Source organism: Paramormyrops kingsleyae, chromosome 3 (assembly GCF_048594095.1).
Source record: "Paramormyrops kingsleyae isolate MSU_618 chromosome 3, PKINGS_0.4, whole genome shotgun sequence".
NCBI lineage: Eukaryota > Metazoa > Chordata > Actinopteri > Osteoglossiformes > Mormyridae > Paramormyrops > Paramormyrops kingsleyae.
Window position 1 is genome coordinate 1,523,546 of NC_132799.1, and position 288,358 is coordinate 1,811,903.

Sequence of the window (288,358 nt, forward strand, 5' to 3'; positions counted from 1 at the left end):
TCTGCCTTGTACTGGGATACAGAGAGCAGGCCAGGGGCCATTGCAGTTTGATGAAATACAGTAAATTTGTCGGGAACGTTTCCTATCTCTTTACACCTACTCATTCCTGCCCCAGTGACGGCTGAACTTTGGCACAGTCAGCGGCGTATTCCTGGTAAGGGCTGACGTGGAATACAGATTTTCTTTACCATGTTTTGGTCGATGACCTGATATCAGTTTCTGCATGTTCAGTTCGCTGATGTTCAGTTGGAGAGAAATGGTTTCACTTTGGAGGTGAATTACCCTCAGCCCTGATGTAGGATATCAAAGCATTCCTTCTTGAATGTGCTCAATAGTGAAAGTGTCTTTGAAGAAAAGAATGAGAAGCATTCATGAATTTGCCCTGGAACTATCTTAGAGAACGCCTTGTCACTCTTCCCAGAACATGTGGATCGAAAGAGAATGTGTCACAGATCTGTTAATTTCTGCGGAGAGATAGGGTTCTATTTTTTTTCTCTACCCTTTAGTTCCTGCAGTGGTGCAGCATGAACTCTGACCCAAATATTAGGAACATTCTTCTCTTTTGACCCACATGACTTCAGCGTATATTCCGCTCCGGTTTTTAGAAAGCAGAACCTCCTCGTGGGCGTTTTGCTGGACGTACATCTAGATGCCATCCCAGGCGAGGAAAACACCGAGGGGCAGGATGTTTACCAGACATTAGTGAGCTGCTTTTGGTCTCTCTCAGACTTTTTGGCTTGTGGAAACAGTCACATAATAGCTGGCGATGACGGTTGCAGGGATGTTAGCATAGCTGGTCTGGGGCAGTTGGTCTGAAGCACCCTTTCAGGAGGAGAGAGCTAAGCCTACATGCTTCCGGGCACCACGCATCTCCTCCTCCTCCTCCCCCTGTGCCTCTGGCGCCTCCTACCATATGCCTGTTTGTTTATTTGCCGATGAGGAGTGGTTATGCTCCTCATGCTGCCCCCCTCCCCAGCCTGTGCAGCTTCCTGACCCCCACACGGTGACACATCAGGTCGTGAGTGTTGGTAAACAGCTGAGTGAGAGTGGATTTCTGTGGATGGGAGGGGTTGATGGACACTTCAATGTATGGCATACAACTATTTGTCATACACTAACCAGGGCTCTAAGATATTTTAAATACGTTTAAAGTGGTGTGTAATTGCATTGTGTTACATTTTTGTTTCTTAGACTCTTAGAGTTATAAGTCATAAATAGTAGTAAAAAAGTAGTAAATGCATGTTTCTCTGGAGGAACCACATCACAGTCAATTCCAGTTGTTTTTGTGGTTCGGTTGTGTTATGTGAAGTGTCATTCAACTCGTGTCAATATGGCACTTTCCATAGAAACATAAGTGGCACATAGTCTTTGTTACCTTATTAAATGTCAGTAAACAGTGATAGCATTCACTGGAGTTCACATAGCCCAAAATCACTAAAATAGAGCAAAAACCTGCAATAAATATACAAAAATTATATATCTTTGTAACTTAAAACTTTAAATGTATCAAATATTTTTCATCAAAATTACATTTTAATTACTACTGAATATTGTAATTTGTTGAAATTGACATGTTATACATAAATATTTGGATTTTTTATTGGTATCACTGCTGCCTCTGGGAACCAGAATCCCATCCTTGCTCTGGTTGTGTACAGTTTGTGTGGTGTGGTCTTCCAGTGCCGTGTGCAGCTTCTCTGGCTTCATCCTGCAGCTACACCCACAAACTGTGCTCGGGTGTTTGTTTCTGTGTGTCCTCTGATGGACTAGCATCCTGTCCTGGGTGAACCCTGCAATGTATCCTGTGTTTCCATCTTCATTTAGCCTTCAGAGTCAGTCATTTGGCAGCACTGTCACTCATCTGAGTAACTGAAGCTGAACCGTACTGTCTGCGATATTTCAGGTCTCGGATGCCCACATATTTCGATGTCACCACTTGTTATAGCTGTTCCTGCCAGGTGTCATTACAATAGCACCATAATTACGCATTAAAGCTAGTGTCATTTAAACCACATCAAACTAATCAGTTTGTCACCTAACTGTAAAATAGTGTTTAAGTTTCGGAGAGGCTTAACGTTCGCACTTATGATGATGCTTACGCAAACTATTAATGACTGTATATCAAAAACAAAGAAAAGTAATCTCCACGACAGCAGTTTCGCTGCAGGTGATCCAACTACCCACAGTAGCACTTTTTCAACGGCAAGTACGGGCTGATTTGTGAACGCGCACACCATAGCGTCCTTTCTACTGTTCAAATCTGATCCAGGATCGGCTACTACTCCCCGACAGTAATCTTCCTGCTGCCTGAGCAGATCTACGGCCGGTGGGTTTGGAGCCTGACGCATGCGCAACACGATAGCCGCACCGGGACCTGCCCCCAGCTCCGTTCGTTTTGACAGCAGATCTGGGATCATATCTTGGAGCTCTCGATCGCAGATTCCGGCACGAAGGCTGATCCGCGGCCGGTGGCTGGCTCGCGTCGGGCGGAGCGTGACGCGCGGCTCGCGGGCGGATTTCAGCCGTTGGCTAGCGCTGGAGCCCCAGCAGACTGGAAGTCGGCGGCCGGGAGACGGTGTCTGTATGGTACAGAACCAGTACCTTCCCAGTTCGGATTGAAATTCTCTTCTTGGGGACCGGCTTTATGATTAAGCTACAATCTTCAATGAGTAAGCATATCCCTGTAAGTGCCTTTATTATATATTTAAAACGTTTCTCTCCACTTATCCGTTTTCGGTTTGTTCGGTGTTCAGCATTTAGATTGTATGGCTGGTGACCGGCAGCTCTTTGAGACATACCGATGCTGTTATTAATATCACTCGTTTTTATTATATTATTTTAAATTTAATTTCAATGTGTATTGTCCTGCCGGAGCCCGTCGCCGATGCCGAACATCACGCGACACGGTGAAGCGGCCGTTTTACCGCTAAAAACATTGATCAAGTACTCGATAAACGGTGGAATATCTTAATTTTTATTAAGATAACATTTATTTTAATCTCAAAAGAAACATCAGCCGAGGGTTCGGCTGTCTTTGCATGGGTGACTCGGGAACGGCTCTCCGTCCAGCTGCCTAGTATTTCAGCAATAAAACCTCCTATTTTTTTGTACATTTTTTGAAATGTGTTGTTTAATTTTAGCTTAAAAATAAGTGTGATATTTGTGTGTGTGCGCGCTCGCGGTGAAGGCACCACAGAGGCCCGCTCTCTCTCCGGGGCCTGGCGCCGGGGCGATAAGGCGGCTATCGGAACCATTAGCAAGCTAAGCTAACTGCTACTGGGCGGAGAATGTTTCGGCTTTCGGGCTCTTTTTTTCCGGGGTTACATGGACAGAACACTATTTTAGGAAGAAAAATCAGAAGTATTAATATGTATATCATTAGTTTTAGGGGACGTGTGGCCAACCGGACGTCGTTAATTGAGGGTAGCCGGCTAACGATGCCCGCTCACTGTTAGCATGCTGCTAGTGTTAGCCTACCTGCCTGTCATCCCATATACGAAGGGGGAGTAAAAACCTTTTATTAAAATAATCGGAGTAAACGTCTTTTTACTTAAAAATTGTTGAAATATGTTTTTTTTAGTTAAAAGCTGGGTAGACGGGCGCGTTCAGCACGAGTCCCGCTGGATCCAGGCGTTTTTGAGCCCCGCATTTGGGACACAGACCGGCCCCCCTTTCCCCCATGAGTCACAGCCATTCCTGGCTATCAGACGCTTATAACACGTTTATACCGTGCCATCGTCGTACATTTACAGTGACAGCGTTAATATGGCGATAAATCAGTAGGAGCAATTATGATGATCATGTATGATGAAGTCTGGTTCCCCATAAGCTCGTACAGTGTATGATAATATATATTTTAGTGTGTGTTATATAAAATATGGGCTTAGACGGAAAGCGGTCTTACAATGTCGTAGCCTTGGCCCCCCGTGTGTAAGTACAAGCTGGGAGTGCTGCTGTTGCTTTATTCACTAATCCCGTAAGTAGCTTAGAGGAGAAAAGAATATTCTTTATTTTCCGTGGGCAAGATGCTTGAGGGAGGTTGGGGGGGGGGGGGGGGTTGGTGGTGGTGTGATGCATTTCTAATGTCCCCCACAGATGGCTTCCTGGTGGCGGTGACATGCTCTTGCGTCTAAAAGCCATTCATGGCTTTTCCTTCCACTGCGCACTGTCATTTGTGTTATTGACTGCTTTGGTCCTAATGTCATCATTCCGACGCGTTGTCCATGAGTCTGTGGTCTGTAGCAGTGAAAACAAAAGGGGAGAATCGGGTGAGATGGCATATAGCACCCTGCTGAGCTCTTCAGTGGTTTCAAAGGCAGATGTGAGTCATGTGAGTAACTGCGTGTCCTGAACTGTATGGCAGTGGTCTCAAGATCTTCTATGTGCCTATGAAGAGTGCTGGCCACAGAGTTGGTATTGGTCAGAATTCCTCCTGTGCTACGGTGGAACAGCAGAATGTTCATATGCCATGAGATCCCAGGGCTTTACTGCTCCCTTGGGTGTTGTATGTACGCATCCATTTTTGGGGATAAAATGTTCATATGTGTATGGTTGGAATTTTTATGTTGCTCATAGTTTCTGTGCCTCTGGATCTCTGTGCAGGTGTTGCCAGGTTACAGTTACTTGTCTATAAATAGTTTTCTGTGGTAGTCTAGCCAGTAAAATGGCCATATGACAGTTTTCCAGTGGGACTTATGGGCTGTTTGAGCAGTTGCCCTTTTGCAGTTTGGCAGTGGCTCAGAGTGTGGCCATGCCTCTGACTTTTCAGCCTGTATCCCTGGCTGGGATGATCCGGAAAAACACTCTCTCATGTTAGCCTTGTGTCCGGAATGCTGTACAGGAGTGCTTATTTTTTAATCACTTGCCGTAAATTAAGAAGCCTTCACTTGGCGTGTCTTACTGCAGTCGACCACCTGAGAATAAACTTCCGAAATGGAATTCCCCTCTTGCCCTAGACATCTTTGGTCCAGCCTGTTGTGCCAGATGGGAACATGAGGGAGGCTGCTTGCATACTTTGTTCAGCATTCATACATGTTGAGTCATGTACCTGTAAAAGCAGGGTCTCCCCCCGTAGATGAGGCCCAGCCTAATGGTGGTGCCACACTTTCAAAGTATTCATTAGTGTTTCATTACAGTAACAAACTGAGATGAAGAGCCCTACTTCAAATATTCTTTTTTCCTTGTACCAAGCACCACCACCCATTTTAGAGTCATAGGTTAGGGAATTCACAACCGGCACAAAGGCTTGGTTATGACGCAGAGGGTTAGTGAGTTTAGCAGAGACATTCATCTATTTACAGCTTACTCCCTTTTGTGCTTTGTTTCCTACTTTGTGTGGGTAGTAAAACACACAACATGATTGAAATGTTTTCTTTTATCATCTTCTTGCTTTGTACTACATTTTAATGATTTTCAGGCAGCTACTACTATTCAGTGCGTTCACAATTTTCTGTCTCCCAATGAGCAATCCTGCTGCATTGAGGACATGTTTGAAATGAGCTTTTCACTTAATGTTATGATACAGATTATAAAGTAAAAGTGAGATGGGCGGTTGCACTGCTGTTAGTAGGTGTTGTGTTCTCCATGCCCTCCTCCTTGTATCAGTATTGGTCAGATTCTGTGGTATTTGGAAGTCGTATGTCTTGGCCCTCAGCTCAGCAATTTTGATAGTTCTGCAACAGTGAATTACATTTTGCTTAAAAATTCAGCTATATGATTTAAAGGCTTGGAGTTTGTCGTATTTATCGTAATAAAACTTGGTATTTGTTTTCCCTGAAACAGTTTTTCTTAAGCCACCTGTAAATTCTGTCATTTTGAGTTTTGTAAAAGGGTTTGAAATTTCCTGGAGATTTTACACGCACAAACTCACTCTCTTTGCAATGTGCACTATGCATAAAGTTCTGAGATAACTAACCCCTAAGTGGAACTGGCCTAGAATATCATTTGAAAATACTCTTTAATAAGTGACTATTAAAATGCTAGAATTTTTCTTCAGTCAGTGTATGTACTGTGTAGGGTTGATAACTTGTGCTTTCCATTTCTGTCTCATGCAGCAGTTCTGTGGTGTTTTCGGTCACACATTTATGGAGTTTCTGAAGGGCAGTGGGGATTACTGCCAGGCCCAGCACGACATCTATGCAGACAAGTGAACTATTGAGATTCGTTCTGCCACGAAGAAACGACCTGTAAGGACCTGAGGACCAGGCTGGGACTTGAGTGTTGAACTTGCGGCAGAGTGAGGGAGCACAACTCACCTGAGGAGAACACACCTGGATGGGGTAATCTGTGTGTGACCTGCCCTTGTTGGCCCCCCCCTCACCGGAGTCAAGAAACCCTGCTTGTTCTTTTTTTTTTTTTATTTCTAGTTTTAGGACAGGTTTATTTCATACCTTACCCTGCTCCCACACAATCTTAAGTACCTCACTTTTTAGATTCCAAAAAAAAAACTATTCCTGACGTGGAGTATATACATTTTTTAAAAATCCCTAGCATTTACTCCACCCTTTTGTTGGATTGGTAAACAAAAATATCCTTTTGTATTCGTCACTTTTTCGTTCTTGCGCAACTTTGTGTGACCATGGCACGTATGAACCGACCTGCCCCTGTGGAGATCACTTACAAAAGCATGAGGTTCCTCATAACTCATAACCCGACCAACGCCACCCTAAACAAGTTCATAGAGGTGAGTTTTCAGCAGCGCATGGTGCATCTGAATAGGCAGCACTCCATTTGACTGACCTGTCTGCCATTTGGGTGACAGAAAGTAAGCCTGATTACCATATGGCGGTGTTCCAGGCATTTGCAAAATGCTCTCTGTGCTCAGCACTACTTGGAAGTCTAAGTATTCCTGTAATCCTATTGTAAAGCAATTTAAAGCATGGTATCCCATAGTTGTTCAATCATCTTCAGCCATCTTGTGTCCTAAAGGGAATTTCAGATTGTGTTTGTCAGGGTACCAGGTGGCTGATGGTGAAATGGTCGGTAATCAGAAGTAGTGTGCAGAGCTTTTTCCAATCATCTTCAGGAGCTGAAGAAGTATGGTGTGAGCACCGTGGTGAGAGTGTGCGAGGCCACCTATGATGCTGCTCTGGTAGAGAAGGAAGCTATTCAGGTTTTGGTAAGTTGTTTTTTTTTGTAATGAATTGTATGTGTGTGAGAGAGTGAGAGAACTCCATTCCCTTCGAGAAATATGTTGCTTCATTAGCCTAAGAGAATGGGTTTCTGATTAGGGTAGTTTTCCTTTCCATGAGATCTAATGGTAGTGAAAGACTTGCAAGGCTAACCCTTCCTCTCTGTAATTTATCTATTCTGAGTGTTGAGCCCATTTGCTGTTAACTTGTTGTTGTGTGACCTCACCGCACTTCACTTCCAGGATTGGCCATTTGATGACGGAGCTCCTCCTTCTAGCCAGATTGTTGACGATTGGCTGAATCTTCTGAGGGCCAAGTTTCGTGAGGAACCTGGCTGCTGTATTGCTGTTCACTGTGTGGCTGGATTGGGAAGGTGTGGCTCCATTTCATATGAGTGTTAGTCATTACTGTTTACTACTTGGGAAGGACTTTTTCTGTGGCTGTAAACATAATAATGGGATGAGAACAGCATTAGCAAACTTGGTCATGGGAGGAAATGTTTTTCCTTCTGTAACCTTAAGCATGTTCTCCAAAGAGCCCCTGTCCTGGTTGCCCTCGCCTTGATCGAGTGTGGAATGAAGTATGAGGATGCTGTCCAGTTTATCCGGCTGTGAGTATTTAGAATCTCTGTAAGATATACATGCCATTAGTAGTGACCCAGTGGGTAGCATTGTTTCCTTGTACCTCCTGGGTTGGGGGTTTAGTGCCTTCTTTGTAATGTTTCTGTGTGGAGTATGCATGTTCTTCATTCTCCTCATGCAGTTTAAAGATGTGTAGTTATGCTCATTGGTGCCCCTGAATTTCCCAGCTGTGTGTGTGTGTGTGTATGTGTGTGTGCTCGTAATGGACTGGCATTCTTCCCTGCGCCTGGTGACCCTGACCAGGTTATGTAGTTGGGAGCTGGATGGATGGATTTAAGGTTTAAATGATGTTTGGGGGTTTAAATTTCATTCCTTCGGACTGATTATTGCCTTAGTTCTGCTTATCCACTGTATTCAGTTCCCTGAAGTAACTTGCTGTTGTTTTTTCGATATTTTAGGAAGCGTAGAGGAGCTTTTAACAGCAAGCAGCTCCTATACCTAGAGAAATATCGTCCAAAGATGCGCCTTCGATTCAAGGAGTCTAATGGGCATCGTAACAACTGCTGCATCCAGTGAAGCAACGCATGCTGCGCTCACCCCTCCCGCACCGAAGGAAGACACCTGGCTACATGCAGTGCAGTTACCGTTGTTCCTCTGTTCCCTTTCTGCTGCTTGAATGACACCTGATGTTAACCCTCAGCTGGTGTCTGGTATTCATTAGCTCTTAAAATGATCCTACACTGAAGGCGTAGTTAGTCTTAAATACTGAAAAAATGACAGCTGATTGTGTGGGATTTGTCCATTTTTGGTAACTTTGGCTGTCTGTTCCCAGACCTGTGAGCGTGCCTAGGTCCTCCCCATCACGTTCCCGTCTCCATCAGATTATTGGGTCATGTGGCTTGAGGCTCACTGTCAGTGACTCGCCTTATGTTTTCTTGTTGGTTGTTGTCATGATACAGTGTCTTCCCTGTCTGTTTAGCCTTTGCTTTTGATTGGTTGTGAAATGAAATGGGTCCCTGGTATCATCCATGCAAAGCTGGAGCTTGTGACAGACCCAGCAGGGGTGCGATTTCTAGGGTTGAACTGGCTTCATGTTCTGTGACCATCATCAAAGTAAACATTCCCTTCAGGTTTTTTTTCTTGCATTTTTTAAAAATTTGTTTTGCCATTCCAGTCAGATGTTTTTCCAGCATTTTAATACTTGTGTAGCCATACCAGGTGTTCTATTTTCTTAACTTTAGCACAGTACCAATGCAGTTAATGACAGTGTAATGGACCTGGAGGACAGTTGGCTAAATGTAAAAGACTGCAGATTACCTTGACTACTAGGATCAAAATATACCTGTTAAACCTAAGCCCATGTATGATCATGTTTACGTGTTTACGGCAAGCTCCAAGCAGCTCTGCAGCCAGTAACCCAATGTGTGCTCGTCTGGTGCAATAACTCTGAATACTGCCATTTTAAGACCTAGGGAACCAAGAACCTGAAACGTACTGCCCCTGACACCATTAGAAGCAGAACCTTTGGTCCAGCATCTGATTTCTGCTAAGCCTGAGGTCTGTAGGGCGACAGTCTCCCTAAGGGTTACTATTTAGGCTCTGAATGCTGATCATGTGGCTTTGCCTTGATTTTGGATTTTAGTTAAATAACCTCATATTCTGTGGCTTTCCTGACTGCATATGATGATGATGATGATGATGATGATGACCGAAGGCAGCCATTCAAAGTTTCTTGCAGTAATATTACTGCCCCTCCCATAAATTAGATCGTGAATGAAAGTTTTATGGAAGAGCATTACAGTGAACAGTTTACAAGATGTTTAACTGAAGAAAAAAAAATGAAATGTGTTTGAAGGTCGTCACTCTATTTTGAGTTTCCATCTTTAATCTGTGTAGGACCCTTTTAAAGGAGACTTTTTTTTTAAGGTTTTACATGTGTAAAAAATGTAGTGACTTAGGTGCCAAACATTATTTTTTATATATATGTTGTTGTAAGAACCATTGAGCGAAGACAGGATTGGTAGTTTCTTTTTATGTTGGTCTTGTGAGGAAATTTGTTGAAGGTGGTGTAACTTCACTGTGTATAACGGTATTTGCTTATAACTTTAACTAATCTTTGTTTTTATGAGGGCTATCCCCCCCACCCCCCCACGAGAAATGGTGTTGCCCAAAAATCTATCCATTTATGGTTCTCTTCCATAAATCTACCACTTTATACGAAACCGTAGAAGCACATATTTTGTTAGATCATCCATATTTAAAAAGCCTCGGACTTTACAGAATTGCCGAAAGGTACGCAGCACGTTGTGGTTGAGTGCTGGGCCAGGTGAATTTCATTGGGTGGGGGTAGTGTATTTCTATTTGGGTCAAGATAAATATGTTGCCTTTGTCTTGCTGAAAATATGCCCTTCAGTAATTTTTTAATATGCAGATGCTTTTCTATTGTAGCTAGAACTCATTGTGTAATAAGCATCTGAAATGTCATTTCTTTTGTTACATAAAATCTTTAACTACTGCTCTGTCTAGAATGTGATCATTATTTTGCCCTTATTGCCTCTTGGCTTCAAACTGTACATCAGTGTCAGTGATATTTTGTATCCCTTTTTATTTCATCTGCATAACTTGGATACTTGATAACTTATGTATTTGAAATGGTGACGTATTAATGTTTGATCAGCTATTTATACTGTAATTGGGAATGTGTGGTGTAGTACTGTGGGAGAAGTTAATTGCCAGTGTTCACCAGTTTGTGAGCGCGCTTGTACATCAAAATAAATACAAAAACCCATTTATTCTGTGCGATGTCTCTTTCATGGCAACATCCATTACAAATACAAATCTCAGAATTCCTGTTACTTAATTTTGCCTTGCTCTTAAAGTGTAAACAAAATATGTCTATAAACACAAGTAATGTCATTTTGGATTCCTGGGATCTCACGAAAGGGGTATATAAAATGTACTCACCATAACAATACTTCTCGCTAAGCATAAAGAATGGCTGAGCTGGTCCAGTTCGACCTTATCTTTCAGGCCAGTCCTGCCTGCCCAGTCTCTTGGGATTAGAAATAGACTTTAACAGTTCGATGAATTCATGTGTAATGGCTTCCCCTGAAAGCTCAATTTCCCAGAGTCAACTGGGATGTGACTACAACGCGCAGATCAGCCCTACAGTCAGGGAGCCTTCAAAATGCTAATTTTTAAAACGTTTTGGAGCGACTAATAGCTGAGATCCTATCCATTGCTAATTTGTGTAGTGACCTGTTTGTCAGCACAATAATTGCTGACATTCATAAACATACAAACCAGTGGCCGTTTCCAGACTTTCATGTTTTCGCTAACCACTAACAACATCTCTGATTACTACGAGTCACCCATGGCATAATAAACCACCGCCTTGAATTTTCAGAGGGGTACACAAACAAAACAAAAGAAGTTCAGCAGCCCGAGAGGATACGGTCACACAAGTTCGGGTAACAAGGGGCTTCACGTAAAACTGGACCGACATGCAACACCACTCCTATAAACTGGCCCGAGGTATCTCTCAAGGGCCTGAACCTGTGCTCAGAAAGAATCGGTAACGTTATGCATATTTATGCGTATATTTTTACTTTAAGTTGCCCACCTTCAGAAGTAATCTTATTCCATATTCAAATACATCGACTACTATTTAATATATTTAATCTATTATAGACATCTGCTATATGTGTATGAAAAATTAAGTAAGTTTTAAATAAATGTATTTTAATACTGCGTGGTTTAACTAAGAACATCATAGCATTTACTTCGCTTCCACATACCTATGTTCAACTACGGTCTCAGTTCGTTACGGAGGAAGGAGGAACATCGCATTTCACGGCGATTGGGCAGCAAATCAATCACGCCTTTTAATGATTGGTTTACACTGCCATCTCCTCTTACTCGATTGGTTGATGTTAAAAACCCAGGCGGGAGGGGGGCGTTCCAGTATGGAGCCCGCTGGGCCGGCCGAGTTTTGGAGTGAGGGGGACGCAAATCCGAGTGCAGCCGCTGGAATGGCCACAGTTGGGCCGAAAGACGGCGTACGATAGAGCGGGACCCCCACGTAAGGACACTGCGTCGTACACCGGCTCGCCCTAACGATCTGCAATGCGCGGCATCGGGTCAAAAAGGTAAAACGTTTTTTTTTTTTTTTTTACAACCAAGCCGTTCCCTGGCAGAGCTAGCGGAAGGGGGGGGGGCGTGATCATGGCCGGTACTGCAAACAAACTCCGGGCCTCCCCGAGGCGCCTGGTCTAGAGGCCATGCGCCGTGTGCTCCTTCCTTGGCAGGCGCGAGCTTTATGTCGTTATCGCTGCCGTTACTTCTTCTTTCGCTTGTCCAACTAGTGGCCGTGTGATCGTGTGGTAAGTTCACGGCGAAACCGTTGAAATCGAGTGGCAAAGCTAAAGTATGATGAGGCCAAGCTAGGCTAGGCTAACGCAAGATCAGGCTAGGCTAAGCTATTCGAGCTGAGAGGCCTGCCCAGGTTCGACGTTGAGCTTGCTGGCTAGGTGAGGCCGTGACCCCCTGAAGTGTTTAGCCGGCTCTCGGTCCAACCATTAGCGGGGATGGCGTCTGGTGGCTGTTTTTATTGCCGTGCTTGATGTTGGCCGTCCTCTGGTTCCTGAGAGGCCCGGACAGATAAGCAGTATCAGCAGCACCACCCAGGGGAAGTGTGGGCAGAGCGTGCGGGGACACAGCTGCCCGATGGGGAATTAACAGGGCACTTTTGCGTGTGACTTTAAACACCCGCCCTTGTGTTGGAGCGAGTTATACGGGTAAATAGCTGGGCGTTCATGGCAGCGTACCCCTCCCTGCTAACCGGCCGGTTAGTCCATCACCCAGCTGGTTCATAAATACGCCCAGCGTGTTTTTATGATAAAGGGAAGGGGCGGGATATGAGTGGCGTGCTGTTTTAATCAGTATGGTACTGAGGCAGTAGTGTACTGGAGTTGAGTGGAGATTTAGATGGTTTATCTGTAATTTGTTTGGGGGTTCGTCAAGCATCAGGCCCGATAACATGGATAGTTACCCGTGACATCGTCTCTTAGCAACGCGTGGTAAACGAGCACGTGTGGACGCGCAAGGTGGGGCTGCATCCACTTCACTCACGCGCATAATTCTCCAGTTGGTATAAAGTTTCACCCCACGCTTTTTAGCAGGCCGTGCTTAATGCCTGTGTGTCTTTCTCACATATCTTCGTTATAACACTTAAGGGCTTGAATGTAAACTTTCTAGGCCTAGGAGTGTGTTTGATACTTTAGGTCTGAAAAACAAGAGGAAAATCTGTCTGGTCCTGTAACAGCATTCGAACTGACTTAATTTCGAGTTTGTGCTCTGGTTCAGTGTAGTAGATGCCTAATATTATTCAATTAGAATCTGCATTGTTATGCATAGTTTAGTGTTATCAGTGAAGTTACTCTGAGACATAAGCAAAAGATGTTTTGCAGAAGCGACCTTGACAGAGTTTCAGCTGTTGTGAAGTAGGATAAGTGTGGCAGAATTACGTATTTTACTTGCTGTTAAACTATTACCGGCCATGTTTTTAAATATTTAAAGATGTTTAAGTTCATGCACACACTGATAAGGATTACAAATAAACAGTTTTAGCCCCTTCTTTAAAAATCGAAATGATTCTGAACTTTGCCCTTGTTTGAGCAAAAGCCGGCCATTTTAGTAGACAATAGGGAATGACTGGTTGTGTGTGGTGCTTAAACTGGGTCCAGTTATGAGGCCCCAGAGATTCTTGCTGTTGAACCATTGGTTGGGTCTCTGGTACCATTAATCAGAGATGAGCAGCTCACAGCTTGATCTGCATCCAAAACATTTAGTCATTACTTAATTCTGTCTGTGGTCTTTTAAAAATGGCTTTAACCTCGCATGTTTACCAATTTTCATGTTATTCTCCAGTATATTCACGCACAGTTGTCTCCGTTTAAAGTGTCAGTATTTTGCAACATGTCTTTTTATTGTGAAAAAGCTTCCCCTTTTAGTGGTCTTTGGTCTTTTTTTTTTTGTTTTTGCATAGCCTTGAATGTTTACCCATAGCTGTTGCATTTTTCTGTGGTCTTTCTGTGCCTGTTGGTTCACACTACTCTAGCTTCACCTGTAAGATTTAGTAATCAGATTGTCTGTCTTTTGTTTTATTTAGGTCTTAGGAATTGCTTGTGCTCCAGGATGTGACATGAAGAAGTGGCAAGACAGGAGTGGTCCCCACGGTATGTTTGATGCATCCTTTCTCAGGAATTCATCACCATGTAACATCTTAAGTCTTTGCTTCAATATTGTGCCAGATGTCTTACCCAGTGGCCTTTGGACCAGTGTTCAGTAGCCTTTGGTTTCCTGTTGTCATCCCTGAAAAATCTTTTTATTCTGCCTTGTCTTTGTGTAGTTTTGATTGTCACATTCAGTTGTAGTGGAGAGCCTGGGTTTATGACTGGCAGCAGGGGTGGGCGATATTCACAAAAACACATCATGATCTTTGTGACACACAGCTGCTATCCACAATCTGAATTGCAGTCTTGCTTCCCAGTTTTGAAATGAACAGTCAAGAATATCCAGACTTGAACGAGCCTAAGGACTAATCAGTTAGCACCATTTATAACCCGATATTGACGTGTAATATATTTAAATGACAGTTTTCAAAATTGAAATTAAATCCTGAGTTACACTTTATTGTAGATATTAAACAAACATGTCGGATGCTTCAGTTTTCAAAGTGATTTGAATAGATTTGTGCTATTACCACTGGAAGTGCCGACCACGGGCTAAGTTTAGAGATAACTGTGAAATATCTGACTTTGCATGCCCGATTTGCACCTTGCACATCTGTGCAATTACACTTATGGCAAATGTTATGATGGTAGCTGATTTGTATCAGTTTGTTTCATGACATTTTCACGATCCAACTTGATTCCACCAATATTTCTTTTCACTTCGTCAGATTCATTTCACGGACTGCTTGTGAGTGATCTCCATCACCCAGATATTCTGATTTTGCATTCTTTGTGTTCTCTGTCTGTTCTGCTTATGGCCTGCGCTTGTCAGAGTGCCTGTTTATGGGTCTCATTCATTATGTACCCCAATCACACAGTGGTGACTGTATAAGTTCCTTCATCTCAGAGTGAACCAAACCTATAAGTATACCAAAATACCATGTGGCTGAATGGCAGTGATTTCACCTGATGGACATAGAAATGAATATTTCAGATGTGGGATACTTAGGGAATAATAATGTTGGTCCAAAACCTGGAAATAGATGACTGGAGTGAACACTTAAAATTACAAGCAAAGAATTTTTTTTTTCTGTCAGCAGAATCTTTAACATCAGTTCTCTCTAAATATCTCTCTAAATAAAGCGACCCCTGTAGTGTGCTGTAAATGTAGACAGTATGGTTTTCCGTAAAATTGCAGACGGTACAGCAATGGTTGGGACAGTGCCAGAAATTATAATGTGGTGCAGATGTGCAAGGTACAAACTGGGCAGGTGCTGGGGTTCGGGTAGCTACACCATGGATCGGACTTCGGTCACAAACAATTACTTCCTACTAGATGGCCGGCTCATTGGCCAAGTTATATCATGTGTCTCTGTCACAGGGTCACTTTCATGTGTGACGTATTTGTAAAACGATTCAATGCGAGCGATCGACGTGGCGGGTCAGGAAGTGTGGTAGGGATCGGGTAGTAACACACATGATTGGTCATCACCGTTTTATGTTGAGTTTGGAGATGGTAGGACACAAATGGTCACGATCCCTACGATTTGCAAGAAAAGTAGATAGATCATGATATAAAAACTCGTCAGATCGCCCACCCCTAATTGGCAGATTGTCTCACAGAATGTCCTTATTACGTGGATTTGTAGACTGGGAAGTTTCTCTTCTCTAGGCCTTTTCTGGCCATTTTATTCTTCATGCACGTCCTTCTGTTCCCGCAGAGCTTTTGGAGCAGCCACAGCATTCATGGATGGGGTTGGAACCTTTAACCATTTAATCCCCAGTGACCAGTTGGAAGAGTCGTTGTTAATAGGACAGAACTTGGAAAGCGAAGCGAGTGATGAGTTTGGAACTGGTCACCACGTGCTGCAAGACTCGTTGAAGAATATGCTCAGTGACAAGGATCCCATGCTTGGATCTGCAAGTGCTCAGTTTCACCTTTTGGATAATGAGGACGCCGGCTATGAGATTGCTGATTCAGCAGGTGCCTGTTGAAGACTATAAGGTTTAACTTCTGAGACTCTGAGTCAGATAGCGGTAGATGCTTTACTGAGATTCTTGGTGCAGCAACGGCTATGAGGAAGAGGCTTGTTCTGTTATGGTAATGCAAAGTCCCAGCAACCTTTATCTCATACTGCTAGAGTTGTGAAGTATTGTTTTTAGGGGTTTAATGTGGTGTTAAGCTGGTTTCCGTAGTGATGGACTGGTGAACTGATGTAAGTCTAGTTGTCCTGACACCATATTTATGTGATTTGATTGGATAGAAGAAATCATTGTTTATTGGATAATACCACGTAAGGTTTGGACATTGTTCCTTTTTTGTCTATAACTGCAGGTCTGGCCGGGATGAGTAAGTCAAAAGGTACGTGTGGTGTTTCCAGGTCCCCTGCGACTCGACCCAAGGGCCAAAGGGGCCGGCCGAGGAAGAGCCCTGCCCCTCTGACGAGGAAGAGCCCTCCCACTCTGCCGAGGAAGCCTTCCCATGAAGTGGACCAGGGTGAGCTTTGGGAAATGTCCGCTTTGGCTGGTATTCAGCTGCTTGTAGCTCTTAGGACAGAGAAATGCATCTTTAACCTTCTTTCTGTCTGGATCTCTCTCTGGCTAGAATTAGGAATAATCACAGTGAGAGATTGTGGCCGTGAAGCAGCCAGCAGTTCTGCTTTAATGGTTTCTAATGGGGGGGGGGGGGGGCTGTTTTATCTCAAACTGCCGTCTTCTGTGTTTTTGCTATTTTTAGCTACTGCCACAAAACTGAACATTTGTTGTGTTTTTTTTTTTTTTCCCGACAAGTGAGCCCTATGGTTCTGCAGAAGGTAACACTTTGCTTTGCATCACCCCAGTGATATTTTGCTGTTTCTCTCAGAGCCTGTGAAATCTGGCTTAAATCCAGCCAGTAGTACAGAGGCTGTCAGCAAACCGGCCAGCAGCAGAGCCACCAGAAGATGTGACAGGAGAGGAGGAGTCAAACAGCAGCAACAGGAAGCAGCGGAAGCACAGGAAGACCCAGCGGACAGCTCCCAGGATAAGGAGGAAGGAGCTGGGAAAAGCGCAGCTTGCAGCAAAGTCAGACCGTCGATGAACCCTGTCGTGGTGTTAAGGCGTCTGACTGTGACTGTAGGAGGGTACAAAATTGAGCTTCTTCCAGGACCTTCCAAATCCCCATCCACCTCAGCCCCGGGTGCAATACCTTCTCAGGTCGTCTCCGATGCTTCGGGGAGTGTTGAGGGTGTGAACTTGTCAGCTGCACAAGATGGGGCCGTAACAATGGCAGATGGCAAAGTGGTTGAACATTTGACCTCCGTTCAGGACGTAGGGAAGTGTGGCACAGCTGAAGCCCCTGCTGAGCTGGGACCTTGCGTGAATCCCAATGAAGTGCAGGAAGGCTCTAATGTGCTGTTAAGCACTAGCCATCAAGCCATGGATGTGTGCACGGCAGAGACTGAAGCGAATAACCCGTCAGATTTACAACAGCCAGATTCAGGGAGCGTCAAGGAGCCTAAGGGTATAAACTCAGGTGAAAGTGAATCCCGGACATGTTCAGATGCTAACAAATCGGTGCTGCTTGATACAGCAGCTGGCAAAGACGGTCAGGACCAAAAGCCTCCTGCCCACAAGCAGCTAAAATTGAAGCAGTCACCAGCATCTCCCAAGAAGAAGACCCTGGAGCCCAGCACCTCAAAGAGAGCTGGAGGAGAGCCCAAGACCCCTCAACCAAAAAATATGGCCAGGGGTGACATCCAGGACATGCAAGCCATCAAAGGCAAGTCTGTTGTCATGGGCGCTAAAAGGCGCACAGAGCATCTCCAAACCTACCCGCCTTCCAAAATGCCGAGGGTGCCAGGTAAGAGGTTGGCCAAACCAGATGTTGGCCCCAAGCTGTCCAGTCCATTTCACCCTGTGGTTAAAAGGCTTCTGCCTGGAACGGTCAGTGCAGATGGAAGTCAGAAACGGCATCCTGGTACGCAGGCTGGGAATTCCAAATCCCCCCATCTTCCATTTGGGCCCAAGCCAGCCCACCCCCAGGTGGCCGTAGCCAAACCTGCCCACCTCCTGAGGGAGCCGTCGGAGGACGACGATCAGGAGAAGTTCAGAGCAAAGAAGCAGCCGGAAAAGGCCTCACAAAGACCGAGGAGCAAAAGTGGCCGGAGCTTGTCTGTGGACGAGCCCCCGCTCTTTATCCCAGATAATGCTCCCCTGCTCAAAAAGGAGGCTGCTGAGGAAGAACTTGCAGAAGGAGAGACCATCTGGGATCCGAGCAAGCATTGTGGTTTCTGCAGAAAGCCTCACTCTAACCGGTACGCATGTGTGTGTGTGTGTTTGGCCTTCCTCAGAAAGTCACCCAGCAAAACCTGTTTGCAGCAACACCTTAATCTGTCATAGACTCTCTGCATGGTGTCCTCTTCCAGATTTTTTTGGATTCAGTTTGAAAATTGTCTGATTTTAGTTTGAATGTTCTTGGCTTCAGCTTATCTGCATCTGGTTTGCAATCCCTTCTCTTAGGTTTGCATCAAGTACAAGGAGCCCTTAGTTGAGAATTAAGTATTTGATGAATCATTACTCATTTGTATGATTTAATGGAAGTCCCTTATACTTCTTGGCCTCGACATTTCGATGTCACATGTTTAGGTTCATGGTGGGCTGTGGTCGCTGTGATGACTGGTTCCATGGTGAGTGTGTGGGGCTGGACTTGGCAAAGGCCCAGCAGATGGAGAAGGAGGACCAAGAGTATGTCTGCCTTAAGTGCTGCGCTGAGGAGGATAAAAAGGTTGAGTCTGAGGACCACGGGGCAGCCTCTGTTGAAAGGCAGGTCAAAGCGGAGCAAGCCCAAGAGAACAAGCCTGCTGTCAGATATGAGAAGATCAGCCACCAGCCATCAGCCACGGCCGTCAGGAAGGCAAGTGAACGCGTCGGCCATGCCGTCTTTCAGACTTTAGCTGCCAGGTTAACAGGTCCGTTTTGCTTCAGTGTATGGATCATGGATCAAGATGATAATGAAAGTGATGGTATTTTTCATGTCTCACATCGGCTACATTTCAGTTCTTTATGTAGTTATCTGGAGAGAAGCTTAATGCCTCTGTTTTGTTAATGTTTTTTTAGACATAGTCCACATGGGTCATTGATCCTCCTTGCCCTTAAGGTGGCGCTGTACAGTGTAGCGCTGTGCTGTCTGCATTCCCCAGTCCCCGCAATTGTTTGTGAAACTGTCAAATTTGATTCACTGATTAAAGTAAAGCACAGGACTATTGCCATGGTAAATAGCAGCAGGATGTGAGCCGCTTATGCACTCTCACTCCAGTTTAAGCACTATGAATCGAATGCTAGAGACCTGGATGATAATGCAGAAACATTTTGTCCTCTAGCGAATTATGGTGACTGACATGTAATATTCCTGTAACCTGCCCAGTAATGAGGGGTCTGTAAGTTCCTTCCTCCTTTTTTGAGTCACTAATAATTTGGTGTTGGGTATCCGAGGTGCTCCTTCTAAGCCCCACCCAGGTACAGGCCTAAGCCTGGTTCATACTTTACACTTCCGGTCTGGGGACGGTCGTCCGCGCGCCAGCTTGTGTTCATAAAGTGGTTGCAGATGGTTGCGGTCGGTGCATGCATACTGCAATGATATACCTCCAGACCAGCAGAGGGCAGATGTCATCTCCTAGCTCTGAATGAAGCTTACACAAAAGCAGAATGAGATGCAGTTTACAACTGCAAGTTTTAAATCTTCACCGGTTTTGAAAACAATAAAAACATAACTTTCTTTTGTAAAACTACTTAACCATCACGTTTCTCATTGAAAGTGCTGTTTGATTCTTGTGGAAAAAATATGACTTTTTGGTAGAAATCAATTAGCCATAGGTGGGATATACGGAGCCCCTAAGAGGTCAGGCTGCGAAAATATTTTTTGAAATAGTTTTGTTTTCCCTCGCAATAGCTTTGTGGTCCCACTACACTTGACCTCTTGGGAAGGATAAATCTAAATAATGCTTGTGTGTGCACTTTGCGTTCAATAGGCCATTTGTCTTGTTTAGTTAGTGGTGGTGAATTGACACAGCATCATTATCAATAAATGTGTAGAAAAACACACATAGTAAAGTTACATGGTATGGATCGGTCCCCCATAGTTTAATGCTTAAAGTAGACTTAACTAGCCAGGTCTGTATCGTTTAGTTTTATACTTTAGTTGATTAATGCTTTGTTTTGTACTTTAAATGGACACAGTACAGTTATTAGTAAATATTAATAATAATTTTACGATCCCTTGCAATAGTATTAAAAATATTTCCTGACTGACCTCTTGGGGGCGTTGTAGTAATAGATCATTAATCTGCAACAAAGGTAGTTTAGGGGTTTCCAGAGCTATTGATGTTTATTGTTTTAACCTGAGCAAATTGAAAGGACAAATGTTGCATACATGCCACCCACTGGATGTGCATAGTCAGTATCTTGCACATGCACAGTCGACCGCAACTGAAAGTGAAGTATGAATTGGCCTTAAGGTGGGATGTCAGGTTGTTGAGATGCACGTCACCCATGCGGTTCGGCTGTTATAACACCCCCCAAAGGCGTTTGCCCTCTCACAACGTCTTAAGCGTTGGAGTGTGATGAAATGTATGAATGTGTTTGTATGTAAGAGATCTACTGAATCTTCTGCTCTGCCCCAGGACTCTCTGGAAAGGAAGTCTCAAGAAGACAGAGATGGAGAGAGCAGAGCAGCATCTGCTTCGGACCAAAAAGCACATGTGCCCAGGCGCCCTCACGCTTCAGGGGACGCGACGCACAAGATCGGTATGGAGGCTTCCCTCCTTTTTGTGTCTTCTCCAGCTGCTATCAGGTGGAGGGTCACGGGCCTTTTATTGCACATCCGCAGGAGCGCATGATCGGCAGGAGGCAAAGAAGGCAAAGACATCTCCCGCGGCCTCCAAGAAGCCTTCAGTTGAGCAGATCAGGAGGAATGTGCGGGACTCCCTCAAAGACATCCTCCTGAAGCGGTAACGGCATCTATGCCCTTTCCTCCCATGCATATCATGCAGCGCCTGTGATGTCACAGGAAGTGACCTTAGCACGTTCCCTTTCAGACTGAATGAGTCTGACCTGAAGGTGTCCACAGAGAGGGCAGCGAACGTGGCCAGCAAAACGGAGAAGGAACTTTTTGCCTTCTTCCGGGACACGGACAGCAAATACAAGAGCAAGTACCGGAGCTTGATGTTCAACCTCAAAGATGCTAAGAACAATGTAAGTGTGCTGATATCTGGCATGTTCAGGAATCATGCCTGAACTTTGGGTTCTGTTGGGAACCCAAAAGCCTAGGAAGACCACTATGACAGGTCATCTCTAGAGCTTTCTGAGATGTTTGGTAGAGGATTGTAAAGGGCAGTTTAAGCTACAGAAAACAGAGGATGTGTTTGGCTACTTCGGGGTCTGTGATCCTCTTAAGTATTGGTGCCAAACATTGTCCCATGTAACTTGCTTTGCTGTTTGGTAGTGACATCCAATAATATGAAGGCAGACTCCATTTATATGAGTGACCCCAAGAGGCATTGATCTCTGACTTGCATTTCATGCCCCCCCCCCAGGTATTATTTAAACGGGTTCTCAAAGGTGAGATCTCCCCTCACCATTTAATCCGAATGAGTCCGGAAGAGCTGGCCTCCAAAGAGCTGGCTGCCTGGAGACAGCGGGAGAACCGGCACGTAAGTCACATGCCGACGCTTTCAGCTAACATCCAGTCACATGCCGACGCTTTCAGCTAACATCCAGTCACATTTCAGAGAATTTACTTTTGGTGGCAAGCAATTTTACTGCAAACACAGCCAGTGGCAGATTAAATTATGACATCAGCATGGACATTCACGTGTTTCTGGTTTAACTAAACATTGCATTTTTCCTGAGGCATGTTTACTGGGGCCCTGGGCTATTGCCTAGGATAGCTTGTGCATGAATCTGCCTGTGATCACAGCACACTGTAATGCAAATATTCTGCCATAATGTGCTTACTGTTTTATCCCAGAGTAAATACTTTGTTGGTAATTAAACCACGTGTGGAAAACATTTTAGGAGTGTGTTTGTTTTATTTATTATGGATTATGTAGAGTCACTCGGTATACAGTTATGTAACTTATCAGGATGGCATGGTTTCCCGTGTTTATTTTATTTTGATATTTTGTAATAGACGATTGAAATGATAGAAAAAGAGCAGAGGGAGGTGGACAGGCGGCCCATCATAAAGATTACACACAAGGGTGAAATTGAGATTGAGAACCAAGAGCCAGAGAAAGAACCGGAACCTGCCAATATTGAGGTAAGATGGATGGGGGCCCTCCGCTTCTGCTGCACCGTGTGCGATGCTGAAGAATGGTCTTTGCTGTCTTCAGCCTGAGCCGGTGTCGAAACCACCAGAAGAACCCGAAATGGCCCCCCCAGAACCTGAACCAGAGAATACTAAAGATACAACCGCCCAACACAAGGCTCACCTCTTTGACTTGAATTGCAAGATCTGCACAGGTACCTGCCAAGGCTCTCTGCTACAGGTGTAGCCAAGCATGTTGATGTCAGTGCAGATTCCCCATTTAGAGCTTCACCATCACCAGATGAATGTAAGCGTGAGGTTACAGCCTAGCTCTTGTGCTCCTGCAGGTCGGATGGCTCCTCCCGTGGAAGACGCCACCACCAAGGTGGTGAAGGTGGCCACTACAGTGGTGCGGAGGCAGACGAGCACGGAGGGGGAGGGCCAGATCAGTGCCTCATCTCCGTCTGAGGATCTGCCCTTCGGTGCCATGGAAGACAGCTTGGTCAGCCCCAGGGTCTTGTCTTCCATCGATGAAAGGTCTGATTTGTGATTTATCATGAATGCGAATGCGCACACGAGTGCTACAGCTTGATGTTGGTGCTCGTCGGACCTTTCTGTGCACCTGTGATATATGGTGTGGTCTTGCTTTCCTGTAGCTGTGGTCCTGACTGATGTGGGATATTCCAGGTTAAGTGGCAGGGAAGATGAAACCACCTTTTTGGACCGCTTGGAGTTGCTGTGGAAGGGGTTTGTCAACATGCCCTCCGTGGCCAAGTTTGTCACCAAGGCCCATCCTGTTTCGGGTGTCCTGGACCACCTAACAGAGGTAAGTACCAGATCTCACCTCCACATAGTTGGTTACAGTGCATTTTAAACCTGCAGAATACTGACTTAACCTAGTTGAACAAGTGACACCAGTTTGGTTTCTTTGGTCAGGATCTGCCTGATAGCATCCAGGTTGGTGGAAGAATCTCGCCACAGACAGTGTGGGACTATGTGGAAAAAATCCGGGCTTCTGGAACCAAAGTGAGAGCATGACTCATTTTTGGATGTGTTGTTTTGACTGCGAGTCACCACTTTCCTCCTCCGGAGCTGTGACTAATGTGGCACCCATTCTGGTTCTCCTCTGCAGGAGGTCTGTTTGATACGATTCAGTCCTGTCACAGAGGAAGATGAGATCTCCTATACACTGCTCTATGCCTACTTCAGCAGCCGTAGACGTTACGGCGTGGTGGCTAACAACATGAAGCACGTCAAAGACATGTACCTTATCCCTCTGGGAGCCTCAGAGAAGATCCCACACCAGCTGGTCCCATTTGATGGGCCAGGTGAGAGAGTCCTACCATGAACATATGTGTCACAGGTTCAAATGTGACATTCTGGGTGAAGCTGTTCTAGTCCTAGTACATAGAATCACAATGCTGATATTTTTGTGTGACATTTTTGGTCGCGTGAACCTGGTAACTTTTCCCATGTCTGTACATTATTTCAAAGAGACACCCCTGAAATGAAAAGGAGGGTGACATTACTTTTGTGTTGTCTTGCAGGGTTGGAAGTGAACCGTCCAAACATTCTCCTGGGATTAATAATTAGACAGAGGGTCAAAAGGGACTTTGGAGTCCTCTTGTCTGTGGACATTCCGGAAGCCTCGTCTGCAAGGTTTCTGCCTGAGAGCCGGACCAAGCTGGATTCCAGTAGTGAGAGTGGAAGTGCCCTCACTGGTGAGGACTACCTGAACTCCTTGAAGGCAGCACGGTCTACCGAGGCCACAAACCCACAACAGTCAGCTGTGAGTGACACCAAAACTGGGAAACTGCAGCCGGAAGAGGCCCCATTAACCACAGAGGGGAACCTCCATGAAACTGCCAAACCGCTTCGCTTCCTCCCGGGGGTGCTGGTCGGTCGGGAGGGGCAGCCCTGTGCCGACACTGCGTCCAGGCCTCTGGGAGCAGTCGACGCTCCTCAGGGTCTATCGGGCAGCACGGAGGAGGCGCCGAACAGGCAGGCTCTGCCGGGGGATGGTACAGGGAGGGGTAACGGCTTCAGCAGAAGCCCAGCTTCCAATGGCCTTCGGCTTGACCGCTTCATTATAAAGAAGAAAGAGCCAAAGGGCAGTAACCCTGAGCCACAACAGAAAACAGCCAGTCTGGAAGACTCTTTGGCTAAGGGACTAATCAGTGACCCTAACACTGCCACTGCTGAGAGACCTTTGAAGGCTGAACCTCCAGCTGATTCAGAAGGTGTCGTTCCAAACCTGCCGAATCGGGTAGGCCAAGGGCTCGATAAAGCAAGTAAGGTCGATTATATGGGTCAAGAAGCCAAACACGAAGGGCTGACTTCAATTTCCACAACCACATCAAACTCTGCCCTCCCCGAGACACCCAGCATGACGTCGAAAGCCAGCCCTTCGGGTTCAGCTGCTGGCCCGATGCAGTCTCCGAGTGGAATCCTGAAGGCCAGCTCTGAAACGCTGGGTACCAAACCATCGTCAGCAGAAGGAGATACCAAGCAGGAGGCCGCCAAAGCAGACAGCCAGCTCGTTTCACAAGAGCATCCGCTGGCAAGTGGGCCAGATGTAGGTACGCAGCCAGTGCCTCACCAGCCAGCAAAAGACACCCAAACCATTGGCACCATCTTGTCATTTGGTAAAGCTGAAGACTGTACTCCCCGTCTGGTTCTTCCCCCCAACCCGCCAACACCCGTTTTTAGTCATGTTGGTCAAGGGCTACCAGTAGCTACGTTCCCTCCAGGCCCAGATGCAGAGGTTCAGTACCAGCAAGCCCCTACACCTCTCTTCCAAGCCCCAGACCAACAGGCACAGTCAGGGTTCACCTACACTGGGGCACCTCCGCCGTTTCCGCAGTCGAATCCCTCACATCAGTATCCCAGCGCAACGTGGCCCAGCACACCAGCTGTGGGTTTCGAGCTCTCCCAACATGTCCCATCTGGGCCCCCACTATCTTTTGATGCATCGAGGACCACAGAGTCCTCAAAGTCACTGCCTACACCCAAGGAGGACAAGGCACCAGAGCAATACCAGGGTGACCCTTGGGATCGGCAGCCACGGCAAGCCGATGACGGCTACAAGCGGGAGAGCAGTGACCAACACGGCCAGCTAAGGCACCACGGCGAGACTCACCACGAGAAGAAGGGCAGGCATCACGACCGAGAGCATGGGAAGTCCTGGGAGCACCAGTCAGAGAAAGGCGGACACTGGGAAAGGAGTAGGAGCCGGAGCCGGAGCCGAGAGCGTCACCGTGGACATGATGACAAGCACAGGGACAGCCGGGCTCGCCACCGAAGCCGGAGCGGCAGCGAGCACTCCAGGAGTGAGCGACACCACCGGCAGCATGGCGAGTGGGACAAGCACCGCGAACGGGACCGTGACAAGCACAGGAGAGAGACTTACGACAAAGGGAGGCGGAGTTCAAGAGATGGGGCCAAGGATGGACGGTCATGAGGTGTACCCCCCTCCCCCCACTGTCCGTGCCATCTTCCCGGGAAATTCCTTTCTATTGTCACACTTCCCGACCGTTTAGGGCAGTCATTTCAGTAAGAATAATTACATGTTCATTACGCAGTGAAAGCTTTTTTAAAAACTAATAGTATGAGTTGCTGTTTTGTTTTTTTGAAAACTGCTGTACATTTTGTAGTTCATATTTTTAAGCGCTTCACATAATGAGCTACTGACTTTAGAGCTGGAGGTTTTGACTGACTGGTTTTAACGATTCTGCGCCATATGTAGTGAGCTTCTTCAGTGCATGAACCTGAACCTGACCCGGGCTGGGGGGGGGGGGGGGGGTGGGTGGCGAAACGTATGTAATTAGAAATAAGGACTCCAGAATGCAGCTGTGCTGAATATGCCTACTCCTTTGTAAGTGCACCACTAAAATAAATGTTTTTCTATTTGTTCCTAATGGTGCTTTTGTGTGTGTGCACATGCATCTTGTTTGTGCTGTAAATAAGGTTAATCATCAGAGGTGTGAGTAACAGGTAATGCCTGCTCTTATTGGAGGTAAGGACCAAGGTCGCTGTGTAAAAGCATTCACGGAGTGCTTTTTTTTTTTTTTTTTTTTTTTTAATGCTTTGATTTATCGCTGTTCCCGGCCCCAGAACACCTGTATAGGTTGAGTTCCAGCCATCTCTCTTCAGTCTCCTTCATAAACATTAACACCTTCTGAGTTTTGGAGAAACTCTAGTGCCCTTAAGTCATCATACAAAAAGACATCTTTAAGCTTTCCCACAAATCCCTGAGAGAACAGGCCGTGTGTTACTTCTGACGTGTTCCTGTACAGTTCGAATCCCCCGAAGTAAAAGATGCCACCATAGTCCAACGCCACATACTGCTCTGAAGGGTCGATGTCCTCAAAGACCACCAGCTTGCCATCGATGAATGCTTCGACTGCTGTCCTGTTCTGAACCACTTCCAGATGATGCCATTTCTCACAGCACAGCCTGGCACCTCTGTGAACGAGGGGGATGGACAGACTCTCCCCTAGGGTCACGGCCATTTTCAGGTGTCCGTCGTGAAGGCCGATTGCAAGGTAGTCTTCATCTTCATATTCCACTTTGCCCATCCACAGCACCAGGCCGTCGCTTGAACTGCTGGTGAAGTTAAAGGCAATCTTTGTGTATGTAAGGGTCCTGCTTGGGTATTTGGGGTCCCTGTACTTCAGGAATGAATTTCCCAGGAAGCCAGCGGATCTCAGGGACGTGTCTCTCTCACAGCGCATGCCTTCCCATCCCAGCGGGCAGGAGCAGTGGTATGAGGCCGAGGTCAGGTCTGGCACGCAGGTGGAACCATGCCGGCAGAGATTGTTCAAGCAGAAGACCGACAGGCTACATGTGGGGCCGGTCCAGAGAGGGGGGCAGGTGCAGACGGCTGCCTCAGAGCTCACAGCGGTACAGTGGCCTCCGTTTCTGCACACGTGGAAGCCGCAGGCCGTCCCATCGCAGTCGCCGACATTGGCGCCGTCTAACGCTCCCATCTCTGAGAGGTCCAGCTGGTGCCCGTTCACCACAAGTTCACGGATACAGCCAGTAAATCCAATCGGCTCGCCTTCCACTGCGTCGGCGGGCAGGTTGTCAGAGGTGGGTACGCCACCCACGAACATTTCCGAGGCCACGTCGAGGATAGCCATACCCGGGGGCGGATCCAACCTCTCCTCCACGCCGTCCAGTATCAGGTAGCCTCGGGTGCCTTGCCGTCCTGCCCGCACTGTGTGCCAGCTCCCGCCGCCCGCATCCACCCCATTGGCTGACTGCAGCTGCACGGTTCTGTCGCCGAGGTTATAGCGAAGCTGCATGAAGCCGGAGGTGAGCGAGAGGCTGAAGAAATCTCCTAGGTACAGAAAGCAAAGGTGAGTAGTGTGTGCTAGTGAGGCTAACTGCCCTCCGTGTTACTGTACGAGTGCCAGAAATGTCACCCCGTACATTGCTTCAGAGCCATGGCTCAGCTGCCGCCGTGCAAACCACCACACATCCACATTGCACTGCTCCCACCTGCTCCCTGACTCGGATGCTGAGCTGTGTAGAACATGACGCCCTCTGGTGACAAAGTCTGGAACTGCAGCTCCACCTCAGTCCTGTGCTTGACACCAAGGAGTGGGAATGACATCCAGGATGACTGGGTTCCATTGAAGAATGGGTCACTTATGGCCAGGGCTATGGGCACAAAACACCAATGTTTGGTTTGTTTTTATTATATTAAATGAATATATATAAAACATGAGACCTTACAGTTTTATATTAATTCGTGTTAATTTCCCCTGTCAGGTCAGTGCCCTGTTCTGAGAGTATAGATCAAACACAGGTAATGGAGATATTTATTCTATCCCTAAAGCACCAAGGGGCAGCCCCAAGCCCCTGCCCCCCCTTAAACACACACAGTATTCCCACGATATTGTCAGTGACGCGTCCCTTCCTGGGGTGGCACGGTGGTGTGGGGCTTAGCACTGTTGCCTCACATCTCTGGGACCAGGGTTTGAGTCTCCACCATGACTGTGTGTTGCATGTTCTCCCTGTGGGGTTTCCTCTGGGTCCTCCAGTCCCCCCCTTTCCAAAAATATGCTGATGCTAATAGGTGTTGGCAAGCTATTCCTTGTGTGAGTGACTGGTGGGTGAGCGTGCCCTGTGGTGGGCTGGTGCCCCGTCCTGGGCTGTTCCCTGTCTTGCACCCATAGGTTTGCACAGAGGACAGTCAGCCATGGGGCAGAGGCTCCCATAGTCCAGCAGGACACTGACATTCAGCACTTTTCTTTGCTGAAGTACCAGGCCTCAGAAAGCAGCGCAGCATGAGAAGCATGTGGGTGACAGGAAGGCTCCGGTCGCTCTCAAACCTTGCTGACAGCGCTGCCCCGTGGTACCCAGCGGGCACTGGCAAGTGTAGCCATCAAGGAGAGGAATGCAGGTGGAGCCGTGGGCACAGGAGGGAGGGGGTACGTGCTCAGTGTCGCAGGCGGACATGGTCTCAGAGCAGAGCGCCCCCTTCCATCCAGATGGGCATTGGCAGCTATAGAAGACGACAGAATCAGCACTGAAATTGTCTACTGCCCACTAGTGGTTAGTGTTACTAAATGGTTAACACAAATTAAGATTTATTCACTGTGGTGACATTAGGTTATGTGTATATTAAAATGATAATCTGTAATTTTTAAACTTTAAAATGACGACAAAAAATAACATTTCATTACCCAGTGAACAAAGTATTAATTTTTATAATGCTATATTTAAAATGCAAAAAGCACAAATATATGTTGTGTTTTACCTTCTAGATTTAGTTCACGGGCTGTAATGCTGGAATGTTGCAGCACCAGATATTAAAACAGACCATACTGTGACTCAGGGAACAGTAAAAGGACAATTCACTCGCACCTTGTTTTTCAGATGGACACGTCATCTGGTCATTGTGGTAGTGCTTTCCAGACTTCATTAACCACTACACCACCTGCTGGGCTGTTCCATGAACTGCGCTAAACTGCACATAAAGTATGGTGGCGGTACATACTACACAGATGAGGTGGAGTTCAAACACGTTCCACCGTTCTGACACCGGACCAGAGCACATGGGTTGACCCCACACTGCCCCACACTGCGGCCCAGGATGGGCTGGCCCTCCAGGGGCTGCAACCTGGCCCCTCTCCGCGTCCGCAACAGCAAGTCGAAGATGCAACCTGTGAGGTAGGATGGCTACTGGTTAATATAATCCCTGGTTAACTGAGGGCTGGTTAATATAATCCCCGATGTAGAAGACAAAGGCACCAGTGCAAAGATGAATGATTCATGTGTGGAAAACCGGTTCTGTCTCATTATCAGGCAAAGACCACCGAGCTCTGTGCACCAGACAGCACTGACTTCCTGTGAAATGGAGAGATTTCTGTCTGCTATAATCTCCTGTTTCTCCTTGTTCCGTCTTAGGAAGGTGGGGCAGCAGTACCATGGGAAGCCCACGCCTCGCTCGTGATCTCTGTTGGGATGGTGCTGCCGCTAACGCGAGTCGCTTCCACCGGATCAGATTGTGGACACGATCCGGTCCGTCAGCCGCCTGAACACACTGCTTGCCCGTCACGCGCCCGTGAAGGTTCATGAGGCACCACCTGCTTTCTGAGTGTCGCTAAACGCTCGACACTGTGAGGCAGAGACCTTTCTGAGGATGACAGTGCTGATATTTATGCTGGGGAGGGGGGGCTGCATGAAGATGGCTTGAGACTCGTGAAAGAGACACTGGTTCTGGTCCAGTGCGTGACCCATTTATAACTGATCTCCTTAAAATCAAGGCGCTGAATCAACATTGAAGCTTTTGTTTGTCTCCACTGTGCATTTGCTAAAAACATTGGTGTAGCTGATGCGGATTAAACATCACCAAGGTAACGATACATTACAAGCACAAGTACAGATATAAACTGCATCGCCACCCGCAATCCAGCCTGTTTGTGTTTCATTTAAATGATGCCTTATATTTATGAGCAGTGTGATGTTTTAATGGTACATGTTCACTTGTATGGTCTGTCCTGTGGACTGCTGATTACCATGACAACCTGTGACACCCCCCCCCCCCCCCCATGACGTCGACACACACACACACACACACACACACACACAGGCTTGTTTCTCCAGCATGGCCTGAACTGCCTCACCCACCGAGTCCGCAAACCGCAGCAGTTCTCAGGTAAGTTGGATGTGGTGTCCTTTATGAATCCCTCCCCCCCCCCGGATGCCCCAGTGGTGGGTGTGTCAATAGTGGACTGTCACAGCAATCAGATCAGGGGATGGCAACCCATGACCACGTCTCCAGCAGAGCGCGCCCCTCCCTCCTCGGCCTCCCGCCGGCCGACCCAGAGCCGACCCGCACGCGGCAGGTCAGCGTGAGCCTGTCATCCTCCTCATTTTTCCCAAACACGCGTCTTGGGCCGAGGAAGTAGAATCGCTCCTACACAGACTCGTTCAACTCCAATTACAGTGCAGTAATACCTCATTGCACTTATCATAATCGTAACAGAAGTATTACCGCTACTCTGCGTAATAATATTCATAGCCATTATCGTCGCTGAGGCAGCGTAGAGAGGCGTGAGACGACTCCTGTAAAATCAAGGCCCCATAAGGCGTTCCGGGGGGGGGGGGGGGAGGTAGGCGCGCGACGATGCATCCTGCAGGCAAATAGATGAAGACGCTGACAGTAATAATGATTTGTTCAACAGTCCTGTCAAAGTCATTTACACCAAAAAACTGCACACGGGACGAAAACCAGTGACTCTAGCCCCCCCCAAAATAGGAACCAATTACTGCTTAACTGCCAAATGGTGATTCAACCAAAACAGGACGCCTGACCTCGAACCCAGAGTCCTGGGACGGCCTCTGCTGCCTTACCCATTAGAGAGGCACTGCATTTCTCTGGTTAAACTCCATGGGGGTGTGAGCTAAGCAATACAAATCTGCCAGCATGGGACTATCAGCGTTCAAACGGTGAAAATGCTGACTATGAGCATGCGAGACTTTAGGGTTAGGCCTAGAATTAGGGTTGGAGCTATTATTTTTCTGGGATTAGGGTTAGGATGTTAGGATTTGGATTTGGTTTGGGATTAATGTTAAAGTCTGGGATTAGTATTTGGCCTGTGGTTTGGTTTGGGGTTAGAGTTGGGGCAAGGATTATGGAAACTGGAACAAATCTGACCTCTAATCCTAATTGTAACCCCATATCAAACCCCAGCCTTAATCTTAGCCATGACCCTAATTCCAGGCCTACCTGTATGTATAAATTCAGGCCTAATCCTGATCATAGCCATAAACTTAATGCCATCCTAACCCTCACCTCAATCATGGTTGGGGTTAGGGTTATGGTTAGGGTTTCAGGGTTAGTGTTGACATGGTGAATGTGGATAGCATCGATGAAGAGAAGCTCCCTCACCCTGGAAGCCGCTGCGGAAACGAACGCCATGTGGCAAAAGTTCAGGTGTATGTTCGCTGAATCCACCCACGTAGAGCCAACTGAAAGTGTTCAGGCCAACCAGAGGTCCTGGAGACGACCCGGTCCGGTTCCTCTGGTTATCAACCTTAAAACAGAGCGGCCTTATTCAGTATTATCCAGTCGGGGACTTACAGCACCCTGGGCAGCTGGAGTGACAGTCATTGTATCTCACAGGAATTAGAACCATGGGAAATATTCAAATCAGCCAGTAGCTGGACTGGATGGAAGCAACTTGACTGATAGCCAATGTTTCATTCTGACACCTTCACTGCAAGCTGCAGTGAACTGAGGACAGTGTAGAAAGTGTTACAGGGCAGACCTTTAGCCAGCCGGTTCTGAGGGACCGGCCGAAATGGACCGTATGGATGTCGGGCTTCTGGCTGAGGGGGGCGCTGACGATGGTTCCGACTCCAGAGCCCAGGTTGAACCTGTGAATGATCCTGCCTCTCCATACGCCTAACGCCAGGAAGTCATCTCCATTCACACCTGCAGAGATATGGAGAAGCAACCCACCGCCTGAGGAGGACATTCCACCTAAGCCAAGCTGCCTGCACCATCCTACATCCTGCTGCTGAATAATCCCATCCTCAGGGAATCCGCGAAAGGCAGCCTCCCCTGAATCTATCAGTCTTCCGCCGTTATTCTCTTGCTCACCTGTAAAATATTATGTGCAGTGGTGGATCCAGGCCATCGTGTAAAATTAAACACGGCCAGTAAGACACAGAATTACAAATTATGTGGCTGCTGCTTTCTGATTCGATTGAGTCCACCCTCCACCGGGGGTTCACTGGCAATTGCATCATTACTCATAGGGACATCTTCCTTTGGAGGGCCTCGATAAATCACCTTAACCCATGGTCCTGCGAGGAGACCACAGGAGTCCGCATTCATCCCCTTTGCATCGTTACCCACCTGCGATTCTTCCGAGAAGCGAGCTGCTATTGCAGCCAGGCAGTTTAGCAGTGTGCCACGCCACCTGGCCAGCTGGTAACTGGTGACCCTGCCGTTTAATCGACGCGGGCAGATAATAGATTCCGTCATCTGTTTGTGTCCGTGGACGGTGCTTAAAATAACACAGAGGACGGGAAATGGCCTGGCGTGGAAAGGACATAAGTATCCTGGCTCTGCCGGGATGCTGACTTTACGAGACGCGCCGGCAGGGGAGACCGCAGGGAAGAATCTTTAGTAAGGGTAGGACGGGAAAGCGCAGTGACGGAGATGGTGACTCATGTGCCACAGCACCGTAAGCCGCAGAGTGTGTGTAACCGCTCCTGGACCCCCCCCCACGGAGCCGTTGCCCCCTAGAGACCGAAGCTATTATCTTGCCATCTGATACCGCACTGGGCCGGAGTCTCCATCCTGCCGGAAGTGTCACGGGCGGAACTCACCGAGTCCCTTCTGCCCGGCAAACAGGATGAGGCCATCTCTGAAGGAGGACGCAGTGCCGGCGAACGTGAGCTTCAGCGAGAACTCGTAGGAGGAGCTGGAGTCTGGGAGGGAGGCGTACGCCACAAACGAGGAGTACCCGAAGCGGTCAGTGCCTCCAAAGCTGGGGCGGCTGATGTTGACGGCTGCGAGAGAAGAGGGACGCCGGGGGGGGGGGGTCACCAGGCTGTTGCTCAGATTCAGGAGATATGGCACAGCCATATGGATTCACCAGAACATTCTACAGGGTGTACATGCACAGGGAGTACAGACACACGACAAATGGAGAATTAAAGGAACCATCTTCTTAATACTCACTAATATTAACCCCCACCCCCCCGGATTGTGATGCCGACTGCGGTGCTGCCGGACATTCCTGAGGACACTGCTTTCTGTTTCGGAATAATGGGAATAATGAATCTCTGCATATCCCTGTACTGACGGAAACATAAGTCTTCACACAGCGTTTAATTACTAACTGCTTTTTCTTTTACAGCATATTCTCTGATTGGCACATATAATAACTACTGTCCGGGTGCAAATGTAACCATAACAACTCGCTGCCGCCCCCCCGGCCGCATTATTCACTGTCTAATCTGCATTTTGTTGTCCTGCTGCAGCAGCTGGATCCGTTGCCAGCGCCGTGTCTGAGGTGTGACCTGGAATCAGAATAGATGCCGCTGTTCACCTCGGGGTTGCGGAGTTCTACCTCGGACTCACGCTGCTATTTAATCCAATTTTTCTTCTTGACATAGCTATTCTTTTTTCCACCTGGATTTCACTTAAATTTCATTTTCCATGCCTTGCAATATGTCACTGTATGAGCAGTGGTGTGCCACACGATGGCGCTGTTGATCCACCATAATCACGAGGACGCTGACTTCCGCTGTTTCTTGCTTTGGTGAAGGGGAAGGAATAGGATGCCTTTCTGAGCAAATGCTGTTGCCTTATTTTCTTCCCAATTTCATTTCAGAATAATTAGCTGCTTAACCAGGTTTCTATTCAGAGAGAACCCCCCCCCCCCAGATTCATACATAATGTTTACCATGAGGGAGCAGTCGGGGGGGCAGGGGAGGCCTTATCAATGTCCGCCCAAGGCTTAAAAATCAGAGCACCTTTTAAACAGACGATATCATGTCTCTGGTCCTGTTATTCGCTACACTAACCCCTTCAGTACATCGTACGTAGGCCTCCCTTGTCCCTCCAGCAGACATCAGAGACCTTCATGAACACTCCGACATCCTCGCAGGCTGCCCACCACGTCCTGCCGCGTCCTGCCGCGTCGCGCTTTCTGTCCCGAGGCTGCGAGCTGTAAATCGCTCCCCTTTCATTTGCAGGGGATATGCATCTTCCAATCGGCGGCCTCGTCTCCCCCGCTTCAAGACAAAGCCGTTTGTGGAGGTTTCATCCCGTCGTGTGTCATTATCGGCAGTGACACTGAGAGACGGGCAGCTTGAGGCTTTCGGTGTCTGTAGTCAGGCAGCTCCTGAAAGCCTCTCGTAGAAATGCCGTGAGTATGTGACTGAATAAACGTTTACTTCCATACGGCATGGATGTGTTTTGGGGTGGCTTTTTGGGTCATTTTATTCCTACTCCTTCGCTGGCACTTTCATCTCTTTCGTGATGTGAGATGGCGATACACCCGTTAAACGACAAAGCAACAGATGGTGACAGAACGGGAAATGTGTTACGTTTGTGGCAGTCAACTGCACATCTGAGGGGATTACAAGAGGGAGGCGGAGTTTTATTAAGGGCTCCACTGGCCCCTATGAGAGGATACGCCCCCCCATCGGACACCACAAAAGGACAGGGCCCCCATCAGTCCTTTGGAGAACATGTCGAGTGTCCCATGAAATGCACGGGGAGTGCTCTGTGGTTCAGTGGGTTAGGATGCAGTTCTCGTGATGAGAAGGTTGCTGGTTCAAATCCTAAAGTCAGCAGAGTGATTTCACCATTGGGCCCTTGAGTGTGGCACTTAGCCCCAGTTACCCCTAGGATTGTCCGTCCCTGCTTTCTTTAAAAAAAATATTGCTTTAGAAAAAACAGGCTGCTAATTAAATGTGAATGACCTCTGAGTATCTGATGATGCGTTGGCACTCAGAAAGATGCAAAAATAATCATAGTGTTCAGGACTTATTAAAATAATTACACATTATTATGGAATGGGTTTCTAATTGTGGAGCAACAGCTTGGAAAAAAAGGCATAAGAAAAAATAATAAATGCAGACGCAGGCATACCGACATGCGCAGACCCCCGACCTTTTCCTCCTTTGAATATTTAAAAAAGCAGGATTAATAGTCGAGCCATTTTGGGTCCTGAGACGATGGCCGTGCTTTGGCACAGAGAGTACAAACGTCAGCTGGAGATCATTCCAGAACCATCTTACCATTTCAGCCCCATCTGCTTAAGAAACAAGGGAACCAGAAGTCATCTCATGTTCCATCTGACACGCGGCACTATGGCGCCGAGGCGTCCGTGCGTTTGCCTTCAGGTGGTCAGCATGTGTGGGTATGGAGCTGGGCTCAGAGCGGAGACGGCAACAATTCACACTTTCCCAGCCTGTACTGGATCTAAAGACGATCTCCCAGCCTTCCCTGCACTGGAATGGAGCATCTGACAGTCAACCTGAAAAATCAGAAAAAAAACGAAGACTACAAAGAGCAGCCATCTTGTCAGGGTCTCGCCGTTGTACCTTGAAGCGTTCTGCTTTCGCCGCATGAGCCTGTCGTGAGCAAACGGGCACCATTTCAGCCAGTCAGGTTCCCACAGATGCAGACAAGCCCCTTCCAGTGAGTCTGTGATCGGTGACTTGCACAGACTGACAGCTGTTCCCAAACACAGCCAGGTCTCGTCACTCGGCGAGAGGGGAGGAGGTGACGCGTCCCTCCCCAGGCACATTTGTGGGGGCGAGCATTTGCGATCTGTTCCGGCCACACCCGGGGAGGTGCGAGGGTGACTGGGCCCAAGCCAGTTCTGTGAGCATCACGCATGCAAATGGTTTGTGTTGTGGGGACGTGCATTAAAGTGAAACGGACCCCCACAGTGTGGGAGGTTGTCACGGTGAGATTTCAGTGCACATTCAGGGTACTGGGGGGGGTGAATGACAGCGGCTTCTGCATTCAGACAGCTGACCTCCGGGTAGTAGGGCGTCCTTGGCAGAGCCCCGGCGCTAACAGCTGCTGTTTCAGGCCTTCAGACATGAATGCGACACGCTGCTGCCCCCAACAGCCCGCATGACCTGCGACTGTGAAACAATTCCAGCAAAAGTGACTGCATGCCGCTCCTGAGGCTTTTTGGATATTATTCTGTATACTGTGTCTCCCCAACACTGCTCTGCGATGCTTTAACTTAGCTCTACAATCACAACACCAATCAGAGGAGGTGGGAGCCAGATTCCCTCAGAAAAGGGACTCCACCCCCCAAGCTCCGGGGCTTTAAATATAAATGAGGCTAACCCATTTAATTGTCATTCACGTTACCAATAAACCTCTAAACATTCGGCCCACAAAATGAAAATCCTCAGGGTCAGGAAGTGAATGCAGGCAGCCTGCCCTTTGAGGCTCTGTTAGGAAGAGGCTCTTTGAGGGACGAGCTGGCGGGGGGGCGGGGGAGGCACCAGGGGAAACGGGGCTTCAGTGCCAATCGATACGGACTCTGATGTTATCTCCTGTTATCTGGCATCACATTTGAATGTCAGCCACAGCCAGTGTGACGCTGGTAGATTTGAGAACAGTGGGGGGGTGGTTGGCCCTGGGCCATGGAAGGACACCCCGCACGTTAGGTCACATCCCCGGTGACACGCTGCAAGCATACAGTCTTCTGGGTTCACTCATACAGATGGGTAGATTTAAAATACATAAACCTAAGCATCACAGTCAGTTCCTATCAGATTTATAATGACGATGATCATTATTATTAAGTGTTTCACATTTATAAACCAGCTTAGTCACCATTTGCTCACCCACTCAGAGAACCAGGAAATATATCAGGAATGTAAAGGAACGCAACAGAATAAGGGTCCTGTGTACACGGGGGTGAATGTGTCCCCATGGCGGGGGCTGTGTCCACATGGGGGTGAATGTGTCCCCATGGGGGGGGCTGTGTCCACACGGGGGTGAACGTGTCCCCATGGCGGGGGCTGTGTCCACATGGGGGTGAATGTGTTCCCATGGGGGGGGGGGCATAGTAGGGGCTTTGTCCTCAGGATTTGGGCCATAACCCAAGGACGGGGGTCATGACCTCAGGGCGGGGGCCATGTCCCCTTCTGGACGACACCAAGATGGCAGCACCTTCCATAAGATTAGATAATTACTTAAAGCTATGTGCAGGATGTACATTTAGAATTTATTAAAGGAATTTCACCCTAAATGATATTCAATTTCATATGCTTCTAAAAGAGACCTGTATGACTGATCTTGTTAATTGCTCAGATATTTGAGACTTCCATGAACTCAAGTGAAATTTCAGTTTGTCTGGCGGTGTTTGCTTTGACAAAGCCAATAGCTTTATTAATACTGCCTGCCCAATTGTTAAAATTGGGGGAGGATTAACTTATCCGGGGGCCCTAGGCTGACATCAGCATGGATACTCAGGCACTGACAGTTTAACTAGCTGCTCCGTTTAGCCTGAGGCAGAACCCTGAAGTTTGCCGCAGCCTTAGGCTATAGCCTAGGATAGCCTGTGTATTAATCTGCCCCTGGTTAAATACCAGGTATCCACCGGCAACCCTCTGAAAGGTCCTGCAGAAGAATTCCGCAGCTCTGGCCTCAAGTACAATGTCCTAACTATACTAATGACGCTAACCATACTAATGATGCTAACCATACTAATGACACTAACCATACTAATGACGCTAACCGTGCTAATGACGCTAACCGTACTAATGATGCTAACCATACTAATGACGCTAACCGTGCTAATGATGCTAACCATACTAATGATGCTAACCATACTAATGACGCTAACCGTGCTAATGACGCTAACCGTACTAATGATGCTAACCATACTAATGACGCTAACCGTGCTAATGACGCTAACCATACTAATGATGCTAACCATACTAATGACACTAACCATACTAATGACGCTAACCGTGCTAATGACGCTAACCATACTAATGACGCTAACCATACTAATGACGCTAACCGTGCTAATGATGCTAACCATACTAATGACGCTAACCGTGCTAATGATGCTAACCACACAGCAGCCTGCCTGGGGAGCACATTACTTACCTGAAAACATTAGACACCGCCCCCCCCCCCCCCCCCTACTATTTTATGTGATGGTGGTGGGGGGTGGTTTACGTTAGTTGAGGCCCCTTTTTATTGCAGGCCCCTACATTGAAACACTCATGCAAATACCTCGGGGCCCCTTGGAATGCTGGCTGACTGTATTAAGAGGCAGAAAATCACAGATGCACTGGATCCAAAGTGCATCCAGTGCCCTGGAACTCTGTAATGGCACCAAAAATCCTCACTTGCCGCAGGCCAGTCGACTGACCGGCCCCAAGATGCTCCTGGGCGCTCGTTTCCCAGCATGCCGAGCAGCAAGGCGGCTGTGTTATGTTGGCTAATGACATCACTTCCTACCGTCCTGGCAGAGGAGGCCGGCTCTCCCGTAGGGACAGAGGCACACAGTGTCGCTGGGGGGCCGAGGCACGCAGGCACCCCCATGGAGGCATGGGTTACGCATGCAGGCACTGAGCTGGCACAGCCTGCCGGCAAAGAGGGGGGGGCACCGACAGGACCAGCCGGCGACGTCGCTGGGTGTGTGGAAGGAGAAAAGGAGAGAGGGGGACAGGGAGAGAGAGAGGGCCAGAGGAGAATTGGGGGGGGGGGGGGCAGTGAACAGAAACACCATGTCAACAGAATTAAATCAATAGCAGAGTTTCTGCTCACGCTGAAGATGAAGCAGCCAACGCGGGATAGTGCTGCGGAAGGAGAATAATGGAAGGCAGCGGCTTTGTCCCGCACAGCTGGGGCCGCGCCTAAGGGAGCCGCGCAAACGCCGCATGCCATACTTTCCATTTATGTAATTGACCCTCGCAGAAAGGAGGTGATACTTCAGGCCGTTAGCACAGGCGCCCAGGGATGCCATGATTCTCTCAGCACAGCTCCGACACGGGAGCAGTCAGGGTTTTGAAGGAATTTCATAAAAAGCCCCTGTGGGGAGAAAAACGTGACCCCCCCCCCCCCCACCCCCTGCTTTGCTGATTCACATTCCTCAGGCTTATCAGTGGTTGGGGGTGGGGGCAGGGGGGGTCCGGCACGGGCCTGGGATCCTTGTGCTACGGGGGGCGCAGTATCAGGAACGCCAGGCGCTGGGGACATTTCACGTCCAGGAAAGAATAATGTTCCGGACCCATCCAGCACGTGGGCCGCTTCTCCAGAGCCACATCCAGCCAATGAAATATTCTCATTCTGTTACAGATATTCAGGACAGGGGGATCAAACTGACAGAAGTAATGTAGACAAAACGGAAAGGTGGAAAGGGGAGGGCATTCTGGGGTGTCGAGTTGGAGATGACAGCGGCTGAGGGATGAGGTGAAAATGGAGGGATGAGGTGAGGAAGAAAGGGTGATGTGAGGATGAAAAGGTGATGTGAAAATGAATGGGTGAGGTGAGGATGAAAAGGTGATGTGAAAATGAAAGGGTGATGTGAACATGAAGGGGTGAGGCGAGGATAAAGGGTTGAAAAGATGAAAGGTCTGTTACTGACAGTTACCTTCATGGCTGGTTCCTCATGATGAAGGAGTCACATGCCTCTACCGCTTTACACTATAATGGGACTACATGTTTCCGGATGTTCCGGAAGAGTCTGTACCCTCCTGATGTGACGCAGGCATTCCGACCCTGTCCCCCTGACCACCCATGGTAACCATGCTGACGGCAGTAACATTACAGCACGAAACACATCCGTTAGCGTGAAGGATCACCCTTCACACTCAAATTTCCCGAGGGTCTGCTCAGTCTCTGCGGACCACCACTGAGGCTCCGGATGGAGAAGATGCCTGTTCCCAGCGCCGCTTCACCCCGTCGATGGACGGCAGATGTTTTGCCAACAAGGCAAAAAAAGCATCTTACTGCAAAGACCCTCTGATTTCAACTCCAAAGCGGCATCACAGTGCAGGAACACAGATGGTTCCCTTTCCATACAAAAATCTCGGTCCTCTGCTGTTTCATACAGCCTACACTGACACAATTATACATCATTAAAAGTTAATTATATACAGAACATAATGGAAACCCTGAAGTTTTTAGTGCTGCGTTCTAGCAGTACAGGGATCCCCCGCTATATCGCGGATTTTCACCCGACGCGTCACAGTTCTCTGCGTATCGCGTACATTGCTTGTGGTCCGATTGTTTTCGTTTTGTTTTAAGCCCTACGATGGCTCCCAGGCGTCCTGCATCTTCTAAGCCTTCTGGGAGTGGTGAGCCTAAGCGCCAGCGCCATTCAGAAGAAGGTAAAACTCCTGGATATGCTTCAGGAAGGAAAGCGTTACGCGGACGTCGCACGCCATTATGGCTTGAATGAATCGACGGTACGCCGAAGGATATATATACAGTACACACATACATACATTACATATTATTATTTTTTTATTATTGTTATTATTATGTTGCTCATATCATCCACATATATGTGTTGTTTTAATAAGTTTGCATGTGTTTAAATTTAAGGCTTAAATTATAAAAATAAAATCTTTATTTATATGGTCTTTCTATATCGCGGAATTTCACCTATCGCTGATGGGTCTGAAATGCATCGTCCGCGATAGGCGGGGGATCACTGTATTAATGTATCCCCTTTCTACAGACTGTGTGTAAACCTACAGACCGAGTGATTACGGGCATGAAGCCAAGGGACTTGGAACAATTGAAATGGCGAGTTTCAAACTTCGTGCATGGTGAACCATGCGAATGAATTAAAGAAACATGCTTTTCACTTAGGAAAATATGCAATGAAATGAAGTGATTTTTTTTAAACAGGGACCAACATTTTAGCAATCATTTGACATATGTGGATGTCTGTGGATCTGTGGTTTCTATTTGACAGCTAATTAGTAAAATTGTGTCAATTCTGTTCTCTAACAAGATCATGGGGGAATTGCCATTCGCCTGGCATTTGCTGTACATAAGACAGATTTGTGACTGTCTTGCTATGAAGGCGACGCTGTTCTTCAGCATTAACGGAGAGTAATTTTGCCCCTGGAAACGTGTCAGAATCAGAGCATTCGCGAGTTCCCGATAATGGAGATGCCGTTGCCAAGCGCTTGTCTTACGGTTATAAATCGTGAAAAGCCTTCTTAACATTGTATCTCACAGTGGGACATCATCTGGGACTTAATTCAGCATGCAATCGCTGCATGACACGCGCAGGGCACACAAAGACAGGCGATTTTTATGGAATAAATAAACACCACAATAGACAATAAACACTCACAGCCGATTAGTTCATAAACCACATCTGCTGGACATCTGCGCCGTCTCCGTGGAAACAGAGTCAGTGCGTTATGTCTTATACCTACATCCTGTATGTTTGCGGATGATAGCGGCACCCTTGCTCTGAAGGTGGCGCTATGGTGCTACGGTGCCTTTAACTTTAATTATAAATTGACCCAGAATCTGAGAAGCAGTCTGGTGAAGAGGGGGGCTTGATGTAAACCTATCAATTATGCATTCTTATATCTGTTATGTGACACACTCAAAACACACATTTTAAATGATTAAGCCCGAAATGCATTTCTTAAATACAGACCCCAAATTAATGTCACTGCAAAGACCGTGAGGCCCCGCCCTATGTACAGAGGAGGGTGAGGCCCCGCCCTATGTACGGAGGAGTGTGAGGCCCCGCCCTATGTACGGAGGAGTGTGAGGCCCCGCCCTATGTACGGAGGAGTGTGAGGCCCCGCCCTATGTACGGAGGAGGGTGAGGCCCCGCCCTATGTACGGAGGAGGGTGAGGCCCCGCCCTATGTACGGAGAGACACTTCCCCTGTCGTAGCCCTGGGTGCTGATCGTCCTTCATCCGCTGCTCCCCTAAAACCCCTCGGTTGTTTCTTTGACTATTACTTTTCTGAGGTGGCTAGCAACATATTTTGTGCTTGTTAAATATATTTCTCTTGAAAGTAATAATGCTGCAAAACTGCTTGCTGAGCTTAACGCCGCATTCCAAGCACAAATGAAGTAAAATACACTCTCCAGTGTTACAAACACTCCAGTGTGCGCATGTCCTTTGATTTCCTGTTATTCATCTACTTTGCAAAATGAAAAGATCAATTTAAAAAAATTTTTTTCCTGCATTTCCAGAGCTTTGCGGAAGATACAGTGTGTGTGTCTGTGTGTTTGTGTGTCTGTGTGTGTCTGCGTGTTTGTGTACTTTGGCTCAGAGGAACTCGTTTGCTGTTGGTTGTAGCTGTTAAAGGGCAATTTGTATTAGTGTTTAGTAGCCCAGCTCTTCTGGGGGTAGGCATCGTGATGACAATGGCATCATAATTATGACATCATACTGGTTGTTACATCACAATGTTCATCACATCAGAACAGCAGAATGACAGCAGAAAGGCCTGGGCTTGGAGCCGGTCTTCGAAAACGATTCAGTGGCAAGAGGCCCGCTCTGGTACTGGCGCAGAGTGATGCTGAAATCACATGTTAGTGACCGTTGTCAGGGGATGCGGTTGCTGGGCACCAGCTCAATGGAGAAAGATTTGGGGAATGAGCGCTGGGGCAATGCGGGCTATGCCCCACGGTGTACCCGCCAGCATGCTGGCACGCGGCCTCACGCCGTTCCGCACGTTCACTGGCCCCCATCCACTCCCTCCTGCTCTGAAAGCCCCCCGGCCGTCACGGCTAAAGCTGCACTCAGACTCAGTCGTGGTGGGAAATCTCTCGCCACCACCGGCTTTCTCCAATTACCTGCCTTTCTGGTGATTTACAGGGTCACCCTGCCCTACTGGACTACCCATTAACTTTAAGTAACCCCTGCTTGTTAGGTTCTTTTTTGAGGAAGACAACAAAATAAACCCAATCAAACCACTACAAGCTGCTGTGAATGAAGCAGCACCTTAACAAAGCCTTTCTCCAGAAAAACTTTGGGCAGCGTCCCTCTCTGTCCAGGTTCATGACAGATTCAGCTCTGACAGCTTTCGCCAGTACCTTTGCATAATGTTAATTACATATTCTTACAATCAGCAATTCCACGGCTTGGAAATTGCCGTAAGCTTAAGGAAATAGCATGAAATATGCCATAAAAAAGTGCACAGCCAGCAGCACATCCAAAAGATCAGAAGGATGCAGGACAACATGATGAACACACATCCGTGTGCATCCAGCAAAGGTCTGCAAGACCAGCTCTCTGTCATTTTCAGGCAGAACAGGAAGATCGGGCCGCCGATCGCAGGCCACCGAATGCAGGCCACCGAATGCAGGCCACCAAATCCGCTTCCGGGAGCTGAAAGTGCATTAGAAGCTAAAGCACAAGCTTTTTAAAGTACCTTGGTACCTATCTGCTGTTTACAACATGACATCAAAACCAAAGAGCCACAGATCTAGCTAGACTTCCAATTACCTGCCACAAAGTTGTTTGCTCCTCTCATATGAGTCATTACACAGTGGGCGGCTCAGAGCCATGATTTATGTACAGATTTGATAAAAGCAAAGTGTTTTTAAATACTTTCTGTCCTTTTGTGAAATTCCACTGCAGACACCTGGACACAGTCTTGACTTACCACTAACTAGGAAGCCTCAAGCTCACAGATGTGCTATCAGACGGCACATTTTTTGTTATGACGGACTATAAAAAGCGTTCCTGTCGGCACAGACGCTGTCATAGCTCAGAGTTTTGGGAAGGAGGAAAACGCTGAAACACACACTTTGCCAAATGAGAATAACTACAACCGGAATTTCTACTGGAAGGTTCCGAGGGCCAAGCAAAGCAGCTAATAAGCTGTGGTGCTTCATCTCGAATAAGCATGTTAATGTTAATGAAGCTATTCTCTAAAGCACAAAGACGATGGGGCGGGTCACTGCACAAAGGCCAGGTCACTGCACGGAGGACAGGTCACTGCACAGAGGACAGGTCACTGCACGGCCGATCAAAAGTGCTGTCAGACCAGCCCATTTGAGATGAACGAGATCTCTGTGTCACTGCTCCTGTCCATGGTAGTATGACGGCCGAATCCGGCGTTTGTTCTCCTTTGTGCTAATTTGCAGAACTTCTGTGGGATTATAGGGAAGAATGCCACTGCCGGGACACTGCGGACCGGTTGTCACTGGTGGCTTCCCTCAAGGAGACTGAGGACTACGAGAACTCTGCCTGATCCACAGAAAGCCTACGAAATCTAGGTCCGTCTAACACACAAGTGACTCGTGATGCCCCCTACTGGCTGATGAGTGAATGCACAGGTTAGCCCCTCACCTGACACAGGTGCCTCCATTGCGACACGGGTGCTGCTGGCAGGGGGAGGAGAGACAGTTTCTGATGTTCCTCCCCTTCACGGCCTCCTTCACAAGTTGCACCTCCCTGTCGTTCACCTGCAGCACTCCGATGCAACCAACAAATCCAGTGGCCCCCCTGTGGTCACGCAGCCAGGACTGAGCTGGGACCCCTCCCAGGAAGATGGGTCCCAACTCCACCTATGGGACCAGGCAAACATGCAGGTGGACTCCAATTATTAAGAACAACTGCAGAACATTATTTTGCCAAGGCAGAAGCTGTGGGGAGGAGGGGAGGCGTACCTGCAGCCCAGGGTGCGAGGGGGGGCTCTCGTTCCATTGCTCCGTGCCACTGGCCATCTCTATTTCAGCCGTGCACTGCGGAAGGCCCCCACTGGCGGACAGGGTGTACCTGCCAAGGAGGGGCAGCAGAGACGGGATGAGCCCCCTGAAGCGGGTTTGCTGGGTATCAGAGGCGGGTGGCGAGTCGCCACGGCACCAGTGCACTAATGCCACGTCATCTGGTGGGCGAACAGAGGAGCTCTCTCTGATTCCCGAAATCCGCTGCCGGTGATGGTGATTATTGTTATTATTATTATCATTATCATTATTATTATGAGATTGCACATACAGCCACATGCTGTTCTTTTTAAGTTTAACTGTTGTTCTTATTTTTTATTATTCCCAATTTTATTTTAATAAAAAAAAAAGAAATTTTGTTATTCATTATTCAGTTTTTCACCTAGAAACTCCCCCCTCAGATGATCCCCCCCATTAAGGAGAAGTGTGCTTGTATTTTTGATATTCCACCCGCATCACTCTTTTTGTCAATTTTTCAAACTGCTCCCATTCAGTCTTCAACATAAAACCTCGAAACTTGCTGAAGACATCCAGTGTGCAGCTGAAAAGTATTCAACCAACTTTCATCCATTTCTCCCTTCTTCATTCCTTCTTTCTCCTCCCTCCCATTGACTTCAGTTCTGTTTTTGCCACCTACCTCCTCCTAATTTTTCACCCAGGAACTCTGTTCCACCTCTCAAATTTTCCACCCATTAAGAAGTGTGCTTTTATTTTTTTCTTTGATATCCCACCCACATCCCTCTTTTTCATCCCTTTTTCCAGATAGTCAATCCTTTCTTTCCTTGGCCGAGCGCTAGTAGCCACTTAATTGCACTGGTTATGGTATGCAATGAATGACTGATGCTGCAGGCGCTGTCACATTTGCATTTTCTTGCGGAAATGCATCTCTAGTTACTTCTGCTGTTTTGCTGGTACACTTATAGAGGCGACGCATGAGGCAGACAGGAGTCGATTCAATCAACAGAGGAGGAGATTGCTGACTCTCCGTGACAGAGAGATACGCAGTTTAATCCTGTCTTCAGGCACTAATGGTGGCGTTTCACAGACCCACTAAATGCGGGAAACGAACATTTACTGTCAGTCGTTGTCCCACGCTCGCGATTGGCAATAGGTAGATAAATGAAAATAAACACAGAGTGAGTATCAGCCTATGGGGAAAACACGTTCCGCGTCTGCAGAATGACTCATTTACAGACACACGGAGCGCATTCTCCTGCTTTTCCAGACCAGTCTTCAGAGGGAAGCTGAAGAGGAGGGAGCAGCTGCGGCGACTGCAGGCACCTCCTTAGACACCCACAGAACAGACCCACTGACACTGAGGCTGCTGCACTGAGCATCACTGTCAGCACTGAGGCGCAAAACACTGTAAACAAAACCAGCAGATGTGATATCCATCGATACAAATGCATAAACCCCACTGATCAACGTAACTCATTAATGCCCCACTGATATCTGTATGTTTTCTTGTCGAACGAAAAGACAACGTGTTCCTGAAAGCCAAAGAAAAATCTGGAACTGAGAAGGAGAAAAGAAGACAAGGCTGGTGGCCGCAGGGGAGGTCTGACCCAAACAGGCAGCTCATGGAGCTCGATTACGCTGAATCCAGGATGAGTAAAGATGCCTATCTGCTAAACGTCTGAATGTCCTTCAGGATTCGGACTGCTCTCTTTTTACAGGGCTGAACATGTGTTTAAACCCAAACCACACAGAACATTCTAGGGAAACAAGCAGGCTGCAGATGTCATCCTCACCCTTGTATATAAGCCATGACCGAAGCTTCCAACAAAACCCTTTCCCTGGGTTTTAATGTCCCAGCATGTGCTTTGGGTGAACGCGATGCCTGGCGCGGTGAGACACAGGCAGAGATCAGAAGGCGGATTCACGCGGAACGCGCGTAAAGTTTTTTTACGTCTTTTTTTTGATACTTTCTGTTTATGAAGAACTAAGTCATTATGCCATTACAAGACAATAATAAAAATAATCAGAAAAATTCTGAGAATGTAAGTAGGTGTGAAAATTAATGGAAAATAATTTTTTCAATCAGTATTAAATATGAAGAATTGTGTGAATTTGCCATATCAATTTTATGAGTCAGTGTTAAACAGAGAATCATGTCAAACATTCGTATTGTGTTATATTTTCAGATCCTTTTCAAGAAATATTTAATAATGTTTGACAGTATAAATGTGATTAGCTTGAAAACAGACATACAGTAGAACTTCAAAATAGCTTCTGTTGTTGAGTTAATTAAAAGTGGTCGAATGGACTGCAGCGGCCACAATACGTGCAGAATAAAATATTCCTCTTTTGCACAATCACGGAATCATAGTTTTTCATTTGCTCATGAAGTTTTATAGTATCCAGAGGTGGAGGGACACAAATCAGAACGGGCTGCCAGCGCGGAGTAGCGCCTTCGGAGCTCACGGAAAAACATTAACGCGGCTGCTGTATAACGCTACATTAAACTGCAATCCGGACCCATAAAGCAGCTTGAGAGCAGAGATGGAGAGATCGGCAGCTTTTATGATATCCGTGCATTTGGAGTGACATCGCCCCCCACCACAACGCTGCTTAATTCATATTAAATTTACAGTTTTATAACAAATCCGCTGTTCGCTTTGTAAAGATTTTTCCTTGTTAGACACTAATACAAATATCCATTTTTATTAACCTAAGAAACCTTTTAGACCGATTGCAGGTGACAGTTATAAAATCGTACAGGAATTCATGATGTTCCATCACCATCACTTTCACTAAATACATTTCAAAGCAGACGCATAACCTGGGGGAAGATCTGCATGAGAAGCTTCCGGAATATTGCAGGGTTGCCAGTTTTGGTCAGCTGGCTGGAGTGAGATTTTCATTTCAAAACAAGTCTGCACACACGTACGGACATTTACGTGTATGTGAGAGTTTTATTACATTGTAAATAGTATGTATGGTTTGCAAACTGCCTCAACGCTGACTTTAGGTTTATAATGGAATAATATAGATTTGCCGTGAGATTTCTTGGTGAGTATGACAGTCAGAAAGCGTGAGTGTCACGCCGGATGCGTGAGAGCTGGTAACCCTCAGCCATTGTTTTACACACCACTAAACAGGCTCCACAGGGATGGTCTTTATCTTCCGGTGTTATGATTTAAAGATTACATACGCTGGACATTTTTAGATTGCTTCGTCACCTTACTGTTAATGTCAATGATGTGTAATTAAGAGGCGGTACTATTCACCGCCAAACTCCATAATCAGCCTGTAGTGCTGAACGGACGTTTTGGCGGTACGTTGGGGCTTTGGTTTCAGAAATATTAAATATTTTAAAAATAAATCACTAAATTTGATTACAGCTGACATTTCAATTACCCTGCAGGATGTCGATTACAGGTAACGCAGCGTCATTTATGCCCATCATAAAGGGAAAGCTCAAACTAACATTCATTAATGAAAATCAATATAACCGCTGAAGACTGAACAGAATCGAGGAGAAGGTGGCAGATCAGTCCATCTGACTGTGTGGCTGATCTACGCATATACCCACTGCGCTGTACTACACACAAAAACGATGTAGCCAGTGGTTTTATCCAAAGCTACATACCTTTCTCCCCCCCCCCAATCACCTTCCAATCACAAGCACAGCAGAAGGTTTAGCAAAGCAAAATAATACTTAAGTCCTAAGAAAACATCTAATGGTCCGCCTCCCTGTACAAACGCGGCTGTGTGTTTACTCACCACGCCCTGCCACACGCTCCAAGCCCGACTGAGTTTCAGGGCCTTCAGCCTCCTGTGTAAGTGACCCATATAACTCACAGAATGAGAACAATCATTGGGTCCAGCTCTTCCTTAACTTTCAGGGGACCAAAAAAACACCACATAAACCCAATTTCCCCCAAATACAAGGTTGAAAATGAAGATTATCAACAACCCCTTCAAGGCAGGTCATCCAAGCAAGTGGAAAACAGCGGCACAGAACATGGGAAGCAGAAATACGATTACAGGGAATGTGGAAGCCCCCCCCCCCCCCCCGCCCCGATGGTGGTAGGTATGAATGTCCGCTTTGAGCGGGGCTCACGACTCAGGCCTGAGGAGGAAACAGAATCATTATCCCTGAGCTACGACATGAATGCAAGCTGGAGAAACTGTGGGGTCTTTATAAACAGGAGCCAGCAGGTGCCCAGTGTCACTGGACGTCTTCATGCTGGCACCGGTGTCATTGGACGCCTTTATGAAGGTGCCGGTGTCATTGGACGCCTTTATGAAGGTGCCGGTGTCATTGGACGCCTTCATGAAGGTGCCGGTGTCATTGGACGCCTTCATGAAGGTGCCGGTGTCATTGGACGCCTTTATGAAGGTGCCGGTGTCATTGGACGCCTTTATGAAGGTGCCGGTGTCATTGGACGCCTTCGTGAAGGTGCCGGTGTCATTGGATGCCTTTATGAAGGTGCCGGTGTCATTGGATGCCTTCGTGAAGGTGCCGGTGTCATTGGATGCCTTTATGAAGGTGCCGGTGTCATTGGACACCTTTATGAAGGTGCCGGTGTCATTGGATGCCTTCGTGAAGGTGCCGGTGTCATTGGATGCCTTTATGAAGGTGCTGTTGTCATTGGACGCCTTTATGAAGGTGCCGGTGTCATTGGACGCCTTTATGAAGATTCTGTTGTCATTGGACGCCTTCGTGAAGATGCTGATGTCATTGGAAGTCTTTGTGCAGGCGCCAGGTGATACTGCATATCTTCCAGTCTACAGACTGCATTTGCCATAATAACGCAAATGACAATGACCCTTTTTGCTTCCTGTTCCTTCCCTACGTCTTGGTTACACTCATTGGTCAGTTACGCAGCAGAGCCTGGCAGGGGCCGCCTCCCATTTGCACTTACGACAAACTCTAATATTTGCACAGTGGTGTTTGCATACAACGCAACGCCAAACAGGCTTCATAAATATTCCAGGAGCCCCGTTTTGAAAGCTAAACTATAAAATGAGGAAATCTCATAGCTGAGCATGACCCAAACACATGACTTAACTGCTAAGTCATATTCCCCAAAAGCAGGTGAGCTCTCGTGGGATCCTTCCGGAAACCATCCCCTCTAGCAGACTCCCCCATCCCTGTGCTATTTTAACCCCACTAATGCTGTCCTGACTCTGCTGTCACTCATGTACAGGGATCTCTGCTGGAATCACCAGCACGGAACCTTCCACTGAGCCCCCATAAGCCCCTGCTCCCCAGGCTCATTTGCATAGGCCCGACCCCTACGAGGAATGCCGGCAAACAGGAGAACCTTATCTCCTAGAGCCCATTTGTACGATTCACATAGACACGTATGAGAGGCAGAGCAGTGCAACACAAGCTCAGCTGCGATTACCTGGCGGATCTGTAGATGTCTGGACCAGAAGTGCGACGCTCTAGTGTCTGGTCTTCTTGGAATGTTCTGGAATCGAGACGCGCCTAATCTAAACGGCACAGGAAAGCACTTTAAAGGCCTTGTGCACGTTTTTGTGTTGCCACACTTTCATCTGGTGGCTATTTTGAAGGAGTGCAATTAAATTATTTAGTAGCAATCATGGCACTACCATCCTGTGGGCAGTCCTGAATGACTGACATTTACATAATAAAATGCGAGAAAGCAGTGATTTTCCTGTGTGATGCAGCAGCGTTAATGGGCCACGCAGTGCGCGTCCGCCGTGGGGGGGGCCTGTGACAGGCCCGCAGAGCCCCACCCCCACCATGGCGGCTCGCCCACCAAGTCGGCAGCAGATGGCAGTGATGGCGTGCGCGGAGATTGCTCCTGGTGACACCAGTAGGTGTGCCGCTGGCCCCAAACCCGGAAGCGTCCATCCCGTCCCAATCCTGTCTGCTCAGCCTCTAGCATTCAGCCAAGAACACAAGGAAAGGAGAAAAAACAGCCAAACGCCGAACATGCAATCAGAAATATGTCTACAGGCAGATGTTTCTGGAACTCAGTGCATGGTGGGGGGGGGGATTGGGTCCAGCCAAAAGGAAGGAAAATGGGTCAGATATTTCAAGCAGGTGGGAATGAATTAATCCCCCCCCAGCCGTCCCCCAACCTTTCTGTTTCTAACAGGCGACAGAGGCACACTGACTGCAGCTCACATATCTGTGACACGCACTCTGTGTGTGTTTATATCTGTGTGACTGTATGTGTGTGTGTCTGTATTTGTGTGTCTGTGAGTGTTTTTGTGTCTGTATGTGTGTGTCTGTGTGTGTGTCTGTGTGTGTATTTCTGTGTGTGTGTGTCTGTGTGTGTGTCTGTGTGCGTCACACTTGCGGACAGCTTACTAGGGGCTTCCTTGTGCGGCGTCACACATCAGCCCCCCCCAGTGGCTCCCCAGCTACCCCCTTCGAGTTGCCCAGACAACAGAACTGCGGTAGATTAACTCTCGCGCCCGCTTGCCTTTCCGAGACGGCTGCCTCGCCCCCAGCTGCACCCGACACATAATTGGCATCGTGACTGTGAGTGGCAGCCCCCCCTCCCCCCATGCGGGGGAGTTGCATACCTCCCCTCCCACCGCCCACCCCACCCAGCTCTACCATCGATCAGCAAAATGAGCTTTTTAAAAGTGCCGGGCAGATGGATTCCACTAGGCTTCCATGCGCGCGGCACACGCCTGCTGTCGAGCGAGTGAGCGCCCCCCAGGGACAGGAACACAGCAGCGCAGCAGTAAAGCAGGAGCCTCATTACCTGTGGAGGCTCTGTATGGGAAAATCGTTTGATTTATGGATTACGTAAGCTGCCTTTTTACATTTTTTTCCACTGAGCCAAAACGTGTCGCTACTAATTAGGGGGACAAGCGTGATGTACAGTAAACCCCGGTCGTTTATTCTCCTCTTCTCCAGTCATAAATTGTATATGAAGACATCGTCATGGAAACACAGCAAAAGCCAGGCTCAACTGGAGAGTTCGGATACGGGAAGCTCACAGTGAGATGCACAGCAAACATGATCCCGCGATGCACACGGCCCTGATAGTGGCCCCTGGGAGATATCCACACAGAAAATGACAGCGCTTTAGCCAACACGCCCTACAGACCGCCGCCCCCCCAGACTGCCTTTGAAAGACCACCAGCATCCACCACAGCACTTCACACACTTGAAAGAACGGCAACACGTTACACAGCTGGTAGTACATCAGGGCAACATCTTTTGACAGTTTCGACTCGATCTCAAAACATACAATTAGCATTGGTGCATCACATTACACTCAGGGTATGGAAATGTGTTATCCAGGGTATGGTGAGCACCTGCCTAGGAAGCAGAGCTCCCCCCGAAATGGATTCTCCTTTAAACACCCCTGAAAACAGCTCCTGGGAGGGTGTGGGGGAAATGGGGGGTGATCCAGTGCAGCAGGGCGACCCCCTGATGCGGATGAGCGCGCCGGCCCGCAGGAGTCACGCAGCTCGACCCGGAGCTCCGCGGAACATTCCGGAAGGCACACAAGGGGCAGGGAACATTACTGTGAACAACAGCAAGGTGCCACTGTAGGCCTCCATACTAATTAATCTCATCTATACAACCTTTTAAGTGGTTTAAACACATGTCAGCCATCAGTAAAGCTGGCTGCCGTGATATTACCCCCTTCGCAGGATTGCTGTGGATTTCCCCAGACCGTGATCATTTCTAACGACCAGCTCAATCATGTTTCCTGCAGCAAATGTCAGTGCCATGCAGAAATACCAGCAGTAAATAAATACTGACTTAAGGAGAGGAAACAGGGAGCAGAATGGGCACTATGTTCCCTTTAGAGCTTCCCCACACTGACCGATCAATCAGCATCATAAGAGGCATTGCCATTGTCATGGGTGAGGCTTGTCACAAAGTGCTTTTCCAAAAGCTTTTTTGGGGGGGATCAAAATAGAGAAAATACAACATGGCAGCATTAGGAAAATGAAAAAAATGAATTCCTGACCCCTTCAAAGTGGCAGGCAAATAAAGCCTGACAGATAAATACGCAGGTCCAGGAAGTGTGCAAATCACAGGTCGGAAATATGGCTGCCAGAGGAGACGAAGATCCTGAAAGCCGCACACAGGCAGCTGATAATTCTACTTTTTAATTCCTTAGCAGGCAGCCTTACAAATAAGGAGAACAGCAGGTCTTTGGCTTAACAAACAGCAGAACCTGAGAAAAGGCTGTGGGTCTCTTTGAGGCATCTTAAGTAAGTCTATCCTCAAACGCGATAAAAAAAAAATCACCAGCTTTTGAAAATGAAAGGAAAATAATTTGAACCTGGGCCCCGGTTGCAAGACCAGGGAGCAGTATCTGGGGGTGGGAGGCGTCACTGAGACTGGGAAATAGTCACATTCATCTGATTGTGTGTATGACCGAAGCCAGTCTGTGCTTCTGTCAGGGAATTCAGACCATTAACTACAGCTACAGGGATGTTTATCACTACAGAGATGCGACTGTACTCAGGAGGAGAGAGCACAGGATTTAGATGGGATTTTATTCATCATTTCTGATTTTTAAATGTACTTTTTTATTTTCATAATGCAATTAAGCATCATTTAGGTTTTGTTACTTGGACATGCTGACAGATTTACAACTGTTTCTAATTGTGTTTTAATTGTTACTAATTGTGTTTGCAGTTTTAATAATAAAAAGTTAAAAATAAATGTTTTCCCTGCTGTACTGAAACTGCACCGAACCGTGAAGCCGAAACCAAGGTCTGCACCAAAATGTGAATTTTGTGCACCTTCACACCCACCCCCGCACGCCTGCTCTAAGCCAAAGATTAACCCTAAGCCTAACCCTAAGCCTAACCCTGACACCCCTCCATCCGATTTTTGTTTCCAAATTCTGGAACTCTGCAGTTATTGAGTCATCAGAGCGTTGGCGACTTTTACACACTTTGCACCTCAGCACTCAGTGACCCTGCTCTCTCTGTGGTCTGCCACTTCATGCCTGAGTTTCTGTTGTTCATAAACGCTTCCACTTTGCAATAACACCACTTACAGTTGACCCTGGAATCTCTATCAGGAGAGAAATTTCACAAACTGACTTTTAGCAATGGTGGCATCCTATGACAGCACCATGCTAGAATTCACTGAGCTCTTCAGAATGACTCATTCTTTCACAAATGTTTGTAAACATGACTGCATGGAAAGGCACTTCATTTTATACACCTTTGGCAATGGGTCTGTCTTCAGTGATATGTGTCCCAATACTTTTGTCCATATATTCTATATCAGAAGTAACAAATGAGACCAACAGAATCACAGTAACCTAGCATGTTTAAATTGGCAGGTATCGCCCGCCCTATCGGGTTTGGCCTGATTCCCTATGGATGGACTCCGGCTGCCGGGCAGGACGTGACAGGACCTGCTGGTAAACTCAGCTTGTCATACAGCTGAGTGGACGTTCCCAGCATTCCCACATTTAAAGTCTCATTGGCATGTCACCTTCACCCAGTGCGGGGGGCTGATAAGCAGGAGCCAGGAGAGGGGGCATCAGTGCTGGGGGGGGGGGCTGGGCAAACAGGAGCCAGGAGATGCTGCATCAGCGGGGGGGGGAGGCAATGAGGAGCCAGGAGACGGTGCATCAGTGTGGGGGGGAGGCAACCGAGGAGCCAGGAGACGGTGCATCAGTGCGGGGGGGGGGGAGGCAATGAGGAGCCAGGAGACGGTGCATCAGTGCGGGGGGGGGGGGGGGAGGCAGATCCCTGTGACATCAAGGGAGACACTTGATTTAAACGGCAACTCAAGGTGTAAAAGGACCTGAGAGGGCAGTCATGTGACCTGCAGCAGGCAGCTACATTAGATTATCTGCAAGTTCATCAGCTATCAGAGTCGTCGGTGAAAGCTCCCTAAATAACATCTGGGAGCTGAAAGCACCATTGCAGCCGCCCCCCCCTCCCCCCCCGCGCCAGGGGAGAGTCTCCTCTCAGACCTGGAGCTCAGCCACTGCTGTGTCTGTGCCCATCGAGTCTCAGCAGCCGGGGGAGGCCAGGACCCCCAGCAAAATCAACCTCTGGAATTACTGATATTTGCTCAGCAATGTCAGCTTTTATGGCCCCCGCCTGACAGGAGGGGGATTATAGCCACAGCAGCATGTCACCCTTATGGGGGTCGAGGACATGGTATATTCTGGAAGACCTGCTCATTTCCTGAGCCGAACCCAGTAAAACTGCAGGGTGGGACGCAGCGGTGTCCAGCGGGGAGAGCATGACGTAAGTATCTCATCTGAAAAGCTGCATCTGCGCTAATTAAATATTTAGAATCTGCCTTGCCCCCCCCCCCCGCCCAAACCGTGTGATTAGCGGAGGCTGCAGGGCAGCATGGAGACAGACGCACCGTCTCTCCTCCTGACAGTTGAGGCACCTGTGAGCTTCTCCAAACAAACACTGAGGAATCTTCTGGCCAGAAGAATCACACGATCAGACAGCTTCATCCATCAAACCGTGGCACGCAGCTCCTGCTCAACTGCAGAAGCTTAATCTCTCCTACCTGTGGTTCTCATAACCTACATAACGATGGGATTTGACGGGAATGATAGTCCATCGGTTTATCCATGAAAACAAAGGGCTGTTTTTTCACAGAATGCGAAAGATGTTTGCCACCCTGCTCGTTTGCATCAATCAGTCGCAGGATCAGTCCACCCGTCACCCATCTTCTGAAGCTCAGTCAGCACATTCCCTGTGTATTCCGGACGAGACTGTCAGGGGAAAGCCCGTCCACTGGGCCTGACGGGTAAGGCAACAGAACCAAATGAGGAATGACTAATTCCCGGTGACAGGTGCCACCGGCTCCGGCATTTCTGGGCATGACTGGACAACAAGCCCTTTCCAGACTGAGCAGAGCTTGCAGGAAGTCCCACGTCAACACGGGGAAGGGAAGGCGCAGGGTGCGCATGTGGCGCACTGATCCAGGGGTTCCTGCGGTTCCTTAGGGCCAAACTAACAACCTGCTGGTTCACCAAATCTCCTTCTCACCGATACCCCTCCCTCTCCGTCCGGGGGGGATTCAACCCCAGTCTGGAGGGGTCTTTCCTTCAAAAGCCCCATAGCAGGTCCACACATTCAAAAACATGCGCTACCATTTCACTGTGAAGGATGGCTGTTACGACAGGATGATGGGGTGGTCCTCAAGACTGGGGCGGCTGCCAATTCAAACCAATTTCCATCTGACACCTCTCCTCTGCTGCACTTCTTGTTATGTAATTACGGAGTGGCTCTCTGCCTGGCCTACAGGGCGGCGAAATGAGCAAGTTTACAATCCCATTTTCTAAATGAAAGTAATAAATCACATGGCCGAAGCTCTATGGTCCCGCTCTTTCTTTTTTATTTCTCTTTATAAATTCTTTCACAGCCGGGGAGGGAAGCCGACCCCCCCGATACTGTATCACCCTGCACATTTCCTCTGGATCACTAAGTAAAGACCCAGCAGGCAAAGCGACAGTTTGAAGCAGGTCACCGTGGCGACAATGAGGGCGGCCATTCTCGAAGCAGGAGATGGAGCGCGGCGTTTATTTCAGGCACCGACCACGTCGAGCTTGGCGAAAACACTCAGCAGGTAACAAAAGGGCGCTTGTGAGCAGCTTGATGATATCTATCTGGGGAAAGTTTGTTACTGTTATTCTGGAGGAGGTGGAGACTGAGGGCCATACTGGCCTGATATGAGTCCTGAGGTCTTGTCACAGGACGCTCCAATAGGAGGCGCCCTACCCTTGCGACAGTGACAGCTCTGCACTGATCCACCGTGTGTTTGCGGGTTTTACATCCATTTTGCAGCAGAACACTCGCGCTACGGCAGTCGGAGCTGAAAGGCAGGGCCTGCTAATTACCTCATTAGACGAGCGGAGGTAGCGGGGAAGAGGCAGACTGGGAATTTGGCAGTGAAAGAGAGATAACATCTTAATGTTTCCCCTGCCGCCAAGGGATCTTAACTGAGCAGCGTCTGTGACTCAGACCCTGGCTTTTGTGGCTCTCATTCAACGGATGGGAGTCATTTTTGGGAATCATTTCTAACGAGTCCCAGACCGACAAAGAGGGCACCGTAGATTCAGAGGAACAAACCACCAAAGTAGGTGGCAGGGCTAATTGTGTGCCCTCAAAGTCCTATAACTTTTAGTAATATCACAAATTAATGTACATCTTTAATTTCAATCCCTTATCTGCAGCCTACAGTATGCCCCTGCTTTCAGATTACAGAATATTGTGGTTTTTTTAATATATCAGGCAGAAAGGTATAATTTCCCTAGATGTTTGGTGCAGAAACCCCAAAGGCCCCAACCCACCCCCATGAAATGGCAAAATAAACCATTTAAAGCCATTTCTCAGGTGCCTCCTGTCATGTAATGCACACAGGTTTTCTGCAGGGCTTGTGATCCAGGGCCTTTACAGATACTGCACACCAGAGGAGCCGGCAGTGAGTGGCTGTTAACGTCTGCACTGCTAAGGCTGAGTGGCCAGTGCCGTGGGGGCGCCACCCAACCCACTCTACTCATTTAAATACTCTGCCTGCAGTGTCACCCTCCATGTGCCCAGTCACCAGGCGGAGAACACGGGGGGGCAGTCGTCACCATGTCATAGGCAGCCTGGCTTGCGAGAGGGGCGTCACAGTGAAAACACCGACCCCGGGTCGACCCCACACACTCTGATTACTTAGTTAATCTGCCCCTGGTTGCTCTTCATTTTGTCCCACACCAGGGAATTCAGTCCCGGGAATTCTGAGTGGCGGCCCTGCCCTCCCAGCCCCCCCCCCACCCCCCGCATGGCCACTCTGCTCCTACACATCCATGCTCATCTGTTAATTATGATAAGTAAGAGGTCCTTGGAGCCTCTTTGACATTACAAAGCGGGAAGTAAAAATGAAAGTCAAAAACTCGGGCCAAATCAAAGCTCTGGGACGCGGTCCTGGGGGTCGTTCCGCCGCAGCCTTCTCTCCCCGAGCCCTGGGACAGTTTATGTGGCCAATAGATTCATCATTTTAGACAGAAAGTAGACCAACAAATAATGGGGAAAATAATAGACTGACTGCTGTTGGCTGAGGGAGGTAAAGGCACCAGCGGCCAGACACCCGCATCTCCATGTTGGAATGACCTGTCCCTCCCCAGCTACAGAATGTTCCTCGCTGCCCACTGTGTTGTAGGCCACGGTCAGGCCAGGCCGAACCCCCCAGGGCCGTGCCAACCTCAGTCAGGAGGCCCCCCAGGCCTCAGCTGTAATGGGGAGGGCCTGTTATTTAACAGATGTCACTTGGGTTAGCTTCCATTTAGCTCTTTGGAGAAATTCACAAGACAGGCAGCACCTCCTCTGGGAGCCCCTGACAACAAGCTCATTTTCTCCTGACACATGTGAAAAATGATGCCCCCCCCCCACCGAAGAACATTTCTAAATTTATGACCAAGGTGGAAGCTCTAAGATCAGATGTTAACTAGTTAGCCTCAAGGGTGATACTCAGAAACTGTTACTCAAGTGATGCTGTCATTGCTGTGGAATTCATCACGTGTAATGGTACACAGGTGCAATGCAGAAGTTCCAGCTCTATATAGCTGCAAAAGGCTGTTTCCAGAGCGTGATACAGTCAGGCTTTCACTCATTCACCCATCCATCCATACGGCCAACCAGACAAGGGTTTCAATGTTTTCAAAGATATGGGAAAAAAACTGGCAAAAATATTGCCTTAAGCTGAGAAAGAAACTAACTGAATGAATACAACTCTGATAGATGTTTATAAAAATGCACAATAAAATTCTTACACAAGTTTATGTACATCTAACAATGCCGCTGAAATGACTGAAGGGCCAGAAAACTAGTCAATCATGAGTGTAAAGGGGAGCCGGGGGTCCGTAATGGTGTCTCACCCTCATTAGAGGGTGACGAGTGCAGCCTTAAGGAGTGCTGTGAATTTCTCAGTGAGTCTCCTGTTACGGTGGGACACTGGGCAGACATACAGCGCTATCAAGGTGAAACTGCCTAATGAGCAATGACACCAGGAGAAGTGAGTATCACACGAAAAATGGTAACTCAGCTTAGGAATCTGCATCTGGCGCTCATGGTCACGGTCACGGTCACGGTCATGGTCACGGTCACGGTCAGCGATGCTGTTTTCACACTGTCAAAGTGGGACTACCCATGCTGAGCATATATACCGAGCAGGTGGGGACAGTGGGGCGCAGATATATCAAGTCAAGTCAGCTTTATGGTCATGGCATCCATATACAGGTGTAATGCTTTCCAAGACCACAGTGTAACACACAGACAGAGTGAGAAAAGCACGGCTTTTATAATGCACTATAACACAAATAACAGATTTACTTATTTGCGCTCATTCCTCACTACCACTGTACATATTTAAAAAGAAAAAAAATTAAATACATTCTGGAATATACAGTTTGGGTGTGCAAACTCGTAAGACATTTTGAAAGTGTGTTTTAATGAACATGATGTATTAATATAAATGTGTTCATTGTATAACAAAAATTTGTTCATTATATACACTCACCTAAAGGATTATTAGGAACACCTCTTCAATTTCTCATTAATGCAATTATCTAATCAACCAATCACATGGCAGTTGCTTCAATGCATTTAGGGGTGTGGTCCTGGTCAAGACAATCTCCTGAACTCCAAACTGAATGTCAGAATGGGAAAGAAAGGTGATTTAAGCAATTTTGAGCGTGGCATGGTTGTTGGTGCCAGACGGGCCGGTCTGAGTATTTCACAATCTGCTCAGTTACTGGGATTTTCACGCACAACCATTTCTAGGGTTTACAAAGAATGGTGTGCAAAGGGAAAAACATCCAGTATGCGGCAGTCCTGTGGGCGAAAATGCCTTGTTGATGCTAGAGGTCAGAGGAGAATGGGCCGACTGATTCAAGCTGATAGAAGAGCAACTTTGACTGAAATAACCACTCGTTACAACCGAGGTATGCAGCAAAGCATTCGTGAAGCCACAACATGCACAACCTTGAGGCGGATGGGCTACAACAGCAGAAGACCCCACCGGGTACCACTCATCTCCACTACAAATAGGAAAAAGAGGCTACAATTTGCACGAGCTCACCAAAATTGGACAGTTGAAGACTGGAAAAATGTTGCCTGGTCTGATGAGTCTCAATTTCTGTTGAGACATTCAAATGGTAGAGTCAGAATTTGGCGTAAACAGAATGAGAACATGGATCCATCATGCCTTGTTACCACTGTGCAGGCTGGTGGTGGTGGTGTAATGGTGTGGGGGATGTTTTCTTGGCACACTTTAGTCCCCTTAGTGCCAATTGGGCATCGTTTAAATGCCATGGCCTACCTGAGCATTGTTTCTGACCATGTCCATCCCTTTATGACCACCATGTACCCATCCTCTGATGGCTACTTCCAGCAGGATAATGCACCATGTCACAAAGCTCGAATCATTTCAAATTGGTTTCTTGAACATGACAATGAGTTCACTGTACTAAAATGGCCCCCACAGTCACCAGATCTCAACCCAATAGAGCATCTTTGGGATGTGGTGGAACGGGAGCTTCGTGCCCTGGATGTGCATCCCACAAATCTCCATCAACTGCAAGATGCTATCCTATCAATATGGGCCAACATTTCTAAAGAATGCTTTCAGCACCTTGTTGAATCAATGCCACGTAGAATTAAGGCAGTTCTGAAAGCGAAAGGGGGTCAAACACCGTATTAGTATGGTGTTCCTAATAATCCTTTAGGTGAGTGTATATACACACACACACACACACACACTACACCTACACAGCATGACAGTCATTCATATGAACAACCTCATGCAACAATAAAAATGTGTTTGGAGTTATATAATATAAATATATGACACCATATTATTATATAATAATGTGTTATGGTGTGATAAAGCTGCCGTGTGTTTTATGTGGCTAAACGTTGCAGTAACATCTGAATAATGTTATTACAGAGGCCACCTGGTCACCCTGAGCCGTGTTACTGACCGAACCACGACGGGCGTGAGGCGGCCCCCGGAGACGCGTCCTGCCGCCCGCCTGGTCACCCTGAGGGTGGGTTATACCCCGAACCACGACGGGCGTGAGGCGGCTCCCGGAGACGTGTCCTGCCGCCCGCCCGGTCACCCTGAGCCGTGTTACTCACCGAACCACGACGGGCGTGAGGCGGCCCCCGGAGACGCGTCCTGCCGCCACCCGGGTCAGCAGCAGCGTCCTGCTGCACCGCAGCCTCAGCGTGGCTCTGCCATCCACGAGGAAAACGTGGAGGAAGCGCTGGCCAGCTCCTGGCTCCTGACCTGTGAGGGACAGACAGCCACGCTGTGGGGTGAAGTACGAGCAGCTCACCGGCTCACACGGCCCGGATCCCAGTTTGGTCAGGCTCTCACAGGCTGAGCCAGTCCCCTTCCTGTCACTTCACATGCCAACGTGAACATGGGTCATGTGAGCAAGGGTCCTCAGCTCACACCTCAGCTGGGGCCAGAAAAGGTTGAGGAATTGAACACCAATGCCACTTGTGAGCTCTTTATTTAAATTTTCACTCTTTCCACAAAAATGCCCACCCGCATTTACTCACACGCAAAACCCTGGGATTTGTCATGGCGACTGCCCGATCCATTTGTCCTGAAGCTGGAAGAATTGCCTAAAGGCGCAACAGATCTTCAAGATCCTTCAGAATGAATCGCCACCATTTGTTCCCCAGTGCTTGGGTAAATAATCAGTGACATTCCTTAACAGACAGGGGGCGCCCTTGCTCTCCTACTGTGAGTGAGTGGGTGGGGGATGGGGTTATGGATGTTGCAAATGCAGATTAGATGACCCAGCTGCAATCTGGAGAATTGGGTCACGAAACGACAACCGCTTCCTTCTGGAGGCAGATGTTTGTGGATCCATGAGGCAGGCAGGAGGCAAAGATCTAGAGAAACAGGGCCGGCTACCAGCCTGCAAAGACACGCACTAATAGGACATGTGCTGCTTTCTGTCCTTCTGTGTCTACATGCATCACCCGGGAGGGCAAGCTAATTAATTGTTGTTCTAATGAATAACACCATGTTTCCTGCGGACGGCATGCGCGAGGCAGGCGGAGGGGGCCCCCATCTCGCTGTCCCCATGGGGTTGGTTACCTCAGGCAGATCGCCTGAGGCCTGAGGGACGAGGCATCCTTTTCCATGTACCTGTCACCTAAACCCCCCCTCCACCCCACCCCCCAGCTGACGAGCCAATTCCGCAGAGAGTATTTATGAGTGTGAGTGGAGTTTGCATTTCAGGGACACCCCCAATGGCAGGGTGGACGGTACGCAGGCTACTCGGATCTGTGTCAGGCCCGGCTGCTAACTGATTAGGCGTGATGAATCTCCATGGTGCTTAATCGCCGTTTTAATTGGTGCAGGGAGCACCTGTCCTTGTCACAATGCTTTGCCTTTCCTTGCTGTGGCTAAATAAATTATTCAGTAACTGCACGTTGAGATTGCTGCCACCAAATCAAACATAGACTGGAGATAAAGGACAGGAAGTGGGGGCCAGGGGCCATACTCACTGAGGGGGAAGTGCATTGTGGGTAACTGGTTAGCGTTTCCACATAATGTTGCCCTTTATTAAACTCTTTATAAAAGGGTGACATTTGCTGGTGAATGAATGTTCCTTCAGCGTCCTGTTGTAAACACGCTGCCTCCCTAATCAGCCGGCATGGAATGCCATCTCCTTTCTGAAATCCCAGAAGGTCTGTTACTCATTTAACAGTCCAAAGTGTCGCTGTGATAAGTGATCACGTTGCAGCAGGAGAGAAAAATACGTAATGTTACCGCTAAACGTACGAACAGCAGCCGTACCTTTAAGGCGGCAGAGAGGACCAGCAAAGAACATTCATCACCCCACACTGTGCAGAAACTACACAAAGATTAAAAAAAAACCTACTAACCAAAAATTACCATTGTAGCTTGGTAAAAACAGAGTGGCAAACGTCAAGAACTATTCAAGAAGGATGACCCAGGGCCTGAATATCAATGATAAGCAGAATGGCGATCATTTTCATGTGCATGTTGAAAGAATATAATGTCAAGGACATTTTGTTGTCATCAACTACCTTGGTCATCAAAGCGAGTGCTTGATGTTCCCAAAGTATGTGTGCGGGGTTAGGGATTGTCGTTTCTGGGGCCTCAGTCAAAAATCACTTTTGGGCCCTTGCACACCCCCCCCAGGGGCTAACTAAATAATTATCTAGCCAGTACAGTCAGAATATAGTAGGTAGCTAGCTGGTCCTAAATAAGGAACATGTTTCTTTTAAAATTTAGTGTAGTGACTATCTGTGGCCAACAGATAGTCACTATCATCTCTGAGCTCAGTGACGTCCTGGAAGCCTGTTTGCATCCTACTGGCAGGTCAGTGGTGGTGCAGCGCTCCTAACAACCTGTGAACAATCAGTGAGCGACCCGAAATGAAAACGCAGGAGAGACTTCTCATGCAAAGAGGGCCACATTCTGTAAGGACAGTCCCGGCGAGCCGGATGACTGAGGCCGCCATGTTGTCAGGGGTGCTGTGGTGACTATCCATCCAAGTGATTCTCTTGTTGACCACGCCTTCTTCGCTGGGGAGGGCCGATCAGTCTGCACTGTGAGCTGCACCATCACAATGGAACGATGACCAGCAAGGTAAACAGCCTCCTCCCGTATACCCCAGAAACGGACCACGTCCCAAACGGCGCCTCTGGATTTCCACTGGGGCTACTTTACCTGGGTGTGTAGTGGGAATCGCATTAGTGGAAACAGCCAGAGGATACACAGCCTAGCCCCAATTTCCGTCATTCTTCCTTGAAATATCAGAGATGGTCTTTTCCGGAGGTCTCTGGACATCGAAGCACAGACCATGACTTACGGGACGACCACACGGCTTTCAGGTCGGCGTCTCAACAGGCGGGGGGGGGAGGATGTAAGCGTGGGGGGTGGGGTTAGCGTGAGGGAATTCCTGAGGATATTTAAAGGAAATTAGCCCAATTATCCCTGGGGGGTGTACTGCACATATGCAGGATACATACTGATAGACACATAAATAAACAGGCATGTTTTCATATATATGCAAATGGGGAGAGGGAGGGGGGAGGGAGGAGGGAGGGGGGACATCTCAGCATCCAGAGAGCAACCGTCTGTGGGAGGAAGCAGAACCGATCCGTCACCGGGGGAGATTAAAGTGTCCAGCACCCCCTCCTGCAGTGACAGCAGTCACAGTGGACTTCAGGGGTGTGAGCGAGCTGATGTAGCCCTTGAAGTGCCTGAATCTGACAACCTTGGTTGGGAAGGTGTATCTGTGTGGTCCTCAAAGGCACCACAGCACCCGTACAGAGGTCCGACGGAGCATACGGGCCTTTCGCTGTGCTGATTAAGCAATAAAAGTACCATGGTAAAGAACACGGTGCATAAAAATCATCATGACGGCATTTTCATAAAGAGAAATTTCATCATTTAAGGGCAACAGACGGTGCTGTGCTTGGCTTCTGCCACCAACTATATCAAAGTGTTATATTCAGATTCAATAGTCAAATTAAATAATAGTAAAAAACACAGATGAGACATCAAAGAATGACTTGCGGATATCAGCCTACAGCTGCAGCGACATCGTTAAACAATGCCGAGATGGTTTACGAATGGAAACAGAAAATGAACGACTGCTCTGTAGCTCGTTAACCCCGTGCTAATTAGTGTTTAGTCTAATCAGAGTGAAATCGCTCTTCACGGTGTGACCAGCAGACCCTGCGGTGGTCCTTCCAGCAACAAGGCCGACGTCAGCGCCCGCTGGGTTGGTTACCATAGCAGCCTGGCAGGGCGGGGCGGGGTCTGGCAGGCGGAGTAACGGACACGCTCCATCACCACGGCCGGGGGTGAACCCACCGCGCTGTCACCGTGACTGAGGGGCTGCTAACGGGCAATTTGAGCGTGAAGGCGGGCCCGGCTGCTGAAGTGTTTACGATGCGATTACCGCGCAATCGCGGCTGACGGCAAGACCACGCGCACAAAAGTGGACAGATGGAAGAGATGCGGACAGACGCTAAGCGCCATTATATTTTATGTCTTGAGCTGACTGTTCTGCTGCTTATTTACGATAAACCACACCATCAAAGTGGGTTAGGAAGAGTGTCAGACACGCCCAGCAGATGATGACCCGGCCGTTTGCTCCCTACAATCCTATCGCCAGTCCTTTACCCCTGACTAGAATTACGTTTCAGAGATGAGTGTCTTTTAGAATGATGCTCGAGTTTGGCCAGAAAAAAAAACTTTATTTTTTTTTTGAGAAACCAAGAAAATCAGAAAACGCACTGAGCCAAAGAAAAAAAATAAAAACGAAAGTCTGCCGACCAATTACTAGAGTGTATTTAGTGCTATAGCGTCTAGCGGCAGGAGGTGTGTACTGCCGGAACACGTGATTGGCCCATTTCATTTCTATGAGGCTCACATGCTTTCAGATAATGAGAGGAACAGAGGGAGGTTAAAAAAAAAGAGCCAAATCCCGGCCATCCAGGCTAACGGGGGAAGACGGGACCCATTTTACCTGAAAGCCAACGTTATGTAGGGCACCCGACCCCCCCCACAGAGCTGCTGGAGACAGATTACCTTGGCTGCTCCTTGCAGACCCTAGAGCAGGAAAATAAAGTACCCTTCAATCTAGGGTTCACATGGGAAGGCCCGACATCACAGTGACTGGGAGCAGGATTGGCCGGAAATTCACCGGCTTGCCGTGCATGGGAGGGCGGCCCTGGGCGGGACGCTAAATTGGACCCCGTTGGGTTTATGATGGATCGTATGGTGACGGCAACGAGAAGAGAGATTAATGGTATTAAAGATGCTGCATGCTGGTAATCGCGTGATGAAACCAGAAGAGGCGTCATATAAAGACGCAAAGCAGTGCGGTTATGGGTCACCTTTGTGTCACACAGCCTTAGTGGAATGTTCTGGATTTACGGAAACATTACGTGCCTGGTCATTGCAGACTGAGTTAAAGTGGACGGCAGCTCTAATAATTGGTGTAGCTGGAGATCGACGCCATGATGATGATGCTGGTATGACTGGTATGCATTCAGGCAGCTTATTATTAATAAATGAATACCAAACATATGACTGATGGAAAAAAAGGAAAAAGCCAGAACTTTCCTTACTTAAGATGAAAAACAGCGACTGTAAGCTTCCCTTGGAATCTGTGGGTTTGCAGCATTGAAATGAGGCAAACAGAGTAAACAGAGTGTCATCCCGACCCCAACCTAAGAGAGCATCCGCCTGCTGTGGGGGAGGGGCAATTTTACACAGGAGGGGAGGGGCAGGTATCACTGAAAGGTGAATGCGAACCAGCACATGTGCACACACAGACACACACACACACACACAGACACACACAGATACATACAGACACACACACACACACACACACAGACACACACACACACACACACAGACACACACACACACACACACACACAGATACATACAGACACACACACACACACACACACAGACACACACACACAGACACACACACACAGACACACACACACACACACAGACACACACACACACACACACACACAGATACATACAGACACACACACACACACACACACAGACACACACACACAGACACACACACACAGACACACACACACACACACACACACAGATACATACACACACACACAGACACACACACACAGACACACACACACAGACACACACACACACACACAGACACACACACACAGACACACACACACACACACACACACACACACCCCAGTTTGCTTTGCTGACACCTTACTGCTAATTTCCCTAAGCTTAGGGAAAGGGCAGAGAGGTGTATCCGCCTGTGATGTGACTTTTTAAATGTGAGCACGGAGACGTGCGTATCACGAGCAGGATGCTGTCACACATGGCCGCTGCTCGGTAATGGGCTCTTACACCTGCATCACACCGGCCGCGGTCACCGTCACCGTCACCGTCACCCAGCACAGCTGCTGTCCTCCTGTCACGTTGGAGATATTTAAATACTAGACTCAGCTGTGAATGTTGGGGGGCAGAGTATGCAGGTACAGTGAAGAAAAATTCTGCTGGGATGTCAAGATGTAAGTGTGTGAGATAATGACTGGGGGGGAGGGGGGAGGGTCACTTTGCTGCAGAAATGTGTTACATGCAGCGGTAATCCTGAGTCATGGTCAGGAATTGAGCGCGTGCGTGTGTGGGCGCGTGCAAACACTACGCAGACACTACGCAGACACTACGCAGACACTACGCAGACTATATGCAAACACTACGCAGACACTACGCAGACTATATGCAGACACTACACAGACACTACGCAGACTATATGCAGACACTACGCAGACACTACGCAGACTATATGCAGACACTACGCAGACTATATGCAGACACTACACAGACACTACGCAGACTATACGCAGACACTACGCAGACTATATGCAGACACTACGCAGACTATACGCAGACATGTGCAGACACTACGCAGACACTACGCAGACTATACGCAGACACTACGAAGACTATACGCAGACACTACGAAGACTATACGCAGACACTACGCAGACTATATGCAGGCACTACGCAGACTATACGCAGACTATACACAGACATACGCAGACACTACGCAGACATGCGCAGACACTACTCAGACTATACGCAGACACTACGAAGACACTACGCAGACTATACACAGACATACGCAGACACTACGCAGACTATACGCAGACATACACAGACACTACGCAGACTATACGCAGACACTACGCAGACTATACGCAGACACTACGCAGACTATACGCAGACACTACGCAGACACTACGCAGAATATATGCAGGGGAAAAAACGCACTTCCCGTGTAATTTTTTGTACGCAGTGTCTCAGTTCAGATGTGCAGCCGTAAAAGGGCGTATCTGACAGTGGCGTGCTGTTTATGGAGCACTGCTGATCGCAGGGACCGCCCCCAGTGCTCCGCCCCCAGTGCTCCGCCCCACACCCCCCCAGGCCTGCATTACAAGACGAAATGAGTTAGGGTCTTTTCTTTTGAGGAGAATGGGTGTCTAGCAGGCGGCAGGGGAGATACGCACTGAAGAGCAAGGTGCCGTGCGGAGATTCGCTCTTCAGCGTGAGGTACAGTGTCACTGCGTTTACCCCCCCCTGCACGGAAGGTGCCCCATCCTGCCGAAGGAGTGATGAGAGGGGGGGCAGTTCCAGGTACGAATCACCATGGAAAGACGGGAAAAACACGGGAGTGTCTGAAAGACAAGAGGGAAGACAGATGGGGGGGCGGAAGTCAGACCAGCCAGACAGCCTGGGGGGGGGGGGGGGGGTCTCATTTACTACCGCCTTTCAAAATTCCACACAAATTCAAATCAAATGAGTCAGTGTTTTTTATTTTTGGATCAACTACTTCATGAAAAAATATTAAAGAACAATAATTTTCATTAAGCCCAGGATTTAAATATACATACATATATGTGGATTAAATTAAAATGTTCTTGCTTGGAAATGAAAGCGTTCAACTTAATTAAATCCTAGCTGGGCACAAAAACGTTATCGGCGCTTCCCTGTGTGTGGGACGGCTCAGAGCAGGCCAGCGGTCAGCACAGAAACGTAATGAAGGAAACAGAGCAGATCATCAGCCAGGAGTCAAAGGCCAACCAGCACGACCTACCTGTGTGTGAACAAGCTGCACTACCAACTGGTAATTAACTGCAATGCTGCAATCCATCAATCTGTCGATCATCCATCCATCCATCCATCCATCCATCCATCCATCCATCTATCTATCTATCTCCCCCCCAAAAGTGTTCTTGAAGCAGTACTGCATATAATGAGATGACTTAGTGCTGAACCATCCTGGCCGTATGACATCTCGCCATCGCATTATCGCCTGAGAATCTTCCCTCAGGGCAACCGGTTGGTTATGTAACAATTCTACTAAATATCAAGCAGGGCCTTGACCTGCTGCAACTTCAGGAGGCAACGCTCTCGATGGGTGTACCCCCCCCCACCATCATGAATATACTCCGAATGTCGAGTGACTCAACCTTGTACATATTTACTCTAAAATCCAATCACACTTATCATCTAGAATTCAATTCCTGCATTGCCACAGGGCACCTGTCACAAACTGATACAGGAAAATCGTGAGGCAGTAAGGTAAGTGAAAGGTACCCCCCCGCCCTGCCCCTCTCCCTGCCACAGAAAGGCTGTTTTGCTTTTGTCATACAGGTTCCCCATATAAAGTAAGAGAGACTCATTTGGACTGATGGTCAAAGAGATGGACTGGTGGATTGATGGACAAACAAAGGCACACAGATGGAATGATGACAAAGAGATGTGCTGAAGGACAGACAGATACAGAGAGATGGGCTGATGGACAGACAGACACAGAGAGATGGCTGAAGGACAGACAGATACAGAGAGATGGGCTGAAGGACAGACAGATACAGAGAGATGGCTGAAGGACAGACAGACACAGAGAGATGGCTGAAGGACAGACAGACACAGAGAGATGGACTGAAGGACAGACAGATACAGAGAGATGGGCTGAAGGACATACAGATACAGAGAGATGGGCTGATGGACAGACAGACACAGAGAGATGGGCTGATGGACAGACAGACACAGAGAGATGGGCTGATGGACAGACAGACACAGAGAGATGGCTGAAGGACAGACAGATACAGAGAGATGGCTGAAGGACAGACAGATACAGAGAGATGGGCTGAAGGACAGACAGATACAGAGAGATGGCTGAAGGACAGACAGATACAGAGAGATGGCTGATGGACAGACAGACACAGAGAGATGGGCTGAAGGATAGACAGATACAGAGAGATGGGCTGAAGGACAGACAGATACAGAGAGATGGCTGAAGGACAGACAGATACAGAGAGATGGCTGAAGGACAGACAGATACAGAGAGATGGGCTGAAGGATAGACAGATACAGAGAGATGGGCTGAAGGACAGAGAGATACAGAGAGATGGGCTGAAGGACAGACAGATACAGAGAGATGGCTGAAGGACAGACAGATACAGAGAGATGGCTGAAGGACAGACAGATACAGAGAGATGGGCTGAAGGACAGACAGACACAGAGAGATGGGCTGAAGGACAGACAAATGCGCAGATGGGCTGATGGTCAGAGAGAGACACAGCCAGACTGGTGGACAGACAGGGACACCCAGAGAGACTAATGGACAGGCAGAGAAGTGTTCCGTGTCTGCTGTGTATCAACCCTGCTCTTACACACTAAACAATTCATATAAACAATTCATAAGTAACAGTAAAAATGAAGTGCTGCTTGTTAGATCTCCTACAGTATGAGTCCCTGCCCTTTTCACTATTTACCAAACCAATAATAGTAAAAAAACTACATTAAAAGGCTCATAAAAGCTCATTAAAATGCTCATTTGGGTAATTCAGGCATCTTCTCAGTTTGCCTGGCTGACTAACACGCCTCAGTGGGTGTACAGGCTTCAAAAATAAGCCAACAAGAATAGACAGTCAGCGTGGTCACATGGATGTCACATGGGTGGACAGGGAGCCATGTGACACTCTGGACTGATCACATGGGTGGACAGGGAGCCATGTGACACTCTGGGCTAGTCACATAGGTGGACAGGGAGCCATGTGACACTCTGGACTGATCACATGGGTGGACAGGGAGCCATGTGACACTCTGGGCTAGTCACATAGGTGGACAGGGGGCCATGTGACACTCTGGGCTGGTCACATGGGCAGACAGGTCATGTTCCCATTAACCCCCTGATAATTTGCCTCACAGGGCTTCTCCTCACCATGTCCCTCATTCTCCAGCTGACCTTGGGCACTCTGGAACCCCACCCCCCCCCATCTGTGAGGCCAAGCTGCCAAGAAAACAGCCCCTGGCACCGAGGGGCCTCATCTTTAACATGTAATAGCCCTTAAATCACATTTAGTGCCTTCAGCATACAATCAATGGGCTATTTTACAGTCTGCAGTGGAATTATCAGTGACCCTGTGGGGGGGCTTAGGGCACATCACCCTCAGAGTCGAAGAAGACAGACCCCCCCATCCCATCAACTGCCCTGCCATCTTTAATGCTGAGCAACTGACTCCTGGCCTCCAGCGAATTTATGAAGAGCGCCCCCTCTGGAGACGAGGCGCTCGTGGAGGCGCTGATCAATATGGAGCAGGTGTACATGACTTCCCGCTCCACCGCTCATCCGGCACATTCCACGCACTCGTTGACCCGTTAGGGTGCGTGACTCCCTGTCCTCCGCATTCATCATCCATTTCTGCTTTGTCCTCGGGCCTATATTACATTTTCAGAATCTTTGCTCATTTTCTTCCCTTTACAAATTAATTTAAATGACACAGACAACTGAGACAGAGCTTACAGAAGAGGAGGCAGCACCGGCGAGGAGAGCTACACTCCTAAAGTGCGTTAAGCACCGCCGAGGAGAGCTACACTCCTAAAGTGCGTTAAACACCGGCGAGGAGAGCTACACTCCTAAAGTGCGTTAAACACCGGCGAGGAGAGCTACACTCCTAAAGTGCGTTAAGCACCGGCGAGGAGAGCTACACTCCTAAAGTGCGTTAAGCACCGGCGAGGAGAGCTACACTCCTAAAGTGCGTTAAACACCGGCGAGGAGAGCTACACTCCTAAAGTGCGTTAAACACCGGCGAGGAGAGCTACACTCCTAAAGTGCGTTAAGCACCGCCGAGGAGAGCTACACTCCTAAAGTGCGTTAAACACCGGCGAGGAGAGCTACACTCCTAAAGTGCGTTAAACACCGGCGAGGAGAGCTACACTCCTAAAGTGCGTTAAACACCGGCGAGGAGAGCTACACTCCTAAAGTGCGTTAAGCACCGGCGAGGAGAGCTACACTCCTAAAGTGCGTTAAGCACCGGCGAGGAGAGCTACACTCCTAAAGTGCGTTAAACACCGGCGAGGAGAGCTACACTCCTAAAGTGCGTTAAACACCGGCGAGGAGAGCTACACTCCTAAAGTGCGTTAAACACCGGCGAGGAGAGCTACACTCCTAAAGTGCGTTAAGCACCGCCGAGGAGAGCTACACTCCTAAAGTGCGTTAAACACCGGCGAGGAGAGCTACACTCCTAAAGTGCGTTAAGCACCGCCGAGGAGAGCTACACTCCTAAAGTGCGTTAAACACCGGCGAGGAGAGCTACACTCCTAAAGTGTGTTAAACACCGCTTAGGAGAGCTAAGGGGTGTTATGCTCAGGGGCTAATCATGGGGTTTTGTCTGACTGTAACTGTAGGCTTCAGAAAGGAGCATCTGGCCAGTAATGGAGCCAGAGACTGGGGGGCTGGGGGTGGTCCAGGTCCCCCTTGGCTCCTGACCTGGAAAGGATCACAGCCTGCAAACCATAAGAGCATTTCCGACATAGGCCAGCAGGGTGCGCCATCATGCATGAGTATATTATGGGATGTGAAGCTCCATGGCAGAGGGTGCTGGCTTCGTGTGAGGTCAGGAGATGCTGAGCCATTACCCAGCTAGATGCCCGACACTGGCCAGAAGCTGGAGGGGGTTTGTGCTTAATTAAGATTCATAAACGCATTTCTACCTGAAAAAAATAACTTTCAAGCTGCATTTGTTATTTACTGGAAGCGAAAGCAAAACAAGAAACACATACAATCTCCCAGCAGGATCCATCACTCACTGTTACACCGGCATCACGCTGCTTCACACAGCAGCAGTCTGCTCCCTCCTGCCTGTACGCTGTTTTAACCAGACCTCACTATGTCTGCCTCTAGGGTAAGTCCTCACTCCAAATTAAAATAGGTTTTAACCTGAATTTCTCTCTAAAGATATGATGAAATTTAGATACTGGCCAGCAGGGGGCAGAGTCATGAGAGGCGTGTGCCAGTCTTTCCTCTGACACACCAATGCCACATTGGGATTGCGGAGGGACGCTATGCAGGGTCCATCCTCTGCTCTCTGGAGCAGCTGCACTAGAAAGCAGCCGGAGTTTGTAATCAATATTACAAGCATGTCTTTGCGCGAGCGGAGGCCAGTGGGAATCGCTCGTTAACGCAGGTCGAGGCATCTGCAAGCACGCAAATAAGGACGATCCATCTCCGGACGGCCCTTGCTGCGCTCCCAGCACGCAGCGCTGGAGGAGGCTGCTGGGGATTATTTAATCCGCCGTCTCCTTGATTATGGGATGTTTCCCGCTGGGGAAGCAGTGATGAGTCTGTGAGCGGGACCCCCGCTGCCTCACCATGTGGCACTTCCGTGCAGTATGGGTGGGAGGGACGGACTGCACTTTGTCCTGGCAAGTGTGACAAGGGGCCATTTATACAGTCATTTTAATGAGATTATTTATCATCCATCTCAATTACGTGATTCCTGCTCCAATCAGAGGGAAGTCTAGACAGGAAGGGGCGGGACACGGATGCTATGCAGTGTCACCTTCTCTGTGGTGACACACACCATCGGAGCGAGGAGACGCACACACTCAGCTCCCATCCGGGATGACGGCACGGCAAATTCCGGAACGATCTGAGGGTACCGCAGCCTCCGGGTCAGGGAGGGATGTGATCGCCGCTGGTTAGTCACCGCTAATAGATCACAGAAGCACGTGGAGGCCCCCTGCCATCCCGCCTTGCTGTGTGAATCACCGGCTGGATGAAAGCGGTCCTGGCAGGACTCAGAACTCGGCAGGACAGGCTCTCTCTTCTCACACAGGAACATCAGATGACTAACAGCCGCCCTAAATGATCCGCAGCAGGCTGATCCGTCTCTGGCTGATCCGCACTTTGGCAAAGCCCCCCCCTTCCCATGTGAATAGTTGCACATGGTCACAGAAACAGGCTTAAGAGCCATAAAGCAGGCCCTGGGGGCTGTGGGGCGCTGACCCCCCCGAGCGCGCCCGCTCACCCATGACCTCGCCACGCGGCACTGACAAAGCAGGCTGTCCATCCATTCATTTGTAAATCCCCAAAGGTTAGTTCTGTTGGACCTTAAGCTCCTTACTATTTTAAATCTCCATAGCGACGAGCTTTTGTTTCCTGCGATCCTGGATGCCCTCTTCTTAGCTCACCCTTACTATCCTCCTTCCTCCCTCCTTATTAAATCCTAATACCGTTTTAGATTGATTCCCAGATATGAGTTCTGATCCCTGATCTTTGGGGGGAGTTTCGCCACAAAAAGCACCTACTCTACCGATGGGAGGTGTGCCCCCCCCCCCCAGCAGAACACCCCCCGAGTCTCCACGTTGTTCATTTCACCCATGAACTACATTTACCTTTCTGTCGCTCTCTTTTTTCACCGCTCTCTTGTTTGCTTACTCTAACATTGACCTTTCAGCCCCCCGGAATATAATGTAAGCTCCCTCCCTTCTCCAGGTTGCCTGCTTGCTTGCCAATTACAAATGATCATCATTCCGCCCATGAATCCCTCAGTCACTCCTCCGTCATGCTCACTGTCATCTATCGCTTCACTTCTCCTCTTCCCCATCCGTCTGTTTCTGTGCAGTGCCCTCCTCTTTCCATCCATAAACACGCCCCTTGCCACCTCAGTTACAGCCTATGTTCCTCCCCCCACCCCCCGTTGCTAAATGCTCCCCATGAGCACAAGCCCCTAAAACACCGTATCTGCTCCATTTACAAATCGATCCACACACAGACACAACACCTGATCATGAATTACGCCAATCAGGACTAAATCGTGGCCTGTTAACTACGACGCTGAGACAATAAAACACTTAGATGCAGATTTACGGTCACGAACATAATAAACGGACGACTGAGGAACTCGACGCCGTGACCACTTCATGGGTAATAATGGTACACATTACACTGTGTATCATGTAGGGCTGTCACCGCTGATCTGGATCAGACTGGTTTAGCTAGATGTGTGACAGGCCGGTGGTCTGCCAAACGTGGTTAGGGTCAGCACATTAAGGCCCCTGTCTGACACACTCACACACACAAACACCCACAGGTGCTGCAGTCAGTCACCCCACCCCATCCCAGCCGCCAGATGACACCCCCACTTGTATAAGGAGTGAAGTGACAGCCCACCTTGTTTCCCAGCATTCCCTGCAGTCAGCCTCGTGGCAGATAGACGCGGATGCAAGCAGGAGCCGGGACTAATTACTTATTTATATGAAAACGGCACTCTGCCGTCGATGCCCCCCAATCCCTCGTCGATGGAGCCAAATTAACTAATTGCCGGGCAGATTCGTTTTCAACCTGTAAATAGGTTTATTGATATGACCAAATGCATTTAGTCAGCAGAAACAAAGTTTTACACTCGCGCCGTTCAGGTGAAAATTAAATTAGATGCTAATCAAGATGAAATGGAAACTGCTGCAGGAAGGGCCCTCTGCTGGCCTGCCGGGGGGGGCGAGGAGGTCCGTCAGACTCGCATTCTGGATGTGAGGACGTGCAATAAGGCAGCATCTCTCAGACGGACCTTCCAGGCAGTTCATGTTCTTGCTCCCCTGGGAGGGAGGACTGTCTTGCAGGGAGCTGGGAGGGAGCAAAAACATGGACCATCGGGAGTCCCGAGGACCGGGCTGAGGAACACGGGCCTAGACGGCGCTGACAGAGACAGGAAAGGCCTCTTTGTCAAATTTATCTTTGATGACCTATTCTGTGCTCTCAGGGTACCTACCTCGCTCGCAAAGACGACCGCTGAAATACAGGGGGCAGTCGCAGGCGAAGGATGCCGCCCCTCCAGGCCGCAGCCGCAGGGCCCTGCAGGGGGCGCCATTGAGGCAGGGAGCGCCGTCGCAGGCCACCATCGATGGGGTGGGTGAGGCGGGGCGTGGCGTGTTCCTAAACGGGGAAGTGGAGAGGGGGTGTCAGTGTCGACTGAATGGAGCTGCGGAACTAAGAAACTCCTGGTCAGCCGACTGCGAGCAGAATTAGCATCACGCAGACGGAAAACAAACAGGGTCGTCGACTCCACTGCGAGGAAACTCCCAGAGTCTCTCTCCACCAAGCACAAAACTAGTCAAGAGAGAAGAGGATTTGACCCCGGTAGAGGGTCGGATTACCTCGCACTTGTCAATCACCGCTTGCTATAAGCGAAGGGGGTTAAACTCCTCAGAGTGTCACCCTTCGCCATGGGTTCGAAGCACTGCTGCTGGTAAACAGGATTAGCGGGCTGCAGCCAATCACAAGATCCACTCTCCTTAAAGCTTTTAAGAAAGCACTCCCCCCCCCCTCCCGGGACTCAGCTGCATTGGAGATTACTGTAAGAATCCCCCCCCCCCGTAAAATATAACCCCCTGCCCACTTCTGTACACTACACTGTCCTCATAACAACAGCTACAGTTCCAATAGTTGGGAGAAAACTGGTACCTGGACAGCCATCTGAGTGGCACCTCCCTGACTGACACCTCCCAGAGTGGCACCTCCCTGAGTGACACCTCCCTGAGTGGTACCTCCCTAAGTGGCACCTCACTAAGAGGCACCTCCCTGAGTGGTACCTCCCTAAGTGGCACCTCACTAAGAGGCACCTCCCTGAGTGGCACCTCCCCGAGTGGCACCTCCCTGAGTGACACCTCCCTGAGTGACACCTCCCAGAGTGGCACCTCCCTGAGTGACACCTCCCAGAGTGACACCTCCCAGAGTGGCACCTCCCTGAGTGGCACCTCCCTGAGTGACACCTGCCTGAGTGGCACCTCCCTGAGTGACACCTCCCAGAGTGACACCTCCCTGAGTGGCACCTCCCAGAGTGACACCTGCCTGAGTGACACCTCCCTGAGTGGCACCTCCCAGAGTGACACCTCCCTGAGTGGCACCTGCCTGAGTGACACCTCCCAGAGTGACACCTCCCAGAGTGACACCTGCCTGAGTGGCACCTCCCTGAGTGGCACCTCCCTGAGTGACACCTCCCTGAGTGGCACCTCCCTGAGTGGCACCTCCCTTCGGCTGGGTCTTTCATCCGGTCATGTGACGGTCTCTTCCTGACACATTCCGGAATCGACATACACGTGGCATGTGGCCATAAAGTGGAGGATACACAGGTTCCTCAGGGCAGGTGTTGATGTGACAAACACCCTGGACTGGCCATAGTACAGACAGACGTGGGCCGTAAGAGAGGGGGTGGGGCGCCGGTGGTGAACCTTGATCAGTCCTGACTGCGGCAGTGACAGAGCGTGTCACCCACATTCGCTCTTTACAGCTGCTCCGCATGGCATTGGGGGGGAGGGCTATGTGACTGGAATGCTGTCAGTACAAACCCCAGAGTCAGCAGAGTGATGTCACCATCGGGCCCCTGTGCAAGGGCCTTAGCCATCGGGCCCCTGAGCAAGGGCCTTAGCCATCGGGCCCCTGTGCAAGGCCCTTAGCCATCGGGCCCCTGAGCAAGCGCCTTAGCCATCGGGCCCCTGTGCAAGGCCCTTAGCCATCGGGCCCCTGAGCAAGGGCCTTAGCCATCGGGCCCCTGAGCAAGGGCCTTAGCCATCGGGCCCCTGAGCAAGGCCCTTAGCCATCGGGCCCCTGAGCAAGGCCCTTAGCCATCAGGCCCCTGTGCAAGGCCCTTAGCCATCGGGCACCTGAGCACGGCCCTTAGCCATCGGACCCCTGAGCAAGGCCCTTAGCCATCGGACCCCTGAGCAAGGGCCTTAGCCATCGGGCCCCTGAGCAAGGCCCTTAGCCATCGGGCCCCTGAGCAAGGGCCTTAGCCATCGGTCCCCTGAGCAAGGCCCTTAGCCATCGGGCCCCTGTGCAAGACCCTTAGCCATCGGTCCCCTGAGCAAGGGCCTTAACTCCTGCTGCTCCAGGGACTGGCTGACCCTGCTTCCTCAAATGTACGTTGCTTTGGGTAAAATCGTCCGATAAATAAGTAAAATGTAAATTCTGCTTGCCCTCCCCACAGTGACACCCCAGAAAGCAGTCAAGGTTTGTCTGTCCTCAAAATGCAATTATCAAATAACAAAAGTCTACTTCTGAAAAGACATAAAACTTCATCATATAATGTTTCAGAATGTAACCATAACATTGTCCTCTGAATAACCTTGTGCGCCTCTGGGTTAAAAAACATTATAGCACGAATAATAATGGTACCGGTTTTGGCACAAATGGAGCCTTAGAGCCCCCCCCCCCCCCCCCCCCATTCAGGTGAGCCCCCCCATAAAATAAAGCCGCTTTCAGCTGAATTTGCAGCCCGCGGCTGGTCTTCAAATGCGAGAAATGCAACAAATGACTCCCCAAGCAGAAGGGACACTTTTCATTTCCTCCACTGATATTTTTGCTTGGTTTATGTCTCAGAATAATAAGAAAGGACAGAAGTCAGAAGACGAAGCGTCGTCTATCTTCCTAAAAGATAGCGAACAATTTGTTAGTCCCATTAGCCCAGTGGCGACAGAGCAGAGCAGAGCGCCGCGTTTCCGGAACGAACTGTGGACAGACTCTCTGTCCCCGGCCCTATGACGGAGCACATTGTTTCTGTCTTTATTCCCTTCATAACCAGGTATGAATCAGTATGAATACACATTTATGTTTCTAAAGGACGGGCGTATGTCTTTTGTTTGATGTTGGTTACTGGGCCTGCTTCCCATGTGCACAAAGAACTCAAAGAACCTCCCAACATGGACATTTGACATTTATTTATCTAGCGGCTGCGTTTCTCCAAAGCGTTTCACAGCAGCCGGACCACAAACTCTGAACCGACGACCTTCTGGTTCCAGGTACAGTTGGAACCTGCACAGTGCCCCCAAAATATCCTGCACGGTGTTTCTCAACCGAGCTGGCAGGGACCCCCAGACAGTCTACATTTCTGCTCCCTCACAGCTGGTGGTGAAGCTTGCCAGCAGCGGGGGACAGCGGGTGGGGGGCAGCGGGTGGGGGGTAGCGGGTGGGGGGCAGCGGGTGGGGAGTAGGGCCCTGACTCCCAACACACCTGGCTGACAACAAGACAGTCTCCCAAAGTCGAGACTCCATCTGGCCTGACTAGTGACTCTATGATTTATCATCCCTCTTGTCCCCAGGGGACCGAGACATCAGCCACGCAAACGAGCTCCTTCCGTCGTTTCATCATCGCCTCTTTGGGTCCCCTCTTAATTAGTCAACAGCAAACTGATAAATCAGGACACAATGCTTTGTATACACCGGCTAGATAAACACCTGGTGGAGAAAATAAACTGCAGCACCAATTACAGGCAGCTAATGACCAGGCTGATAATCACACAGGGAATAAAGGGCTTATGGGCCCCCCTTGGCCCCCCGGCACCATGCTTACGGCTCAGATTGCCTCCCTGGGCATTGTTACGCAAATCCGGACGGACATTGCGACACTAAGCGCTCACGGCCTCTGGCAGCACGCCGCATGCCATGCGCCTGCGCTGCTGCAACAAGCCGCCATCGCCGGGGATTAGAGTGACAGGCTGCCGTCTCGCTCACATCCCGCCTGTCAGGATGGAGACGGCAAAACAATGGGTGAGCCGCGCCGGGCACAAATGAAGATTAAACGGCATGCCGGCACCAGGACTCCAGCGAGACGCTGTGCCGTAATGGGAGCAGACGAGAGGATTTCCCCTGCATTAGCGCCCACAGGAACTGGCCACCGCGGGCTGGATCGCCAGCATCCACAGTGCACATGCCACAGGACACCCCACAGGGGCAGCCAGTCCCTGGAGCAACTGGGGGGGGTAAAGGCCTTACTTAAGGGGCCCGACAGAGACAACAACCTGCCAACACTGAGATTTGAACCAGTGACCTCCTGCTTATGGAAGCGGTGTCCTACCCCAGCGAGCCACACACCCTCCTCAGGAAAGAGATGAGAACTTTTTAACCAGATGTCAACTCAAGGTAAACAACAGAAGAAAACAGCAACCTGCCTAAGTATGACAATCTAACCAATCAGAGGCTTCGAATGGGAACATGAATAAAGGCAAATGGAAGCCATGCACAGTGTCTCCCCGGTTAGCGAGGCACACAGGGGTACCTGTGACTATCAGTAATGTATTATTTTTATATAGTGCATTTCACAATAGAGTCGCTTGACTGTCAGGGTCAGCACCCGTCTGTCCCAGCCTTTCGTGTCTCCTCCCCATTTTGGCCAGCAGGTGTCGCTGGCCATCCTATCCTCCCTGTTGTCTAAGTCTTTAGTGTGTTTCCCCTGCTCCCTGTATTGCCGCATGGTTCTATGGGCTGAGGATCTGGCCACCTCCGTATTTGTCCTTAGTAGATTGTAGTTTTCTGCTTCCTGAGTTTTGTGGTTTGCGTTTTGGTTTTGCTTGGTGCCTGTGTTTGTGATCATTACTGGTCTTTGGTATATTCTTCTGTTTCTTAGTTTCCCTGTAGGTCTCTTAGTACCTTTATTGAATTACTAGTTTCACCGTGCCTCGCTCCCGTAACACTTGCCAATTCATTATTCCAGTCACACTGCAAGAGCATCGCAGTGCAGGAGCGTCGCAGTGTGAGTGGCCACTAAGGCCTGGTGACGTGGTTCCTCAGCCCGCCTTTATCCTCGCGTCGAGAGCAGCGCTGCTGTGACAAGATCGCAGTGACATCTTTAATTAGCAACGGCTGCCTCTCCAACACAGAGAGACGCTTTTTCAAGATGAGACAAAATTTCAAGTATGCCGCCTTCGTCACAAAAAGCACCAATAATGAGAATTACAAACAAACTAATTTCTGCCAAAAGATTTGTGGCTGTTGATGAACAGCCGCGTCTCAGCAAACCCTCCCCCATCTGCAAAGCGTGTGCACCACACCCCCTTCAGCCCACTTCTCTGCACCCACCGCTGCCTCATTCAGACTGCTGCCTCATTCAGACTGCTGCCTCATTCAGACTGCTGCCTCATTCAGACTGCTGCCTCCCCTGTCGCCTCACCCCTGCCGTTGCCTCCTTTAGGCCTCTACCTGCCACCCCCCCCCCCCCAAAGGGCTCCTGCCCCCCCCATCTTTCCCATCTGCCAGTGCTGTCCAGCTGATATGTGAGGCTCAATGTTTTCCTGGTTCTCTCTCTGGATTCACTCTGCTTTCCGAAGGCATCCATTTGTGATTTTAATCCCATCATTGTTTGCAGATGTCACCTCGCCCCCACTGTTATCACAAATGCGGAGAGCGAGGGACCCGCAGGTGGAGACGGGAGCACTTTCTGCCTAACAGGTAAACACGCAAACCCTGTAATCTGAATATTCAGAGACTTGTCAATAACTGATGTGTTAACTCCAAACCGGCTACTAAGGCTTCCCCAAGCTGAGGGACCCCCGTCCATCAGCAAGGAGCTGGCAAGGAGAGCACCTGCTCCTGATGGAGAGACGATGCATTCCTCCACTGCATTTCTACATGAACCGCATGTGATCCTGTCTATCCAAACACTAAAGCACAAGGACATGGATTATGAAGAGCTGAGTGTGTCTCCTTTCAGTGTGAACTGCTTCTCAGAACAAAGACAGGCCTCCAGTAGAACAGGGTGGGGGGAGATCTTTACACCCCCACAAAGTGCTTCCTAATCCTCGGAGTTCCACTAGAATAATTTCCATTACCGAGTTGTGACACCTGTCCTGATCTGTGACACCATAGCCGTCATGAGGTCAGATTTCAAGCACGTTGTGCGGCTGAGAACCGGAGGTGTGTTCACGTGTGTGTGAAGCGTGTGTGAAGCGTGTGCAACGCCTCCGATCGGAGCCCGGTGCTGACGAACTAGCTTTACCTGCATCCCTCCACGCTGCATCTGCTGACGGCTCGGAGCGGCAGGAATGTGCTCGGCTGAATAAGCTCTGTGATCTCGATACAGCCCGTGTAGTTGGTGATGGGTTCGGCACCCTGGGGGGAGAGAAAGCAGGATCATTCCCCACCTGTTAAGAACAACATTGCAGGGAAACACAGCTAAACAGTGCCTGGAGCGGCGGTGTGGGGCCGCATCCGGATTAGCATGCGGGGCCAGTCTTCAGAGAGGAAGTGCAGTAGCAGTGTACCCCGGCTCCTCCCACTCTGGCTCCTCCCACTCTGGCTCCTCCCACCCTGGCTTCTCCCACCCTGGCTCCTCCCAAACCGAGCTCCTCCCAAGCTGGCTCCTCCCACTCCAGCTCCTCCCATGCCAGCTCCTCCCACGCCAGCTCTTCCCACGCCAGATCCTCCCACGCCAGCTCTTCCCACGCCAGCTCCTCCCACTCCGGCTCCTCCCACTCTGGCTCCTCCCACTCCGGCTCCTCCCACGCCAGCTCCTCTCACGCCAGCTCTTCCCACGCCGGCTCCTCCCACTCCGGCTCCTCCCACTCTGGCTCTTCCCACCCAGGCTCCTCCCACTCCAGCTCCTCCCACGCCAGCTCTTCCCACGCCGGCTCTCCAACCTCCATTACACTACGAGAGGCCTCTTCAGACCAGCATTTGTACATGCAGCGCCTTGGAAAGTCACATGCTGATGATTAACAAGACGAAAGGTTCTCCAGGAGAACCACACGGAGATGAACAGAAACGAATCAGAGGAATGTGGCTTTGCCATGGGCTGGCATTCAGTCTCTACCCTTCCAGAGGCTCTAATTGTATGTTTTTCATCCAGTCTTCCTGCTAACGGTGCCTTGAGCTCCAGGAAGCCACAAAACCACTTTTAATTACATTATTTATTTAGCAGATGCTTGGGGTCAGAGAATATTCCAGGAACAATTGGGAATAAGGGCTATGCCGAAGGCTTCTGCGGTGATACGATGACTCTGCCGGATATGGGATTTGAACCTATGACCTTCCAAACACAGACTCCTAAGCTGCTGAGCTACACGCTGTATTACAGTACTTCTAGAACATATTGCATCTCTAACACTAGATTTCAATGTGAATCATTTCCCGTTTTCCATTGGCTTGATTCACCTCTGTGGTCCAGTGATTTACTTCATTTCAGTGTTCAGACCAGAGGGCACTGGTTCCACCCCCATTAACACACCTGCTCACCCCGCCCCCTTTCCACATGGCCAATCAGCCACAGCATTGTGGAAGGGCTGAGTGTTCATTGGAAGAACTGCCGGCTGGCAGTGACCCAGTGGGGCCGGATGGACGCTATAAGCCGTCTGGTGAGTGGCCTGAGCCAAATTCTTCAGATTCACTGCCAATCCGCCCTCCAATTGTGTCTACAGCCAGTGGCTCCCAGCTTTACTGGGCAGGCGAAGGCATCCCTGATCTAAACTTTGATCAGGGCTTAGCTTTCAATCTGTGCCCAGGGATAGAGCCACATACAAGCTGTGCTGCTCAGAATCACATTTCTTCACAGAAAGGACTTTTACATGTTTTATTAACCTGGGCCGTACAACATATTGGTGGATTAAAGCATTATGGCTTTTCACCCAGCCTTACATTCAAGCTGGGCTGCGGTTCCCCCAGCCTATGCCCAGCCTTACATTCAAGCTGGGCTGCGGTTCCCTGCCTATGCCCAGCCTTACATTCAAGCTGGGCTGCGGTTCCCTGCCTATGCCCAGCCTTACATTCAAGCTGGGCTGCGGTTCCCCCAGCCTATGCCCAGCCTTACATTCAAGCTGGGCTGCGGTTCCCCCAGCCTATGCCCAGCCTTACATTCAAGCTGGGCTGCGGTTCCCTGCCTATGCCCAGCCTTACATTCAAGCTGGGCTGCGGTTCCCTGCCTATGCCCAGCCTTACATTCAAGCTGGGCTGCGGTTCCCCCAGCCTATGCCCAGCCTTACATTCAAACTGGGCTGCGGTTCCCCCAGCCTATGCCCAGCCTTACATTCAAGCTGGGCTGCGGTTCCCTGCCTATGCCCAGCCTTACATTCAAGCTGGGCTGCGGTTCCCCCTGGACAGGGGGGTCTGCAGGCAGACAACACGAGCACATTCAGGCTGTCTAATCAAACACCTTATGCTTTGATTCATTAACATGGCAGCAGCCACAAGAAAGCCAAGATTTTACTGCTGTTCTTTGTCATTAAAAAACTTTGCCTGTTTTTGTTTTTTTTTTATGCTTAGCAGACCCCATACCCACAATGCCCTGCTGTTTCTGTTCATCACTGCCGTGTAATTATACACGTAATTACAAACACGCTCCGATATGTATCGTTACAAATATACGAGGCATAATTGCAGAATAGTCTGTAAGCCTTCAGGATATTAGCAGCGTATGGTCGCTTTGTGATAATTCTGCTCCAAGATCAAAGGATGAATTAAACCGTGAACAAACAGTTGAATTGGAGGGTCTGTCAGACAATCTATAAGGTTAACCATCCAAAAAAAGCAGAATCCTTCTGAGAGGGCCTTCGGCACGCTTCTCTGATGTGCCATTTTGCGAATGAATTGATAATTTTAAGAGGTGTGGGTAAATGCCTGGCTCAGGAAGCTGACCATGTGTGAGGAACAGGTTCATTATTAAAGTAGATTGGACCCCGACTTCATGTGGGGGCTATCGCTGAGAAATCTAATAAAGGGTTTGATAAAAAGGGATTATTCCCCCTCGGTCAGATGGCCGTTCCAGCGGAAAACCCGCAATGGCTGCAAGCTTGCCTGCCCCCCACATGTCACTCCCCCATCCGAGGTTCCTCGCAAGGCCTTTTCCGTCTCGGAGTTTGTCCAAAACAAAGGCCCACGTGATAAATGAACAAGGCTGTGTGATTTCTACCAGAGTTACAGCAAACCGATACATTCATCCACCTCAGACGATGAACGACGGACTTTTAGAGCAATATCTGCTTAATACGACAAGGCACACATTCAATTATTGATACAGACAGCTTAATTTTTTAAAACATCCCATAATATGTGTTTTAAGGCCCATCAATTTCTGAAGCTTTTTTCCTCTCCATTGCACTCCATGAAAAGGCATCTCGATTTCAATCCAGCTCTTATGAGCAGAAAATCAGATTTTTCAATCACACTTGCAGTGGTCAACACTTGAAATGGAAAGAGAAACACAAGCTGCTATTGACTTTTTCTTAAAACGTATTAATTTGGAGTTTTCTCAGGAGCAGCCATGCCGAAGACGCTGTTGGTGTGTAAAATTCTGCTTGGCCCAAAGCGCCGGTCAGCAATCGAGGGTCGTTACCCCCTGGAATTAAGCGAGTGCCTGCGGCCCCATCTTTCAGTAATTGGTCTGCAGAAAGTGGATAAGTTGAAATACGTTTAAGGTGTTTTGTGGCTTGTGTACAACACCTCCGTGTGCTGTGCTGCAAATGGCCATGAAACATCATTATGAGACCAGTCTGCACAGATCTGTTCCTCGTTCAGGCTGCACTGATGTTTTATAGTTCATGCACCCTGATGTTTTTACAGTTCTCTCTATAATTTCCTCTGCTGACCCTGGGGCTCAGAAAGACGTCGCCCCCCAATTTCACTACCAGAGCATGTTGACGTGTGTAATACTCAGCCAAATTCATACTGCGTGTGCTTTTTAGGATCTCCGGGAATGCATCTATTCACCGGGGTCCCTTTCATTCTAGGCCGTTCTGTCAGCGTTCCCCCTAGTGCATCATGGGATATTGCCCATCTGGTATCACAGGCTTTCCAGAGTTTCGGCTGCTAGGAATCTCTGGTTCCTTCCTGTTACGGTGCCAGACCGTGCCAGGAAATCCATTTCATTACTGCTGGAGCAGTGCCCACCCCTGAGGAGCAACGGGTGGCAGCGGTGGGAGGCTACTGTACCGGGGCAAGGGTGTGGCCGAATGGGACGCCCCCCACGAAGAGATGAGCGGCTCTGTGCACCGGGGGCCCCGACCGGGAGCTGCTGGGCTGACTCCAGGCTGCTCGATGGCCGGACACCGTCATCTCCACCTCACACGGGGACAGCTGCTGTCTGTGGGTGACAGCACAGAAGCATCCGGAATCAGTCCGCCTCACACATAGAGTGACACGTCACGCACATGTGAATGCACACAGTATCTCACGCTCATGCTGATTTAGTGACATGTTCCCTCGTCAGTCTTTTCCCTGGGTGTGGGCTTCAAACGCTTGGTTGTTTTATAAGAACTGCTGGTTTCCGCAGCTAATTTGACCAATATTCTCTCCTGCAGGGTGGATCTGCTTTTTTCTGACCATGGGCCCTAACTAAATGGTTTTGAATGCAGGAGATGAAATTCATCGATATGAGCGGTGAGCTTCGGGACTTTTCCGTCACCTGCTTAATTTAATGATATCTCCCTGGGCAGAGCGGTGCACAGCCCCTTTAAACCCCCCCCCCCCAAGCCCTCCTTAATGCCCGCTTTGTCTTGTTATGGTAGTCAAACCGAAAACAGGTTGTGCTCAGTGCGTATTAATGAAGGCTGTTTCCATGGATACCGGAGATATTCCATTTAGAGGATGACCTAAGGACTGGGTGAGGTACGCCTCCGACACGGGGGAGCAAAGCCCCGCTTGCACAGGACTGATGACAGATTCAGCGTCACGTAAGAGATTATTCCTGTTCCCTATGTTTTGTCCTTTCTTAAGGCTCCCAAGATTACTTTGCTGGGATCGATGATTTTATATATATGCAGTCTCAAGTCAATATACAATTCAGTAGACCGGGGTATTTTTGGCTGTGCAAATTTTCACATACATCACGCAGAGAAACATGTCACATGGATGAATGCCTGAACTTGGAAGTTTATTAAGCAAGTCCCAGAACAGACTTTTCTGCCGCACCTTCACAGAAGGTCCTCAAGCGATGCTGATTCGCTTTCAAAAGCAGGATCCTTAAGGCAGCTGAGTTTGTCAGCAGGATAAATGTGTCTCTTGCGGCTGAGCATTAAAGCTGCAGCCCTGCAAAGCGGCTGCGCTGTACAGCTATCTGACGGCTAAATGTCTCCATGTAAAGACTTCTAGTGGCATTTAGCAGTATGCTAACGAGCTGTAGCAAGTGTGCTGTGTAATCACTGCTTTCAGAAGGATGGCCGACGGTGACCCTTGACCTTTACAAGTGCTCTCCGGCTGAGTCCTGAACACAGGGAGTCATGCCCTAGCAGCGAGTCACAGCCCGGCTGCGAGTCACTCCCCTGTAGCGAGTCATGCCCCAGCAGTGAGTCACAGCCCAACAGTGAGTCACGCCCCAGAAGTATATCACAGCCCAGCAGCGAATCACGCCCCTAGAGTGAGTCATGCCCCAGCCGAGTCACAGCCCATCAGCGAGTCACGTCCCAGTAGTGAGTCAGGGCCCAACAGTGAGTCATGCCTCAGCAGCGAGTCACAGCCCAGCAGCGAGTCACAGCCCAGCAGCGAATCACGCCCCTACAGCGAGTCACACCCCAGCAGCGTGTCAGTCAACGTGGGAGATACACATGGCAGCTGCACAGAAAATGGGAGCAGCACCTGAAGCACTGGGTACGTGGGGGGGACATGGGATTGAGAATCACACCATCTGAATGCTGGGAAGGGCAGGGCACAGTCTGTTAGAGCAGCGGCCCGCGAGCTCCAGGCTGATTACAGCGTCAGATTAAAACGTCACATGTGATCGACGGCTATTTTTCGTCAGATATATTTGTCATATTTATTATATCGGCCCATTATGTACAGGCAGCTATGCGCGTTATATTCACTCATAATGATTTTACTCATTTCCATATATTTATTTTAACTAGCCTGACAGAAAACACAGATCATTTATACCACAGCAAACATCCTTAATCTGCCTGTAAATCACTGGCCTGCAGACGTGCCCCCCTTCCCCTGCCGGCTTTGTCGCTGTCCCCGTGCTGCCTGCGACAGCCTGACCACGCCCGTTCCAGAATACTCAGGTGACTGTCCGGCCTCCGTCATGCATGAGACAGCAATGCAGGAAAGCCAGAGTCCAGCATTTCTTCCCTGCGCCGCATTACCCATGCGCCGCATTACCCATGCGCCGCATTACCCATGCGCCGCATTACCCATGCGCGTTAATCTCTGAAAGTGGCAGCGTTTCTCGTCCCATCAGCCCGTCTCCCGAACGTGCGGCCGTCATGATTTCGGCATGTTTTACTATACAGTATATGGAGGCTAAGCAGCACATTTTTAATCCCCCCCCCCCATTTTTCATACACTGCTCCTGAGGTATCCTCCAGTCTTGGGAGAAATCCCAAAGTAATTCTGCCCCCCCCCCCCCCCCCCCAAACAACATGGGGGGAGATAATTACTTAAGCATGACGGCAAAGCTAACTGCCCACCGCTGGAGGGTGCTCAGTGCCCCCCCAAGCACACAAAGACCACCCCCCCCCCAATCTAGCTTGATTTGTTCAGCCTGGAACCCGTGAGCCGGAACACTTTCTGGGCTCGGCGCCCGGGGGCGAGAACGGGACCTCAGACAGACACTCCCCAGGAGGGAGGAGGAGGCGAGGGAGGCGGCGGGGGTGGGGACGTGCCAGGCGGAGGCTCTTAATTTAGGAGCGGTCTGGCAGGGAGACCCATGTCCCCACGCATGGCCTGAAGGACTCCTTGAGATGGCTGTCCCAGCAGAACACCGTCCCTGGCTGGCAGAGCCTGTGAGCCGAGCCTGGGTATCAAGCGGCAGCCCCAGCAATGGCCTGTCTGCCACCGTCACGCCAGCCATTTAAAGGGAGAGTCATTAGAAACTGTGACATGTGCCATTCTGGGTCATGTGACCCACGAAGCCTCATGTGATGGACGGACACAGGCAAGGCGAATGGAAACCAGTCAGGGGTGTTTTATTATTATTATTATTATTATTATTATTATTATTATTATTATTATTTGCACCTCAGTCTGCCAGCTTCAAGATGCCTATGAAGATACTTTAAATTAAGTACCCAACCATTTGTCATCATTAAGGAATACTAACATACAATAGTTTATAAAGCTTCTCACTCTCATGTGACAAGCATTTCCGCGCAGAATTCTCCTGGTCATTTTTTGAGCTGGAGGTCTTTGCTGTGACGCCTCTTAGATAAGGCTGGCCGTAAGCTCCGGCAGACCCACCTGAGGTGAAGTGTGTACTCCGTCCCAGCGCAAATCCGTACGGTGGTGTTCATCCGCCACGGCCGCTCCCCCGCGCCGCAGGCCAAGGCGTACTGAAACAGGCGCATTAGCTCCTTAGCTTCATGCTAACCGTCTTCAACGTTCCAATGTTCAGAGTAAAGAACACAGAGAGGAATCAACGACATATCAACAAGAAGACAGTCGCCGAGGACGTGGACAGGGAGGGGTCACGCAGCATTTCGCCGGGGGGGTGGGGTTGGGGGGGGCAGCAGCATCGTCGGGGCAATAGCTCACCTGTATCACCCCTCTGTCGATGAAAAGCTGCATGAAGAAGGAATGGTGAGAGTCGGAGCCCCCGTCGGCATACAGCAGCGTGCCGTCCTCAGCTGGGGACTCGAACCTCAGCGAGATGCTGACGTCGGTGACGTCGGTGACTTTAAACTCCAAGACGGAGTCACCCGAGTAAAACGCGTAGGTATAGCCTGCATGAGAAGCGGCACTTCAGTGGGTTAAATGCTATCATTAATTCATTAATGCCATTTAACACCAAGAATGTGTACCTCAGTGGTGCCGTAACGCACGGGTTTACACAGGCTGAAACCCAGGGGCTGCTGATAAAAGGGGCCTTTTCACTCTTGCCACTCCCCCATGCTCTCATGTCTATGAATATCTATATGATAGATAGTTTTCTGTTGTTACTCCTCGGAACAGGCTTGCCTGCGGTTTGCTAACTTTGCCGGTGATAGAAGTGCATTAAAAGCCATATAAACGGATCTGATGCCCCTTAGCGAAGATCAGCGCTGCCTGACGCTATCGGGGTGAGTGTGGCAACGGCAGGTATGAGGGAATGAGCGAGCATGAAAAGCTCACAGAGCTGCTGCCCGCGGGCACGGTCGACAACGGCCAGGCTGCCCCGCAACGCGAATGCTAAACGCTGGTGCCGGCTGCCTCCGCGATTGCGATTCACTCCACAGTCGCAGCGGGCGGGCGGGCGGGCGGGCGGCTCGAAGGACGCCTCGCTTCGCGGGAGGGATGCTCGCAATACTCATTTCATGGTGTGAAAACAGCATTAACAAGCGTGGACTCCTGCTGTTTACAGCAGACTTATCTCGCCTCCGGAAGCGGAATAAATGACAGAATATATCCACAGGTCGACCTTGACATATATATTCAAAGTGCCGATAATCAGGGGCTCACCCTAGAAGACGCAGGTAGCCGAGTTAGGGGGCAGGTACACAGTCACGCAGACAGGCAGCCGCATCATCTATTACCTCACTACAGATGCACACCCCCCCGGCCATTATTCCATGCAAATAGGGGGCAGGGGCACTGCTAGAGATTCTGGGCCCCGTGAAAGCATTTCATACTGGGTCCATAAGCCAGACTAATCTAATTATATCTCAAATTCTCCTGGGCCTCTGTCACTCAGGGGCCCTTGGAATCATCCTGACTACTGCCCCCCCCCTCACCCCCCACCTCTGATGGAGGATGAGCTTACCTCTGCAGCCCAGAACATTTTTTCAGAAATGGGGCCTGTCACAGATTCCACCCCAATGCCCCCAGTACATTTTTATACACCCTTTACACACTTGCACACTTACACATTGTGTATATCTTTTGCACTGTATGTGACCGTTGTCTCTGACGGTGTCTATCTGCTACATATATGAGAGCATGTGCACTGCGTGTGTGTCTGTGGGGTGCGACAGCGTGAGTGTGTGTGGGGTGCGACAGCGTGAGTGTATGTGGGGTGCGACAGCGTGAGTGTCTGTGGGGTGCGACAGCGTGAGTGTGTGTGGGGTGCGACAGCGTGAGTGTGTGTGGGGTGCGACAGTGTGAGTGTGTGTGGGGTGCGACAGCGTGAGTGTGTGTGGGGTGCGACAGCGTGAGTGTGTGTGTGCAGTGCATGAGCATGTGTGTGCAGCGTGTGACCGTGTGTGTGCGTGCGCGGTGCGTGAATGTGTGTATGCGTGTCTGTGTGCGGTGCCTGGGCGTGTTTGTGCAGTGTGTGAGGGTTGTGTGTTGTGTGTGTGTGCATTGCTTGAGTGTGTGTGTTTTGTGTGTGTGCATTGCGTGCATGTGTGTGTGCGGGGTGTGAGTGTGTCTGTGTGTGCAGTGCGTGAGTGTGTGTGTGCATGAGTGTGTGTGTGTGGTGTGTAAGTGAATGTGTGTGTGTGCGTGTGTGTGTGTGAATGCCCTTGTCCAAAGAAGCTGACTCTGACTGAGGCTCCCAAACACTAGAGCCAAAGCCGTATTACAGCAGGACTGCAGATGGAAACTCTCTGAGCAGAAACATGTTTTTTTTCTTGCTCTCTTAATTAGGTCACGCCGGGGGACGCTCTCTACACAGTGACTATTTTCATTCAAGGACTCAAAAGGTTTATTGTCAGTCGTACAAGTACAATGAAATCCTTGCTTGTGTACCTCCCTGCAGATTTAAACAGCACTAAACAGCAAATAGCAGAATAGTGAACAATAAGACACATAAGAAACATATAACACATGCATTCAGGTGCTGCATAATGACGTTAACGGCAGACCGCATATACCACAGTGTAAGAGTGTAACGGAGCTGAAAAATTCATCCATCACTCGTGTTTGTGGTGATGCTGGTGTGAGCTACCCTACTGTGCTGCAGCTCGTGTAAAAGTGGAGCACATACAATTAAGTACAGTATGTTATATTTGATGATAATAATGAACAACTATGTGACTGGTTTACATATTTCACCCCAACTCCGGTGCTGGGGGCTAGTTCGCAATATGGTTTGCAGATTTGCCTGCTCAAACACACCTACTAAATCTGGTAATTAGCGGATTAATGTGTGTTTGAGCAGGGAAACCTGCAAACTGTTTGGTTCTGGCCCTCTGGAACTGGAACTGGGGAACCCTGTATTAACGGGTTTTCACTTATTAAAAAAAGAAAAGAAAAAAAAAAGTTTAATGTAGTCTAGGTGTGTAGTAGGTTGTAACTTCTAGGTTTATGTAAGTACACTCTGTGATGTTTGCACAATGACAAAATTGCCTAATGGTGCATTTCTCAGAACGTATCCCTGTCCTTAAGTGACGCATGACTGTACAAGCGATATAAGACATACATGTAATATTCAATAATATATGAGCAAGACAGCAAGGTGCTGCCAGAGGCTAATAATGACAGTGGTGAATGGTATTAAGTTATCAGTGTGTTTCTGAATAAATCTGCACATGTTATTAGTGAGATCTACAGCAAAGCTGGCTGATGCGCTTTCACAGCGCCGGTCCCTGGTGGGGTCACGCCTGACCTGCTTTCCTCCCCATAATCGAGGGGCTATCATTTGCTCATCAGGAGTAATTAACAGCCACCTCTCAGGCATGGATCTGCAATATGGGGAGGAACGGAGGCCTCCTTAATCACGTGAGCTGCTCTGGATCTCAACGTGTGCATGTTTAACACAACAACACGCGTGTAATGATTTAGCGGCCGCTCAGACTTACAGAGCCCTGGACACAAAGCCCTGCCGAGATTTATGCTCGTTAAAATCCAGCCGACTGCATTCACAGTTCTGCTCAGCCGTGTCCGGTGCGTAATGACAGCAGTGAGTATCACGCTCGCTTCCCGTTAGCGCAGACCGGCTCCAAAGGCCGCCAATTAAGCGTGTGATTCTGATTCTGCTTTCCAGTGTATGATAATGTCTGAACAGCTCCTCTTCTGAACAAACAAGCAACCCTTTGTACCACAACGAAGCTGATAAATCTGGAACGTTCTAACCCTAAGCCTACCTCTTTCTTGGCTGAGGTGTCTGAGTCACACCGACCGGCCACCACCCTGCCAATGACGATACTTCATTCCCGTTTATCACACGTCGCTTTGAGTAAAGAATTCAACCACACTGCTTGACAGGCTCCGGTGCAATTTAAAGACACTGCTAAGGTACTGAGAAAAAGATCTAGATCCTCGTAATTACAGTTCTCATAAGCAGAGGCATTTAACACCAGACTACGTGTCTGTGTGGGACCCTGAGGTTTCGGGACACAAATAGTCACTATGCAAAATATTAAATTCATGTTTTCCTTATTTAGGAGATGCTGAGGCAGCATGTTATGCTAACCAGCTAGTTAACAACTAGAAATTCAAAGACAGGAAGTCCCTCAGAGATACCGAAGCTGACCGGCTTCTTCACCTCAAACAGTGAAATCCATGAAGAGGAGGCAGCAAACTTTACAAACACAGACTTCCTGAACAAGGCCCCAGAAACACCACACCTGCCCCGAGTGCCCATGACGAGGCGGCCATGAGGAGCAGAGATACAGCCAGGGGGCGCTATGACACCCTGACCATAATGCACACATTCATGTCTACGGAGGTGTGACACAGCCTCAAACGGCAGCACGAGCTTCTCTTAACCAATATCAACCAGACGCATCCTGCTTCCCGCCCACCGTGGTCAGTCCCAGCTGACAAGCCGCCACCCCCCTGCCACATCCCTCTTCCTTCTGACTGCGGTCCGCCACTCCCCCCCGTCACATGGATTCCAGCAAGGTGACTCATTACCTGCCTGGGCTCATGAACCCAGAACCCTCCGCTCCCTTCGAGTCGGGCGGTGGTTCTGACAGGGATCGTGGAGCAAGCCGGGATCTCGTTAGGAAGGCTGGTAATTGGCATTGAACTGAAAGGAAACTGCTCCAGTTTGTGAGCGGGGAGCAGAGCTGAGCTCCTGCGGATGAGTCCATCCGTCAGCGGCAGCGGCGACGCGAGAACAAGCTGCTCTTACACACGGAGCACGGCGCCTTGCGGGCAGAGCGCTCGGCGCATGACAAACTGAAAACGCAGACTGACGATGGGGGGCATTTCTGGGCGCAGCAGGCCGAAGCAGGCCGCAGCAACAGAGCATTTCCTGCTTCTGTGAATGTTGCCTTTTTCCTGGCCTGAAGGCATGATGGGTCAATCTGCCTTAAAGTGCATAAACACGAAAAACGCATGTAGGGAAGCCCCTGCTGGATGAATTCAGCCTTGCAGGCTCGTTACGTGTCTGTCCGACCGCACAGAGAAGCGTCCTGCTATTCATCTCCCACATCAGCAGGCAATTATAGGATATCTAAGCGGAACGTGCCGGCCTGCGAGCTGAAGGAGGGCGGGCCATGGATGCCTTACAGCTAAGAGAGTCGGAGAAGCAAGCTCTCATCCTCAATATCCCCAGAAAACACCGGAAACACTGTATCTGATGTCCAAACACAGCACACAGAATGCGAGATGCACACTCTGCACATTACGTGCTCCGCGTGCGAACGCCGCGGGCTCGAGAACACGGGAGGAAACGGCTGAATAACAACCATCATCATCAGCGCTAATAATCACACTAATAGCTGTTATTAAAACACAGCTTTGGATGAGGGACAAAACCAGCCGAAAGGTGCCAAGATTAACGAATCCCTGCAGGTTAAAACTTAATCAATATTAGCTTGACTTCAGATTGTTCCAAGCAGCCTGCCTTTGATCTGCCACCCCCCCTGCCGCCCCGTGGGGGGTCTCAGGTGACTGGGAGAATCCGCCTCAGCGTGCGTAACTCAGCCAGGGCCCGGGGGGGGGGCTCAGGGGTAATCAGGAATAGACACTCTGTGATTTCACCCCCCGCCCCCCCCCACCCCGGATGGAGGGAAATTAGCCCTAGGAGACGGACACATCAATTCATGTCACAGTCTTATTTAGCCTGCTTGATGCCATCCTAACCCCATCCTGACCCCATCCTGACCCCATCCTGACCCCATCCTAACCCCATCCTGACCCCATCCTGACCCCATCCTGACCTCATCCTAACCCCATCCTGACCTCATCCTAACCCCATCCTGACCCTATCCTAACCCCATCCTGACCCCATCCTGACCTCATCCTAACCCCATCCTGACCCCATCCTGACCCCATCCCTGACCTCATCCTGACCCCATCCCTGACCCCATCCATAACCCCATACTGACCTTATCCCTGACCCCATACCTGACCTCATCACTGACCCCATCCTGACCCTATCCCTGACCTCATCACTGACCCCATCCCTCACCCCATCCTAACCCCATCCTGACCCTATCCCTGACCCTATCCCTGACCTCACCCGGGTGAATGAGGCGTGTCCGTACAGCCGCAAGCAGAAACATTCACAAGCATCCCGAGTGCAAAGCGACTCCATGTCACCTCCTCACACCCCCACTGCGGCTGTACCACAGGAAGCCCTCCCCAGTGGCCCCCAGCTCCTGAGTATGCCAGCGAGGGTTAAATGCCACTCCTTTCATTGTCCCATCACAGGAAACCTGGCTGGTGTTTAGCAGCTCCTACTAAAGGCATAAATGCCCATACTCCACGTAAGGAAGCTCATCACAGAAACTGCTTCACTGTCAGCTACACGCCAGAAGACTGCTTTGCTAGGAAAATACACATATTTTTAATTGCAACAACAGACTATTCGGTGGACTCTGCCGATTTTAACAAGGTGAGAAAGTAAAACCTTAAAAACAGGGCAACCCAAAGCACTTAATTCTGTATTTCATGAGCGTCGCTCCTTAGTGCAGCGAGCGCTCAGAGAAGCAGCTGACTGGAACTCCCCATGGCTGCACTACAGATATGCTAAAATAAACGGGAATGTAAAAATCAATTAAGAAAAATGACAATGTGACAGTGAATTAATTGAGAGAAACATAACGTCCCAAACGAACTGGCCTCCCTCCCTCCTTTACCTGCCAGGCATGACCAACACGTGGACTAAACGTGTATTAGAACAAAGGTTTACTTCCATTACTGGCTACTGTGATGCCTTAGCACTGTGTATGACCGACACAAGGCCATCTTTCATCCGCAGAGTCGACTCTATCCGACATAATGGAGCCCCTCTCCCCCACAAGAGCGGCTACTGTCACCCAAACAGGCGCCCTCTAGAGCTGAGCATCCAGCATTTCAGCACCTGCTGCTGTTCAGCAGTGTCCTTTCGTTAGCACTTTGAAAAGAGCAAATGCTAACGGCATGTGGCATCGCTAACGTATCGGTGGAGGCCGAGGGAGACTGTAACACCAGAGACATGTACACCAGAATCAGGGGTGCTTTAATGCACGGGTTTACCGAGGCTGAAACGCAGGGCCTCCGGTTAAAAGGGGACTAACCTCATACTAACATTTAAAATCTAGAGTTGCCACCTAACCAGAATTGGAAAATAAGATGTTGTGTCCTGTGTTGATCCAATACAGAACACTATTTGCCTCATATTTGTCCCATATCATCCAGACCAAAATACAATTTAAATTTTATCCCTCCCCCCTACACGGACATTTACACCATCGTAGAAAACATCAGGAGGTCCACTGTCACCTTAAATAGCCCAGGAGCCTCTGACCATGTAAATGCGCCTCGGCCCGGAAGACATAACAGACACGCGAAAGCAGAACATGCAGCCTTTAACCCAGCTTAAGGGACAATATTTGGTGAATGCAAATGAGCAGGCAGAGGAGCTGGCGGTGACACTGCCGATCGATGCAAGGTCATTCAATAAAACACATTAAGTACCGGCAATTAACGAACATATACCCGTCATTTTTGGGATCAACTCCAAAGCACATCATTAATTGTTGAATGAGTAGTTCTGAAGGGTAATTTGGCTGAAACAAAGGACGGAACAGGGAAATAAAAAGAGAAATTAATAAGTGTAACAGGCGAGAGTCAGCACGGGGTCACCCTCGTACGCCTCACATGGGACCTCCGGACATCGGCAACGCTGAGTCGCTGAGTCAGCACGGGGTCACCCTCGTACGCCTCACATGGGACCTCCGGACATCGGCAATGCTGAGTCGCTGAGTCAGCACGGGGTCACCCTCGTACGCCTCACATGGGACCTCCGGACATCGGCAACGCTGAGTCAGCACGGGGTCACCCTCGTACGCCTCACATGGGACCTCCGGACATCGGCAACGCTGAGTCGCTGAGTCAGCACGGGGTCACCCTCGTACGCCTCACATGGGACCTCCGGACATCGGCAACGCTGAGTCGCTGAGTCAGCACGGGGTCACCCTCGTACGCCTCACATGGGACCTCCGGACATCGGCAACGCTGAGTCAGCACGGGGTCACCCTCGTACGCCTCACATGGGACCTCCGGACATCGGCAACGCTGAGTCAGCACGGGGTCACCCTCGTACGCCTCACATGGGACCTCCGGACATCGGCGACGCTGAGTCGCTGAGTCAGCACGGGGTCACCATCGTACGCCTCACATGGGACCTCCGGACATTGGCGACGCTGAGTCGCTGAGTCAGCACGGGGTCACCATCGTACGCCTCACATGGGACCTCCGGACATCGGCAACCTAAGTTTGTCCAGCTTCATGCTTCTGCAGTCCCCAGCTCTACCAGCAGGGCTCTCAAAGGGGTCTGATACCCTTGCACGCAGAGTTCTGCATCATCCACCAGGTACATTATCACCCAGTCATTCAGCAGAGCCCCCCAGGCACTAATCACACCCATTTCATACACCTTCGCTTTGACACAAACCTCGGTTGTTCGTAGACACAGAAGATCGTTCGCACAGATTGGGCCCCTTTCATCTCCAACACCACGATCTGCCCTCAAATAACAGATAACCTCATTATCATCTCGGCGATGCGGAGGAGCCACCACCGCTGTCAGCTGCAATCGGAGAACAAATCATTAAGCAGAGCGCAGTCACTGCTTTTGTACGGAGCGTCGCAGTGCGTAACCCGTAACCCCGTGCCTCTGGCATTCAGGTTCAGGGGCGTTAGAAGCCCTGCATGGCTTCAAGCCAGAAATCACTGCGAAATAAAAACTCTTTGCTCTTAAAGTTGACCGAAAGGTAAAACAATATATCTCTAAAACCCAGAAGGGAATGTAAAGTCAGCTGGAGGGGCTTCTGTCGTTACATAACGAGAAGGGTTCAAATGTTTTAAATGTCAAGCTGAGAGCTGTGATTTGTTGGGAATTTTGAGTGAGCTCATACACAAAAACTTGCGGGTAAAATGTCCTGACCCACATTTGCTGTGTTTGATGTTCTTTTCCCTCTTGGATCATCAAAGGCATTGATGTTTGGTAACCTTACTGCTTACTACTGTCCTGGCCGAAGGTCTTAGCAGGACACAGCTCACAGAACCAGAGGGAGATGGGTGCCAGGTTCCGTATGGCTTGTAAACAGCCATATTGCTGTGTGGCAAAGCGGCTGCCACGTCTGCCTCTGTGTCCCTGCTGGTTCCCCGCATGTTACCAAATGCAGCGATCTAAACGTTTGCAGTTTATGGCCCATATCTGCTATTTCCCATCTGGCTGACATCATACGAGCATCTGAGGAGCATCATAAAACAATCACTGGCAGATGAGTCCCGGTGTTCACCAAAGTGCTGATTCTTCCACAATTCACAGGAACGAGCAGTAGCTCACAGACACCAGTGACGCCAACCCTGAGCTGTAGGGTTACTTAGATACAAACTGAGACCCACCTGTAATGGTGGTTGCACTGACACACACGCATGCATACACACACAGACACTGACACACACGCATGCATACACACACAGACACTGACACACACGCATGCATACACACACAGACACTGACACACACGCATGCATACACACACAGACACTGACACACACGCATGCATACACACACAGACACTGACACACACGCATGCATACATAAACAGACACTGACACACACGCATGCATACACACACAGACACTGACACACACGCATGCATACATAAACAGACACTGACACACACGCATGCATACATAAACAGACACTGACACACACGCATGCATACATAAACAGACACTGACACACACGCATGCATACACACACAGACACTGACACACACGCATGCATACATAAACAGACACTGACACACACATGCATACATAAACAGACACTGACACACACGCATGCATACATAAACAGACACTGACACACATGCATGCATACACACACAGACACTGACACACACGCATGCATACATAAACAGACACTGACACACACGCATGCATACATAAACAGACACTGACACACACGCATGCATACACACACAGACACTGACACACACGTTTGCATACATAAACAGACACTGACACACACGCATGCATACATAAACAGACACTGACACACACGCATGCATACACAAACAGACACTGACACACACGCATGCATACATAAACAGACACTGACACACACGCATGCGTACACACACAGACACTGACACACACGCATGCATACACAAACAGACACTGACACACACGCATGCATACATAAACAGACACTGACACACACGCATGCGTACACACACAGACACTGACACACACGCATGCATACATAAACAGACACTGACACACACGCATGCGTACACACACAGACATTGACACACACGCATGCGTACACACACAGACACTGACACACACGCATGCATACATAAACAGACACTGACACACACGCATGCGTACACACACAGACACTGACACACACGCGTGTGTACACACAGACACTGACACACACGCATGCGTACACAGACACTGACACACACGCGTGCATACATAAACAGACACTGACACACACGCATGCATACATAAACAGACACTGACACACACGCATGCATACATAAACAGACACTGACACACACGCATGCGTACACACACAGACACTGACACACACGCGTGTGTACACACAGACACTGACACACACGCATGCGTACACAGACACTGACACACACGCGTGCATACATAAACAGACACTGACACACACGCATGCATACACACACAGACACTGACACACACGCATGCATACATAAAGAGACACTGACACACACGCATGCATACATAAACAGACACTGACACACACGCATGCATACATAAACAGACACTGACACACACGCATGCGTACACACACAGACACTGACACACACGCATGCGTACACACACAGACACTGACACACACGCATGCATACATAAACAGACACTGACACACACGCATGCATACATAAACAGACCCTGACACACACGCATGTGTACAGACACTGACACACACGCGTGCGTACACAAAAACACTGACACACACGCGTGCGTACACACACAGACACTGACACACGCACGTGCGTACACAAAGACACTGACACACACGCGTGCGTACACACACAGACGCTGACACACACGCTTGCGTACACACACAGACACTGACACACACGCGTGCGTACACACACAGACACTGACACACACGCATGCATACATAAACAGACACTGACACACACACATGCGTACACAAACAGACACTGACACACACACATGCGTACACACACAGACACTGACACATACGCATGCGTACACAGACACTGACACACACGCGTGCGTACACACACAGACACTGACACACACGCATGCATACACAAACAGACACTGACACACACGCATGCATACATAAACAGACACTGACACACACGCGTGTGTACACACAGACACTGACACACACGCATGCGTACACAGACACTGACACACACGCGTGCATACATAAACAGACACTGACACACACGCATGCATACACACACAGACACTGACACACACGCATGCATACATAAACAGACACTGACACACACGCATGCATACATAAACAGACACTGACACACACGCATGCATACATAAACAGACACTGACACACACGCATGCGTACACACACAGACACACACGCATGCGTACACACACAGACACTGACACACACGCATGCATACATAAACAGACACTGACACACACGCATGCATACATAAACAGACCCTGACACACACGCATGTGTACAGACACTGACACACACGCGTGCGTACACAAAAACACTGACACACACGCGTGCGTACACACACAGACACTGACACACACACGTGCGTACACAAAGACACTGACACACACGCGTGCGTACACACACAGACGCTGACACACACGCTTGCGTACACACACAGACACTGACACACACGCGTGCGTACACACACAGACACTGACACACACGCATGCATACATAAACAGACACTGACACACACACATGCGTACACAAACAGACACTGACACACACACATGCGTACAAACACAGACACTGACACATACGCATGCGTACACAGACACTGACACACACGCGTGCATACACATTAGGGTGGGGTGAAAAAAATAAAAATTTCCAGTAGCAATTTCCAATAGTGCGGAAAAGTTGTCACTGGACCTCATTATTAAACATGCAAAATGTCTTTGAAATAGGTTAATATTTTCAGGTTCCGCAACACGATCGAAGTTTTCACCTGTCATATCAATGGGCAATATACACTATCCATTATCTATACCACAGGACCATGCTTACACTGACATACTGGCAATATACACTATCCATTATCTATACTCATCGGTGTTGTGTTTGTGCTCTTTCACAACATGATAATCACTACAAAATACCAATGTTCAGGTAACGCAGATTTTTACTGGGTATCAGCCATACACATACATTACATCGCTCTGCGGTTCTACGTGCATTACGATTAATCACCTGTCACATCAATGCGCAGATCCACGCTACGTATCATCCATATCATAACGCAATGTAAAACTGTTCCTCAGTGCCACCAAAATGAAAAGTATTAAGCATGACAGTCAAAATGATTAGATACACTATATTACCAAAAATATTGGGACACCTGAATTCAATGTTTTGGAGGGGTGTCCCAATATTTTTTGTAAGACCCAGATGGATAATGGATAGTGTGTATTGCCAGTATGTCAGTGTAAGCATGATCCTGAGCGCCACGTTTCTGAATGAGTCGTTTCCCACTCACTCATTGTCACTGACCGATTGTTAGGTTCTTGTATTAAATTGGAACAATTTTACATTGCGTTATGATATGGATGATACGTAGCGTGGATCTGCGCATTGATGTGACAGGTGAAATCTTCGATCGCGTTGCGGAACCTGAAAATATTAACCTATTTCAAAGATATTTTGCATGTATAATAACGAGGTCCAGTGACAACTTTTCCGCACTATTGGAAATTGCTACTGGACATTTTGATTTTTTTCACCCCACCCTAATACACAAACAGACACACACGCACACACACACAAGCATGCACACTTATCGACACAGACACACATACACTCACACATGCATGCACATGTACATTCATGTACACAGACACACACACACACACACACACACGCACATAGACCCACACAGACACACACACAAGCATGCACACTTGTCGACACAGACACACATACACATGTACACTCACGCACACAGACACACAGACACGCATACACATGCACACAAACACACACACAGACACAAATACGTACACAGGCACACAGACCCTGTCACACAATGCCACTGACGGATTGTGATTTCATTAACGGACAAGCCTTGAATGGCCCATAATGTGTAATGATGAAATACAGAGCCTGTGAATTATTCAAAGCTAGTTACCATTACCCTAAATCAAATCAACACTGGTTGGTTTAATCGTCCTTTGATGTATCTGCAGTCATGACTGGTTTTTCACCTGCTGTTTGTGTGTTTGAGTTCCTCATTCCTCATAATCCCCTGCATTGTCAAGTTATTTTGCTTCTAATCCCCTGGTATAAATATTTTTTTAATGGTATTTTTCTTTGATATTTCATGATTTTTCCCTTGAGATTTCAGAATATTATTCTCCGCATTGTCAACCCCTCCCATCTTTGGGGGGGGCTGTTCAAACCAACCTCAGGCCCGTCCATCCGCCTGCGTGCCCATCCATCTGTCTGTGCAAAAAACTTCCTCTCTCACCTCACCCCCTCGGTCAGACACGTGATGTACAGAGGACCCAGTGCCCATGCCCAGTGGCAAACTGGCATCCCAACTAGAACACAAAGCATCTTACGCCCCACACAACGATTCAAAGCTGAAATGGGCAGCCAATTACTGGCAAGAGACAAACAGTTTCCTTCCACAGGGAACAAAGTCTTATCTAAGTGAACATGATGCTAGGAGATATACAATTTACCATTACCACACAAGTACTCTGTTTTGAAATAATGATTTACTGAGACCAAGTACTTTGTTAGTAGATAATTTCCCAAGAACATGCGAGAGTTTTGCTATGAGATACTTTCCCAAGACTATGTGAATTCTCTGATATGAGCTAACGATTTCCTAAGACCATGCGAGTAACCCTGTTATGAGAGTGATGTTTCAAGATTGGGCAGGCACTTTGTCTTTAATTAACACAACACCAGAGCATGGACGCACGCAGTGTGGCAGCGCAGCAAGCCACACAAACACACAGCGTAACCCAGTGTCACCATGACAAACTGCAACACTGATACTTTTGTACCACTGAGCCCCGGATCATGAATATTCATTCTGCGTGGTGACACAGCAAGAGAAAGAAGGGGCTGTAAAAGACAATGTAACCCCCCCCCCCCCCCCCCCCCCACCAAACCGTCACATACCCGGAATGGCTCTAAATGCCACACTGGGCTCTATAAGCTGCTGAGAATGCCTGCGGGCCCCTGAGATGGGTGACGAGTGACACAGCTGAGAGTGAAGGCCCCGTTTGTGTCTGGCTGACTGGGGCCATGTTATTGCCTCTCATTGGTTGTGTACTCGGTGGGATGGGCCCTACAGTAACCATGGTGACCTGAAGGACATCTTGGAGCTCCCATCTCACAGGGGGCTGAGATTGCTGCTGATTCAGATCTTGTTTTTGTGAGTCTAAGGTCAGTAACGGATGACACCCTCTCTAATATTTTAAACAGAAGCATGTGTTGATCAGCCAGTTGTCCTAATATTCACTGGCTCTCATCTCTGGGTGGTGTGGGGTTCAGCAAGTCAGGATGCTGCGTCCATGATCAGAAAGTCGCTGGTTCAAATCCCAGCACTGGCAAAGAGACGTAACTGTTGGGCCCCTGAGCACCAGCCTTTACCCCCCAAATGCTGCCCCTGCTGTCTCAAAAATGTACGTCACCTTAGATAGAAGCTTCTGCCACATAAGTAAATGCAGAATGTGACATGGTGATACAGACTACTCCCTTATTGAAAAGGAGGAAAAAGACCACAGAGGATTATAGGTGCGTCATCGTGCTCTGGGTAAGAGCACGTTGGCGACACCTATGTCACAAAAGACGCTCAAAGGCGCCTCTGAAGTTCAGATGGAACAGGAAGCTCATCTGGACTCCCAGTGACTCTCTCTGAAGTACAGGTGGAATGCGAAGCTCATCTGGGCTCCCGGTGACTCTCTCTGAAGTGCAGGTGGAATGCGAAGCTCATCTGGACTCCCGGTGACTCTCTCTGAAGTGCAGGTGGAATGCGAAGCTCATTTGGGCTCCCGGTGACTCTCTCTGAAGTGCAGGTGGAATGCGAAGCTCATTTGGGCTCCCGGTGACTCTCTCTGAAGTGCAGGTGGAATGCGAAGCTCATTTGGGCTCCCGGTGACTCTCTCTGAAGTGCAGGTGGAATGCGAAGCTCATTTGGGCTCCCGGTGACTCTCTCTGAAGTGCAGGTGGAATGCGAAGCTCATTTGGGCTCCCGGTGACTCTCTCTGAAGTGCAGGTGGAATGCGAAGCTCATTTGGGCTCCCGGTGACTCTCTCTGAAGTGCAGGTGGAATGCGAAGCTCATTTGGGCTCCCGGTGACTCTCTCTGAAGTGCAGGTGGAATGCGAAGCTCATTTGGGCTCCCGGTGACTCTCTCTGAAGTGCAGGTGGAATGCGAAGCTCATTTGGGCTCCCGGTGACTCTCTCTGAAGTGCAGGTGGAATGCGAAGCTCATTTGGGCTCCCGGTGACTCTCTCTGAAGTGCAGGTGGAATGCGAAGCTCATTTGGGCTCCCGGTGACTCTCTCTGAAGTGCAGGTGGAATGCGAAGCTCATTTGGGCTCCCGGTGACTCTCTCTGAAGTGCAGGTGGAATGCGAAGCTCATTTGGGCTCCCGGTGACTCTCTCTGAAGTGCAGGTGGAATGCGAAGCTCATTTGGGCTCCCGGTGACTCTCTCTGAAGTGCAGGTGGAATGCGAAGCTCATTTGGGCTCCCGGTGACTCTCTCTGAAGTGCAGGTGGAATGCGAAGCTCATTTGGGCTCCCGGTGACTCTCTCTGAAGTGCAGGTGGAATGCGGAGCTTATTTGGGCTCCCAGTGACTCTCTCAAACGTCTATATTTAGCCACCCCTCGGGCTGCGGTATACTACGCCAGGGTTCAGGAGTTTCCAGGACCTCATTAGCATCTCCACTTTCATGTTTTATTATGGATTTTATTTTGATGTTAAAACGAGATTAATTATATCTTTTGGTATCTGGTAGCTTTCACTATTCAGTAAGTTATATAAGAGCGGCGAGCAGGTGTGCTTCCAGAAAGCAGGCAATACAGAAGTGGAGAGTGTAATTAGGGAGCTGTTCCGGGAACAGAGAATGCAGCATAACGCATAATCCCCTGAGGTAAAGAGACACTCAAATAAATGATCAGAATTATCTGAAACAAACACCACTTCATGGCAGACTGTATTAGAGAGTTTGCGCTCAGCAACCCAGTCCCCTTAGAAACCCCCGCAGCCCCTTTTAGCTGGGAAATGAAATTACTGCTTTTTACAGGCAAAACCTGAAGTTTCACTCAGACTTTCCCATAACTTCAGAAGTTAAAAGTACTGTTAAAAAATAATTGAAAAAACTCTTTCAAATTCCAATTAAAAAGGATAACAGCATTTAAAGTCAGGTCCCCACGACCTTGACTCTCAGCTACGTCATCACAGACTAAATTAACTGTATATTCTTAACATTAACAAGCATCATTAATATTAATATTATTTGCCTCTGTTCAGTTGGTGTTTCATTGTGATGTCGCTGTCTAACCCACCACGAGACTTTTGAAAAGTCCATATTGCCCTATAAATCTAATTAAAATAGAATCCCACATCTTTCCAGAAGTCACTTTCCCCGGTGGCCTCTGCTGATGTGAAATCGACGCAGGACTCTGTGTCCGAGGTAAGGGTTTGTGTTCGAGGCAGGGGTGTGTGTTCGAGGTAAGGGTTTGTGTTCGAGGCAGGGGTGTGTGTTCGAGGTAAGAGTCTGTGTTCGAGGCAGGGGTGTGTGTTCGAGGTAAGGGTCTGTGTTCGAGGCAGGGGTCTGTGTTCGAGGTAAGGGTCTGTGTTCGAGGTAAGGGTCTGTGTTCGAGGTAGAGGTCTGTGTTCGAGGTAAGGGTCTGTGTTCGAGGTAGAGGTCTGTGTTCGAGGTAAGAGCCTGTGTTTGAGGCAGGGGTCTGTGTTCAAGGCAGGGGTCTGTGTTCGAGGCAGGGGGCTGTGTTCGAGGTAAGGGTCTGTGTTCGAGGCAGGGGTCTGTGTTCGAGGTAAGGGTCTGTGTTCGAGGCAGGGGTCTGTGTTCGAGGTAAGGGTCTGTGTTCGAGGCAGGGGTCTGTGTTCGAGGTAAGGGTCTGTGTTCAAGGCAGGGGTCTGTGTTCGAGTAAGAGTCTGTGTTCAAGGCAGGGGTCTGTGTTCATGGTAGAGGTCTGTGTTCGAGGTAAGAGCCTGTGTTCGAGGCAGGGGTCTGTGTTCGAGACAGGGGACTGTGTTCGAGACAAGGCTTTTGCGTTTTTACTTTCAAAGTCACTGGGTCACATGTGGGAACGGACAGAAAGAAACTCCCGAGAGTCGGGGGAAGGCAAGAAATCCACATGAGGATATGAGTGCCGCAGGGTGCCTGGCATGATCCTGCCTACAGGGGGCAGTAATGAGTTTGTTACATAAGTCCCCTGATAAGAAGGCATGCCTTGCTTCACAGAAGAGATCACATGACTGATGTCAAAAGCCTTATGGGAACATGAGAGCCACTCCCAGCATGAAGGTGTGTGCAAGGACCTCAAAACATCAGGTGAAGTCTGCTGCGAAGCACCTCCTACAGGTGGGATTGAGGTGGTGCAGGGTTTTCAGCACAAGCCCTCACTGAGAGGCCAGATGAAGAGGGAATGGTTACCCAGTGAAACATGACGCCCTGTATTTCTGATGGAGAATCAACCAAAGTCAAGTAGAAGATGGATAAAAGAGAGAAAGGGAATCAGGAAAGAGGGATGAAGACTGTGCTGTAAGGGCTGTATTTATGGGGGATGGAGTAGAGATCTCGCAGTATCAGCAGGTACATCAGGACCAAGCTCTGAACAAGCATTTTCCAAGACGAGCTTACAGTTACACTGATCATTGTTATTCTAATATTAATTATAAAAAATGCATAAAGTGCGTTCATTATGAACTCATTCAGGTGAAACCTGGAGAACCAGACAGGAGACAGAATATTCCAGAGAGATGGTGTCTCTATGGTCACCGTTGGCTTGACAACATCAGCTTGCCAGTACCTGATATTAATAATGTTTTTTTGACAGGACGCCTCACCGACTGATTTCATTACTCTCTGAGTGAATATTAAACTGGAGCACTTTTACATTTTACTCTGAGGCATTTACATGTCAATGTTCTGCGCATTAATCAGTGCCAGAACCAGCTGAAAACAGATTATTACAGCTTGAATTGACTGTTAAATTTAAATAAAAAGCATTGTATTAGTGAATATTTTACAATATAGCAGTAATTGCTTTTAAATGCTTCTTAGCAGGGAGCATAGTTATGTTCTGCAAATTAACATTACCTACACTCCGGCGCCCCCTATGACTGCCTAGAGTAGTGCAGTGTGAGGATCCGCTTATCCGCTTAATGATTCGTCATCATTAGATGTGCTTCAGATGACGGTGTGAGCACAAACAAACGCTCATTCATCACAGGCTGGGCCTCCCTTTACCCAGCGTGCAACAGTGGTTTAAGGGTAACTCCTGTAAACGTGGTACATCATCATTAACGGGGGTGTCAGGAATCATACAGGATGGAATATGACTCAGCGGTGGGGGGGGGGGGCACTAGCAGATACAGATCTGTGGGGGTCAAAAACACACAGCGCATACATGCTTGCACAGCACTGCCCATTAGGACGTCCATCACACTGTAAGGCGCAGCTGAGTGGAGTTGCCCTTCTATCAAAGTCACATGTCTTTTCCTCAGGACTCTGTTCAGTTGTACATACACACAACAAACATGCCCGTGATGGACAGAGACACTGCACGTAATGTTCAGAAGCTTCAGAAGGAGAATCGAGAAACGCAGCGCAATGGCAACCCCCAGAAACACATGCCTTCATGGTCTGTGGGCATCTCCTCATCCAAAAGGTCCAAAGTTATGAAGAAGTGGAGGAGGAAAAGTCAGAAGATAAATGGGGATGGTGAATGACATCGATTCCACCTGCACTATGGATCTATTTTAGACCGTCTTTGGAACAGCGTGTGTCGGCACTGAAAGGTTTTTGTTAATAAAATGAACTAATCTGTCGGCGAAACAGAAAATGTAAAATGAAGCGTCTCCATCCCTATGCTAATTCCATTAAGGTCTGAATTCTCAGGCCATTGAATCAGTGTGAATGGGGTGACCTCCCGTAGCCGACCACGGGGCAGCGGAGCCCCAGAGCCCCAGAGCCCAAGCGGTGTGTCCCGTCGCGTGAATGGGGGGGGGGTGTAATCGATTTCCGTGGCAATGGCTCCTCACATTGTGCAGAGATCATTTACATGACAGTAACAGAGAAGTACAGCAGCAGGAAGCCCTGCCTGGGATTATATGATAGGCACTGCTAGATGGAAGCACAAATTTAAACATTTTTAACATGCTTAACCGAACAATACGCTTTGGGAAATAAATGTATAATATGTTTAATAATAATAATAATAATAATACCAATAATAATAAATGTATCCTCTTGTGGTAACAGGAATTCTGGGAGAGCAGTAAAATGTATGTCACATGACTAATATTTCCTATAATACCCTGCTCTTACCGCCCCCCCCGCTCTGCCTAAGTACCTGAGATGCGGGTGGCTTCTCTCAGGGTCTCTGTTTCGCCGGCCAGGGATGGCAGGCTCGTCTGTACGGAGTTCCACAAAGCCTGTGGGGCCAAGGTCACCGTCTGGTCACCAGCCACGATGGGGATGCAGGTGACGTTATTCATGCCGCCCAGGCAGTGGTGATCAGGTGGGCATGTGTGTGGCAGGCAGTCATTGTAATTATATTCACAGTGCCTCCCCTGTGAGAGAAAGGCAGAGAAAAGGGGACGAGAGGGTCTGCTTAGTACTGACTAACCAGCTGCCTCACTGCCAAAAAAGGCAGATGAATGGTCACATGATCACCATCAAAGGGGATTTAAACCAAACTAAGCCTGTAGCAGCAGAAACAGAGAAATGCTTGCTTGCAAAATACGTAAAAAAAAACTTCTGCTTTTAATATGGAATGTCTGGACAACATGAAACAAGCGTTAACATTGATGCAGGATAGATTAAGGCGGCAGATCCAGCACGATCGTTTTCCGATTTGTTTGTTTAGTACCGCAAAATAAAATACTGCAACAAGCGGCGGTAAATCAGACGGCATCACCGGAGGGGGCCGTGTAAACAGCACCGGCTCGCGAAGGCATCATATTTCAGACAAAGCCAGCATCTCCAGAGTCACCTAAATAACAGTATAAATTAGCTTTATGTGCAGCGGCGGGGGAGCGGGGTGGTGGGGGGCAATTACGACGAGACTCCCAGCTGGGTGTACAAGCAGGCAGAGGAGAAACTGAAATACTCTCACTCCTGTCAGTCTGAGAGAGAGCGAGCTTGTGAGAGAGGAATGATGGGTAATTAGCCAGTAAGAAGAACGGCTCTGCTACTACTAGGGAAAAAGAAGGGGAAGAGGAGGGTGTGAAGAAGAGCACTCACCACAAACCCAGGCCGACACAAACAGCTGTAGCCATGTCCTGGAAGGTTCTGGATGCACAGTCCCTGCTCACAGGGCTCCAGCAGACATTCATTCATGTCAGTGTCGCAGCGTAGGCCCGTCCAACCTGGCAGGATCGAGAGGCAGTAGAGTGCCTGCTTAAGTGGACTTCCAGGATGGAGACACAGGTGACACACAGGGAATCACACACAGGATCACAGGTAAGACACAGGATCACAGGGAATCACACACAGGATCACAGGGAATCACACACAGGATCACAGGTGACACACAGGATCACAGGGAATCACACAAAGGATCACAGGGAATCACACACAGGATCACAGGGAATCACACACAGGATCACAGGTGACACACAGTCACACAGGGAATCACACACAGGATCACAGGTGACATACAGTCACACAGGGAATCACACACAGTCACACAGGGTATCACACACAGGATCACAGGTGACACACAGTCACACAGGGAATCACACACAGGATCACACACGGGATCACACAGGGAATCACACACAAGATCACAGGTGACACACAGTCACACAGGGAATCACACACAGGATCACAGGTGACACACAGTCACACAGGTGACACACAGTCACACATGGAATCACACATGGGATCACACAGGGAATCACACACGGGATCACGCAGGGAATCACACACAGGATCACACACGGGATCACACACGGGATCACACACGGGATCACACAGGGAATCACACACGGGATCACACACGGTATCACACAGGGAATCACACACGGGATCACACAGGGAATCACACACGGGATCACGCAGGGAATCACACACAGGATCACACACGGGATCACACAGGGAATCACACACGGGATCACACACGGTATCACACAGGGAATCACACACGGGATCACACATGGTATCACACACGGTATCACACAGGGAATCACACACGGGATCACAGGTGACACACAGTCACACAGGGAATCACACACGGAATCACACATGGATTCATGGCGGGAATCACTCAGAAAATCTTACAAAGAAATACATACCAGCTGCCCCTATTGAGACAGTGTGACACATGGAATCACACACAGGATCACATATGGAATCACGCAAGAAATCACACACAGGATCATACATGGAATCACGCAGGGAATCACACAAGGAATCTTACATGGAAATACACACCAGCTGCCAGGAGGGAGATGCCGGGATACACAGAATCACACAAGCAAATACACAAGGAACCACATGGGAAATACACAAGGAACCACATGGGAAATACACAAGGAACCACATGGGAAATACACAAGGAACCACATGGAAAATACACAAGGAACCACATGAGAAATAAAAAAAGGAAATACACAGCAGCTGCCAGGATGGAGATGGTGGGACACACCAAATCACATATGGAATCACAGGAAAATAGACACAGACTCACACAGGGAATCAAACATGGGAATACAAACTAGCTGCCGGGACCCAGAGAGAACCTAAGACACATGGAATCACACACCGCACACACACAGAGCCAGAAAGAGAATGAAACAGGGAGAGACTCCAACACACACAAACACAGCTACCGACACACATGTACACGCAGTCGCCCATGACCACAGAAGTGCAGACACACGGAGAAGTGCAGAAGCATGCAAACAGGAATGATGAGGCGGAAACAAAGAGATGGACAGCTTATGCGGCAATGAAGGCAAGTGTGGTCTTATGACTGGTCTTTGTCTAGCCTAGACTGGGAAAATAAACTGATTCCAAATGCTTAGGACCAGGCTGGAGCGCAGGCACACGCTGGGGGCTGGATATGACAGGGCAGAAGACTGCAGACGGCTCTTTATGAAATGTGAACAGACCTTATCCAGAGTCCAGCCTTGATAATTTCTACCTAAAGGATTAACTGTGCTCTCATGAAGGTAGAAATGTAAAGGGCGTTTGATTTCTTTGTGAATAGTCAATACCTATTTCGAGATCGAGGGCAAGGTCATGTGACCTGTCTAGACGGAAGAAAGCCCTGCCTTCCCCCAACTATGAAAGTCTTGAGTTGGAGGCTGTGTCTTTACAGATCCCGTTTCTTACATTTTACATTTATTTACAAACATATAAACAGTGACATTAACATCATCGCTTAACCTCCAAGAGTGAATCACTCAGCTGTGGTGAAAATTCCATTACCTTCCAGTAACAGAATGTGCTGTCCTTGTTCTTCATTTAAATGCTGGGTCACCGTCCACAGCAAGTCACAAACTAATGCATATTTGCCTGTAGACGCCTCTGTCTCTTTCTGGAATCCCGTCCTTCACTGGACGCTCATGGATTAGTGATGGGCAGGGCTTGCAGAGCTACTGGTAGGGATGGGCTCATCAATACCTGGCTGGCAGTGGCAGCAGTAACTGCTCACAAGGTCCTGACACACAGCGCCATTGAAACAGGGATCCGAGTCACACTCGTTCACCTCCACCTCACAGGAGGTGCCGGTGAAGCCTGCAGGACAGCTGTATGGAGAGGAGGAGGGAGGACAAACAGGGAAAAGGGGAGAGGAGTAGAGAGGAGAGAGGGAAAGAGGGAGGGAGGAGAGAGGAAAAGAGGAAAGGAGAGACAGAGGGAGGAGGAGAGAAGAGTAGAGAGAGGGAAAGAGGAAGAGGGAGGGAGGGAGGTTGGATAGGGAGAGGAGAAGAGGAGGAGAAACAGAAAGGAGGAGAGAGGAAAAAAAAGGGCAGAAGGTGAGGAGGAGAGAGAGACAAGTCTTGCTTCAACTCGGAAGGAGTCAGCAGAATGCTGCCCCCCTGTCCCTGAGTGCCACCGGAATATTCTGTGACGCACATGGGAACATGATGCCACCATGGCAGCATGCAGGAAGACAAGCCCAGATACAAACTAATGAGGAGAAAGCTGCTTAGCTACCTTTGGCCTGGCTGATATCACCGAGGCGGCATGGCGCCTGACATCGACAAGAGCGGAGCGCACTGATGCTGGATGTAGTCCTGAAAGAGTGCAGTGACTCCCCCATGTGAGTAAGGCTGTCACTGTATAGTGAGGGGAGGGGGGTCACACTGTGCCAGCATACTCATCCTCTATGACGCCTCAAAACACACCCCCACCCTCTAAAATGTCACAGAAGCCCATAAAAACATATTTACACAGGGACACAATCACCAAATAGTTATACGGTACAACATTATACATTTATAATATACATCCTAGTACACATGATATTTATGTGCTTAAAATGATGGTGAAATATGAGTACTTGAGCGGGTAGTGTGCTTAGTCTGGCCTTACTGATCACGCTAATATCTGTGTTCATGGGAAAATTCTCCACACAGTGACGACTTGACACCCCGAGACCAAGAAGGCCAGGTGACTTTGGCCAGCAGCTTTGGCGCCATCACCGTGGCAGATTGTTAGCGTCGTGGAGGAACTGTGACGCTCCGGCAGCAGTATCAGCCATCATAGCCTCCTCCCTGTGGGCGGGGCTGTAGTTCCCGAAATGTCTGACAGCTACAGCCTCTGGAAAAGCCCCAAACAAACACGAAACTGACCCACTGGGTGACGTACAACAAGCACGGTTTGGAATGAGGAGCCATCCTCATTACCCATAATGCCGCACTCTATTAGACAATAATGGACTTCACATGACTATCTGAAATGCCATCATTACGCTATGAAATATACCGTAGCTGCTGCCTGCGCTGTATTATGGGAGCAACCTGCATTGGCACCTACAATTATGCTGCTTTTCAGCCCATGAAAGACAACGGCAATAAACATGATGGATAAGAATAAAAGGGGGTCCTTTGCCCCACTTCCTCTGATTCTGCGTGTTTTATTGCATGGCACAAACCCGTAGTGTGAACATGGCGTGGTTGGATCACATGCACATTACCGGCTCATAATTCATGCCCATCGCATCCTAATCACATTAGGTTCGATTTCCTGATGTTTGCATATGTAAATAGATCAGTGCCCGTACTTCCAGAACATTATTAATCATATCTTTCAAATGCTAATCCCGAGGCACTGATGATCGGTTTCTTTATGGTGTCATTTTTCTGTGTTTTAAACTTCATCAGCCAATGAAAACTTCTGCTCAGCTTTCTCTAATTGAGGCCGTGAAGACCACAAACTGACCTGCAGGTGAACCTGGATCCGGGTCCATCCAAACACAAGCCTCCATTGCGGCAGAGTGGGAAAATCAGAGATTCCCGACACATATCCACATCCACCTCGCAGTTCATCCCAGTGTATCCGTCCTGGCAAACACAAGCGTACTCGGCGATCAAGTCGATGCAGGAGGCGGCGTTGAGGCAGGGATTGGATTTGCATTCCTGAGGATTTGGAAAACAAACATTCACAAAACGAGGGTGATCGAGGGTGAGGTACCATGAGCATGGGCGCTGTAATGCACGGGGCCCCCTGGTGGACAACTTCAACTAGAACAGGCGCCTCTGTCAACTCAAACAGTAAAATGAACACTTACTAACAGGAAACGCTCAAGGAAATTACAGGTGGAACTATATCTGAGGGAACACTTTTAAAAACACTATTTGTTACATTAACATCTTTACACTGCATTTATCTTCTGACAGAAAGAACAGCTGTATCCATGGAACTAGAATGAACGCTTCTGGGTATAAATGTTTCATTTTGCATCCACCGACGTGGAGCTCCCCTGAGTGGCGAAAGGTTCTGGGTGAACCTGAAACAGCCTGACACACTTTAAATTACACTTTGGACAGGCGATGACAAGGATGGAGCATCATGAAGACATTACCCCGACACGGTGCGTGTGTGTGTGCTGCGTGTGTACAGATGGGTCAGGGAGACTGGGCCGGTGTGCTGTCATGCACGCCTCAGACGGAGACTCCTAACGACTGAGACAGTCTTGTTCCAAAAGTACCACCAAAAACCTGTCAATGCACTCAGCATTCCTGTCTGACAGAGCGCTTGATTTTTTATTCATCTTTTGATATTTTTGTACTTTCATGGTAAAAAGGGTAAAATCCTTACTTTTGTCTATGAGGAGAAGAAAGATGTTTTTTTATTTTATTGAACAATATGAAGTGAACTCAGTCTCCAGAGTAAATAATCAGTAACAGTACATTGTACATAACGATTCAGGGAAGAAATCGTTAAATTGCCCTGTGTGCACGTTATATCAGAGCATTAATATCTCTGCTGGAGGCTAGGGGCTTCGTATTGATCAGTGTGGGCAGGGAGGTAACCTTCATTAAGGAACTCTCCGCGGTCAAGTGATTGTGGCCACACCGTTCCGGTGCAAACACAAAGGCGACATTCCATTAGGTTCCGGGCAGTCCGGTTCCCAAAGAAACCTTGAGCCGACTGCGGGAGAAATAACAGGAGGAATGGAGAGAAGCCGACTAATCGAATTACCGCGGATCTATAACAAACAGCAGCCGCGGTCTGGGCTCTGCTCCTCTACACAGGCTGTGACTCCTGAAGCATGCAGCAATTTTCCGGCCTGTATGCTTTTCAAAGGAATAATTCACTGGGCCCCGCCACACCTGCCCCCCCCCCAGATCGACAGAAAGAACGGCTTACGTTGATGGCCGTGTCACACCTGTCCCCGGTCCACCCCGGCTCACAGCAACACCGGCACTCAGATCCCGTGTCTATGCAGCTGAAACGGGATTTGAAGAGGCTTCCGTTAAAATCTCAGCATCTCGATCCAAAGGCACCACACCCCACACTACGCCAATTTGTTCACCGCACAGCCTAGGAACTACATAAAAGCACATCAGAGATGGATTAGTCTCCTTTCCAGGAGTCCTACAACATGCTAATGAGGGTGCTGCTTGTCACCGTGAACGGTGCTGCTCCGGTGGCACATCTTGGTGATTGTCCCGCCCCTGGCTGAAACCGCTCACCTCCCGTGGACGCATCCGGCAGCGTCGGCCCTACAGGTCGCCCCCGGGACACCCTCAGGGCACCCGCAGCGGTAGTCGGGGGGGCCAGCCTCGCCCCCGGTGCTGTTCCGGCAGGGCTGGGAGAGACACCCGTCCATCATCTCACACCGCAGCCCTGTGGGGGGGCAGCCGCTTTTTGTTAATCTGGCACCCAAAGGTCCTGGCCCCTGCTCCGTCACCGTGTGTGTGTCTGTGTGTGTGGGCATGCATATATTATATTGTGGAGACATTTGGTCCCCACAATGTGATACAACATGTTATTTTGACCTCGTAGGGACCATTTTTCCAGTGCAATTGCAATCAAAAAACTAAAAATGTCACGTATTTTGTTATGTTACTTATGGTTCAGGTGAGGGCTGGGTGGGGGTTAAGGTTCATTGTTGGGGTCAGAAATGGGCAAAGATACATCAAAATGTATTTTGATACAAAATACCCCATTTGTAAGTGTATCAAAATAAACAACCAAATACAGCCACCAAGCAAGGTATCAAAATGAACTTCCTTACTTTTGTATTGCAAAATTACAAAAAATCCATTTCACATACTTCTGTTCTGCATCAGCCTGTTCTCTGTTCGCCGACCCAATCCTGCTCTCCATGACACACAAGTAGGTGAGAGCGAGCTTGGCAGTGACGGGCAGCCACCTGAAGCTGGGGGCTAAGGGCCCCGCGCCCCCCCCCACAGGCACAGAGGCTCAGCCTGCCAGGTCACAGGCGACCCACACAGCTAATATTCTGAGGTCTCAAATATATCACACCACCTCATGAAAGCACTCAGATAAAGTCAATCAAATATAGTAATAATAAACTCAGAAAGATTTGTGTTTTTGTAATGTAATTGACAAACATCAACATTTAAACACTTAAACATTTAAAACAATTAAAGTGTTTCACTCAGCAACATCTTAAAATCTTTAAAAATGAATAGGCCTGAATGGTCCCCACAAAGATCTGTGAATGGAATGAAAAAAACTAAAAGTACAAAAAGTCTCATATTTTGTTTGGTTACTTGTGGGTAAGTTTAGGGCTGGGTAGGGGTTAAGGTCGACATGTTGGGATTAGAGTTTTCCCCATATAAATGAATGGAGAGTCCCCACAAAGATATAATCACAAACCTGTTTGTGTATGTGTGTGTATGTTTGTGTGTGTGTATGTTTGTGTGTGTATATGTTTGTGTGTGTGTGTGTATGTTTGTGTGTGTGTGTGTATGTTTGTGTGTATATGTTCGTGTGTGTGTGTGTATGTATGTGTGTGTGTATACACTCACCTAAAGGATTATTAGGAACACCTGTTCAATTTCTCATTAATGCAATTATCTAATCAACCACTCACATGGCAGTTGCTTCAATGCATTTAGGGGTGTGGTCCTGGTCAAGACAATCTCCTGAACTCCAAACTGAATGTCAGAATGGGAAAGAAAGGTGATTTAAGCAATTTTGAGCGTGGCATGGTTGTTGGTGCCAGACGGGCCGGTCTGAGTATTTCACAATCTGCTCAGTTACTGGGATTTTCACGCACAACCATTTCTAGGGTTTACAAAGAATGGTGTGCAAAGGGAAAAACATCCAGTATGCGGCAGTCCTGTGGGCGAAAATGCCTTGTTGATGCTAGCTAGGTCAGAGGAGAATTGGCCGACTGATTCAAGCTGATAGAAGAGCAACTTTGACTGAAATAACCACTCGTTACAACCGAGGTATGCAGCAAAGCATTTGTGAAGCCAGAACACGCACAACCTTGAGGCGGATGGGCTACAACAGCAGAAGACCCCACCGGGTACCACTCATCTCCACTACAAATAGGAAAAAGAGGCTACAATTTGCACGAGCTCATCAAAATTGGACAGTTGAAGACTGGAAAAATGTTGCCTGGTCTGATGAGTCTCGATTTCTCTTGAGACATTCAAATGGTAGAGTCAGAATTTGGCGTAAACAGAATGAGAACATGGATCCATCATGCCTTGTTACCACTGTGCAGGCTGGTGGTGGTGGTGGTGTAATGGTGTGGGAGATGTTTTCTTGGCACACTTTAGGCCCCTTAGTGCCAATTGGGCATCGTTTAAATGCCACGGCCTACCTGAGCATTGTTTCTGACCATGTCCATCCCTTTATGACCACCATGTACCCATCCTCTGATGGCTACTTCCAGCAGGATAATGCACCATGTCACAAAGCTCGAATCATTTCAAATTGGTTTCTTGAACATGACAATGAGTTCACTGTACTAAAATGGCCCCCACAGTCACCAGATCTCAACCCAATAGAGCATCTTTGGGATGTGGTGGAACGGGAGCTTCGTGCCCTGGATGTGCATCCCACAAATCTCCATCAACTGTAAGATGCTATCCTATCAATATGGGCCAACATTTCTAAAGAATGCTTTCAGCACCTTGTTGAATCAATGCCACGTAGAATTAAAGCAGTTCTGAAGGCGAAAAGGGGTCAAACACCGTATTAGTATGGTGTTCCTAATAATCCTTTAGGTGAGTGTATATTTGTGTGTATATGTTTGTGTGTGTATGTTTGTGTGTATGTTTGTGTGTGTGTGTGTGTGTGTGTGTGTGTATGTGTGTATGTATGGTGTAACAGCGGTTTGTCTGCCCGTACAGGAGCCCAACTTTAACCCGCCAGTTAAAATAAAACATTCACTGCACTGACCCTGCCTGCCCCCAAAACACATCTGGGCTGCTCATTTCACAGACAAAGGTTGCCACGGGCAGCTGATGGTAATAATTTGCTCTCAAATTTAAAAATGCGATGTGTCCCCGCCGTCCAATTAGACGGTAAGACCGATGCGTAGGTTAAGCGGAGAGCGGCGATTTCGGAGGCACGCTAGTGATATCGTATTTAGGGGGCATTTTAATGATCCCAAAGCAGAGGCCGGCAGCTTCAGCATTTCGCAAAGGCGCCTTCATAAGGACAGAAATCATGCATGAGGGAAAGTGCCCGTCTCCGGTCCAATAAATGAAATCTAACTACTGGCAATGTGTTTGGAAGAGCGCTGTTCACTGGCGATATTTTTGGAAGAGCGCTGTTCACTGGAGATGTTCTTTGGAAGAGCGCTGTTCACTGGCGATGTTTTTGGAAGAGCGCTGTTCACTGGCAATGTTTTTTGGAAGAGTGCTGTTCACTGGCGATGTTTTTTGGAAGAGCGCTGTTCACTGGCGATGTTTTTGGAAGAGCGCTGTTCACTGGAGATGTTCTTTGGAAGAGCGCTGTTCACTGGCGATGTTCTTTGGAAGAGCACTGTTCACTGGCGATGTTTTTGGAAGAGCGCTGTTCACTGGAGATGTTCTTTGGAAGAGCGCTGTTCACTGGCGATGTTTTTGGAAGAGCGCTGTTCACTGGCAATGTTTTTTGGAAGAGCGCTGTTCACTGCCGATGTTTTTGGAAGAGCGCTGTTCACTGGCAATGTTTTTTGGAAGAGCGCTGTTCACTGGCAATGTTTTTTGGAAGAGTGCTGTTCACTGGCGATGTTTTTTGGAAGAGCGCTGTTCACTGCCGATGTTTTTTGGAAGAGCGCTGTTCACTGGCGATGTGTTTGGAAGAGCGCTGTTCACTGGCAATGTTTTTTGGAAGAGTGCTGTTCACTGGCGATGTTTTTTGGAAGAGCGCTGTTCACTGCCGATGTTTTTTGGAAGAGCGCTGTTCACTGGCGATGTTTTTGGAAGAGCGCTGTTCACTGGCGATGTTTTTTGGAAGAGTGCTGTTCACTGGTGATGTTTTTTGGAAGAGCGCTGTTCCTCCTGAGTAACTCTGCAACATAGCTCAACAACTCAACTAACTCTCATAAAAAGTGCCTCCGAGTCACTGTTTATCCAGAGTCTGTTATTAGAAGGACAGAGAACATTAAAAACCCAACATGAGAAAAAGACAGCGACTTTAAAGCTGTGTAATCAGAGCGTTCAGGAGAAGCAGGTTCATTTGAAGGTGTTCTGAGCCATCACCCACACAGACGTAACAAACAAAAAGCAGAAAAACATCACTGTGCTTTTCCGCATAGACTCCGTGACGTACCTGACCTTATTAATCACTTTCATTTGCAAGCTGAGGCACAGATGCTTACTCATCCATACAGCCGGGTGGGTCACCATGACGACCACAGCCGAATCTCTGAGGGATTTGGCTCAGCAACCTCTAGATCACAGGCCGGGTACCAGCCCAGCGTACACCCTAGCAAAGTTTCGGGTCTTACAGTCATGAGTTTGGAGGATTTGAGTGAAATTCTCATGTCACAGTTTGGGGGGGATGCAGACCACAAAGGCAGCAGGGAATATAAGTGGAATATTAACAACGGGGGGGTCACCTGCTGTTCAGTGACCTAATGGCTTGGAGTGAGATTCTGGCTGGGATGGAAAGGGATCATAGGTATCGACAATCAGCCAGTGATTCTGGAGAAGGCAGGAGAGAGCCAGCAGGCCAGAAGGTGTGCCACAGACACAGTGAAGACCACCAGGTTCACTTTTCTCTGCTTATGCCAGTTTAAACCAGATTAGAGCAGGTAAAGGGTTTCTAATGAACGATTACCATGAAAATCCATTACAATCAAGCAGTTTACAAGGATGTCAAGTAATGCTCTGAGTGATGTCACCATCGGGCCCCTAACCCCGACTGCTCCAGGAACCGTCTGACCTTGCCATCCCAAAAAATGAGCTTTGCTTTGGATACAAGTGGCTCCTAAATTAATAAAATGGAAATATATACATGCTAACATCCATTTTTGTAGAGAGCTGAAGACATTCATGTGTGTCGCTGTATGATTCAGCGGGTCACTGCAGTCCCCTGGGGATGTTGCTAACAGCTGCTTTGGATCAACCTGCGCTGGAGTCGGCAGGTTGGAGTCGCCTGCCCCCCCCCCCCCGCCCGTCTCAGCCCGATACTGCCCGCGGTACAGAGCCCCCCCCCCCGCCGGTCTCAGTCCGATACTGCCCGCGGTACAGAGCCCCCCCCCGCCGGTCTCAGCCCGATACTGCCCGCGGTACAAAGCGGCCCCCCCCGCCTGTCTCAGCCCGATACTGCCCGCGGTACAGAGCCCCCCCACCCTGATTCTGCCCCTTTTGTTCCGCCCCCCCACCAGCTACGAGCCTCTGCCTGCCCACCTCCTGTATTTCACAACAAAATTAGTGTAATTCAGCCGCAGTAATTGAGTTGCCTAATTTTTTTGGCCTGGGTTTGTGTAGGAGGCTGGGATGGGGGTGTGTCTGTGAGGGGGGGTGGGGGGGGGGGGGGGCTTCTCAGATGGATGTGGTGACGACTTTGAGTTTCACCACATAATACATTATAATTACAGCCCTTCTGACAGATTCTGCCTCTCTCTCTCTCTCTCTCTCTCTCTCTCTCTCTCTCTCACACACACACACACTCATTTCTATGGGGAAAACTCTAATCCCAAAATGACAACCTTAACCCCTACCCAGCCTTAACCTTAACCACAAGTAACCAAACAAAATACAAGACTTTTGGCATTTTTTTGGTTGCAGTCACAGATTTTTATCAAATCGAGGTTACCCATGTCCCCACAAGGTAAAAAGTTACAGGTTTTTATCATATTGTGGGGAACCGGTCCCTACAATCTAGCAATTACAAAAGCACATGTAGACTCACACACACTCACTCACTTGCAGTTTTAATAAGCGAGGGTCAGGTTTGATGTCACCAGATCCAATCTAATCACAAACTCCCCCTGGCTGATATTACAGTCTCTCTGTGTTACTCTGTGGAGGGGCTCCAATGTAACAAAAGAATTAGTCAACTTTATAAAGCTTCTGAATGTCTCAATAAAGACGATCTGAGCCTGCAGAGACCCCGGTCACTGGCCATAAATTACACATGTGGGAGGACAAACAAATCACTCCTCTGTTTATAGATTTACTTACAGAAGCACTGAAGGTCACTCAGTGCTATAAATACTTCGATCTGACACCCAAATGTCAATACTGGCAGCGTATATGAGTATGAGCTATTCTTGATTAATTTAAGGAGAATTAGCTGGGACAAAGAGCAGTAACTTCTTAATGACTGACCGTGATTGCGGTTCCTCTATGAAGTCTCTCTGAACTGAACAGGGCGTTTCTGTTTAAAGGGGCAGCGGCTAATATTTCATCATTAAAGCATCTCCACCGCTGACCGTGGCTGCACTCTGTCACCTGGGCCACACTGGCCCCACAGAGCTGCCCTGATTGATCCGTTTCTGCTTCAGTGGTCTGGTACAAGCAGCACAGTGCCGGCCGGTGCCAGATTAGGAGCATCAATCTAATTAGGGACAGAAATTAACAGCAAGACAAACCAACTCCACCATGCTGCTTTAAAGGCAGGCCTGTTCCCCCAACACAAGGCAGGCCTGTTCCCCAACACAAGGCAGGCCTGTTCCCCAACACAGGGCTAGGATAAGAGACACTCTGGGGAGACATTTTGGGAGATATTGTAGTCATATTACAGAAAGACACCTTAAATTCGGTGATAATATGGTATCTTTGGTAAAGCAGTAAATTTTGTTTCAAGATCCAGAATTCAGATGTCTATAGTTAGCCCTCAATCAGCACTGAGTTATTATTTTACTGAATATGAGTGTCTGTGGCACAGGGGCCGCCAAAGACTTTGGGCCCCATGAACTAACATCGCACCGGGCCCCCAACCCCCTGAGGGCCCCTTGGAATCACCCTAACCTCCCCCCTCCACCCCCCAGTATGGCACCCCTGGATCGGCATCATGGACAACATCATGAAGAGTTTCTTACCCTTCTACTTGAAGCATCTTCACGCGGTTCTCTACATCCTTAAGATAGCCGCCATCTCGATTTCCAAAACAACTCCCCGGCTGCCCTCCGCCACGGCACCGGTATGGCGGTGGTTCTGTAGGCCTTCTCATCCGGCACCCTCAGCCCGTGCCCTTTACATGCAGCTCGCCGGAATGGGACCTGAATGCTGGTTTGAGATGAGCTACATCTCAGAGCTGAACACGCCCATGTGGGGATCAGACGCCGTGAGGTAAACGCCACAGGCTGTATGCCTGGTAAAGTCTGACTCTCTGCGTGTCGCTTTCAGCCTTATAATCATGAACATCCACCAGCTGATTCAAACTTCCCCGTCCACCTACGGCTACATCCGGGACTTAAACACTTATTACCACTATTTATTCACAATAATACTGTTTACTATTTATTTATTACTAACAAAACAAACTGCAGAACCAGCACGTCCAGTGCATCTATATGCTCAGACCTAAATCTAAATGACAGACTGTTTGTTTTCTTACAGGCGATGAAATATTATAATCTGCTTTTGTGATTTCCTCCCCGAGGTGATAAATAATGCATTTTACAAAATAAAAAGACCAAAGGCGGAAAGAATATTTAAAAAGCAGTTGTGTTTAATCCCACGGTTAGCCGTCTTAAAGGATCTCAGACAAACTGATCAAAGGAAGTGAAAGAAATTAAATGATAATCTTCCACTTCTATCCCATTTACTCCTCGCCACAGGAACCTTAAAGAAGTCAAGCTTTAAGGTAATTCCGAGGGACAGGCTTGTTCAAACACTGCGTAGTGATGTCAGAATGTCGAGACCAGTGTATGATCCAGTGTTAAATATGCTGGGAACCATTTTCATGCAGAATTTTCTGAAGGATCATGTGGCATGTGGATAAATTATAGTTATAAATATTCAGAATTTCTCAGACAGGCTACTAGCTCTCTGAATCAGCCCTTTTCTGAAAAAAATGAAAACTCTGGAATTATGCATAAACATCATAAAAGTATAACAGAGAGAACAAGCAGAGAAGATGATGGTCGTCGCTGAAATAACGGCTAGCTAGGAGTGCAGGTGCCCAGATGGGCGTGAATGAGAGCCTGAACACAGCGCTGAAAGAGGGCTTGAAAGTGGGATTGAACACCGGCCTGAACATGGGTTTGAACACAGGCCAGAACGAGAGACTGAACAAAGCCCTGAACACCAGACTGAATTTGGGTCTAAACATGGGCCTGAGCACCAGGACTGAATGTGGCCCCCCATGAGGGAGGAGGCAAAAGTGGGGGGAGAAATTAAGTAAGCAGGTAAAAAGGTAAAATTGTTATGCATCCCAAACCGCACCCCCAGCACCAGGAAGAAGCTGCTACGCCTGTCGCATTAATCTCTGCCCCGTTTCAGCTGATCTCTGGAGGAGTCACAATGCTGCATGCCTCCTTACAGAAAATGTTCTGTGGCAGCTCTTGGGGATGGAAGCCGCGGTGAAATATATCCTGAGGGCTGGGCCCCCCAGGGACGGCCCCGGATCGTCAGACCTGAGAGAGTAATGACTCGGACTAAGGCAGGAGCAGAGCGAGGAAAAAAACAGGAAAGATGAGAATCAGAAATGTGTGGCGCTTAGGTTCTGTGGCGCGGTAAGACCTCGGAGAATCCAGCTCTTCCCTGCCTGGGAACAGGAGAGATCGATTATGCGCTAAAACAGGGAAAATTACATTAATCTCTGTTTCACGTGACAGCAAAGAGATCAGGTGACCTAATGGTGAGACTCGATCGCCATCTGAGGGCTTAAAAACAAACACATAGACCAGTTGATGGTAAAGTGAAGCATTAGTGGTCGTGAAAGGTGAGATCAGCAATGCCAAAGTAACTTTTGCATGCGCCACCACAGATGACCTGAGGCGGGGGGGATTTAGATTAAGGCCCACGTCTCTCACTCGATTCTGATCTGTCACCTGCGCTGGATGGGGGGGGGGAGCCGCCGGCTGTGTCCATACAGACCCCCCCTGCAGACAGGGTGAGGTGTCACACTCCTTCACTTCCCGATCGCAGACAGGCCCAAAGACGCCGAGGCGCAGGCACACCAGGAGCTGCCAGTCAGAGCCGGATATTAAAGAGTGGGGGGGAGAGCAGAAAGCAAGATACCCGCCCCCCCCCCCCCCTTTAATCTCTATGAGCAAACATCAGCCACAAGCAGATTGCCTGGCTGTCCTGTAAAACACGCAGTTTACAGGAGATGCTCCACAGCCTAATTCTCCATGTTCTGCCCACAAGTCCATAATGGGGGGGGGGAGGGGGGGGGGCAGAAAAAATGCTCTAAAAAAATCCATTTAGGAGTGAAATGGGCCTGGAGGTCCATTAGCCCACTTAAATGAGGTGGGGGGGGGGCATGACCACAGGATATAGGGGCAAATTGCCATCCCTCATCTGGCTGGGGGGCTCCTGCATCTCAGGTTAAAGGGGCTTCACCACACTCACCTCGGGTCGCATCTTCACCGCGTCTGATGTGAAGAGGCTAATCCTGCACTCAGACTCCAAGCTTCACCTCTATGTATGTGTCTGTGTATTTGTAGCTCAAATGGGTGCAAGACTGCAGACGTGAAAACTAAGACACCCATGAACTCGTATTCATGCAAATGGCAAAGAAAGCTTCATTCCCTTTATGGGAGCTGCTGTTTCCAGACTCCTAAAGACAGGTGTATTAATACAGAGACCGGGTCTGGAAGGTAAGGAGAGTAATGTTGTAAAATCAGAGGCCTGAGTCGCTTTGTGGCGTAAATGTGTGTCTGAGAGTGGCGGCTGAGGGTGTCCCACCCTGTCTGTGCAGGTAGCCCTCTTCAGGCACGGCTGGGAGATGCACTGCTCGGTGTCAATTTCACAGTGACTTCCCACAAATCCTGAAAGATAGATGAGCTGGTTATGGATCAGCGAGTCCCAGTACATTCAGAAACATCACGATCAATGATGCCAAAGGCCCCAGAGAATGGCCCTGTAATGGAACCCCCCCCCCCCTGTAAACACACCCCTTCAATAGATGCACGCTGTAGCTTCCCGCTTCACTGTCACGCCGAATGGCGGAATAAAGAGATGGGAATTCTGGCCCGTTCATCACTCACTGCTGGAGGACCCCTGTGTCCAACCCCCCCTCACCAGGGTGCCTTAGAATATGCCAGAAAATGGGCCATCAGCAACAAACATTTTGTCAAACTTTCAGTTTGGCTCAAATGTAAATGTGATCAGGCAATCAGCCGGTCAGCCACATCACGCTGGTTTAATTAAATGTGATCAGCCGGTCAGCCACACTTTCAGGTCAGGCTGGTGTAAATGTGATCAGGCAATCAGCCGATCAGCCACACTTTCAGGTCAGGCTGGTGTAAATGTGATCAGGCAATCAGCCGGTCAGCCACATCACACTTGTTTAATTAAATGTGATCAGCCGGTCAGCCACACTTTCAGGTCAGGCTGGTGTAAATTTGATCAGGCAATCAGCCGATCAGCCACACTTTCAGGTCAGGCTGGTGTAAATGTGATCAGGCAATCAGCCGGTCAGCCACACTTTCAGGTCAGGCTGGTGTAAATTTGATCAGGCAATCAGCCGATCAGCCACACTTTCAGGTCACGCTGGTTTAATTAAATGTGATCAGCCAATCAGCCGGTCAGTCACACTTTCAGGTCACGCTGGTTTAATTAAATGTGATCAGCCGATCAGCCATACTTTCAGGTCAGGCTGGTGTAAATGTGATCAGTGCGCAGCCATTGAGTGTTTCTCAATATGCATACTTGACCGTACTTGTGTTCTTGTGTACCCATTACATCATCTTCCATTGCTGAAGACCAGTTCCAATACTCAAGAACACAAGTACACAGGATGGTAAAAATCCCCCATGTTGTTCCTGCCCTGCCCCAAATATCAAGGATACATCAGTTGTATCCCTGCTAAACAAGAACAATCCTATGATCCACTGACCCCAAGTTCGGTCTTGTAAGTTAGCTGGACCAGTCTTGCCAAGACCACAAGTACGATCTTTGCGTTCTTGGTACTGAGAAACACCCCTTGGCTTTTGACCCACACAAAGTGGTGTTGAGGACTCTGATTGATGATGTCATATAAACTGAAATATATCCTTTGATGATCTCATATCATGCTTTAAAAATTAATCGTCATGAACTGCTAGATTTATTATTAGAAAACGTCTGGCAGTAGGATATGCATTGGTGTTGAGCTGAATAATCAACATTACACTGTGCTGGGAAGTGAAATTTTTTTAATAAAATCACATTATGCCTGGGGTGGGGGGGGACGCTAAAAGGTGCAGGAGACAGGATCCACGCCATGCCAGGGACAGCGAAGGAGAGACTGCCCCATGAGACAAACCACCCGACCCCCCCGGGGGAATCTGACGGCAGAGCAGCCCAGGGACAGTGGGACGCCAGGGTGTGGCTCCCCCCAGTGGACACTGTGTTTCAGAGCCTCCCTTACTCACTGCATCCCTCGTGGTAATGTGTATCGCTCCCCAGGCTGTTACTTCACTGTTTATTAGTGACTTTGGTAAGCGTGCAACACACGTGCGCAAACACAGCAGGGAGGCGGTATAAATTCAATTAGCCAAGTGTGACACATCAGGCGAACTGCAAACTGCAAACTGCAAACTGGTGTAAAACGCAGCCGGTCTCAGATTCAGCCCAATCTTTTACAAACATTTTTTTTTCATTTTTAATGAGCTACTTACTAGATTTACCATTTGTGTAATTTTCGTTCTTTCACCTGCCTGCCTTCAGTCTTCGGGGCCCTGCATTAATACTTTAATCACCAGCTAATGGTCAGGCAGCCTGGGGGGCACCAGCTCCCAAAAAACACTCTGCATGGGGGACGAGAGAGAGAGAGAGAGAGAGAACTCCAGGAGGAAAGAGTGAGCTGCTGGAGGAGAGACAGCTGCAGGGGAAGAGAGCTGCAGGAGGAGACAGAGCTGCAGGGGGAGAGAGAGAGCTGCAGGGGAGAGAGAGACAGCTGCAGGAGGAGAGAGAGAGCTGCAGGGGGAGAGAGAGAGCTGCAGGCTGAGAGAGAGCTGCAGGGGGAGAGAGAGCTGCAGGGAGAGAGAGACAGCTGCAGGAGGAGAGAGAGAGCTGCAGGGGGAGAGAGAGCTGCAGGCTGAGAGAGAGCTGAAGGAGGAGAGAGAGAGCTGCAGGGGGAGAGAGAGAGCTGCAGGCTGAGAGAGAGCTGCAGGAGGAGAGAGAGAGCTGCAGGGGGAGAGAGAGCTGCAGGGGGAGAGAGACAGCTGCAGGAGGAGAGAGAGAGCTGCAGGGGGAGAGAGAGCTGCAGGGGGAGAGAGAGCTGCAGGAGGAGAGAGAGAGCTGCAGGAGGAGAGAGAGAGCTGCAGGGGGAGAGAGAGAGCTGCAGGGGAGAGAGAGACAGCTGCAGGAGGAGAGAGAGAGCTGCAGGGGGAGAGAGAGAGCTGCAGGCTGAGAGAGAGCTGCAGGGGGAGAGAGAGCTGCAGGGAGAGAGAGACAGCTGCAGGAGGAGAGAGAGAGCTGCAGGGGGAGAGAGAGCTGCAGGCTGAGAGAGAGCTGAAGGAGGAGAGAGAGAGCTGCAGGGGGAGAGAGAGAGCTGCAGGCTGAGAGAGAGCTGCAGGAGGAGAGAGAGAGCTGCAGGGGGAGAGAGAGCTGCAGGGGGAGAGAGACAGCTGCAGGAGGAGAGAGAGAGCTGCAGGGGGAGAGAGAGCTGCAGGGGGAGAGAGAGCTGCAGGAGGAGAGAGAGAGCTGCAGGAGGAGAGAGAGAGCTGCAGGGGGAGAGAGAGAGAGCTGCAGGAGGAGAGAGAGAGCTGCAGGGGGAGAGAGAGAGCTGCAGGGGGAGAGAGAGCTGCAGGAGGAGAGAGAGAGCTGCAGGGGGAGAGAGAGAGCTGCAGGGGGAGAGAGACAGCTGCAGGAGGAGAGAGAGAGCTGCAGGGGGAGAGAGAGCTGCAGGGAGAGTTTGCAGGAATTTTTTCCTGAATTATGTGAGGCACCTGCTGCAGAAAGTATTTTTTCCTAAACGGCAGTAAACAGGATTAAAAAAAAAAAAGAACTGAGAGCTTTTGTTGCTCCCTCAGGTGAGAGAGAAGCTAATCAGAAGGAACCTGTCTAGGCCAGTGACTCAAGCAGGCATGGCAGGACGGCAGAAGTGATTTCAGGACAAGCTAAATAAAAATGGCTTCCCAGTGAGACAGAAATGGGATGAGGAAGGGGGCTCTGGCTGAAGCTGTTACTGCATGCATTAGCGGGAAAGGCCATGCTAAAGCTTCAGCTTCGCTAGCCCTTCCAGAAATAAATGGACGTGCACAGAACAGGGATATGGAGGATCAGGCTGCAGATGCAGCTCAGGTCACATGACAGTCGCAGGGGGTGGGGCGGCCGACATAAATGTATCCCCATGGGTCCCCCCCGCCCTCTCTGCGACTGCGAGCGAGTCTGACTGAGCATCCACACCATTACTGCAGAGCACTTCACACCGTCGCCGGGGTGTCATCTGACATGGCTATGGGCTACTATGCTAACTGGTAACCGTGGTTACCCAGAGTGACAGCTGGGAAACTTCCTTCCTGAAGGACAGGGGGTGTGGCCATCATAGCAACAAGTCAAAATATAAAATGTAAAAGTATAAATTTAAACTAGGCTCTCTACCAAAAGAGTTACATGACCCACTGGCATAGGAAGTGGACAACCCCGTCACCGTATAAATGCGGCAGCTGTGAGCTAATCACGTGCTCACTGTCCAGCTTCTCTCAGCAGTCACCAGGAAAACCATGACAACAGCAGCTCTGCAGCTAATTAAAGACACTCATTTAGGTAACATCACAGTGGTTTCACCCATTATGGGGCCTTTAATGTCCCATGTTCATTCTCCCAAATAAAAAAGGAGGAAAAAAAAATCAGCCAGCCCACTTGACTGTGAAATATAGTGAAAGAAAAGGCCAAGAGCATTTGCAGTCACATGATGCAGAAAACTTGTCATGAGAGCGTGTCATTGGGTGGCAGACCAGTCACATGAGAGGGACACGCTAACAGGATCCTCTCAGCTAACAGGAACGTTCCACATTGCACACTGATGGCTCAATCTCACACGGTCCTGATCATCTGTGCTTCTAAAACAACCCAGAGTGTCCAGGTGTTTTTAAATGTCAAAATTTCCCTACACTGATTTAGCTGCACATTAATTAAGATGGGATCTTGCGTTAAAGAAATATGCTCAAAAATAATGAAGGACGGGAACGTTAAGAATGACTGCCAAACACACCCCCCCTCCCCCCGGTGCGGCTGGATATCATGAGGAGAAAAGCGTCACATAAAGGAAGGACGAGCACCTTAATGTGCATAAGGGGAGATCTGCGAGAGTGTGTGTGGAAGAATCTGAAAGATTCTCCCCGAGGCAGGGCTGACTGCATGCCACAGGACAGGTAAAACGGGACAGAACACAGCCTCCCAAGCTTTTAAATTCTCCGCTTTGTTACGGAGACCCCAGCACAGTGAGCTGCTGTGGGGTTTTGATTCATGACCGCACGGCTGGTCTGTCTGCAGTCTCTGCTGAGGCATGGTCATTTCTGCGGTTTAATATTCAATATGCCGATTGATGACATGTACGATTCACCGTCCCATACATAAAAAAGACCAATGTAATGTGTCCGGGGCCGTTGCTACGAGGTATTAAAATTATAGCAGCAGGACTGATTGTTTTGTGGGAAAGCTTCCAGCCATTAATCACTCCTCAGGAGCGCCTCCTGTAGACTACCTCCTCATCCTCAGTCTGTGTGGCGGAGCAGCGTATTCCTCTATAGCGGACACATTAAACATCCTGGTTTAAGGGTTTGCTTTGAGTGGTTTTGGTGGTAACACTTCCAGTAACAGACCCTCTATGGATCTTTTAGTAGTTACTGTGTACTGTGGGACCGCTAAAATACACAGTCAGGTGAAACCTTGAACAATGAACAAGGTGAATGGGTCTTGTACTTATAAACAATCAAAGTAAACAAGCCTAGTACTTGTAAACAAACAATGCTAACAGGCCTTGAATTTGTAAACAAGGTAAACAAGCCTTGATATAAACAAACAAGGTAAACAGGCCTTCTATGTGTGAACAAACAAGGTAAACAAACCTGCTATGTGTAAACAAGGTAAATAGGCCTTGTTATAAACATACAAAGTAAAAAGGCCATCTACTTGTAACCATCAAGGTAAATAGGCCTTGTATTTGTAAACAAACAAGGTAAACAAGCCTTGTTGTAAACAAACAAGGTAAACATGGTGTCTACTTGTAAACAAAGAAGGTAAATAAGTAAATGTATATGTAAACAAGGAAAACAAGCCATATTATAAACAAAGTAAACAGGTCTTGTACTTGTAAACAAACAAGCTAAACAGGCTTTGTACTGTTTACTGGGGGATATTCCACAAAGTAGGGGGCTATTCCACGAATCAAGATTAAGGTAAAGTCTCGCTTATTTTGATAAGTCTGTCTTATTTAAGTGAGAGTTCCGTTCCATCAACGTGTCTTAAATGAATCCCCGCTGAGTTACCATGGTAATTTACACCTGCGAACAAGTCTGCTCCGGACCAGGGGCCTGTACTACGAAACGGGTTTTACTGACTTATCGCGGTAACTTGTCGAATTTAAGGTAGTCTGGGCAAAATGTAAGTGAACGAAGTCCATTTAAACTGTGGTACCTTAAATCCATCAAGTTACCCCGATAAGCCAGTAACCCCGATTCGTAGTACAGGCCACAGGTTAACTGTCTCACTTAGTTGAGCGTTATCTCAAAGAACGTCTGACGTGTGGGAACAGATTCCCAAAAGATCGTTCCCTCGGACGAAATTCCGCGATCATACTACTCATGTAATCATGTTATCTGTTGAATTATGTGTCCTCATCTGACAAAATATTTGACATTATCTGATTGAATTATTTTGTTAATCTATAAGGTGTACCAAAATGACATGATTTTGTTTGAGTTAGCGGGAGAATGAGTCTTGTATATAAGGTATATAAAAAATGGAACCTTGTAGTCAGTGCTGTGAGTAAAAGCAGGACGAGAAAGCAGAGAATAAAAACCATCTTTTCTGAAGTAAAGCTCTGCATGATACTTCCAAAATATGGAGAACAGAGCTGAGATTGCTACATAATCAATATAATAAAGCCTATAAAATCACGTCTTAGCATTCCAATTAATTCCAAAATAATTACAGAAAAATCCCGTTATAGTGGACTCGCTTATAACAGAATATCGTCTATAACAGACAAGGTCCGCTGGTCCCGGCCGTGCGCCTTTATAAGAACATGCAGAAAAAGCATCGGATATAGCGGACTCACATATAACGGAATTTCGCTTATAATGGACAAACAATTTGGTCCCCAGGGCTGCTTTTAGCTGTAGTTTTGTTCGGCTATAACGGACATGCAGCTCTGCCTACAAGGCGCGCGGCGTGCCGGTGATATCCAGCGCAGATACGTACGTAGTCGGGATTATTAATAGTCACGCATCTGCTCAGGTAAAGTTGGATTACTACATGTAAAATACCACAAGTGTGTCTGCTGAGGTGTGGCCTGAGTAAATGGTGTCCTGTATTTGTGTTCTGGCCATACAGCAACTCTGGATATAACGGACTTTTGATATAACGGACTGTTTTGCCAGGTCCCTTGAAGTCCGTTATAACGGTATTTTACTGTAAAATAAAAGCGTACGCATATTACAAAGGTGAAACATGAAATGCAATGACTGTAATTGGAAAAAAAAATCCGTTAAAGTGATATGAACAGGAAGATATTTTTATATTTTGTTTAGTCACTGTCTACTTTGAAAGTTTATTACTAAAATATCAAAGACAACATACGGTTATTTGTGCAGAACATTTCACACGGATGTGATTTAAAGTATTTTACGGAGATTAAATAAAATTATACAGTAATAATAACAAGTGAAATTAACCCAGAAGGTTCCCCGTTAGCTACAGGGATCGAACCAGCAACTTTTGCATTATAAGGCGACAGCATAAACCACTGTACCACCGTGCCACTGTACCACTGTACTAAGCACTTGTAACATTTACGTAACTTACGCATTTAGTCTGTCTGCAATTCATTGCCAAGCCAACTCCCTGTACTGCGAGTAAGCGAACACGGGAGTCAAGAAACAGGAAGTGGGTTAGTAGGCAGAATGCTAAATGCCAAGAGCTACTACAGTAGATCCCATAGCTGGGGTTTGATCCATGATACACAGTCCGTACCTGGGGATTTCGATGCTAAACACCAGGTAACATGACCACTAACATCAAATCAACACTCTTATTGATTAGTAAGGCAGTAACATCATTTATTTTAATTCACTGTTTAATATTTCAGTGTTTCTATTTAAAGTTTTTTCCACGGTGTTTAACTGTGTGTTTTTAAGATTAGGGGCAGCGTGTGGCTCAGTGGGCTAAGCCTGTGTGCCTGTAATCAGAAGGTTGCCGGTTCACACCCAGCCTCAGCTCATCTGCAGGTCCTTGAGCAAGACCCTTAACCCCCAGCTCCCTGGGCGCCCCAACAGGTGACCGCCCTTCATGGACAGCTTACTCTGCAAAGAGCAGGTTGGTGGAGGTGTAAAGACAAGCTTCCCCACAGGGAACAATAAACTATCTATTACTATTAAATGAGAATATATATATCAATTCACACAAAATAAAAACTAAAAACCCTGCAGACCAATACATGGACAAAGCTGCAGATGATGTAAGAGTCATGACTATTTTGATTTAAACTGTGTGTGTGTGTGTCTGTCTGAGTGTTTCTGTGTTTGAGTGCGTGTATGTCTGTGTGTTCCAAAAAAAATGAAGCGACAAACACACAAAGTACACAGTTTCATTGGCCTCTTAAAGGCCCATTCTACTCCAGTGAAATTAGAGTAATTACGGGCATCAGTTGATAAGTGCAGCCTGGAGAATCCAATCATAGTGCAGCCTTTAAAAATGCTGCATGTACGAGGTGCAGAGATGGCCCATCTCAGCTAGCAGATAGCAGGCAGAACACAGACAGATGCAGCCTTTCTCCTTGTGGAATCATTATCTTAATTAATTATTACATTAATCAGCACAGTCACCCTGCCTCCTGACCCTGATTATGCAAACGTACTGCAGAGTGCCTGTAAGGAGAACACATCGCCCCCAACAGGCCGCTATCTTATTCCGGTTCTCCTCCACCCATCCGACAGCTTCTCCATCCCCCGTGCAGCTTCTCCACCCTCCGCGCAGCTTCTCTATCCCCCGTGCAGCTTCTCCACCCTCCGTGCAGCTTCTCTATCCCCCGTGCAGCTTCTCCACCTTCCCCGCAGCTTCTCTGTCCCCCGTGCAGCTTCTCCACCTTCCCCGCAGCTTCTCTGTCCCCCGTGCAGCTTCTCCACCTTCCCCGCAGCTTCTCTGTCCCCCGTGCAGCTTCTCCACCTTCCCCGCAGCTTCTCCATCCCCTGTGCAGCTTCTCCACCCTCCGCGCAGCTTCTCTATCCCCCGTGCAGCTTCTCCACCTTCCCCGCAGCTTCTCTATCCCCCGTGCAGCCTCTCTACCTTCCCCGCAGCTTCTCCATCCCCTGTGCAGCTTTTCCATCCTTCTCCTCCTATACCCTCCCCAGGCTCTGCTGACTCTGGAACAAGCACCATCTCTACAATCTCCAGTTTATTCCCATTAATATTTCAATCTGGTAGTATGACATCGTTGCGTGTTGTCAAGGAGACCTGAACTGTCCGTCCCCCCTGCGTGAAGTTGTTACGGATGTTACCGCGGCACACGTATCGCCAGAGTGACGGAAAGGCACACCAGGCTAGGTGGATTTGTCAAAGCCTGCTACCGGGGGAGAAAGCGCACCTGTATTCTGGCCGCATTGTTCACGGCCAGTGGCCCCTGGTTCATACCTGAAACATCAAGCGTCTAACGCACAATAAATGCCTGATGAGGTAATTAGCAGCAGGACCGACTGAGGCATGGGGGGGACACGTTAGAACAGGCCTAGCCGCTGCGACCCGTTCAGTAAGGGCACAGAAATACCGGCGCGGGGGACGGACAGTTCACGTCTCCTTGACAACACGCAACGATGTCATACTACCAGCATAATGTCTCATTATCAGGGCCGGCCGGGCTGCTGAGCAGCTGTGAGGCGTTAGCAGTCAGCCTTTAGATTCTCTGCATTTTTAGCTGTATTTATTGGTGCTCTGTAGCGACACCTTCTGGTGAATCGCACCCGGCCCTTAATGACCCTTCACTCCACAAAAAGGCATGGCCACCTCCTTCTGGGGAGGGGAAGGTGAGCCCAGTCCCTCCCACCCCCCACCTCGCAAACACCTCCCCACCCCACACCCCACCTCACTGTAGTCCATGGCTTTTTACATCCACACGCAGCGACACCGAGTCACAGGTCTCAGGATACTTTAATTCCTGTGCGACCCCCCCACCCCCCCAACGTGTTGAATGGGATCTTCCTGCACCAGACACCCCCCCACCCCCCGCCTCGTCCATGTGCCAAACGCAGCAACTGGGCTAATTAAAATCTAATACAGTTAGTACGATAAATTAGCGTAAGAGACGCCAAGAGGCAGTGTTGATTTTACAAACGGTTAATCTTAACGAGGCTTATGGAAGGGGTCGACCGCGGAGGGGAGGGGGGTTCGAGGGAAGCTGTAAATCCGGGCCCCTCTCCCGCCATGGATGGTGCCAGCTAAGTTCAGATTTAATTAAAGCGAGCGGTAATAAGCGGCCTTCCACCAACGCACGCAAGAGCGCGGCTGGGTGTAAATCAAATCTTCTGGATTGCTGAGCTGGGATCAGACCCCCTTCGCGTAATCTCCTGTCCTCATGACGACAGTAATCTTGGATTTGGAGTGAATGCGGCGCAGCAAAGCTCTGAGTCAGAAAATGAAGAGCAGAGAAGCACTTGCTCCCGCCATCAGGGAGCGCCCTGTCGCTCCGAGCGGCGGCTCATCTTCAGTTTGCCACACACCTCGACTCTTATAGCACGGCAGCCACTTCCTCAGATGATGATCGATGCCAATTCCTCTGAGACCAAACGGCACGGTGACACGTGGGACTTACGTCAGACACATGGCACGGCTCACAACTCCCTCAACTGGCTGCTAACCAGCACCGCCAAGCTCTGGAGATCTTTGAATACACCAAATCAATTGGGCACGTGGTGATGTATGTACGTTCAGTCACAAAAGGACCATGGGTACGAGGCGCGTAACCAATCTGATCACACTGTACTAAGCACACCATGCTAACCACACAGTACTAACCATGCCATACTGATCACACCACATCAATCACACCATGCTAACCACACAGTACTAACCATGCCACACTAATCACACCATTCTAATCACACCGCACTGATTACACTAATGACACTACATTGGACCTTTATGGGGAAAGAGGAATTAGTAAAATATGAGGGGAGATATAAATTTTAATTAAGCATCAGGAGACCAGGTATTACGGTGGAACTGTTGCTGACCTCACGCTCACTGTTGCTCTGCTACGCGACCTCACCCCAAACCCACCACTGACTCCCACATCTGTCATCTGACTGCATGGACAGACACACAACCAGAAGGGTCTGACCACAAGCCCTGCCACTAAAATATTTAGGTATTTTTGCATCTTGTTTGGCACCCGGGTTGGGGGCAAGTTTCTCTGGGATCCCATCGGTGTTACGAGCAAAAAATTGATTTTGGCCCCTAGGAGGCATTTTAAACATGTCTGTCAGCAAAGCCGCAAAAGCTCTAGGAAGACTGACTTTCTTCCAGCTTCCAGAGGGATGGAGTATATAACGGCAGGTCACATTTTTCACGTTTGGTTTCAGTGTGAATATCCCACATGTTGCTTAACGCTGTCTCCACACACAGGGTGTTAAGCCACTTCTCTAGCTGTCCCTGTGCCCACTTTGGTTGCAAATGAGCAGGATGAGCTGACGGTCCAAATGCCCTGCCCCTCCGCCGATCATCAGCCCTCCTGGGGCTTCCTGGCTATGGCTTTCCCCTGAGCCGTGACTCGCTGTGACTCGCTTGCCAGAGTGCCTCCTTAGTTAGGAGCCAGAGGCGGGAGAACACAGCAATTGAGTCAGTGCCTCTGCTTCAACGTGTCTCAAGCATTTTGTTTTGTCTTGCTGGGTGCCTGTTAGTTGATCCCAAATAAAGGGTCATGCATAAATGATCACCCTCAGGCGGCAGCGTGGCGTGTTTGCGGGGAGACAGACGGGGAGCCGCCTTCCCCGAGACCCTCACTGCAGCTTCTTCATGCTGCTTCACTATGCTTTATATTTATGGTTGTTCAGGGTCAAAAACTTTGTAAAACTATGATGACAACAAATGTATAATGACATGAAAAACATGGTAATGCATGCAAATATATGCACATCATATAAATGACTTCAAATAGGGGTCGGTCTATAGCAATTATAAAACACACAGATACATTACAAAAACGGGCCAGTATGGAGACGGGTGCGGATTGCTTGTCAGGGAGTTAACACTTCCTGGATATCAGGGGGGGTCAGTTCATTCATCCAGATGTATGCAGAACATGGAACCACAGGGCTGCTTCTACAGATAACAGCGGCGACCTGATGCGTACTGCAGTTCCTGTGAACCTGAAGTTCCTGTGAACCCGAAGTTCCTGTGAACCCGAAGTACATGTGCCGGTGCAGCATGGGGTAGATTCGGAGCTAGAATCCCGCGGTACGGAGCCGCCATCAGCCCAATCGCAGCGCTAGCTGGCATCTCTGCTAATCCATCAAATATGTACAAAGTCACCAGAAAAAAACAACCCTGCAAACACACATAAATACCCGTGACCTATTTAAATGTTGTCTATTGTGACCTATTTATTACCCCTTAATGCTACTGAACTCTGCATATTTGTTGTTCCTAACTGTATATAACCTGTCAGAATGACTTAATGAAGCCCGGGCTGTTCCCCTGGTTACCGCCATGTGATTCCTGCCTGGCACAGACGTTTGGCCTGTGAATGACACAGGATCACGGTTCAGGCGGGAAAGTCTCCGCGTTAAACGATGAGGCTTTTTAAACGACCCTTCAAGACTCCAGACCAGCCCTCACCCCCCCCCCCCCCCCGAGAGAGATTAGGACCACCAGATTGTACTTATTAAACCAGCACGGAGGGGGGAGCTGAAGGCGGTAACATCAGAGCTCGCCGCTAGATGCATGTGTGAGCCGGAATATCGGGCCGATGGGGGAGGGGCAGCGGTGACCTCGCTCTCACCTGGCCGGCACTGGCACGCTGCCTCCCCGCCGCCGCTCACCATGCAGGTGGAGTTATACTGGCAGGGGGGCTGCTGGGGGTCACAGGGGTTGTGAGGCAGCTGGCAGAGGGCGCCGGCGTACTGTGGGGGGCAGACGCAGGAGAAGCCGCCCGGCGTAGTCGACTCCACGCACGCTCCGCCATTCTGGCACTGCACCAAATCATACTCTGGCAGGTGCACTGAGCAGTCTGGCCCGGTCCATCCCAGGCTGCAGCTGCAGCTGTGTCAGGGAAACAGAGGCGCTGGGGATTAGCTCTGCAAGCACACACGGGAATGGAGAATCAGAACCAGGCAGGGACCCAGCTGACTGGCCGAGATGGGGGCGAGTGGGCGGAGTCAGTGAGGCAGAGCCCTCCCCCCCCCCCCCCCAGCAGACACCTGCACACATAACACACAGGCTTCCAGAAAACCACATACCCCCTGCAGCATGCCTGGATGTGATCTCGGCACAGCCGTCCCCCCACCCAGCAGACACCTGCACACATTCCACAGGAGCTTCCAGAGAACCACATACCCCCCGCAGCATGCCTGGATGTGATCTCGGCACAGCCGTCCCCCCGAGTTTACTGGGTTAACGGGTTAACTGCGCTCCTGGGTCATCGGGTACAAAATGGCAGATGGCGAGGTGCAAGACGGGGGCTGTTAGAGGTGCCTTCAGGGATCTAGCTGTCCACACGGGGGCAGTACCAGCCCGGCACTGCAGCCCGGCACTGCAGCCCAGCACTGCAGCTCGGCACTGCAGCCCGGCACTGCTGTTCAGTAAGACGGCGACTCTGGACACCCCCACATCCCCATCACTAGAAAGGGGCACCTCAGATAAATCAGAGCCTAGCTCTTCACAGCATGACTTCCAAAGATTTGCCGTGACTCATATTGACACACAGTGACCTGCCATGACTTTCAGTAATTTGCTATGACTCCTTGTGGCACCACATAACTCAAATGTAATTTTCAGCGACTGGCTATAATTCCCTATGACTCGTTTGCTTTGTGGTGACTCCCTGGGACTTGCAGAGAATCCTTGTGACACCCTGTGACTCACCATGCCTTCCTGCGACTCTCCTAATTTGTGGTGGCTCCCTCTAATTCGTCTGCCTTGTGGTAACTCCCTGGGACTCACAGTGACTCCTTGTGACTTTCCATAATTCCCTGGGACTCTCTGTAACTTGCCTGCCTTGTGGTGTCTGCCTGGCACTCGCCATGACTTCTTGTGAAGCTTTGTGACTCTCCTGCCTTGTGGTGACTGCCTGTGACTCACCAGCCTTGTGGTGACTCCCTAGTAGTTGCAATGACTCCCTGTGACTCGCCTGCCTTGTGGTGATCGCCTGCGACTCGCCATGACACCCTGTAACTTGCCTGCCCTGTGATGACTCCCTGTGACTCGTGTGACCCCCAGTAACTCTCCTATTTTGTGGTAACTGCCTGTAAGTTGCCTCCCTTGTGGTGACTCCCTTTGACTCGCCTGCCTAGTGGCATCTCTCTGGCCCTCGCCACGACACCTTGTGATTCCCTGTGACTCGTGCGTCTTTTCTCACCACGCTGTGGCCGGTTTGGCCCCTGTCAGCTGTTACCTGTAGCCGGTGGGCAGGCTGACACAGGCAGCGCCGTTCATGCAGGGCTGCGATTCACACTCGTCTGTCTCCCTGTGGCACAGTGGTCCCGCCCAGCCAGGCTGGCAAAGGCACCGGTGGCCCTGTGCAGAGGCAACAACGACAATTACTAAAAACAAACATGATGAAGATGAAGGATGTCACCTCAGCAGGACAAGTCACACAGACACTGGTGTCAGTCATAACGATGTCATGACAACAGGCATCCGCAAACATCCCTGTCTGTTGGTGACGCCCCAAGGTAGTGATGGCATTCGTCTCCGTCTTTTCCGCAGAGCGTCACAGTCGCCCTCGTCTTCATGAAGAAGCTGAACACGGGGATGTGAACCTTCTGCTTCTGCGCTGAATCACCATTATTTACTACGCTGTGCTATCTGCACATCCCCATGCCCAGTGCAGTGAACCTTCTGCTTCTGCGCTGAATCACCATTATTTACTACGCTGTGCTATCTGCACATCCCCATGCCCAGTGCAGTGAACCTTCCGCTTCTGCGCTGAATCACCATTATTTACTACGCTGTGCTATCTCACATCCCCATTCCCAGTGCATGCCATTCATTACTTACCTTCTGTACGGTCCTGCCTCTCACTGCACTGTTCTGTCCTATTGTTCCCTCACAACTGTGACACAAGAATGTCACTGTGTTCTTGACATAAAACAGGCAGACATACAGGAAGACAGACAGGCAGACAGACAGGAAGATAGACAGACAGACAGACAGGAAGGCAGACAGACAGGAAGATAGACAGACAGACAGGAAGACAGACAGAGACAGACAGACAGGAAGATAGACAGGAAGATAGACAGACAGACAGACAGGAAGACAGACAGACAGGAAGATAGACAGGAAGACAGACAGACAGACAGGAAGATAGACAGACATACAGGAAGATAGACAGACAGACTGACAGAAAGATAGACAGACAGACTGACAGGAAGATAGACAGGCAGACAGACAGGAAGACAGACAGACAGACATAAATTCCCCTGGAAGAGAAGAATAAGTGGCCGGGTGCAGTTCTGAAGTGAGCGAATGGGGGGCTGTTTTCAGAGACTGGCTTCGGTTTAAAGGTCACTTTGGGAAATTTAAAAAACACCCCAATCCTCCAGGGACCCCATCACGTACATTACACCCTCCCCCCATGAGCAGCGCCGCTGGGAAGAACGAGAAGCAGGATAAGCGGGATATACGGACACGTGGAAATGCAGCCGCTCTGATTTGGCGTGAGACAGAGCCGGCCGTGTTTATAAAAATAGGAACAGACTTCGCTTGGAACATTTCGGGGGGGGGAAATGTCACAGCCATCAGAAAGAGGCTGGCTTTAGATCCTGTCTGCATTTTTACAATAGCAGGACCACAAAGGGCTTAAATTCACAGCCCTGTCTCCAAAGCCATCTCTTAAAAACTACATCAGAGATCAGGACAGCGAAGTGTCCCACGGCCGTCAGACTGCGTTTGCTTAGCTGTCTCCTGAGCTCGGGACGGGGGGCAAGGGTTTAGCACGGTCCCCTCTTAAGGTCGTGACCCCTCCCGCTTGCATCCATCAGTCTTACTCTGATGAGAGGACAGCAGTTTGACTTTGCTAATGTGATTCTCCACTGCAGGCACCATGGAAGCAGAAGAAAACATAAAGAAGTCTTCTGGTAAATTAGACGTCCCAGACTGCCCATCTCTGGCTTGAGGGGACCTTAATCTCATTCCGGCTGCTAAGCCACCTGCAGGGGGGGACTGCGATTCTCCTGTTAGCTTTGGCTGGGGGAGTGAATACAGGGAAAAGTCAACAGCGAACAAAAAACAGGGGGTAACATATGAGAGGCGTGGAACGTGACCCCAGGACACCCCGGACACTTCTCCTGGTGCCCGGAGTGCTGGACACCCCGTTCTCATCACTCCTTCCCACGTGGAGCCCCGTTATGCCACGGCCCACCGTAACCATTGGTTCAACGGCAGCAGCAAGGAAAGCGTAACCTTGAAAAGATCAGAATTTCCATCATAAGCTGTGACACGGGGCGAAATTATTGATGGAAGGGGAATATTCCATCATCCTCCTTTCATCTTCCGGCTCAGTGCCATCAATACTTCATCAAGACGAGGTGTGGGATAAGGAGGGCTGCAGACCAGGCAGGCAGAGTGGCACAGGCACAGGGAGGCACTGCGTGAAAACCTGGAGTGTGACACCATTCTGAACAGGCACCTCACAGACGGCCCACTCAGACTCCCGCCGAGGACCCACCTGAGGCGCTAGGCCCCCTGCAAACATGATCCTTGGCATTTTGCTTGACCGCATTTTTTCTGACAAGCAGCAGATTAAAAAAATAACTTTCATCAACTGAGGGTTTTCAACCAACAGACGCTGACGGAGGTGGACACGCCCCCCAGAGCGGTGAAGCGGGCGAGCGGCGCTGACGGAGGTGGACACGCCCCCCAGAGCGGTGAAGCGGGCGAGCGGCGCTGACGGCCAGAGTGACGGTGCCAGCACTTCGTAGCGGGAGGCGCTCACAGCGGGACGGCTTTATACTGCCGGCCCCTCATCTGCTCCTGCAGAAGAGGTCAGCAGGCAGAGCATGACCTGAGCAGCATGACGGGGGGGGGGCAGATTGGCTGTCACATTCAGCCCCATCTACTGACGCAGGATGGGTGGGACAGGGACCTCGGGAGAAGTGTGAGATGGCGGGGGGTGTTTGATGGGCTTCAGAGACGGACACAGTGTGAAGCACAGAAACACATAGACAGACACACGCAGACATACACAGACAAGCACATATACACACAGCATACAGACACACGCAGACATACACAGACAAGCACATATACACACAGCATACAGACACACGCAGACATACACAGACAAGCACATATACACACAGCATACAGACACACGCAGACATACACAGACAAGCACATATACACACAGCATACAGACACACGCAGAGATACACAGACAAGCACATATACACACAGCATACAGACACACGCAGACATACACAGACAAGCACATATACACACAGCATACAGACACACGCAGAGATACACAGACAAGCACATATACACACAGCATACAGACACACGCAGACATACACAGACAAGCACATATACACACAGCATACAGACACATGCAGAGACACACAGACAAGCACAGAAACACATAGACAGACACACGCAGACATACACAGACAAGCACATATACACACCGCATACAGACACACGCAGACATACACATATACACACAGCATACAGACACACGCAGAGATACACAGACAAGCACATATACACACAGCATACAGACACACAAGCACTTACACATACATAATAGGAAAGCCCTGCCCCAGCCTCCGCAGGCATTATGCTGCCTGCTCGCAGGAGAATGTTACAGAGACACATCAATGAATCATGCGTAACAGGCAGGACTGGATCTGGGGCACGGACCCTCTGCCAGGTGGTGTTTGTGTACGGAAAGGCAGCTGTGTGTGACCAATGACCAGGAAACGGAGCATAACGATAAAGGACTCAAATCTGCTACACGCTGACGCTAACCCCCCCCCCCCCAATTCAGCCCACACAGACACATGCTGGTCAGGTGACTGTCAGTCCCCCAGCCTTGTGGCTAACGTAGTGCCTGAACACCCTGTGCTTATTATCTTGACACAGCACGATCTCCATCTTCAATAAATTTGACTCTTCTGGAGTCCTACAGATGTACATGTCTCATTTAAAAGTCATTAAATCCATAGTTTTCATCTTCAAAACATTTTTTACTGGAAACAATGTTTTGGAAAAGAGTAAAGTGGATACTTTTAATAACACAGAGGGAGTATCACAAACTGTTATCTTTCGTGTTTTTTTACTCATTTTTTCATTTTATTGCCTTGTCATGAATAAAAACTAGTAACATTCATTCCACGCATATAACCTGTTACATGTCCTTGTCATCAGCACATGAGCCATGGATGATTCTTGCTTAATGATTAACTTCGCATGCAGATAAGACTTTGCTTTCATTCCATTTTTAAACGTGACCTTTGCAAGAGGAACCAGTGAAAGTTCACAGGTGAAAACGCAGCGCCTCTCCCAGCTGATATAACGCTCTCCTGGGTACGATTACAAATATAATGCCCTTTAAACAGGCGTGTGGCTGAAAGGAACGACTAGAGGGGAGAATTATTCTTCTAAGCGCAGCGTGTCACTTTGTGTAGATGCTGAAGCTGAGCAATGAACATTTTTGGTCAGACAGTTCTGGGAACAACTGGGGGCCTTGGTCAGGGGCCCAAGGGTGACATCACTCTGTTGGCCCTGGGGATTGATCACAGGCACCCATCACTCTGAGCCACACATGGCTCCCCATAGTAACATAAGAGTGGTAGGGCACCCATGCACCTTCTCCGTTACTTAAAGACGAAAAGTGAGGAGAGAGCAGAGAGAGAGAGGAGGAGAGACTGAGTGAACAGAGAGGAAAGCAGAGGAAACGGAGGAGTGTGTAGCAGTAGACGTCCCAGTCACTCAGGTGTGGCATGTGCCTCCTGTTCACATGCAGCCAGCTCCCACGCATGCTTACTGAGCGGAGGTCCCGGCGAATCGAGCTGTTCTCATGCGTGTGGCCGCCGCAGCCACCCGTGGTGCATTCACACTGCAGCGCAGCAAAGCCAGGCTCGCGGACGCAGTGAAATCCATCTACGTCTGAAAAAAAGAGCAAAACCATTTGCTAAATTAGCCCTTAAACCCCATCACCTGTCAGCCGACGCCGCCCCGCTGTGCGTAATTCCCCCAGAAGGGAGCCTTCCAGCAGCAGCCCGCATTCCCTGCTCGAGTGTGCGCCGTGCGGCCGTTCCTGAACGCACACCGGGCAGCCGCTGTTATCCGTGACACAAACGAATCGGCGCGTGGCATCAGGATGCCGAGTCACAATGTCACCAAGCAGGAGTCACTTATGAATCCCATCAAGACACATTTGCTGAGGATGTTTCGCATTTCGGGCCAGACGGTCGCCGAAGAAGACTGTGTCGCTCTGAGAGGGCAGCACCCAAATCGGGCTTTTATTGGAACAAACGCACTCAGGGCGGGGGCCTCGGTCAGAGTGTTCCATTCTTTTCAGGAATTAAGAGTGAAAATAACACTCTGAAGAGCAGAGAACACAGTCGCAGCACTGTAATGCGCAGCTGAACGGAGAGGTGCTGGGGGGTGAGATGCCCCCCCGAATCACTGCGCAGTGATTAAACACAGCAGCAGTGTTAACTGCCACTCACACCACACATGCGCAGGCCCCCCTGACGGTCGAACGTCACCACACTGAATAGAAAACAAGCAGCTTCCTTATCCAGGAGATGCTGAAGCAGCATGTTCTGCTAACCAGCCAGCTAGTTATGATCTTTGACTCTACTGCTTAGATATTTATTGAGTATTTGGGGCCCCAAAGTGACTTTCTGAGTGTGGCCCCGGAAACAGCAAACCTACCTGGACTAACCACAGCCAGTCGACGAATGCCAGGATGCTGAAGCCCCCATCTTTCATTTTCTTGCGCAATTCCAAATGGAGAATAAGATAGTGCTCCATCCATTGCTGAATTGGCTCTTTATTCAAAAGTTACCAACACTGCAGCGCTCTTCCCCCCCCCCCAAGCTAATCACGCGCCTTAGCCGAGCTTTAATCATTAATGATGCAAAGAGAGGTGCATCGCTTTTTAGAATGAGGTACACAGGCAGGCAGAGACAGCCGTAATTGTGCTTCATACAGGAAGTGAATTTATGACGTCGTGAGTGAGGGTCCCTGGGTCCTTCATTATCCCTAAGATTTACCGCCTAATCTGTCCTGTCACTCTGTCTCGGCCGCGTGTCGCTGCTGTTACTCTCATTAAATGCCCCGGCACTGCAGCGGCACAGCCATTAGTCATAGCTGCCATCGCCACAGTGATACGCAGAGACTCTCCCTGGCGCCCCATGGACGGGTGGCAGAACCCCGGCCCACGGGATCTGTCTGAGTGGGGGAGGGGGTCGCAGAGCATGGCCGTGATTGGCCGAGGGGTGGAGAGCCGGCATAATAGGGAAGCTGACTTTGCACACCTCTCCACACTAATCCCGACATCAGAGGGAGTCGGGCGGCAGATGCTGGTAAATCTGTGCCGTTCGGGCCGAGTCCCAGTGGACACTTGGTGACAGGCGATGAACTCTCTGGGCATCTCTCGTTTCAGGAGAGGCCAAGGCACCCCCTGTTTGGGGTGGGCGTCTCGTTACTATGCGGTGGGCAAATGAGTGGCTCATTTCAGGGTGGTCTCTCGAAGCAGGGCTTCACAGCAGAACTTCATGTTTTCATCCACCACCTTCACTTCCCTAACTGGCGAGTCACTAAATGATTAATTCTGTGCTGGGGTGCACAGGAAAGATCCCCCTGCTTTGCTCACAGAGCAGGAATGGCGAGCAGAGCCCTTGACCGCATTAACTCTGTAATTTATCATCCATTATTGAAATGATGGTGTGGCACTGATGGTCAATTGGTCCTCATGGAGGTAGCTGCAGATGAGGCACGCTTCCGATCTCCACACGAAGAGGAGTGACTCCTGTTAGCTGTGAACCACAAAGGAGAAACAGGGAAACTCTTCCTGACTCATTTTCCAGAAGTTTCTCTCTACATGGGGGGGAGTGGGCACAGTCAGGACCCTCCAGGCAGGAATGCTGCATTCTCACACAGCTGGAGTTACCAGCTCAGGCCTGTGGGGGGGGGGCTGCAGATGGGAGGTCCTCTTTCTGGCTGCTGCGGCTGCGGCTCCCCACCCTGAAACTCACCACCCAACGACATGTTAAACATCTGTAAACAGATTATCTCTGTACAGGCGGAGTGCAAAAAAGCTCTGTGATCAGAGGCTTTGGGAAAGAAGAGCGATTTAAGCTCTCCTGGGAACCGCAGTCAGTCATTAAAACCATCACTGGGTCACAGCTCAAGGTGCATTATGGTAAAAATGCTTAAGAAAAGACCCCCCCCCCCATCATCATGAAAGACAGGTTTCCATCAGGGAGCGTTAGGCCCTTTAGACGTGCTCACGGGACCTGAGGGGCTGCCCACCCATCTACCATCACTGGCCCAAATCAGATCCATAAAATACAACTCAATTGAATAGCGCCAACAGCATCGGGTCTGTTTCAGTTGGCGGGACGAAGATCTGACCCTTGCTTTACAGTGCCCCCTCCTTCCCCCCCCCGGACGCCCTTGAGCCTGAACCCCGGTGCCCTCACATGCCGCGAGACGCGTAGCAGCTTGGAAGAGTTCGGAACGGCGATGCCGATTAGCGGTGGGCTTCTGCAGGGCAATGTCGGGAAATGAAGACGCGCTAATGTTTCTGGGCCGCCGAGATGAGTTCAGACAGGTGAAAGGAATGCTTTGTGAAGTTAATGAACTCCCCCCGCCCCTCCCCCAGTGTTCATTACCTGTAAATGGAGCCACACACTGGCAGGTGTAATTACCCGGCTGGCCAACGCAAGCGGCACCGTTCTGGCAGGGGGATGATACACACTCGTCAACGTCCGCCATGCAGGCCATGCCTGTTAAAGAGAGGGGGAGGGGGGTCAGAGCGGCAGGTGGGGGGCATGGCATGGGGGTGGGTCAAGTGAAGGCAAAAAAACATCACAAATAATCAGGGAGATCTGAGCTCAGAGAAGTGGAACATAGGCCGGTCACCCCCAGCGATGCCAGAGATCATGCCGATCCGTGCGTCCCGAGGCACACAGGAACAAGGAGAGCAGTGGCTGTCCCATGGCACCCTGCCCCATCATCCCCCCCCACCGGCAGACACACTCATAGCCGCTGATGAGGTCAATTCGCCGCCTTTGTACAGACAGCGAGATGAGTGACATTCATCTGTGGCGATTTCATGACAGCTGCCCGTGGACTGTGGAGCCCAGAATACAAGACTTCATGGAAATTCCCATGGCAAACAATTACAGGGAAGGTGCCCCAGCGATGTATAGGGGCGGGGGTGTAGGGAATTTCAGCAGCAGCGATCTGTCAAGCCTCCGAGGAGAACGTGCGTGCTAATAAAAATAAATAAATGTTATGTGGTGCCGAGCGGGGACACCGGCGCGATCTGGTGCCCAAAATTCTCAATTTCCCTGTCAATTTGCCACAAAATGAATAACTAAGAAATGAGTGACAGAGAAATAAGGGAGTGTGTGCGATCCTGGCCGGCGGGAATACCCCCCCCCCCCCCCCCCCGCTCCACGGGAATTGTGAAAGAGAAACTGCTACGGGAAAGAGGAGCATGACTGGCACGGCGGTGGCGTGGGGAGAAGAGACAGGCAGGTAGGGGGCAACTAGGGGCAGCTGGTGGGTGTTGATCGGATCCTCATGGGGAAACAAGAACACATAGCCAGCTCTGCCTGAAGCTGAGAGCCACCATCCTCTAGCATCTGCAGATCCTCGTCCTGCAGAAGGCCACTCCTCCTCACAGCAGATTCCATCCACTTAAAACTGAGAAGCTCCAATAACCTCAGATATTTAAGCGACTATCAATCAAGAAAAAGTTACTCGAGAAGAATTTACGCTGAAGATATTAATATGGACTATAATAAACCAACTGTCCCAACACTGAGCAAGAGAGGAGTGCGGGACAGGAGTGAACAGCGTAATGAGAAGCAGGTCGCAGCAAAGCGAGCCTCCGCTGATCGTGAATTAATAAAGAGCCATCTGGTTGTCAGTCTGAAGGCGCACGAATGCACCAGTGCTTAAGCACACCGCAGCACTACACGCTGATTCACGGGGCCTGGGTGACAGACAGCCCACACAGCGTCACGTTCTTACGAGGGGAAGAGCGACCTTCCTCACGCCACGGCAGGGCCCGTTCTTACGGGGAGAAGAGCGACCTTCCTCACGAACTTCAGTGGAGCTGCCGGATTAGGCCTTTTCCCAACAGAGCAACTTGTTTGTATCACTGTTGTACTGCTTTGGATTTTTAATGTCGAAGAAGTTTACACATTCAAGAAAAAAAGCATATACCGTTACAATGCAAAGTCTCTTTGGTCAATACCCAGGGAAGGATCACAAACACTTTTTTACTAGGAGTGTGTTGTTGGAGAGATCTGTAAATTTTAAGGTAGTATTCTATTACCTATGCGTGTTTATAGACAGAGAGAGAGACAGACAGACACACACACACGCATGCACATGTGTCAAGGGGCCTGTTTGCCTGCAGTTCCAGACAGAGGCAACGGAAGTCATTCAGCACATCAACACACAGCACCCCCTTGTGGCAGGGCAAACTGAGACACTCGTCGACTTTAATCTCACAGTTTTCAGCTGCAAAGGATGGAAGGTTCTCACCTCATCTGGAATCTGCTGCCAGATGGCTCATAGGGGGTGCATACAACCAGCTCACGTCGAATCACCTCTGTTTACTGACACAAAGCAGGTGAAAAGGAACAGACAAAAAGCCCTTTTCTTTGGGGGGAGCTGATGTCAGAGGAGTGAGCCAGGGGTGTAACGAAACAGCTCCTGGGAGTAAACAAGCTCTTCACAATGGTGGACTGATACAATAGGACACGTACACCCACCCGCCACATCCAGGCAGAGGTGGCAGGAGACAATGCGGCCGGGAACTCACTGACGAATCCCGGCGCACAGAAACACTCATAGCCATTCAGAGAGTCCGCAGCCTCCAGCTCCACAGGGCTCGCCCATACAGTCGTCCCCGCAAACGCAGCCTCCAGCTCCACAGGCCTGTCCGCACAGTCGTCCCCGCAAACGCAGCCTCCAGCTCCACAGGGCTCGTCCGCACAGTCGTCCCCACTAACGCGGCCTCCAGCTCCACAGGGCTCGCCCGCACAGTCGTCCCCGCAAACGCAGCCTCCAGCTCCACAGGGCTCGTCCGCACAGTCGTCCCCACTAACGCGGCCTCCAGCTCCACAGGGCTCGTCCGCACAGTCGTCCCCGCAAACGCAGCCTCCAGCTCCACAGGGCTCGCCCGCACAGTCGTCCCCACTAACGCGGCCTCCAGCTCCACAGGGCTTGCCCGCTCAGTCATCCCCGCAAACGCTCGCAGATCCACAAGGCTCGCCTGCACAGTCGTCTGCGGAAGCCTCACAGACCCAGCCTGTTAATCCTGTGTGATAGCGACACTGATTTCGCATATTTTTTTGTGTTTGTCTACAATAAATCAAGGTGATACTGGAGTACTTTAAGCAATTTCCTCAGGATAATGAAAGTGTATCTAAAAGTACTCACTGATCTATTTGGCCTATTTGGGTATAAGGATCAGACTTCAGTGTCTAGCAGACATGTTCTTATCGCCCAAACCTTCATGGGACACCCACATGTCGAGACCTGGGGTGCTGCAGGCTGCCCATGCAATGGCTTATGGGTATCAGGCTGCCCCGCATGCGTTTTGGCCACTCCAAGGCAGCCTACAGTGCCCCTACTAATGCAGTCACACACTAGACTTAGCGTCGGCTAATGCAGCCACACACCTGGGTTAGCGACCGCTAATGGAACCACACACTAGGGTTAGCGACGGCTAATGCAGCCACACACCTGGGTTAGCGACCGCTAATGGAACCACACACTAGGGTTAGCCTCATTGCTAAAAAGGCTCACTCTGGCAGCCTGTGAGTGGCGCTGTTTCATGTACAGATGGAGCACTGCCTGGGGGACAAACTTCCGTTATGAAAGTGAAGAACACAGTTTGCAGAAGACAAATGTTGACCTCTGCCAGGCACACAAATGCTGGAAATCAGTGGAAAATCCCACTCTGTCCTGGATGATCTGGTTGCTTGTGTATATATATATATATATATATCTTATTGATTAGAACAATAACAGTTAGTGCTTGTCTTCTTCAGCCCCTTTTATCCTAGAGAGGGGGGTGTTCTCTCTATTCAGTGTCATGGCTGGACTGCCTTCTGATTGAGCTACTTCCAAGAGCGATTGGGGGTAAAAGGTCTTGCTCGAGGCCCCAACGATGCTATCGCTCTGCCAACCCTGAGATTCATACCGGTGACCTTCTGATAACAGGCACAGCATCCTACACCACAGAGCCTCAAATCTGCACTGTTTAGCCACATTTGCCCCAAAGTGGCCGTATGAACCGGCGGTGCAGGGAATGCTGGGATACTCTGTCCTCCAGATACACTCGGAACCCAGGGGAGAAAGCGATTTCCCGAAATCAAATGGAAACATAATATCAGCATTAAACTAATGTCTTGTTGAGTACAGCACGCCGGTATAAATGAAGGTATTTAAGATTCTGATTTAGCTGCTGCTTAATATTAATATTAATGTTCAGCTGTGTACCGAGTTCATTCCTCACGATGACTAATGGATATTAATCAGCACATCAATATGCAATCCGGCAGATCACATAATGGTTAGATTTGCAAGTCTTTTACTGGAAAACCCGTGACGCGCTGGCAGGATGGCGAATCTCCAATGAAATCTGACGAGAAGATCATCTTCGCTTCCTCTGAAGAGGAGAGTCCAGAATGACTCTGATGGAGAGGATCAAGCACTGACTGAAGCAAATCCCCGAGAAGTGACCACGCTCCGAACACGCTCCGAGCACGCTCCGAACACGCTCCGAGCACGCACTGCATCGGGGGCCTCCCACCCCACATTGCTGCAGCCCGTCACGTGGGGGTGTGTGGGGATGCATCGCATTGTGATGAGGGCCGTGATTCTGCTCTCCTCCCCTGGATGTTTCCATCCTCCTGGAGATGCACCAGCATTAGCACGCCGGTGTCACTCCGGCCGAGAGTGAGGCTGCTCCCTGCCATGGCCGAGCCAAACACAACACGCCATTTCCCTAAACGCACATGGACCGCCACCCCGAGGGAGAGCAAACTGAGCAGATAGCGGCAGGGCATCTGATACAAGCTGTCTAGGTGGATCCACCCACCCCCCCGGCAGACAGGAGGTCCAAGAGCATGGCTACAGCTGACACTGAGCACTGGTGATGTGGAGGAATCACACGCTCACACGTGTCACCTTTAGATCACTCCTCACACCCTAAGCCATGCTGTAGTCCCTTTATACTACATACTGTATATAACCCCAAATTACAGCCTTCAGGGACATTTGATAAGCCTCCTTATTACACACTTATCGACTCAAATTCATATTTGCAGAAAATGGACTCTGCCGGTAAGGCAGATGGGGAGTGATATTTTTGGTTTATTAGTTCATTTAAATGTAGATTCGGTTGTTTGTGTGCCGGTTTGTCTGGTCCCTGAAGCTGCCGTGAGCTCATCACAGGGGCTTTGGCGTGCTCGTCTGTGAGGTGAGGACGGCCATCACACGTGCTGGGGGGGGGGGGTTATGAGCCGTGTGCATAGAGCGATAAGGCTCCCCGCCAATGAATGCCACGCGAGACATGCAATTAAAACAATTTCGTGTACACTTGTAAAAGCAGGAGCTATTAAGGCCCCTGACTTGTGGCCCTGTGCCCCATTCTGTCCATGATTAACAAAACGAGCTCGGAGACATATTATTATTGTAACTTTATAAATAAAAATAACAAGCGGTTTTGAGAAATACATTCGAATTTTATGCACAAAAACACACTCAATTTAAATTACCTGCAAATCCTGAAAGACATGAACCCATAACCTGTGACGAGGCTGGTGTGGGGGGAATCATTTCTGCAGCTGTGGTGGTTGTGATTAATTTCACAGGTCACCCCCCCAAGACCTCGGTTAGCAAGGGGGGGGGGCAATCATCCGCATGTAGGAACACTGATTCCCTGCGCATTTCAATCAAATTAAAATCAAAGCTGCCTCATTTCACATGAAGCGACTCACAGAGACTCTAAGGTTATGTCCCTCTGAAGATCACGCACACGCAGTGATGCAGCCTGAAATGCAGTGCGGGCGCAGTGAGGCATGACCGAGCCGGTGTCTCCCATTAATGCCCAGCTCTCCCTGCTCAGCATACAGAAAGAGATCTCCCTTTATAAATTTCTGTCCATGATGTATTTCCACGTACATGCTCTCTCTACAGCAAATTATTTGGTCGCATCGGCTCGTTCCAATTCCGGTTCAGATGATAGTTTAACACCATGGAGCCCGATGCTGACATTTAACGTCCCCGTGAAGGTCCTCCGCGGCACAGCCATTAGCACTGGTGCGGGGCTGGGCCAGGTCGGGGGAGGGGGCCGAATAATGGGGTGACCATCAACATCATCACCACGCCACAAATTCCCATCATCCTTCAAACTGACCATGGAGCCAATTTGGCCTGCTCCCCATGCCATAAAGGGCGGCAATCATCTCCCCCTCGTTAATAATGCATAACGGCCCCCGTCCGCAATCAGGCTTTAATCAGGATCGTGTCTCACAGGCATGAGATCGGGGTGACTGGGGAATTATTGCCGAAATTGCAGAGAAGCATTTTCCCCCGACCTCATGATATAAATGACACGTGAAGACTCGTGTTAATTAATTGCTTAAATATTTGGCCGACTAACAGGAAAAACAGGACGAGAGGCAGTGGACAGACAAACCATGGTAAATATAAAAAGCGAGGAAGCGTGAGAGCCTGAGGTGATTCACGCTGCGTGATGCCGTAAACACCCTCTATATGGCATATTTACCGCGTGCTGCGACTCGATCTTAGTCCTGCTGAATAACTAGCACGCTGCGATCTGCAGAACAAGCAGGGGGGCCCTGCTACTCACTGTTTTTACAGTTTAGCATCCTCTGGGGGAGTTTCAGCAAAGTGCAAAGGCAGGTGAGCAGGGATGCCGTACAAGTCTAATCACCTTTCACCAGGTTCCCAAAAGCAAGTTTAAAGATAGATCTAACACACCCAAGTGTGTCTCCGCACCCATGATGAAAGGCACCCCTGCATGGGTGATGGAGAAAGCCCTAGAAATAGAAATATATATAGATAGAATACTAACTAGATTGTAAGATTCACATAAGAGGAGTTTAACTAACAGTGTATATGCACAGAATTTTTCCCTTTCAGGTAATGATGACGAGGATACATTTAATAAAAAATGAGCAAAAAAATAAATCTTTTTGGGGATTCTGCCTTCCATAGCTACGTATAGTGTAGGCTGAAGGCAGACTCAGAACCGAGAGCAGGTAAGGTTTGGTATGCTTCACAGGACGAGGATATGGGGACAGAACCAGGAGCAGGTAACGGGATGGGGGTACAGAACCAGAACCAGGAGCAGGTAACGGGATGGGGGGACAGAACCAAAACCAGGAGCAGGTAACGGGATGGGGGGACAGAACCAGAACCAGGAGCAGGTAACGGGATGGGGGGACAGAACCAGAACCAGGAGCAGGTAACGGGATGGGGGGACAGAACCAGGAGCAGGTAACAGGCCGGGGGGAGCTAGCAAAGAAAGTATTAACATACACATCAACAGAGAACCAGAGTCAAGCTTGTTAAGGCCTCACAAAACCAGGTAGGGGGGAGGGGGGTGTTAAATTTATTGCTACGGTCAGTATAATGACTCAGCAAATTAAGATTTCATATTCAAATGCTGCTGTGTTGGGGTTATCAGTCAGGAAGCTTCTGCAATAAATACAGGCCTAATATAGTGGATTACTCCATTACGATTAGCCTGATTATTACAACCAAATGGCTGCAGGCAGAGGGCGCCCAAAGCCAGCGCTCCCATTGGTCAGCCATATGGCCCAGCCTCTTCCCAGAGAAACACACCTATATTCAGTCCCTGCACCCCACGAACTTGCTGCACACTCATCTCGACACCGTGCCAGAAGATCAGGTCAGTAAATAAGCTGGATGATTTGTGATGAAGATCCAACCTTGACTTGACCTATAATTGTTCCTCAGGCTTCCTATCACAGCATGCTGCACATCGCCCCCTGCTGGACTTCAGCCTGCCTTCCTCGCTGCCTATGACAGGGAGACACTGTGCCCATTAAATATTACATGCCCAAACCCACTTTCCAGCTGTCGAATAGGACAAGTGCCCAGTCGGACGGGTTCCTCGGATATTTTTCTGAGAATAACTCACTGTATCGGCCAGGAATGCTCTCCTCCTGTGAGGAAGCGGCCGGCGCAATACTCAGGGCACAAGAGCAGCACACGGGCTGACAGTGATCAATGGCTCCCCTCACTGGCGCCGGAACCGGCCCGGCCTGCTGGAAAGCTAGCGCCCGTTACCATGCCTTTTGCGGTGAGCAGAAGCGGAGGGGAAACGCCCCCCCACCCCACAGAGTGAGGGTTTCCTGGGAGACGGCTTCATCACACGACGTCCTGGTGACAGGGAGGCAGGAATGCTAGTAGTTTATATATAGTGCATATGAATATACTGGCCCTATACCCGCTCTCTGTAGTTACCTACAGTTAGTATGCAGGCCCTATACCCGCTCTCTGTAGTTACCTACAGTTAGTATGCAGGCCCTATACCCGCTCTCTGTAGTTACCTACAGTTAGTATGCAGGCCCTATACCCGCTCTCTGTAGTTACATACAGTTAGTATGCAGGCCCTATACCCGCTCTCTGTAGTTACATACAGTTAGTATGCAGGCCCTATACCCGCTCTCTGTAGTTACCTACAGTTAGTATGCAGGCCCTATACCCGCTCTCTGTAGTTACATACAGTTAGTATGCAGGCCCTATACCCGCTCCCTGTAGTTACCTACAGTTAGTATGCAGGCCCTATACCCGCTCTCTGTAGTTACCTACAGTTAGTATGCAGGCCCTATACCCGCTCTCTGTAGTTACCTACAGTTAGTATGCAGGCCCTATACCCGCTCTCTGTAGTTACCTACAGTTAGTATACTGGCCCTATACCCACTCTCTGTAGTTACATACAGTTAGTAAGCAGGCCCTATACCCGCTCCCTGTAGTTACCTACAGTTAGTATGCAGGCCCTATACCCGCTCCCTGTAGTTACCTACAGTTAGTATACTGGCCCTATACCCGCTCTCTGTAGTTACATACAGTTAGTATGCAGGCCCTATACCCGCTCTCTGTAGTTACCTACAGTTAGTATGCAGGCCCTATACCCGCTCCCTGTAGTTACCTACAGTTAGTATGCAGGCCCTATACCCGCTCTCTGTAGTTACATAGTTAGTATACTGGCCCTATACCCGCTCTCTGTAGTTACCTACAGTTAGTATGCAGGCCCTATACCCGCTCTCTGTAGTTACCTACAGTTAGTATGCAGGTCCTATACCCGCTCTCCCTAGTTACCTACAGTTAGTATACTGGCCCTATACCTGCTCTCTGTAGTTACCTACAGTTAGTATGCAGGCCCTATACCCACTCTCTGTAGTTACATACAGTTAGTATGCAGGCCCTATACCCGCTCTCTGTAGTTACATACAGATAATATGCAGGCCCTATACCCACTCTCTGTAGTTACCTACAGTTAGTATACTGGCCCTATACCCGCTCTCTGTAGTTACATACAGTTAGTATGCAGGCCCTATACCCGCTCTCCCTAGTTACCTACAGTTAGTATGCAGGCCCTATACCCGCTCTCTGTAGTTACCTACAGTTAGTATGCAGGCCCTATACCCGCTCTCTGTAGTTACCTACAGTTAGTATGCAGGCCCTATACCCGCTCTCTGTAGTTACATAGTTAGTATACTGGCCCTATACCCGCTCTCTGTAGTTACCTACAGTTAGTATGCAGGCCCTATACCCGCTCTCTGTAGTTACCTACAGTTAGTATGCAGGTCCTATACCCGCTCTCCCTAGTTACCTACAGTTAGTATACTGGCCCTATACCTGCTCTCTGTAGTTACCTACAGTTAGTATGCAGGCCCTATACCCACTCTCTGTAGTTACATACAGTTAGTATGCAGGCCCTATACCCGCTCTCTGTAGTTACATACAGATAATATGCAGGCCCTATACCCACTCTCTGTAGTTACCTACAGTTAGTATACTGGCCCTATACCCGCTCTCTGTAGTTACATACAGTTAGTATGCAGGCCCTATACCCGCTCTCCCTAGTTACCTACAGTTAGTATGCAGGCCCTATACCCGCTCTCTGTAGTTACCTACAGTTAGTATGCAGGCCCTATACCCGCTCTCTGTAGTTACCTACAGTTAGTATGCAGGCCCTATACCCGCTCTCTGTAGTTACCTACAGTTAGTATACTGGCCCTATACCCGCTCTCTGTAGTTACATAGTTAGTATGCAGGCCCTATACCCGCTCTCCCTAGTTACCTACAGTTAGTATGCAGGCCCTATACCCGCTCTCCCTAGTTACCTACAGTTAGTATGCAGGCCCTATACACGCTCTCTGTAGTTACCTACAGTTAGTATGTAGGCCCTATACACGCTCTCCGTAGTTACCTACAGTTAGTATACTGGCCCTATACCCGCTCTCTGTAGTTACCTACAGTTAGTATGTAGGCCCTATACACGCTCTCTGTAGTTACCTACAGTTAGTATGCAGGCCCTATACACGCTCTCTGTAGTTACCTACAGTTAGTATGTAGGCCCTATACACGCTCTCCGTAGTTACCTACAGTTAGTATGCAGGCCCTATACCCGCTCTCTGTAGTTACCTACAGTTAGTATGCAGGCCCTATACCCGCTCTCTGTAGTTACCTACAGTTAGTATGCAGGCCCTATACACGCTCTCTGTAGTTACCTACAGTTAGTATGTAGGCCCTATACACGCTCTCCGTAGTTACCTACAGTTAGTATGCAGGCCCTATACCCGCTCTCTGTAGTTACCTACAGTTAGTATACTGGCCCTATACCCGCTCTCTGTAGTTACCTACAGTTAGTATGCAGGCCCTATACCCGCTCTCTGTAGTTACCTACAGTTAGTATACTGGCCCTATACCCGCTCTCTGTAGTTACATAGTTAGTATGCAGGCCCTATACACGCTCTCTGTAGTTACCTACAGTTAGTATGTAGGCCCTATACACGCTCTCCGTAGTTACCTACAGTTAGTATGCAGGCCCTATACCCGCTCTCTGTAGTTACCTACAGTTAGTATGCAGGCCCTATACCCGCTCTCTGTAGTTACCTACAGTTAGTATACTGGCCCTATACCCGCTCTCTGTAGTTACCTACAGTTAGTATGCAGGCCCTATACCCGCTCTCTGTAGTTACCTACAGTTAGTATACTGGCCCTATACCCGCTCTCTGTAGTTACATAGTTAGTATGCAGGCCCTATACACGCTCTCTGTAGTTACCTACAGTTAGTATGTAGGCCCTATACACGCTCTCCGTAGTTACCTACAGTTAGTATGCAGGCCCTATACCCGCTCTCTGTAGTTACCTACAGTTAGTATGTAGGCCCTATACCTGCTCTCTCTAGCTATGAAAATTCACAAATACTGTCAAAACTCATAACAGTTTGCTAGACTGAACAATAACATGACGTCTATTTTTTATACCAGCTTCTGAATAGCAGTACTGTACTGTACACTTTGCATGTCATATTGTTTTGTCATTTCGTATCTAGATCTTTTTATATAATATACAAACCATTAGAATTACGCTCCTGTATGTACGAATTTACTGCTGTACACACCGGGAGAACTACATTTTGGGCTCATTAATTCAAATTTAATGGCACTGATGTTTAAAAGTTATTGCAAGAAACGCGAGATTCCACAGTCACAGTGACAGCTAACTAGGGAGTGAGGCTGGTTGCCGAGACAACGATGCGCGGCGTACCCAAGTCTTTTAAGTATTAAAGATATAGTATGTACTTACACACTTGCACTAACAAATATTATGTCAGTAATATTTATATATGATTTTATGTGATCCGAATCATTTTCAGTATTATTTTGCTTACGCGTCATCTGTGAGTTCCTGCGATCTTTCGGTAAGCTCCAAAAATATTCCCGTTTTAATTGTTGGTGTTCAGTCAGGGAAGTGGCCCAGCATCCTTGTGTTTGGACACTTTTTTTTCACTATTTATTGATAAACTCACACACACACATACTCACTGCCCTCCTGCCAGGTTGCCCCTGCGTCGCTCTGGAGAACAGCACCCTGCAAAGGTATCGGTAGAAAGTATAGCACATGCTGCTTCATTCAGATTAGTGATTTCAGGTGCCATCTGCTCTCAGTTGAGTGACCCCCCCCCCCCCCAGCATCTGGGAGCTGCTCAGTTATAGTAATTTGATTCATGAGTATGGGATTCTGGGTAGGTTACCCGTAAGGTGAGCCTCCCACAACGCCACAGTTTGGCCCGAGCCTTGTAACAATCCTATTTTAACTGGTCAGGTGACCCTGTCTGCATTGCATCCTTCTGGGAAATGTAGTACGTGTATAGCAGGAGTGTACAGAGGGGGGTATGTCCACCAAGAGGGAGGCAGAACACTGACTTTGTGCAGGACACGCTGCAGTTTCACTCCATCTATCTAATGAACATGGAGCCTGACAAGGAAGCAGGCGGTACGAGGAGGCAGGGGACACCGGAGCGGGGACACATGTTCCTCACAGGGCTCTGTGATGGATTCATGCGAGTCTTACCGCATGTCGCAGATTCAGAGAAAAATAACACAACATGACGGGATTGTCAAAGTTAGCAGTGATACAGTGACATCAGGGGGCCCACAGGGAGGACTGGCAGTAGGGGCTCAGACATACACACCCTGATATAGTGACATTGGGGACATCAGGGGACCCACAGGGAGGACTGGCAGTAGGGGCTCAGACACACACACCCTGATATAGTGACATTGGGGACATCAGGGGACCCACAGGGAGGACTGGCAGTAGCGGCTCAGACGCACACACCCTGATATAGTGACATTGGGGACATCAGGGGACCCACAGGGAGGACTGGCAGTAGGGGCTCAGACGCGGACACCCTGAAATAGTGACATTGGGGACATCAGGGGACCCACAGGGAGGACTGGCAGTAGGGACTCAGACACGGACACCCTGATATAGTGACATTGGGGACATCAGGGGGCCCACAGGGAGGACTGGCAGTAGGGGCTCAGACACGGACACCCTGATATAGTGACATTGGGGACATCAGGGGACCCACAGGGAGGACTGGCAGTAGGGTCTCAGACACAGACACCCTGAAATAGTGACATTGGGGACATCAGGGGGCCCACAGGGAGGACTGGCAGTAGGGGCTCAGACACGGACACCCTGAAATAGTGACATTGGGGACATCAGGGGGCCCACAGGGAGGACTGGCAGTAGGGGCTCAGACACACACACCCTGATATAGTGACATTGGGGACATCAGGGGACCCACAGGGAGGACTGGCAGTAGGGTCTCAGACACAGACACCCCTGGGAGAGGAGCGTGACACAGAAACTCAGGTGCCTTTAGTTAGCGTTCAGTTCCGCAGGACGATGCGTTGCGGTGACGTTGGCCATGCGTGAGTGTGACACGCTAATGAAGCCACGCTAATGGATATGCTTACACGAACTCCAAAAGGCACTAGAGTAATGATTCACATGCAAATGAGGAGGTTTTTGGCCCAGGATCTTCAGGAAATGAAAGAAGGAGTGATCACTCATACGGGGCAGGCAGAGTCGCCTGTTTAGGAGATTAAAGCTCTTGGCCATCAGCTACAGCTGTTTACATGATGGACTCCTTGGACTGTCCATGACCACCTGGACGCATGACCTGCCCGGGGAGGTACAGTGAGGAGGAGCTATGGGCTCCAAACAAGGCCTCCTGCTCGACCTCCTGCATCTCCCCTTCGGAGTGATGATCCCTCCCTGTCATTCCAGGGCCCTCAAAAACGGCAGTAAGGATATCCAGGGACATGGGACACACGAGACGAAAGTCAGCCTTAGTTTACCAGTAATCAGGGAAGGAAGCCAGCAGGAGGTCACACATCGCTCGCTCCCCCGAGAGTCAGACCGATTCCTTCTCCCCTGACCATGAATTCTGTTTCTGGCCCTAATTACAAATGGACCGACACTAAAGCCTTTCCAGAAAATTCCACTCTGGATGGATATTTTTTTTCCTTTGCTTTTCTTTTTTGGGGGGGGGGGGCAGTTTAGCATGAGCAAACTGCCACCACCAAGCAGATTAATTTAATAAGTAACTAAATGAACGGCATTGCTGTCTAGTTAGGGTTCGGTTCGGTTCACATCCTGGAGTCGCAGAAGAGAGCTTATCAGTTCAGCTTAATTAGGGAAGACAAGAGGGTCACAGTCCCCCAGGTTCAGATCAGTGTGCCAGAGTCTCAGCGGTGGAGGGACTGAGAGCACACACACACACACACACACACACACACACACACACAAACACACATACACCCACACACACACGTTTGTATTCATATCTTTGTGGGGACCAACTATTCATTTCTATGGGGAAAACCCAAACCCCAACCTAACCCCCACCCAGCCCTAACCTTAGCCATAAGTAACCAAACAAAATATGAGACTTTCGCCATCTTTTGTTCTCCACAATGCATGCACCGCTGCCTGGTTGGTCTTACACCACACACCTCTCATACACACACAGACGGGGGGAGGGGGGGTGGATTTCAGATGCCACCGCTCTGTTCCCATCATGCTACGTTCCCTGGAAGTTACATCACGGCACACGGGAACAGCAGAAATTACTGAACTTGAAGTGAACTTTACAAAAAGAAACCCACTAAAGGTCAATTCCCTCTTCCGTCTCTTTTTTCCTGCACACAGTCTCACTCTTTCAATTACTGAATCCCTGGACAAGTTATATAGAGATAAACAGACTATACATATAAAAATGAGAGAGGAAAACATTACAAGGAGAAACACATAACATGCAGACGTAAAATCCCTTTTCTATTTTTGAGGGGGACAAAAAGAGAAAAAGATAAATTTCACAAAAATGTCCTACTCGCCTATTATAAAGAATAATTATATTTTGCTTTTAACTATGAATTAATCACTTAAAGGCTGTATAGTTAAGTGTACGTGCTTTCTGCTGAGAACAGGTCATGTGATCCCCAACCCATGTGATTCTCCTCCAGTATATTTTCATGGTGGGGGTGGGGGGGGGGTTCCATGACCATCTTGGAGGGGGGAGGGGGGGGGCGACATGCCCCCTACGTTTACGGCCGTTTTCCTTCCCCTGGTAAAGACACTGACTCTGCGGGAGATTCATGGAAACGTCGATGGCTCTGTCATGCTGCCCAGCATGTTAAGGGCGTAAATCAGCACATAAAGACCACCCAGGCTGACCTACATCACCCCCACCTCCCCCCGGAGACCCCACACCCCCAATAACCCTGCTCATAAATACACCGAAAACACACTGCGTCCTCAATGCCAGCTGGATACGCAGCACTGCGCGGCTGATGTTCGCGGCTTAATGATGAAGCGCGTCACGGCCTTAAGGAATCCGATTTACAGGCCAGCGTCACACACACGCCTGCTAATGAGCTAAAGCTGACCGAAAAATTAAAAACACGGATATGCAAGCGTTGCATGAGGATGTGGCAGTGCCCAGCTGGGACAGCGGTCGAACCAGCTGACTGATGACATCACAACAAGGGGGAGGAGTCAAAATTAGCAAGTGCTGCTACCCAAATACAGAAATTTACTGCTGTAAATGGGGTAAATGCTGCACAACCAATAACGTAAATGGCGTTTAAACAATCAATTAACACTTTAACAGTAAGACATATAACAGCCAGACTATTTTTTCTTTACATGTTTATGGAGAGAGATATTACGAGCATATTGATTGCCCTGTCATCGTATGTGTATTGGCTACAGAGGCAAAGGGAGGATTTTTAACAGTGAGTGTGCATGAAATGGGGCCTAAACCCCCCAGGAGTGAGCGAAAAGGCCCAGCTGAATATATAGAATCAATTCAGCGTTACAGGATTTATTCCACAATTAAAACGGAAAGGATAAATTAAGACAAGGCACCATTTTTAGGACACATTTTAAAGACAGTAAACACCGACCACAGAAATCTGTCACAGAAATCTGTTCTGTTCTTGACAGAAGATTTTTTATATCTTTTAATCTATAATGCAAGTTAGACTGTTCAATGTTTAATTCAGTTCCATCAGCAAATCTCCAGCTGGCTTGTTTTTCCTAAAATTCTTTTCATATTTCCTCCTGAATGACTTTTATGGTTCAATTGCGAATACAAAGACATTAAAGGGATTATAGGGAATCATCCCGACGAATCACAGAAGCCTGTAGCCTAATGAAGCCGTCGGAGGGAATCGGAGGGGAGGGGAGATCTCCGAAATCCCATCAGACTATAAGCAACATCAGCGGCTAAATCAGCCTCGAAGGCCGAATCGGAGAGGACATCATTTCAAGCCACATCGAACGAGGCGTCTGCTGAAGCACAGCTCGTCTGGAAAATAATTAGATGCACAGGGTCCTGGACGTGCGGCACCTGGCGGTTTGTCGCTGCGAACGCCGCTATCTGTCAGCCATCCACAGCAGGCCGGGAGACAGCCATCCACAGCCCATTCACGACAGCCCTAGTGCTCGATCACGACAGCCCTAGTGCTCGATCACAACAGCCCTAGTGCTCGATCAGTCTGCCCAAAGGAAGCGCAGGTCTTCCCGGAAAAAACCACAACAGGTGGCCAGGACGACGCACACATCCACCCCCATGGGACCGCGACTAAAAATGGCAGAGGGTAATTGTCAAAATCGGATTATGTGGCACCCTTGTCCCATCTGGCAAGTAAACACGGCAAACCTCTTATCTAATTAAACTTCCAAGAAGCTGGTGGATTGTTAACCCAGAAACAGTGGAGACAAACAGCACAGCTATGGAATCCAGGCAGCGTCTGCAAACTAGCCAGCTCCCTCACACATAGATAAACGTTTGGTCCCTGCAATATGAAATATATACATGACCACACACGCGCACACGCATGCGCACACGCACACGCAGGTTTGTAATTATATCTTTGTGGGGACTTTTCATTCATTTCTATGGGAAAAATCCTAATCCCAGCTATGACAACCTTAACCCCCACCCAACCTTAACCATAAATAACCAAAGCACATAAATTCACAGTTTCTGATGGGGGTGGGGCCACAGTCATTACCGCTAACAGCTGGTTCACATGACAAGCGGTTATGACAAAGGATGGATGGATGGATGGATGATTGCTTGCACAGATTTTTTATAAAACTGAGTTTCTCCCTTGTGGGCACCAAAAATATGTCCCCACAACGTCAAACTAACAGGTTTTTAGCACATTGTGGGAATATTTGGTTCCCACAAAGTAATATATACATAATCCCCCCCACACACACAGGGATCTCGCAGCGTCCTTAATAAGCAGAACAGCACTTTCTCATAAAAGGCATTTAGATTAAGTGATTCGTTTCAAGAGACTCTTTGAGAAATGCTCACATATTGATTTTAAGCGACTGTGACATTAACTTCGGCGGAAAGTTTGACGGATTTTAAAGATAAGGCATAGAACATTAATCCGGAGGTGACCAGTGATTAAAGCCGTCCACGGGGCCATCAGGCTGGAGAGATGCCCTCGCTGCAGTACATAAATTTCCCGTTTCTGATGGGAGGGGGGCTGCACTCATTACCACTAACAGCCGGCTCACATGCCCTTTTATGTCTGAGGACTCTGCATGTCAATTTTTAATAAACTGGCCGAATTGCCTGTGGATTCCGGAAGTTGCCGTTGGGTTGTGCTGCTGAGACGGGCTGCTGGACATCACTGGCTCTTACCCCGAGGACCCCGGCAGGTATAGTCGCCGATCAGATCCACACATAGGCCTCCACCCAAACAGGGACAGGACCAGCAGCCACCCGCCTTCTCTGAACACGTCCTGCGTGGCAGAGAGATCATTAAAATATGAAAAACGTTACTTACAGTACTTAACAGACGCTGTTATCCGGAGCGACAGACAGCAGACTCCTGGCCCCATTGATGAGGTCACTCTGCTGACCCTGGGATTTGAACCAGTAGCCTTCTACTCATGGACACACGACACGGCCCGCCTCTGACCTCCGCTCCTTATGGGTTCAGTCCCAGTGGCGTGTCACAACCAAAAGTCTGGCGTCGTAAGCACGAGCGGCTCAGCCCTGAACACGTGTTACTGCAAAGACCCGGTCCGGTTCACAGAAAGACGAGGAGCGTGCAGACAGGAAAACATGCCCACTGTTCAATCAGCGTGCGGCATTTATAACGAACCATGTCAAATGCACGTCTTTATCTATCCATATAAAACACACACGGAATTTAAAACTCAATTTACCACTGAACATATTTCTCTAAAAACAAGCGACAAACCCCCTGAGAATCTCCAAAGCTGATATGTGCTAATTTCAATCACAGCTTGAACACTTAGAGACGCCGGCTTTAGGTACGGCCTGCATTTGAAGAACATTAAAGCAGAGATATTTAATCATCTCTAGCTGTGAAACATTTTATACTTAATCTGTTATTCGTCCTAAATGAAGATAAAAGTGTGGAAAAAAGGCATCTTTTCACAGAGTACCTGACAGTCACCACGGAAAGTGAGAAAGGCGGCGTGACACAGAGGTCATTACGAGCCGCTGGTTTGCCGTCCACGTTAAGGTCGGCGCAATTTGCAGAGAGAGAGGTACGTGGAGGTTGAGGCTGTATATTTCTGTTCTAACTGGGCCACCCTCCAGCTAAGAAGCCTGTCAGATAAAGAGAGAACTTCCTCACGCTGAAAACTGCACCACGCTCACACTAAATAAAAGGAGATGCAGAATCACTATCTGCAATATCGATCGGATGAAGACCGAGACAACAGAAGAGCTTATAGAGGCAAAAAGTAGCTCAGATCGTTAGGAGTGTAAAGAATCCCCCAATATTATTATTAAGTTGTCGGTATGGTGAGAATTCTCCTCAAAACAGCCAATCCCATCATGCCTCGATGAGCCACAAAGTCCCGCTTATGGTCACACATCTGCAAGCCACGCCTCCTGCATGTCAGTGACCACCTGACAGTCCCAGGTCAGACATTCCTGATCCAGCCGAAATCCCAGCATGCACCTGCAGGCATAGCCAGAGCCCCAGTTCACGCAGGCGCCGCACCCCAAACAGCGGTGCCCTATGCAGTTAGCGACACGCCGCTCGCAGAACGCTCCCGTGTAACCATGGCGACACAGGCACCTGCCGGAAGCGAGCACTGACAAATGATGCCGCTTGGGGATGCAGGTGAAAACCCCAGAATGGCCAATCACAGAGCAGCAGAGCCGTCACCTAGCGGAATGTGCCGGTCCCGTCCACACACATGGCACCGTACAGGAACCGGTGTGCCACAGTACAGGAACCGGTGTGCCACACACTCGTCGATGTTCTGCTGACAGTCTGGGTCGGTCCACCCGGCCGAACAGAAGCAGAGGCGAGTGCCGCCATCGTCAGTCAGGAAGCAGCCCCCCCCCCCCCCCCACCCCGTTGGCACACGGCTGTCTTGGATGGAGGGAAGATCGCAACGTCAGGAGGGACGTTGGTGAGGGGTCACATTCCCGAAGAGCTGCTGTATCATACATCAAAGGGCTGGTTAATCATATCGGCATGTAAGCTAGTCTTTGTTACCATGAAGGATTATCTGGTTATACGGATGGCGGCAGATTTTCCCTGGGAACTCCATGAAACTGTCAGTTACAAGCCGAGTGTGAACCAAACAACATAAATCCCAACAATAGCTTTACAGAGACGTGAAATGCAGTTTCTTCATTGTCACCCGTTCAGAGATAAGCCCCGCCCCTTCTGCAGCCAGCAAAGATCAATGCCATTCGCTTCGCAAAAACAATGGGATCGCTTCCGAGAGGCGCCTTGTGAGGAATAATGCGGAATCCATTGGTGTTTTATTTCCCATTTTTAATCCACCAGGGTGATTAAAACCAGCCGGCATTTCCAGCCTGACGGGATTCCCCCCCAGGCACATGGACAAACGAGTTTTCCTTCTGCACTCAGAATGTTTATGACAGTTTATGATACGGAGAGCGTGGCGAAGGACCACAGAGAGGCATTTATTAGGGCAGGGTAAAGACCATCCAGGCAGGGGGAGGGGCTGTTTACGGAGGCGGGGACAGGGCAGTGTTACAGGCGGGTACCTGGCGGGGCTTCACGGGTCATGCGGGAAGATCGGGTCAGACACTGACGCTCTGCTCACGCTTCCATCGAGAAAGAATGAAAACACCAAGATTTACACCTTAGCAAGGAGCACAGTTCACACACCTCATTCTCCTTGTATTCTATAAGGCCAGCATGCTGGGCAGCCTGTTGACCTTGGGCCCCCAGAGGTTCTGTTCCTCCCTACTCGGGAGCTTTTGGTTCCTCTCCTCCGTTGTCTTCTGCTATTCTCTCTTTCCTTCTTTCATGCACCATTTTGTATAGATGATGCACTAATGTATCGCCACACTCTCTAGTCAAGGGCCTTGGGGTGACTGTGTCATGAAAGGAGTTATACTGTATAAACATAAATTGAATTGAATAAGGTCCTGTGTCATTCGGAGAAACCATAAAACGTGTATAGCTGAGCAGTGAGCGTGCCACCTGAACGTGCTGGGGACATGATATCATGTGGAGGGCCGTCCATCCAGATGGGCGCTGCATCCGGACCCGGGGAGGCAGGTAGCTTTGGGGGGAATACGGGCATCCACGTTCACCTCGCAGTTCCCCCCAAAAGTCCAGCAGTGGGAGAAACTCTCACATTGTATAAGTGTAGCGATTTTAATGTACTGCAGCAACCTTCTGCAGTAACACTCTGCTGTAACATAATACAGTACCACTCCGCAGTAACATGACGCAATAACATAATACAGTACCACTCCGCAGTAACATGACGCAATAACATAATACAGTACCACTCCGCAGTAACATGACGCAATAACATAATACAGTACCACTCCGCAGTAGCATGAGGCGATAAGATAATACAGTACCACTCCGCAGTTATACACTGCAGAAACACGCTGCAGTAACATAATATGGTACCACTCCGCAGTAACATGAGGCAATAACATAATACAGTACCACTCCGCAGTTATACACTGCAGAAACACGCTGCAGTAACATAATACAGTACCACTCCACAGTAACATGAGGCAATAACATAATACAGTACCACTCCGCAGTAACATGAGGCAATAACATAATACAGTACCACTCCGCAGTAACATGAGGCAATAACATAATACAGTACCACTCCGCAGTAACATGAGGCAATAACATAATACAGTACCACTCCGCAGTAACGAGGCAATAACATAATACAGTACCACTCCGCAGTAACACACTGCAGAAACACGCTGCAGTAACATAATATGGTACCACTCCGCAGTAACATGCTGCAGTAACATAATACAGTACAACGGCACAATAACAAGCTGCAGGAACATAATACAGTACAACTCCACAGTTATACTCTGCAGAAACATGCTGCAGTAACACAATACGGTACCACTCCACAGTACCACGAGGCAATAACATAATATGGTACCACTCTGCAGCAACAATCTGCAGTAACATAATATGGTACCACTCCGTAGTAACACGCTGCAGTAATGTAATATAGTACAACAGCACAGTAACTAGCTGCAGTAACATAATACAGTACCACTCTGCAGAAACGAGGCAGTAACAAAATACAGTACAACTCCACAGTAACACGCTGCAGTAACATAATATGGTACGACTCTGCAGTAACACGCTGCAGTAACATAATGCGGTACAACTCCACAGTAACACGCTGCAGTAACATAATATGGTACGACTCTGCAGTAACACGCTGCAGTAACACAATGCAGTACAACTCCACAGTAACATAATATAGTACGACTCTGCAGTAACATGCTGCAGTAACATAATGCGGTACAACTCCACAGTAACACGCTGCAGAAACATGAGGCAGTAACAAAATACAGTACAACTCCACAGTAACACGCTGCAGTAACATAACATGGTACGACTCTGCAGTAACACACTGCAGTAACATAATGCGGTACCACTCCACAGTAACACGCTGCAGTAACATAATACAGTACAACTCCACAGTAACACGCTGCAGTAACATAATATGGTACGACTCTGCAGTAACACGCTGCAGTAACATAATGCGGTACAACTCCACAGTACCACTCTGCAGAAACATGAGGCAGTAACAAAATACAGTACAACTCCACAGTAACATGCTGCAGTAACATAATATAGTACGACTCTGCAGTAACATGCTGCAGTAACATAATACAGTACAACTCCACAGTAACATGCTGCAGTAACATAATATGGTACGACTCTGCAGTAACACGCTGCAGTAACATAATGCGGTACAACTCCACAGTACCACTCTGCAGAAACATGAGGCAGTAACAAAATACAGTACAACTCCACAGTAACACGCTGCAGTAACATAACATGGTACGACTCTGCAGTAACACGCTGCAGTAACATAATGCGGTACCACTCCACAGTAACTCGCTGCAGTAATGTAATATAGTACAACAGCACAGTAACTAGCTGAAGTAACATAATATGGAAACCACACCTCAGTAACAAGCTGTAGTAACATAATACAGTACAACGGCACAGTAACACGCTGCACACTAACACACTGAAGAAACACGCCGGTTTCCTTGTGACAACACCTTCATACTGCAGTCCTACATCAGGGGAGCTATATCAGGTCTGTCCACAGATGCAGCACCTCCTACGGCTCCCTATGGGTTACTGCATTTGGAATTCCGGGCACACGTCTTAATTACTACATTCTATCGAGTAAGACAGGGGCTTACCTGGGGGGCTCACTGCAAGAGAGAGCCAGCGGGCCGGGGCCTTACCTGGGGGGCTCGCTGCAAGAGAGAGCCAGCGGGCCGGGGCCTTACCTGGGGGGCTCGCTGCAAGAGAGAGCCAGCGGGCCGGGCCTTACCTGGGGGTCTCGCTGCAAGAGAGAGCCAGCGGGTCGGGGCCTTACCTGGGGGGCTCGCTGCAAGAGAGAGCCAGCGGGCCGGGGCCTTACCTGGGGGGCTCGCTGCAAGAGAGAGCCAGCGGGCCGGGCCTTACCTGGGGGTCTCGCTGCAAGAGAGAGCCGGCGGGCCGGGGCCTTACCTGGGGGGCTCGCTGCAAGAGAGAGCCGGCGGGCCGGGGCCTTACCTGGGGGGCTCGCTGCAAGAGAGAGCCGGCGGGCCGGGGCCTAACCTGGGGGGCTCGCTGCAAGAGAGAGCCGGCGGGCCGGGGCCTTACCTGGGGGGCTCGCTGCAAGAGAGAGCCGGCGGGCCGGGGCCTTACCTGGGGGGCTCGCTGCAAGAGAGAGCCGGCGGGCCGGGGCCTAACCTGGGGGGCTCGCTGCAAGAGAGAGCCGGCGGGCCGGGGCCTAACCTGGGGGGCTCGCTGCAAGAGAGAGCCGGCGGGCCGGGGCCTTACCTGGGGGGCTCGCTGCAAGAGAGAGCCGGCGGGCCGGGGCCTTACCTGGGGGGCTCGCTGCAAGAGAGAGCCGGCGGGCCGGGGCCTTACCTGGGGGGCTCGCTGCAAGAGAGAGCCGGCGGGCCGGGGCCTTACCTGGGGGGCTCGCTGCAAGAGAGAGCAATATTTATAATTTTTGTGTATTTTTTTTCTATTTTACTTTTGCATCTTATTTTGTTTATTAAAAATGTTTTCTTATACCTTTAGTTTTGGTGAACGATCATAACCCTGCTCTGGGTTCTATTACCCCCCCCCACACAACTTAACCCTAAAACGACCCCCAGTGCCGCCCCCCCCCCCCCAGGATTGATTAATATCATTGACACAGCTCCCTCTACAGGTCATTAGGCATGTGAGTACAGCACAAGAAACCTGATTCATCCGTCAGGGTAAAAAATGGCTGGGATGAGGGGCCCTCCCCCCCGACGGCCATACCCTGTATACTGCCCCCCCCACCTGACACAGAAAGAGGGCGCCGAGCAGCTGGATGGACGGACGAACGAATGAATGAACGAGGACAGACGGAGAGAGTGCGCTCAGACTTAGGGGACAAAGGAGCGGGATCTTTTCTCCAGAGACCCTAAAGGCCTGACGTCATGTAGGAGCGAGAAGAACCGGCATCCTCACTTTGACAAAATGGTGTCACCCAGAGATCAAAGGTCACCTGGGTGACATTAATATTCAAACGCTACCTGCTAAGGAATTGCAATCTCCAGGGGAAGCACAGTGAACTGACACTGTAAATTTCACCTTAACTTACAGCTGCAAGCTCCTTCAAATCTGTCTTCACATCGTTGGGAACAATGTGTACAGAAAATTACTCCAATATTCTGCACAGCGTGGCTTTTAAAATTTCATGCTGCTTGGAAGCAGAAATACCACACTAATCATTCCAGGATTATGTAAATATAGACTAATATTACACACTCAAATTTCCTATATTCTAAGTGCATATTTCAGTAGCTCTATCCATGTACTTTCTATGCAGCAAAGGAAAGCGTGTTCTGACAACGTGTTCAGTAAGAGTGTTCAGGCAGAGTTTGTGTGTTCTTCACAAACATTCCCCGTCAAGTATCAAACGCGTGCCTGATTTTTACATTCATCAGCACAGCACAGACACCACAGGGACAGCGCCTGCGTTTCACACCCTACACTCAACCTTCACAAGCAAAGGCATTTCATTTTCTTACTAAGAAATAAATGCAACATTTATGACATAAATACCACTTTATTGCAAAAAACTGCGTGCAGATAAAGGCACATGATCAATGGCTCTTGGGATTATGGACTAGGTTGATGCTGGACTAGGATTATGGACTAGGCCAAGGACACAGAATCATCATCATAATTACAATTATGAACATGACCTATTCTTTTTCAATAGAAGATTCTGAAACATTCCAGTCCTCTTCCGTAGCTCAGCCTAGCTCCTGATGGTGATTCTGTAAGGGGCCCAACCACACTTGGGCCCCAGGATCTACTGTACAAGGGCCACCAAGACAGAGCGTGCATCACCATACCCTCTGCTGGATCCATACAAACAGGCCAAAAGCACATAGCCTCACGAAACATGTAGATCAGCCCCTTAACTGGCCATTCTGCCATTTTCCCCAAGGTTCTAAAGACCCTTCCAGCTTACTGTGATCAGTCATTCAGGGCTGGGGGGCTTGAACATGTTCAGCCTTGGCTGCAGCAGCATGAGCTTTCACCTTGACCTTTGTTTTTGGGGCCCCAGTCATTTCAAAGTCATTTTGAGGACCTCTGTCACATATTTAAAAAACTAAAAAACTGAAAGTCAGAGGGTGGTAGATAACTAGCTGGTTTGCAGAACAGGCTGCTTCAGCCTCTCGTAAATAAGGAACTTGTTCATTTTATATTTAGTATAATGTTTCTGGCCAACAGGGGCCTGACGCAAATGTGTGACTTGAGTGCTGAGTACAAGAACAATTTTTCAAGTGAGTCTCCAATAAAAACATTAACAATATAAATAAATCCAGAGTATGACACTGCGATTGGCCAGACTGTGCTTAAATTCGACACGCCTCAGCGTTTCACATCATAGAAAAGGAAACGGACCGAGAAAAGCACCGTGCGGCACAGCCAATCAACATCCAGAGCTGGGAGTAATGGAGCAACCAGTCCGCCTACTTACTATCGGCCTACCGCTCTGGAAAGCATCCACTTAGAACAGAGCAAGCGGCCATATCCCCCAGCGGGGAAATGAGCAGAGAGACGCCTGACAGCCGCAGGCGTCGGCCACTAGGGGCACCGTCAACCAGAGCCGCATTCTCTCGCAGGCTCCAGATTAAGGTCACACTTCTGAAAGCTTGTTTAAGTGCAAAGACGGACTGGAAAATCAGCCTGAAATGTGATTTATCAGTATGTCTGGGAACCTGTGGAACTGGCGTGGCGTTGGGCGATGTGCAGGGAGGTGTGGGACTTTCATCGGCTGTGCGTGATTCAATTAAGCGTCCGACGGGAGATGGAAGGAGGCAGGGGACAGATAAGGAAATGGAGGCACATATCTGCTGCTCATCTGCCCTTCCAGAGTCTTCTCTTGTCTAGGGGTGCTCAGGATTCCTGAGTGTCATCTGCTCCGGGGCGGAGATTCAGATCTGACGCTTCACTCTGGTGCCGGCCTTTGGGTCGGCGTCTTCTTCACAGAAAATGCTAGAAACATTTCTGTGTGTAACCTGAACATCACAATATCAGCGGCGTATGGGGGAGAGATGGAAGAGAGACGGGGCATGTATGCTCAACGATGCCGACAGGGCCTCTGTGGTTCCTCATGAAGAAAATCTCACGAAAACAGCGAATTCCATCAGTCATTCATTAAGGGAGCATTTCAGTCACCGGCAGATGATGCAGAACGCAGCGATACCCCCACCCCTGTTCCCCCCTAGGCTGTGTAATTCTGTATAACAGCTCGAGCACGCCTGACAGATGGGCGGAGCATGAAGGACTGTCAGAAAAGCAGAGGCGTATGGGACACAGAAAGGTATCATTCCATCATAGAAGCGTGGCACGTGTCCAGTGGCCGGGATAAAGCAGCAAGTGGCTCTCCAAGACTGGCCCAGCACAGACCGCCCGTAATGCACCTAGAAGACGGTATCTTACGGCACATAATTAGCCCAAAGTCAGCTGGGCAATTAATAAAGTTAAAGTAAAGAAGGAACAGCTACACAGAGTCATGAAATGCACAACCAAGTCATGGAGGTAGACGACAGCCATCGCGAACTGAGAAAACCAAAGTTACGATATTTTTCAAACAAAAGCCAAACTGCGGAGAGAGTCGACCGCTATTCATTCCTCTCCGCTGTGCATCCATCGGGGGAGATGTGAACCCCCCCAGGAAGACCATCTCCAAGCGGAGAATAGGCAGTCATTTTGACACCGGTGGTTTGTTCCTTCTGTGACGAGAACTCCAGCAAATAAAATGAGTCTGCATGCAGGAGGGTAATTGCACACGTATAACCCCATCAATTAATCTCTTTATTAAATTACTTTGACATTTTAAAAATCATCTTCATTAGTTAATGCATTCTGATGATGGTTTTGTCAAAACACGTCAAGCCGACTTTAAAATGATTTCATTTAAGTTAAGGTAATATCTAATAAGGGCCCATTTCACACTGCGTGGGACGGCCAGCACATTAGCGTTGAGGTCGTGCCGGCGGCCGTTTCCTTGCCAATGTCGACTCCTGGCACCACAACCAAACAGCCAATGGCTGAGCCTGGGGGGAGGGGCCACACTTTACCTGTGTAGCCATGGAGGCAGAGACAAGTGTAGCTCCGTGGTGCCCCCTGTTGGCTGCTATCCACACAGACGGCCCCGTTCTGGCACCGGTCAGGGTACATGTGGCAGGTGCTCTCCATGTGCTGACAGAACTCGCCTGTCCAGCCCGGGGCACAGAGGCACTATTGGGGGGAAGTAAAAAAAAAATTAAATCCTTTGTTACCATGGTAACCAAGCCAGTACCACCCCAGAGCGATGAGAACTGTCTCAGACTTGCACTTTGTCTATATCCAACGTCAAATTACAGCCCCTCATTTACCTTGCAGGGCTCTGACCGGGGTCTGTATCAGATCTAAGCGACGGCACGGCGCCCCCCATTGGCCGGCAGCAGACAGGGACTTTGTGCTGCCCTATTCTGTGCGCTTCGGGAATAAATCCTCTGCTGACAATTTGGCCTATTCTGCGGTATTTTGCTCAACAGTATAATCACACCCAGCTCAAGGTCACACCTAAAAGCAGTTCAGGATAAGGTTCGGATGGATGGATGGATGGATGGATGGTTGGATGGATGGATGGATGGATTTATAGTGGACCCTCATCAAGGAGAATGACCTTCCAGCATGGTGAAACACTGAGGTGAAGATGAGAGATGCAGTCTTCATATCCATCAGTGTTCAGACTGGGCCGGTAGTGATGAATAAACTCCCACCCTGTAGAGCTGCCCCTCCCCCCCGCTCCAATTAGCTGCTCGCTCTGACTGACGGACAGCGACATCCCCCAGGGCCATGCAGGAGTGCCGCCCTTCAGGTCCTGTGCCTCTCTCTTCCCGTCGTGACTCATTTGACGATCCCAGACAATTATCTTGCTCCATGACGGAATGTTAAAACAAAGCAGGGCCCTCCGCTGTCTCCCAGGCTTTGAGCCGCTGCCGACGGGACTCCAGTATGTTCTAACGCCCTGAAGGGTCATTTGGCCGTCAGAACACCAAGTAAAATGACTGCAGCCCCCCGGCCCAATCCCACAGACACGCTGACACTTGACTGATGTACAATTTATAAAATCTGTGGAGGCCGACGTTAACATGGCTGCATCTAAGAGACGAGGTGCCCTGGTCTGATCGGGCTCCAGTAGGCCATGGTGGAGATTAAACACTCCACACAAATGAAATATCAGCCTGGACACAATAGCTACTTATTTGGAAAACAATTAGGGGCTCAGAGAAAAGCAGCTTAGCAGTAAACAGATTTGAAATCGAGGCATGGATATCGGAAATTAAACGGGGACTTTTGTGTGTGTGTGTGGGGGGGATATATACTGTATTATCTGGCGACTCTGCTGACAGGTTCCACATCGGTGTAGCGCGTGCCTGGTTACTTCCGGTCACTCCCAGTAACACCCGGTCACACCCAGTAACGCCCGGTCACTCTCAGTAACACCCAGTAACGCCCGGTCACACCCAGTAACACTCGGTCACTCACAGTGACGCCTGGTCGCTCCCAGTTGTTCTTGGTATTCCATGTTATGCCTGATCACTCCCAGTTACATCCCAGTTCACCCAGTTATGCCCCATTTCACCCAGTTACGTCTCAGTACTCCCAGTTACGCTCTGGTACTCTCAGGTACATCCTGTTACTCCCAGGCACACCCAGTTGCGTCCCCTAACTCCAATTTAAATCCTGGTACTCCCAGTTACATCCAGTTACATCCAGTTACTCCCAGTCACACTTCAGTACTCTCATTTACGTCCTGTTGCTCCCAGTTACATCCTATTACTCACAGATACTCACACGATACCCGCCAATAATGCTCAGGCACAGCCCCTCATTCAGGCAGTCGATTCCCAGCATGCCACAGTAGTCTGTCACTTCCTCGCAGTCCCGGCCGGTGAATCCTTGACGGCATCTGGAAAAAACACAATCATGACCCGGGGAGGGGGGGCATCTCAGCGAGGAGGTTTGCCAAGAAATCGCCAAAAATCCATCGTCACCAGAAACCAACCTTCCATTTCGCAGTCAATCATGACACATCCCCAGTGATGGCCACCAAATACCGGATTCATGACACATCCCCAGTGATGGCCACCAAATACCGGATTCATGACACATCCCCAGTGATGGCCACCAAATACCGGATTCATGACACATCCCCAGTGATGGCCACCAAATACCGGATTCATGACACATCCCCAGTGATGGCCACCAAATACCGGATTCATGACACATCCCCAGTGATGGCCACCAAATACCGGATTCATGACAATCAGCCTGGCGTGATTTTATCGCTCCTCTCACACAGATTTTTCATTCGGGCCATTCGGCCTGCTCCATTTTACTGCGGGGGACTTAGGGATTTCGTCGACTGGAATTAGGAAATAATCTTTGCGGAGGCAAGGGGGGGGGGGGGGCGAGGGGGGGATTCCCGCTGTGTTTGAAATGAAATGCACAAAGCGGCGCTGCCAATGTCTCGTCAGACTGCTAGAGTAATACAGTCCTTAATTACAGGAGATAGAGTCAGAGTCAGGTAGCGTTACAGTTACATTTACCCCAGTCTGCATGGTGGCGTGAGGCTCGGAGGGCTGGGGCACTGAGCCTGTGATCGGAAGGTCACAGAATCACATCCCAGGGTCGGCAGAATGATGTCGCCATCGGGCCCGTGAGCCAGGCCCCTGAGCGAGGCCCTCAACCCCCAGCTGCTCCAGGGGCTGGCTGACTCTACTTTCTCGATTGTACGTTGCTTTGGATAAATAAATGTCATGGAATCACGTTTGCGTGGTGGTGTGCAGTTTCTCGGGAGCTGGGGGGCGTCAGTACCGAGGAAAGGCTCCTATCAAAGCTGCCGGCAGACCTCAGGTTCGAAAAGGGGGCGCGGGGTGGGGGAGACGGCAGATTCGCGTCACCTGCAGCGGTACTGCTCCCCCGATGGCGTGCAGCTGCCGTTGTTGAGACACGGGTTCGAGCTGCACGGGTTGGGCTCCTTGGCACATGCAAAGCTCTGGACGGGCACAGAACAGCGCAATCGTCAGCAAAGGCTCATGGGAAACAGGGTCATTCCACCTGTCGGGGCGATTCACTGGAATAGGCTGGAATATTCGAAGGACAGCATCTTATTAATAGCAGAGATGTGTCTCAGAATGAGAAGGTGCGCGATTGGGCATCAAGCGAGACCAGCTCTGTTCCATTCAGGGAAACATTTAGAAAGATACGCTAATCAACACCTCAGTGAAACAGCCCTGTCTCCACTCATCTTCTGTGCGAGAACAGGAAAATGGAGTGAGCGAGAGAGAGGAGGTATGAAAACGACAAGCTGTCCTTGGAGAGAAGGAACATTACCAAGGTAACCTTTGACATTGAAGGGGATTCAGAAATAATCCAGGTGTTTATGCATTTAAAGACCCCCCCCCATTTTCATATATACCAGTAGAATACTCACTGCAGTCGTTTGTCTGTGAAGAGGCATGAAAAATAAGACCTTTCACATCCATAAACATCAGCAGCTGAGCAGATGGTGCGCGGGTCAGTGGACAGGGCGGCAACATTACACTCAAGGTCACACACATGCCCCGCCCCCTGACCATGTGACACAGTGAGCTGGGGGGGGGGGGGGGCACGGGATCCTACCAGCTGTCTCAGGCCCCTCCCTACCCCCAGTCGGAGCCGTTTGAGTAACTGTTATTATAAGTTTAGAAAGTACACCCCTTGGTTTGCTCCAGAGACAGTGGATTCATTCTTAAGTGACATTTTATATTAATTATTTCCTCTCAGGCAAAATTAGATGTGGAGGAGGGTTGAAGTGTCCTTACATTGTTGGAGGTGTTACATGCCCGCGTGTGGGGGCTGTCGTGCATCACGAGCTCGCCGTCGCAGTCGGGTCCCGGGAAGCCTTCAGCACACACACACATGTGTCCCGTGGCCGTCTCCACGCACATACCGCTGTTTTTACATGGGGATGAATCACAAGAGGATGCCTTTCTTTCACAGAAAAGCCCTGAAATGACACAAACCAGAGCAACGTCATTGACCGACACATGGAATGAGACGAAACAGAGCAATGTCATTCGCTGATGTGTGAGACGAGACAGAACAGCACAACGTTATTGGTTGGTATGTGACACGAGACAGAACAGCACAACGTTATTGGCCGGTATGTGAGAAGAGACGGAACAGCACAACGTTATTGGCCGGTATGTGAGAAGAGACGGAACAGCACAACGTTATTGGCCGGTATGTGAGAAGAGACGGAACAGCACAACGTTATTGGCCCATATGTGAAATGAGACCTAATAGCACAACGTTATTGGCTGGTATGTGAGAAGAGACGGAACACCACAACGTTATTGGCCAGTATGTGACAAGAGACGGAACAGCACAACGTTATTGGCCCATATGTGAAATGAGACCTAATAGCACAACGATATTGGCCGGTATGTGAAATGAGACCTAACAGCAAAACGTTACTGGCCAGTATGTGAAATGAGACCTAACAGCAAAACGTTATTGGCCGGTATGTGAAATGAGACCTAACAGCAAAATGTTATTGGCCGGTATGTGAGAAGAGACGGAACAGCACAACGTTATTGACCCGTATGTGAAATGATAAAGTCCACAGCAGAAAAAGCAGGAGACATGGCAGCGTTATCAGAGTGACACCCACCAAGCTGCAGTACGCTACTGTATCACACGCAGCACAGGGAAATCAAAGCGTAGAGTGTGTGTGCACACTCGTGTGCAGCGTTCCCAGCTGAAAACCACTTTCATCTGTGCAACTCACTGCAACTCTTTCAAACCGGCAAGAAAACCTTTCATCTCAGTATAAGGGCAGCAATGGTGCTTGGTGCCATTACTGCTGTTGCATTTGTGTTAATTAAAGGAGAAACCGTCTCTCCTGTGATTATGATGTTCAGATGAGAAGCTAATACACATTCTGAATGTTTAGGACTGTTTACCAAAACAGCAACAGGACGAGCTTCTTGGATAACAGCGAAGTCACATGCCTGAATTTAAAAGCACACGTTACACGCATGTGGCCCTGCCGACAAATCAAAGACCCCGGATGTGAGCGGGAGTCGGAGCATCTGCACCCCCATGAGGCCACCGTCCACGTCCGACGCCCCCACGGCCCTGATTGTTGTCACCTGCCATGTCCGTCACGTTGTCACGTCTTGGGCTCCCGCTAATGCACGTGTAACTCGCACCCTCTCCCGTTTCCGCCTTTCGCATCCGAATCTCCCGGCTACTACGGGAACATTCCAACGAACACGACATATCAGTTAATACATTATTTAACCACGGTGAAACAAGGTCTAATGGCAAGCAGCCAGCGTGGCTCAATATCATAATGGATTCGGAGGCGCTGGGTGAAAATGGAAATGATGGAGACTTCAGAATGCAGAGGCATCTTCTGCATTACAATGTCGCTCAAGCACCAGGATGGCGAATTAAAACACGGCCAAAGCATTTCTCTGACTTAACAATGAGAGGCGTAAGGATGCACCAAGCGGCGGGGGATGGTTCTGAAGGACGAGACCTAGATTCACGTGATGATGGAGATGTCTGCATGCTGCTTCTGCTATGACATCGTAAATATTACGTTCTTTGAGATCTGTGAGGATGACCTAGTTGGAGAGACTGCTTGTCTATAACCGAATCCTTCCGCTGTTCATAACTTCCATTTATGGCTTTAAGAACAGCTCAGGGTTCACAAAAGTCACACTATGGAAGCCAATCATTCCAGGGTAGGACCAACACCTCCACGGGGAACCTTCCGGTCAAAAGGTCCCCGCTCTTCTCAAACGGAGTCACGACACGACCGTTGATGCCAAGCTCTGCCTCACATTCCAGGAACTTTGTCAAAACGTAACGCACCGGTCCACTATCCCCTCGCTGGCTTGCTTGTTCGAGATCGTCTTGTCACGGGTTAATTTTAGACCGAGGGGACGCCAGGTTCAAGGTGAACGCGGTTTGATTTAATTCCCCCGGCGAGCCATTTGCATTTCTGCACTCCTCATAGACCAGGGACCCATTTATCTTTCCCATGGGCAGGAAGTCTTTGTTAGCATATTCCGACACGCTAATCCCCAGACGGTGTCGCCTCCCCTGGTCCCTCGGGGGCCCCGTCGGCGACCGTTAAGGGCCCACAGTCCTCCCAAAGACAGTCCTCCCCCTGCTTTCCCTTCACAAGCCCATCTGCACCTTCACTTTACAGGTTTACACGGCTCTCCTTTGCCGTAACGCCGTATGACTCGCCGGCATTTCTACCGGCCCAGCCAGCATTCTATGATATGACAGGTGCTTTTGAGGAGGACTGCGCTTATCTGTCCCGCACGCCTGCTCCTTCATCCGCGCTCCTCGGTGGAAATGGCAGCGCGGCCGGTTCATGTAAACACCGGCGTGGCAACGTGCCGCTTTGCCCAGGATCGAGCGGAGGCCCTTTGTGAAAGGTGCTGATTCGGAAAACTCAGGTAAGCGCTTAATAAAGTTGGCTGCACTGGCGGGAGAAGCCTTTGAGCGCAACAAAGTGCAGCGGCGGCGAATCCTCCTGCGTTGCGTGATATCATGTGTGAAGAAGCACTTTCAACACTAAAGCCATTTTCAGGATCAAAACAAAAAGGCGTGCAGTCAAACCTTCGGCTGTGCATGGATTAAATGGGCAAAATCCTGCAAAACAAGAAGCCAGATGCACACGTCATGGCACGGGGAAAAGAAGCTCCTGAAGTTTCCTTTCTGTGTCGACAGCAAGCGAAGCGACGAGATCGTACACGTCAGACACGAGGCACAGTGTAAAGCGCACCGTTCTGCAACTGCCACATTCAGCGATAGAAAGGCTGGAATGTACAAAACAGAACTGGCACACAACCCTGCGCAACAGAGACCAGGAACTGGTGCGGCAAGAGGCCAGGAAGAGGCGCGGCTTTTAATGAGGGGCACCCCGAGCTGCAGGAAAGAAAAGAGCAAATCCGATTGGAAGAGCCCCAGAGGCCCCTGGCATTATTCTGCGAGGCTGGGTTCGGGCCTCGCCACGGCAGCCCCCGCGCCGAGCGGCCGGCCTGCTTCAGAGTGATAAATGAGGGGCCGGCCGGTGCCGCGGGGGCCAGGGGAGGCACAGAGCCGCGGAGGTGAGCGTGGGACGGGACGCTCATTATGACGCGGTGACCTTCACTGAGGACGCCAAGCTCACCGTCCTCCGGGCCCGTCTGGCACGTCTCGTTCCCGTGGTTACATCGTACCGGCCGATAAAACGTTTCCCCGAGTTTCTGGATGCATGCCCAGCGACAGACTGCCATCCCATCCAGGGCAAACCCCAGCCTCGGACCCAGGGATCGGCAACCAGCCCATACATGGGCAAACGCGGCCATGGCGAGACTCATCTGTGTCCACAGTAAAAAAGTAAGCAGGGCCACATTTTTTTATACCGCGTCTGTGGTAAAAACCACGTTTTCGTCCCAATGTGAATCAGAGCCAGCTGTGCCGTTGAGCCCTTCTCCTACCGTATGCTGTGTGGAATAGGCTCCAAGCACAACCCCAAGTAAGGGAGGATGGATGGATGGATGGATTTTTATTGAAATCCACTATTTCATACTTTATGTCGAAGGCGAACAGCTGCACAGTTTAAAAGCAGTAATAATTTCTCCTGGCCAGACATACAAAGAACAAGCTGTCTAAGCACTTACATTATTGATATGCCAGAATGCACCCTGTGGGTCATTAATAGCAATTAAAAGTTCTTAATAGGGTTGAAGAGTGGTAAATTGTGCTGCCTCTGGTTTGTGCGTGACAGTGCTGGCGAATGCACCCGCTGCTGGCTTCCCCGAGTGCCGCACGTCAGCGATCTGATGCCAGAAGCAGAGGATGCAACGTGGCTTATGTTCCTGTGGCCCAACAAGTATAGCATCGCTCTAAAAACACAAAGGTTGTGGGTTTGAATCCCGGGGAGCAAACGTAAACTGCAACCCTTCCCTCAACTGTAAACTGCTATGGACAATAGCGTCTGAAAAATGAGTCAAGCATTTACCTGTAAATCCAAGGTCACACATGCACCGGATGGAGTTTGGTGCGACACTTTCACATCTGCCATTGACACACCTTTCATTACAGAGATGGGTCACTTTAGAGCAGTTCATTCCTAAGAAAAACAGACATTTGTAGAACAAATGAATTAGCCAGTAAACACTACAGAATTTTCATAAATATGAACGGGCCCTAGAAAGCACAGCTCAGGAAACACAAAACCTGAGGAGAAGAAGGAACAAGGATTATTTGAACTAAATGAAACATACTTTTCACTTCAGGGGTCACCTTCTGGGGCGGGGCCACAAAAGGCTCTGGGCCCAGCTGAAAGCTGATTGGCTCCCTGAGTGCCCCCTCTCCTCTCACTGGCTGATTCAAAACATATCATTGGCTAATAGGCTGGCTCCTCCGTATGAATTGATACCCCTCAAATCCTAGAATCACCCCTATTTCACGTCCATGTTTGCATTCCCTCACTTCTCCCAAAAGACAAAAAGTTGGACGTCGAACAGTGGAGGTGTCCTTCATAGCAAAGCATCCAGCAAGCGAGAAGATCACAGGGAGGGAAGATTTAAGGGGAGGAGGGAAAAAAGAGGCGGTATAGAAATCATTAGTGAAATAATTATGTTAATTAGAGACTCAGGACGAAGACTGTCGCTTGAATAAACAGCCTTTGGGGTATCAGCTTCCTGAAATAACTGCAGTGCGCTAAATAGGGAAAAGCAGTAATTAGGAGAGAGAAGTAAACAATCAGAATCTGGCCACGTTCACACCGGCGGATGCGGTCACGAGGCTTCAGCTTAATGAACCTGATTTATTCTCCTGTTTATTGTAATTGAACTTGCGACGAGGGTTTGACATAAATGCAGAAACTGTGGCAAAGCGCACGGATGGTTTGCGGCACCACTTTACCTGCAGGCCGTGAAGGACATACACACTCGTATGCCGGCCCTCGGCGCATGCACAGACTCCTGGCCCCGTGGCGTCCGCTGGGCCGGCCGCCGAAGCGCTCGCAGAATCTTCCGGAAAAGCCACGCCTGCATGCGCAGTTGAACATGTTGTCCTGCACGGCAGCCCTACAGGCTCCATTCCCCGCGCAGAGCTGCTCTGACGTGGTTCGGCGACAGCGGTGACCCCTGACCCTGACGACAAGCCTCAGGCCCACCTTACACAGCTCCGGGTCGCCCTCGCGCACCGCCACCAAATGCTGTGTCCCAGGGAGCAGCCATTTTGGATCCACCTCCACAGTCCCCTTGACGTGTCCGGGAAACAGCAGCTGGTCCGCAGGATATCCAGTGGTGGAACAGCTTCTGAAACTCTCCTTGGAGACGTTCATGAGATGAATCCCGTATGATTCCAGAGTGTCATCAGCCAAAACGAGAAGCTTATCCCCGACCTGTAACTGTACGGGGCACATCTGTGGGAACGTCCACAGCGTGCTGGAGAGCTCCTCTTCATGCCCATGTCCTCGAATCCCCCAGCATTCTTCAGGGCTGGAGCACGTCTTCTTGGAGAGCGTCCACCTCACCTCCAAGGTCTGAGGCACCAGGAGCCAATGAGTGGAGGCCTCCGTGTCGCAGACCATCTGTCCTCGGCTTCCCGCGTCCAGCACACAGATGAGCAGAACCAGGAGCCCACGTATGCAGACCTCAACAAGCTCCAGCTTCATTCTGGTCCACATCTTCATTGCCCCCTGATTGGAGTGGAACAACCTGGACAATTTTTGACTTAAAGGATGCCAGTGAAATTTAGCCTAAACTCGAAAAAGACAAATCAGAAATAAATCAAAAACGTAGCAGTCAATTTATTTTCCTCAAACATATTAACAAGATGGGCAAGACTTCATATTCCCAGACAAATTATTTTTGATAGAAAATAAATGAGGTTATTATTTAAGGATACGTCAACCTGCCTCTTAGTTCTCTGGCTTCAAACCGTAACTAAACCCAAGATGGTATCGGCAAACTCTCACAAGATTATATCTGCAACTTGTCATTCGTACGTTTACACAAACATTACCGGAGGTCAAGGAATGCATTTCAAAATCCCTCATTCTGGAATTTTTTTTTCTTCCCCCATCTTAAATTAAATTAGACTGATTTATTGGTTATGCAGTATTTGACCCAAAGCACGTATATTAGCAAAGTAAGCATCTAAGTGAGTGTTTGAGGCGAGCGGCTGTCACATCTCACGCTGTGGGCGAGGGCCTCGTACTCTCAGGATTTCACTTACGCACAGAGATGAGGTTCCCATATGAAACATGCAGATGGTATAACCCAATATGCATGCAGGTAATTAAATAATGTGCCTCTAACAGTTCTGCTTCTGCACCAACATCTAGGGCACATCAACCTTTTCACTCCAACAGGAATAACAATGTTAAATACACACTGATAACTCGTGGTATAATTCCAGTCTCTATTGTCACTTACTAACTGCTGCCACTGTGACCCAGAACCTTGCTGTCCTACTTCAGACATCACTATTGTTTGTATAATGCATATGTTTCATGCATATTTTATGCAGACTGTACATGCTGTATGTACTTTACTGTTCACTATTCCGTTATTTGCCATTTATTGCCCATCATCACTACATGCCGTTTCAATCTGCAGGGAGGTAAACAAGCAAATATGTTTGTACAAATGACAATCAAGTTTTCCAATCCTTGAGTCGTCAGTCAGCACTGCGCAGATGAACACACATGCGGCGTAACGCCGTATGATTCACCGTCTGTGACGGAGGTTTGCTTTTCCGCTAAAGAAACTTTGCATTACAGCTTTGGCACTAAATAAAAACATCCCAACAGGCTGTCATCCGTCTCAGGACTGTTCCTACAGCAGCACATCTGATTCACAGCCCGTTTCGTCAGCCTGATGAATCGACACGTCCTCTTGTCTGAAATTATACCATAAATGATAACGTCCCTGGCCGTCCGACGGGAGGACAGCAGCCTGGTGCGCCGCCCCGCCCCGCCCCGCCCTTGCAGAGGCTGTCCGCACTCCCAGAGGCCCGGATGGGCGGCCCGCTCAGCGCCGGCGCCTCTGATGTGCTGCGTGGCTCTGCATTCTTCCTGCTCCCCGCTCTGCTGCACAGCTCTGCATTATGCCTGCTCCCCCGGGTCTCATTCTAACCCACGTTCTCCAGATAAAAGAGTGCCGTGAGAAGATAAAGCATTCTCTATCTCTGGGACCGGCAATTCCCACGTCTCCGTCCGCCGGCAGTGACATGAGCGTGACGCTGGCACCATAAGTAATAAATAATCCTCCCGACGACGAGCGCGGGTCCGGCGTGGGCGAGGACGCGGGCGAGAGGGGACGTCAGAGCGGCGATCCCTCAGGGACTATCCAGCACCTTGGTCCGCCATCCAGCCCATCCAAAACGACAGGGGGAAGGAGAGATAATAAATGATGATGACCGCGAAGATGGTGGCCAGGCTGCTTGGCTGACTGTAAGCAAGTTCAAGCAGGTTGAGACTGAATGACGTCCATCCTGGACCCATGGTGCAGCATCCGTGACAGACATTGCATGGCCACAGACAGCGTTTGTGAGGTCATATACATAGTGCAAAAAATCCTGTACAATTATCAATAAGTTAAAGGGAGGGGAGACAGAGGAAAGTCTGTCATAACATAAAACATAACATAAAGAATGGAGAAACAGCCAAAGACCAAGCACACTAGACAACACTGGATCTGTTGTTTAATGTACACATTTCCGCAGACAGTAACGCAGGACGGTAATCTGTCTGTGAAGCGCTCATCATATTACAGCCCACAGCTGCTCAGTCAGTAGCCAACATCCATTAGGGTCCTGTTCTCCCTCCAGGTCATTCCCGGGGGCCTGATCTAATTCCCCACTCCCAGTCTAATTCCTCCGGGAGTCTAGACTCACTAGTCACAGGCCGTAATAAACAGACACTTCTGGAGACCACAGTGAAGAGGAGCAGCGTTGCTCGATTTGTACTAAAATAAATGTCCATTCTATAGCTAGAAAGGAAAGAAAATGCAGTGATATCCAGGTGCTTTTCCTTCTGGAATTCTCCGTTCCTGCTTTCCTTTAACCAGGAGATGGGGGGATCATGACCCCTGCCACATAGAACTCCTTCCTTATCTCTGCCAGCAGGACCTCTTCCTCCCGGGTCCTCCACCCCAAGCCGCACAGGAGAGAGCTGCTTCCCATCAGCGAGACAGGAATCATAATGACTTGTCAACTCTTTTGGGAGCAGAGGGTGATCCTGCGCATCCTCTCCAGCTCTGTGTGCGAGCATGAAGTGGAGAAAATCATACGAAACATTCCTAGTAATGCAAGATGGAATACCGCCTTTTAACACAGGGTAGGGGGCGCCCAAGGCCCAGGACCTGCTTGGTAACTTCCCAGGCGCATTAACTACAGACATCGCAGGGTAGGGGGCGCCCAAGGCCCAGGACCTGCTTGGTAACTTCCCAGGCGCATTAACTACAGACATCGCAGGGTAGGGGGCGCCCAAGGCACTGGAGCTGCCCTGGTGAATTAACTCCAGATTTTCCTCTAACTTGACAGATGTATCAGGTCTCCATCCAGGTATCCAGGTCGAAGATGCTAAGTGATAAATTATGAACCAAGCCCACGTCTCCTTAAAGATGCCAGACTCCCCCAGGAAGCACACCCCCCAGTACTGCCCAGGCCATGTAAGCAGGCCAGTAACCATTAGCGATTTCCGACACACATCATTTGGGGAGAAGATCGACACGCCTGGTTTGAGGGGAGATGGGAAAAACCTTCAATGCTTGACCTGCTGCACTCTAAGCGGGGCTGGAAAACGCTGCCGAAAGCGATCCGTGACCAAACGGCCTCGGCGATCGAAGGAGATGCCAGGGGAGTGGGTGGAACGCGGCCTCGGGCGGGGAGACGCTCCAACGTGCCAGAGGGAGCAGAAATGTTCTAGAACATCTGGTTCCAAGCTGAGGAGACTGCCAGAGACAGGGGAGGCAATAGCAGATGCACTGCGACCAACCACTCCCACCACACATTTGTGTGGGACCCCTGAAGTTTGGGGGCCCTCTGTAGGCCACAAATTGTTACTACACTATGCTAAGTGACTTCCTGAATCGGGCCCCAAAACCGTGCATGACACATGACAAAGGGCCACTTTCCATATAGTATCAATACCTTTCTGATCTTAAAACTATAAATAATTCAGAATCATTTAACTCAAATTCTCTTAATAAATAAAGGCAGGCATTTAATGAGAGAGACTAAACTCTATAAATGACAAATTTCACAAACACACCGAGGCCACATTGTTAATTATAGATTTTACTGCAGGCCAAACAGGACGCCCGAAACCGTCTGCTCACCATTTAAAAATCGAAATTATCATTTTTAAATAAGCTACACGATAACAGAATTTCCATGATTAAGTGGATGGCATTTCCGCAATATTTAGAGATAAATGGCCAGCCCCAATCAAAATGACTTTTTCATAGCGATTTTTCGCAATGTGTCATGTTTTATAATTACAACTAATGTCTAATATGCTCTAATGTGTCTAATATAGTCACTAACTTAAACCCAAACTACCTCGACTAGCAGTACATCACTGGCATTAATTTGGTTCATCTGAGTGGAGATCTTCAGGCCTGAAGACCACCATCCACCTCAGTCTAAGGTCAGTGCAGCTCCCCCCCCCAGGCTGAGAGACCGCTCACCAATCTGCTCACAGACAGAATCCCACCCCTCACCCTCTCCAAGGCTCTGCCCTGCGAATGTGTTTATTTTCATTCCCACTTTTCCCAAAGTCCACAGCTGAGCTGTTAAACATCCCCCGCCCCCCCGAAAAATAATATTACCATCTAACCTTGAGAAAGTATGTGCCCAGTGTCCCAGGTTATTCTGAAGCATCAAAACGCAACATTTCAGACAGTCTCTGCCCTCTGCTGTCAACAAGACGTGCCTGTAATGTGATTATTGTTAATCATGTTACGCAACTTTAAAATGCGGATCTACTACATATTCATTACCCATATAAACCCATACATACCAAGTATAAATATCTTAAAAGTGAGGAATTTCAGCCCACAACCACACTGACGGTTCATACACAGGATGGACTGTCATAACATAAAATATGAATTTGTAATATGTTCAGGTATAAAAGCATAATAAAAAAATACTCCTGATTTTCGAGACTTGCAGCGCTGGTGCCCAGATTTGTAGAGCATAAATCAACAGGAATTGGTTATCAGAGAAAAGCCATAATGACATGTATAATGTGTGCCAAAGTCATTTAAAAGATGAGAACTTAAGCGATGAAAAAAACCATCTTTCTATGAATCTATAACTCATCCCATGAATAGACCTTCCAAGGACAGCAACACAGAACCTGGATCCTCCAGCATGCAAACACAGTCTCCAAAGGCCGCCCCCCACCCAGGCCCACCCTCAGTCCTGTCACTCAGACTTGCTGGGTTACTCATTTCAGTCTCGCTGCCATCAAAACACGACCCGGCGAGACTAAATGTCAGCAAGTCCCCCGAGGCGGACGGAAACTGTGCCGGGTTCTGGCCCAGGGGAATCCAAAGCTGACGCTCTGAGGTTTTTCCACACCACTGCGGACACAGAGCCAAGGATGTCGGACGCATTACATCAGAAAAGTTTATTCTCCACTTTAAGCCACTCTCCATCAAAGGGATGCAACTAACCCAGTTTTAAACCCACAAAATACCGGTGCTATAAAATTCAACCCAACCCGGACATATCTAGTGTGGTTCCATCCAAACTAAACCATACAGCATCACAAAGCAGCACACAATCAATAGGAATAATCCATGATTCTGTTGCTTCGTTACCATTTCCTGCAGAAAGTATAAGAATCCTATGCTTGGCTTTTTTTAATCGTTCAGTCGGCTTTATGAAAACACTGCACTTAAAGTCGCTTGGAGTTATCTAGTGCGACCTCATTTCCTGCAGACTTTCTGTAGGTACAGTAATACATTTGCTGCCCTCAGGCGCATTTGCCATAATTAAAAGGAAAATAATGCATTTTACTGGCAGACAGATAATTGCTGTAGCTAGGAATTCTATGAGAAGAACATGGAGAGCAAATGAACATGCAAAGGTTACTGTATTATTATGGGAATCGCCATGGTTCTGGGCGGGATCTGCTGCACACTGTCAGTCACAACCGAGTTAAACCCAAAGAGAAGCAGGTTAAACCATTCATGGGGGCCAGAGCATCACCATGGGTGAAGAACCTCAGCTGGAAGTCACATGACAGTCACCTGCATGAATGCAGATACCCAGTTAAACGCCACAAACAAAATTGTGATAATTAGGTGGGACAGAGCTGGGCCACAGATGGTCTACAGGACATCTGAGGGACATCTAATGCTCTGATGTCCTACAGCACTAAAAGATGAGTTTGCAACCATGGAGGAGTGCATCCTACATCAGTGTTTCCCAACCCGCACACAGTCAATGTTTTTTCTCCTACACAGCTCCTGGTCCTTCGAGCACCCCCAGACAGTCCACATTTTTGCTCCCTCACCGCTCCTGGTCCTTCGAGCACCCCCAGACAGCCCACATTTTTGCTCCCTCACCGCTCCTGGTCCTTCGGGCACCCCCAGACAGTCCACAGTTTTACTCCCTCACCACTCCTGGTCCTTCGAGCACCCTGAGACAGTCCATGTTTTTGCTCCCTCCCACAACTGCACATGCCAAATCGTCTCTGAATCGGATCAGAACCACAGCGTCGCAGGACATTAAATAAAACACTAAACTGGAAGCTCCTGACATTACGCTTCACAGCACTGTGTGGTTTTCTGAATGCTTAGTTTCCTGCCATTTGCACCTCACATTAAATCTCGTGTTCCCCAGCACCGGTAAAGTCATCACAGGAACCGAAAGCCTTTAAAGTGATTTCAAAAGCACTCTGACAGCACTGCAAAGATTTACGAATGAAAGCCGACATATTTAAAACTTATTTTTAAATAACTGCAGACATTTTATTTTGGATGTTCGGAGATACACTGATTTTTTGATAATTACAGGGAAGTAAACATTATGGCTAACAGGCCATTCTGCGTAAACACAGAAATAATTCGCCAAGACCACGGTACAATTTGACTAAGCTAACAGTAACATGTTTTTATGGCTAATCCTTATCCTGAAGATCATTCTGTGACAGAGATTATTTGGGAGTTAGGATGCTGTGTCTGTGATTGCGAGGTCACCGGTTCGAATCCCAGGGTCGGGGCAGTGATGTCACCCTTGGCCCGTGAGTCTGGCTTTTAGCTCCGAGTTTCACAGAAGGCTGTCTGATCCAGCTACTGCTAAAGAAACTGTAACTGAATATTTTATTGAGAGATTCTGTGACTTCCCATTTTACAGAAGGGAGAGACTCCCACAGAAGTAATACTCACCTGTGAAGCCCCCCCCCCCCCTTTTGCTCTGTTCACTTACTAATCCCGGCCTTCTGAGAAGGTTTGGAGGTCAGACCACACTGGGGACAAGTCGTGCTCCTGAACAGGGACTCAAACATGCAACCACCTGCGCCGCTCCTTGCCAACAGCTACATATCAGTGACTGAGCGAATGTATGCGTGTGTTTGCTGTTGTGCTTCCATCCCACGCACCTGGAGTTTCAGCTCGCACAGAGGACTGGATCTCTCACCAGTACGGTCAGATTAAGTACCCAGCTCCGGGCAGGACCTGCTGGCACTCAAGCCAGCAAGCATCAGGCTAACTGTCCTTAACCATCACACCCCCTGCTGATGCCCCAGGGTATTTACATTTTTAAGATCTTCCTCCCTGAGGAGTTTACAAAGCCCTCCTGAAGTTCAGGAGCACCGGTAAATGTCAGGGAGCAGAAATGATGTGCGCTCCATTAGCCTAACATATTTAAAATGCCTAGAATATTCTAGAAAGATGTCCATTAATTCCTGTTTACAGTGACCCTAACCGGGATAAGCAGTTCTAAATGACGTGTAATCCCTGCTTTAGTAAGCCCTACTGAGCCAACCCCTTTAAATTATTAAAGGCAGGTTTTTTATAGGCCAAATCCTGAAGGCCCTGGATGTGAAGAATATCTCCAGTTAGATGCGTCCCTGTGAGATAAATTAAAAACGGCAGCCAGGGGTGTCAGTCAGCTTCTTGATGACGATGTGTGTCACCTCAAGAGATGCGTCCAGCGACAGAAGTCACCTTGGAAGAGTAAGCGTATTAAATATGGACAGGATAATCCATATTTATACAAAAATGTTTGCCTGAAAAATGTTGGAGGTTAATGAAAGCCACCAAAGAACATGATGAATAGGCCCTTAATAGCCATTTATATAATTTCACTATTGATTTCTAGATCAATCCAATTACTTGACTGCTTATAAATCCTCCTAATTATTTCTTAACCCTCCAAACAGCCAAGATTTATTGTTTGCTTTTATCCAGTGGTTTACATTTTATAGATTAAAACGACTGGTACTGCTTTGAAACACACATGCACGGAAACCCCTGCGGAGAGCTGAAGCAGCAGAATCGCCTTCAGATGTAAATCCACATCAGCTTTAAACGGTTAAATGGCCGCGTGTTTCAGATTTAAAGCGGCTATGCCGAATTACAGAAAATACTACAGCTGCGTCAAAACAACGCACACTAGTGTGACCGTAAATTTTGGCATTTCGTTCATGTTTACACGCAAAATGACAAGGGCGATATTGAATTTTAGATACTTGGGGTCAACAGTCCCACCCACAGAATCAATACTGATCACAAATAAATTTGTACCCCGATCAATAAGTACGGACGCAGTGAACGACATTTAAACAGTGATCCTACTTCCTGCAGTTTGCTGCCTTTCCTGCCCGTTTCCGCCTTTCAGCATCGCCACTGCGGATTGTTCCGCTTTAGCTGCGCAAATACGCTGAAGCCATAAAGCTGACGAAACTCCGCAAACTCTTGGGAGACGAAGGATAAATGGCACCAGACCAGAGCGGTATTCAACAAAGCAGGATTAAACAGTTAGCTGGGCGACTTAAGCCAAACGTGAAAACTATCCAACAGGAAGAGAGATGAGTGACATTCCTACTAGAGTTATTAGAAGGTCCTTATATTTGGCTTAATTTATCTGGCTAATGAAGAGGCTTCACAACTGACAGCAGAGGCATTCATGGGCTGTCAGATACTGGGAATGGCCGGGGATACAAACACGCTGTCAATCACAAACTGATCTCACTTTGGGTGGGGTTAGGAGGCGGGGATACAAACACGCTGTTAATCCCTAACTGATCTCACTTTGGGTGGGGTTAGGAGGCGGGGATACAAACACGCTGTCAATCCCTAACTGATCTCACTTTGGGTGGGGTTAGGAGGCGGGGATACAAACACGCTGTCAATCACAAACTGATCTCACTTTGGGTGGGGTTAGGAGGCGGGGATACAAACACACTGTCAATCACAAACTGATCTCACTTTGGTTGGGTTAGGAGGCGGGGATACAAACACACTGTCAATCACAAACTGATCTCACTTTGGGTGGGGTTAGGAGGCAGGGATACAAACACACTGTCAATCACAAACTGATCTCACTTTGGGTGGGGTTAGGAGGCAGGGATACAAACACACTGTCAATCACAAACTGATCTCACTTTGGGTGGGGTTAGGAGGCGGGGATACAAACACGCTGTTAATCCCTAACTGATCTCACTTTGGGTGGGGTTAGGAGGCGGGGATACAAACACGCTGTCAATCCCTAACTGATCTCACTTTGGGTGGGGTTAGGAGGCGGGGATACAAACACGCTGTCAATCACAAACTGATCTCACTTTGGGTGGGGTTAGGAGGCGGGGATACAAACACCCTGTCAATCACAAACTGATCTCACTTTGGGTGGGGTTAGGAGGCAGGGATACAAACACACTGTCAATCACAAACTGATCTCACTTTGGGTGGGGTTAGGAGGCAGGGATACAAACACACTGTCAATCACAAACTGATCTCACTTTGGGTGGGGTTAGGAGGCGGGGATACAAACACGCTGTTAATCCCTAACTGATCTCACTTTGGGTGGGGTTAGGAGGCGGGGATACAAACACGCTGTCAATCCCTAACTGATCTCACTTTGGGTGGGGTTAGGAGGCGGGGATACAAACACGCTGTCAATCACAAACTGATCTCACTTTGGGTGGGGTTAGGAGGCGGGGATACAAACACCCTGTCAATCACAAACTGATCTCACTTTGGGTGGGGTTAGGAGGCAGGGATACAAACACACTGTCAATCACAAACTGATCTCACTTTGCGTGGGGTTAGGAGGCAGGGATACAAACACACTGTCAATCACAAACTGATCTCACTTTGGTTGTGTTAGGAGGCGGGGATACAAACATGCTGCTGGGGCAGGTCTATTAAAACACTGTCAATCAAAAATTGATCAGGTTGCCCATCACAATGAGTCATGCCGCCTATCAAAGTAGTACATCAAAATCATTCACTCACTCTACAAATCAATCTCAATCTTCATTTTCCAAATACCACAGACCTTATTACATGCAGCATTAGGTGCACTACTCAATAAAACAAACTCCAATATTGCTAAGAGGAACGTCTGTTATTTCTTTTATTAATCACATTTCCCAACATCCGAGGCACAACACAATCAGGCCCATCTAGAAGTCCTAACAGCCTTGATATTATAGAAATAAAATTATTCCACATCTTTGGGCTGAGGAAGGGGGCAAAAAGCAGGGAAAATGACTGATGAAAATAGTACTATATTATCATCGCGACCACTCTGACTAGGTGCGTCTGGCAGCAAAATGTATAATTTCCTACAATTACGGACATTTCCATAACAATGGCGTTAATGTGTGAAGTGGTCTGGTGGACTCTCGTACTACTCACTCGGAGTGCTGCTCTCCTCCCCACCGCAGCCCGGGGCCTGATGGCGGCTCAATTACTCAGGAATGAGAGAGTAAAGGAATGAAAGAAAGAGTGAAAAGGAAAAGAAAAGCAGAGGAGATCGAGCGCGTGCGGTTCTCCGAGCTGCCCCGCGCCTCCTGTCCGCTGCCGCACTTGATCTGCTTAATCTGCGCTTCTCGGAAGGAGAGCATCTGCCACGCCGACATGCCCTTAAGGGTTTAATATCCCATGTGCTCCATAGCGCTCCCCGTCCGGTGTCTGCAGCTTGGGCAGAGGAATACATCACACTATGAATGGTCATCTCCGTCCGATGCAATACCCATTTCGATGCATTGCCAACGATCCGATACATTAATGATACATATGAAGCAACAATTGAAGCGACACGATGTGATTCACCCCTATCGCATGCGATGAAGTGCAATTGCATATTATTTGACTCAACACAACACGACTGAACGCGGTACGACGCGGTGCAAAAGAGATGCTATGTAATTCAATATGGCGCACGAAGAAATTTATAGGCGTAAATTTAACATATCAAATTATTGGTCAAAACTCAATGGTCACATTTCTAAATAATAAAGGCATAGGGTCTCTACTAATAATTTTATATTAATAAATGGGATTTTAGCGATTACAAGATGTCACAAACGAATCCGATGCGTCTCAAGTTCATCCCAAACTATATTCGGTGTGCCCTTTTTTAATCAAGGCGATTAAATCGAGAAATTTTATACCAGTACCATCCCTACGTTACAGCAGGCAACTCAAGCCTCACGCATTGACCGTGAGACACATATTTCAATCAGTTCACACGCCACACCTTGTGTTTCTCGGACCGAGAAGTGAGGGATAACGGCATAACGCCCTATACCCGCAGGCGTACGGAGAGGCGTTACGGTTCGTATCAGGGCCCCATCCACCCACCGAGCTCATAACGGGCTCCAGTTATACAGAATTAATAGCTACCTACAAACCAATCAGAATACAGCATTTGTTGTTTCCGGGTAAATTCCAAAATAAGTTACATGTGATCCCGCTTAAGCCCGTTATCACATGGATGCGCGCATACGGAGTGCAGACGTGGTGGAAGTGCGTGTAAGAGCGAGATCCCATGACTGCGGTCGGCGGAGCTTTAAATTAAGGTGTCACGCATCGACCGGGAGATACTGTACACGCTGCACCCCTAACAGATGTAATCTCACTCCAAGCTTTTGATGAAACCTGCTACGCTAATATGGATAATACATGGTCACTACAGATTCAGCTTTTACACCTTTGAAATACATCGCCAATAAAGTGAAGGAGCACTTAAATTTGCGCGCGGTTTAATTGGGTTAATTAAACGAGTTAATCCGCTGTCAGTGCTGAATAAAACACTCCTTTAGTGTGAGACCCCCCACCCCAGACCGTAACAAGGCTATGTAAAGTAAAAGTGGGATGTTCACAGCAAAACCCTCCAAGATTAACTCATGTGTCCACTACAGATAATTATTTGATAAAGATCATGTTTCCGGCGTTCTAAAAAGCCTGTAATCATTTAATCATTAGTTGGCTATACGCACCATTAACATGTAGGCCTAATATAACGTAAAAATAAAACTGCATTTAAAATTGTTCGGTTCAAATGCTTCGTTCTGGGAATGCTCTACGCCGTTTATATCAAGGCGGTCATTGGGAAATACTATTAAATCACTTGAATTATGTTACACTGACGCCGTATAATTAACACTAAAGATAATAGCCTAGATTTTCAGTTAACCTCACGGTATTTCACTACACAAGCAAAAACACTACTCCTGCAAATAATAGCGACGATGATGGTGAAGGTGGTGCTGATGACGAGAACGGCTAAAAATTGCAATTTTGCAGTTATTTTTTTTCTTACGTAGCGAAAAGGACAAAAAAAGAATATATATATAATAATATAAATGTAAGTCTATATTTAATAGAACCACCATTTTCATTTTATAATTGCGTTCCATTAAAAAAAATCAGTAAGTGGTTTCAGGCAGCAGCAATTCCAAGGCACCGGGTGTGGTGACCTGACACGGGCCTGCAGGGCGGAGAAAGGCGGCTATGACTGGACCGCCCCCGGGACCGCAAGCCATCCAGCCCTGCGCTCTGCAGCGCAACCCACGGCCTCAATAAACACTCATATAACTCCCTCCTCTCCGTTAGTGTTTCCACGCTAACTCGGAGCTAATGGTCCATGAAGCTCTTCAGGAAGTATCCTCCTAAAGCTGCCCCAGAACCTCAAGCCTGCACGTCTAAACCTTGCCTGGTATCACCTTCATGGAGCTTAAACCGCAGATGGATACATCATAAAACCCTCATAATTAAACAAGTGTCTCCGTGTCCTCAGCGAAGGACACAGATTTGTGTTTCAAAGTTACATTCCTGCCCCCAAAATGCCATGTTAAATAAAACTCTAAAATATGGCTGCGTGTTATTCTCATAAACATACTGTAAAAATACCTGTATGTATTTTTAGGGCGTGCATTTCGTTGCAGACACAAAGAATTGTGCCAGCCGAGCTGAAATAATCGCAAATCAAAATAACCAAATAATTATTTAAACGTCAGAAAAGGCGACACGTGTACATGGATTAAAGGCTGCGGAAATGAAGGACGCGATGAGAAAGAGTTACTAATATTATTATTATTATTGTTATTATTATTATTATTATTAGTAGTAGCCTAGTAGTAGTAGTAGTAGTAGTACTAGTAGCAGTAGTAATAGTAGTAGTAGTAGTAATAGCCTATAGTAGAAGTATTAGTAATAGCCTATAGTAGTAGTAGCAGTATTTCACACATCAATGTAAATACTACGTTAATAGCACACATTCACATTGTTATTATGACTTCAGTTTCTATAAATTAAGTCAATTTTTCCTTTTCCCCTTTTCCTATCTCATTCGGCTGGTTTGCCATGCCCCATCTGGTGAATTCAATCTCTAATTATTAAAACAGAACCTCAACGGTGATAGGGAACGAAGGGAATTTATCGACGCCTCTTTGGCGAGCCGACGAGGGACGCCGCTCGTTTCCGATGGGCTCTTTGCACATTTCATTAGTGTTTTTTTCCCCGAGATTGCTTATATATGTTGATGTAGGGCTAAATTAAAAGCGCTTCATGCTAGCAAATCTTATAATCAAAAGCAGTTGCTATTCTGTGAAAATGTTAAGATTAAAATTGCAGATGACTTTTCTCATCCTCGCCGGAGCAAAGCCATCAGAATGAATTATATTCGTTTGGACTTCTGCAAATAATCAATTTACTTTGCCCTAATTACTGCGAGAGCGTGATGAAATCTGGTGTGCATTACATACGTGGAGAAATGACACGTGGGAGATTTTTGAAAACCTATTATTTTGAAACGATGTGATGTGCATGTACAAGTGTAACTTGTTTGGCAATTTGAGAAGGACCGCGTTTGAGGGTTGTATAATTATTGTCTCATCGTAGTTGTATACAACTGTACAAGCTGCGGTGCTTTAAGTGCATCATTTTTAAAACAACGAATGCGGTCAAGAACCAATGGACTTGTGTTTCACATCTAATTTGTTCCCCTGAACAAATTGTGCTTTCCTTTAAGCGTACTGATAAGCATACTAACAAGCACAGTAATGCAGTAATATCTATCAACAATGCAAGAGAGCAGAGGTGGTGTAGGGCTTTCGGAGCGCGGATTTGGATCATGGACCGTGCTGCCTGGACCCCTGAGACGGACCGCTTCCAGTGCCCATGAACCGGAGAGCTTAGCTGACCCGTTTCCCAGATACGGACGGTCGCAAGTGTAAGTTGTGTCTTTTACCTGAAGGGAACTTTGGAGGTGATCTGGAACATTTGAACAATGGCTTTGCTGCAGCTATTATTAACATGGCGGTGCTGTGGATGCATCGCGTTTGGTACATCCGTCCGTCATCCCGCTGTCGTGACGATGCTGCCCTCAGCCATGTTAAGGAAGTTTAAAAAAAAAAAAAAAAAACTCAAGCAAAGGACCACAAGCTCTACAGTATATCGGTCTGAAAACCCAAAAGATTACAGAAGTGGGAGACCGCCGGTGTCACTGGGACAAACAGGCCTCCATCACAGCGTTGGGTCTCACAGAGCAACGATGCATAAATGACGGGAATTTTCCTGCCGGATCCTTCAAGTTGTGGGATTACAGTCCCTCTTCTACAAGCAAATGATCATACTGTCAGGACAGATAATAATCTTGATAACCATTATTATTATTATTATTATTATTATTATTATTATTATTATTATTATTATTATTATCGGCAGCAGTTGCTGTCAGTGTTATTTTAATCTTTTCTTCTGAATTTGCAGGATTTTACATCCGAGCCATCCATCTGGGCCGTCTGTAGGCTACTGCTCAATTCCACACCTGTTTGACCCCCTCCCCCCCCCCGCCCCGGAGCTTTCATACACCCAGAAATGGATTCATAAATCACCTGCTTAAAAATGGGCTACGCCGTAGTGATAACGCCCTTTTTCGGCGCGTACTGCTGACAGGCTGGGTTCAGGGGCAGCTGCCGAGTCAGACAGGCAGCTTGGTCCGTGTTTACAATCGCCGGCTTGCTTTCACGGCGCCTAATGGATCAGTGACAGGATTCGCCGACGTGACGGACCCGGACGGGACGGGCCGGGGGCGGGGGCGTCCCCGTGATCACCGCCAGCTGCTTTCCCTCAGTGCTGCACTGAACTCTGGGTTATTTGCTTTTTAATATCCAGAGCGGTTAATGCGATCGGCCGTCGCCGGTGTTGTAAGAGCGGGTCAGCAGTGCTTAATTAATAATTATTATAATAATGACACAACAAAAATACTTTGTATGGGAATTTTTTTAGAGTAAAACTAAGCAGAGTGTGCCTGATTAATGCTTAATAGTCTTCAGAAGGCAGATCCTTGTTTGCGGTGCGGTGTGGTTCTCGGTGGGTAGGATACCGTGCTCCTGTTTCGAAGGATGGGCAGAGTGATGTCACCACTGGGCCCCTGAGCAAGGCCGTTAACCCCTCCGATCGCTCCCAGTGCCGTCTGACTCTGCTTCCTCAAACATGTATGTCGCTTCAGAAAAAAACAAAACAAAAAGCAAGGCAAATATTTTGGCTGCTTACACTTGGTGTCCTAGTGGTTTAAAGACTTTCAGTTATACTGTGTCGACCGTGGAATTAGTTATGCTGGTAGAAATCCTTCCGCAGCACAAGTGACCTGTGGAGTATGTGGGTGAAGCGGACGTGACTTTTCAGCCTGGTTTCGGTCCTCCAGCTGTCCCTCAGCTGTCTCCACGAGCATCACGTTGACTGTCTCCACAGTCCTTCTGACGTCAACATGACGGAAGCCTTCAGCAATGTTATTGGGGACACCGACAACCCCCCCTCCCCTCCCATGGTAACGCTCATCGTCTCGAGTTCCTACATATGTGCCACCCTAGAGAACGGGGCATTTTGCTGTACTACACCCTGGGACGGAGGCCTCTGCATTGCCTGCGCTGATGCCTGCAGAGCCATTTCTGCAGTGATCCGAAACCCACACAGATGGTGTGGCTGCATTCTCTGGAGAGGGAGGAGGTGAAGGTGTCAGCTGGGTGAAAATGCAGTGACCGGCAGGTAGGTGTTGGGGGCGGGGTGGGTGGGGGGGGGGGGAGCGCCATTTTTCCGGCGTGCTAAAGCCAACCAGCTGGTGTCCTAAGTTCTCCAGAAAATCAGCAGAGAACAATGTCTGTGACGCACCGAGGACAGCACATACAGCACAGACAGCGCAGACAACACATACAGCACAGACAGCGCATACAGCACAGACAGCGCAGACGGCACATACAGCGCATAGAGCACAGACAGCACAGACAATGCATACAGCACAGACAGCGCGGACATTGCATACAGCACAGACATCGCATACAGCACAGACAGCGCATACAGCACAGACAGAGCATAGAGCCCAGACAGCGCATACAGCACAGATAGCACAGACATTGCATACAGCACAGACAGCACAGATAGCACAGATAGCACAGACATTGCATACAGCACAGACAGCGCAGATAGCACAGACTCTCTGCTTACTGCTGGCACATCGTTGCAACATTTATTCTGCAAAGATAAGGAGGAAACTGCAGCCAGGAAAGATAAAGTTGTAATTAGGACATCGAACATGTAAAAGGAAATGGAAAAAAGACTATTACCCCTCACCTCCCAACGGGAAGAAATGTCACTCGGGGTGTTACTGATAAGGCACTAACTGTATGGAAATATAATTCACTGTTTTGTATAATAAAATCAAAATACACCATTCATTTTAATGCAGGCCAGAACATGACTGAACAATAATAATAATAATAATAATAATAATATATGGGCTGAAAGTTTTGATTGAAGCTTACAGGTTGGGGGCTGAGACAGGACCCCCCCCCCCCCCCCACAGAGCAAGCGACTCATGTAAATACAGCAACTGGAACGAAGCCCTGAGCACAAGGAAGTCGGTTACTGTCCGTGAGCCGCAAACTGGCCCGGGCTCCGTTGGCAGACCGGAGTATCGGGATGATAACAGAGTCAGTGACCCTCAGCCCATCAGATCAGTTTATAACGATTTTTCAGTGGGGGGGCTGTGGTAGATGCTAATAATGGGCCCCCTCTCCATGCCGGTAGGTCTCTTGCGACGCCGAGATTAACGCCTTGCCCTTTCCAATCGCACAGAGGCCATATTTCCAATTCGGGCTGCATGGGAATCTCCATTACAAAGAGAAATATTGACCTTCAAGTGCCTTTATGAGAATTTATAATGGAGCAAAGCAAACATTTATCCAGACGACTCCTCAGCTGTCAGCGGCATCTGGGTCGTTAGGCTGCATATGAATCCACCGCCGCCCCTCCCGCTCCCACCTCAGATATTATCTTTATCGTTTTTGTTATTATTATGGGTGTTATTACGCCGTTAATTATACACGCGCATGATCGCCGTATTCCCAGCTATAAACACTTTGATGCGCGCGATCGCCGCATTCCCAGCTATAAACACTTTGACGCGCATGATCGCCGCATTCCCAGCTATAAACACTTTGATGCGCATGATCGCCGTATTCCCAGCTATAAACACTTTGACGCGCGCGATCGGCGCATTCCCAGCTATAAACACTTTGATGCGCATGATCGCCGTATTCCCAGCTATAAACGCTTTGACGCGCTTGATCGCCGTATTCCCAGCTATAAAGGCTTTGACGCGCCTGATCGCCGTATTCCCAGCTATAAACGCTTTGACACATGAAGGCCTTACCAATGACTTGGACAACAGAGCTGCCTTGCCTTCCACTTTCCTCCAGAATGATCCACACTGAGCCTGTCACACTCATTAGAGCCCACATCGGTCGATACAGGCCCCCACCTTATGGGATGAAGAAACCCCAGACAGCAACGACACTGGAGGTTCCCTTGATTTTATTTCACTCCTGAGGTCTGGAGCCCGCGAGGAGAGCAGCTCCGCTAAACTCCTCTGCAGATTACTGGGCTGCCAGCTCTCATCTGGGCCGTCTGTGAACACGGCAGCGCTGCAGTTGTGGCCTGGGGATTCCCTGCAGGGAGGAAACATTGTAATGAATCAGGGCCGCGACGCTGAGCCACTGGGCGGCTGCAGCATAACGCGATGCATTAATAGAGTGATCATGCGAGAGCAGCGTGGGCCAGCAGCTCAATTAGCGTGTAGTAAGGGCCCCCAGAAGCCAGGAAACCAGCCCGTCATTAGGGCCACACAGTGCCCGTCATCACCCCTCTACCCCCCATACACACACACACACACGCTCCACTCTTGGCTATTATTTCCATTTGGCTGAAGACACTGCAATCACTGTAACCCTTGTAATGACTTTAATGATTGCAAAAGTCTTTTTTTTAAATGTGGGGGTAGAGAATTATGGGAAAAATAATAGGGTGCAGTTTTTAGACGTGTGGGTGTCAGGAGCTATTTACTCTAGCCCCCCCCCCCCCCACCACCCCCACCCCCGCCCCCTCCTCGCCCTTCAGGAGGACGCCCTGTGAGAGGGGCCCAGGTCCTTTCGCACCTGCTGTATGAGGCGCCGGGACACACTTATCACCCGGCAATGGCATCCCAGCGCCAACCCGCCCGCCAATGAAAAACATGGCAGATCACCCTGGCAACGCTCTCGGATGGATGTCTCAGGAAAGCCACAGTCAGAGCAGGATTAGGCTTTGCCCTCTGACTCTGATTTCGTACATCAGCCGTCAAATTGCGAGGTGCTCCTGTAAGGGAGAGGCGGCCTCAAAGCCTTGGTTGCTCCTGTAAGGGAGAGGCGGCCTCAAAGCCTTGGTTGCTCCTGTAAGGGAGAGGCGGCCTCAAAGCCTTGGTTGCTCCTGTAAGGGAGAGGCGGCCTCAAAGCCTTGGTTGCTCCTGTAAGGGAGAGGCGGCCTCAAAGCCTTGGTTGCTCCTGTAAGGGAGAGGCGGCCTCAAAGCCTTGGTTGCTCCTGTAAGGGAGAGGCGGCCTCAAAGCCTTGGTTGCTCCTGTAAAGGAGAGGCGGCCTCAAAGCCTTGGTTGCTCCTGTAAAGGAGAGGCGGCCTCAAAGCCTTGGTTGCTCCTGTAAGGGAGAGGCGGCCTCAAAGCCTTGGTTGCTCCTGTAAAGGAGAGGCGGCCTCAAAGCCTTGGTTGCTCCTGTAAGGGAGAGGCGGCCTCAAAGCCTTGGTTGCTCCTGTAAAGGAGAGGCGGCCTCAAAGCCTTGGTTGCTCCTGTAAAGGAGAGGCGGCCTCAAAGCCTTGGTTGCTCCTGTAAGGGAGAGGCGGCCTCAAAGCCTTGGTTGCTCCTGTAAGGGAGAGGCGGCCTCAAAGCCTTGGTTGCTCCTGTAAAGGAGAGGCGGCCTCAAAGCCTTGGTTGCTCCTGTAAGGGAGAGGCGGCCTCAAAGCCTTGGTTGCTCCCGTAAGGGAGAGGCGGCCTCAAAGCCTTGGTTGCTCCCGTAAAGGAGAGGCGGCCTCAAAGCCATGGCGCTACACCCTCATCACACGTGGAAAGAGTGGGTCTGGGTGAACTCGTGCTGTGGATGGTTCCCGATTTCCGCCTCTTATCATCTTTTCCCGGCTGGGTTTATTTCGGGTGCTATCGCATTTCATGTTCAGGTAACGCCCTGAATGAAGTAATGCTTCATTTTGAATGTGAACAAGCACATTGGGGTTTGTTAGGTTTGACGTATGCTATTATGCACACACACACACACACACACACACACACACACACACATAATATCATACTATAGGGTCCAAGCGCAGGGTGTTTGCACTGCACCCTTGGGGCATTTCGGGGGATAAAGACCTTGGTCAAGGGCCTAGAAGTGACATGACTATTCTGCTGACCATGGGATTGGAAGCAGCAGATCACAGACACAGAAGGCACCCGCTGATGCGCACATCATCCGTCTTAAAGGACCGTTTGGAGCAACAGAGGCTGAACGATGACGAAGGCTCTATAGGCAGGACTCCAGATTGGGGGGGGGGGTGATTTGGGGCCGGTGTTTATAACGCTGCCATGGGAAGCAGCTGCTCATGATCATTTGAAGTAACTGCTGCAAAAACTCCTGTTTGCCAGGCCGCACAGGCGAGGCGCGATCGAGCTCCAGTCAGCGCTCCGCCTCGTCTGCCTCAATGGTGCCACACATCTGGGGAGGCACATGAGAGACGGCACCCATTACAGCCCATGAAGGCATTTTCACAGCGACGGCCGCAGCAAACACATCCCATCATTTTTTATGTCTCTTATCCATCAGTTTTTCCGGAACTCCTGCGTCTATTCATCCACTCAGCTGCATGTTGCACTGGAGTACTCCCAGGTAACCTTAATTACTACGCCACCTAGTGTGCAAATTTAAAAAAAGAAACTTTCATTGTGATGTGAAGCTGCAAGTTGGTTTCTGAATAATTTACAGACAGCCTCTCATCACCGACATAAATAGTCCTTGTGGAGAATGATTAAAACACGATTTCCACAATAAATAATTTATTGTCAATAATTCAGGTCACTGCATCAAAGAGTACAATGCATGTTCCCGTAATGCAAGGTCAATTTTTTAATTGTAAGCCATAATTGGAACAAACCAAGGTTCAATGTAATGTTACTAAGGCACTTAATGTTTAATTAGCCGCAGGGTAAATATAATTATCATGGCAAGTAGTGTGTGCCATTCCTATTATTATTACATTATTGCTGATCTGATTATTTTATGAAGCTATTCGGGGAGCCGTCTTTAATGAAAAATGGATGGGGTGTTGCAGGTTTTCACATGGGAGATTCGGGTGGGGGTGCGGTCACCTGCAGCACTGTGCCGCTGATGTACCCAGTGATGTACCAAGTCATTCCCAGAGGTGCTTCCTCACACGGGGCCGTCGTCTAATCGTGCTGCGATTTCACATTTCTCATGGCTGTGTGTAGAGAGTGTCGTTCTCCTCATCCCCTATCAGAAAGCACTAAAAATAGGCGCAGATTCTGTTTGGCTAACAGGCGCCCCCCCCCCCCACCCATCCTTCATGAGCCGGCTAAGGTGTATGCAGGCAGAGTCTGCAGTGGCTTAATAAAGAAGAGAAGCAGCTCCCCTTCCTCCCGCTCCCCCCTTCCTCCCGCTCCCCCCTTCCTCCCGCTCCCCCCTTCCCCCCGCCCCCCCGCACTCGAAGGTCACGCTCCTGTTCCCTGCGTACTACACTGCAAGGTGTACCTTCTATTTTGGCCCTTTGAGTGATCTCCGTATGCTCAGTGCCATGGGCTCCATTCCCCCATTAGCATCCATACTAAGGATGAGATCTGACAGGACAAAGCCAGCCCACACGTCTTACTGTTACATGATGCATCCTTCAGCTCTGCAGATTCTTTTTTTCCCCTAAATTCAATTTAAAAAATAAATACATCAACAGGGAAACTAAAATAAAATTGTGATCTGACTGGAAAATCCCCGTGACACGTGTGTTAGCGAGAGGCACATGCATTCCACAGCGACTAAGTAACAGTGAATAATTACCCTGAAAGCCCCCATTGGCTGAGTAGGAAACACAAACTTGTGAAGGTCTCCAAACTGGGATGGTGATCCAGACGCCTGGACGATGGCGACTCTACAGTTCATCTTCCAAGTCCTTGATGTTGTCACACACAGCTTTGAGGAAACCCTTTGGGTGAGAAAGTCTTTTAAACATTAATCAGACACATGGGGTCCACACAGCTTCTCTGTCAGCAGTGGGATTGATGGGGATTTAATGTCTTTTATTGGAACCTTTCCCTGGCTAAATCAATTGCGTCTGACAGGATTCACTCCGCGGGCAGTCAGCAAAGGCATGCCGTGTGGAACGCGACGATAACTGTTACTCTGGGAGCCGCCCGGAGCCAGGGGCCGGAGTCACGGGGAGGGGTAACCAGACCTGGGTATGGCGGTTAATCGTACAAGTGAAAATGCGGTCTCTGTGGGAGTCCACTACATTCGGATCAGCGGTTCTGTGACCTAATTGCATCCCAGGATGGTTGCAGGACTCGCGGTCGCATTTGTGAGCCGTCTTTGTATTGTGGGCAAATTTGTTGCGCTCTGTGCCTCCCGTGCTCTCGCCATCGCTTAACATTCATGTCTGATGCGTGTTCAGTGACACGCAGGGTGACCTTCACCTCGCATTAATCACATGAACCAGCAAAAGACACTGTGTCGTGACCTATTTAAGTCTTTTAAGTATTTTACTGAGTTGTTATGTAAGCACGATGCACACGTATGCTGTACTCTAAAAAAAAAAAAACATGAAAAAACGCTATTTTTATTTGCCTTTTTCATCGTTTGGCCATTTAAGAAGCAGCATTCGCCCGCTGGGATCATTACATACCGTCGAGTGTGGGCTACCCTACGGTTTCCTGCCCATGATAAACGGAACAGCTTCTAAGAAAAACACGGCAACATAAAAGGCATGGAATCCGACGCTGCCGTGGCATTTTACAGCTTTGTCGTAAAGCGGGTTTAATGGACGTTACCGGTTACCGCCTGACACAGAGGTTCCTGGCTGGCGTCCTGCCCAATCCCAGGCGGGCCAATCAGCCGAGGAAGCAGGGACGACCCCTGTGGCCTTTCAGACGCTCGCTCGGTCCACACCACTGTTCCCAACATTTGTCTACAAGAGTGATAAACTGCACAAACACATTGAACGAGGATCTTATAAGCAATAGCTAGCTTCCTGTTTATTTCAATATTGTATGTTTAAATGGCCGGTTGAAGCTGTAATTGCCTGTGGGGCTGGCCAGCAGAGACAGCAATGATATAGATTTTGTGTTTTACTGGGTGGAAAATGGCGACGGGCATCATCCCTGTGCTCAGTGGGCCACAGCCAGCACAGCCAGCACAGCCATTTGCCATCCCGCGCTCACAGAACACCATGCTTGCTTTCCTCCTAAAACTTTTACAAAAATATTTCTGAATAATGTCATCCCTGTTGCGATCCTTCATTACAGAAGCTCTCACACTTCTCCTGCTGGCTGTGAACATTATTGTTGGCACCAGGGGCTCCTACTTTGGCTGAGATATGACAGAGACCTTCCTGAGTAGAAGATTCTGGAAAATTTCAGTCCTCTACCGCAGCTCAGCCTAGCTCCTGATGGTGATTCTGTAAGGGGCGGACCCACAACTGGGCCCCAGGTTCTCCACAAGGCCTCCCAAAACAGAGCGTGCCTCGTCACGCCCTCTGCTGGTCGGCTCGGCACTCATCGGAGCCCACAGGCCTAGTTTGTGCTCCATCAGCACAGTGGCTTAGGGCAGCAGAAACTGACAAAGATCAGCTGACAGCCGAGCCAATGGGGCAGCAGAGATTCATCTGCCCGACATGGGGCAGCTTCATCTAAAGCCCCGGAGACACGCATCTGCCGCAGCTTTAGCGCTAAGAGGCACAGCCTGGGTGTCCAGTACAGCCAAGCGGCCCCCGCATGCTGGGGGGGGGGGGTTAACCTGGGCAACGAGGGAAAACAGAGCCTTCACAAATAATGGGGGTGCAAAAGCGACAGAACAGAGAAGGGTTACGGTGCGGAGTGTCAGAGTCAGGGCCGGAAGTCGATTGGGCACTAGGCGGCCGCCTGGGGCACCGAGATCTGAGGGGGATCATGGTTTTCCATGAGCACATATGTAGACATTCATTTAAGGCCTATGAAAGTGTGCAGTGTTTTTAATGAGGACAGAAACTTCTGTATCCACAGCAGCTAATTTAATCATAGTGAGCAGCACACATGCAGAAACCCAGGACAGAAATAGCACTGCATGTGATAATAGGGGACAGCAAATATAATATCACTTTCTAATTGTATTTACAATTTCATTCCAAATATTACTTTGTTTCAACCCTTTACTAATTAGTTGCACCGGTCAGTAGCAGCTACACTAAGGGCAATTAAAAGTTTATCGTTCTTTCTTTCGTATACTGTTGCTCCTTTTCTGCCCTTGTTTGGATCTATTCCAGCAAATTACTTGTCACTCTTGATAGAGGCCAAGTCAATAAGAAGCCTTCTTCATTGGCTCTGATGTGTAATGATTCCAGAAGCAATCTTGTACCTTCCAGCCACTGTCGCTGTCCTTCATGGGGAAGCACTGAGATGCCTTTGGAGATAGTGGCACTGGAAACACACGAGATCAACCCCACGTTTCATGAACTCATTAAGAAAAAAGCTCTTTGCTCATGGAGATATAAAAGAGGACTTTCATTTCAGTGGAGAGCGGCGATGATATTACTGAAATGTCAGCAGAAAGATCCGGCACGTTCCGTCACACGATCCACTCGCTACGTGGCCAGGAATGTAAAGGTCTCTACAAATTCCCAGTGCCATAAAACACTGAGACTCATAAATTTGTTGGGAGTTTTACAGTTTAATCAACATTTACCAGCACTTATTCCGCCCTGATTTACGACATCATTTCCTGCTCCCTTTCTCTGCGGCTACAATAAAAATGACAATGATTTACGTGGAAGACGCCGAGGATAAGCTGACCATATGAACATGCCACTGTCATGCAAATATATGGTTTAAAATCCTTTATAGTCATGGCAAGACATTAATGTATATATACAGTACAGCTGATGTTTTATTGCACCTCTATATCAGACACCAAAGGTTATTTTAACCAGAGCCAAACACAGATGGAAGCTTGCTGATTCCATACATCCACAAAAAGATGCCTTGTAGCTGCTCTCCTGCAAGGCATTCTGGGTTCTGTCTGTTAGCACTTTAAAAGGAGCCCTAAATATTCCCCGGCAGCCGCAGCATGCACTGCATTATGCTCAGGAGCACAGGAGTGATTTTATATTGTCTCCACTGCCAGGGACAAGCAGGGGCCTTTACCTCCTCCGCCTCCCATTGGTGGGCCTTTGCCTCCTCCGCCTCCCATTGGTGGTCCTCGCCTGCACCGCCTCCCATTGGTGGTCCTCGCCTGCACCGCCTCCCATTGGTGGTCCTCGTCTGCACCGCCTCCCATTGGTGGTCCTCGCCTCCTCCGCCTCCCATTGGTGGTCCTCGCCTCCTCCGCCTCCCATTGGTGGTCCTCGCCTGCACCGCCTCCCATTGGTGGTCCTCGCCTCCTCCGCCTCCCATTGGTGGTCCTCGTCTGCACCGCCTCCCATTGGTGGTCCTCGCCTGCACCGCCTCCCATTGGTGGGCCTCGCCTCCTCCGCCTCCCATTGGTGGGCCTCGCCTGCACCGCCTCCCATTGGTGGGTCTCGCCTCCTCCGCCTCCCATTGGTGGGCCTCGCCTCCTCCGCCTCCCTTTGGTGTGCCTCGCCTGTGCCGCCTCCCATTGGTGGGCCTCGCCTGCACCGCCTCCCATTGGTGGTCCTCGCCTCCTCCGCCTCCCATTGGTGGTCCTCGCCTCCTCCGCCTCCCATTGGTGGGCCTTTGCCTCCTCCGCCTCCCATTGGTGGTCCTCGCCTGCACCGCCTCCCATTGGTGGGCCTCGCCTGCACCGCCTCCCATTGGTGGTCCTCGCCTCCTCTGCCTCCCATTGGTGGTCCTCGCCTGTGCCGCCTCCCATTGGTGGTCCTCGCCTCCTCCACCTCCCATTGGTGGGCCTCGCCTGCACCGCCTCCCATTGGTGGGCCTCGCCTGCACCGCCTCCCATTGGTGGTCCTCGCCTCCTCTGCCTCCCATTGGTGGTCCTCGCCTGTGCCGCCTCCCATTGGTGGTCCTCGCCTCCTCCGCCTCCCATTGGTGGGCCTTTGCCTCCTCCGCCTCCCATTGGTGGTCCTCGCCTGCACCGCCTCCCATTGGTGGGCCTCGCCTGCACCGCCTCCCATTGGTGGGCCTTTGCCTCCTCCGCCTCCCATTGGTGGGCCTCGCCTCCTCCGCCTCCCATTGGTGGGCCTCGCCTCCTCCGCCTCCCATTGGTGGGCCTCGCCTGCACCGCCTCCCATTGGTGGTCCTCGCCTCCTCCACCTCCCATTGGTGGTTCTCGCCTCCTCTGCCTCCCATTGGTGGTCCTCACCTGCACCGCCTCCCATTGGTGGTCCTCGCCTCCTCCACCTCCCATTGGTGGTTCTCGCCTCCTCTGCCTCCCATTGGTGGTCCTCACCTGTGCCGCCTCCCATTGGTGCCCTGAGTTTTTATTAGAAGTTTCAGCGGGGGGTGGGGGGACCTCAGTCTCGGTGACGGGATTGCGGAGGGTGTTTTGTGGGAAGGACACTGAGCCCCCCCACACCCGACACCTCCCCGACATTAAATATGAATTATTGCAGATGACTCTCCCCACCACCTTGCCTGGGGAGATGCTGTTCCGTTTTTACAGAGCCATGAAAAACATGCTGTGTCAGAGATTAGCATGATTTGGGGTTATTGTCAGGCGACGGGACGCTTAGCATCTGATTCCCACCTTATTAAGGGGATAGAAAGGAGCTGCAGTGGAGATGCAGTGCCTGCAAAAGCCGGCGAATATTTATACATTTACAGCCCCCGCTACCTTGCTCGCCCCCCCCCCCCCCCCCCATACTTCATTGCACGGGGACTGGCCCTTTAAAGGAATAAAGCCCAATGCGGGGAACCATCCCAAAACTGGGTCAGAAATCGGCTCTTGTTTGGACACAGGAAAAGCCGGATACCATGTGATCGGCGTTATTACGCGACAGGAAGCTGGGGCTCGTGCGCCGAACCTGCGGAAACACTGCAGCTGTAATGTGCTGGGAGGCTTTATAAAGCAGTGCGGCGCTAACAAGGTGCTGAGAATGTAAATGGGTTTTACACTCCTCCTGTTCAAGCTGACCTTCCCTTATTTCCCTTTCAAATGACTGTGGCGCGTCGCCGCGGACGTAGACGGTGACTCTTTGAGTCGGGGATGAACACGTGTCTCGCGGCTGCCTGTCCCACCCGCCCAATTCATCAGCGCTGGCCATCTCATCGCTTAATACAAAGATCACATCTTGACGAGAGTCCGGCTTGAAATGGCCCTGCATCCGCGCACTGCACACTGCCGCAGTGATTGCATGACTCGTTGCATGCAGCGGCAAAGAAAACTAAATAAACAACCTTTTTTCCTCACAGAAGAATAAAGACTGATGAGTCGACACAGAAAACAAACAGGGTCAAGATCAAGAAATGGGACATAAAGCACAAAATGAACGACTCAGTAACTCAGGGCTGCACTCAAATACGCTGAGATACCATCCGAAGGTCCACTGTACACTGAAAAAGGAGCCTTAAGGATCTATCACAAGGTAATTCCACTGCGGCAGTGTATGACCCAGTGGGTTAGGTCTCAGTCCCTGTCATTCTCAGGATGCCAGCCTGAATCCTGTCCTTGACAGGGCAGTCACATGTCCACTGGCTCCTTAAGTAAGGCCCTTGACACCCCCTTGACACCCCCTTGACATTAACATTTACATTCACGGCATTCGGCAGACGCCCTTAACCAGAGCGACTTACATAAGTGCTTCGAAGTCTCAGTGAATACATTCTGATACTGGTTCAACAGAACCCAGCAAAGAATACTGTCACTCCAAGAAACTCTGTTGGCAAGTTATACATTTTTTTGCATTTTATCCTTTGTAGTGTGTATAAATTTTATGTATGCCTGTACGGTGACCTTGAGTGTCAGAAAGGCGCCTTTTAAATAAAATGTATTATTATTATTATTATTTTGTTTATAATAATCAGTATAACCCTGGAATTGCTAAACAATTCCTGTAAGACAAATCCTGTACAACACATGGTAAAATGGAGGATGTTTCAGGTCCTTGGGAGACACTTGCAGCTCACAAACTTAAAACAATCTCCTCAATTAGAAGCCAATAACCACTTTTTGGGGGGAGCATGCGGCATTGTGCGATTCCTCTGTTTAATTAGCAATGCTTACATTTGTGCGCTGCAAATCCCTGCATGTAGCAGCGTGCTGTAGCGGTACAGGAGGGCAGAGGAAGGGCTGAGAAACGGCCGCTGCAGCCCGTGAGCCAGACAGCGGCAGGATTTACTCTGTGCTGCACAAAGATGTCAGCACTGCACGTGCAGCTGGAGCCCATTCAGTCACCCATAACTGCCTGATTATTAATATTTATTGTTATGGTTGCCAACACTGAGTTCCTAATAATGAATATTTTTTCTTATTAAAAAGCTTCACAATTCTAAACAGTGTAAATATGGAATTAATGACTCTGCCTGGGGCTAATTTATGCAGAATTAAGGGGGAGCATTTTACAGTGTTTGCAGTGGTGGACGATTTCCTGGTCTTAATGAAAGACCAGCTATTTAATTTTGCGACGCACACTGTATGTGCAGGAAATCTCACCACAGAATAAATGTTCCGAAGCAGGCGTGAATCATAATGTGGTGCATATGTAAATATTTAAAATAATATCTGAAAGAACCAATGTTAAATACTAGTCTTACAGAAGCATATTTCACGTGTAAACATGCATGTAGCACTCGTGTAACACCCTAAATCCTCCTTCTGTCGTCGGGGCACCGGCTCTGTCCTCTTCCTGCTGGACTCTAATATCTCTAAGAGGCTCCATTAAATCCTGTTACCTTCAGCATAAGTGGGGGAAGCTTGGGAGGACTAATCTCCATCTAACTCGTGTCTTCTGGAGTCTCGTGCCCCGCGCCAGTGGGCAGGGCCGTGACTTAATGCCCTGATTTGCTCTGTCTCCTTTTTTTTGAGGGGGGTGGGGGTGGCTCGGCAGGTTAAGACAAAAAAATTGCAGAAGAACATTCTAGGAAGCCCCTCACTCGGCTCTCGGAGGCCACACCGATTCAAGCGGACAGATGGATGGAGGGACAGTACAGGGCAGGTGTTTGAGGTGCTTGGAGATGTCTGCCAGACAGCCGGACGGAAAACGGCTGATCGTGAGAACGTGGCTCTGAGCTCTGTGGCTCGGTGCTGAGCATTAGTGACAGGAGGCGTGAGGAGTGAGGAGCAGAAGGGCTGGACTCGCTGGCTGGGCGGGCAGGACAGCGCGGAGACGAGCTCTCCCTGTGCAATAAGCAAAGGGACGCTGACCAGAGGTGGGAAGGAGGGCACCTCGCTGACAGCTGATGGAGATAAAGCAGCAGTCAGAAGCTTCCGGAAGGGCAGCGGGCGTCGCGTAGGAGGCGCCTGTCATCCCTCAGTCGTGACGAGGACAGCCCGCTGGAACCTAAATGGCATCCACGCTCCCAGATTTCCCTCCCGAATATGTCCATTGGCGTGAGTCACGTCAGGGTGCTTGTATGGTTCTTTACGCAGCGAGTGTACGGTCGAGGTTCCGGGTGCGAGGAATTAGGGGAGGCGCCCAGTCGTCCGCTAAGCGGCTGTGATGGATGGGGTCTCAGGTGACGACTGTCCCTGGTGAGAAAGCTCGCCGACGTGTCCGTGATTAATCCGCGGCTCGGGCCGCAGCTTTGGTCCCTGTCATGTTACTCGCTTTATTCCCTGCTCTTCCTGAAATGTGTCGCACGGCAGAAATAAATCCCTACTGGATGTGCATGGCAGTGCACACCATCGATCCACAGCCTAAACAGCACAGCGAGATTTAATAGACATGGTGGCCCCTGCGCTGCAGAGCGGGCGGGATCCCGGCACAGATGACACATAGCATTCTGAATGATCCGAATCTGTGACTACGTCAAGTGCTTTAATTATAGCATGGGGTCTAATCGGGGGGCTGAAAGCCTGACAGCGTTCTCTATGGAGGATAGAGGGCCTCACATCAGTCCACACAGGGATGCGAGGCCTTAGAGCAGGGGATCTCAAACTATTTGATCACAGGTCTACGTCAGATTTTTGTTCAAAGTCAGAGGTCAACCAACCAGTTGAGCATAAAGAATCGCAGTCACAGAGTACTCAGAGTAGTCACAGAGCTGGTTGGTTGGAAAATTTTTTTTAACTAGATTTGTACTTTTTGGACCTGAACTTTCCACCTGTGATATACATATATATGTCAAAACATAACAATAATGAGAACTTTGTGACGCTCGCTGACTGTTGTGACTCTTTGTCATAACATTGGTTCTACATTGTATTTTTATACTTCAAACCACATTAAGCCTTTTTACGTCAACCATATCGGTTCAAAAGGTGCATTATTGGCTGGGTCCAGATTAACCGCGGTCTGAACTTTGAGAATCCCTGCCTTATAACAATGCCGATCCATCCAGCAGACCGGAGGCTCGCAGGGTAGAAACACGGCAGCACAACTGACGTCATTCCCACCTCATGGTCTTTTCTCTTCTAAACTCTGGAACGAAACTGGAATGAGTGAACGAATGGTTGAATGGATGAAATCACAGACCTCTCAGCGCTGGTCATCACAGCTCATATCTGACTGAAAGTCACTGAGAACGACATTTCTCAGAAGCTGGTATTTTTCCCAAGAATAACACATCAGAGGCTAAGAACTCACACCTCTCAGAAATCGTACCCTTTGTGGAACTGAAAACTTGCTTTGAAAAAGAAATATGAGAAATTGCTTAAAATTGTTGTCTATAAACCATCTACTGATGCATCTGGATCACTCAGAATTCATCTGGAGATTCAGTCCTGCTTTCATCTTTTTTTCTGAACAAAAGCTAGTTTGAATCACTGTGAAATTTTTAGATTCCAACACTCACATTAATACTCATTTAACCGCAGCCATAACCTCTTCATACGTTTTCTTCTAACACAAAAAAACAAATCATTCCTCTTGAAAAAGTGACAGAACGTGACCCACAATGCAACATCAGGCAACACAATAAAGAACAAAGGAGCAGCACCTGTGTTCCTGTAAGAAACTTGTGATTAATCAGGACGCAAATGGTAAACTAAACGATCAATTAAAGATGCCCAGGATGATGTAATGTTTTGTAATCATCCAATATGCGTGAAACCGGGGCCGTTGCCTGAATCTGGCTGCGGTACAGTTTGGCAGCAGCCCTGTTAACATTAATAATAACGGCCTCCCCAGGATTGATCCGCGTGTGAAGGGGCTTTCGCAGGGAAACAATAACAGCAGGTGGCTGTGTTGAGTCCCTCTCTTTCTCATGAGAGGACTTCATAAATCACACATCTGCCGTTTCGCTCGTTCCACCCGCACCAAATTTAATCACTTACTATCGACTGTCATTAGCCTAACAGCTCTGATATCGCTACGTACAATTATTACTGTTTTCCTCCGATCTGTGAGTTTTTGATGCTCTACATCGATTAATGGGGCTCGTTAGGATTAGAACGTGAATGCAAACGGATGTTTAGATGTACAGTAGATGAATGTGAGTCTGAGAGCGACCTACTGCAGGGATGCACATTGCTGTCATTCGGTTCAGGTTTGGCAAACATTGCCGTACTAATGAACGTCGCCGTGAGATGAAGGGGACAGCAGGCAATGAATTGTTCATTAAATGGTTGTACGTGAAACAGCGTTTCCTTCATTAGCTAGGAAAGCTGAACCTAAAACAGCCTTGATTCACATACAACCACCTGTGTATCTGGATATGGCTCTGGCCTGTCAGCAGGAATGGGATTCCATAGACATGTGAAGTACGTCAGTTGTCACTGGTTCTCATGAAGGCAGGTCTAAGGAGGCCACTGTTTCTCATGAAGGCAGGCCTACAGAGGTCACTGTTTGTCATGAAAGCAGGCCTACGGTGAAAAAGTCTCGCTGTATCTGCTGAAACTGAACGCAAACCACATGTGAGCGACCTGCTCCTGACACTGAAGTACAATAATCGGGGGTTTTAATTAGAAGCGAGCTCAATCAGCTCTCCCCTCCCCCCAGAAAAAGTGACCCGTACTTTTCAGAGTGAGTGCCTTTTTGTAAATTCAGACTGAGTGCCGCTTTGGAAGGATACTGCAGTAGGAACGGCTCCTGGGACTCGGGCAGCCTTCGGGGTATGACCACATGTGCTGGACGACCACGCAGTCGGCTATGACTCATCGAACTCATGTCATTATTTCCTTTCAAAGGACAGGCACAGACTAGCTAACAGGGACGGGAGCAGCCGTGAGGGACAGCCAAAAAATTCCCCCTTCATACCAGTTCTTGTCCCAGGGGGGGTTGCTTTTCAATTGGCATGTCAGTGTTATTACAATTTTTTTTATTTCAATATTCATTTGAGATCCAGTTTGGTTTTAATTAGTTTTCTGTGACTGCAATGAAAAAACGAAAAAACTCTTCTATTTTGTTTGGTTACGTATGGTTATGGTTAGGGCTGGGTAGGGGTATTTCATTCAGACTCATTGCCATAGGTGTATAAAATCAAGCACCTATCCATGCAGTCAGGTTTACAAACATTTGTGAAAGAATGGATCATTCTGAATTCAAGCATGGTACTGTTGTAGGATGCCACCTTTGCAATAAATCAGTTTGTGAAAGTGCTTCCCTGACAAAATATTCCACAGTCAGCTGTAAGTGGTATTATTACAAAGTGGAAGCATTTAGGAACCGAAACTCAGGCACACAGCGGCAGACCATGTAATGTAACAGAGTTTGGCCAAGCAGCTGCATAGAAGCCTCACGTCACCAAGCGCAATGCCAAGCGTCAAGTGCCTAGAGTGTATAAAGTACACCTTCACTGGACAGTGAACACCTGCTCTGTGGAGGGATGCATCATGCTTCTCTGTCTGGCAGTCTGATGGATGAGTCTGCATTTAGCGGATACCAGGAGAATGTTTTCATGTTATTTCAGTGTACAATTATGTTTTTGTTTTCTCTTAGTTTTAGTATTATTAATGATGATTAATAATGTACAGGAACCTCAGAGTACTGGGTCATCGACAACGCGACACACAAATAACACAAGACGTCACTGCGTGGCCATCATGCTCGAGAAATGGCACAGACAGTAACCAAGATAGATACGTGTGGCCAGAGATATCTGGGAGGTACAGTTAACTGGTACGTCTGGGATTTCATTGGAAGAGTACGGTTAACCAGTATGTCTGGGATTTTATTGGAAGTGTACAGTTAACCAGTATGTCTGGAATTAATGAGTTAACTGTTTTAATAATAGTTTTTAATAATAGAGTTAAATTCAAAGCTTAACTGGAAAAATTGAAAGTTTCAATGAACATGGATACATAACGGGAGATAATCTGTCACTGACCGCATGACAGGCTTCAGCAGTAAATCATTTTTCTGAGAAGCGATATTGTTTCATCTTACAACCTTTCGCTGAACTCAGATCCTGCTTTTCCTTTGTTCTTCACTCGCCAATTTCAAAGGCTCTCAGCTTTATAGTTGCCACCTGAACACCACACCTGCACTCAGCTGAGACTATTATCCTATATTATTCATTCTCAACTTTGTTAAGGCCCCAGTAGTCTGATAATGGAGAACCGTTTTACTCATTAAACATCGACGCCCGGTTTTAATTTACGTGCAGCGTGTTCCTCAACATCTCCCCTGCATTCCCATCTGCAGACGTAACCTTCAGCTCTGTCTTCTTCGATAAGGGAACGGGCAGGATCTTCCATTACAGAACGCAACATCCAAAAATCACAGAGTAGCAGTGATGGATATTACGGCTGACACATCTTCATCCGCGACCTCGCTCTTAACCCCACGGACGCTGTAATGAGGGCCTGCTTCCATCTGGCCACTGTCTCTTCCAGGACCTCAGATAAGAGAGTTTTGCAGCAGAGAAATACACACACTGCTGTGGGAACGTAGTTATTTAGTTTATTTTCCCACCAGATTGGTACAATGGCAGCAAAATGTTAATGTGCCTGCACTTAGTTCACTTAGCTGATGTTGTGTGTCAATGAGTATAATGTGAGTAACTGAAAAATCTAATTTCTGTCCTTACTTTTGCGATTCTGTTTATGTTGTTTGCAAGACCGCAACTGCCTTATATTTTCATTATACAACGCAACCTTTTTGGGGCTGTATGGTAGCGCGTTCGCTATGTTGACGTGCTAACGCAGTGATCGCCTGTAATGCACAGTAACCGTTTACTTTAGGGGTTGCTTGGATTTGTAATTACGGAGATTATGGAGCTGCGAATCTATTCTATATGTTCAGATCATTAGTTACGGTTTTTTGAGTGAATATTTAAACCTGTAGGTGTGTTAATGCAGTAAGGTAGATTTCTATTTGAGCTTTATTCCTGCTATACCTATAAAGTGTAAGTCAATTTATAACTACACACCATCTATGTGATTGAAAGTATTGGGTTTATTTCCACATGCCACATCCACATCTACATCCCAGTTTCTTACTACTATCCGCATCCATAGCTCATCGTACTTCCTGACTTACAAGTTCCATTTAATAAATTCTACCTTAAAGTCACCCCCTCTGGAGCCAGATTCTCTGACAGGACTCTTGTCCATATTGACTGGCTCTGCCAGCGTCACGTCTCCCATGTCTGCATAGCGGTGCTATGTTACCCGACATCCCCGCAGGGACGTCCTTGCTGGAAACACTTCCAAGAAGAAGACTTGGCTCTGAATTGACCCCAGGACTAGGTCACCTACGTGGAACTGAGCACATCTGGAATGAACATTCATCAGAATTCCTAACAGACTTAATTTCTCTGCTGACAGTTTATTACCAAGTCAATTTTCATCCAGAAGACAGACATCCCCTCAGAAGACAGACATCCTCGCAGAAGACATCCCCGCAGAAGACATCCCCGCAGAAGACAGACATCCCCGCAGAAGACATCCCCGCAGAAGACATCCCCGCAGAAGACATCCCCTCAGAAGACATCCCCGCAGAAGACATCCCCGCAGAAGACAGACATCCCCGCAGAAGACATCCCCGCAGAAGACATCCCCGCAGAAGACATCCCCGCAGAAGACAGACATCCCCGCAGAAGACATCCCCGCAGAAGACATCCCCGCAGAAGACATCCCCTCAGAAGGCATCCTTGCAGAAGACATCCCCGCAGAAGACATCCCCGCAGAAGACATCCCCGCAGAAGACAGACATCCCCGCAGAAGACATCCCCGCAGAAGACATCCCCGCAGAAGACATCCCCTCAGAAGGCATCCTTGCAGAAGACATCCCCGCAGAAGACATCCCCTCAGAAGACATCCCCGCAGAAGACATCCCCGCAGAAGACATCCCCGCAGAAGACATCCCCTCAGAAGACATCCTTGCAGAAGACATCCCCGCAGAAGACATCCCCTCAGAAGACATCCTTGCAGAAGACATCCCCGCAGAAGACATCCCCTCAGAAGACATCCTCGCAGAAGACATCCCCGCAGAAGACATCCCCTCAGAAGACATCCCCTCAGAAGAGATCCCCGCAGAAGACATCCCCTCAGAAGACATCCTCGCAGAAGACATCCCCGCAGAAGACATCCCCTCCAGAAGACATCCTCGCAGAAGACATCCTCGCAGAATGCTGGGTGTGTTCGCTTATAAGTAGCACTGTCGATCTTGACAGAAAACCTCTATCAACTGATCTGTCTGATATCACATCACATAATAAATTCAGAGCCCGGCGTTGCAGATGGGGGGCAGCGTGTTTGTCAGTTTTAGAGCAGTCGCTTCTGTTTCCATATAAAATATGGCATATTAATTCCTTAATGAACAACGCAAACAGCTTTGGGAAGCTTTAATATGCCTGAAACAGCTGACTTTATTGAATTAGCATGGGATCTGACTGTCTCAGGATCTGACAGTGCCCCCCTCCCAAAAGGGAGCATTGGGGGTGTGTGTTACTGCGAGGGTGTGTGTTCAGCCAGGCTAACACGATACGCCCTGCCCGTAATCACAGCTGGCAAACGGAAAATGGGTCCCAGACGGTCACGGAGCCGGGGGGTAACCGTGGCAAGATGGAAAACTGGGGGCGCCCCCAGATCGGGAATTCCTTGAGAAGACATAAGAAGTCCGTCCTGGTTTTCAGATATGTCTGGGTCCGCTTTGCATGTTCAGGGCTGTGAGGTGGATGGGATGAGCTGTAGGTGTTCAGGCTACCAGCTTAACACTTTGGCGTCAGAGATACTCTGTCACACGGCATCAGCCCAGTTTGCGGAAGGTTTCATTTATTAATGTTTAGCAAGGACAGAATGTTTGTCACCATGTCTTTATGCAGCAGATTGGTTTAGCTAAAACAGGGTCAGTCGGTCCCTGGCACAAGTGGGGTTAAGGCCCTTGTTCAGGGGCCCAGCGGTGACATCACTCAGCGCCCTAACCCTCCAATCCCCACGCGTCCCCGTTGTTGCATAAACATATATACAGTTCTCTATTCATTTCTGCCAATTCCCCATCCTCAAAGACTACAGGCGCACATCTCTGATGTCGCTCTTAACAGATCTTACACTGGAGGTATCAGCGAGGTCCCAGCACGCGGCTCTTCAGGCCTAACCCAGATAAGCTAACCTGAACGTGCTGTTAATGAGGATCATCAAATAAGGAGACAGGAAGTGACACCAGAAGCGCTGGATGACCTCGCCTTTGTTTAATCCGGTAAGTCTGATTTCGCTTATAAATCGGCCCTGGAGACACAGCGGAAAGCTGGATGTTAATGTGCAAAGCAGCGGCGAGCCATAGATTTAACGCGAATGAACTTGTTATTACACCTTTGGCTAATTAGACCTCAAATTGTTGCATTAATAATGCTACTTGTTAACTACTAACAGTTGTTTGTTAAATCAATGTCCAAAGCAATATTCATCTACAGCAAATACACCCAACAGTGAGGCCTACTGTAGGCACTACATGTGAACACATTTCATGTCATTTTTCATTTCTTATACCCCTTTAGCCCGGTGACCCGCCCCGCCGAGCCGGTGGGAAGCAGGTCACCAAGTCACAGTTAATTACTTGACGCACCATTTTGTTTGTATACCACTACACTGAGCTACTTGTGCTTTTATCCCGCGTTTGAACGGCCGAATGGTTTACTGCTGAATTTCAGCTTAAGCGTCTATATCACAGTTATGCCATGAAGGGCCCTGAACCGGAACTTTGCGTTTGGCAACACGTGCCCTTAACCACTGCCCCCACCTCCCCCCCCCCCAACCCCGCCAGCGTTTATGCTCTGCTATCTGCGTTATCGCTGGAGACACAGCAGAATGCTGCTGCCATTCAGATTCTGCAAGATTGGGTATAAGAGGCCGACATAAAAAGCCATGCTGGAATAAGCAAATGCACACCTGATTTCTGTAAAAGCGAGAGGAATAATCTGCGGAAAACATGATGGGCATGGAGACGAAGAGCGATAAAACTGAAGGGGGAAATCATTTCTTAAACGCGATTTCACACAGCGGCCCAGAATGTGCTGAGCGCAGACTTTTTCGCCATTGTCAGTGTGAACAAGTCACCCCAGTACCTGAGATATGTCTACAACCATTTCAAGAATTAATGAGGAAAAATAAGTTTTAGGAGTTTTTTTTTCGAGCGCATGCGTCTTTCTGGCAGACCATCAAGAGTGAGGAGGCTGAACTGAAAACGGGGGGTCCTGTAAACTTCATCGGAGGGGGGGCTACGACAGGAGGAGCCACACACGGACCACCCCCGACCCCAATGTGAGGTTCAGGACCGGGGTCATTAAGGGGCCAACTCATCGCTGTGTTGTACTTTTGTGAAACAAAACAGCACACATCCATCCCGATGCTCTTTAATCATTTAGCAGGTGCCTTTGTCCCACATGTTTGAGGAAGCAGGGTCAGAGGTCACTGGAGCGATTGGGGGGTAAAGGCCTTGCTCAGGGGCCCAGCGGTGACATCACTCTGCCAACCTGGGATTTGATCTGGACAGCTTGCAGTTCACTGAGCCATACACCTCCCAACACACAACGTGGATGGAAATAGCCTGTGAAAGTGGCCTTTTCTCATCATAGGTAAAAACATAGGTTGGAAATTTATACACTGTGATAATAATCACATCAGTAATAATTATTAATGAATGAAAAATGTTCACAGGGATTTCTTAAGTGCAGTCTGCTGACTTTAACTCAAATATGACTGCTAATTAATCACGTCTGTTTCACAAAGACTTAATGGATGTTAGTGCGGATAACAGCAGGCATATAGAGTGTTCTCAGAAAGGTAGCTTTATCCTAGGTTGTCTACCGGAGGCTACGTCGCTACCTGTGGAGGTCATCTGGTTGAACCGTGTTGTAAAGTCATTTTTTTCAAAGCAGATGTTGTAAAATCAGGTTAAGCCATCAAGAGCCACGTCTGGCCAAACGCTGAGCACATTACGGTAATTCTGTAATGCTGGGCCGGCTGTTTCTGGGCATGGTTTGCAGGCCTTGGGAGATAAGATAACACTCCAGTTATCAAGGTCAGTGTTTCGCTGCTGGCCTGACAGAGCCGACCCCGTCCCCAGCAGAGGCTAGCCAGCCCCCAGCCCCCAGCTGCACCCTAAGAAGGCAAAGAAATGAATGTCAAACACAGGTCGACCATATTAGTGCCTTTGCTGTAGATGTTTCCTGTAGATGTTTCCTGTAGATGTTGCATAAATGTATTCATTGCCAGGTCTTATTGAGCAGATGCTTTTATCTAAAGTGACATTTTTGAGAACATAGTCAGTCCCGAGAGACATTGGGAGTTAAGGGCCTTGCTCAGAGACCCAACAGCAAAATCACTTTAAGAACTCCAGGATTTGAACCAGTGATCTTTAGATTACAGGAACAGCATCCTAACCTGCGGAGGCCCAAACTACCGCCTGAGGCCCTGGATTCATTTCTGTCACGTGTCCTGTTCCATCCAACAAGGGCCTCCTTATTTCTTCTGAATGCGAGACATAGTACAGTATTAGCCTATGCTAGGATAGTCGCCTATGCTGTGTCTGACGAGGAAAACACAACACCTAACAGAGGAGGAACCCAGCCTTCCTCTGCATTTGCTGTCTTTTGCTGCAAAATGATCTCTTAACACTAATGGTCTTAGTCAAGCTCTCGGTCAACCTTAGGCTGAATTTAAAAGCAACCACTCGCAATGTTTGAACTAAATGCTGCATAATGAATAGGGCCACAACTTCCTAAACTATAAAGTCAAGTAGGAACTTTTAATTTCCTGAGCAGTTCCCTTATTAAACCTGTAACAGTTGCTCAATAAGTGCACATCCTTTAGAGAAAAAAAAATAAATGAGTGTTTGTAGCGATGTTGTCTGAGGCAGCATTAGTCATGCCATTCGAGTAGATCGGAGAGCGTCGCTTCAGAGATACAGAGCAGATAGAAGGTCCTGCTTCTTACTCATTAAAAGTCCCTTGAGCAGCTGCACGGGCATCACGTGTAAGTAGGTCCTGCGTCTGCAGCTTCGCAGTGATCGCAGATATTCATCCAGAAGCTGTTCGGCACAGTAATGGCGGTATCCCACATCACCGTGGTGAATTGCCCACGTGACAAAAAACCTCGGCTGTGACAAAGAATTTAGACAATGACTGTACAGTTATTATGTATCATATATAAAATGAATACTGTAAATACGTATTTTTTTTATTTGTCTCAGTGTTTATCAACACTCACAGTCCACATGTACGAGGCATTTGGTGTTCTCAATTTTTTTTTTGTTCTCAATTGTTTGGTTTGTTCTCGATTGTTTGGTTTGTTCTCGATTGTATGGTTTGTTCTCGATTGTTTGGTTTGTTCTCAATTGTTTGGTTTGTTCTCGATTATTTGGTTTGTTCTCGATTGTTTGGTTTGTTCTCAATTGTTTGGTTTGTTCTCGATTATTTGGTTCAGGTGTGATGGGTGCTGGGAAGGAATCAAAATGTAGACTGTCGGGGAGTCAAATACCAATCTATCAAAATAACCCTGGCTTTTTTTCACCTGGACGTACAACCCTACCAAAGCAGGGCCTCCATCCACAGTTATGGTCAGCTACTGTAGTTACAGTCACCCTGACCTGACATATCTGTTGCGGTAAGCAAAGTCCCATTTTGAACAAAGTGCCCTGATCCTGTTTACTCCTGTCCGCTCATCATGGCTTATCGCTCAACGTGGCCGTCGGATCTTATTGACAGAATTAAGATCAAGATTAGGAACGACATTAGAGAGTTGCAGACACAGACGGACGAGTCGCCCCGAGACTCAATTTGAGCTCTCACCATTCTAAAGGCTTTTAATGCTGGAAATGCACTCCAACTGACCAAAAAAGCGCTGGACCCATGTGAAAGTGAGGATGAAAGCAGGAGAAATGGAAATATAAAGGAATATGTCTGTATGGAGCGTCACTCAGCATTAGAGTGCCGTATTTAAGGTTTCAGTAGCCTAACCCTTGGGAGCTGGGTATAATGCATTTGAACCTTGGCTCTCTGTCTCTTTAACTGACATCTCGTGTTTAAGAGTGAAGATCTGCAGATATTGCCAGAGTAAGTTAAATAAAAGGTCAAAAGCAAACTGACCATTTGGAATCTACTTTAAATATGAGGACAAAAATGATAGTTTATTCGGCGGGTGGGGATTTAAATGGCTCAATTGAATCTCCAAATAAAATCAGAATCAGTGAGGTTAGTTTTACATATCCTTAGAGAGCTTCCATATGGCAATTTATGGAGTATAATGACAGTGTTTTAAACTCTGGTCTGCGTGGGGGTCAGTGGTGGAATTAAAAGATGATTGTGTGAATGGTCGTAAAAATTAAGGCAATTAAAATATGACTTCCCTGCTTTTCACCTACTGCTGTGCATTTAATAACAAAGGTCGTGATCAATCACGTTTATGTTACATGAAGTATAATTTAGAGTCTGGAAGCATATGTTACTATTACTACCATTGGATGACGACAAACCCTGTTGTCTTCTGTGTCCCATAAGTGGGCATCAATCTGTTTGCACCCCAGACACCTGGAGGAGATTGCAGAATAGCTATATGGGCATTTACAGCGAGTGGTGTGCAGGTCACGGCCAAAGAGGGCATATGAGTGCGTGTAAATCATAATGTAGAGAAAAATAGACTTAAAATGGGCAGCAAATATTAGAAAGGTTATGGGGGAGGTGACAGATCTCAGAAGACACTGATGCCAGAAGAGGTAGTGAAGTAATGCCTCAGTGAAGCGGACTTCAAAGAGCAAGGTGGACAGATAGTCAATTACAAGAAATGGTGTCGAATAATCCAGTGATATTCTGGGACAAAGGCAGCCGGAGAAACCCATTTCAGCCATCGACGATTTATAATTCATTACTTTTCCACAGAATGGAGCGATTGTCCAGAAACGATTGTGTCTGTCAGACGTTTACGGGCAGCCGGACATGTGGGGGTCAGCGAGGAAGGGGCTGCGGCCCCTTGTCTGGCTTCTGGAGAAGAAGCGACGCATTACATTCTAAACTCTATAAGGAGGCATGACTTTGGCCTGGAAACCCTCAGCAGACCCCCCAGGGAAATTAGGCAAAACGAGGAAACTACAAATGGAATTTTAAAGGGCCGCTCGGACGGCTTGGCAGAAATGACTGCATTAAGACAATAAGCAGCGTCCCTCAAATCGCGTTATGGCCTCAGGGAATTGTGGGAAGACAATTACAGCGTGCGGCTGCCTGAGTCTTCCCAGTTCAAGCAGTTTGTGCATGTGGGTGTTGGCCACATGAGATTATTACGTTTACTTCAGTGTAGCTTCCCTACATTACATTACTATGTATACCACAGTATAGCTGCCCTGTGTGAGATTATTATGTATACCCTGCTCTAGCTACCCTGCGTGACATTATTATATATACCCCTAGAGACCTACGCCGTGTAAGATTATTACGTTTTCCACAGTATAGCTGCCCTGTGTGAGATTATTATGTATACCCCAGTGTAGCTGCCTGGCATGAGATTATTATATATACCCCGGTCTGCCTACCCTGTGTGAGATTATTACATACACCCCAGTATACCTGTCCTGTGTGAGATTATTACGTACACCCCAGTATACCTGTCCTGTGTGAGATTATTACGTACACCCCAGTATACCTGTCCTGTGTGAGATTATTACGTACACCCCAGTATACCTGTCCTGTGTGAGATTATTACGTACACCCCAGTATACCTGTCCTGTGTGAGATTATTACGTACACCCCAGTATACCTGTCCTGTGTGAGATTATTACGTACACCCCAGTATACCTGTCCTGTGTGAGATTATTACATACACCCCAGTATACCTGTCCTGTGTGAGATTATTATGTATACCCCAGTATACCTGCCCTGTGTGAGATTATTATGTATACCCCAGTGTGCCTACCCTATGTGAGATTATTATGTATTCCCCGGTCTTCCTACAAGGGACAGCCTTCAGTCACATCCCGCCTTGAGTCTTGGCCACCCAATGCCCAATCTGCATTCATGGTTTTTGCCTCCTTGGATCTTGCTCAGTGGCCACTCACCACGGCTGACCGTGATCATCCCACAGACCTTGCTGTTACAGAGATGCTCTGACCCAGACATCTGTTATATAAAGTGAAGATGTGCTTATGTAACACATGACAGATCTCTATGAACAAGCCATTGGGAATCCAGAGGATCATTGAGAGTAGCTGTACAGTACCTCATAATATTAATAATACGATCTCTGAGAAGTCCATCATGGTAGGAGAACAGGAGACATCCCAAACCAGAATGTCCAAAAGGTGGGGAACCCAAAAAAGGCTCGCGTGAAATAAACAAACACTTAATACGAACTTCACAAGGTCAGTTCCAGCTGCATCAATGAATCCCATTATTGCTAATAAGAGAAAATGACCTCCCCCCCCCCCCCCCCCCCCAGAGGGTTTCCTCGGTATTAATTGGGAGTTTTGCTTTGCTGCAGTGTAGGTCAGCTTGGGGGTGAAGCGCCACGGCCGCAAATGCCCCCCTTTCTGTTTGGTCCCTATTTTCTCTCCATGAGTCAATGTATTAATTATGGGGGGGGGTTGCAGCTTTAGTGTGGGGGTGACGGGTCTGTTAAAGCCCTAGTCACACCTCCCTTGTACCAAACAAAGCTAAGCATCGGTCACTGATGAGGTCACCATGTTTCACACACAGGCTACGGCGTCTGACCGCCCTCAGAAATGTGGCATCAGAACAGGGGTCAGGGGTTCCGGAATAGACCCATGACGGAAGGCTATGGAAAGTGAAACGGACATTCCAGGGAACAGCAGCACGTGGACTTCCTGGGCTCACCGCTAAGGAGATTAAAGCCAATACTGTACTGTAGCTTCTCTACAGTTGACATCTGTGCCTGGTATACGATGGCAACGGGCAAATGAAACTGCGGCAAGGCACATTTTCCACAGATAAAGCTGTAAGCAAGACAAACAAAGGCTTCCCTCAATGAGAGATTTACGATCTTTGGATAATCTCCTCTGTGTGTCTTTTTCTCCTGAACTACCTGGAGTTGTCAATATCTAAGACAGAGAGACACTTTCACCGACGTCTGTGGACCATAACAACCATCTTTATAGCCTCCAGACAGCTCTGTCTGCCCGGGCCCCAGAGCCGTCAGCCCAGAGCAGCCGAGTGATGGAGTAACACAGGAATACAGACCCATGTCCATTATAAAAATGTCCCAGCCAGCGATAATGTGTCTGTCAATTAACCAATAAGAATTCTGCATCAATCAGTAATTGATAGATGAGAGCTTTATTTCAATTAGCTAGTTTGTTTTCTGGTTTCTCTCTCAGTAAATAAAGATTCAATTAAAAGCACGGCCACTGCCCACTTAATGAAGGTTATAGACGGATTTATCGCATAATTAAATTCCGTATGCTAGCATTTTGCTTAGGGAGCCTCAGTCATTGCTGAAGGTTGAGTGCACTGAACCTTATGCCAAATGCAGACTGACGCGTGGGCATCAGGACCTGTGTATGACCATGGTGCCTCTGACCTTCACATAAATAATGACCATTCAGCAGCAGTATAAGGTAATGTGGTAATGCTCTGTTAGGGCTGTTGGATATTCCCTGAGATGATTACAGGACGTCTCGCTGCAGAACAACATTCCGAGAAAAAGAAACTACAGTTGACGGACCAGTTCTAGAGCAGTGAGGCCCGACTGTAAACGATCTGCATTGTCTTACAATTCTAAGGAGTAAGCAGTTTAGGATCTGATTTGGTTCCCGTCCAAGATAAGAACATTGTTACATTTCTAAATCCCACTCATAGGCTCCCCCCCCCACTGTCTCGTCCGTCCCCCCCTCCGCCCGCCCACACGTGCAGCTGAGTGCTGATGTTGCAGCAGAAATGGGTTAAAAGCCCCTTTTTGGAGTTCAGCACCAGGAAGTTTGGAGAGTGAATGACACGAAGGCTTGTGTGAGTGGGCTTTGCGCACATGGTGTGACGCGAGGCGACTGCGCTGCGCCAGGCTACTGTGTGACATAGGAATCAGATCAATGAGAGCCATGTAATGAAAGGGTGTCCTTTGGGAGCCCGACAGTTTGGTCAAAATAATAATGATGATGATGATGATGATGATGATGATGATGATACAGCTGCCTGGAGAGCACCCACACTAGCCGCGTGTGGGACACTCACAGACACTCAGATGCCAGCCCAATATGCGTCTGTTTGTTGGCTCACCCTTTGATGTGGAGTGTCGCATGCAATCTGCATGTTTGTTCTGAAGAGTGTGCTGGAAGATGGAGGCGGATTCTGAAGAGCTGCCTCCGAAGCAGCGGAGGCAGATCGCACGGCGGCGCAGGGACACGCCTACCACACCCTTATCGGCCTTTTATGGACCATGTTATTTGCATCTTCTTATGGAATAAGAACACAAACAGACTGATTCAATTTGCAGAGCTGAGGATACAGGGAAGAGCGTTTTCAAACACACGCTGATGTCAGTTTGTCTCTCCACTGGCAGACATGCAACTTAATTATTTATTAACATTAATTCACCTACTCCCTGTTTTCTGTGATATATATACATTTATTCCTGTGAGATTAGATATACTGTCCTTTAGAGGTGCCTAGATTTTTATAAAGGATTTTGTTGGCCAGCTCGTTATGATGGAGACGTCAGATGATTGGCTGAAATCAGTACGCCACAGCTAAACGATGGCCATCAAGGTCCTTCCCCTTTGGGGAATTCAGTAAGCATAATCAGTGAGATGAGGGCTGTTGAACTGGCCCCGGGGCCGAGGATCAGGGCCAGAGGGCCCTGGTTCAGCAGTCATGTGACCTGCACGCCATCATAGCATTAGGTAGGGTAGGGGTACGGCCACAGGCTCAGAAGCTGAAGGTCGCCAGTTTGGGTCCCAGGGCACACGCTGTAGTGCCTTTGAGAGAGGTACTTAACTCGGGTCGCTCTCAGAACAACTATGTGTACAGCTACCATAACACGCTGAGCCGCTGAGGGTAAGCTCCTGCTTAAAGAGACAGAGCCCGGCGCACATTGGCGGTGTGCCACCCAAGCCCAAGCAGGGGCTGTCATCAGTGTAGGACACCAGACAAAGGGTCCTCCTTCCGAAAGGCCTGCTTTTAGATTCAACCCCCTTTAAGAAGTCAGGCCTGATCGCTGAAAGGCAGCCAATCCGGATGTAGGTGTGAAACCGGCCGGCAGGTCTGCCGAAACGAAAAGAGGGAAGGAGTTTATTACCCCAAAATAGTCATGATAATCCTATTTATACATGCTGTTTGCACATAACGCTCATTAGCGATGGCAGCTACCAGGCTTCCAAGCTCGAGGAGCCGGGATTGATCTGGTGATGTAACACAACGGAGGCTGCAATGGTAACCGAGGAGCCGGTGATCGCCGGGGCACCACAATCCCTCCTGCGCTGGATTCTCAGACTCCTCCTCCTCCCTCGCTTCCTTTCATTACTTCCCGTTACTTACAGATGCTTCTCTGGTCAGTCTTATCAGCCCTGGAGCACCTATTCACCATGTTCCAGCACTGAAGTCTAATTTACAGTTTCTGAGCAGGGAAAATGTGACCAGACGTCCTCCTCAGACCGCATTTCACTCCACGAAAGGCACAAGCAGAGCCCCTCCACTCCTCACATCAGCCGAGGGGCTCCCGGTCCAGTCCTGCACCGCGGGTGAGGTGATGCAACGTGTACGAATCAGAGCGGCTAACGAAGACTCTGCTGCATCTGGCCGGGAATAGAGAGCCTCTCGTGTTGCGCGTTAACGAACGGGATGAGTGGCAGATGCGGATTCCTCGCTCTCTTTACCTGCCTCCAGACGGGTAATCTTCAGAAGAATAGAGAGGGAAGAGAATCTGATCAAGACCTCCGAGATCAAAATAAATGTGTGACTTTCTGTGTTTCTGTCTTGTCTTTATTCTCCACCACAGACTGGGATAGGAAAACTCGTTACCAGAATGAAGGCGGCAGTGAGTCACGACGGCACGATCTGGCAGAACGTTACTTCTGAAGAAATTAACAACTGGCATCCCTCAGAGGTCAAAAATAATGTGATGAGCTTTCCTGCGCTATAGCCTGCCTCTCTGTCATCTCACCCACACACACAGATCCACAGTGTTACTGCATATGATACTTACAGTGATGCTATATTGTCCCGATTATTTTTTATTTATCTACAGTTACACCTATTACGAGGGAGATATTATGCAGTCAATGAGTGGTCTATTAGGTACACCTGCTCATTAATGCAAGACACGGATAAGATGTTCACTTATTAATGATTTTCACACACTACAGTGTTTAGAGTTTATAGAGAATGGTGTGATGAGAAAAAACAGCCATCCAGTTGCATTTCTGTGCTAAAATCATCTTGTTAATGAGAGATGTCACTGGAGAATGGTCAGACTTGTTAAAGCTAACATAAAGGGCACAAGTGCAAGAATAAAAGCTCATGTGCAGAAACGCTTCTCTGAATGGAGAACTTGTGAGCGTTTCTGTAGGCAGAAGGGGGTCCTACTCAGTACCAGCTGGTGGTACCTAACGAAGGGGGTTCTATCTGATACCAGCTAGTGGTACCTGACGAAGGGCGTTCTATCTGATACCAGCTAGTGGTACCTGAGGAAGGGCGTTCTATCTGATACCAGCTAGTGGTACCTGACGAAGGGCGTTCTATCTGATACCAGCTAGTGGTACCTGAGGAAGGGCGTTCTATCTGATACCAGCTAGCGGTACCTGACGAAGGGCGTTCTACCTGATACCAGCTAGTGGTACCTGACGAAGGGGGTTCTATCTGATACCAGCTGGTGGTACCTAACAAAGGGCGTTGTATCTGATACCAGCTGGTGGTACCTGACGAAGGGGGTTCTATCTGATACCAGCTGGTGGTACCTGACAAAGGGGGTTCTACCTGATACCAGCTGGTTATACCTAACAAAGGGCGTTCTATCTGATACCAGCTAGTGGTACCTGACGAAGGGCGTTCTATCTGATACCAGCTGGTGGTACCGGACGAAGGGCGTTCTATCTGAAACCAGCTGGTGGTACCTAACAAAGGGGGTTCTATCTGATACCAGCTGGTGGTACCTAACAAAGGGCGTTGTATCTGATACCAGCTGGTGGTACCTGACGAAGGGGGTTCTACCTGATACCAGCTGGTGGTACCTGACAAAGGGCATCCTACCTGATACCAGCTGGTGGTACCTGACGAAGGGCGTTCTACCTGATACCAGCTGGTGGTACCTGACAAAGGGCGTTCTATCTGATACCAGCTGGTGGTACCTGACGAAGGGCGTCCTATTTGATACCAGCTGGTGGTACCTGACGAAGTGGGTTCTACCTGATACCAGCTGGTGGTACCTGACGAAGGGGGTTCTATCTGATACCAGCTGGTGGTACCTGACAAAGGGGGTTCTACCTTATACCAGCTGGTTATACCTAACAAAGGGCGTTCTATCTGATACCAGCTGGTGGTACCTGACGAAGGGGGTTCTACCTGATACCAGCTGGTGGTACCTGATGAAGGGGGTTCTATCTGATACCAGCTGGTGGTACCTGACAAAGGGGGTTCTACCTTATACCAGCTGGTTATACCTAACAAAGGGCGTTCTATCTGATACCAGCTGGTGGTACCTGACGAAGGGCGTTCTATCTGATACCAGCTAGACGTATCTCATAAAGGAACTGGTCAGTGTGTGTATGTATATATGTCTGTAGAAGATCCAAATGAAAAATAGATCAATATATAAATGAATATTTTATGAAAAGGGACATGAAACAAGTTTTTAATCATGAAAGGTCTGGCTGTCTCCCCCAGTTCTTTTCAAATGGGCCTTAATTAAATCCAGAAAGATGCTCCATCCTCACCTTTGAGTTTCGCTCATACGTGGCCTCGTTAACAAAGATGTCCTCTGCAGAAGCTGTACCCTGATTTTTATTTTTTTTAATTGTATTTTATTTTTACAAGCTTGGCAGGCAGGTCACCATACACACAGGGTGATCTGAAACAACCACCCCCCCCCCACTCAGGGGGTGTGACCCATCAGGCATTTAAGAGGTCATAGTGGCCACCAAAACGATAAGGCAAAGATTACCCAGGCATATTTAGCGGAAACAGCTGGATGGAGACCAGGCTCCATACTTATGGTCGGGACGTGTCATTGGCGAGCGATACCGTCTGAATCGTTCCTCGCGGATGGCCGTCTTTCTCGGCCTACACCCACAAACGCAGAGACAGAAATCTGTGGAAAGGCCAGGCTGCAGTACAGCTCAAATCATCAGCCGTAACGAGGCGCGGCATCAGCTGGTGATTAATAAGGCCAATATCTCAATATCTTCTTTGTCTCACTGATTTATTTGTGTGCCACAAAAGCAACGAGGGGATTTTAGCCAAAGGAAATAAATCAGTTCATGGGATCGGTGTCTTTCCCAGCTGAAAACTTTACATATCATAATGAGCGCCATCTGATCGCTGCCACAGCCACAACTGGCAGATAAGTCTTTAATTTATAAGCAGTTCATTATCAGCTAATCAGATACGACAATATTGGTGCATGAAGTCCAGCTCAAACAGGTTGATTAATTCACAGGCCACAAAAAGTACCTTTGTTTGTAATCAAGTGCTTGATTGCTGAGCCCTGGCTTAAATACTTCTGACAATGTCAGAAAGATCATTCTGAGTCAGCTATATTGTGCTGTCATAATGAGATCTTAGCGATATATAACAGTGTTAGAGAAATTATTATGCATCTAACAAATACACCCTCTACATAACAAAGGCATACAGGGTACTAAGCTTTGCTGAAAGTATTTCATACCCAGGAATATAAGTAGATACTGTAAATCTCACCTTGCCAGTATTTCCCTCAATATTCCATCCATCCATTTACTGTAACCGTTTGTCCTTTTCAGGGTGATGAGGAGTCCGGAGCCTATCAACAACAAACAAACAAATTAATTTTTGTAAAGCGCGTTATCACATCACATCAAAGCGCTTTACAGCATCCCCACCCAAAGCCCCCAGTGAGTAAGCCATAGGCGACAGTGGCAAGGAAAAACTCCCGAGAAGGAAGAAACCTTGGGAGGGACCAGACTCAAAGGGGGAGCCCATCCTCCAGGGGGCAGCAGAGGGAACCCTAACCCTAACCAGACTCAAAGGGGGAGCCCATCCTCCAGGGGGCAGCAGAGGGAACCCTAACCCTAACCAGACTCAAAGGGGGAGCCCATCCTCCAGGGGGCAGCAGAGGGAACCCTAACCAGACTCAAAGGGGGAGCCCATCCTCCAGGGGCCGGCAGGGAGAGTCTAATAGGAGAGATGTTATGTGCCAAGTCACACTGTCTAAGTCATAAGGTTTGAGACACAACCGGGGAGCAGGGAGGTGATGACAAGCCGGTGCTGACGCTCCCTCCAATCGCCAGGCAAGCAGAAGTAAGGCAGCGGGTCATACATGGAAGGTGACTCAGGCAGAACGGCCAGCTGGATGCACGGACGTCATGGGTAGTGGCGACGTCACATGTAGCAGGGTGTGCTGGACATCTTGATAGATTGAGTCTCCAGGCAGCACCCCCCAGGAGGAGTAGGGGAAATAAAATGTGCAATTAGTCAAAGTAGGGGAGACTATAGGCAGTGCTAACAGATGAGTGCAATATGAAGTGCAATGTGCAAGCTCCGGCAGATATGACTATGGCAGCATAAGTAGGAGGGAGAGGCAGGTGGGAATGCAGGCATGGGGAGTCCCTGAAATGTCAGCACTCCAATCCCACAGGCGATTGTGAAGCTAGAGTGACAGCACTGTCAATTCAGTTTATCCAAAGCCAATGGCACCGATCTCCACCCAGCTCTACACCTCACACTATAGGTCTAACTGGGAGTGAGGAGTTAGCTAGAGCTAGAACTAGTGTCCCTATAAGCTAAACTAAATAGGTGTGTTTTTAGTCTAGACTTGAATATTGAAAGTGAGCCTGAATCCCAGAGACATTCACTCAGACGCCATACACTCGCACGTCATTCACTCGCACGTCATTCACTCACACGCCATACACTCGCACGTCATTCACTCACACGCCATACACTCGCACGTCATTCACTCGCACGTCATTCACTCGCACGCCATACACTCGCACGTCATTCACTCGCACGCCATACACTCGCACGTCATTCACTCGCACGCCATACACTCGCACGTCATTCACTCGCACGCCATTCACTCGCACGCCACACACTCGCACGCCATACACTCGCACGCCATACACTCGCACGCCATACACTCGCACGTCATACACTTGCACGTCATACACTTAAACGTCATTCACTCGCACGCCATACACTCGCACGTCATTTATTCGCATACCATTCACTCACACATATACAACTATAGGCAATCTGGGAACCCCAGCCCCAGAGGTGTGAGGCAATAGTGCTAAGTACTGTGGCACTGTGCCACCCCTGCTGTCAATATAGAAAAAATCAAAACAGTAAAAGAGAGCCAGCTCTATATTCGTGAAACTGCATAGTGTTCAGGCACTTAAACAGCCAACTCTATTATTTGCAGGAATGGCACTTAAAGGGCCAACACCATCTAATATTTGCAACAATGCAAAGTAGAGTAATTATAATGTTTCATTGAGTTTCAGTCTTTCCTCAAGCTTTACATTTTATCTACAGTCTTTACTTCACTTTAAATGGCCATTAAAGTCTCAACACCCTGGAGAATGGCAGCGGAGTGAGAGGTTAATGAGAGCGGACCCCAGTGTCACTGCCGGTCTGGGCTCACTGTGACAGCTGTTGTATTACTGCTCTCTGTCTGACAGCCTTTATATTCATCTGTACTGGAAAAAATGAGAACTGCAGAAAATACAATAAAGCGCTTTTAAAACACGGACACGTCTGCCGGTGTTAGGAGGCCTGACGGGAGCTACTCGCTTTTGCGGGGGCTGTAAGTCCCCCCCCCCCCCAAAACATCTCGCTTATTTCTACTCTCACAGCCACAGATGTATATTACATGATTTTAGTTATAATTAAATGACAAAGAATTTTTTGCTTTGCTGATATTTTCTCATCTCCAGAAATTAAATCATGTTTAAAAAGTAGCAAGTGTTAAGTTGTCAGACTCAATTAAAGTCTACTGCATATATCTGCATAGCCGGCCTAAAGACCCATTGAGGTTAAAAGCCTGTTTAGCCAGTCCGTCCCCTACTGGCCCACATGCATAGCTAGCAGAATGATCAATAATATTAGCTGAGAAGAGTACAGCTGAGCTGCACTTAGAAGCTGCCTGCATATACCAGGCTGCTCATGTGGGGATGCAGGGTGTTCTCTCAGCTGGGACCTCATCAGTCAAGGAACCGCAGCCTGTGGTACGTGTGTTTGTGTGTGCGTGTGTGTGTGTGTCCCTGCCTCTGTTATTGCCCTGTGTTGGACAGATCATCCCCAAAGAGTGTACGTACTTTGTAAGATAACACTGAGATAAATCAAATTTAAGAATGTTTCTTTTCATTTCATACAAAACGAATTAAACGTATTTTACTTGGAATAATATATGCAGTGTACTGTGAAATTAAGTGATCTGAACTCATTTAGCTTTAATAGAAATTTGTTCCTTCCTGAAACCTTAGAGGTACCACTTTCCTCAAGGAAGCACTTTGTGAGTCCAAGATGGCAATATTGTGCAGTAAAAAACCTGCCAGGAGTGAATTACCAGGCTCTGAATTGTTTAGTAATTAAGAAAAGTGTTCCTGTAGTGCGGTCGGACATATGAGCTGTGGTCGAGTCTTACGCAAAAAGGAAGTAAATATACAGCTCAAGTTTCCTGCATTCTACTTCCATTTTACTGTCCTTATCCTGATGCTGCTGTTGGGTTTAACATTTAAAGCATTTTCACGGTATATGTGAAAAATCTCCTCCTGCCAAAGTCAGTCCTTCACAGGAGGGAAACATGAGCGAGAGGTACAGACAGGGAGGAGAGGGAGCCGCATGGAGTCGGCCTCTGGCCGTAAATCAGGGGTTTATTAGGGATTTTGGCTTTTCAGGTGGGAGAGGGATCAGGGCAGGACAGGACCACCACAGCACTGTAATAAAAAAGCCATTGGACACAATAAAGCACAATAATAATGAAATACAAAGTAAGTTACTAAATCCAGTCAGGGAGCGGGAGGCTGAGCCAAAGATGCTGTGATAACGAGTCTCGGGGCTGTGCTTGTCATCAACAACAGAGCAGACACACATCACAGGAAGTGACATCACGCAGGAAACATGGCCACACTCCCCATCTCAAAAATACAGCGGCCATTACTGTTTTATTCTTCAAGCCTAGTCGCACCGAAATCAGTGTACGATGTTACGCCTTGTTAACATGATAAGAATCTCACATTTAAGAAACACTAACCACAGCAGTTAACCACTTTTCAGTTGGTCAGCTGCATAATAAGTTATAAGGGAGCAGAGTTAACCTGCAGGCTTTCACCTGCCTGGGTTTATGTCTCGTGTCAAATATGGCTGCCTACACATCTTGGAAAATGAAACAGTAAAATGAAGAAGTCCTGGCATGACATGGGTAAAACCCCAGAGGCAGAACCTGCTAGCTCCCTCTGCTGGTGGTGCCATATCTTGAGGCAGAGGTTAAAATTAGCTGTCCCTGGAGGTCCCACCGTAACGCTGAAGCGCAGAGCTGCCAGACACCTCTGTAATATGTCATGGGAATCTGATAATCCCGCCTCGGGGCAATCACTCGTTTTGTTTGCAGTCAAAAACACGGAAGGCAAGTTCATACCGAAAATGCATCTTTCCTCTGGGAATCAGGCGAACTTCCCGTTATTGACTGTGTATATTGCAGATTTCACCGTGTCATTGGAGTCACTTCAGTAATAAAGCCAAAGCAGCTTTTAATTTGTTCAGTGCGCAACTGAGGTTAGCTTGTAGGCCGAGCTGTGAAAAATTCATAATTAAAGTGTGCTGCCAGAGATGAATTAACAAACAAATGATTAAAAACAAAGACTGTCTATTGGCCATAACATTGGCAAAAGCTGTTTTTGGGTTTCAGTTTTGAAGGAGAGCAGTGATATTTATCTAGTGGACCAGGAACACAACCCAAAAAATATGGACAAAGACAACTAGCCATGTACCTACCTATATTCCCTAATGAAGCATTATGTTGGTGTTTAACCCACGGGGTCAGAATGGGACAGATTCTCAGCGGGGGCAGTCACCGAAGTCATGCCTGAGGTGACGCCCTAGGTGTCCTGCCACAGTAATCGAAACATAAGTCAGTTTAGACAGTAAGATTCCTATTTTATTTGGAAAAAGTCGAGGCACCGAAAATGATCAGGAGTAAAATCCAGATGCCCTTCATTTTAGTTTCTGTTCTTTTTTTGATGTAACGCAATGACACTTAAAGGGTTAGAGATTGCTGCACTTCCCTTCCGTCACTCCTGGAGTATCTCGTTTATATAGCTGACAAAACGGCCCCTCGCAGATTAAAAAGCAGTCGTGCGGTCGCATGTCAGCGTCAGCTACAGCGCCAGCGAGCTTCAGACGGCTCTCTCTTCACCAAGGGTAATGAACTGTACGGGTCCCGCCCGGGTCGGCCCAGTTATCTGTATCATCTAGTGACGACAAGCCGCGCTGATCATAGCCGGAAGCCTCATGTGATTATGTGTGCTGTCTGCCATTATGCATTATTACTGTGTTTGCTAACAATGGCAAAGGCTGTTTAAGGTCAGAAGCAATTAAATGGTGGCTTCAGAGCTGTAGTGGGCATCCGTGGTTTTGCTGCTCATTTATGGGTGATGTTTACGCAGATACAAGCATTACGCTTTGAAAGGCGCTTTGTTATGTAAGAGCGGGGGGCTCTTAATGTGACGGAACGCGGCGAGCTGCCGTCCATGGGCACATATTTCTAATCTACTAGTGCTCTGCAAAAGGGCACCCTTCATTTGTATATCCTGGGGGGTTTAATTGGATGACCTTTCGCTAAAATTTTATTACAAGAGGACGGCCTTCAGCAGATTTCCTATTTCGACGAGTGCCACTAAACGGACAGCATCTCCCCCACAAAAATGCCATCCGAGAACCCGGTCGGGCACTTGGGGTGCGGCAGACTTTCAACCGAGAGGAACTTGGGGAAGAAAAGATGTTAGACCAGAGTGTCAAGTGTCTTGTCTGTTACCGGGGGGGGGGGGGGAGTCAGGGGGATTTAACCCGTTATTTGGTTGTTGAGTCACCCTGGGGTCAGTACGGCATTACACAGCTTTGGCAGCGGCCCCCAGCTCAGGGCTGGAAATTAAGCTGGACACCAGTTCGCTGGCTAGGAAAAAAATTGCATTTTGGGCTACAGCTTTTCTGAACTAGCCCCATCGGCTAGTAGCAAAAGTTATTCAGTTCCACTCCTGCCCATAGCATTAACATCCTCTTAAAATCTGAATGAAATGCAATGCCTGATGGAGATTACCCTCCCCCCCCCCAAAAAAAAATGATATTAGACATAATGGTAACAACAGATAGGCCTAATGATTTGTTAGCGTAAAACAAAAATATGACTCATACTGAATAGCCAATAGTCACAGTAAACAGCAGGCCCACAAAATGGTTATTAACGACAGTGCAGTCATATACAGCAACACCTTCATCAATTAAATCTTTTATAAGTAAATAAGTGCCTAATAAATTGATGAAAGTCATGGGTTTTAGACTCGCTAAGTGATGTTTTCACCAATCCCATGAAACGGCACCAGCCACTTAGGGGGCCCTCAATTATCCACTTTTGTTCTTTCTCTGTTTCTCTTCTGCTGTTGCTTTTGTTACTGTTGGCTTGCGATAGTATTTTCTTCACATGAACCCATAATTTGTTTCCCTTCTAAGACGGTAAACAGATGATTATCAGTTAGCAGGGATGGATGGGGGATATGTGTTGTTGTTGTTGGAAAGAACTAACTAGTACAATTCGGTCTCTTAAACCATTAAAGATCCCGGCACCACACATTAAGCAATTCCGGCCACTTTGGCTGAACCTTATTGGCTGCTCACCGCTTAACGCTATTGGCTACTGGCTGGCTCACATAGTAACACATATTATTGGAGAGACGACGAGTCCCTGGCGCTTAGTCACAGTATGTGGGGAACAGAGGACGTGAAACGCTTGGAAAGGCTTTGCAGGCAGAAGCGGCGTGGGAGTGCATTTAAGGTGTGCTCGCCACACTCGCCACACTCGACTCGGAGCGCGGAGCAGCCTCGCGTGATTAGTGAGGTCCCCTCAAAGCCCTGAGCGCGTCTCTGCACCTCTGCATGACAGGACGAGGCTCTCTGAGCTACATAGCCATTTCAGGCGTGTCAGTACTGCCTCCCACTGCAGAAAAACTGACACCGCCCCCCCCCCCCCCAATGAGGCCACAGCCCCCCAACCCCCAGTATTGTTTTTCCCTCACTGATTTTGTCTTTGATATATGTGTGGTGGCAGGGATGTCTTACCGGCGTGTGCTTGCACTGCTTGCTAATGCTGTGGCTATTTATTAGTTAAACATTCCTTCGCCTGAAGCAGCTGTTACAATAACCTCCCAAATAAGGCGTTATGCCTGCAGCTTTTCATCTGACTAAGAGCGAGAGGGAAGCACACGTGGGTCTTGGCCGCGCTGCTTCCTCCGCTACCTGCTCATTCCCACGAAAAGGCTAATTCTGCTAGCAGGCGTGGCTGCTCAGTTCGACGGGATCAGCAGCTGAGTCGTTCACTGAGGACGGCCGGTAATTAGGACCCCAGACACGCCGTCCAAAATGATTAGAAGGCAGCTGGACCTCCCCCAAAGCTAAAGCCCCAGAGGGTGTCATTCCTGATTATCGGCTGGGGAAAATGTTTTATTTAATAAGGCTGATATTGCAGCGGCTGAGTGGTGTCCACTAACACATCTCCATCCAATGACATCACTGTCCACTGACACATCTCTGCCCAATGACATCACTGTCCACTGACACATCACTGCCTAGTGTCATCACTGTCAGCTGACACATCTCCATCCAATGACATCACTGTCCACTGACACATCTCTGCCCAATGACATCACTGTCCACTGACACATCACTGTCTAGTGTCATCACTGTCAGCTGACACATCTCCATCCACTTAGACACCCCTGTCCAATGACATCCCTGTTGACATCACTGTCCACTGCCACATCCTGGTCCACGGAGACATGTATCTCCAGTCATCACTGTCCAGTAAGATCTCTTCTTTGACTGGTTTCACATGTACCAATGAACATGAAAAAGTCCGTTTGAGACACTTGATGCGTGTGAGGTTCAGAAAGTCTGCCTGTTACATAAGTGTAATACATAAGTGTATTACTGTAAATTAGAAAACATGCCCCGAGAAAAAAAGGGGAAAGGACAACATCACCTGTAAATAACAGATTTCTTTTTAGAAAGAGCTGGAAAAATCATTGGCTTTTACTGGATACATTTCACATTTGTAAAATTTAAAGGAGGCCCTTTAAAATTTGACAGATCACCACTAGGTGGAGCATGCAGCTATAAAAACCATTAAAACAGGAAAAGTTGCCTGTATTTGAAAAATGATCATTAATACTTATTGAAACAACAAGCAATAAACGGACTTAATTGTTCATATTCACATAGTTCTGAGTTAATGTTAACATGATATAATCTCGGTGTTTGTTCCATTGATCTCTGAATATCTTTTCTCAGGGAACAGATGCCAGTGTGATAGTTACAAGTTTGTAACTGAATGAGTCGCTCATGTAACTGGGCAGCCACTTGGGACGTGGGTGCAGAGACCCAGGGGGCTCTCAACTCACACACAATCAGGGACGGCGGGACGCGGGAAGACAGGCGGCACAGATAGCAGACAGACAGGCGGCACGAACAGCGGACAGACAGGCGGCACGAACAGCGGACAGACAGGCGGCACGAACAGCGGACAGACAGGCGGCACGAACAGCGGACAGACAGGAGGCACGAATAGCGGACAGGCAGGTGGCACGAACAGCGGACAGACAGGCGGCACGCACAGCGGGTAGACAGGCGGCACGAACAGCGGACAGACAGGCGGCACGAACAGCGGACAGACAGGCGGCACGAACAGCGGACAGACAGGAGGCACGAACAGCGGACAGACAGGAGGCACGAATAGCGGACAGACAGGCGGCACGCACAGCGGGTAGACAGGCGGCACGAACAGCGGACAGACAGGCGGCACGAACAGCGGACAGACAGGCGGCACGAACAGCGGACAGACAGGAGGCACGAATAGCGGACAGACAGGAGGCACGAATAGCGGACAGACAGGCGGCACGCACAGCGGGTAGACAGGCGGCACGAACAGCGGACAGACAGGCGGCACGAACAGCGGACAGACAGGCGGCACGAACAGCGGACAGACAGGCGGCACGAACAGCGGACAGACAGGCGGCACGAACAGCGGACAGACAGGCGGCACGAACAGCGGACAGACAGGCGGCACGAATAGCGGACAGACAGGCGGCACGACCACCAGGGACTGGAGTGAGGGGCCACCTTCCGGCCCAGCGAGCGCGGCAGAGACGAATGGGTGGGGAGTGAGCAACGGCTTCGCAGGTGGAAGGCCAGCGCTGAGCCGCTCAGCCGTCTGCTGCAGGTGTGGCATTTCACTGGGGACTGCAGGTTCAACAAGGGGGGGGTGTGTCCTGAAATGTATTACAACAATAAGGTGTCTCCCCAGTGGACTCAAGCCAGATGACTGCTTCTTCAGACCCCCCCCACCATCCTGCCTGACCAGCCCTCGGTTCCGGGTCCTTCTATGGCAGCTGTGATAGCAATACATTTTCAGTGTATGGGGGGGGGGGGTTACAGCCACACCTCTCGTTGCCATAATTTGTGTCATGGCTCGGATGGTATGCGGGGGGCGGGGGGCCCGCAGAGTTAAAGTCAGATCTGTGGCCTGTTACCTCCACTGGCACAGGAGGCTGGGCGGTGCGGGGGGAGGCGGGCGGTGCGGGGGGGGGGGGGCTTTGGTGGGGGTTGGGGCAGGCAGTTCTCCTGGCGCCCCTCCAGGCAAGCGCTGAATGAAGACTTTGAGGAGGCAGGAAGCAGCCCCCGCCAAGCCAAGAGAGGCCACAATGAGACCCCCACCCGCGGCTACCCCCTCCTTCCCAGGCTTCCCACATCAGCTACGGGGGGATGGGGTTGCCAAGGCAACCAGTAGGTAAACACAAATAATTAGCTCTGAGTGTGTAGCAAGCTAACAGCTCAGGCTGACACGCACTTGAGTGCCACTGTGGCTTCCTTTCTTCTTTTTTAAAGAAAAATACCTCTGTGATATCGAAAGGCTACAAGCCGGCAATAAGCCAAAGCAGATCAAGTTCCACGACTAAAACAACTGTTTCCAGGGTCATAATGAATAATAATCGCTGCTGTTTGGTCTCTTGGTTAACCAGCTGTCCAAGGCATTTCAAATTTAGCAAATCGATACTCGTAAAGCCTGTTCTATTAGCTGTCAAATATGTCAGCCTCGGCAAAACAAGTACGATGCTTTCTTGGAACAGACCAGCCTTTGTGAATGATTGCCCTTGAGGTCTTTTTCGCATCGAGGACAAACGGGGTAAAGGAAACAGCAGGGAGGCTCAGTGGCAAGGCTCCGCCCCTATCCTTCAAGAGACAGGCTCCGCCCACATCTGTCAGGAGACAGTCTCCGCCCCCCTCCTTCGTGAGACAGGCCCCACACACCTCCTTCATGAGACAGTCTCCGCCCCCCTCCTTCGTGAGACAGGCCCCACACACCTCCTTCATGAGACAGGCTCCGCCCACCTCCTTCATGAGACAGGCTCCGCCTCTTTCTGCATGAGATAGGCAGGACCGCAAACCCATGTGGTGAGATGAAGACTTTAACGATGATTTCCAGAGACACCCTGAGAGACGTCCACCCACACTACGGTGTCCTTTATGTGTCCCCAGGGCTGGCAGATTCACATAATTACTAACTAATTAACCTGTTAAATAATGCCTTAATTAGCCTTTCATGGGATACAAACAACATCACAGTTTCTTCAAGTAAGGTGGTGGGAAGTACGACATCACGCTTGGGCTCTAGAGAAATTAAAAATATGTGCATTTAGCTATAACCACAATACTATTTATTAATCTTAATGATGGTTTAATGGAGCGTGTTTCTTAGAGTCAGCTGGCTAAAAGGAATGCTTTATGTAAATATCAGCCCGTAGTATTTATATCAGCATTTTCGTTTGGAGGTAAAATGTTTACATTGATGTATGGTAATAATAAACAGAGTCCCAAAGGCCAGTAAAATGTTAAACGCCGTGCTTAAAATTATGTTCTTTTAGGGCGTCTGTTCATCATAAAGCCCGAAACAGATTCATAACACACCCCTAAACCCAGTTGTTTTTGCTTCATAAGGGGGTTGACGATCTGCTGATTTTACAGTCTGCCCTCATAACTGCTGTGGTTATTTTGCAATACGTCGTTTCCAAATCCAGTCTGCTAACTTCCATTTACTTATTATCATTTAATTTAACACAATTTTTTAAATGTAATTCTTAACTGTTATTTGTCATTTATATGTTTACGTTCGGCACTATTTGGAACTGAATTGAATTTGGAACTGAATTGAATTGCGTGACGTAATCTAGTCTCACAACAAAACAAACTGTACTGACCCTGACTTCCGGAACCTTCCGGAACCTTCCGTCACGCCCCGCACAGTTCCCCTTCGCACATGTCAGTCACACCTGGCTGCGCATTGACTCAAACTCAAGTGTGAGTCGAGATGATCAAATTTCTGCAGAATTTCTGAAATTCTGGTCCTTCACATACAGAAAGCAGATGTGCAGGATGCCCCCCCCCCCCCCAAAGAATCCATACTTGCTTATGTACTCCCCCCCCCCCAAAGAATCCATACTTGCTTACGGTCCACCCCAGTCCTCTGCTGGACTTCCACTTGGCAGATGGCAGGATGCTGCGGGACATTTTTGCTGTTGAGCCTGAAATAACGACGGACATGTCCGCCAGGGAACAGGGGGTAAGGGGGGGGGGGGGGGGGGCAAGGGGGGACTGCGTGGGTGCCAGCATGTGCTTGTGTGTGTGCTGCTTTCCTTATCTGCCAGCTCTCCGAACGACCCTGAAAAACAGACTCTGCAGGCCATCCCCAAAAGACAAAGACCTTTTTTTGAACAAGTAAAAGTACAAGAGCTTTTTGTTTATTATCGTTTTTTGCTGCTTTTCAATGTTTTTCAAGTTTACACTGTTTGTACGTGTGTGTGTGTGTGTGTGTGTGTGTGTCTGTCTGTCTGTGTGGGTGTGTTTCCCAAAGCAAGCTGTAAAAATGCATATACAATATAGCTGACTGACTTCTGGCAGTATAATTATCTATATTTATAACATCCTGTTAAAAGCCGCAGCTACACGGCTAACAGTGTAAGGTCAGAGCAGACGTGCTGATCGCTCCGCGGCTCAGACACCTACACTCCAAGCTAATCAGGTCCTCTGAGGGGCCTCAAAGTCTTGCAGCGAGATGAGGGACAGCCAGAGGCCACGAGCTGAAATAAGGTAGGAGGAGTCTGGGCCTTCAGAAGGAGGGGCGTCAGTACCTCGGTGGGGGGGGGCAAGAGAACAGACAGGCCCCTTCGAACTCAGCATGTGTCAGTAGACATGGCTCCCACCAGGGCCCGTGTCACCCTAATTAATCCCCCGATTGCCCGCGGCAGCCACAGCCAAGATAGCGAGGTCCACTAATTGATCTGAGGAGATTCCAGGACTGAGGTCATTTGACACGAGGGAGCGAAAGACAACGGCGTGCTGTCAGCTATCGGCGCATTATTTATTAATAACATAGCTACGTGGCAGCGGAGCGCGCTAGCACCCGGCCCGCCGCTAATCAGCTGGAGCGCGCTAGCACCCGGCCCGCCGCTAATCAGCTGGAGCGCGCTAGCACCCGGCCCGCCGCTAATCAGCTGGAGCGCGCTAGCACCCGGCCCACCGCTATAGTCAGCTGGAGCACGCTAGCACCCGGCCCGCCGCTAATCAGCTGGAGCGCGCTAGCACCCGGCCCGCCGCTAATCAGCTGGAGCGCGCTAGCACCCGGCCCACCGCTATAGTCAGCTGGAGCACGCTAGCACCCGGCCCACCGCTAATGAGCTCTATTGCCGGTTCTTAGATGATCTCCACCATCAGCTCAGCAAAGAAACAAGAGCGTAGGTTTAGTCTCAGCATTGGTAGGGACCAAATCAGCCCTGAGTCCCCCCCCCCGCTCCCCTAAATACACACGGTAATCCCACTGCATTGGAAAGAAACGACTGACACTGGCTGCACACAGGGTCAGGGTGACTGTGTTTATCAGGGGCAAACCCGCGTCTTCACCCTCAAACGTCGACATGCGTATAGCATCTGAAGTCGAGGCAGCTCTGGTAGGCAGTGCTGCGGTAGAGCAGTCAGGAGATACTGGTGTGACAGGTGACATGTAAAGTGGGTGGATAAGCTGACCCAGATCATCAAGCTACTATATTTATCAATGAGATGTAGGTGTCACAGATTGCTCACACATTAATAGAAACGGTTTCATTTGATAGAATGAGCTTAATTGGCGCGTATTTCATTGTGTGTATCTACTGGTGTTTGTTGTACCATTGTGCACTAAATAAATAAACTTTGATTTGACCTGAGGTGCCCTTACAATGTCACTGCAGTCGATTACAATAGGAGAAGCAGACATCGCTGCAGATATAGGTTTGCATTTGCTCTTCACCCAGAGCATGGGAAACAGACATTTAATGCAAAACAAAGTGCAAATACTTCACACACAGTGCAAATAGTAAAAATATGTGAAAATAATCTTGTTGGTCCATGAACACTCGTTCCCTTCTAATTCTTCTGTGTACATCGTCAATAGCAAGAACGGCCTTATGCTGCATCACATTCTCATGACTATAGGCTATTTTTGTACGTTGATCCATGTATACAGTACCAATCTCTGATGCCTAATTCATATTTAGCGCATCTAGTGACACTTACAGATATTTTCAAATGTTAGGAGGCAGTGTGTGGGGGGGTGTAGTTGTTACCAGTGTGTGGTACAGTGATGCAGTGCTTAGCACTGTTGCATGTTCTCCCTGCGTCGTTGCTGGGTTACCTCCAGGTACTGTGATTTTCCCCCCATACCCTGCACTAGGTTGGCGGCCCCAGCCTGGGTTGTTCCCTGCTGTGTGCCCACAGCCCCAGGGACAGGTCCTGATCCCCAGTGACCCTGAGTAGGGTTAGGGTTACAGATAATGGAGTCGTGGGAATAGGCAACAAGACATGGTGCTTGAAATGGCACGTTAAACTCTTCAGAATGAACACAGGGTCATTGGCTTAAACAAATAAACAGAATCCCAGTAGAGGTAAATAAATGAAACTACTAAAATGATCCCTAATAATTTAAATACATCCCAGTTCACATTTGTAGATTTACTGTTTTTCACGTGAAGATGCTTGTTAATGGTATGAATTGTTGACATGCACGCAGTCATTTCGCTAGTTTACAATGGGTGTCTCCTTTTCCCGATCTGTCCAAAATATCGCGTACACAACCTCCTGAGTTTCCGTAAAGGCGCGGATTTTTTCTCCCATCAAGTTTTGCTTGATGAATCAGGCATTTTGCATAAAAACATTGTGGGCGTCTTTTTGGCCATATCCATCCATCCATCATCTGCCGCTTGTCCGGGGTTCGGGTCGCGGGGGTAGCAGCTTCAGTAGAGGCACCCAGACCTCCCTCTCCCCAGCTAACCCCACCAGCTCCTCGGGGGGGACACCGAGGCGTTCCCAGGCCAGCCGAGAGATATAATCCCTCCAGCGAGTCCTGGGCCTGCCTCGGGGCCTCCTCCCTGTAGGACAGGCACGGAAAACCTCTCCGGGTAGCCGCCCAGGAGGCATCCGCACCAGATGTCCAAACCACCTCAACTGGCTCCTTTCGACGTGAAGAAGTAGCGGTTCTACTCTGAGGCCCTCCCGGATATCCGAACTTCTCACCCTATCCCTAAGGGAGAGCCCAGACACCCTGCGGAGAAACCTCATTTCGGCTGCTTGTATTCGCGATCTCGTTCTTTCGGTCATTACCATAGGTGAGGCTAGGGACAAAGATGGACCAATAGATCGAGAGCTTGGCTTTTTGGCTCAGTTCTTTTTTAGCCACGACGGACCGGTTAAGCGCCTGCAGAACTGCAGACGCCGCTCCGATCCGTCCATCCAGCTCCCGATCTCGCCTACCCTCACTCGTGAACAAGACCCCGAGATACTTAAACTCCTCCACTTGAGGCAGTACGTCTTCCCCAACCCGAAGAGGGCAAACCACCCGTTTCCGGCTGAGAACCATGGTCTCGGATTTGGAGGTGCTAATCCTCATCCCTGCCACTTCGCACTCGGCTGCGAACCGCCCCAGTGCATGCTGGAGATCCCCAGCAGATGAAGCCAACAGGACGACATCGTCTGCAAAAAGCAGCGAGGCAATCCTGAGGTCACCAAACTGGACACCCTCGACGCCTTGGCTGCGCCTAGAAATCCTGTCCATAAATATGATAAACAGGACCGATGACAAAGGGCAGCCCTGGCGGAGCCCAACACGCACCTGGAACACGTTCGACTTATTGCCGGCAATGCAGACCAAGCTTCTGCTCCGTTCGTACAGGGACCGGATCGCCCACAACAGTGGACCCCGGACCCCATACTCTCGAAGCACCCCCCACAGAGCACCTCGGGGAACCCGGTCGTAAGCCTTTTCCAAATCCACAAAACACATGTAGACTGGATAGGCAAACTCCCAGGCCCCCTCCAGTACCCCTGCAAGGGTATAAAGCTGGTCCAGTGTTCCACGACCAGGACGAAAACCGCATTGTTCCTCCTGAATCCGAGATTCGACTATCGATCTCACCCTCCTCTCCAGTACCCCGGAATAGACCTTCCCAGGGAGGCTGAGAAGTGTGATCCCCCTGTAGTTGGAACACACCCTCCGGTCCCCTTTCTTAAAGAAGGGGACCACCACCCCGGTCTGCCAATCCAGCGGCACTGTCCCTGACCTCCACGCACTGTTGAGAAGGCGTGTCAGCCACGACAGCCCCACAACATCTAGAGCCTTCAGGTACTCCGGGCGGATCTCGTCCACCCCTGGGGCCCGGCCACCACGGAGTTGTTTAACCACCGCGGCCACCTCAGCCTCAGTGATGGACAAGCCCCCCCCAGCACCCTCAGGCTCTGCGCCCTCAGATGTCTCAAAGGCAGTATGCGTAGATGTATCTGAGGCAGGGTTGAGGAGGTCCTCAAAGTATTCCTTCCACCTCCGGATGATGTCCCCAGGTGAGGTCAACAGCCCCCCCCCCCACTATAAATAGTAGGAACCAGGAGCTGCTTCCCCCTCCTGATGCTCCGTATGGTTTGCCAGAACCTTTTTGAGGCCGACCGAAAGTCACTTTCCATGGCCTCACCGAACTCCTCCCACGCCCGGGTTTTTGCTTCTGCGACCGCCCGAGCCGCGTTCCGCCTGGCCCGCCGGTACCCGTCAGCTGCCTCCGGAGACCCCCGGGCTAATAATTCCTGGTAAGCCTCCTTCTTCAGCTTCACGGCCCCCCTCACCTCTGGTGTCCACCATCGGGTACGGGGGTTACCGCCACGACAGGCACCGACCACCCTGCAGCCACAGCTCCGTACGGCCGCTTCCACAATGGAGGTCCGGAACAGTGTCCATTCGGACTCAATGTCCCCTACCTCCCACCGGCATGCAGTCGGAATTCTGCCGGAGGCACGAGTTAAAGCTCCAGCGAACAGGAGCCTCTGCCAGATGTTCCCAGCAGACCCTCACTATACGCTTGGGCCTACCAGGTCTGACCGGCTTCCTCCCCCGCCACCTGAGCCAACTCATCACCAGGTGGTGATCAGTTGACAGCTCTGCCCCTCTCTTTACCCGACTGTCCAAGACGGAAGGCCGCAGATCAGTTTATACGATTATAAAATCGATCATCGACCTGTAGCCCCGGGCATGTTCGTACCATGTCCACTTATGGACACCCTTATGCTCGAACATGGTGTTCGTTATGGACAAACCATGCATTGCACAGAAGTCCAATAACTGAACACCACTCGGATTCAGATCAGGGAGGCCGTTCCTCCCAATCACCCCCTTCCAGGTCACACTGTCATTGCCCACGTGAGCGTTGAAGTCCCCGAGCAAAACGATGGAATCCCCCAGCGGCACACCAAATAGCATACCGCTAAGGGAATCCAAGAAGGCCGGGTACTCCGAACTGACATTCGGCGCATAAGCACAGATGACAGTCAGAGACCTATCCCCGACCCGAAGGCGCAGGGAAACAGCCCTCTCGTTCACCGGGGTAAACTCCGATGTTAATGCACCGAGCTGTGGGGCCACCAATAGCCCTACCCCAGCCCGGCGTCGCTCACCCGCCGCAACTCCAGAGTAAAAGAGCGTCCAGCCCCTCTCCAGGAGATTGGTTCCAGAACCCAAGCTATGCGTTGAGGTGAGCCCGACTATATCTAGTCGATACCTCTCAACCTCACGCACAAGCTCAGGCTCCTTCCCCACCAGAGAGGTGACATTCCATGTCCCGAAAGCCAGTTTTGTCAGCCGGGGATCGGACCGCCAGGGCCTCCCTTGGCCGCCACCCGATCCACAATGCACCGAACCCCTGACATTCCCCTTGCGGGTGGTGGGCCCACCTGGGGACAGTCCCGCGTGCCTCTTTCGGGCTGTGCCCGGCCGGGCCCCACGGGCCAAGGCCCGGCCACCAGGCGCTCGCCAACGGGCCCCTCCCCCAGGCCTGGCTCCAGGGTGGCGCCCCGGTGACCCTAGTCCGGGCGAGGGAAACGGGACTTTGAGTTTTAACTTTTTCATGGGGTTCTTTCGGATTGCTCTTTGTCTGGCCCCTCCCCTGGGACCTTTTTGCCTTGGGAGACCCTACCAGGGGCTATTGCCCCCGACAACCTAGCCCCCAGGTTCACGGAGGCACGCAAACCCCTCCACCACGATAAGGTGGCAATCCAAGGAGGAGTTTTGGCCATATGCAGCTTTGATAAATGAGGCCCTGGATTCACTGGCCATCCCTCCCAGCCCTGGTCTGAAAGCCATTACAGTCAGGATCCAATCTCATTACGCAGGCCAGTTAGATGTGTCTGGTCATGATTAGGATCTCACCAGATCACTAAAATTAAAATTCATGACATCACATCATCCAAACACTTTCACTTTTCAGCATATCACAAATCACCAATATACAATTACATTGTCACCTAAGAAATTGGGTCAATTATTATTATTTTTTTTAGAAATGTCAGTAATAGTTAGAGAATTGGGATAAATGTGTATCAGAAGTCATTGGGTTTCTATAATTCTGTTCATTTTTCATTATCACTTTAGAGAGGAAAGTGTGACTGCTTAGAAAACCTAATCTCCTGCAGTTATTATTGGATAACCTGAGCATGCATTTAAAGCAAATGCACCCTTGTTCTTTTAGCTATGAGTTACAAAGCCATTCTCACCGAGATCTTCAGATCTGTCAAATTAAGGTTGCATCAACCTAATGGCAAACGCTGACACTGCAATGACACAGACCCAAAGTGCACTGGGGCCCGGTGCATTCTGGGACAGCCTGCAGTCTCCCCCTGACCCTGCACTGCGTAATCAGTTATCAGAAAGGCTGGGTAAATGTAACTGACAATGATAGTTTTATGGGTGCGACATGTCTGAAACATTGCTGTGTGTTATTTACAGCGTTTCACAAATCCTCTTTCAAGATAAGATAGCTGAATCTAGAATCATTTGACTTATGCCTTAAGCAAAATTAGCTCCATGCAAACCATGTCTTGGGCCCATTAGCCGACATTTCTCTGCTGCTAAAAGTCATTTCTGAATAGACAGACATCTGGAATTTAATCAGTGGCTGGAGGTATTAAGATTTCCATCATTCAAACACCCACTGACTGCAGTACATAATGATATCAGACCCGTTCCGTATGCATTACACAATCTGACATTATACAATAAAAAAGAAGTGTTATGGATGAGGAATTACTAAAAAAAATCTTTCAGCCATGTATGTATTATATGATATTTCATAGTATAAATGGAGTCATTTTGCTTTGCTCGATCTACATACATGTGTGTAATATAAGATTTACTTCATTTTGCTTATTCAGTAAGTGTGTGCCAAAGAGCATCTTTTCAGACTGCAGCATCAGCAGTTCACAGGACATCCTTAAACAATGTTTCATTGCTTAGTTCAAACTAGCTGAAATTCTGGTCCTTCACATAAAGAAAGCAAGAGAATAATCCTGATTCTGATCACAGAATGATCTCCTGGTCATGAGAAGAGCCGAGGAAAACACAGCAGGACATTTCAACGTTCATCTAGAACCATGTGGGGAACCAAAAACCTAACCTGGAACATCTAAACTCTGTAAGTGAGCCAGCACTGGGCCAACATGCGATGGCTCTCACACGTAGCTGAAATCATCCTGCCATTAATATTCGAAGCATGCTAAATTGAAAAAGATGTTCATAGATTCCAGGCTGTCTTCGCTGTAATATAATGCTATATAAAATAGACAATTTACCACATCAGACCAGGAAGATGGCTCCATTCGCTTCTTTGCAAGCCATTTATCTTTCCTACATTGATGAATTTATTAGTGACAATTCCTGTCGAAAATAATGAAAAGCAGCCCACAGACTGCCTCTGGTTTCAGTGGCGATGTGAAAATCTCCCTCCAATTAGGTAGAATTTCACTGCGAAGGTGATCCATCTTTACTGGAGGACTTGCATTAGTTGATATCAGCCAATAATTGCGATAGTACTGGTTAAAATCTAAATTACTTCACAATTTTCACCCATCAGATACAAGTCCGCCTTAATTATGTCACATTAAGGTTTAAACAGATATACACTGTGGATAAGAAGTCCTTTAATTATACCAGAACATATGCCTCATTGAGTATTTATAATTTCAAAGTATGATTCAGTCCTACCTTTATTAGTCAATATTAAAAATCCGACTGCTGAGATTACAGCATTTGCATAAAACACAAATATAGAAGCTGAGGCGCCTTTGAACTTGGGCACCGACGACGCAGAGAGCCTCTCAGACCGCTTTCGCTAACCGACGTCACCCATCAATCTGACATTTATGGATTCTTATGCAAATTCCAAATTCATAATATTGCCTAGGGCTCGAGAAAACACATATTTAACAAAAAAAAAAAGAAAATAGATGACGTGGACGTAAGCTAAGGCAATCGACCCGTCTGTGAATTTGACTCGCAGTTGTCCTGCTGCGGCCAGTTTATTTATCATAACATTCATTACTGAAAACAATGAGCTTAATTTCTGTCACTTTGATCTATGCTGTTTTTATATCGCGCATCACAATCGGCTCTCACTCTGCCCAGTGTTCAATAATAATATGGACGATGCCATTCATAATGTCACAGTCTGCACAAAACGAGGGGAGAAATGACATTTATTGTTTTTTTTCAGGAAAACTCTTTCAAGGTGTTCTGTACATAAACAAAACTTTCTAAAAGAGTAATAATTTATGCAGCTCCCTCTGACTGGTCATGTGACACCAGTCTGCGCTGTAATGAACAGGGATGTCTGGGGGGAAAAAAAACATTTCAGCAGAACAATGCAGCAAATGCAAATGCTTCTTCAGTGAGGCTCTCCGTGTGATCATTATGGGGTGTGGAAACATGCTGAAGTTTACATCCCACTTTCTAAAATTGTACTGAATACTGCAGAGACTCACTTTTTAGTTATGCATTCTTAAAGGGGCAGAAAAGATACCGAAACTGTATTTTGATGTTTACTTGTTGATTTTATAAGAAAAAACATAAATATTGTCATTATGAAATGGATGCAGTGCATTCCAGTAAAGACATACACTCACCTAAAGGATTATTAGGAACACCATACTAATACGGTGTTTGACCCCCTTTCGCCTTCAGAACTGCCTTAATTCTACGTGGCATTGATTCAACAAGGTGCTGAAAGCATTCTTTAGAAATGTTGGCCCATATTGATAGGATAGCATCTTGCAGTTGATGGAGATTTGTGGGATGCACATCCAGGGCACGAAGCTCCCGTTCCACCACATCCGAAAGATGCTCTATTGGGTTGAGATCTGGTGACTGTGGGGGCCATTGCAGTACAGTGAACTCATTGTCATGTTCAAGAAACCAATTTGAAATTATTCGAGCTTTGTGACATGGTGCATTATCCTGCTGGAAGTAGCCATCAGAGGATGGGTACATGGTGGTCATAAAGGGATGGACATGGTCAGAAACAATGCTCAGGTAGGCCGTGGCATTTAAACGATGCCCAATTGGCACTAAGGGGCCTAAAGTGTGCCAAGAAAACATCCCCCACACCATTACACCACCACCACCAGCCTGCACAGTGGTAACAAGGCATGATGGATCCATGTTCTCATTCTGTTTACGCCAAATTCTGACTCTACCATTTGAATGTCTCAACAGAAATCGAGACTCATCAGACCAGGCAACATTTTTCCAGTCTTCAACTGTCCAATTTTGGTGAGCTCATGCAAATTGTAGCCTCTTTTTCCTATTTGTAGTGGAGATGAGTGGTACCCGGTGGGGTCTTCTGCTGTTGTAGCCCATCCGCCTCAAGGTTGTGCGTGTTGTGGCTTCACAAATGCTTTGCTGCATACCTCGGTTGTAACGAGTGGTTATTTCAGTCAAAGTTGCTCTTCTATCAGCTTGAATCAGTCGGCCCATTCTCCTCTGACCTCTAGCATCAACAAGGCATTTTCGCCCACAGGACTGTCGCATACTGGATGTTTTTCCCTTTGCACATCATTCTTTGTAAACCCTAGAAATGGTTGTGCGTGAAAATCCCAGTAACTGAGCAGATTGTGAAATACTCAGACCGGCCCGTCTGGCACCAACAACCATGCCACGCTAAAAATTGCTTAAATCACCTTTCTTTCCCATTCTGACATTCAGTTTGGAGTTCAGGAGATTGTCTTGACCAGGACCACACCCCTAAATGCATTGAAGCAACTGCTATGTGATTGGTTGATTAGATAATTGCATTAATGAGAAATTGAACAGGTGTTCCTAATAATCCTTTAGGTGAGTGTACATGTGGTATTCATTGATTTACTTAAGGTTTATGGACTGTTTTTTAGAATGACTCGGACATCTTGGTTTTCAAGCTAACAGATTTTGGGAATCAAATCATTTAATTTCATAGGAGAATATTACAGATAAAGGCCTCTACCTGTCAAATGCCAGCCACCACTCTTATCCAGCCTCTTCACATGTTTTTATTTGTCCACCAAAAATTGTGAATTTAATCAGTCAAGGAATGCAAAAGGCACGTCAACAAGCTTTTGAAAGGACAGATAAAAATCTTTTATAAAACAGCTATTCAGATCAAATCTTTCATAGCAGGAAAATGATTTTATTGTAGACTGGTCCAAAAACAGGGAGGCCTCAGATTGGGGAAAGGAAAGGGTTTGGTTATTCGCATTGGTATATATAAATTATTGGTGCATTTGCTTTATTCACATCTCCATGAATTTGCTCAAATAAACCAATAATAATTATTATTATCTATAAGCAAACAAATGACTCTCAGCAAGGGACCACAGCTTAGCTTGTGTTAATGAAAGTGAAATTATTCAAATGTAATAAGTTGACAAGATAGCATAATTTAGTCATTCACTAGCTTCCCTAACAAACCCGATACACGTCAAAGGCGCTGGACAGCTTCTGACATGCCGAATCACCACACGCCACTCATGCGCGACAAGGAACTGCAAATTCCACAATGGAGTGATTTAGGACAAGGAATATTGAAGGAAATATTGAATATGCTGATGCTATATCTCTCTTATTGGGGGGGCTGAATAAGTACTGACACATGTGAAAGGCCCCAAACTGGCGATGGAGCTGTCACATGGGGGGGGGTCACATTGGAAAGCCAGAGCTGGATCACATGACTTAGGGTCCCATTTCCCTACTTCCTATGACCATCTTCGTCATTTTTGCCAAACAAAGCGGAGTGCACCTGGATCCTCCCCCCCCCCCCTCCTCTACCGGTCATGTCACGGTCCAATCCGCCGACCCCTGGGAGATTAGCGGCAGCTCCCGGTCGGGGTGGGGGGTGGCCTGTGTGGAGCAGATGCCAGCTTTATGCCAACGGCGACTCCCCGAGTCGTTGGGGAAAACCATCCGTCATCGTCAGCGCTCTGCTCATCCGCAACGGCACCGGCTCGATTTCCTCTTGGCAGAGACAGGCGGGGGAAGCAGAGGTGCATCCTCGATCGTCCTGGGAGGGAAAATGAGAGAGAGAGAGTGAGGGAGCAGGGCTGAGGGAGAACAGAGAGCGAATGCACGGAGGAAGAGAACAAAAGTACAGGGAAGAATGAGAGAGGATGGAGGGAGAGCTGAACAAAAGAAGAGCGAAGACTGACAGAGGGAGAGACAATGAGAGAATGAGAGAAAATATTATAGGCTGAAGCCTGACTCTCTCTGCGGAGTCTATTATCAGGAAACATGATGTGGATAAATGAGAGAGTCATGGAGACACAGTTTGAGTCATGTCAGGGTTAAATTGCCAGAGTTAAAAAAATTACAGCCCAGCATCCAGCCCCGGAGGGGATATTACATATAAGCACAGTCATGACATATACATGTCATAAACACTCGTTCTACAGGGCTGAGATTGCAGTATCTGCTTCAAAAACAAAAGGCTTACATTTATGAGCCTGTGGTTTATTAAACATTTTTATGTCTCTACTAGATGAGAAGGCCTGCAATGGCCAGTGAGAGCTTTCCGGGATGAGGTGCCTGCAACAGTTAAATCCAGTGACGGGTTTCAGTTCGTGTTTGTGCAAAAATCCAGAAAAATCCAGAAGCTGTGCCACAGAATGGAGTCTCTTACTGCCACTGGACGATGGCGCAACGTTGATGTCTTAGTAAAGTTTTGAGCTGAATTGGAAACCCTGCGACTCAACGTTCCCAACCGCCATTGTACAGCGCGTCACACATAAACAGCTGGGAAACCCTGCGACTCAACGTTCCCAACCGCCATTGTACAGCGCGTCACACATAAACAGCTGGGAAACCCTGCGACTCAACGCTCCCAACCGCCATTGTACAGCGCGTCACACATAAACAGCTAGGCCGCCCTTTGCACGAACAGGAACCTCGAGCCCAGTCCATTTTTTACAAACCCCTACAGGTCGTTTGTCGTAATTTTAATTTTGCATTATTGTAATTCTATACATTGTCGGCTTATTGATTGTCGCCTGGTATTTTTTCTAGGTGAATTCACCCTGAGTGAGCCCTTGCTGGACAGGGGCTCCACCACGTTCACAGAGTGAACAAATGCTGCTCCTTATGGATGACCTCTTTTAAATGTCACACCTTTATAAACGTAAAGGGTACAATCTGTGGTTTTTATACATCAGCCCATCTACTGATCAAAACACATCATCACATGACATTTATCAAGCTGTGATTAAACATCCTTTTCCATAACTGCCCTTCCATCCTGGACAAAAAGAGAAGAATTGAGAGCAGAATTGCTCCATTATGTTAACTTCAGCTGATAACATTTCCAAGAAAGCTGAGCTGAAGCAGGGGTCACAGCGGCCTGCTGCCACACACCTCCAGCGTTGGGGGCTTGAGTCCCCCACTCCTGGGTTTTTAGGTTCTCCTTGAGTTATTCAGGTTCCCTTTGAGCACTCCAGCCTGCGACAGGCTTCAAGGGCTGCTGTGACTAGGATGATGGATGGATGGGTGGATCCACAAGACAAAGCAGAAAACCGGCTTGGTCTTAGTTTAGGTCATATATAGTGACAGTGCATTTGGTCATGCGGGGACCCTGATGTTTACAAGAGAGAAAGAGAGTGACAGGAAGCATGTGGGTGTCTAATTCTTACCCCAGCCATTAGCAAGACGAGCTGCACTACACTCAGGTTCGCGGGTGGGGGGGGGGGGGGGGTTATTGTCATACCATCCATATACAGGTGCATAGTGCCAGGAAATATTGTCCCCCCAGGACCACGGTGTGACATACAGACAGCGAGTGACGGGAAGAGTTTTCACAGGACTTACAGAGCAAAAATCAGGACAGTGTGAAACGGGGGCTGAATACAAGGTTTATATACACAGTTCAATGAGCATGTAAAACAACAAATACAGCAGCATAAATTCCAAACACAATTATAGCACAGAAAAATAAATATCTTCTCTATATAGTGACACTCGCAGTATTTAATACTCTTAATATTTAGGTTATATACCTTCAAGGCAATTGAATTCACCCGACTTTATGTATAATTAGGTTTCTTTTAGCCATTACCACTGAGTGTCTATATGCTGTATTAGCACTGCCTACAGCTAATTAATTCTAAGGAGCAAAATTCAATTAAAATGGGGAAAGAAGATTGAAACAAATTAACTGCACTCTTTTAAGTCAATTAAAAATAGTTACAATGGAATAAGATGCTGTTTGCCTTTTTGGGAATACAATCTTCAGTGTATTCAGCGTTTACTGAGTATTTTTCTGTGTTTAGTAATGACTTGAATATAGGAAGTCACAAATGAGTCTCCTAGGATCTCATCACTCATTGGGGTATTTTAGTCATAATTTAATCCCTAGCAAATTTCATGCCAAATAATTCTTCTCCGGAGAAAAGTGAACAAAACACAGGATGAATTAAGGAAACACAAAGGGAGGTGAGGTGCACGGTCATGCTCAGTGCTGATGGCAGAAACACAGACTGCAGTATTTACACAGACGTGGACGGATGGCTTGCGACGGCTTCATCTGAATATATTCAACATACAGTATATTAGGGCCAAGCAGGTACAGGACTATCTGTATCGGTTCAATCAACAAAATATTCTTTATCTGCATCCAAAACAGGCGTGGCTTAATATTAGAGGTAGGCGTGGCTTAATATTAGACATGGGCGTGGTTTAACCCAGAAGAGTCAATAAGTCAGTTCGTAAAATTTCTTCCGAGTTATATATTCCACAGTCAACTGTAAGAGGTATTATTGCAAAGTGGAAGCATTTAGGAACAGAAACTCATCCAGGAAATGGCAGATCACGCAAAGTAACAGAGCAGGGTTGCTGACTGCTGAAGTGGCCGACACTCTGTTGGCTCAATAACTGCAGAGTTCAAACTTCCTCTGGCATCAACTCCAGCACAAACACTGTGCGCTGGGAGCTTCATGGAATGGGCTTCCATGGCCGAGCAGCTGCATGCAAGCCTCACATCACCAAGCACAGTGCCCAGCTTCAGAGGGAGTGGTATAAAGCACACTGTCACTGGACTCTGGAGCAGTGGAAATATGTTCTGTGGAGTGACAAATCATGCTTCTCTGTCTGGCAGTCTGATGGACGAGTCTGGGTTTGGCAGATGCCAGTACATTACCTGTCTGACTGCATTGTGCCAACTCTAGTTTGGTGGAGGAGGGATAATGATATGGGGTTGTTTTTCAGGGGTTGGGCTGGGCTCCCTACTTCCAGTTATGCTTCAACATGCCAAGACATTTTGATCAATTCTACACTTCCGATTTTGTTGGAACGGTTCAGAAAGCAAGGTCCAGATATGATTGAGTCTGGTGTGGAAGAACTTGACTGGCCCACACAGAGCCCTGACCTCAACCCCATCAAACACCTTTGGGATGAACTACAATGGAGATTGCAAGCCAGGCCTTCACGTCCAACATCAGTGCCTGACCTCACAAATGCTCTTCTGGATGAATGGGCCAGCCTTCCCAGAAGAATGGCAGTTGATGTAGCTGCAAAGGGGGGGGGGGGGGGGGCAGCTCCGCATTGATGCTTGTGGATTTAGAATGGGAAGCTAAAAAAGCTCCTGTGGGTGTCATGGCCAGATGTCTGCATAGTGTATAAGAATCATATAAGAAAGAAGCCATACTTATATATGCTAAGCTGTACCCATATAAGGACCATGATGTTTCTCTATTGGAGGATCGTAGGCTTGGGAGGTATCACACTAATACAGTATACCACGGTATTTTTTTGTGTGATGATATGAAGTAAATTTACTTGGAATATTACTTAGGAACATACTCTAAATTTACTCTGGAAAGTTCCCTTGAAACTGAACAAAATTATTAGTAGGTAAGGTATTGGTTTGTGATCGTGTGGAAGGGAGAAGCTTTGGCTGCTTAGTGCAAATTAAGTAGCTTTCAAAAAACACTCGATTTATTTCAATCTAGCTAGCAAAAATAAAGATATTAGATAGAAAACACAAAAAAAACTTTTAAAATGCACACGAGGGAGACTGAGTAAACACAACGTGAGCTACGAAAAGTAAACATGTATTTATGCAGAGCAAATGAGCCGTTTGAACTCAACAAGCTGAGACTTTAAAATGCACCCAATACAGCAGACAACAGAGCAGAGTTCATACACGTATGCAGTGTGTAAAGCAGCTTTTGTCAGTAGTGCAGGTCAAACACTATAAAAACTTCCTCATTCTCATGCACATAAGTGATTGGTTGTTCTGCCAGGAGAATATCGTGTGGTTAGTGGTTATGTGGGAGGGACAGTATGTGTAGTTGGCCAATAAGCATTGTTGTTTCCCCAAAATCCAATGAGAAAACAGAAAGAAACTCTGAAGACAGTATATATTTTTCAATGGTGATCAGATGACAATTAACTTCAGGAAGAACACATTATTCATGTCAGGTACTCGTTTAAACCGGATATTCGGTTCACCCTGCTGTATATACACCTCTTTCAAAGGCTAATAACTGATTGCCATTCTTTACCTCTACATTGTAAAGGTGATGATTTGAAATCTAAAATGCTGACACTGTGCGCATTTCAGCTAATAAAGTCAATTACATCATTTCTGTTGAATGTAGGCATTTAACCTTTAAAATGAGCTTCTTCATATGAATTGCGGTTTCTGAGTGCAGCTGTGTGACCCTGATACTGTTTCTGCTGTACGAATGTAAAAACAAACTCCTGAGGAAGTGAGGTTTTGTCTGATAGCCCGGGATGAATAATTAATAGATCTTGGAGCCAAGCATGTAGTCGACTGTTTTCCCATTTTCTAAGAAGGATTCAGGGGCGGCAGAAGCTCCGTCATGGTACGAATGCTGAAGCTGTAATTGGGTATAATCCCAAGAAGCATGGGGCCGTCTTCATCATTCGCCCTGTGACTCCTAGCAGGCCCATTTAGAAGATGGAGAAGCTCAGGCCAGCATCTCAGGCCTCTGAGGCAAAGTGCAGTTTAGCCACTCTGCTCCAACAACATGACACAAAAAGGCTTATTAGACGCATAGGAGCAAGAGAGACACAAAGAGGCTGACTCAGTCGCGAAGAAAACAAACACAGAGCTACTCTAGCACAACCACAGACACGTCGTTCAGGTTGGCGTGTTCCGTATATGGAATCCAAGCACACACTCACCTCCAATTAATTATTTATTTAAAATGGCAGATCTCAGCCAAGCCCAACTGCGGAATGTTTTTGTTTGGGCCTGTGGCCCTTTAATAGATGCCGGAGGGAATGCCTGAAGTCCATGAGGGGAAGCTGGACCTCCATGCCAGACAGGCATTGCTGAGGACGGCTAAGAAACAAGGGTCCCAGAGCAGCAGCTTCAGTGGAATAACAGCTCGGCGAGATGAACTATATCCAGTTGTTTTCTTTTTTATAAGCCGGAGGGAACTGCCAGTGTTTTATGTTGTTTAAAACTGTAGAGAGCACTGGGAACGATTATTTATTCCTCTCTTGGGATGTGTCTGGAGAAAGTTTCCGCTGCTATGCTCAGGGTTGATTTTTTTATTTTTTTTTGTATAATAAAATTATCCAAGCGTTACATCAAGAAATATGTAAATTTGGTGACTGGTAAGCAAGAAATAATAATAATCATCATCACAGACATCATCACAGTGCAAGATATATAACCACAATATTCATTGGCCTTAAGCTTATGAGTAGCTATGATCGCCCTCTGCATTTCTGTTTAATATACCTCCTAGCTATTGCCTTGTCAGCCTCTGCTGCCCTCATACCAGTTGCCCTTGGATGCATCAAAAGCTGCAGCCCTCCTCCGGGAGCTGTGACATCATTCGGCGTCACAGAAGAGTTATGGCGCTTAATGTTTCATGGTGATTAGCTCCATTTTCAATACATCCTCTGAAATGACGAGCTGTTTTATTTCTGAAAAGTGTAACTGTCAGGAAGACCGCTTTCACTGAGACGTTGCTGTAGTGATCTCCATCAACCACATCACTGAAATCATTTTCATTAAGTCCCGTTTTCTTGGCACATTGCACTTGTTAGTTAATTGTCTCGTCCTGAAACTGGTATCTTTTTTTCTGTGCCTAGTTTTTAGGGCCGGCACCCGGAAGCGGGCAGGGGAGCCGTCGATACGGACAACAGGCTTTATTGCAGGGTAACACACTTCAAAACACTGGAAAGGATAATGACAGGACTAGGGAAACAAACTGAAATGCGGATTAAGTACAATTGGACTGATGACAGGCAACAGGAAACAGCTGGTGAACACGGGGTTAACGAGGGGGCGTGGTCGACGGGGGGGGGCAGGACTGACGGAGCATGACACTAGTTGTATTTATTGTTGCTGAAACACCTGCAATTTTGTTCAAGTTCTATCTATTTTAAATATGGTGAATGCATATAGGTTGTATATAGCCATATATACACTCACCTAAATGATTACTGTTCAATTTCTCATTAATGCAATTATCTAATCAACCAATCACAAGGCAGTTGCTTCAATGCATTTAGGGGTGTGGTCCTGGTCAAGACAATCTCCTGAACTCCAAACTGAATGTCAGAATGGGAAAGAAAGGTGATTTAAGCAATTTTGAGCGTGGCATGGTTGTTGGTGCCAGACGGGCCGGTCTGAGTATTTCACAATCTGCTCAGTTACTGGGATTTTCACGCACAACCATTTCTAGGGTTTACAAAGAATGTTGTCAAAGGGAAAAACATCCAGTATGCGGTAGTCCTGTGGGCGAAAATGCCTTGTTGATGCTAGAGGTCAGAGGAGAATGGGCCGACTGATTCAAGCTGATAGAAGAGCAACTTTGACTGAAATAACCACTCGTTACAACCGAGGTATGCAGCAAAGCATTTGTGAAGCCACAACACGCACAACGTTGAGGCGGATGGGCTACAACAGCAGAAGACCCCACCGGGTACCACTCATCTCCACTACAAATAGGAAAAAGAGGCTACAATTTGCACAAGCTCACCAAAATTGGACAGTTGAAGACTGGAAAAATGTTGCCTGGTCTGATGAGTCTCGATTTCTGTTGAGACATTCAAATGGTAGAGTCAGAATTTGGCGTAAACAGAATGAGAACATGGATCCATCATGCCTTGTTACCACTGTGCAGGCTGGTGGTGGTGGTGTAATGGTGTGGGGGATGTTTTCTTGGCACACTTTAGGCCCCTTAGTGCCAATTGGGCATCGTTTAAATGCCACGGCCTACCTGAGCATTGTTTCTGACCATGTCCATCCCTTTATGACCACCATGTACCCATCCTCTGATGGCTACTTCCAGCAGGATAATGCACCATGTCACAAAGCTCGAATAATTTCAAATTGGTTTCTTGAACATGAAAATGAGTTCACTGTACTAAAATGGCCCCCACAGTCACCAGATCTCAACCCAATAGAGCATCTTTGGGATGTGGTGGAACGGGAACTTCGTGCCCTGGATGTGCATCCCACAAATCTCCATCAACTGCAAGATGCTATCCTGTCAATATGGGCCAACATTTCTAAAGAATGCTTTCAGCACCTTGTTGAATCAATGCCACGTAGAATTAAGACAGTTCTGAAGGCGAAAGGGGGTCAAACACCGTATTAGTATGGTGTTCCTAATAATCCTTTAGGTGAGTGTATATATAGTGTATGTTACATTTGGTCAAAGCATCTTGAACATAAGAACTCCAGCAACAGCTGCAATAGAAGAACCTTGGACCCACCAGCTCTGCGGAGCTTTTAACAGACAAGTCTGGCCAGCAGCACTTTTCGCACGGATGGCACAGGAAACAGGAGCTCCACAAGCTGATTCCAAGAGGAGGGCGAAGAACCAGATGCCCGTCCGTACAGCATCGCTGAGCTGAGAGACGGAGGCGTAGGGCGTAGGCTGATCACGGCCTCCTCGCACCCCCGTTCCCACCTACTCAATGCCTCGACTTGCGCCGCTTGCACACTCGGTCCAATGGCTTCACGTGCAAAATGAAAACCCAGGTCCAGCAAACTGGCTGAATGCACACGAATAAGTGACGCACCGCCTCTTAAATCTGTGCCGTCGCACGACAGTACAGCGTTTTCTGTGAGCAAAACATCCTGGGGACCAAAAGAACGAGATCACAAAGCCTTCAGATCACACAAGACAGCAGAAGCGGAGTATGTTCTCCGACTTATTATCTGTGCTACAGCCCTCTACCCCTCTTATCTTCTGTGCCTTCACCCCCCCCCTGACACCTACACACCTGTGCCTCTTACATGACTGATATCACCTGCACACCGACATATTCATGCTGATTTTCGAGTCCGTTTGCCTCCTGCTTCATAACAAAAGACCCACAGGAAGCTGAACAGGAGCCGTACGTGATTCTCTCTCCTCCGCTAAGCACCACGGAGCCACCGGTGAGTGTGCAGTACAAACACTGACGAGAGTGTACTTCCCCTGTCGAGCAAACATCCCCGTCCCCCACAGAGGGCCGTGGACCCCCCCCGGAGGACTGAGATCATCACGCCTTTCAGATAAGCAGACTTCTGCACTCGGGAGGGATGAATTCCTTGAGCAAACCTGCCATACTGGCAGGGGGGGAATTTGGGTCCCTATGTGATAAAATATAGCCTGAATGGAGAATAACTCACAGGAAGAGAATGATACAGCAGAGACTGCCCCCCCCCCCCACCCACCCCCCCCCGGGCAATCAATACCCCTCCAATAAAAACCAACCCCAGGAGCGGGTTTGTCGCTTCTGGGGGCCCCCACTCAAATAGTCACTTTGCCCCCCCCCCAGCGCGGATAGTCAGAAGATGGTAGCTGGCTAGCAGAACATGCTGCTTCAGCATCTCCTAAATAAGAAACGCGTTTATTTCATATTTAGCATAGCGACTGTTTGTGGCTAACGGGGGGGGGGGGGGCAGACCTCAGGGGCCCCAAGCAAATGCGGAGTGTGAGTGGTGGGTGAACACGTCACTGCTGGAGATGTGTGGGCTGCCGGCTGCCTCGGGTGGGGAGGCGACTGGCCCCACACCTGGGCCCTGCCCAGCCGGGTGCCTGGCGGTGCCACCGGAGTCCCGTGCCAAGGGGCCTGAGGGCGGCCACAGCCTGCCGCTCCCTCCGGCTGATCACACAGCAGCAGGGCGCGGGGGCGCGTGCCGCTCTCGTCCAGAAAATACCGTCATCTTGGTTGATGGCAGCACATTGTTGGGAAATTCTCCCTGGACCCCAGAGCAGGGGGGGGGAGGGCAGATGCAGATGCACGTAGAGAGATTGTGTGGCTCCACACTGAAGGAAATGCCGTTAAAATGGGTCAGTCTGCTGGAACGGCTTCCGCTACAGACAAAGCCTGAACCCTCCTCTGTGACACTTTAACAATTATGTAGGAATGTTATTCACTTACAACTCCACTTGTTAACTCACATGTTGCGGGCATCAAATACAAATTGAGTGTATATTTGTCATAAAACAATAACTTTTCTCAGTTTCAACATTTGATATGTTGTCTTTGTTCTATTTTCAGTTAAATATGGGTTTATATGATTTGTAAATCATTACATTCTGTTTTTATTTACACTTCACATAGTGTCCTAACATTTTCGGAAATGTAGTTGTAGAAAAAGGCACAATATTTAGTCATAATGTGATACTTTCTGCTGTAAATTTTCTGCATGGATGTAAAATGTACCGCGGGCATAAACTTCAAAAACACAGACATTTGTGCTCGACCAGAAAACAAAAACAACAGAATTAACAAGATTTACTAGCGACAGCAAAGCAGTGAAAGCCAGCTTCCCAGACTGAGAAAGGCGATTTATGGACACAGTTTGCATGAGGTGCTTAATAAAGACTTCTTAACAAACAAATGTGCAGCTTAACACTCAGTGTTCGTGGATGCTGCACCCCGGAATGTCACAAATACTCAAGAAGATCATTTTTGGGGTGTAATTAAGCCAAGACATGTTATTCACTCAAGCGCGCACATATGCAGAGAAATCTTATTTAATAAGGTCTTGCAGTGTCACTGTTTCATTATCGCTGAGATTCTCAGCATCATACTGGGTTAGATGCCTCTCAAATGGAAATTTGTCCTCGTGCTGGTGATCTCAGCCCGGACGATGCTCTCAGAGACTCTGTTAATCAGGCAGACCGTGGCCAGAAAGCTCAGCAGAATCTTTGTCTTACTAAAAAACTGTCTGTGTCAGTGATCTAAAGCTTTAAATGTGGTTGACGCTCAGCCAGTTAACAGAGCATTACATTTATTTGAGCTTTAAGAAAGTCATTCAAATGCAAAGAAAAAAACTAATTGATTTCGACATTTATCCAGTGATGTTTGTAAGTATTTGGTGGCCCCCGGTGTTCAGGTTTCTGATGTTTGTAAGTTATGTGTTCAGGTTCCTGAGCACTGCATCCCGGCTAACCCGGACATGGTCAGATACCCATGAGGGGTGAGCTGAGATGAGGTGTGGAAAACTCCACCCACACTTCTAAGGGCCCAGAGGAAGCACCACAGAACCCATGAGAAAGGACCAAACTCCGGGGTTACATCTGTCAGAAGATCTGCCAAAAACTGCCAGCAGTCAGATGCATGTGGAAGATCATCCGCCACCTGCTATGTTCTCTATGGATTTTCTGCCATAAAATACTCTGATCTTCCGTGATCCACACTTAAGTGGGTAAAATTAGGCCAGATCCAGCGTGATGGAGTGTGAGCTAATGAATGCAGCGGGAGGGGCAGCAGTGTCCTGGGGCCCCCACCTCCAACAGGGCCCCACGCCTATTTCACTCCTTTATTGAAATTCCACTCGAATAGCTAATACCCACAATTCCACTGACGACAGAGCGTGCTCCGGTTCTGCTGCTTGGCTATGACAGCCTGCCAACCCACAGCAATGTAGAAACACACAAGCTATCACCCTGCAAGGAGCCGCGGTGCCATTGCCATCTCATCTATTTACAGAGACACCTCATTGGGCCAGACAGTCACATGACGTAAAGCCTGTGTTTACACTTAATCCAAGCTAGTTTTAGATTCGCCGTGTTTCCTAAATACTGGCGCCAGCTTCCAGTTAGATATCAATCTGCAGGGAAAGTTCAATCACAAATAAAATAGCTGGTTGTTTACTGCAGTTAAGTGAATTAGGTATTTGTATACATTTGGGACACTGGATCTATAGGGTGGCAGTTTCTGGAGGGGAGGGTGTGCGTGTTTTATTGGTGCAGTGTGAGGTATACTTTAAGGGGGCTTGTGTACATCCATTACTGTATAACAGGTCTCAGCTTGGCCTGGAAGGACATGTGAAAAATGGAGAAAAGCCAGCCCTCGAGGGCAAGGGAGCGTACGAATGATCCCATGCTGATCCATCCCCAGAAGCTTGGGAAAAGCTGCAGCGTTCAACCGACTGATAAATCCGAGCCGCCCTGGGAGAGCACCTCCCCCCCACCCCAGCCCTAACCTCCCCCCCAAACACTGCTCCTGTTTAACCCCCAACATCAGGCCGGTATTCCCTCCTAATCTGCATACACCTTAGTCATAGACCCATAATGTTTAGCGACCTTCTGCCCCCACCCAGCCGGCTGGGGTGTCACACGGATTACTCTCTGATAGCGATTAGCAGTGTGTTAGCATGTACTCTGGAGGGACGGCTGCTTTCCCACCATTTCTGGGCAGCTAGCTGCATGTCCCCGAACGCCGTTTTCATTGAGACGTTGCTGTGGCAATATCAATATACCATGTTGTTTAATTCTTCTCATTAAAGCCCATGTCTTGAGCAATGCACTTGTTGTCTTCTCTTGTAAATTGTGTCTGTTTGCATTGTGCCTCTAATGGTCTATTATAGCAGCAGTAACATCTGGAAATTCCCTTTGGGTTGAATTAAGTTTTTATTCATTTATATATGCAATATTAAATATGGTGATTGCATATAGATTACATATAGCTAATACACTGAGGAATGTTCCGTATTGCCGTTTATAGATAATAGCAAATCGGCTAATGCTGCTTCTCAAACAGCATACCCCCCGGGACCACTCATTACCCCACAGGCCCCTCCCGAACCCCCCCCCCAACCCATTTATTCTTACTGGGGTAATTGGCCCAATCACGCTCACCTGGCTCTCGTTTACCTGAACCGTCCGCGGGCGAGCAGCTGGTGATCGATCGCCATGGTAACATGAGATCACTCAAACCTGCAGATCTGCCTGCTCTCCGGCTCGCTTTATGAATATGGGAGCCATGGGCACTAATTCCACACGATCCAGACACAGATAAAGTGCAGACTGACAGCAGAACAGAGACCCCCCCCTGCCCCCTTAGGTGAGAAATGAAACTCGATGCGCCTGGCGGATTCACGGGAAGCCCGTTTATAGAAAGGCTGCCAAACATTTGGACACAACCGGGGGGACGTGGTATCGATTGGCCCTCGTGGCGTCTGCGCCACCTCATCAGGCCAACGGGTAATCTCTTCAGGAGCGCCGCTTGGAGGTGGCATGGAGATGGATTGGCCCGGCAGCACGGTCCGTTCCGCTCACCACGGCATCCACCCGGCAGCACGGCCCGGCCCGCTCCGCTCACCACGGCATCCACCTGGCAGCACGGCCCGGCCCGCTCCGCTCACCACGGCATCCACCCGGCAGCACGGCACGGTCCGCTCCGCTCACCACGGCATCCACCCGGCAGCGCGGCCCGGCCCGCTCCGCTCACCACGGCATCCGCGCGGCAGCGCGGCCCGGCCACCTCCGCTCACCATGGCATCCACCCGGCAGCGCGGCCCGGCCCGCTCCTCTCACCACGGCATCCACCCGGCAGCGCGGCCCGGCCACCTCCGCTCACCACGGCATCCACCCGGCAGCACGGCCCGGCCCGCTCCTCTCACCACGGCATCCGCCCGGCAGCGCGGCCCGGCCCGCTCCGCTCACCACGCCATCCACCCGGCAGCACGGTCGGAGCCTGGCGTTTCGCCTGCTTAATCGCAATTTAAGGACATCACTTATTAATTTCACAAAAGACCAAACTCTGAGAAAGGGTTTAATTCAATTAACATTTTAAAGAATATATTGGCACTTATGGCTCAGTGTAATAATTAAGGCCCTGGGACAAAAGGGAAAAATGAATCACAGGAGTTTCCGCTAAAGGCTCCTTTTGAGGGCAAATTCATACTGGAAACCCACACGGTGTGAACAATATATACACTTGATATAACTGAGGCCTCAATTGATATTTTGAGGCCTGGGGTTTCACACATGAGGAGAATTATTACTCCTGGCTGAATGGCTGTGAGTTTCTGAGATGAGGATCTGGTATTTTATGGTGCAGGTCCTCAGGAGAGAGCAGGTCTCCTTTCTAAAGCGCGAACCCTTTCATCGCGGCACATGTGACCGGGTGTGAGTGACCATCATCCACTGCACCTCCCCAGGGACCCGTGTGTTTAAAGTCATCAGCTGCTGTCGATAGCTTAATTCAAAGCCGGTAAAATGGCTTTGAGTCGCCCTCTCTGGAGAGCTGTCCCCGAGACGTTTACGGGAGTCCATGAGATCAAGGGGAAAGGTTGGTATCAGGAGAGCTGGCGCTGGACTGGGGGGGGGGTTCACTTGGCTGGCATGCGATGTTGTTGACCTACGGCTACAGTTTTTTGTTTACATTTAGTTGCAAATGTCAGACAGTTGTTGGACATATTGCCCAACATAATTCAGGCTTGGGACCTTGTTCAAGGGTACAACAGAACAACTGCCCCTGGGACTGAGCCATCAATCTTTAGAAAGTCCCCCCCCCCCCCCCCCTTTAGACACCTGAGGTGCTATCTTCCCAGAAATCAGACTCGCTCAGCTGTCTCTCCCAGACAGGTATGAACACAAACATGGCGTGTAACGGAGACCCCCACAATTAACAAGCTTTTATCTGATAATCAAAGCCATCTCTGCTCCAATGTGCTTCTTCAGTGCAAGCTATCTGTGGGCTTTCCTCTGTAATGATCAGGGTTTGCTGCAACACAAACAGTGCACATCCTTGGGATATTTTGTAACGATTCCCAACCCAACATGCTCTTTATTTTTCTCTCATTACTTCCATTCTCTATAATTTAACAACTTCTCATATTATTTTTAATGGAGAAGTCATGCAATATTGAGCAGCAACTGCCACTAATTTCCTGCTGTACCTCATTTGCATTTTGTTGCCGGCGGTGAATAATTACCACACAGAGAACCTCCCCTGATTGGCTGGCCAGCCCACCTCTAGTAATTCCGCAATTTAGGTTCTACAGCGTGAAATACCACATGCGTGGGACCAGATGATACTGGACCGCCACAGGACCGACGCTGATCACGGACCCTGAGAAAGATCGATTTCATCGTCACCTAGTTACATATCTGCTACTATCTGCTAATGCAACTGCTATCTAGAAGTAGAAATGGCATGTCACTTAAAGTTTTATCAGCCACAATTAATAGCGCTACAGGCCTCTTCAAAAAATCCTTATGTTTTCTATATCTAACCCAGTGGTGCAGATTTTTTCTTCCTTTTACGTCATCTGAGGCTGTCCATTGACTGTACTTAGAGGTTGGTGATTAATTTAACCTGAAAGCCGCACTTGGGCCAAGACGAATGCAGATTAAATATCTACCCAGTGCTGTGCAGAAGTACATCATTACAGCGCACATTAATATATATTGAACATCGACAGGGGTACATTAATATATAGTGGAGAGCAATAATAATAATAACATATTTCATGATTGGCCTTTTAGCCTTTTGAGGACGCGGGAGCTGGAACGTTAATGGCAGAGGAAGCAGCGCCGAGCAGACTGTGCAGAAGGCGGGCCAGACCGGCCCCGTACCTGCAGGTGTTAATGACGTCCAGCTGGCTCCCATCCTTCTCAAGCAGAAGACGATTAAAGCCAGCTGGCCGCCGGCCGCCGTTACAGAGCCCTCGCTTGGTCCTTTCCCGAAGCCCCCGGCTATTTCTTATCTTAGACCTTGTTACTGGTAGCTCCAGGTCCAGGACCTGCGTCAGGTTCTGGAGAATGGCCCAGAGACCTTCTCGTGAGGGACCTCTGCCCACGTTCGATGATGCTGGAGGTGCTGCTCGTAATGGATCCCCTGCGGCTGCTCTGCTGAGAGACCGGATGGGCCAAGCTGATGCGAGGAGGTCCCACAGGGGCCGAGGAAACGTGCTCCACCCAGAAGCCGGCCCCAGAGGCTCTCAGCGCCGCCCCAAGGTCCGGTGTCCTTGCTTTGGCAGTGAGGTGGCAGGGGACACGGACGTGGTGCCAAATGGAGCCTTCATCAGCGCGGCCTGTGAGCGGGGGGCAGTTTGCCCTTTGGAGAGCGTCCAAACGAGCGGCCGTGCCAAGAGGCAGGCGGGGCGAGGGGCTGCCAGCGACACGGCTGGCTAAACACCGCTCGCTTTCAGCTAATCATCAGATCATAGCCTCGCGCTGCTCCTACCTGTTCATAGAACGTCTGTATCGCATGGGCCGCTGATCACTAACGATCTGTGAGATTTTTATTCACCTCTATTTTCCTGATTTTGCTAATTTTATCTATACAAACAGGAAAGTAAAATAATACCATGTCCAACACCTTAGATTAGCTTTGTTTTCATCAGCTCACAGCTACCGTCACATGACCCTCTACGTACTTTGTCCCTTCAGCCAATGACAGAGCAGGCCACCTGGGATTCGAACCCAGAGCCCCCTGTTCCAGAAGGGTGACTGCCACCTCATACTGCCAGGTCAGCGGCACCCAGCTCACCCCCCGTCATTGTACACGGAGGACCCCTCCAGGAGGAACCCCCCCAGGCTTTTGTCAAGCTTTGATTAATCGCCCGTTGCCCTCGTTCATAGATGAACTGGTTTGCGTTAAGAATCAGCCTGGTTGGTGCCCGATGGGATGCCTACAGTAACCTTGGCCCTCATACCCATCGGTGCACCTGCCAGGGGGAGATGCTTTTCCTGGCTGGAGGGGCCCGCTGTCCAGCAAGCTGGGAAACCGCCACCTCGCCCGCTGTGACTCACCTGTTGTCCTTGGCACCATAAGCTTCCGATATCTCCCGACTGCTCGACGTTGCTGGGCGACCCAGGCCTGAGGCGGCGGCGGATGCTTCAGCAACCCGAACGGGAGGACAGGTCAAATCGGTGCCTCACCATTACTGCTGACAGTGATGCCCATCTCCATGATTAATAAGTGACGTCTCTATCCAAAATGGCCCTTCATCTTACTGGGGACAGCTATGAATTGAGGCTGCATTTCCACAAAAACATAATGTTTGGTTTCTGTGATCTGTAGCTGGCAATAAAAGAGAAACAGCCTTGCCCGTTATCTCCTGTGAACGGGCCAGTTATTAAAAGCGATATTTCGATATTCATGCTGTCGCGTGTCGTGGTTTCACACTTCATTTCTGCTACGTGCTTCAGGACTCTTAGAAAACCCAGCAACCAACTGTTATTCCTTCATAAATAAAAAAAATTTACAAGTGATGGTGATATAACATGGTGGAAAGGTATCTCAAGTTATTAAAGATGGTTGGGGGGTCAGGAAAGGGCCCATCACTGATAATAAAGGTGTCTTCTTGGGGGCTCCTCAATAAATATTAAAATAATCATTTGCTGGCTGTAATGACTGCGTGGAAGAGCAGGGATGTTTCAGATATTTAAAAACAGAATTACAATAACTATTCTGCCATGTAAATGTAATTTATTTAACCGGATAATATAAATAAGGGTAATTAAACATTAAAAAGCATTAACAACATTAATATCATACATGCAGTGATAGTATTGCTGAAATTATGCATAGTACAGCATGAGATTTCTCCGGTAACCGGCCTTATCATCAGGCCAAAGCATCCGCCAGCAACGGCAGATGAGTCACTTCCATTCCGCTGCTTAGCCACAGCAGACTTTTATCCTGCTGGATATCTTATCAGGGCAATCCGGGTTAAGCACTGTGTTTGAGGACACCCCATGGGGCATGGCTTTATGAGGCCTCGTCCTTAGCGAACGCACTCGCTGATACCCGCAAAACGGTGCGACCGGCCAACGCTTACTGGAACGGCACACGAGCAAACCAATGATGCAGATACGCATTACAGGCCTAATCGATTGATCCATGCATTCATCAATCAATCCGTTTGTACCATAGATACGTCCATCGACCAGAAATGTAAATCTCAGTGGAACCAGCTAATAGTCAGAGAGCAGTGAGCCTTCACCGAGCGCTTCTACAGTGTCAGTGACAATGAAACAGCACAGATTGAATAAACCAGACTGAATCAAATCTCTCTTCAATGAAATCTGTCATAACTGTGGGATTTAACGAAAAAGGACTGACTTAGAAAATGGAAAACCAGACAATTTACGACTGAATGTCATTGCCAAAAAGCCCCAGTAGACAATCGTTTATCAACAATGCGATGCGGTAACTGCGAAATATTGATGGGTAATGGCACAGTCGGTGATGGTAGGATGAGAGACAAAGTGGGGCAGGTCACTCGTCTGCACGGTAATAATACTGTGATAATACAAGCCTGTTGCGGAGTGAGACAGTGAAGTCGCAATCACACTGTGTACCACCAGGAATGGCCAGACAGGAGCTCTGCTCTGTTTGTGTGCTCATCATGTAGAAAAACACCTGCTTGAAAATCACACCTCATGTCTTATTTTGAGCCCCACAGGAGGGCATCTGGATGCCCCACATTACCACTGCTGGGGTGTGGAGGGATGTCGCTGACAGACGTGTGAAGAGAGAGCAACAATGTGAGGAGCCGCAGCCCACGGTATGGGGCCTTTATTAACCCCCCCCCCCCCCCCCCCCAGGGACTGGAGATCCAAAGAGGAGCCTTTTAGCCCATCACGACAGCTTAAAAGGAGGAAGCAAGCCTATATTCAACAGAGGTGAAGCCCCCACTCAGTAAGGAGAGCATCACACTCTGATGGCTGTTACCATGGCCACGCATCCTGCAAGCGGCCAGGAGCTAAGCGAGGTGGCTGACGCTGCCCCCCCCCCACACACCCTGCCACTAGACCCCCCCTGCAGCACCTGAGGATGAGTCTCCCCTGCCCCGCTGACGCTGAAAGCCCGGCCTGACCAAATCCACACCGTGCTACACTAACATACATGCATTACCGCTAAAATGCCTGAGTCAGATGGTAATGGTGGCATTTTACCATGCGGCTCTGCTGTGTTACACTACAAATGAAAGTTCATGAAAACAGAGAATAACCAAACAGGTACACAGTTCATGGCACGGTGGGTCAGTGGGTGGCGGTATTGCCTCACATCTTGTGTCACACTAGTTATCTCTGGGTATCTATGCCCTCTGATGGACTGGCATCCCGTCCGGGCTGTACCCCATCCCTGTGCCCTCTGATGGACTGGCGTCCCATACGGGCTGTACCCCATCCCTGTGTCCTCTGACGGACTGGCGTCCCGTCCGGGCTGTACCCCATCCCTGTGCCCTCTGATGGACTGGCGTCCCGTCCGGGCTGTACCCCATCCCTGTGCCCTCTGACGGACTGGCGTCCCGTCCGGGCTGTACCCCATCCCTGTGCCCTCTGACGGACTGGGCTGTACACCTGCCTTTGCCTATGCTGCCTGGTATCGGTTCCCAGCTAGAAGATATTGCAGCTATGTCATTTAATCATAAGGAAAGTCTTCCTCTCCCACCAATACCTCCACCCAGATACTCATAAAAGCCTTTCTTATATCAATCAATACTGAACACACACCTGACTTTACAATTCAGTCGGCTGTGTGCCGTGGCCTTTTGCAGACCATTACCCACAACCCCAAGCAGAGAAATCCAGGCTTTCCAAGCAGGGAGTCCATGTCTCATTTAACATCTCATATACAGCTTCTGTCTACGTTTTCCTAGAATCCCTGAGACTAAATCAAACAGCATATCTTCAAGAAATAAAACATACTGAACAAAAACATAAAGCAAAGCAAAGACAGCGGTCAACATAAAGGAGCAGAAAGAGCATCAGAACAACGTGGGCAGCTGGGGGTGGGTCACCCTGCGGGGGGGCAGCTGCTCACTGAAAAATATACAGAAATGTGTGAAGGATTCTGGCCAGACCAGAGAAACACTTTTGCCAAAGGACAAGAGAGGTGAATTCTTCCATGACAGCAAAACAACAGGATTGTGGGCATGTCGAATTTTTGCGGGTTTGCCGGAAGATTTGCGGGCATTTCGGAAGGTTTGCAGGATTGCTGGAAGGTTTGCGGGCATGTCCGAAGGTTTGCGGGCTTGTTGAATGTTTGCGGGATTGCCGGAAGGTTTGTGGGCATGTCGGAAGGTTTGCAAGCTTGTTGAATGTTTGCGGGATTGCCGGAAGGTTTGCGGGATTGCCGGAAGGTTTGCGAGCATGTCCGAAGGTTTGCAGGATTGCCGGAGGTTTGCGGGAATGTCGGAAGGTTTGCGGGCTTGTTGAATGTTTGCGGGATTGCCGGAAGGTTTGCGGGCATGTCCGAAGGTTTGCGGGAATGTTGGAAGGTTTGCAGGCATGTCGGAAGGTTTGCGGGCATGTCCGAAGGTTTTGCGGGATTGCTGGAAGGTTTGCGGGAATGTCGGAAGGTTTGCGGGAATGTCGGAAGGTTTGCGGGCATGTCCGAAGGTTTGCGGGATTGCTGGCAGGTTTGCGGGAATGTCGGAAGGTTTGCGGGAATGTCGGAAGGTTTGCGGGCATGTCCGAAGGTTTGCGGGATTGCCGGAAGGTTTGCGGGAATGTCGGAAACTTTGCGGGATTGCCGGAAGGTTTGCGGGCATGTCGGAAGGTTTGCGGGCATGTCCGAAGGTTTGCGGGATTGCCGGAAGGTTTGCGGGAATGTCGGAAGGTTTGCGGGAATGTCGGAAGCTTTGCGGGCATGTCCGAAGGTTTGTGAGCTTGTCGGAAGGTTTGTAGAAATAACCTTTTCACAGGTCTGCTCTATTGCATGCGTCAGCTTTCAACTTGCCCACCTTCGACATGCCCACTGATCCACCTTGCAGAGACTCTCAAACCGGATCATGTGGGGATTCATAGTCTGAAGCACAGACTCTTCTTCCCCACATATTCGGATGGGATGGCCAGGATGGGAACCATCTTGCGTATCTTGAGTGCTGATTCAGTCCTATAAATGCATGACATGGGTGTGGCTTACATACTGTGACACTGGGGGTGTGGCTTACATACCGTGACACTGGGGATGTGGCTTACATACTGTGACATCGTGGGTGAGGCTTACATACTGTGACACTGGGGGGTGTGGTCTACATACTGTGACATCGTGGGTGAGGCTTACATACTGTGACACTGGGGGTGTAGCCTACATACAGTACTGTGACACCATGCGTGTGGCTTACATACTGTGACAGTGCGGGTGTGGCTTACATACTGTGACACCGTGGGTGTGGCTTACATACTGTGACAGTGGGGGTGTGGCTTACATACTGTGACAGTGGGGGGTGTGGCCTACATACTGTGACATCGTGGGTGAGGCTTACATACTGTGACATCGTGGGTGAGGCTTACATACTGTGACAGTGGGGGTGTGGCCTACATACTGTGACATCGTGGGTGAGGCTTACATACTGTGACACTGTGGGTGTGGCCTACATACTGTGACACCGTGGGCGAGGCTTACATACTGTGACACTGGGGGATGTGGCCTACATACTGTGACACCGTGGGTGAGGCTTACATACCGTGACACTGGGGGTGTGGCCTACATACCGTGACACCGGGGGTGTGGCTTACATACTGTGACACCGTGGGTGAGGCCTACATACTGTGACATCGTGGGTGAGGCTTACATACTGCGACACTGAGGGGTGTGGCTTATATACTGTGACACTGTGGGTGTGGCTTACATACTGTGACACTGGGGGTGTGGCCTACATACTGTGACATCGTGGGTGAGGCTTACATACTGTGACATCGTGGGTGTGGCTTACATACTGTGACACTGGGGGTGTGGCTTACATACCGTGACACTGGGGATGTGGCTTACATACTGTGACATCGTGGGTGAGGCTTACATACTGTGACATCGTGGGTGTGGCCTACATACTGTGACACTGTGGGTGTGGCCTACATACTGTGACACTGTGGGTGTAGCCTACATACAGTACTGTGACACCATGCGTGTGGCTTACATACTGTGACAGTGCGGGTGTGGCTTACATACTGTGACACCGTGGGTGTGGCTTACATACTGTGACAGTGGGGGTGTGGCTTACATACTGTGACAGTGGGGGGTGTGGCCTACATACTGTGACATCGTGGGTGAGGCTTACATACTGTGACATCGTGGGTGAGGCTTACATACTGTGACAGTGGGGGTGTGGCCTACATACTGTGACACCGTGGGTGTGGCCTACATACTGTGACAGTGGGGGTGTGGCCTACATACTGTGACACCATGGGTGTGGCTTACATACTGTGACAGTGCGGGTGTGGCTTACATACTGTGACACCGTGGGTGTGGCTTACATACTGTGACAGTGGGGGTGTGGCTTACATACTGTGACAGTGGGGGGTGTGGCTTACATACAGTGCCTTCCTTCCTTTATTTCTTTCCCAGTTTCATGCACTTGTATAAATGGTGCAATAATTTATCACCACACACTCTAGTGAAGCGCCTTATAAACATACAGTGAATTGCATACAGGCTCAAGGCACCATGGCTTGTCTTCCCATCCGCACACAACGTAAACAGCAGAATCCCTCCCTTTGCACTGTTCATCAAGCTTAACTGAAGCTCGACAGGAGGTGGGACGCCGCACAGCTCATTAGGCCAGCGATACTGCCTGCAGCCCCCAGCCATGCAGCCCCCAGGCATGCATGCTCAGCAGCTGCCGTCCGTGAGGAGGGAAAGAACGGGCAGGTTCCCCACGCCGCCCGGAGGATAGTCGGGACTTAAGGCATGTCCCACCATATGCTTAAATAAAAAGAAATAGGTGTCAATTCTGCAGGTACTATATAATGATAAAACTTTATTGTAGTGACCACAATGCTGAAGTGCCCAGCAACATTACAATGTGAAGATATATTGAATTAAATTCATATTGCATACTCACAGAAAAAAAACTGAGGACATACAGGACAGCTTCTATAGTTTACTTTCATGAGTACAATTAGTACAATTAATACTAAGCCTAACAGCTATCCCAATCCCTAACCCCAAAGGCTGATTCCTACTTCTGTGTTGAGCTTATGTCATGATTTACACAAGTGGCGAGCGCCGTAGCGACCATTTATGCTTGTGTGCCGCCGTGTCTGTGTCACTCAGCAATTATGTTGCATTTATTGTCTCTTCCCACCCTGCAATGTGTTCAGTTGTTGAATCACAAAATTGAAACAGAAAAGAAACAAACATGTAAACAGTATCCATTTATCTGGTCCTGGTTATATTTGTGCTGCTCCAAAGTTCCCGCAGACAAATTGGGAAAAGTGTCGAGTCACTTTCTATGCATCTTCTAGTGTCTATACTACTTTTTACTTTTTTTGAAGTCTTTCAAAGTACAAATAACCTTAATGGAGGTAAATGAAATTATGCTGTGATTCTGAGTGTTCTGTAGACCTGTTACTATGATGCCCAGGGTGGGTTATTTAATGCTAGATATAAATAACACTTCAGTTTCCATCAGCGTGATAAGTACACCTGGGATGTACGCTCTCTGCCGTACCCGCGGCCACCATTCAACAACGGAGGATAAATCGGCCTTAAACCAAAACCGGAGCGTAAAGCGTGAGTGAGACAGACTCTTCTTTGGTGCAAAGCATGTTCTTCACATGACCGTCCTGTATAGATTCTCTTAGACCTACAACCGGGCTTTTCTTCAGAAACACTGTGAATCTCCAGATACCATTACACAGAATCTCTGATGTCCCTCAGCACCGCTTGCTTTAGAAATGTCCTGCAGTCTGCTGTATAGTTAGCTGGAAACACACGGCGGACACATGGGCCTCCTCTGGCCACTGAAGATGGATCTCCTGCTGCTAGATAACGCTTGAGTCACAGATGACCAGCTACAGTAAAATCACGAAGGCCATCCACAGTCTGCTTACATCTCCTGATAACCCTGCGGCCTGCAGCTGTCCCCACTGGCAGCGTCCGTGATGAAAACGTGACGTGCCTGCCCCCGCCGTCTCGTAAGAAGGGACCGCTGACGGCAGCACCAGCCGCTGCTTCATGTTCGATGCTCCAGACGGCTCTGTGTTTCCAGACTTTCCTCCTCCTAGCCAAAGATCCCATCCAAATGTGCCGCATTATAAGTGAATGTTCTCCGCTCTGTGGCGATGTGATTTATTCTTGAAGCAGCATCTTTCTTTACCTGCCATGGACGCATATGAGATAATATTTCACTGGCTGGCTTGACTATACGGCAGCGCGTCTCTCGGCAAACAGTCCCGGAAGTCCATTTAATTTATTTCTGGGATTACATTTGGTGAAGCAGTGACGGATTCCCATTGTCTGAGTCATCCTTGCCTTCCATACTTTATCAACATTAAATGGAAGTCTGACTAAATAAAATCAGGCTCCCTGACACCACATGTATGGAATGATAACTAAATGGAAAGGCAAACAGGAGACGGATTTGGCTCTCAGGCTGATTAATTCCTGAGGTTGTGACTCTCCTTTTGATTGGTCGTTTTCGCCTCTCGGCATAATGCGTTTGGACACTGTGTTGTTCCCCATTTCTCAGGCAGCCAGTCATATCCTTAGCAAACTTCATCTGTCTTAGTTAGGCCACGCGCCGTTCGGACAGATCGCTTAAGAGACGGTGGGAGAGTAAACACACCTGTCGCTAAACCCCTGACACCTGCAGAAACTACGGGACCCTGTCCTCTCCCCAGCAACGGTCTAAAACATGTCAGTTAGAAGACTCATAGCGAATCAGAAAGGACCTCATGTGACCCCTACACTTTGCTTTCATTGGTTAATCGGGCATTGCAGGTGCCAAATCCCATGATCCTCTCTGCTGATTTTACACTCTGCCTCCATTGACTCGCACATCAGAGGGCGAAATGCAGACAGATCACAGTAAATAGTACCATCCAGATTGATCCCCCGTAAACCAGGCTGCAGTTTAAGGGCCATCGGTAATCGGTGCAGCCTGCTGCCACCGGAGACAAGCCGGCAGCGTGCTGGGGCTTTGCAGCCCTCAGCTGGCCATGGATCTCTGTCTCTGGCCATCCTAGACACAGAGTAATCATGGGCCACCTTTACACCAAGGAAGCCCTGTAGAAATCTGGCTTGACATGCTTTCAGTGAGTCTCTTCGTTTCGTTAAACCGGGACGGGTAAACATAGCAGCAAACGGGTGTTAGCGCAGTACATCCTCTGCTCTATTATTGCAGGTAAAGCCGTCCATCTCCCTGGATGAGGCTAGAGCCCTGATGAGTCTGTTTCCAGGCAAGCCAGCCCACCAGCTCCATGTGGCCTGATTATGGGATGTATCGGATTCCCAGCAGCCGAGCTTTGTTTGCACTGCTAAGTAGCGTTAGCGCCTTTTTGACGGCTACGTCGTGTCACTGGTTCTTTCATTAGAAGTCGCACTGCTGGTGCCTGCCTGTTACTTCATTGTCGTGCCAGTTTGCATACCCTACACCCAAGCTAATGGCCGGATTCAGCGTGAAGAATGAATAAACATCCCGGCCAATCACCTGCTTGCTAGGCTGCCCGCCTTTTAAGCTGCACTCTTCGTAGTCTCCCACATCTGCAGCACCATGGCTGGCTTCGGGCTCCCTGCCGCCGACGTGATCTGGGGAGACATGCATGCAGGAGGCCTGACGGGTGCCAGAGGAGTACATTGGCAGTGCTCCCCCAGTAAATAATAAAGTTGACAAATCGAAGCGCAGTTTCTTAGTTCACGCCTGGCTTTGGCCCAGAATAGCTGCTCTTTTCATCATCGGAGTGTGTCCCTCTTGATGCCGCCCTCTCTGATGTGCATCACGCTTTCTCTGGAGATAGAAACAGGAGATCAGAGTGTCCGGAAGCCAGGCCCGGCTGCTCTCTCGTCGCCTCGTGGGTGTGGATGACGAAGCACGCTCCATTGCACCCAGTGTGATGTCCACCACAGCAGGGAAGCTGATTTATACACCCGACCTCTAGCACAGCTACCACAAAATGGCTGATCGAAATATACAGAATCTTTCTTCTTCAAGATTTAAACCTGCAGAGAATTTGCATAAAATCTTATGCATTAACTCTCTGGGGTCGAGTATGTCGTCGGCGACATCGCATACTTTTCGCGTCTATTTCAGTTTATATCTCGCTGAAATCTTAATGTAGAATCATGAAAAAAACGCTGGATAAATCCGTAATCTGTCTTCTTTTCAAAACGTCCATTGTCGGAAGTATTAAAGTTTTTTTAATTAGGTTAAATCGGCAAAAAAGTAAACCTTGTCATCTTACTTTGTTTTACCTGCATCGGGGGCGTGTATACCGCTCTCACCTGAAGATCGCTATTCACATTCTAAATAGCCGCATTAGCGCGTATTCAAATCGCATTCGCATGGTAATTTGATTAACAGCGCAACGGTGAAACGCGATCCAGATACATCCCCTTCAGCGCCATAAAAGGGGGTTGGGGACGTGGCCAGGTGACAATGGCTCATTCATACACATGAAAGTTGCTACATATTCAATGAAAGGAGCCAGAAATAGTTACATGAGTTAGGTTTTTCTTATTTATTTATTCAAATGAATGTTGCAACTATACCATTTAGTCATCTTCATGTAGCCAAGACTTTGGTGATCAGATATCTGGGATCAAAACAAACTGCCAGCATTGCTTACTATGTACTTTTATAATGTTTCTGCAAATGTTCCAAACTGCATTTTGCAATGTCTATATTTTGATGTCAAATTTCAAACTTAACAAAAATCTGACATATTTACAATATATATTAAAATAAAGATGAGTGTAATGGCAAAACAAATATATAAGAAATAATTTATTTGTCATGAATTAAGTTTATGATATTTGAAGAAATGTGTGATCATGCCCCAGTCAGTGAAAGTGTGTTTCCTACCCCTAGGCTCCAGAGGGTTAACACACACTGGCAGAGTAAGACTGAATCCCTCAGGATTCATTACGTGTGTAAAGAGGTCGGACTGCCGCTGGCCTCCTCTTCTTCATCTTCCTCCTGTGTCTATAAGCAGGCGAAACACCGTTTGACTATATGTGCTAGCAGGATGATGAGGCGGGTCAAGCGCACGGGGAGGCCCAGTGGGGAAGACCCAGGCGGAGAGGCCCAGGCGGCCCAGGCGGGGAGGCCCAGGCGGAGAGAGGCCCAGGCGGGGAGGCCCAGGCGGAGAGAGGCCCAGGCGGGGAGGCCCAGGCAGAGAGAGGCCCAGGCGGAGAGAGGCCCAGGCAGGGAGACCCAGGCGGAGAGAGGCCCAGGCGGAGAGAGGCCCAGGCGGGGAGGCCCAGGCGGAGAGAGGCCCTGGCGGGGAGGCCCAGGCGGAGAGAGGCCTAGGCGGTCCAGGCGGAGAGAGGCCCAGGCGGGGAGACCCAGGCGGAGAGAGGCCCAGGCGGGGAGGCCCAGGCGGAGAGGCGCAGGCGGGTCATGCGCATGGGGAGGCCCAGGCAGGGAGGCCCAGGCGGGGAGACCCAGGCGGAGAGAGGCCCAGGCGGTCCAGGCAGAGAGAGGCCCAGGCGGGGAGACCCAGGCGTGGAGGCCCAGGCGGGGAGACCCAGGCGGGGAGTCTAAACAAACACCAGGCAGAGTTTGCATTTTGCTGATGAAAAAGATGGAGAGAGACGTGCTGGGGAGGGGTATCTCTCGGCGGGGTCTCCAAATCTCACATTTATTCACTAGTTAAACACATCCAACCAGTATTTGACCTAGCATGTGATGTGCAGGCCGTCCGTTCTCTTTTGTTCTTCCACATAGTGCATAAACACGGCTAATGGCCCCATTTATCACGCGGTTCCATTTGTTCGGACCCGGGAGAACACGGTCGTGATGGTGGCAGGCTCCTTCACACGATTAAACAATCACTGGTGGGTGCAGCTCCGCCGGCGACAGGTGTTACCCCTCAGGAGCCCGCCGTGCCAATCCAGCCCCCGCTAGTTCCCCCTCAGCTCTGACACGTTACCAATAAACCCTCTCACTTTCATTAAAATATAAAACAAACGTGAGTACCGTGTATAGTGTGAGTACTGTGTATAATGTGAATACCGTGTATAGTGTGAGTACCGTGTATAGAGTGAGTACTGTGTATAGTGTGAGTACCGTGTATAGAGTGAGTACTGTGTATAATGTGAATACCGTGTATAGTGTGCGTACCGTGTATAGTGTGAGTACCGTGTATAGAGTGAGTACCGTGTATAGAGTGAGTACTGTGTATAGTGTGAGTACCGTGTATAGTGTGAGTACCGTGTATAGAGTGAGTACTGTGTATAGTGTGTGTACAGTAGGCAGATAGGCTTAGTAGGCTCAGTGCCCAGTTTGCTGGGGTTTAGGTCAGGGTTCTGTGCCGGCCAGTCAACTTTTTTCACACCAAACTCACTGAACCATTTCTTTATGGACCTTGTTTTGTGTGCTGGGGCCCAGTCATGTGGGACCTTCCCCAAACTGTTCCCACAAAGTTGGAAGTATAGCGTTATGAAAAATGTCTTGGTTTGCATATCCCAATGTCCCAAAACTATCGTCCACATACTGTATATGTGCAACAGGGTAGGTTTTGTTTCAGCACTTGTAGGGACCAAACCAGGCCCAAATCCCTCACCCCCACGGTACCCCCATAGTACTGGGAGGGACACAGGCCTGCCATGCACACCCAGATCTATGTGTATGTCGCAAGAGAGACCATGATGGGATATGCAGAAAGAGAACCTCCAACGTACCTGTACTCAAACTTGTGCAAATGCCAAATAAAGCCTCATCATTCATCCTCATTCACAGGAGGATGCAGAGAGTCACCGGAGCTAAGCAGCCTGTTACCGTCATCAGCACAAACACTCTGAGACGCCACTCAGCCTCAGTCCAAACAAGCAGAAAAAGCTGTAATGACCTTCCCCCCGGCCATCTGTCAACAGGAATGTGTGTGATGGTGGGGATTTCGGATCGGGTCGGTCGCTGGGTCTCGCTTCAGCCGCCTGAGTCCTGATCCTGTAGTTAATAGCAGGCCTGGGCTCTGGCAAGGCAGCGTGGCTCTGTGCTAACAAACAGCTACAGAGCCTGCGAGGCGCCGTCCCTGATAAATGACAGCAGCCGGCTGCATTTTAGATAAATAAGCGAGGTTTGGGGAAAATGGCGGCAAAACATCAGTCACGCAAGGCAGATTATTTTAGCCCCGGAGGAGCGCTGCTGGCTGGCTGCTCCTGCGTAATGTTTACCCTCATTAAACGCTGCTTTCGCGTTGCCTGGCCTGTGTTTCTGCTCGATCCTCCACTACATAATGCCAGAATGACATTTTGACTGTAATTACTCCAGTAACCAAACATATCACCTTGTGTGTATATTTTAACAAAATGAGCTATTTACGTCCTTTGTAATAACCAGCATATGTTATGCACCCAATGTATTTGCTGACTTACAAAAGACTTAATTCAAGTTGGTGTTGAAATGGGAAGCACATTGCTCTTTGTACTCTAGTTCTTAAGTTTTTCTGTGTTCCTTTCAGTTTTACATGCACTTTTCTTCCTCTTCTTTGCTTAATTATTTCACTATTAAGAGTGTGTAATTAAATTTGTTCTCAGCTTGCAAACAAAGCACTGGGACACGCCGTTATCTGTGCTTACAGATGGCTTTTTCTCTAAAGAATTTACCTCATATCCTCGTGTCCTTTGTGCACAAATTTTCGCTGATGATACGGAGAGGAAGAGTCAGGAGGTCTGGCCGGGTCCTTCACAAAAAGTGTTCCTTTGTAAAATATGTTTATAAGGACGTGCCTTCAGAGGAAGATTACAGTGATGCTGTGGTGTGGATTCAGGCTTTGAGCTGGGGACAGAGGACCAACTACTGCATGTCCCAACTGGCCAAAATGGAACCAAAGCTTCTGGTAAGATCCGTTCCAAATCATGTCATTTTTACATTGTAATGTTACTCAATTGTGTAAGACTGAGATACAAAGATAGACTTGAGCATTTCGGGAAGCAGAAATCCCATCAGTAAGTTGTCTGATTCCTTTCTTATGAGAGAAATTCACTGGTAATTGATTTGTTCTGCATCTATGTTTACTCAGATGCCCCAACACAACAGCAAGGTTAAGAAGTGTGTGCATGCTGAAGGTCACATGACAAGAGATGCTGTGGTTGGATAAGGAGGGCGAAGGTTGTACAAGTTCTTCACAGAGCATGTCGTTTTGTGACACACTCCTCTGCAGAGTAAAGAATTTCAACGAACTAAGTTGGCCGGTTGTTTTATTAGGCCTGAGAATGTTTTATTAGACACAGAACGGCTACGATGGCCACACACCCTCCTGTAGGCATGCATGTGGTGAGACCACTTAAAAGCAGTTTGGGGCTCTCTCTCTGCGATTGTGTTTCAGTGTTGATCACCAGGAGTCCTTGCTTACCGTCGCTGTCGAGCCGAAACTGTAGCCTCTGCTAGTTGTCATTTTTGACCACCGGGGCCGCATCGCAGATGAAGTATGCAAACATGTCTACCGGGGGGGGGCTGTGCGGCTTATCGGCTGGCTGGCTCACTGCACGGGGCCTCAGAAAAGAGCCACAGGACAGATCCGTGTGCCGGATGCTAAGCAAACGGCGCGATGAACGACAGGCAGAGGGATGGAGTTGCGCCCCCTGGTGGCCGGGCCCGGCGTGGGGAGCTGACCAGGCCACGGGCCACTGCCGTACGCTCTCAGCGTACATAAAAGGCCGTCCCAGAAACAAAGGGAGCCCTGGGAGGCAGAGATGGATGTGGAGCGAGGTGCCACTGCCCTGCACTAGCTCCCAGGATTCAGTGCTGCAGTGCCTGGGGGCTCCCGTAGGCCGGCCTGCTTTGAACCCTGTACAGCATTTATTATTTACCAATATTTTTTCTGTTGTGTAACATTTTAAAGTTAACAGTAGAGAAGGGAGTTGGAAACACTGCCTCCCCCTGGCTCTCGCAGTGTACTGCACTGACTTTCCGGTGAATCTTAATGCTAATAAATTTACAACAGTTCCTGAAACTGCGCAGTGCCTAGCAGAAATGGCCTTGTTAAGAGTGCCACGGACATTGCTTTATAAATGACGTCTTTGTGAGACGATTAGGCATTAATGAGCAAGTAATGAAGTTATCATTTCAAACAGATGACATATGAAATATCAAACCGAATACCCCAGCAGACAAACATTTTAAATTTTAGTTTTAAATATGAGGTTACTGGGTAAAAGGTTTATTTTTTCTCATTCTTTTCAATGAAGTCGGAATGGCAGTATTCATTTCTAGGTTTAATGGTCCTCTGTATTCATGCATCATGAATTTGTTTATTAACGAAATAGATGCCAGACGCCAGTATTTGTATAAGTAAATACCCTGATGAATGATTCCCGACCACCAGTTTGATAAGAGCAGTCATTAATGCATGACAGCGATGGATTGTTCCAGTACAGGCGTGGTCTGCTGATCTGATTCACACGCATGTGCATCCAGTCTTGTTTATGCACAGTACACGCATGGTAGCACTATTGCGTCACTCACTCACACTTACGTACTCTAATAGCTGAACTCGTTTCTCACGCGTAAGCAGTTCAAGACCAGGAAGTGGTCACCAGTAGACAAAATTTTCTTTTCTCTTTGCGTGACTGCTGTTATAATATAAATATTAATCATAAACACTCATAATAAAAAAGCCATACGAATGAAAAGGTTTCCAATAAACAAGAGTTTGTTCTCTGAAATGTCCAAGATGCAGCCATGAGATTAAAGCCAGGCCAACGTCTGCTGAAAGGTCACTGCGGTAATGACTCCTCCACCTGGGATTTTCTCACAGATACAGTTTAACTGCTAACAATATGAGTGGCCAGCACAACAGTTTTAATATACTGGCTTCTCACTGGCAGCTTGTGTATTTGAGTCCTGCGACTGTAATTACAGAGTAATGCAATTACATTTGAAATCAGAGCCTTGGAGGTGACCCATCTCTCTCCTAGTACTGGAAACCCCTTTATTCTGTAACCTGCATTTTCCAGTCAGTGCTAACAGATTTACTCTCCCCCAAGATCTCATATAGCCCAGCGCCCCCGCATCCTGCCTCGGCCTGAGACCCTGCACAGGCGGGTCAGTCATCCCTGTAGCTTGCTGCACCTGCACTAAAGCAGTGACGTCATTCCTATCTGAGGTGGGTCCGCGGGCGCAGCAAGGAATTCTGGGCCTCCTAACAACATGGGCCCTCAGCACATTCGAAGGCCCTGAGTGGGCTGATCTGAATTGTCCTGACAATCCCCGTGGGTTGATGCATCCTTGTGATTTCTGTCTGAGCATCAGTAACGCCACAAATGGTTTGGAGAAAAACCAAGACTTGCACTCCAGAATCTGCACTCATCCCGAGTCGGGAGACATGCAGGGAAAATCATCACAGACCGCTGGCATCTGGGCCACAACCTCTTTGAACTTCTCCCCTCCGGCAGCCGCCACAGATCACCGTGCAACAAAACAAACTAGTACAAGAACGTTTCTTCCCAAAAGCCATGGCTGTTATGAGCAGCTGACCCAGTTACCCAGCTCCGTCGCACTCGTCCCGCCCATTACCACACGACAGCTCACTGTCATAAATAACTTACTGTATTGTACTGTACATATTGTACATATTGTGTTTATTCTCTGCACTGACATGGACTCCTGCATTTTTATACAACCCCACATGCACATTGAATATATCAGCCGGATTGTTGTGACCGCTGTCTTGTCCTGACTGTGTCTGTATCTGCTGTGTGTATGAGAGCCAAAGACAATGGGAGACGAATCGCCTGTGTGTGTGTGTGTGTGTGCGTGCGTGTGCGTGTGTGTGTGAACATACTTAACCAGTAAACCTGATTCTGATTGTGAGCAAACTCAGATATGATCTGAATGTCGAGGTTGGATAGTGAATAGTAAGTAGACTGGTTGGGTGCATAAGATACATTTACATTATATTTTATTTCAGCTGTCTTCAGAGCAAGGGACCCCTCAGCATTAATGTGTGACTGCATAAGCAGCTCGGCACTAAGGACCAGGATGGTTTGCTCTGCATACAATTAATACCAACATTTCACCAGTCTCTGCAAATACTGCATATAACCCGAAAGTCTGCATGTTCTGGGTTATATGCAGTGTTCAGTAAATTACAACAAAATATTTTTATGTGGACAATTCTAATAGTGCAGTGACATCTACAGATATCTTCTACACCAGACTAAAATAGCAAAACATTAATTCCCATGAGCGTGTCCAGGGGACCCGGCTCCAAAGAGAATTAGCCAGTGAGACTGAGATAGTCTGTTCTCCACCAATGAAAAGACACGGCTGCTGGGGACCAATCAGAGAGCAGCAGGGGAGTGACGTGGCGCTGGCAGACCAGATTGAGCTGGCAGCGGTCCGGTGTCACCGCCTGTCATCAGCTGATACACTCTCACCATGTGCTGTTATTTTTCATCAAATATTCATGAATGGCTTGATTAGTAAAAGCAGATGTTGGTATCAGCACACAGAGAGACGCGCCACAGACTAGCCAGAGTGGGGGCAGCCCCTCGATATAAGACAAAGGAGCTGCAAGCGGGGGTCAGCTTTGGCTGGGGGGGCTTTTCTGCCCACAATGGGTGACTCAGAAGGGACATCGGGGGATGGTGGAACCCACCCAGATGATAAGCACAGCATCTCAGGGATGCTGTGCTGGGTCTCTGTGTAACAAAGTCACTTCAGGACAGGCAGTACTGAAGGCCACACTGGGATATATCTGTGCATGCTAAACCAGGGGGTGGGCAGCACAGGACAGAAGGGGCATCTAAGAGGATGACGGGGGGGTCAGGAAAAAGACAGCCACTGAGAGCCTTAGGGACAAGGCGTAACGGCTTTAAGGAATATTCTGGAGACTACAAGCTTGGGATTAAACACTCACACAGATATCCTCTAGAGGGCAAAAACTGTGAGAAAACCATGTTTTTGGTTCCATTTACCTTAGATAAAAACATGATCAGTAGAAAGGAATGATTAGACACTGGGTCAGTTTCACAGTGCTCTGATTATTTCACAGAAAACTCAGCTGGATCTAAAAATGTCTCTGTGAAGGATCTTGGAAACATATCACTTGAAGTCTCCAGAACTACATTTAATTTATCTTTCATTTTAAAACTCATTTATCTTACACATGACTCAGCAATACACAGTTTTAAATTATCATTCCTCAAGCAAAATGAGATATCCAGTGTTTGTGCTGGAGATAAATAAAACAATTCTGTAAATGTTCCTCTGGTGCCTCTGCGTTGTGCTGACCCGGGCGCTGTCCCACATCCCATCCCGTGTCACTTCCTGTTCTGTGTTCCGCCCAGACTGGATTCCGTCCCACATCCCATCCCGTGTCACTTCCTGTTCAGTGTCCCGCCCAGACTGGATTCCGTCCCACATTTCTTTCAAGAGAGCACTTTGAAACAGTGATCCATGCTTTTATTACTTCTCGTTTGGACTACTGTAACTCACTTTATGTGGGTGTCAGTCAGTCGTTGCTCTCACGTCTGCAGATGGTCCAAAATGCCGCTGCACGACTGTTAACAGGAACTCGTAAAAGAGAGTATATAACTCCTGTGCTGGCCTCACTGCACTGGCTGTCTATGTCCTTCAGAGTTGATTTTAAAATTCTTATGTTTGTTTTTAAATGCTTTCATAATCTTGCCCCGCCGTACCTCTCGGAGCTTCTTCATTCCTACACACACTGTCGGTCTCTTAGGTCAGCTGACCAGCTGCTCCTGGAAGTACCTAGATCTAAGAGGAAGCTCCGAGGGGACAGGGCTTTTTCTGTTGTGGCGCCGAAACTGTGGAATAACCTGCCCTTGCACGTTAGAAAGGCCCCTTCATTATCAACTTTTAAAATACGTCTAAAAACCCATTTTTATTCCCTGGCTTTTGGCCTCAGTGAGACTTAGTGATATTTTTCTTGTAATTAAATTAGCTAGTAATGAATTAATTTTTTTTTTTTTTTTTTTTGCATTTTATTTATTTCCTATGAATAGTTGATTATTTGGTTTTAATGTACAGCACTTTGTGTCAGCTGTGGCTGTTTTAAAGTGCTTTATAAATAAAGATGATGATGATGATGATGATGATCCCATCCCGTGTCACTTCCTGTTCAGTGTCCCACCCAGACTGGATTCCGTCCCACATCCCATCCCGTGTCACTTCCTGTTCAGTGTCCCACCCAGACTGGATTCCGTCCCACATCCCATCCCGTGTCACTTCCTGTTCAGTGTCCCACCCAGACTGGATTCCTGCAGTGATTTTAAGCAGCCGTTTGTTTTTGCTCTATAGATCAAAATGTAAATGAGGCAAAAAGCAGAAAACAAAGAGATAATGAATTTTCCACAGCATATGTGCAAGCAAACTCTGAAAAAAG

The 288,358-nt window shown here is 48.7% G+C and overlaps 4 protein-coding genes and 1 long non-coding RNA gene across 10 annotated transcripts; 3 read left to right on the forward strand and 2 right to left on the reverse strand.

Moving 5' to 3' along the window:
- The first annotated feature begins 6,550 nt into the window (after positions 1–6,550).
- On the forward strand, positions 6,551–10,499 carry ptp4a1 (protein tyrosine phosphatase 4A1). The gene is made up of 5 exons (XM_023844747.2): positions 6,551–6,682; positions 7,025–7,117; positions 7,373–7,503; positions 7,666–7,740; positions 8,170–10,499. Exons 1-5 carry the CDS (start codon positions 6,578–6,580, stop codon positions 8,285–8,287), a joined length of 522 nt encoding a protein of 173 aa, XP_023700515.1. The 5' UTR covers positions 6,551–6,577; the 3' UTR covers positions 8,288–10,499.
- Positions 10,500–11,680: 1,181 nt separating this feature from the next.
- phf3 (PHD finger protein 3) lies at positions 11,681–26,145 on the forward strand. 6 transcript variants are annotated; one of them, XM_023844739.2, is made up of 17 exons: positions 11,681–11,859; positions 13,881–13,947; positions 15,666–15,928; positions 16,280–16,441; positions 16,808–18,239; positions 18,571–18,838; positions 20,604–20,727; positions 20,810–20,930; positions 21,018–21,174; positions 21,516–21,632; positions 22,112–22,240; positions 22,314–22,443; positions 22,576–22,765; positions 22,916–23,054; positions 23,165–23,254; positions 23,361–23,556; positions 23,776–26,145. In XM_023844739.2, exons 3-17 carry the CDS (start codon positions 15,691–15,693, stop codon positions 25,686–25,688), a joined length of 5,406 nt encoding a protein of 1,801 aa, XP_023700507.2. In that variant the 5' UTR covers positions 11,681–11,859; positions 13,881–13,947; positions 15,666–15,690; the 3' UTR covers positions 25,689–26,145. The 6 variants fall into 6 exon arrangements, with proteins under 6 accessions (XP_023700507.2, XP_023700510.2, XP_023700509.2 ...); XM_023844741.2 differs by lacking the exon at positions 11,681–11,859 and adding an exon at positions 11,935–12,093; XM_023844742.2 differs by lacking the exon at positions 15,666–15,928.
- Positions 26,146–26,318: 173 nt separating this feature from the next.
- eys (eyes shut homolog) lies at positions 26,319–176,989 on the reverse strand. The gene is made up of 31 exons (XM_023844746.2): positions 176,838–176,989; positions 175,935–176,029; positions 174,826–174,940; positions 173,061–173,220; positions 146,431–146,544; positions 143,571–143,692; positions 138,978–139,099; positions 137,367–137,626; positions 115,328–115,481; positions 115,002–115,080; positions 113,571–113,767; positions 111,810–111,934; positions 109,425–109,549; positions 108,532–108,751; positions 88,936–89,123; positions 88,642–88,733; positions 85,402–85,552; positions 81,479–81,591; positions 75,482–75,645; positions 67,934–68,101; positions 60,983–61,133; positions 44,855–44,963; positions 44,535–44,752; positions 38,709–38,881; positions 33,080–33,262; positions 32,011–32,177; positions 31,632–31,776; positions 29,235–29,400; positions 28,567–28,739; positions 27,731–27,892; positions 26,319–27,569 (listed from the first exon to the last, which is right to left on the reverse strand). Exons 1-31 carry the CDS (start codon positions 176,961–176,963, stop codon positions 26,377–26,379), a joined length of 5,730 nt encoding a protein of 1,909 aa, XP_023700514.2. The 5' UTR covers positions 176,964–176,989; the 3' UTR covers positions 26,319–26,376.
- LOC140588155 (uncharacterized) lies at positions 28,666–30,147 on the forward strand. Its single transcript, XR_011989444.1, has 3 exons — positions 28,666–28,789; positions 29,114–29,407; positions 29,645–30,147. It is a non-coding gene; the product is annotated as an uncharacterized lncRNA (long non-coding RNA).
- A 3,905-nt stretch (positions 176,990–180,894) lies between the features above and the next one.
- Positions 180,895–193,851, reverse strand: LOC140588425 (protein eyes shut homolog). Its single transcript, XM_072710411.1, has 4 exons — positions 193,762–193,851; positions 181,954–182,794; positions 181,046–181,156; positions 180,895–180,902 (listed from the first exon to the last, which is right to left on the reverse strand). Exons 1-4 carry the CDS (start codon positions 193,798–193,800, stop codon positions 180,895–180,897), a joined length of 999 nt encoding a protein of 332 aa, XP_072566512.1. The 5' UTR covers positions 193,801–193,851.
- Between the last annotated feature and the right edge of the window lie 94,507 nt (positions 193,852–288,358).

Bases quoted from the DNA above. Each gene is read 5' to 3' on its own strand.
- ptp4a1 (XM_023844747.2), top strand. From the start codon at position 6,578: ATGGCACGTATGAACCGACCTGCCCCTGTGGAGATCACTTACAAAAGC. The intron at 7,118-7,372 runs GTAAGTTGTTTT...CTTCACTTCCAG, and splicing joins AGGAAGCTATTCAGGTTTTG to GATTGGCCATTTGATGACGG. The intron at 7,504-7,665 runs GTGTGGCTCCAT...TGTTCTCCAAAG, and splicing joins TGTGTGGCTGGATTGGGAAG to AGCCCCTGTCCTGGTTGCCC.
- phf3 (XM_023844739.2), top strand. From the start codon at position 15,691: ATGGATGGGGTTGGAACCTTTAACCATTTAATCCCCAGTGACCAGTTG. The intron at 15,929-16,279 runs GTGCCTGTTGAA...CTATAACTGCAG, and splicing joins TGAGATTGCTGATTCAGCAG to GTCTGGCCGGGATGAGTAAG. The intron at 20,728-20,809 runs GTATGGAGGCTT...GCACATCCGCAG, and splicing joins GGACGCGACGCACAAGATCG to GAGCGCATGATCGGCAGGAG.
- eys (XM_023844746.2), bottom strand. From the start codon at position 176,963: ATGTGCGTGGAGACGGCCACGGGACACATGTGTGTGTGTGCTGAAGGC. The intron at 75,646-81,478 runs GTAAAGCTAGTT...TTCCCCGTTTAG, and splicing joins TGCAGCGTGGAGGGATGCAG to GAACACGCCACGCCCCGCCT. The intron at 33,263-38,708 runs GTAGGAAGTGAT...CTTCTCTCGCAG, and splicing joins CGGCCTCCTCTGCCAGGACG to CCGTCAACATCAGCCGCCCC.
- LOC140588425 (XM_072710411.1), bottom strand. From the start codon at position 193,800: ATGCCGTTATCCCTCACTTCTCGGTCCGAGAAACACAAG. The intron at 182,795-193,761 runs GTGTGGCGTGTG...TTTCGAGTTTAG, and splicing joins CTCGGTCCGAGAAACACAAG to GCTAAATTTCACTGGCATCC. The intron at 181,157-181,953 runs GTAAAGTGGTGC...TGTTTTTCTTAG, and splicing joins ATGTCCTTCACGGCCTGCAG to GAATGAACTGCTCTAAAGTG.